The sequence below is a fragment of the Callithrix jacchus genome, chromosome 5, assembly GCF_049354715.1.
Source record: "Callithrix jacchus isolate 240 chromosome 5, calJac240_pri, whole genome shotgun sequence".
Lineage (NCBI taxonomy): Eukaryota > Metazoa > Chordata > Mammalia > Primates > Cebidae > Callithrix > Callithrix jacchus.
This window is the reverse complement of record NC_133506.1, coordinates 55,454,106-55,742,463: the sequence shown is the minus strand read 5'-3', so window position 1 is coordinate 55,742,463 and position 288,358 is coordinate 55,454,106. Positions and strand designations below refer to the sequence as shown.

General features: G+C 41.2%; 4 protein-coding genes, 1 long non-coding RNA gene and 1 other non-coding gene across 16 annotated transcripts; 3 read left to right on the top strand and 3 right to left on the bottom strand.

The window, feature by feature from the left end:
- Positions 1 to 30,402: 30,402 nt before the first annotated feature.
- Positions 30,403 to 96,427, bottom strand: LOC103792977 (uncharacterized). 2 transcript variants are annotated; one of them, XR_004743021.3, is made up of 5 exons: positions 95,999 to 96,427; positions 32,836 to 32,877; positions 32,097 to 32,366; positions 31,549 to 31,597; positions 30,403 to 30,681 (listed from the first exon to the last, which is right to left on the bottom strand). It is a non-coding gene; the product is annotated as an uncharacterized LOC103792977 (long non-coding RNA). The 2 variants fall into 2 exon arrangements; XR_013535266.1 differs by lacking the exon at positions 95,999 to 96,427 and adding an exon at positions 53,166 to 53,306 and having other exon boundaries at positions 32,836 to 32,873.
- A 24,176-nt stretch (positions 96,428 to 120,603) lies between these two features.
- Positions 120,604 to 167,785, bottom strand: CDH26 (cadherin 26). Its single transcript, XM_078375406.1, is given in 16 exon segments — positions 120,604 to 120,867; positions 122,533 to 122,610; positions 125,392 to 125,522; positions 126,097 to 126,318; positions 127,609 to 127,860; positions 129,804 to 129,946; positions 137,771 to 137,967; positions 137,969 to 138,031; positions 139,293 to 139,478; positions 141,039 to 141,191; positions 141,388 to 141,554; positions 143,214 to 143,370; positions 153,880 to 153,973; positions 153,975 to 154,039; positions 155,506 to 155,610; positions 167,723 to 167,785. Coding segments are annotated over 16 exon segments (2,211 nt in total). The 3' UTR covers positions 120,604 to 120,732.
- A 5,919-nt stretch (positions 167,786 to 173,704) lies between these two features.
- On the bottom strand, positions 173,705 to 183,499 carry FAM217B (family with sequence similarity 217 member B). Of its 6 annotated transcripts, XR_013535265.1 has the most exons (5): positions 183,347 to 183,499; positions 181,597 to 181,708; positions 181,406 to 181,491; positions 176,789 to 179,743; positions 173,705 to 174,442 (listed from the first exon to the last, which is right to left on the bottom strand). XR_013535265.1 is itself a non-coding variant. In XM_017972145.4 (4 exons), the coding sequence occupies exons 3-4, from the start codon at positions 181,429 to 181,431 to the stop codon at positions 178,591 to 178,593; spliced, it is 1,194 nt and encodes a 397-aa protein (XP_017827634.1). In that variant the 5' UTR covers positions 181,432 to 181,491; positions 181,597 to 181,708; positions 182,717 to 183,499; the 3' UTR covers positions 175,004 to 178,590. The 6 variants fall into 6 exon arrangements, 5 of the variants coding, with proteins under 5 accessions (XP_017827634.1, XP_035154977.1, XP_035154978.1 ...); XM_017972145.4 differs by lacking the exon at positions 173,705 to 174,442 and having other exon boundaries at positions 175,004 to 179,758; positions 182,717 to 183,499; XM_035299086.3 differs by lacking the exon at positions 173,705 to 174,442 and having other exon boundaries at positions 175,004 to 179,758; positions 182,768 to 183,499.
- Positions 183,500 to 183,582: 83 nt separating this feature from the next.
- Positions 183,583 to 187,409, top strand: PPP1R3D (protein phosphatase 1 regulatory subunit 3D). The gene has a single exon (XM_008996205.5). The coding sequence runs from the start codon at positions 183,975 to 183,977 to the stop codon at positions 184,872 to 184,874; it is 900 nt and encodes a 299-aa protein (XP_008994453.1). The 5' UTR covers positions 183,583 to 183,974; the 3' UTR covers positions 184,875 to 187,409.
- Positions 187,410 to 191,287: 3,878 nt separating this feature from the next.
- Positions 191,288 to 276,077, top strand: SYCP2 (synaptonemal complex protein 2). Of its 5 annotated transcripts, none has more exons than XM_078372036.1 (44): positions 191,288 to 191,392; positions 203,429 to 203,493; positions 204,428 to 204,568; positions 205,391 to 205,521; positions 206,600 to 206,702; positions 206,996 to 207,020; positions 209,487 to 209,572; positions 210,513 to 210,598; positions 210,854 to 210,888; positions 211,705 to 211,847; positions 211,929 to 211,981; positions 213,525 to 213,570; positions 214,086 to 214,181; positions 218,061 to 218,121; positions 223,947 to 224,095; positions 224,976 to 225,050; positions 225,513 to 225,659; positions 229,079 to 229,178; positions 230,825 to 230,985; positions 236,453 to 236,522; positions 237,129 to 237,186; positions 237,612 to 237,745; positions 237,884 to 238,320; positions 253,532 to 253,659; positions 254,414 to 254,450; positions 256,677 to 256,747; positions 256,846 to 256,903; positions 257,361 to 257,416; positions 258,113 to 258,170; positions 258,639 to 258,807; positions 261,288 to 261,325; positions 261,777 to 261,947; positions 264,188 to 264,386; positions 265,812 to 266,014; positions 270,267 to 270,452; positions 271,338 to 271,428; positions 271,692 to 271,847; positions 272,401 to 272,537; positions 273,636 to 273,730; positions 273,846 to 273,945; positions 274,343 to 274,401; positions 274,535 to 274,613; positions 274,739 to 274,795; positions 275,839 to 276,077. In XM_078372036.1, the coding sequence occupies exons 2-44, from the start codon at positions 203,470 to 203,472 to the stop codon at positions 275,914 to 275,916; spliced, it is 4,587 nt and encodes a 1,528-aa protein (XP_078228162.1). In that variant the 5' UTR covers positions 191,288 to 191,392; positions 203,429 to 203,469; the 3' UTR covers positions 275,917 to 276,077. The 5 variants fall into 5 exon arrangements, with proteins under 5 accessions (XP_078228162.1, XP_054111488.2, XP_078228164.1 ...); XM_054255513.2 differs by having other exon boundaries at positions 204,425 to 204,568; XM_078372038.1 differs by having other exon boundaries at positions 191,288 to 191,396; positions 204,425 to 204,568.
- Positions 276,078 to 286,325: 10,248 nt separating this feature from the next.
- LOC118154328 (U7 small nuclear RNA) lies at positions 286,326 to 286,387 on the top strand. The gene has a single exon (XR_004744197.1). It is a non-coding gene; the product is annotated as a U7 small nuclear RNA (small nuclear RNA).
- Positions 286,388 to 288,358: the final 1,971 nt, after the last annotated feature.

The following is a 288,358-nucleotide window of genomic DNA, read 5'->3' as shown; positions in this document are numbered from 1 at the left end:
TCCAAGGAAGAGATGTAAATTAACACATAATACATTAAGGTGGCAGGAGATATGTCACACAGCAATTCATAGCCTTCATATGTACAAATTAATTATTTACCTTTTATTCTTAAAAAATATTTCACTTATTTTGTCAAAGTAATTGAAACTTAACAGCAAATTTAAATCTCAGGGCACTGGGACCCCCGAGGCAGTTAGATCATGAGGTGAGGAGTTCAAGACCAGCCTGGCTAACATGGCAAAACTCCAACTCTACTAAAAATACAAAAATTAGCCAGGCGTAGTGGCAGGCACTTGTAGTCCCAACTATTAGGGAGGCTGAGGCAGGGAATTGCTTGAACCTGGGAGGCGGAGGTTTCAGTGAGCAGAGATGGCGCCACTGAACTCCAGCCAGGACAACAGAGACTCCATCTCAAAAAAAAAAAACAACGTAGCTTAGATCAGAAGCATGGTTCTGGCAGACACTGGGATAGAAGGGTGTGAGCCTACTGTGATCATTCATCCAGTCAGCCAGCCAGCCATCTAACATAAAATATCAGCCAGCTGATATTTTATAGCATAAGTGAGTCATGGGGCCATGTTAGAGGTTTACTGTTCTTAGCACCTATTCCACCATCCTTTTTAAAAAAAATTGATTTTGAGATAATTGTAAATTCATATGCAGTTGTAAATTAGAATGGTGACCATTAAAAAATCAGGAGACAACAGATGCTGGAGAGGATGTAGAGAAATAAGAACACTTTTACACTGTTGGTGGGAGTGTAAATTAGTTCAACCATTGTGGAAGACAGTGTGGCGATTCCTCAAGGACCTAGAAGCAGAGATTCCATTTGGAATCCCAGCAATCCCGTTACTGGGTATATACCCAAAGGACTATGCATGTGTCTGCTATAAAGACACATGCACACGTATGTCCATTGAGGCACCATTCACAATAGCAAATACCTGGAACCAACCCAAATGCCCATCAATGATAGACTGGACAAAGAAAATGTGGCACATATATACCATGGAATACTATGCAGCCATAGTAACCTCCACTCCTAAACCAACTTCTTGTGTCTGCATATTCGATTCCCAGGTGTTTACCCCAGACAATGATGCTGCTTCAATGCTTTGTCATGCTGAATGCTTTGAATTAAATAAAATTGAGAAGCCTCAGAAATAAGCCTCAGAGGCCTGGAGCAGAGGTTCTTGCCTGAAATCCTAACATTTTGGGAGGCCCAGGTGGGTGGATCACCTGAGGTCAGGAGTTGAAGACCAGCCAGAACAACTTGGTGGAAAAAAAAAATGTAGATGAATCTGGAAACCATCAATCTCAGCAAACTGAAGCAAGAACAGAAAACCAAACACCACATGGTCTCACTCATAGGTGGATGTTGAACAATGAGAACATGTGGACACAGCGAGGGGAACATCACACACAGGGGTATGTTGCGGGGTTGGGGGCCAGGGGAGGGACAGCGGGGGGCATGGAGTTTGGGGAGGGATAACACTGGGAGAAATGGCTGATGTAGGTAATGGGGGAGGGAGACAGCGAACCACCATGGCATGTGTGTAGCTATGCAACAGTCCTGCAAGATCAGCACATGTGCCGCAGAACCTAAAGTACAATAAAAAGTAATCATGTGAAAATCCTGTGTGTACTTTATCTATTTCCTCTGGTGGTGAGATCTTGCAAAACTAAAGGGAATATCACAACCAGGAAAGTGACACTGATCTAACCCATCCACTTCACTCATCAGTTTGCTTGTCCTCCTGTGTGGGTGGCATGTGCGTGTGCATGTGTGTGTTTATTTCTGCACAATTGCATCACATGTGCAGGTTCACGTATCCACCATCACAGTCATTACAGAGAGCAGAGCCATCGCAAGCATCCTGGTGCTATTATTTCATAACCAAGTCCATCTCCAGCCCTCACTCCACTCCTTAACATCTGGCAACCACTAATCTGTTCTTCATTTCTATAAATTTGTCATTTCCACAATGTTATAGAAACAGGCTCGTGCATACAAAAATAAGTAACTTCTTGGTATTGGATTTTTTCCACCCATAATTCCCTGAAAAATCATGCACATTTATGCCTATCCACAATTAATACCTTTCAGCTGTCTAGTTGTATTCCATGACATGATATATCACAACTTGCTTAACCATTCACCCACTAAAAGGTAGATGGATTTTTCCCAATTTGGACTTATTCTTGATAAACCTGATGTAAAGATTCACAAACAGGCTCTGTGGGAATGTATGTTTGCATTTCTCTAGGATAAATTTCTAAGAGCACAACTGTTGGGTGTCTGGTGTAGTGATGGCATATTTAGTTTTATGAGAAACTGCCAAGCTGTTTTCCAGAGTAGCGGTACCATTTCCTCCTCCCACGGGCAAGGTGCGTAGTGATCCAGTTTCTCTGCATCCTCACTAGCATTTGGTGTGGTCACTATTTCTTCACTCCAGCCATTCTGACAGGTGCGTAGTGTTATCTTGCTGTGCTTTTCATTATGGTTAATGATGCTAAATATCTTTTCATAGGCTTATTTGCCATCTGTATATCCTCTGCAGCAAAATCTCTTCACATACTTTGCCTATTTTCTTTTCTATCTTTTTCTTTTCTTTTTTTCTTTTTTTGAGACAGTCTCACTCTGCTGCCCAGGCCAAAGTGCAGTGGTGCATGATCTCAGCTTGCTGCAACCTCTGCCTCCTGGGTTCAAGCAATTCTCCTGCCTCAGCCTCCCAAGTAGCTAGGACTACAGGCACTTGCCACCACGCCCAGCTAATGTTTGTACTTTTAGTAGAGACAGGGTTTCACTATATTGGCCAGGCTGTTCTCGAACTCCTGATCTTGTGATCTGCCTGCCTCGGCCTCCAAAAGTGCTGGGATTACAGGCGTGAGCCACCGCACCTGGCCTACTTTGCCTATTTTCTAATTGGATTTTTTCTTTTCTTTTGAGTTTTGAGAAGTTCTTAAACATTCTAAGTATAAATCTTTTATTGGGTATTTAGTTACTAAGTATGTTCTTAGCCTCTAGCTTCTCTTTTCATCGTCTTCACATGGGTTTTCACAGAACAAAAGTTTTGTATTTTGATACGGTTTGGTGCATCCATTCTTTCTTTTACGGGCTGTGCTTTGGGTGTCATGTCTAAAAACGTTCACCTGGCCCTCAGCTTCAAAGACTTGATTTTATGTTTGTTATTAGTAGTTTTATGGCTTTAGTTTTTCATTAGCCCATGATCCATTTTGAGTTAATTTTTACATAAGGTGTAAGATTTAGGTCGAGGTTCTCTTTTTATCTTTCTCTTTCTTTCTTTTCTTCTTGCCTACGGATGTCAGCTGGTCTCACACCTTTTCTTGAAAGGCTGTTCTTCCTCCTATGAGCTGCTTTTGCATCTTTGCCAAAATTCATTTGGGCTTATTTATGTGGACCTAACTATTGTGTTCTCTGTTCTTTTCCATCGATCTGCATGTCTCTCTCTCTCTGTCAATGTCACATTGGCTTGATCACGGCAGCTACACTGTGAGTCTTATTATTAGTTCCAGTGAGCAATGGCCTATGGAAGACTCAGTGATGGGGCCCACAGGAGACAGCACCTTGCCAAGTTGAAGTCTCCGTCTGTAAGATGCAGTGTAAGCTCTGGACCAGTGACCAACGTGTGGTGTTGCTTTTCCCCTCAACAGAATAAGTGGATCTGGGAACTAAGGGGTGAAAATGCAAGTGGCCCCTCTCCCTACAACACTGAACCATCCACTCAACGGATTTTTGCCTGTCATCTCAGCAGCTCTCAACTCTGTAGATTAGTGGTCTTGGTTTCCAAAGAAACAATGCTGGGAGTTAAGACTGTAGCATAAGAATCTGAGACTCCTTGTGCCTCCAAAGGCAAAGAAAGCCTCCCCCCGCCCCCATGCTGGCTGAGCCCACTGAAGGTAGTTCTATAAGAGGAACATGGCTGCCACCCTAGGGGAAGGGAAGAGAATAGCAGATGGCCACAGACTCTGGGGTTCTTCTTAGTACTCGCACATGGAAAACCACAGCAATCTCAAAACAGGCAAGACCACTGAGAGCACAGGCCCTTCAGGAATGAGATGTTGGGTGGAACTGCAATGGCTGAGAGCAGCAAGAGCATGGAATGTGTGGGAAGAGGATTTTTTTTTTTTTTTTTGAGACAGAGTCTCACTCTGTCACCCAGGCTGGAGTGCAGTGACACAGCCTCGGCTCACCGCAATCTCCACCTCCCAGGTTCAAGAGATTCTCCTACTTAACCCTCCTGAGTGGCTGGGACTACAGGCACATGCCACCACACCTGGCTAATTTTTGCATTTTTACTAGAGACAGGATTTCAGCATGTTGGCCAGGCTGGTCTTGAACTCCCGACCTCAGGTGATCCACCTGCCTTGGCCTCCCAAAGTGCTGGGATTATAGCTGTGAGCCACCATGCCTGGCCAGGAATTTATAAATACCATATAGGGCTATGCTAATCAGGTTTTCCAGAGAGACAGGACCAATAGGATATTTGAGAGGGGTTGTGTTACCAGAATTGCCTCACATGATCACAGAGGCAGCGAAGTCCCGCAACAGGCCATCAGCCAACTGGAGAACTGGAGAAGCCAGCAGTGTGGCTCAGTCTAAGTCCAAAGGCCTCAGAACCAGGGAAATAGACCATGTGGCCCCAATCTAAGGCCAAAGGCCCTTTAGTTTCCAGGCATCTGGTGCAAGTCCCAAAGTCTAAAAGCCAGAGGACCTAGAATCAGATGTCCAAAGGTAGGAGGAGAATTACATATTTATTTCTGTAAGAGACTGCCAAACTGCTTTCCACAGTGGCTGTGCCATTTTATATTCACACAGGCAAGGTATGAGTAATCCTGTTTCTCTGTATCCTCACCAGCTCACTGTATCTTCACTGAGTGTCCCACTTAAGAAGTGAGGAACAGAGACTGAGAGAGAGAAAAAGAGAAAGTGAGAATCGTTCCACCCGTTTGTCCCAGATGTGCCCATCCACACTGAGGGGGTCTTCCTCAGTCCACTCATATGCCTATCTTTCCGGGAAACATCCTCACAGACACCTAGAAGCAATTCTAGAGATCCAGGCATTCCTCAGTCCAGTCAAGCGGACACCTAAAATCACATCACAAAGCCTGTTACCACTTGTAGAAATGAGGATTCTAGGACATACACATCACTTCTTGTTTCTTTACTATATATTTTTTTACATATATGACCCAGTGTCTCTTTTGCCTGTTCTCCCCACCCCTCCTATTTTATATAAGGTGTATTGATTGTGCCTAATCTAGGGGTTTAGTCTTTTGGCCACAGTCTATCTGAGGGTGATTTTTACTGAATATGGAGGTGACAGTCACTCAGGGATGGATACGGGACCCTTTCTTTGTGGGTGGAGGTGAGCATTTCTCCTTTGTGAGAAGCACGATGGTGTTTCTATGATCACGTTTTGGAAATTAACATGAGTAGGATGTGGGTATGGATGCTGAGTGGCCGGTGGGGAACTACGCCTGCTATCCTTCTTGGTATTCAGCGACACCCTCCCTTCCAGCAATTGTCCTTGGTTATCTCAGGGGCTGGAAGCACAGAAACTACATTTTCCAGAATCCCTTTCCAGCAGGAATCTGGTTTGGATTCCACCTAGAGGGGGTGTTCCCGTGAGATTTGGAAGGTGGAGGATAAGCATCCCTCATCCTTTCTCCCATAGCAGCAGAGGCTTCCAGCCTCTGGCCCCCACAGTCCATGTCAGTCTCTTGCTGCAGGCTACAGGCAGTGATGGGTTCCTCAGTAGGTTCCAGCAGGTTCCTCCAGTTTCCTGATTTCCAGGCAGCACCCCCATCCCACAGGCTCCCTCTGCTTTCTGCCAGTAATGCTATGAGCACCTGATCCCCTTTCTGCTTGAAACTTCTTGCCTGCACTTGAACCGATACAAGCCTAATGTGCACGATGGAGTTGAAAGAAAGGCACAGTTGAAAGGATTTCCTTCTCTCTTCCCTTAATGCCTCATCCCATGGTTGATCCCTTTTAAGAGGATGCATGCACCTGGCCTGTTTCAGGAGAAGATCTGCAGCTCCTGCTTCATCAGAACAGGTCCAGGCTGCAGATGTTCTAGATGGGTGCAATGCTAGGTGCCAGTCAACTCCATCACCGTGTTCTCACCTCCAACAGCGTAATGAAAGCAAACAGCATCAAACTGCTCTTAGAAGCTGTGACAGATGATTTTCAAAAACAGTCTCACCCTCTCACACCTTTCCTGGCAGCCTTCCACATTGCACAGGAACAGAATCTGCAGATTCTTGAAGCCAACAAGCTTAGCCTCACCTGTGTTGAGAGGTTATTTTTTTTCATCCCATCTTCTTTTTTTTCTTTTTTCTTTTGCTGGAGGTGGCACAACAAGCAGAAAATATTTAGGCTGCTGCTACACCATTTGTGTTTTTAATTTGACAAGAAAACTTGTGCAATTGCATGGAACATATATCTTATTTCTGCAAAATTTTGCTTTCCTCTATGAATAACAAATAGGCTCTGAAGACAGCACCCCTTCCCCCACTCCCAGCACGGAGCCCTGTCTCTGCTCTAGGAGACCCTAACTGCATCTGCAACCACAGCCTGAATTCTCCTTCTCCACTCATGGAAGGTTAACCCCTGCACCTCTGATTGACCCATTCACCAGCATGTGGCAGGCAACCAATATACAGATTTTTTTTTTCTGGAGTAGGTCTCTGTATGCAGAACCCAAATGAATAGAAAGACATGTTCAAAATGCAGGGAGCGTGGGGGCCATGTGACTCAAGAAACAAGATAAACATCCATTTAGACAGATCAGCCATCCTGCACCATAGAATGCAGACAGGAGTGCACAAACCCACTAGCATGGCCCTTGCTCTGCCCCCCACCCACACCGTCTGGAGCTGAGCCCAGTTTAGACCCACTCCCCTGCTTGGCTAAATCCTGCCTATGCCTCCAGTGCTTCCACAAACCCCAGGTTCTCTAAGAAGTAATTTTCCAGACATTCCTGTTCACACTGGCAGGTCCATCTCACACGCAGCATCTTGGAACCACCTCTTCTGTGCTATACGCAAGTCTAGTCTATCCAGCTAACAATCATAACAAGCAGTTTGATTCAGGGCGAGCTTGGGGCTGGCACAATGCAGGTACATCTCGTAAATTATCTCCTCCCATCCTCATAACCCTGTGAATGGGATATGGTTATGGTCTCCATTTGACAGATGGAGAAACTGAGGCACAGATGATGAGGCAGTCCAATATCAGAGGGTTTTTAAGGAACTGACACAGGATTTGAGCCCATTGCTTGAGAGCTCAGACTTTTTGCAGCGAGCTGGAAAAAGCAGCTAAATGACATAATGTGCAACATGAACAAGTGTCAAGGCTATACTTTGGATTCTGGGATATTTAAAGTAAACGAAATGCATTGTTCAAGTCCGCAACTGGTGTAAACCATTCCCATTACTATTCTGGGTTTAACCTGCATCCTGATGAAATTTGCAATTAAAAGAAAAGCATCGACTTCGATTTACATCAGGTTGAACAATGCCCAGAGTCAGCTTCTACATTCCTATGTACTCTGACTTTGGAAATTCCAATTTAGGGCTTTCTACACTATAAATATTAAATGTGAATTTTTAAGTTCCATCTGAAAGACTTCTCAAATTCTCATCATTATTCTTTCAAATAACAACCAATGAGCAGGAACATTAAGTGGAGGAAATTTTACTCAGGCTCATTGAGAATGTGACCCATAGCAGGAACCATGCAGAATCTTAAGAAGAAATGTTCTGTTGCCCATTTTTCCTTACTGATGCTTATCTAGGAAAGAGTAAGAAGATAAAAGCTTTCCAATGGAAAAACAACCGTACTATAAATTACCACTTCAACAAAACCTACCTTACTCATTGTGGTTAAACAATCATAAAAAATAAGAGAGGTTGCTCATAACATCCAAAAACTTGGCATCAGATTAATCTACAGGCAGTGACACAGAGAAGAAAGGTATTGAGTGTATGACACAACAACTTCATTTTTATCTGGTAAAGCTTTGCAATACATTTGCAGCCAGATCTTCTACCAACCCACTCACAGGTTAGAAGTCTAGAAAACAGGCCTCCTGACCTGCAGACAACCACCTGCTACTCACATCATGTAGCAAGGCTCTGCTTTCAAATGAAGCTGGCCTCAGCCCTGGAAGATCTGGCTTAGCGGGAGATGCTGGCATGTCCAGCATGGACAGCACCCAGTGCACAAACACCCACCTGTGAGAGGGTGAAGGTGCTCATACTAAGTTGATCCCATAGTCTCTGAACTTATCACAAAGTATCAGCTCAATAAATATTTGGTTAATAAATGAACATGCCAAGGGGGACCACCAGCGACTAAGTTCTGCTGTTACTAGTGGTGGGACCTGGGCCAGTTTTCCCACTCTGAGCCCCGGCCTCCTCATGTGTCAAATGACGGTAGCAGTATGACCTCATGGGTTAGCTGAGCTGAGGAACATGAACAGCACACCAGTGCCTGGCCCAGACTCAGTGCTTGATGACAGGCAAGTGGTTGCAGCCTCTCAACCCAAAACAAAAAGCAAAGCACGGTGTGTTGGATCCCATGCAGTTTTTACTGGGAAAGCTCTTCATTTCCTAACCCTGTATTTTGTTGTTGTTGAAAAACAAAACTTCCTAGAAGAGATCCCTAGAAAGTTCCTAGTTTAGAAACCCAGTAACTCAGACTTGTTTATACTCAATGGGTATTTGACTGTGTCCTGTGTACCTGGCAGGATGCTGGGCACAGAAAGACAGTGAAGCAGGTGGAAATGCCGTGGGCTTGGAGCTGACTTCCTCGGTTCAAGTTCTCATTGCATTGGTGTTACTTTGAGTGACTTACATCTGCACCATGGCCTCAGTCTCCCAGGTCACTGAGATGGTGATGGGTCTCCTTCAGAGGGAGAGCTGCAGTGAATGACACCACATCTACAAAGTGGCTTAGGAGGACCCAGAAGAGCAGATGCTGGAGGAGTAAGTGACAGGATGATGATGATGGACTATATAGACAGCCACAGGGAAACAGACAGGTACTCAACCAACTGAAATTATGAGGCAGGGAACAGCAAGGGGCCCAGGAGAAGCAAAGTGAAATATTGAATGTCCCAGCAAAGAAGAGATGGGGTCTGCTTGCCTGTACTGATAGCTGAGGAACAGAGTCCCATGTACATCATTCTTTCAGAGATGCTCCTTAAAAACATGTTGGGCGAATGAATAAACCTGAAAAGCTGGGGCTGGGTGCAGTGGCTCATGCCTGTAATCCCAGCACTTTGAGAGGTCAAAGTGGGCAGATCACAAGGTCAGGCGTTTGAGACCAGCCTGGCCAATATGGTGAAACCCCGTCTCTACGAAAAATACAAAAATTAGCTGGGCATGGTGGTGCATACCTGTAGTTCCAGCTACTCGGGAGGCTGAGGCAGGAGAATCGCTTGAACCCAAGAGGCAGTGAGTTGAGATCATGCCACTGCACTCCAGCCTGGGCGACTGGGTGACAGAGCAAGTCTCCATCTCAGTCAATCAATCAATCAATAAAAGAACCTGGAAGCTGCTGCAGAGCATTTCAGGACAAACGGGAGAACCTGCAAACAAATGTAGCCCTTCTTGGGGCTCTGTTTGGGCTGGTTGCTGGGCTCTGTGTGTGTCCCGAAGAGCCCATTCGAGCTGGTCATCAGCCTGTTAGCTCTATGTGCAAAACCCTCTTTCAGAAGGAAACCTGCCTCATCCACTAAGCTGAGCTTTTTCCAATATCAACCAAAGCAGAATCTCTACCTGTATGCAGAATGTAACCATGAATTATCCATGCGCTCCAAAGCCCCATTTGACAGGGAACATGGGAACCGCCACAGACAGGTTGCAGGCAGTGAGACTTGGGGTGCTAATTACCTCTCACTGTCATTTAGCAAGACTGTCACATCCGCCGGGGGAGAACGGGGCCTTTTCCTGTCTTCCTCGTGGAAGAGAAGGATGTAGTCAAACAAACAATCCAGGATTCCGCAAAGCATACAAAGTAGCAAGGTGAGCACGTGAATCCATTTAATCTCAGGGAGGAAATGGTTTTTGCCAAGAGTCTTATAACAAAAGGCCTATAAGGACATTTGGCTGAAGTTGAAAGGCAGGGTCACGGGACCAGAGGCTGGGGCCTTTCCAGTAAGGCCGATGGGACTTCAAAAACTTCGCATGTGATTTCAGCCTTCTAGCTTCAGTCAGCTCATCTGTGGGAGGTGATAGCAAGACCTACCTCACAGTGTCGGGAGGACGGGGGCCAGGGGCAAAGCATCAAGAACAGCAAGTGGCCTGCACACCACAGAAGCTCCGCAGAGGAGGTTCCGGGAGAACGTAAGCTCTTAGGAGGCTGCCCAGCCTCTTACACTTTGCTGTCTCTTTAGGATATGCTGTTTGGTGTAGATGTATCCAGATCTCCTCTGATCTCTGACTGTTTCTGCTCACGGCCCTGCACGCCTCAGTTTCTTCGTGTTGTTGCTCCTAACTGCAGATCCCACACTGACTGGCCTCTCAGCCTCCTCTGTCCTGCTGCCCCAATCCTATACCAGTAGCCCCTGGGAGCTTCCTGATGTCACCTCTGTGCACAGAGCTGGTGCTCAGGGCATTCAGCAGCATTTGTCACATGACTGAAGCAGCCCTCACCACTCCTCCACTTTGAAGGGGTAGCGAGGATCAGCCCTGTGGGATAACCCCAAAGAAACACCTCCAGCTTTGTCTACAGATCTTCCAAAGCACACCCTCAAAATCTAAAACTGCTCCCATTACAAAGCCCGAGATTAGTCTCAAGCCCTCTTTGGAGGATGATTTGACCTTTATTACTATTCTGAATCTCTGCTCACCTTCCTTTCTGCTCTATAAAATGAGGAAAAAGACAGATATGCCAATTCCAGGCTCTTCTTTTAAAAAGGTTAGGTAGAATTTCACTTCTCTCTATGAATTGGGGAGGAAAAGAGAGTTTTGATTTTTTATTTCTTTGACTTTCTTTAAGTGCTGCCCCAAGATTTCAGCAGGTGGGCTTCAAGAGCAGTGTTCTAGAAATGACTTTTGAGTTATAAGAAAAATGTCTTAGGGGTTTCATGAAAGCAAAGAGGTCGGCTTGAATGTTTTACTCTTTTTTTTCTTAAGGGGAATTTATAGAAGGGAACCTGCTTCCATTAGACTTGACATTGACATGCCCCGGAAGGAGATGGTGAAGTGGTATCTACGTGACCTAGATAAGAAGCGCCCTGTGTACAACACAGTCACTATGGTTACACAAATGTATTAGATTTCGAAAACTTGCTCAGAGAGTAGATTTGAAGTGCTTTTGCCACAAAAATTGGTAAGTATGTGAGATAATGCATATGTTAATTAGCTCAATTTAGCCATTCCTCAACATATACATATTTCAAAACATCATGTTGTACATGATAAATATATATAATGTTTGTCAATTTGAAAACACATAAATAGATTTAAAACTTTTAAAAAGGAAATGAATAGCCCTGGGACATCACCTGAAGCCATCAGTCATCTCCAACTGGACTCTGGTTCAGAGCAGGGAAATTAGGTTTTATGGGGTATGAGCCACAGGTGAACTTAGAACACTGGGTTGTTTTATTACAGGGCTCTTTGGTCAATGAGGTTACTTCTTAAGCTTGGAAATGGACCCCAGCCTCCTCCAAGAGGGCCTAAAATCTAAAGCTCTAAGAATCGTGCCCCTGGAATCAATATCCAGGTGAGCTCAGTCCTTAAAAAGGCTTGCATGTATCACACAGAGCAAACCCTCCCTGGAGAATTCATTTACAACTAAAAACAAAACAAAACAAAAACTCCCCTCTCCCTATGACTCTATTCTTCCACACCGGAGTATTGAAGATAAAGCTATTTTCACAGGAGCATTGGAACAAAACGGAAAACAAATGTAACGTAACTACTGACATTTTCCCAGGAGATGCCTAGTTTGAGTGTATTTTCATTTTAATGTCAATTTAAAGATCTACATCAAAATTAGTGGTGCATACTCTTTTAAAATATGTGCACATCATTTAGAGTCTTTTAAAGAAGGATGCAACCCCTCTCACGGTCTTGCTGCCTGTAGCTTTCTTATTTGCCCTCTGATCGTATCTCATCTTCTTCCTGTTTTCATCTCTGCACTGCCAGCAAGGAGCACATCTAGGAAGTTCCACTCAGGAACACTTTCCACAATGCCCTGGACAAGTGGCTTATTCTTGGACACATTCCTTGTTTCATTTAAAAAATATAATGTGCTTTACAACCCACCTTCCGCCCATCAAAAATGATGTTTACCTGAAGGCCTTTGAATGGATTTTGCCGGGATCAAAAGTAATTACTTTGCAAAGTTCATTTCCGACTTTGGTGTCTTCTTTGCCACTGAATAAATATTTCATAAGCGTGAAACTCAGAGGCTGTTTGTTTCTCTTAGTTTTGCAAGCTTTTTTAATTAGCCTATATGCCTGTATTATTCATTTTTTTCTAGATTGCTTCATACTGTCTTACAGAATAAGATAGCATTAAAACAAATCTGAGGCACTTTCCAACAGAATACTAAAGCTGTCATTGCACTGGGTAACGCATAGGGGAGCCAAGCATTTGCATCAGAGAATGCATGCCGATAATTTATTCAGGTTTCATCCCAAATCCTGAATGGAGGATTCATCCACATATGGAGGACCTACTTAGGAAAGATGTTGGGAATGAATGTTTCTTCACATTTCTGGGGACCCTGATTATTAATTAACTTGGAAACTTTTGAAATCTCAGATCACATTTTTGGAGTGCATCATTAGAGAGATTCTCAAACTCCCTGAGACGGTAGTATATGCCACTTGCCTGCCTGGTAATGACAAGAATATTTGCCATGGCAGCCAATGCTTCTGTAAAATCTGGACTTCAGGTAAGCAGAGGAAGCTGACCTGGAATTGACCATACTTTTTATCCAGCTGGTAAGAAAACTTAAGAGCAGAAGATGGCTTTGGGTAGGCAAGGTGTTCTGAAGCTCAGGGCAGATGAAGCCTGCAGCGCCCAGTTAGCATTTTGGCTCCCTGCATCCCTCCCACTTCCTAGCAACATCTGGACCTACTTGGAGAGATCATCTCTGCCTCTGTGCACAGGTTTTGTGCATTTAGGTCTAAGTACTCTGCCCTCTCTTAAGAACCAGGCTTGTGACCCAAACAACGTTAGAAGGAGTCAGGTCAGGAAAGAAAGAAAAGCTAAAGGGTAACACTTTGTTTCCACTGGACATGCCCAACAAACTCTCCCGTCTGTTCTGATCTTTGAGGGGGGCTGCCCTGGTTTCTCTGTGGCTCAACAGCCTGATCCTACAGCATTTCTGTCCATTCCAGCCACCCAGCACACTTTAGGCAAATTCATTTTTGCTTAAAATAGAGTTCATTTCTATTGCTTGTTACCAATGGACTCTAAATGATTCAGGGCTTAGAAAGGTCAGTAGAGACCTGCAGTGGGGGAACCAGGACCTCCATTCACCAAGTGCCATCATCACCCACCTCTTTGTTTAAGCAGACTCCTCTGCCACAGCTGCCATCAAAGGGAGCTGTGGATGTCATTCTCTATGACCTGCCAGTGCCCATCGAAAGTATGAATTACTATCCCCATGTTAAAGACAAGGAAACTAAGAACCAGCAGGATTGACGTCATGGGACTAGTAAGTGGCACACAGATTTTGACTATAGTCTGATCGATAGCAAAGCCCATTTACTTTCCACTCTGCCAAGCCTCTTCAGCACTCAAGAACAAACAAATTAATTTTTCCTTTTAAAACAGTTCACATCAATGTTTCAATTAACCATGCCTCACCCTTTGAATTAAAAAGAGTCCTTTTTTTTTCTGCACAGAAATCATATTTGGAATCTCAAATTATAAAAGAGACAGAAGAGGAAAGGTGAGAAAATGGCATGACCCAGCTGCTCCCCCGACCTCTGCAAAGGGAGTCTCCAAACCCTCACAAAACCCAGTGGTCTGGCACTCAGTACAAAAACCAGCACTCTGAGCAATTTGGCTTTTTCATTAATTCAAATAGGACCACACACCCTGACCTCAATCTATTTCTAATCACGGTGTCTTAGGAGGCTTAGGGATTCAGCTAACTTCATGGGTCCACTCACAGTATTTCTCTCCTATGTCAGCTCAAATACTCAATTTCAAGCTCCTATCTGACCCGTGCTTCTTAACTGAGGGCCATTCATCTTCTTCATGTTTTGGAAACTGCAAACTCAGTATAAATGTGCCATCCTCTGGTGGCTCTTAAATTCTGTCTGGAAGAATGCCACGGGGGAAAGGGTTTAGCATATCTCCTTCGGCATTTGGGAGCTCAGAATTCACAGGGAGATTAACGCATATGCTGTAAGTCACGATGGGGAGAGCTATAAATAGAGGAGCCTCTATCCTTCCACACAGTTGAGGATCTTCTGGTATAACCACGACACTTTATAACCCTGATCCCCACACAAGGGAAAGCATGAAAATGACCGTGCTCTGAGAGGAGATATTTTATGCATGAACCGCTTTCATTTCTGGAATCTGTAAGCTTTTAACAGGCAGGATTCATGTCGCATTCCACACTTCAACTGTGTTACACCTAGAGGTTCACTGAGAGCACCCATGAGCACACTTTGGGGTCATAAATCCCAAGGGTTCCTGGAAGGCTGCCTACAAATACACTGGGCAATTTTTTCTTAAAGGATGTGCTTAAAAAAATAATAAAGCTTCCAAGTTGCATTACTTTCCATAGAAAATTGAAGCAGGTCATTGGGGCTCATTTCTTTCTTTCTCAGATTCGGGCCACATATTCACTTCTTGTGTCTCCTGTCTCCTCAAAACACCAAGTGCTTTTGCTTTTCACTGTGTCCCCCCATCAGGCAGGGGTTGGAGACTGGCTGGCCAGGCCCCCAGCTTTAGCCAGTGATTTTATTAACAGCACGTCTATCACTTCCATGAACTCAACAAAACCCTGACTCAAAAAGGAAAGAGAAGGATCTCAGGAAGTGGCTTCTGAACGCCAAGGCCTTGCTAAGTCAAGCTATCCTTTAGATGAGGGTTTCTCAGTCTCGGTGATGTTGAGATTTGGGGCTGGACGGTTCTCTGTGGTGGGCTGCCCTGTGAATGCTACGTGCCAGCAGTGTGCCACCTGCACCCGCTAGATAAATGTGCACACACTCATCTCAGCACTGCCCCCAGGCATGACCACCAGAAATGTCTCCAGACACGGACCCGTGGTGGCCCCAGTGAAGAACCTCTGAGATGTTTATTTGACACCTATAGGACTGTAATGGAAGTCACCTAAGCTAAGTGCAAAGGCCTAATTTCCTAAGGACACAAAACTATCCCACCAGGAAGCTTGGCTGCCCCTGAGGTTTCTTCAGCTCTCACTTCTGTGGCTTACACCCAGAGCCCACAACAGACACATCTCCAACCATTTCCCGTGTGGCCTTTTCAGAAAGTGCTGGATGCTTTTGAGTACTAGAAAGGGAACCTGACAGTGAAAACAAAACCGGCAGGAGGTGGCTGCAGTCATGACCGCCCCCCCGTTCCCGCACCGGTTCCTCAAGTTCCCTCCTTTCCTGTTGCTAAACGCAGAGTCAGCTGTCCAGCTAGAAATAAAAGGTTTATGTCGAGTTGTCACATGGATTCTTATGGCAATAACATTTGGAGCCTTTTACTGGGACATAAACTGTAAGCTAAAATGTCACCAGATTTTATTAGACAATCTAAACTTAATTGCAAATAAGTTGATGTACTCATAAAAGATGATGTAAGACTGCCATCCCAGCAGCTGCACTGGGGACTGGCTGGAAGCTCAGGGTGACAGCAAAGTGCTGATTTGCCCTCCGCAATCAAAACCATCACTAGATTCCTGAAGTACAAAGAGGGAAGAGTTATGTTGGCAGGAAGCAACATTATTACTTCATAATAATAACACAGGGAACCAGAGGTTAAAAGAGGTCGGTGCAAACCACGTCCCAAGACCATTTTGTCTGGAATAAAATTTTCATAACGAGCTCTAAGTCTTTTTTATGGGCAGGGAGAACGTCATTGGGAAATTAATGATGTATCTGAATGATAAATCTGCTTTCATATAAAAGCGCTGGTTTTTTGAAAATATGCTTTTATGCCTCAAAAATTGTAAATGAGAACAAGACAGGGTTATATCCAGAGGGATAATTTTGGGGATCCAAGCTGGGCCAGCTGTCCCACCACCTGATTTCATCACATTTATTCTAAATAAAAATATAGATCAACAAAAATCTACTTGTTTTGTGCAAGGATGGGTAATTTACTTTTTTTGAGATAAAATATGCTCGATATTGTGAAGACATCATGGTTTACATCAGAATCTTGTGTGTTTAACATACAGCTTCAGAAGATTTGCCCAGAATAACAAACGTGAGAACAAATTTATGTGAATTTCAAAATGCTCATCAGTTTGCCATCTCGGGCCATTTTTCTTAATTATTAATTGGTCAATTTGCAAAAGTCATGATATGACTTTCCTGGGCTGCCCGCAAAGCACTACAAACCAGTGGCTTGAATCAGCAGGAATGTTTTCTTTCTCAGTTCCAGAGGCCAGAAGTCTGAAGTCAAGGCGTCCACAAGGCATCTTGTCTGGACGCTCTAGGGAGGGGCCTTCCTTGCCTCTTCCAGCTCCTGGTGGTTGCTGGAAATCCCCAGTGTTACTTGGCCTTGTAAAATAATAACACAGAGAGAGACTTCCCAAAGGAAGAGTTGATTTGGGAACAGCAGAGGATTGCAATCCGGGACGTGCATTCTGTGGTGAACCATAAGCACATCCAAAGAGGGTGGGACTAGGAGAAGCTTTTTTTTTTTTTGAGATGGAGTTTCACCGTGATCTTGGCTCACTGCAACCTCCGCCTCCTGGGTTCAGGCAATTCTCCTGCCTCATCCTCCTGAGTAGTTGGGATTACAGGCACTTGCCACTGTGCCCAGCTAATTTTTTATATTTTTAGTAGAGACGGGGTTTCACCATGTTGACCAAGATGGTCTCGATCTCTTGACCTCGTGATCCACCTACCTCGGCCTCCCAAAGTGCTGGGATTATAGACTTGAGCCACCGCGCCCAGCCCAGGAGAAGCTTTTAAAGACAAAAGGGAGAAGTCCACATTAAGTTGTTTTGAAATGAAGACCATGATCACAGGGGCCTGTGGCAGGAGTCGGTGTTAGCTCTTTGATGGAAGCAGCCAGTATTGGACAAGTGTGTGTGCATGCGTAAGTGGCTTGTCTGGAATCCCGTGTTTTTGAAGAGTTCTTTTCATAGTTCCTATCACAGGCACACAAGCAGGGATGGCTTGTGATAAGTCAGGCATGTGGGTGGGGAGGGGGTGCTCCATTTTGCTGGAGTTGATGTAGCACCTCCATTTTTACATCAGTGACTTGCAGCTATGCCTCTCCAGTCTCTGCCTGGGTTGTCACACGGCTTCTTCTCAGTCCATCTCTGCGTCCAAATGTTCCTCTTCTTATAAGGACATTGCTCAGTTAAGATCCACGCTAATCTAGTACAACCGCATCTTAACCAATTATATCTGCAAAAACTCTATTTCCAAATAAAGTCACATTCTGAGGTTCTAAGTGGACACGCACTTTGGGTGGGGGGACACTATTCAACCCAGTAGGGTGGCGAGGAGCCTGCCAGTGCACATATGGGCTCAGCTTGCACTCACTTCTCACAGGAGCCTTCCCCGTCTGCCACCGGGTAGGCACACTTCCCCATGCCCCTGTTTCATTGCCAAGCACCGCTCCACCAGAGAATCAACCTGCTTCGTGCAGCTTCTGTTGACTTCATTTCCAGCCCCATTTGTCATGAAACACAGGTTCCAGGAAAGCCCGGCACTGCTATGCACAGAGGCAGATACTGGGCAGGCGGGGCAGAGACATCATTCCCAACCCGGAGGAGGCATGCCCCGCTCTGCATTCAGAACACTCCTTAGGTACACAAGTCAATGTCACTTGGTGTCATGCCCACAGGCTACTGAAAAGCATCCCCCAAATACATCTACACTTTGGGACCCACTATCAGAATGACATAACTCATGCTTCAAAGCCAGGCTGACCTACGTCCAGTTGAGCAGCCTGGGTCTCAACTGGGTCAAGTGGGGATTAGACCATGTGAAAAATTCACCAGTCAGCTCCGGAGAGCACCCACCCTCACTGTGGGTACCTGCTTCTGCCTTTAACGCTTTCTTCTCTGCGCTGCGGTCTGGCCTGGGCCACCTGGCCCCCAGCACAGCCTCCTTGTTCCAGTGAGTAGGCACGGCTTCTCCTGCTCCCTCTTGCCTGCTGAGCCCCAGATCACGTGGTTGGCTATGCCCTTGGCTCACTGTCTCTCCTTGCACTGGGTCTTCCCCTCTCCCAGGGTCCCTCCCTCTCCTGGCGTCCCTCCTGTCTCTCCATATTTCCTCTTGGCTCCTTGAAGGCTTGTCTTTCTCTGCCCTATGCCTGTTCCTGGAGTTCTTTGGTGGCCTGCCCTCACTGCGCGGATGCTCCAGGAAGATCACGCCTCCCCCACAGCTATCGCCCACTACCCACAGGCACAGACTACCAGAGTATGAGCTCAGCTTGCACTCACTTCTCTCAGGAGCCTTCCCCATGTGCCACCCGGTTAGGCGCATTTCCCTGTGCTCTCCACCACCACACACAGTTCCACCAGAGAATCAGCCTGCTCCACACAACTTCCTTTCCAGCCCCAATAGATAGCAACCATTTTAAGGGCAAGTGTGGTTCTTGTCCTAGTACAGTGCCTGGTGCACAGTGGGGGCTCCAAGTGGCAGCTGCATATCATGTACTCATTCAACCACTTCTTTATTCAAAAAATATTTAGAGAGCATCTAGCAGGAGTCAGGCACTGTATGAAGCACTAAGTATTCAAATGAGCAAAACAACTCCCCACTCCATCCCCTGGCTCCACTGGCATTACATTCAAGGAGGGGAGATGGGTAATTAATAAAAAACATACAAATACATCATATGGTGTCAAGAGCTGTGAAGCAAGCACCAGCCAGGGAGGGGAGGTGACAGGAGGAGCAGGGGCCCTACTGGACACCGTGGTAAGAGGAGGTGAGCTGGTGGCACTCAGGTGTCAGTTGGGGAGGGAGCAGCGTGTGGTTATTTGGACACAGGGCACTCCAGGTAGAGGGCAAGGCCACTGTGCTGCTCTTGATGCAGCCAGAGCAGAGAGCAAGGCTGAGATCAAGAGATGAGGTCAACCCAGGTCAGCAAGGGCAAGAAGGGCCCATTCCTGCAATACCCACCTGCAGCCACGATCTGGGGTCTTTGCTTTCCAACCTACTTAGCCTAGCTGCTGAATGAGGAGTCTGAAGCCCATCTTTTAGCAATGAAGCTTTGGCCATTCATATGGGCCAGATTCTAAGGGTAGGAGTGGGTGGGGAAGCTGGGTCCAAGGCCTCACCTGCAGCCCCTCCAAAACCACGGCAATACCAGATTTGAAGTCAGCCAAGAGCTCACCCACATCTGCAAGGAGAGAAGAGTGGACCCTGAGAAGGAACTTCTCCCAAACGCCACACAATAAGCACAGCAGATTAAAGCCAGAGTGGCTCTGTGGCCCAGGGTGCATGTGCTACATTCATAAGAAGGAAAGTTCAGGACATGAAGCAAGAAAAGTACAAAAGCTCCTCTGCCCAGCCTCAAGATGCAATAAACTGCTTATTTAAAATGCCTTTTTTCAGGCAGGTAAATGGTTCTTTTCCTACAATTGTCATCAGTATAAATTAGCGGCTTCTCTCCACAGGGTTTATTTACTTAGGAAATAAATCGGGTTAGATGATTGCTAAGTTTTGCCATTTGGCACATATGATATTTATGCACTTAATAGCTTCATTAAGGAGGTTTCTGGGAGTCTATTACTGAGCAAGCCTATAGATCACTGGGCAATAAATTCAGAGAACGTTCCTTGGCATTCGTCTAATTTGGCCATAGTTTTAATTAAGTGTTTCAGTTAATGATTTCCATTTATGTTTAATAAAATTTATTGAGTAAAAATAAGTTATCAGACCCCAATTTAATTCAAGCTCTTCCAGCTGATGTGGCTGCCCCAGCAGGGTGCAGTGTGTGTTAACGGGTGACCATTTCCATTTGGAGGTTTCCACTGGGCTGAGTCACTAGTCAGGGGCATGCGAAAAGAGTCCAGCTTCCTAGCATTACCTTAAAAATCGTATGCATGGAAAACAAAAATCTCTGTGGCAAAATGGCCCTTGACTAGGTCATACACAGAATGAGATCAACCCTGGGCAGCTACAAATAAAGGTTGCTTTTGGAAATGGTTACAAAATGCACGTATGCATCCCAAAGCCACGGCACTTGCCTCAGATGATCTGGCACTGTCTTCTCACTCTAAAATCAAGCAGTCTGTCTCCTGACAGCGCCCAGTCTTCAAGTGCATGAGCCCATTAAAGGCAATTGTGCATTGCTCACTCCAAGTGCAGACCTCATGGGCCCTGCTCTATGCATACTCCCTCCCTCAGGACCAGACCTCTGGGACCTCGGGCTGCCTGGAGCTCACAGCAGCCATCCCCAGGCCTGCTGAAGACGTTCAAGGTCATGCTCCTTCCCTAAGGCAGCCTGCATCCAGTGACTGACACATGTAGGAGTGCAGGCACCTTACCCCAAGGCTCCAGCTCAGAACAGCTCCAGGGAACTGTCCTTGCTCCAGAGCACAACCCTAACCCTGGGGGCATCCAAGGCGTTCCTTTGCCCAACCTCACTGCCTCTACTTCCCTGGAAGTGTTCTCTGGAACTGAGAATAACCCCATAAACTGTCACAGCCTGCCTCACAGAGCTGCCCCATGGTCTGTACCTCTCCTCAGCACCCTCACTGAGGCAGAGGGTGGTACCTTGCCCCCACAGGCAGGCGCGAGGGTGTTCACCACAGTACTACTTTGTGAAAACCATAAATCAACCTAGAGACCCACCCGGGCCGTATAAAATGGGGATTGTTTCTACAGCACAGACTCTGCAGCAGATGAAACTGACAAGGGAGGTCTGCACAGAATTACAGAAATGATTCACCAAGTTATAACGAGGAGGGGGAGGCCAAAAGAGATGGCCTTGATGAGGTCTTTCAGGTAAAAACAAAACCATTCGACCAATATGCTGTGGGAATCTAGCTGGCTAGCTCTCTCTATAATATCAAGGCATAGAAACATTCTGGAAGGAGACACAGAACTGATGGTGGTTGCCTCAGAAGGGGGGAGGGCTGAGAAGGGGTGACAGGGAACAGGAGGTGGGAGACATTTGATCAAAAGGGACTTTGGCTTCATCTGGAAAGCTTCCATTTCCTTTTTTCTTATTTTTTTTTTTTACAAGAGAATATTCATGTATTGATAAGTAAATTAAATATTAATCACTTATTTTGGAATATGAGCCATATAATATATTTAGGTTGGTGCAAAAGTAATTGTGGTTTTTGCCATTGAAAATAATGGCCAAAACTGTAATTACTTTTGCACTAACCTAACAATTTTCTCTGAAATGTGTGATGGGACCATTCACGAGGATGAAAAGGAAAGAAGCATGTCAGAAATACTTAGATGTCATTAAGTGTCTGCTGTGTTCCTCAATTAGATGAAAATAATTGGGTTACTTGTAAAAAAGAAAGCAAACTATGAAAATATGTCTAATCCATGACACCAAGCTGTTACCAATTTACAAAAATCTTCAAAAAGCATTTCCCAAAACCTTGGGATTTTCTTATTGGAAATTTCCCATAACACTGGTGGTTGTTAAGAGATGAATCAGGCTGAGACCCATCAATGCAGGTTGCTTATTCTTGAAACTGGGTTCTCTTCTTTGACTGTCATATGTCCCTTAACGACTGGGATGCCTTCTGCAAAATGTGTCCTTAGGCGGTTTCCTCCTGTGGGGATCTCACAGAGAGAACTTAATGAGTCTGGAGGGTACAGCCACTACACACATGCAGTATGTGGGGCAGCCCCTTGCTCCTGGGCTGTAAACCCACACAGAGGGTGGCTGGACTGAGTGCTGTAAGCAACTGTAACAGTATTTGTGTTTCCGATCATAGAAAAGGCACAGTAAACATATGGCATAAAACATAGAAAATGAGCCACCTTTTTTTTTTTTAACAAGGGAATGTAAAAAAGAAGAAGAAAAAAAGGAAATGGAAGCTTTCCAGATGAAGGCAAAGTCTGTTTCGATCAAACATCTCCCACCTCCTTTTCCCTGTCACCCCTTCTCAGCCCTCACCCCTTCCGAGGTAACCACCATCGATTCTGTGTCTCCTTTCATATGGTATAAAAGATGGAAACTGTCCACCTGTAAAGGGCACTTACTATGAACAGACTTGCAGAACTGCAAGTCGCTCTGGGTGAGCCACTAAGCGAGTGGTGAGTGTGAAAGCCACGGACATTACCGCTCACTGCTGTATTCTGGATAAACACTGTACGCTTAGGTTACACTGAATCCATTTACATTTGCTTTTATTTTTTCAAGCCAGGCACAGTGGCTCACATCTGTAATTCCAGCACTTTGGGAGGCAGAGGTAGGAGGATCACCTGGGTTCAGGCGTTTGAGACCAGCCCTGCCAACATAGCGAAACCCCATCTGTAATAAAACTACAAAAATTAGCCAGGTGTGGTGACACACTCCTGTAATCCCAGCTACTCAGGAGGCTGAGGCACAAGAATTGGTTGAACCTGGGAGGCGGGGATTGCAGTGAGCTGAGATTGTGCCTCTGCACTCCAGCCTGGGCAACAGAGACTCCCTTTGAAAATAAAAAAGATTCTTTCTTCAATAAAAAATTAACATTAGCTTACTCCAAATTTTTTATGTTATAAACTTTTTATTTTTTAACTTTTTGTAATAACAGCTTAAACACATATAAGCTTTCTTCTGTGAAAGACAAGACTGTTTTCGTTTTTGTTTTATTTTGTTAAAAACTAAGACACAAACACACATATTTACCTAGGCCTGCACAGGGTCGGGATCACCGATATCACTGTCTTCCGCCTCCACATCTTGTCCCACTGGAAGGTCTTCAAAGGAAATAACCGGCTTGGAGCTGTCATCTCCCATGAGAAGAATGCCTTCTTCTAGAAAACCTCCCCAAAATACTTGCCTGAGGTTGCTGAGGTTGTTTTACAGTTAAATTGCTTAGTTTTTAATAAGTAGAAGGAGTCCACTCTAAATTAATGATTAAAAGAATAGTAAGCATATAAACCAGTAACACAATCATTTATTGTCAAGTATTATGTGCTGTACACAACTGTATGTGCTAGACTTTTCTCCGGCTGTCAGTGAAGTGGGTTTAAACCAGATCACCACAAACATGTGATGACTGTGCTGGGCTATGATGTTATGGCAGCTTCCACGTCACTAGGTGAGAGGAATTTTTCAGCTCCATTGTAATCCTATGGGACAAACGGGGTATACAGGGTCTGTCAATGACTCAAACATCACTATGCAGCACTCAACTGTAATTCATGATCACATTTTAATACCAATACAATTGAGGCAACTTATGTTTAAGAATATCACCATGTCCATAAACTTGGTGCAAGGTAAGGATTCCCATAGCATAAGTGAGGCAGACATCATAAACCCAAGAACAGCACAGCCGAAACAACCTTGGAGGCCACCTCACCCACCCCTCCCATTTAATATGGAAGGAAATGGAAGAGGGCAAGTGATGAAATGACTCAAGGAGGAACTCCATCTGATCATGTTAGCACAGACCATTGCAGAGGACGCCGATGTCTGCCCAGCGCAGCTAGCTTTCCCTCTTTCAAGAAATAGCCCAATTTTCATCTAGCAACTGGCTTTATGATTTGTGGGTCCTGGTGCAAAATGAAAATGTGGGGTCCCTTGTTCAATAATTATTAAGAATTTGTAAGATGGTGACAGCAGAAAATTAAACTAAGGGCAGGGCTCGTCTGAGAGCAGGGACTCCATGCAGCCACCCAGGCCACACACTCAGGAAGCCCGGCCAGTCTCCCCATCTCCACCACAAGGTGTGAACAGAGGCGACATCCATCCCTAAGGGCAAGATCATGTGACCCTGAGCTGGCCCAATCCCTACCTTACAATTCTCAGCCATACTGACTGGTTCCGTGGTGAGCATGTGCCTCAAAGATGTCCAATACAGCGACTCCCAGGGCTTGTGCCAGGAGTGCTGGGGACCTGTATTCTCCTCATGTGGACCTCGGAGCCTGTAGCCCAGCTTCTGCTGGCAGCCTTCCTATGACCATGAGGAATGAACATGCCGGGAAGGAAGGCAAACCCAGCAGGCGGAAGAGCTAAGCAGAGAGCCAGCGAGAACCAGGCTCTGATCACATCCTTTATGCCCGTATAACAAACTTCCCCATTATGCAATCCAATACAATTTTGTTTGTTTAAGCTGGTTTGATTTAGATTTTCTGCTGCTTCCACCCAAGCATCCTCCCTGGTAGAAGTTTCCACAGATCATTAAAAGTGTACATTTTGCACAAGTTTGTGTGGATAGCAATTTGGCAATGTCAATTAATATTTAAAATGCTTGTGCCATTTGCCCATGAATTCTATTTCTAGGAAGAAGTTTACGCTACAGAATCCCTCACTCAATTATGTGAAAACTTTGTTAATGGTCTTTCCAACATGGTTTATAATAATGAAAAATTAGAAACGACCGTATCTCCATCAGCAGAGGACTGGCTAAATAAACCATGGTCATTTCGTGTCCTAAATTACAGAGAAACTTAAAAAGAATGGGGTTGGTAGGTGCCCCCATAGGAAGGACTCCATGACCTGTCGATAAGTTTTAAAAGCAAGCTGCACAAGAATGTTATGGTTTGATCTCGTTTTGTGAAATATGTTAACAATCTGAGGCTAGCATCTATCTATGGAGAAAATGTTGCTGGAGGATTTCGGGGCTTATTGGAGGGGCTTTCAGTATCACAGAATACATAAAAATTCAGATGCTGCAGCACTCTAATGAGGATGTATTGGTTTTACACTGGGAAAAAAAAGGCATTTTAAATTCCAAAGTGCATAATGCGTCTTGAGGTATTTGGCCATCAGTAACTCTGTGACACTAGCACTAAATAAAGCACCATGAGACCTGTGCCTGCTGCTACCAGTGGTTCCTGAAGCTTTGAGAATGTGTGTGATGGCCATTTTTGGTTCCCTGTTGCCAAGGATCAATGATGCTAGCAGTTTCAGAGTAGTGGATTTTCTGTCTCGGGGTCCCCTGGTGAGTGGGGGGACACTTTTCTTGTCCATTTTCACATGATCACCATAATGTGTCTTCTTTTTTCTTTTTTCTGAGATGGAGTCTCCCTTTCTTGCTGCAACCTCCACTTCCCAGCTTCAAGAAATTCTCCTGCCTCCGCCTCCTGAGTAGTTGGGATTACAGGCGCACCACTACAGCCAGCTAATTTTTGTATTTTTAGTAGAAACGAGGTTTCACCATGTTGGCCAGGCTGGCCTCAAACTCCTGACCTCAAGTGATCCACCCACCTTGGCCTCCCAAAGTGCTGAGATTACAGGCATGAACCACCATGTCCAGCCTCAGAGCATGTCTTGAATATGGCTTTTAACTGAAAATTTAATGTTTAGAAAATATGGTGCATTAGCTAAGCACGGTGGATCATGCTTATAGTCCCGAAACTGTGGGAAAGCAAGACAGGCAAGATTGCGTGAAGCCAGTTAAACACCACCTTGGGCAACATGCTGAGACACTGTAGACCCAGCTGCCTGGGAGGCTGAGGTGGGATGATCGATTGAGTCCAGGAGGTTGAGGTTGCAGTGAGTTATGATCAGGCCACTGTACTCCAGTCTGGGCAACAGAGCAAGACTCTCTCTTAAAAAAGAAAATGACATAGTGGGTAGCTCCTACACTTATTGAACTCTCAAGCCATCATTTCTCAGTGAGGAAATAAATATTCATTGAGCAGCTATTACGTGCTAAGCACTGAGGAAGCAGCATTTGAGGGTTCAGCCCATGGCTCTGTCTTCCTGGAACCCAGTAAGGAAGACAGATATGAGGGGTGGTGGAGAGAAAGATGCAGAGGGTTGTGGCTGTGTGTCCGAGGCTAAATGCAGCTTCTGAGACAAACATTTCTGAAAAGGGTGCAGTTTCAGAAGAAGCCTTAGATGAAGTATGAGTCATGAGACAGACATGCATGAAGGCCCTGGGCAAGAAAAGTAATGAGACTTAGAGCAACGAAAGGAAACCCAGGTCGTCTGGAACACAGAGTTAGGGAGAGAGAGGCGAGTGTGGAGGAGACACCTCGGGTTGGGCTTCACATATGGTGTTTAAAAGTTGCCATTTCTCTCACTCAGGAGGCCAAGGCGGGGAAATCGCTTGAACCGGAAAGTGAAGGTTGCCGTGAGCAGGGCTCACCCCACTGCACACCAGTCCGGTGACAGAGAGAGGTTTCCCCACAAAAAATAAATAAATAAATAAATAAAAGTTGTCATTTCTCTTGAGGAAAACTTAAATTTCCTGGAAATTTTAAGCCCCAAGGAGTTTGTGATCACATTTGCCCAACAAAGGAGCTCATGTGTTATGCAAATGTTTCCAGTGAGGTAGAGACCCTGAGAAAGCCCCAGGCAGAGGACAGAGGCGGCAGTGGCATTCTGGATGCAGGAGTGGGTAAAGCAGGCAGACTCCTTCAGGGTCAGAGGGAGAGTCAGCCTGGCTGAGCCGGGGCCTGGTTTGGGCTGGTGAGGAGTCTGGTGTGGGGAGCCCGTCTGACATGGTTTGGATGTGCGTCCCCTCCAAATCTCACGTTGAAACGTGATACCAGGGTTGGAGGTGGGGCCTGGTGGGAGGTGCTTGGGTCAGGATGGCAGATCCCTCATGGAATGGTTTGGTGACCTCCTCACGGTAATGAATGAGTTCTCACTCTGTTAGTTCACGTGAGTAAGAGCTGTTTGTTTCAAGGAGCCTGCACCTCCTCCTCTCTCTCCTGCTCCCCTTCTTCTTCCACCGTGATTATTTCCTAAACTGTGAAGCTTCCGAAGGCCTTGCCAGAAGCAAATGCTGGCGCCATGCTTCCCATACAGCCTGTAGAACTATAAGCCAAATAAACCTCTTCTCTTTATAAATGACAATGTCTCAGGTTTGCCTTTATAGCCATGAAAAACAGACTAACACAGCATCTCAGCCCAGCTGCCCCTTCAGTGCCACACTCAAATGGGGACCGTGTGTCCTCATGCCCTCACCACTTCCCCCTACCATTTGCTCCGCACTGAGGACCACACCAAGCCCTTTGTGTCTGTTACACAGGTGCTCACGACACTCAGCACTATGTGGTTCCCATCTGAGCCATGACAAGCTGGACGCAGCGCCCAAAGTGACCCCACCAGTGAGGGGCAGCGGGACAGACTGGAGGCAGGACCTGCTGCAGAATTTGCCATCCCAGAGCAGAATGAAAATGTGGGTCCTTGTTGAAAAGGTGCTGAGCATCTCAGGTCAGGACTGCAGAGCATTCAGTGGAGTGCAGGGCCCTTCTGAGCGCAGGGCTGTGCAGCCCACTCAGACCAGACCGACGCATCCAGCTCCCGGTTCAGGGACAGTGCTGTCCATGGGTGGATCCGGCAACCACATGCATTATTTGATGAGGACTAACTCACGCCGATTGTCAGACAGAGGAATGGTGAAAGTACGACGTGACTGCTACGGTGGTTCACACACGTTTTTTCCCAGCATATTAATGGTTTGAAGCAATTGGGAGTAAGCTTTCTCCCACGTGAAAAGCAAACCTTAGTGATTTAGAAAATGCTTTCAATCCATCGAAATATCTTCCTTTAATGCCAGCAGTGGCTGGTTTAGTGGCTTGAAGAGCCACTCCATTCTGCTGGTTAAGCCACCTGCAGCATCTGTGAGGGGACGTGAAGAGGTCGCAGCCGGTTTCCTCCCTGCCGTAAAACAATGCTGAGTGCATGAAGGCACACCGTGGATGCAATTTGCTTTTTATTTTCATTTTTCAGATGATCTCTATGCACAGTGAAAATGCTTCAGGACCTACAACTTCAAGAAGGAAGCCCAGGCCGGATGTTTTATGGCCAGAAAGAATGATGCCACTTCCCGGAGGCCTCCCCACCTCCTCCAGCTCAGTCCCAGCTCCCTTCCTGTGCCCCCCCAGCTGGTGCCTGCTTCTCTTGGGACAGGCTCTTCAACCTCTTTATGCCTCTGTTTCCTCATGAGAAAATCAAGAGGACACTCATCCTACTCCACGGATTCCAGGGAGATGAGAGCTCAGTGCCTGGAACACGTCAGGCTCTCAGTATGTATCCGGGTTCCTCACTTGGTGTCTCTTGTGTGCAGTGCTTTATATAATGGCCCTCCTGGGAGCTGCCCTGGCAGAAGCCCACCACACGTGCCACTGCATTCTTGAAATGGGACTTATCCCAACTGAAATCGACTTTAAGTGTAAAATGCACATCAGATTTCTAAGACTTTAAAAAAATAGTAAAATAATTCATTTATATTCTTATATTACTGACATGTTGAAATAACAATATTTTGGACATATCGGGTTACATAAATACTAATGATACTAGTATTACTGGTTTCCTTTTACCTCTTTTAATGTGACTACTAGAAAACATTAACTTAAACACATAAGTCACTTTTATTTCTTTTGGATAGGGCAGATTTAGACCAGGGGCCCACGAACCTTTTCTGTAAAGGACTAGAGAGTAATTGTTTCTGGCTTTGTGGGCCGGATGATCAATGTCAGACCTGCCCAACTCAGCCTGAAAGCTGCCACGGAGAAGACATAAGCAAGTGGGTGTGGCCATGTGCCAATAAAACTTTATTTACAGTACGAGGCGGTGGGCCAGATTTGGCCTACAAGCTGGAGTTTGCACTGTGAGCCCCTTGAGGGCAGCAGAGACTCGGCTTCCTCACTACTATCCTCTCTGCACCTCATAGAGGACCCAACACAAAGTAAGTGTTCTGTAAATATCTGATAATCAGCAGATGGAGTTTGTCTACATCTAGTAGAAAGTATTATTGTTTAATTGAGAAAGGGATAGACTCTGTATAAAAAGGATACATCTTGCACCACATGACAGCAAATGTGTGATTTACAGGGTCAGAAATGTTCATCCCTGGCCCCCACTCATTGAGCCATGACTCCAGCAGACAGAGCAGTGCAGTGTGAGGAGAGCAGGCCATTATGTGCAGGAGGCCATGTCCAGGGGCCACCTTTCCCTTCTCAGCAGGGTCCTTGCAACCTGAGAGCTGTGCAGGCTGCTTCCGTCTCCCAGGCACCTCTCTGAGGGCCCCTGCACAGCAGCGCACACAGCCCCACCTGCTCTCCTCTGCATGGCATGTCCTGCAGCCAGGACCTCGGGCCAACTTCAGGCCTGCAGCCTGCTAGCCTGAGGGTCTCCAGGGGAGAACCTGACAGTCGAGCCTCATTCTCTCCTCTCACCCCTGCTTGTCCTCTCTCTCCTCCCTGGAAGGCCAGGACGTGCAGATATACACACAGAGAAAGGGAGAAAACTCCAGCTGTTTAGCACTGTTATGTCTGCTTCCTCTCGACAAGCAGCTCTATATCATCCCACTCCTTCTCCCCTACTGAGCCTTCAAGCAGGGCTCACAGAAGCCCCCCTCAGGCTCCTGAATTCTCACCACCGCCTCTCTCGTGCCCTCCCGCTTACTCACCAGGCCACTGCAAGGCTCAGTTCTAGGGGGACCATGCACGCAGGACCTGGTCACACAGCAGCTGCATTCTGCAGTTATGTTAGGAGCTGGACTCCTATCCAACCTCCCCTGAGGGAGAAGAAGTACACCTCCCTATTCCTCAACGAGGTCCCAGGCCCCCTCTAGCATCTGCCACTGATGAAGCCCGTGGTAATACCTGCTTGTTTCCGTCACTAATAATGAGGAACAGTCGTGTATCAGAGCGGCCATTCCCCAGAGCTTATTCGTGGCCGGGCACTGAACTGAGTCCTCCAAGGCAACACATCACTTACCTCTCACCGAGGAGGGAGGCCTGAGATGCAGAGGGGAAGTGGCTTCCCCAGGGTCTGCCTGTAGGAAGCTGTGCTGGAATGGAAACTCGGTCCGACTGACTCACAAGCCCCAGCTTTTACTTTGTTTATAGAACTGTGAGTGTACCTGCCCACTCTCAGCCTTGCAAGTTCAAATCACCAAAACTAGTGTTTCCTGGAGTGCTTCCTGTTGAAGAAGTCCCAGTCCCGCACCCACTGACGCAGATCGCCATGACTGTTCAGACCCATTCCATTCTCTGTGGACAGAGCTTCACTCCTCCCGGGTCTCCACTGGACTCTGCCATCTGAATCCTTCTGCTCCCCTCCCCCTGCCATAGATGTGCCACAAAAACCACTGCTAATTCCAAGAGTTTACTTTCAAAAGAATTTCATTTGGATTTACAAGAAGGTAACAGAAGCCCTTTGATCTCAACAAGGCACGGACTGTTTCATTCCATGGTTTATGAAACAATTTTAGACTAATTATTTTTGACAACTTGCAAATGTTTGTAAACTTCTTCAAGAAGCAAATGGCACAATTATGTCTTCCTCTGACACAGAAAAGGAAGTTTCCTTTGTGCGGAGTGGCTGACGTCTGTTCCCCCAGGAGAATTTAGAAGCCTTGATCTTCTGAGGTGCCTTGGTTTCTGCTGAGATACAGAATTAATCAAATAGTCCAATGAGTCTGTGAGTTAAATTTAACCAAGAAGGTGAAAAGCCACGGTGGTCAGAACTGTTCACTGTGGTTACATCTTTTGTCACGTGGGGGTGATGGTCACAGTCAGATGCTAGCCTTCTCCTGAGTCTGGATGCCATCCCTCTCCTGGCATCAGTGCTGTTTACCTGTGTCTCTGCCCATAGCTGTACAGCTGCTGAGAAACAAGCCTTGCCACTATAAAGAACCTGGGTTCTTCATCTGCTTCAGCGTTAAGAAAATCATCTCAAATCATGGCCATTTGCAAAGTGTCTGAGCAAGCCTGGGAGCTTGAAGAAACCCCCAGATCCTGGAAATAATGAATTAAAAAACGCAGAATTGCAGTGAGGCGAAGCGAGGCCCCAGGGCTCAATACTGCAGAGAAGTAGACTCGGGGCGGTCCCCGCACAGCCCACCTCACATACTAATGCCCTTTTGATTATTGACCGTTGTTAATTCTAGCATATGCACAGCAAGCAGGTAGAAATATTGCCAAACCAACCGACTCTTAATCCCTAGCTAATTCCTGGTCAACTAACTATATCCTTCCTTTATTAAAAAGAAGAGGAAAGAAAAAGGCATTCCAAATCTTTTGTTGAAAACAAATTGCCAACTGAAGAAAAACCTTTTTCTTCCCTTGAGACCAGTGAGCTAACTTTTACACTCTGGCCCAATAAAAGGAATCGCTCTCCGCTTCTCTCACATACTTTTCCAGGGCACCAACAAAGTTCTCATTATTTTCAACATAAATCTGTGTTGTAATTTTTGAATGAAAAGTTCCTTTTCACCCCTGTGACTATAAGAAGAAGTTTTCAATACTCACCATTAGGAGATAGTCACAAAAGCAGGAACTTTGCCAAGCTGGTTTCTTTCTAGAAAGATAATGAAGACAAACCTCAGACTTTTAATTTTTAAAATGGGACCAGTAGAAGTGGAAGCCATGGGCAGGTATATCTAGCATCACCCACTGAGGGTGCTTCCACCTGGGGAGAAACAATGAGTGTGTCAGGGTGGGCTGATCTTTAGAATGGAGGAAGCCCTCTCACATGGGCTCAAGAAGGAGCTTCATATCAGGAATCCCATGGAATCAAAGCAAACAAAGTGGCCAGCCTCCAACAAGACAAGCAGGAAACAGAAGTCCCCTGGAGACATGACCAGCCCCACCTGAGCACCTAGTATCCACTTACATTTATTAAGCAGTGAAAGATGCCGCACCCAAGGCACTACTGCAGCCCCACCCCCATGCACCAAGCAATTTTGGGGCAAATGAGGGCATCTGTCATCTCTCCTGGAGTCTAGACATAGATACCCTTCCTTTCCACTTCTACCAGTCCATTTAAAGATTAAAAATCTGCAGTTTATCTTTGTTACCTTTCTAGAAAGATATCAGCTTGGCGAGGTTTCTGCTTTTGTGATTGGCCCCTCATGGTGAGCCGGTTGCATGCCATGGTGAGTCGGTTGCATGCCATGGTGAGCCGGTTGCATGCCATGGTGAGCCAATTGCATGCCATGGTGAGCTGGTTGCATGCCATGGTGAGCCAGTTGCATGCCCCCTGCATCACAGCTTTGACCCATCCCCAGCACCGCACCGCACTGCACAGATCACCTGCACCACTGCTGACTCATATCATCTCTGTTGATCTGTAAATAATAAGACCATTTTTAAAAACTATGACTCCCTTAGGGAGAGCAATCTGACAATGTCTGCCAAAATTAGAAGTTAATGTTCTCTTAGCAACGCCACTTCCCAGGTATGCTCCTAAGTGTGTATCAGTACAAGCTATTCCCAGTTGCTCTGTTTATAACATCAAAGACCACAAGCACCTTAAATGTCCATTAGTAGGGAATGGTTGAAGGAACTGCGGTACATCCATAAAATGGAAGTCCGTGCAGCAGAAAAAAGAATGAGGAAATATGCAGTTAGGGAATGATCACCAGAATATATTTTTATGCCAAAAAAGATACAGAACAGTTGAGGGAGAACATATATTTATAGCAGGTTGTGTTTGCATAGACTCTTTGGAAGGATGAACAGAAGTCAGCAGTAACATAGTGTGGGGAGGAGCCGAGTGGCAGGAGACAGGTGGAAGGCAGAGTTTTCAATACAAACCTTTTCATTTGCATTGATTGTTGAGCGGAGTGAGTGTCCTATCTGGCCAAAAATAAACAAAACAATTATAAAAGGAAGTTAATTGTCAAGTCAAAGAACATGAAAACTACATATCACTTCTGTAAATGAAAGACTAATACCACTTCCCTTAACTGGTGCATAACCTTAAAAACAGATGAAACAAAGATTAGCTATCAAATGATGATAAGACAGTGGGGAAGACTGACACTCATATTGCTAGGTGAAAGAAGCCAATATGAAGAGTCTTCGTATTGTGTGATTCCAACTGTATGACATTTTGCAAATAGCAAAATTATGGGGACAGTAAAAAGGCCAGTGGTTGCCAGGGGTTAGAGGGATGGAAGGATGAATGGGCAGAGCCCAGGGGATTTTTAGGTCAGTGAGACTGTGCTGTAGGATCCTGTAATAGGGGATATAGATGATTTTGCATTTGTCCAAACCCATAGAATGTATGACACCAAAAGTGAGCCCTAATGCAAACTAGATGTCATCCCTATGTCAATGTCAGGTCATCAATTACAACAAATGGACCACACTGGGGGGAACTGTGATAATGGTGGAGGTTGTGCGTGAGTGAGGGCAGAAGGTAAATAAGAAATCTCTGCACTTTCCACTCCATTTTACTGTGTACCTAAAACTGCTCTAAAAGTTAAAGTCTATTTTTTAAATGGATGAAACACCTTTAAACAGTGTTAGTAACCTCTTAGCACGGTCACCTGCAGAAGCTGCCATCCTAAGGCCCACTCTGTGTTAGGAAAGGGTGTCAAAGACAATTCTTATTTTATCTTATTTTTTGCAGATGTTAACAGGCCATGTACTCAGATGCATCAATCTGATTTTCATAGACAGCTGCCCCTGAACCTGCTCAAGCCTCAGTCCTGGGGCCGAAGACCAGGAACACGGGCCAAACAGGGGATCAGCACTCCAGAGCTCTTTGGGGCCACAGATTATGTTTTCATTGGAGAGATCACAAAGCACTTCAGAGAGATTCCTGCGTGGGGAGACCCCTCGGACACTGCCAACGGCTTTCTGGCTTTTCTAGGTGTCTCAGTTCACCTAGCACTAGCAGAGACATTCTATGTAGTCTCCAAAGGCCAAACAAGAGCTTGAGACTACAATGTGTGGCTTTCTCTCCCTGTGATTCAATGTCATTTTATGTCATGAGACCACACTTGAGGAAACATAAGCAGTCAACACTGCTAGCTCCTTTTTCTCCTCTCCCCAGAGGTCAAGTTGCCTTAATGAACTGCAGCACTGACTTGCTCCTTGTGGCTTCTTGCCTTTGATGAATGCTGTAGCAGTTGGACACGGCTCTTGAGCTGGGTAACAAGCAGCTCCATAAATGCCCAGCAATCTATTAAGTGTGTCATGCTCTGCTCTTCACTCTGTACCCCTCCAAGGTGAAAAAAGGAGGTGTCAGGACAAGTTTGTGATGGTGTCTCAAAGCTGCGACAGGTAAATAATTCTTTTCTTATTTTTTGCAGATGTTAACAGGCCATGTAATCAGATGCATCAATCTGATTTTCACAGACAGCTGCCCCTGAGCCTGTTCAAGCCTCAGTCCTGGGGCTGACGATGACCAGGAGCATGGGCTGAACAAGGGCCAGAGCCCCAGAGCTCTCTGGAGCCAGAGATTATGTTTTAATTGTGGAGATAGCAGAGCGCTTCAGAGAGATTCCTGCATGGGGAGCCATCTCAGACACTGCTGAGGGCTTTCTGGCAGGTGACAGCATGGGACATTTGACGAGGACATCCTTACCTCCTTTGTCATTCACCTTGTTACTCTTGATGAGCACCTGAGTGAACATAGATTGGTGCTGTCCATCTTACAAATGGAATATTAAACAGAGGCACTATAGCAAGGCTGCCCGGCCAGGGGACACATGAGTGAAACAAGAGTTGAAGGCTGAATTCTTTCTGGAATTTGATCTGCTAATTCACCAGCAGCTTAGGGAAGGAAAGGTGTAGCCAGAGGGCTTTGATTCTCTGTGACTGTTCTGGGCTTGGTCCCTCTCTGCACATCTCTCTAACCCACAGGCTGACCCCTGCATGGAACAGAGTGGTTGCAGGATCTGAAACCACGTGAATACTGCACACCATCTGGACAGAGATAGAGCTTTTCTTTCCCAGCTGCTTACCAAAGCCGTGGTTGTCACTCAGATAGGACCCACTAGAGGCATCCTTCCACCCCTAAACAAGGACTGCAGCCTTAGGCTTATGAAAGCTCCTTCTGGAAATGTGGATGCCACAATTCCAAGACCCCTTCCCTGCAGGCATGCGCGCACGCACACACACACATACACACACACACACACACACACACACACACACACTTTACCATAGGGGAGGGGGCAACAGCATTGCCATGGGAATTACATTTCATTAAAATAGGTCTTATTTTAATCACCATCATTATCAGCAGCTGCCCACATTCACCCAGAGCTGCTATGGCAGCATTTTACTAGGAGCTTAGCATGGATTCTCTCCCTTCACCCTCCCATCAACCAAAGAAATTATTTGCTCAAGGTCCTGCAGCCCACACGTGGCTGAGCTGCAATGTGAGCCCAGGGCCAACTCCAGTGCCTGTTTCTCTGACTGCTGAGCTGTGGCTACAGCCATGCAGAGCACAAGAGAGTCTCCACATAGGTCAATAGGTACATGTGACCCAGAGTGGCTCATAACAAAAATGCAACTCAAATCTGTTTCAGAAAAAAAGATGGGAATGTAAAGCACTCACTGGCTCCCACAAATGAGGGCTCCTGTCCCAGTTGTGCCCAGATGTTCCAAGGAGGTGCCTGGGACATGGCCTTCCTCCTTCTGTCAGTCCCTCCTTCCTCAGTGGTGACTTCAATCTCTGGACCTTCTGTTCACAGAGAGCACCTCACCTGCCCCCACTAGCTTAGCAAGCCTGGCAGGAAGCCAGTTCAGCATTGCTGACTTTATCCTCATGGCACCCTCTTGGGTAAGGAGCCCTACCTTACACCACTCACGAAGACCAAGGGTTTAGAATAAGTGAGCTTGCCTGAGCTGGGCTGTGTGTGCACCACATGAACTAAGAGTGGAGAAGGGATGTTCCCCTGAGATAAAATGGAAGACCACCTTCCAGAAATTGGGGAATGGGTCCCAGACAGAATAGAATTGCAGATGTCTGCTATGAAAGGCTTTGTCTCCCTAGGAAGAATGTGAGCCTCTTCCTATCCAGTCTGTTTCCCACAAGACAGCAAAGCCAGAAGTCTGTCTGCCACTGTCACCTGCCCGGTCCACCCACCTGCCCTGCCATGCATCCTTCCACTTCTCTCGCCTCAACAGATAGTCTGCAGAAAGGGTCAACTACCTGAAAATGCATAAAATTGATGGAGTTTTCCCACCTAACTGTGGACAGCATTCTCACACCCATTTGCCCATAGCTTCCCATCGACCCTCTGAGCCTGTTCTCAGGGAAAGCCTTGCTATTCACATGTTAGTTCAATGTTTGTCAAACTTAAATCATCTGGGAAACCCCTAGGTGAATCACACCCTACCCACATATCACCTGTACCACATTGTTTACTTCATAGTTTTCTTCAAATTATCTCATCTTTCAAATCAAAATAAATACACTTAAAAAATGAAGTTTGCCACAAATAGAAAACAGTAGAAAAAAAAAGGAATACCTTGAAAATCAATGAATACTATTACAGTCTGCCGAGGTACTGCAGCTGTGAAAAACTCCGGGCCTCTGGTCCATTCTCCCCATTAAGAAAGAGAAAATTGCAAGTTAAGAAAGAGAAAATGGCTGCAGAGGTGGGTGAGCCCCAGTCTGAGACACTCTCCGAGGCTCCCAGGACTGAATGGAACTGAAGAGGAAGAACGTTTAATATGTGGATGGTTACTTAACGCCGAGTCTCTTAACACCTCCTAGTGGCAAGTGCCCCTCACTCAGGAAGCCACCACCCCGAAAAAGCCATCAAGGACCTCAACCCTCCTCCTGGAATGAACAAGAACACTCCACAGGGAGCCATTTCTGGTCCAGGAAAAAAGCCGATGCACCACACTCTTGGAAGAAAATCAATCAATACCTGCCCTGTAGTTTATGTGACACACAAATCTTAGAATCCTTAATGTACACTTTCGTGAATCCCTTCCCTCAAATCCAGACAGCGTCAGCCAGGAACCTCAATGAATTAAAACAGACAGTGGCAAGCTCTCTCTCGGGGATTGTTGGTCCCAGCCTCCTGTGGCTCCTTCCCAACCTGACCCCTGCTCACTGAAAAGCACGGGGACACACAGAGGATGAGGGTTGCCCCTCTGTTGTCAGAGGAAGAATGGAGGGCAAGATCCCCAGGAAGTGGGCTTTCCAAGGCAACAGAGAAAATAAATGACTTCATGTCCATGCAACAATGTCACCTGGAGTCATCCTAGAGAGTAAGAGAATCTTAGCTACTAACGTGAAGAGATGGCCAAATCAAAGAAGGGAGAGGGAGGAGCAACTGTCTATGGTTTTACTGCAGCAAGCAATGTCTGTCTCCATACCCAGAAATGAACATATGCTCTGTCTATGTATAGATCAGATGACATAGAGACATTTATTTGGCAGTTACAACATGGCTTTTCTCCTCTCACCCTCAGAACTCCTTGAGTGGTGGGCATTATGATTCCCACTTTATATCAGTGGGAATTTGGACTTGGTGAAGTTGTTTGTCAAAGTTACAGGCGCTGGACCAGGAACCTGCCCTTCGAGTGTTTTCAGCCCTCACCCCTGACCACCAGAGGCCAGACTGCTTCGCACAAGGACACAAGCAGGTGCCGGAGAGAAAAACCTGGAAAATCACACAAAAGCATCGACAGATCCGATCCTTAGCGGGCAAGATGGAAGAAAGGGACCTCGTTTTTTTCTGTCACTCTACACGCTTCTGTGTCATTTGAGCTCAGCTTTACATGGAGCATGGATAGGTTTTGTATTAAAATTGAACCAGGTTCCAGCTCCAGGTAAGAACCCTGGGTAAGACAGGGCTCCACCCTGTCTCTCCCAGTGAATATAACAATAAAATCTGGGCAAAATTGGCAGGGAGCACTATCTGTGAGCTCTGGAGGTATACAGTGGCAGGCAAATCCATAAGAGGACCAGAATGTGAAGTGCCACTGAGTGGGCAGCAGGCTCACCATTCTCCTCCTTCTGGAAGCCCTAGCCTGATACCAGCACAGCCTGAGACCTGGACATGGGCATTAGGACTCAGACAGAGAACTCAGGGAGGAGGCCTTGGGTCTGGCTTGGGGAGTGAGAAAGCAAACTCCTGGAACTCAAATAGTGCAGAAATCCCTTCTTTTTTCCATTCTCTCAGCCCCCAAGTAATAATCAGTGGCAGAAATATGTTCCTACAAAAGCGAAAACTCTGAAGGAGGGAAAGCTTCTCTTTCTAGCCATTGGGGCTTCAGAAATCGAGGAGAAAGAGCGCATAATCCCAAAGCACTGAGATTGTGTAATGAAACGACAGCCAGAAACTTCCCAAATTTCAGAAAGGATAGAGGTCTACAGATTAAGCAGTTCAGAAAATTCCAAGGGGGATAAACTCAAAGAAGTCCATACTCAGACTATTTTGTAATCAAATTGTAACCAAATATTTCACTATTTTGATTACAAATAATCTTATAATCAAAATAGTGAAAATTAAAGTTAAAAAATAATAACTATCTTGAAACTGACAGGGAAATGTAATCCATTTAACCTGTAGGAAAACAGTGATCTGAATGACAACAGAATTTATCCAGAAGAAGCACACTTCAAGAATAAAGGCAAAATGAAGATGTTTTCAGAGGAAGGAAAACTAAGAGAATTTATTGCCATAAACATGTACTTCAAGAAGTATTAAAGGAAGTTCTTCAGAAAGAAGCAAACTTGAACAATCAGGAATGAAGAAGCAGCAGAAATGGTAACAATCTCAGTAAGTATAATAGACCATTCTCCTCCTGAGGTTGCTTTGTTTGTTTGCTTGTTTTGTGACAGGGTCTCACTCTGTCACCCACACTTGAATGCAGTAGCGCCATCATGGCTCACTGCAGCCTCAACTTCCCAGGATCAAATGATCCTTCCATCTCAGCCTCACAAGTAGCTGGGACTAGAGGTGCATGCCAACATGCCTGGCTAATTTTCATATTTTTTGTAGAGATGGGGTTTTCACCATGTTGCCCAGGCTGGTCTTGAACTCAAATGATCCACCAGGTTCAGCCTCCCAAAGTGATTACAGGTATGGGCCATGGTGCCCAGCCCAATTCTCCTCCTGAGTTTTAAAAAAGCTATTGAATATTGGAAAATAACAATTATAACCTCTGATGGGTTTTCACCCTATGTAGATATCATATATGAGACAAGTATAACATACAGGCGTACAGTGAAGGGACTTACAAAATTGTCTGGATTCTGAATACACCACTCATTCAACAATGACTCACAAAAATTACTCAGTAAATACTTTCTACTGGAATTGCACCATGTATTGTCCCAGGCCCCCTGCTGGCCAATAGGAATAGGGAGACCTTGATGAACAGAATGGGCTTTGTCTATGAAGGCTCCAAGGTCTCTCGGTGACTCAGTGGCCAGATCCTACAGGGAAATAAAGCAAGGAACCTCCTGCTTCAGTCCCCTTGGATCTTAGAGGAGAACAGTTTTGCTTCCCCTAATATACCTTCCTCTACAAGCAAACTATGAGAGCCCAGAAGGTCGCAGATACTACAGGAAGCCTGGGGCCTTTTCATACACTTCAATCATATTTGTTTGTTTGGGAAATTACATTTTAGTTTTGAAGACTATTGGCCAGAGGGCCTCCCCATCTCACAAACAGATTGATAGAATATATAGAGACACGGGGGGTTGGGGGAGAGAGAGAGAAAGAGAGAGAGAGGAGAGAGAGTGAGAAAAAGAAGAGAGAGCAAGCTCGTGTGGGTCATCGTTTACTGCTCTCATCAGCCAATATCGCCAGCATGCCCGGTATGAACCTCAGGAACCCTGGGAACAGACAGAGAGGCCTCTGCCTCTCTCCTCTTGGGAATGTTCTCCTCTTGGGAATGTTCTCCTCGCTGAGCTAGCAGCAGCTATAAATGATCTGATATGCTATCTGACCCTTTGCTCTTGGGACTGTAAATGCAGCTACAGTATGTGATGCACAGGGCTGGGCTGTTCCCAGCCTCCCAAGTAAGCAGCTCTACCCAAGGCTGTAATTTTACTTTATCTCTCTCCCATTAAAAGGCAATTGAAATTGAACCGAGGAGAATGAGGGCTGCTTGCAACTCCTGGAACCCTTGAGCAGTGTGGGCTGAAGGGTGGCTGGTGGCCCAAAGGCACCTGGTGCTAAAGGAATGGAAAAAAGGCAACTATTTGCAGAACAGCAAACTCTTAATAATAGTCACAGAAATAATCATCACAATAACCGCTGCTGCTTATGGAACACTTCTGGATGCCAGGCTCTGTGCTAGGGGCACAGGTACATGCTTTTGTTGGTCCCATGAGACGAATTTGCAGTAAAAGAATCTGAGTGAGGTCCATCGAGGTCTCAGCTTAAAAGTCAGCGAGCCAGGAGCTGAACTTGGCTCTGCCAGACTCCAATGTGTCTGCTCAAAACTCCCGTGTCCTCCTCCTCCTAGAACCTGGAGGATTTAGCAGAGTCCCCCCCACCCTTAAATTTCTGTTTTTAAATGGCAGAAGAAGGTTCCTCTGAAGTTACATTTCATCAGGCATTTGGTAGCCAATGAGCAACAGGACTCAAGATTCAGACCCCACCTCCAAATCACGTGTTCTTCCCAGCGCTCCAAGGTTCTCTGCTCAGGTTCTGCTGAAGCAGCTCCTGAGAAGTTTACCACTCAAAGTAACCCCCTCCCCCACCAGGGGATGGGTGGGATTCCAGAGCCCAGGGCATACAGCAGTGGCAAGGGGGCCACATTGGAACTGCAAGATTGACAGACAGTATTGGCACCTTTGATGAAGATTCAGCATATGTTAGGAGAACTGCCAAAATGCACCCATTCAGATAAACCCAGGTTGCCCTCAGGAGCAGAGGAGAATGTTTCCAAGTCTATAAAATCCCCAATAAGAGGAAGAAGATGAAGGACAGTTTCTATGTCCTCAGGGTCGACTTCCTGGGCACCTGGCTTCTCCCTCTGTGACCTTGAGTTATTAATTAATACCTGGCTGGGACTCTGTTTTCTCATCCATGACTGGAGGATAAAGACCATGTCCCCTTTTGGAAGGAGCAAATTTAAAATGCATTTAAGATGCTTCACGCTGTCAATGGAAATTGTTAGTTGCATAGTAAACGTTAGAGATAAATAAGCCCATTCTTACTGATGATAACAGACTTCTATCCGGCAGTGAGCACTTCCTCTTTCTTCGGAATCTAATTTCATGTGAAAATTGTGAGGCTGGTCAAGTCTAGTAGCCCTTTTTGCACCTTTTTTTATACAGCTTTTTTGCGCCTTGTTGCATTTTTCCACCTTTCCTCAGATTCCAGACTCATGATACACACTGCTGTCTGGTTCCTGAGAAAAGCAACCATCAGTGCATTTGTTCATTGTAAGATATATGTGGCTAAATGCAATTGGTGCCTCAGCATTTCATTTTAAAGAGGGAGCCTGAGAAGAGCAGTGTGGTGGACCACGGGGCACCATCGCAGCTGGGCGGGGTGGCAGCAGGAGAACTCGCACATTCCTGCCATTGTAGACGGTAGGGCTGCTGATTGGGGAAGGGAGGAGAGCCCCCACTCTCATTTTACAGGAGACGGTGGGAGCTGAGGTCTGCAGAAGGAAGTGGCTTGCTCAAGGTCAATAATAAATTAATGGGAGATGTGGGCACAGGACCAGTTTCACCTGAGAGCATCACATGCCCTTCCCACCTCATCCCATTGCCTGGGTGACACCTACTGTGAGGAAGTGAATGGTAGCTGTTAAGAATCTTCTGTGCCAGTGATAAAATCCCATGCAAACTGGCTTCTGTTTGAAGGAGGAAGTGATTGGCTTGCATATCACCAAAGTTAGGGAGGGGAGCTCTGTCTTCAGAACCAGTCTCGTTCAGATAGCGTTGCAGGGACGCTGCTCTGCCTCAGCTCTTTGTCCCCATGTCACAACACGGAAGTGGACAGAGAGAGGCAGCCCCCGCTCAATTCAAGCAAAACACCCAGTGCTCAGTCCCAGAGTTTTATTCCTCCCTTAATCCCAGCAGCCAAGAGCAAGGCTGAGTCACCACAGGAAGCTGTCCTGTCTCAGAAGAAGAGACAGACGCAGCCATTCAGAGCTGGGCTCTGCAGACTAACCTGGGTCAGGTTAGTCTGAGTTTTGTCGCTTTCTCATCAAGTGAACATGAGTAAGATATTAAAAGGCCCTGGGCCTCAGCTTCTCCGAGGGTAAAATGGGTAGCACAGTATCTGTGGCACTACTGCAAGGCCTGATGAGATGACCAATATCAGCTCTTACCTGGGTGCCCTGGCAAAGAGGGTGCCCACAGCAAGGAAAATCATTCTCATCTTAACCACTTGGTCTAGGAGGAAGCGTGCAGCCATCCAGGGAAGCCCTAAAAATCAGGGGTGCCCTAATTTATTCAATCTCATCATAAAATGCCATTAAATTGGTCAACAGATGCCAACTGAGGACCCACCTACTAGGTGCCACAGCCTGCCTTCAGGCTACCCACTGGGTCACATAAGTGACCACCAGGACAACAGAAATAACACTCAAGTCACAGTTTTTCATGACAGATCTCTTCTCATGAGTCCAAACGAGCCTGGGGGGATGGTTAAGATACTGTGAAAACGCATTATTACTGCCCCAGGCATCCAATTACATATATAAGTTGCATGTTCTAATCAACTTTTCCTAATGTCATGTTGGCTTTGCCCACTACTATTAATTACCGAAGCCACCTTCGGCTTAGCTGGATCTTTCTCTCCCACCTCACCTCTGGTTCATTCTCTTCAGTCCTGGCTGCCCCTTGGCTGGCTGCAGCCTCCCTGAGGACGGATCCCCTTTGAGCAAAGGCAACCACCGTAAGGCTCCCCTGTTGGACAGGGGAGGGGTCACCCGTAAGAGGAGAAGAAAGCATCACCAGGCTGCTTCTTACCAAAGACGTTAAGCACAATGATGGTAACGGGAATACTCCAAAACATCAGCGTGCTTCCCTGCCCCCTCCCCCAAGGGGCTTATTTGCTCTCTTCTCACCATCACCCACCCCCTGCCCTGAAAAGGCACTGACTATGCCCTCAGAAGGTTAAAGGCTGTGGTCAGAGCCCAAGACGAAAGCATGCAGGTGGATCCGGCAGAGGGCGGTCCCCAAGCCCCTGAAACCAGACTTTAAAGCATGCCATGGATTAAGGAAAGGTACAGAGTTGGAGAAGAACAAGGAGCCAGGCCTGGAGCTTTTTCTGCTCATGGCTATCCTGGGAGCTGCCCCAAAGCAGCAAGCCTAGCCCTTCGCAAAGGCTGATCCTGCAACCACGCACCCGCCGTGACCCAGACTCTGCCCATGGCTCTCGCCCACAACCAGCCCACCTTTCGTAGTAAGCACCCAAGACGTGCATAAGCCCGAGACGTTCCTGAGCCCTGGACCACGCTCGAGGTGTGCCAACAAGCATAGCTGGAATGAATTCACATTCACAACACTAGGAAGAAGGATATGCCACTATCTTTATTTTCTCTGAGCCAAAGTGCATCTGCAAATAATGCCCACTGTGCGAGAGTCAGCAAATTCAACTGCAGCCATTGTTACTCCCCCACCCCACGGTGCCTTCAGGGCCTGGGCTCATGCATAGTGGGCACCCCACAGAGATGGGGCCACGAGGGCAGGACCTCGGCCTGAATCTGCTGCTCCCTGACCCTGAGGTGTCACTCCAATCCAGGGAAAGGCCTCAGGGTGCCCCTGGCTGCTGTCCATTCCAGTACAGAGTGGCCCACAGGACCTCCTCAGCTGCTCTCCAGGCCGTGGGAAATAGGGCGTGCTGCAGCCCAGCCCATTCCTGTCCTCAGCGAGAGACGACGCCCACTGCCATGGTGTCTGGCAATTCTGGCTTTTGCAAAAGGCAAGTCACTAAAACCTCCCTTTTCTAGACACAGAGGCTTAGACCTGCAAAATGAGAGCTTAGCTGCCATCCATACTGGGAGTGGAAGTAGGGAAATATCAGCCAAGAGATAGAGTGTTCAACATAGGACTGCATCCAAACACTTCGTACGGGGGCAGTTCACCTGTCACATGCAGACATTTTTGCTCTCTGCCCCCTAATGAATCTGAAACACACAGAGGAGTAAGAGTGGCTCCAACAGCTGATGTGCTCAGGGAGAATTTTAATCATTCATTCATTCAACCAGAAAACATCTTCATGAGTGCCTGTGATATGCTAGGCATTGTGTAGGCACTGGGACACGCCGCAGACAAGACAGACACAGTTCCTGTCCATGTGATGCTGTAACTATAGAGGGGGGAATATTGCTGCATAAGCATTGGGTGTCGGGGGGAAGTGAACTCCAGGCTACAGCAGGTACGAGTCCAGCATAGTCTGCGGTCAGGCTGCAATGGTTAAACACAGACTGGGAAACCAAGATGCTTGCATTTGAATCCCAACTCTTCTACCTTGGATGCAACCTTCGACAAGTTCTTTTACCTCTTAGTGCCTCAGTTTCTCTATCTGCAACTGGAGACAGTATGTGATCTATGTCATAGGGTTATTGTGAGGATCAAACAGGTTACTCTATGTAAAGGTAAGTACCTGGCACATAGCAAGGGCTTTATTAATGTTTGCTTATGCAGGTATTCAGGGAAGTACCCACTGAAGAACTGAGACTGAGACCTGGAAAATAAGCCAGATTTGGCTAGGCAGGACTGGGGAAGGATGTTCTTGGCAGAGGGAACAGCATGAGTGGAGGCTGGGCATGGGGAGGTGTGGCATTAGAGGAACTGGAAGAAGATAGGGAGGCAGGGAGCAGCATGGGAGATAAATGGAAAAATTGGTTAGGGTCATGCCCCCAAAAACCTCAGGCCATGTAGTGATCTTGAACTTTGACCTCAAGAGCCATGGAGGTTTTAAGTAGAGGTTAACTGTCATTCCAGCTACTACATGGAGAATGAATTCATAAGAGTGATGGCAGGAAGACCAATTAGGAGATGGCTGAAACCACAGATGCAAGAAATGGTGTTGGCATGGCCCGAGGAGGTGTTGGTAGAGATGAAAGGACGTGTACAAATTCAAGAGGTAGTGAGAAAACAGGAGAAGTAATGCTTAGTGAATGACTCAGTGTATGGGGCAAAGGAGAATGGAAATTTTAAAATGATGCCAAGGTGTCATGCTTGCTTGGAAGGCAGGGTAGACAGTAGCACATAAAATTGGGCTTCACATAAAAGAAAAAATTATTGAAGGGGACATTATCTGTCCTGTTCTGGTCATTTGGCATGCAAAGGGACAAACTGATCAGGTAGTTGGACGTGGAGATTTTGAACTTGGAGAAGCGGTCATCACAATACCACGATACCTGGAGAAGGGGTCACCACAATACGGGTCATCACAATGCTACACAGAAAAGGTCCTTTACAGAGTGTGTTTGGGATCAGCTCTTGCTAGACCAGCTCCAGATAAGTGACAAGCCCTGTGAAGGGTACTAGGATTTCAGAGATGAATAAACATTGTCCCTGCCTAGGGGGTGACAATCTCATTGACCCTGCAGGCATTCTCAATCTGCCTTTATGATATGGCATCTCTGTTCACCAAAAATCCTATGGTTGGAACCCATAATTTTGCCTGTGGAATGCCAAAAGACTTTCTCTACTTCCTTATTGTGACAGACAGATTCCATTAAAGTATCCACAACCCTGAAGCTCTGTTCCTCCCCCACTACCGCCCCACAAGATGTAAAGAGGATGATTATTAAAAATTACAAGTGCCACCTTCCACACTCCATCTCCCAAACTTTATTTCACAATGGCTGCTGACATCAATAATGTCAGACAAGATAATCGAGTTTGCATAATGTAACAGTCCTCCAAGGGTCCCTCTGCACAAACACCCCTCCCAGCCTGGGTATAGGGAAACAGACAGACCTTAGATTAGACAGAAAAGGCCCTTAGACTGTAGAATACAGGAGTCCTTACTCCACATGCGATTTTACAGGAGTTAGCCTCCATCAGAAAAGCTGACTTCTGATTCCAGTTTGACCCTTTACTGGCAGGAGGTCAGGGGCAAATCATTGAATCGTTCTGTGCCTCAATTTCCTCTGCTTGAAAGTAGAAATAACTCTGTAGTATTCTAAGGGAATGTCACTGTTGAATGTCATATACATACCATGTAATTGATGAAGTTTATTAAGAATAAAAATATGGTGATAGTTCCATAAATTACTTTGTCAACTTATTAAATATTTGTTAACATGCATTGCCAATAATTTATTTGGAAAATAACTAATATTTAGTAAAATAGAACAACGGAATTGCTGGCTTCTGGTATATCTTAACATGAACTCTAGAGAAAATATTAAAAATTCAAAAATCAATGACACACTTAGGAAAATTGAGTTAAAATGAACAATAAATTAAAACAATTTCTTGTGGCCTCTTGGTAAATTTTACTTATAACATGTAATTATTTGCAATTTATTGCATATAGATAGGGTGGACTCTGTGCCATTTACAGTCAGTTTAAGATATGAAACCCAAAATGAAACTAGATAACAAGACAATACACGTGAGAAGATCTCCACAAACTTGCTGTGTTCTTCTGAGCTACTTCCTGTTCATTCTTCCATAATCTTACATATTACTTCATCTGGAAATTAGGCCTCTCAGTGCATGCTGTACCTCCACTGCCCAACAGAGGGCATGGCACAGAGGGGTGCTTATGTATATTCTCTAAATGAATAAATGACATAATTGAGGCAATCATAAAGCTTAACAGTTAGTGAATGGCTGAAGCTTATCATGCATGACGAAGGACTCAGAATTCTACTTTAAGAGCACACAGGAAAGGTAAACCCTAAGGACCAAGACATTATAAAAATTCCTTTGGGAGGCCAAGGTGGGTGGATTACTTGAGGTCAGGAGTTCAAGACCAGCCTGGCCAACATGGTGAAACCCTATCTCTATTTAAAATATAAAAATTAGCCAGGCATGGTGGTGTGCACCTGTAGTCCCAGCTACTTGGGAGGCTGAGGTGGAGGATCACTTGAACCAGGGAGGTGGAGGTTGTGTGAGCCAAAATAGTGCCACTGCACTCCAGCCTGGGTGACAGAGCGAAGCTAAGAAAGAAAGAAAGAGAGAGAGAGAGAGAGAGAGAGAGAGAGAGAGGAAGGGAGGGAGGGAGGGAGGGAGGGAGGGAGGGAGGGAGGGAGGGAGGGAGGGAAGGAAAGAAAAAGAAAAGAAGAAAAAAAGAAGAGAAAGGAAAAGAAAAGAATCATGCCATGTCTTTTTCAAAGGGCCTGGAAGAGACTCAAAGGAAAAAATTACTTGCAAAAGCACTCTGTGGACTATAAAACACTCTGCCCCGTGAGGAAATATCCCATCTCACAGAGGATGTTCAAAACACCTTTGCAATTTACACAAATGTACACCAGTGCCCCATGTGGCCCAGTCTGTGCATGGAATAACACTCAAAGGCACACATTCCAACAGCTTAAAATGATTAGAAATAAATTACCATATTTTCTTGCTTCTCTCCACAGACATAATGGGAAGCCTATTTCTAAACCAAAGCATCACTTCTCCAAATTTTCTTTCTTCCCCAATTACCTTATATCCTCCAGATGTCCCACCTGCCAAACCCCCAAATCAATCTCCTGATATCCAAAATGGTCCTCTCTTCCCCTCCTCCTCCTCTACCCACCCCTTCCGAATGTCGACTCCCTGGGCACTGCCGCCACTTCGCCCAGCTTCCTCTTCGTGCCACCCACAACCCAGATGTCATACAAGAATGGAGAGCCTGGGTGCTCTTCCAGCCAGCATGAATCCCTCCATCATATTTCTAGTGGACCCTGACTTTCCATCTCTGCATCTCAAGTCTTAGACAGAGAAAGAACTGGGGACAGCAAAGTCAAGGTCTTCCTAAAGGCTGGAGGGTCCTGCGAGGAGGGGCCGGACAATGCCCAGCCATCCGTCAGTCCTATCTCTCTGGAATCTCAGCTTCTATTTCCATAGCATTTTGCAGTTTACAAAAACATTTCCTTTCCATCATCTCTACCTTTCTTTGCCAAACTGGGAAATGATTCTCCCTCTGACCTCACATTTTTTTTTTTTAATTTTTTCCAGATGAGGAAACTGAGACTCAGGTAATCAAAGGGACCAAAGAAAAGTCATACATCAAGTGGGAGACAGAGTAGAGCTGAAACAGCAGACCCGCTGACCCAGAGTGCACGGATGCCAGCTATCCTTAATGCCCTGTGCACTAGCTACCAGGCATCAGACTCTAGTGAGTCGATACAATCACAATCATCCTCACTTTACAGATGGGTAAACGGAGGCTTGGAAAGGTAGAGTAACCTGACCAAAGTCTCACAACCAAAAACTGGCAAATCTGGCACTTGATCTGAATCTGATTAATGGTAAGATCTGTGTTCTTAACCACCATGACATCTGCCCGTTAGATGTTTGTCCCACGAAATAGGATCAAAAATGCTAATAGTTGCTCACTTCTCTGTTCTCTGCTTGGGGCATAGAGCTCACCCTTAAAATACTAATGAAGTCAAATAAGCATTTCTTTTGTGAGCCTTCTCTGCCCCTCCTTCCACCGGTGACCCAGGACAGCGGCCTCTCACCTCCCAGTGCACACCCTGCCCATTCCTGCTCTGGAGGCCGCATCTCCTGGATCCTCTCAGTCAGGGCTCTCTGCAGCATGCTATCAGGGTAGGAGCTGGAGTCCACAAGTGAAAACTGTGGGCACCTCCACCAGCAATAACACCAGCTCAAGTTCTAGACCAGGACTGTTCCTAAAGGGCTTTATTTTACTTTATTTTTATAACCTCAGATGGATTCTCTAGGTCTTTGGGGTCTTTTATTTGGTTAGGGAAGAAAACTAAGCAAGATTGATTTTTCCCTTAACTTCAGTATCAGAAAACTGTCATGAGCTTGGCCCTTGGGTCAGACAGACTTTGGGTTTAAATTCCTGCTCTTTCCCTTGCACTCTGGAGGACCCGGGGCAGCTGCTCAGCCCCTGAGGTTGAGGTTCGGTCCATCTGCAGTGAAATGGAGATGAAGCAGGGAGGGAAGCATATGGAAGACCCAGATGAGCCTCCCTGTGTGCTGTATCCCTATCCACAGAAGCCGGAGCACACAGCACTCACCTGTGTGTGTGACAGGGGAGGGCTGAGTTACATCAAGTCCTTTCTCTGTGCCATGAGCCACGTGCTCTCCCTCTCACTCTCACACCTTAGCTCAAGCCTAGACCCAGGGGCATTGCACATCTCTGCTCTCTGCCCTTCCACCCCTTCCCTCCCTCCAGTTCCCATTGTGCTGTGAGGGCTCTGAAGTGTCCAGAAAGTCTTTCTTTTTTCCAATCAAAAGGGGAGAATTCTTACATCTTAAGTCTGGGTGCTTCCTTGAAAGGTCACCTAGTACACACCCTTGACTTTAGATGGGATCATTTTTAACTGATCCAGACAAAGAGGAGCTTTTTTCCCACATTTGCTAAAAAGAACACTTCTTTCTCTTTTTGTGGTTTGGGAAGAAGCTAATCTTAACACATCAGAAGAGATATTTAAAGGACAAAGCAATACGCAGTCAAATGTGCCAATTATACCTTTGAGCCATTTGGGGCGAGTGCATAATGAGAGGGCCATTTTCATAGGCAGCCGTCTGGGCCAAGTCCTCATAGGGTCTGTAAGGTCAACCCTTCTTGTTCTTGATTTTGTAAATCGAACGGGGATAGCCTAGACATGCAGATAAAGACCTAAAGTCATGATGAGCAAATTGGGACAGATTAGTTCACTTGATCTATAAATGATAATTCTGGAAAAAATCAGAGCATGATAGCTTTCTAATCAAAAGCCCTCACCTGCTCAGCCTCCTGAATAGCACACTGCCAGTTCCTGCAGCTGACAGTGTCGGCGTTGACACATTTTTTATCTTATTATTTAAATACCTCAAGAAAGATAATCCAATAAAAAGAGGAAAATAATATTGGAGCTTCCAGCCAAAAGAGAGATGCATTCACTGAGGCCCACACCAGTTTTAAAGGGAGCCAAGGACCTGGGTGTTCCCAGGGAGCGGTGAGACTTTGAGGGGACAGCACTGAGCATGACAGAGGGGGAGCCTTGTCCCCTAGTCAGGGCCTCCACCTGAGAGCGTTGGTGTGCAGAAAGCCACGCTGCAGAGGAGGAGCCACCTCAGAGGCGCAGGTGGGACAGTTTCTGCATTAGAGCCACCTGAGGCTGAGAGCAAGGCCTGGGCAAAGCTCACCCACAGGGGTTGGGGGTCGGGGCTTCATCACTGCCTCTCTGGGGCTGACCACTGCTCTTCAGTCATGCCCTGGCAGGCTGGGCCTCGCCTATACCTTCCTGGCTCTCAGTTGGTCTCAGCTGGCACCAATTTTGACTTCCCAGGGAACATTAGCCTTGTCAAGAGATGCTTCTGGTTATATCTGCAGAGGGAGTGCTGCTGGCATTGTGTGGGTAGAGGCCAGGGTACCACGCACAGCACAGCCCACAATGCACATCAACAGTGCTGAGGCTGAGAAAGCCTGCCCTAGAGCCTGGGTGGACATCACTGAAACAATCATGTCGGCTCTGCAAACAGCTGAGACATTGCCACTTTGGGACACTGTGCTTGGGAGTGAGAACTTCCCTGGCTCCCTGTCAGGCACCCCTCAAGTCAGAGAGGACGGTGATGGGAAGGGTGGCTGGTAGGCTGCGAGGCTGCTGCCTGCTGTGTGTGGACAGAACAGTGAGACAAGAAAGGGAGGTGGCCAGGCCCTCTTGCTCCCCCCACACAGGACCTGAGACCACACGGGCGGCAGCAAGGACAAGGCCAAGTGGAGGCGAAATTGCTCCCACGATTGGACAAGGTGTTCTCCTAGACATGGGGCCATGGTGATTGCGTTATCTATTTCTGTGTGTTGTTTGTCTGAAATGTAATGAAATTGGATGAATGTGACTTGGGGAGTGTGTGTGAGGTGGGGCAGGGGTGATACATGTATAATCAAGGCAGGCAGGGAACTCTCCCAGACATGCAATTGTTTGATTAAACCAAATCACCACTGGAAGAAGCAGACAGAACAGACTGGCCTTGTTCCAGCACAAAAGGCCATGGAGGTGAAGGTTGGACTGTGCTGCCTGGAACAATCAAAAGTGTTTTCTCCCCACCTTAGCTGCAGGTGTCAGCCCTGCCACCGGGGCCCACGCCAGTTTAAAACAGAGCCTCAGGGCACAGGACTTGCAAAAGCATTTGTGTAAGGAAAAGAGAAGTGTCTGGAGGGGCAGCTTCATCAATCCATTCACTCCTACAAGGCCGGAGCCCCACCTAGCCTGCAGCCTTGTGCAGGGGCCTTGGGAGAGGCAGCAAAGGAGGGAGCACCAGCCCAGGACCTGGCTAAAATCCAGGTACCTTACCTTAAAAATTCACAAGCAGTTTTGTTGCCATCTGTGATGTAAACGCATTTGTCTTAACAGTCTTCAAAGGCTGACATTGCTGACTGTGGAAGAAACTGGTGCTCCAGGGCAATACACCAGCCTTCTCCCTGGGCTTGACTCAGCCTCCGCCTCTCAGCCTTGCAGCCCTGAGGCCCGCTCCCCAAACCAGAGAAGTTCCGCCCTAGGGTTAAACCGAGTCACAGTGGAAAGGGGCACACACAACCATCTGGTCTTGTCCCAACAAGAGAAAACTAAGGTGCAGTCCTTTAGCCTTAAATGATATTAACAGTAATTAACAAAGATGCTGGAGAGGATGTGGAGAAACAGGAAAACTTTCACATTGTTGGTGGGAGTGTAAATTGGTTCAACCATTGTGGAGGACAGTGTGGCAATTTCTCAAGAATCTAGAAATAGAAATTCCATTTGACCCAGCAATCCCACTACTGGGTATATACCCAAAGGATTATAAACCATTCTATTATAAAGACACATGCACATGTATGTTTACTGTGGCACTGTTCACAATAGCAAAGACTTCAAACCAACCCAGATGCCCATCAATGATAGACTGGATAAAGAGAATGTGACACATATACATCATGGAATACTATGCAGCCATAAAAAAGGATGAGTTCATGTCCTTTGCAGGGACATGGATGAAGCTGGAAACCATCATTCTCAGCAAACTAACACAGGAACAGAAAACCAAACACCACATATTCTCACTCATAAGTGGGAGTTAAACAATGAGAACACATGGACACAGGGAGGGGAACATCACACACTGGGGCCTGTTGAGGGACAGGGGGACTACAGGAGGGATAGCAGGGGGTGGGGGGATTGGGGAGGGATGACATTAGGAGAAATACGTAATGTAGGTGATGGGGGGATGGAGGCAGCAACATCATGGCATGTGTGTACCTATGTAACAACCCTGCACAATCCGCACATGTACCCCAGAACCTAAAGTACAATAATTTTTTAAAGGTGGAAAAAAAATAAAAAATAATAAAAGCCATGGGACGCTAAAAAAATAAAAAAATAAATGCAATGAGCATTTTATATGGTTTTATCACATTTGATACTCGAGATTAAGGTAAGTTCTATTATTACGCCCATTTTACAGATGGGGAAACTGAGGCTCAGGAAAGTTAAAGGTTTAACCAGAGTCACATTGCTGAGGCACTAATTGAACCCAGACAGTCTCCAGTCCAGAGTCCACCACAGCATAAGACCTGATAGGCTCAGGAACTCTGCAGAGAAGGAAAAGAATGTGCATGAATCTCACTCACTTGTTCGTCCAGCAGACATTCAGCATTGCCGTCCCTGTGGACACGCAGTGCTAGGTGCTGGGAAAATGGAGACAGAAAGACACCATCTGTGCCTGCAGACATGTGCCCTGTGTGCAGCTGAAGGGAAGATTTCCGTGGCAAATACCACCAAAGAGAAGGGAAGGGCGAAACCCATGGGTTGGAGATACCAGGAAGCTCTGGGCAGAAGTCTCAAGGGGGAAGACAAGAGTGACAAGAGCCAGGAGCAGGAAGAACGTTTCAGAACAGCATTTCTCAGAGTGTGGGCCCCAGACCTGCAGCATTGGCCTCACCTGGGAGCTTGTTAGAAATGCACCTTGTGAGCAAAAACTCCAGGGGAGAAGGTTTTAACAGGTCTCCCGGGTGATGCTGATGCCTTCCTAAGCTTCAGAGCTGCTGCTTTAATCAAAAAGAAAAATTCAGAGAAGATGGAGTCCGACATACCTGAAAATCAGGGAGAGCTTCCATGGCAGACCCTGCTGGCTGCCTTGCCTTCTTCTTCATTCTTAGAAATCTCTGTTAGAGCAACAATGCGCTAAGGAAAGGTGGATGGATCTCTTGGCCTAATCCATGCATCTCCTTTTGATGATTAAAGAGGAAAAAAAAAACAACAGAGAAGAAATCAGCTAGGGGCTTCCAGGGAAAATTTTGCTTATCTGTAGTGGTTTGAAAGGTGTCCCTCTAAAGATAACAGCCACATCCTGATTCCCAGAACCTGCGAATGTAATCTTGGAAAGAAGGGCCTGGTCTTTGCAGCTGTGATTAAGGATCTTGAGATAAGATCATTCTGGAGTAGAGTGGGCCCTAAATCAATGACACGTGCCCTTACAAGAGATAGGAGAGGAGAAGATGGGGATGCAGAGAAGGTCACACGAGGGCAGAGACAGAAACGGGAGTGACCCGGCTACACGGGGAAGAAGGCCAGGAGACGCCACCAAAAACCAGAAGAGGCAAGGAAGGAGCCTCCCCGAAGCCCCCAGAAAAGCACGGCCCTACCAACACCTGGAGAGAACATGATTCTAGTGCTTGAAGCGACCAAATGTGTGGTGCTTGTTACAGCAGCCATGGGAGGCTAAGACACCGCCTGCATAGCTGTATTCCCTGATGCTGTCATTTCCTTTCTGCTACTCACTGCAGTCTCCAAGACATGCGGTTATCTGTTTGGTTGGTTGGTTGGGTTTTTCCCCCATGTTCCCACTGGACTGGGGGCACTAAAAGGGCATCATCTGGCATTATATCCAGCACAAAGCAGGTGCTCCTGAAATCATCCTTAAACGCGTGGAAGACGGTGGCATCACCAAGATCCATCTTCTGACTTCAAGTAAATGTTTCCTTCTCTGTGCGTTAACAAAATGACAAAGCAAATGGCAGTCTAACCAGTCATATTATGACACTGAGTGCCTGGTGCTTGTCACGTCACACCACATCAATGTGAAGGGCATGCTGCGTCTCCGAAGCCCAGCTGCTGACAAAGTGAGGCACATCGCAGTACCGTTGGCTCACTGGGCCTAAGGCAGAGTTTCTCAGCCTGGCACTATTTATACTTCGAGGACAATTCTTTGTTTAAGGGAGGGCGGCCTGTCCTGTGCATCTTAGAACATTCGGCGGCATTCCTGGTCTCCACCACTAGATGCTGTTAGCACACCCTCCCTGTCTCTATGCCCAGTTGTGACTACCAAAATGTCTCTAGACATTGCCGAGTATCCCCATCATGCAAAATCACCCCAAAGTAAGATCCACTGACCCAAGGGATCCACAATAGACTAGTAAAGTCAGCCTCGCCTGAGACTGGGAGAAGCACACCGCCAGTCCACACAGATGGAAATCCACCAGAAGCAACCCGATTAGGTCAGAGTGAAAGGTGCAGAGAAGGTGAGTCACTTTAGCTTGTGGACAAGTAAGAGAAGATGCGAGAGTTGGGGCCTCGGTCACAGGTTACCAGGGAGAAAGAGAAACCGTCTGCTTGGGCTGGTGACCCCCGGCAGGCCAGGTGAGCAGAAGGACCCAGTTGAGAAGGGACAGCCCTGTCATTTTCACTAACTGGCAGGCAGTCCTGAAGAGTGACCTAGGAATCAGCATTGCAAGTCAAAGGAGTCAACAAGGGACACACGTAGTATTCCCACCAAGCACAAGGGCCTACACCACAATTTCTCAGTGGGGTGCCATTCCCACCTCAGCCTGGGAAGAGTGGGGAGCCCAGGGCATTCACCCCAAGCTCAATGGCTTCACACCAAGGCCAGGGAACAGAGGATTTAGAGGGATGCACACAGAGCCAGTGTCGAAGAGGATGATGGGGCCATCTAGCGTTTATTGGACACCTGCCCTGTGCCAAGCACGGTGTTAATCTAACTCAAAGTACCTAAAGAATAACAATTGTCAGTGCCCAGCCTCTATCTCCAATTTTTAAAAGGAAGATGAACAGACAGAACTGGTAGAAACACAATAGGAGCCTTTGAAACACCTCTCTAGTCCTTAATGGAGAAACCAGATAGAAATTCATACAGAAGACATCATGTGTTTCTGTGTTTACAACAGACCTTTTTTGGTTAATGTGTAAAATACTACAAGCCCCTTTGAAGCCCCATTTCTCTGTTACCATTTTTTCTCTACTTCCTCCCTCCACAGGGGAAGCCCTGATTCTTGAGGGTGATGAATACCTCTCTCGTCTGTGCTTTTGATGATACATGTGTATACGTTATCCACACTTAGGCTCACAAAATCATATATAACATTGTTTCCTGTTATTTTTACATAAATTGTATCATGATGAAGATGTTCTTTTTCACTTTCTTCTCACTGTCTCCTCCCCCATATTAAGTTTTCGAAGGTTTTCCAGGTTGATATGGGTAGACCTAATTTAATCATTGTATCTGTGGCAGAGTAATCCATGGCATAAATTACCTAATCCAATCCCCTTCTGAGGAACATTTAAGTCACTTCTGATTTGTTAACCAGTACGAACAACACTCCAATGAAAGTTCGGACACATACCATTCCTTGCGCATGCATAGGAGAAGTTCTCTAGCCAGGGTCCCCAACCCTGTGCCGGGAACCCAGTACTGCCTAGGAACCAGTTAGGACCTGGGCTGTACAGCAGGAGGTGAGCAGCCGACGAGTGAGCAAAGTTTCACGTGTATTTTTACCTGCTCCCTATCACTCGCATGACCTCCTGAGCTCTGCCTTTTGTCAGATCAGCAACAGCATTACATTATCACAGGAGCGCAAACCCTGTTGTGAACTGTACATGTGGGGATCTAGGTTGCATGTTCCTTATGAGAATCTAACGCCTGATGACCTGTCACTCTCTCCTATCACACCCAGAGGGGACCGTCTATTTGCAGGAAACATGCTCAGGGATCCCACTGATTTTACATTATGGTGAGTCATATAATTATCTCGTTATATATTAAAATGTAATAGTAATAGAAATAAAGTGCACAATAAATACAATGTGCTAATAATAACAGAAAGTGTGAAGTAAATGTAAGGCACTTGAATCATCCTGAAACCATCCCCCACCAACCCAGCCCGTGGAAAAATTGGCTTCCACATAACCAGTCCCTGGTGCCAGAAACACTGGGGACTGCTACTCTAGGGCCCAGATATAGGAGTAGAGTTGCAGGAGCACAAGGCATAAATGTTCCGACTCAACTAGATGTTAACAAAAGACTTTCCAAAGTGGCCGAAACCATTTATACTCCCAACAGTGGAATAGAAGTTACTGCCTGCCAGAGTTTTATTTTCTCAAACCTTCAAGGAACTGATTATTTCTGTACTATAGAAATAATTCCAGTGCATTGAGAAAGACAAAATGTCACTGAATGGTTTTTCCACAGTCAGCATAACCTGAATGCCAGGGCCTGACACAGATTCCCCTCAGAAAAAGGTAATTAGAAAAAGTTCATGCAAAAAGCGTGAGAGAAGTGCCAGCAAATAACACACCATGTGATGAGTAACTGATTCACACAATCCAGGAGCTATTCGGTTTAGGAAACTTGTAAAAATCATCTCAAAATGTTAATAGGACAAAGGGAAAGAAGTTTATGATCATTTCTTATAAGTTTATGATCATTTCTTATAAGTCATAAAGACATTTGATGAGATTTAGCATCCATTTCTTACTTGAAATGATCAGTAACACCTTATAAGGTTTTGTTTGTTTGCTTTGGAGTTTTTTTTTGTTTGTTTTAGTTGTTTGTTTGTTTGTTGTTTTTTGGAGACAGGCTCTCATTCAGTTGCCCAGACTTAAGTGCTGTGGTGGCACCATGCCGTCTCAGCTCACTGCAACCTCCACCTCCAGGGCTCAAGTGATCCTCCCATCTCAGCCTCCTGAGTAGTTGGGTGTGTGCCACCATGACTGGTTGATTTTTTTAATTGTTTTTTTGTTTGTTTGTTTTGTAGAGACAGAGTTTTGGCATGTTGCCCAGGCTGATCTCAAACTCCTGGGCTCAAGCAATCCACCAGCCTTGTCTTCTCAAGGTGCTGGGACTGCAGGTGTGTGCACCATAGGGTTTTTTAAAATTCACATTCCAATCCAAAAGTTACCGCCAAATTTACTTGTAAGAGTACTAGCAGCATCCTATGAAATCACAAGGTAAGAGTACCCGTTACAACTACTGTTGTCTGACATTATTTTAGAAGTGCTGAACAAAGCAATCAGAGAAGAAGATAACAGTCATGAACACTGGAAAAGGCAAAACAACCATAATTTGTAGACAATAAGGTTGTATTACAGGAAAACCCAAAATAATAGAAAAACTATTAAAACAATAAAAATACAGTAACATCATCAGTTATAAATAATACACAACAATCAATGACTATCTTACATGTAAATTATAACAAGTTAGAAAATACATACTTTAGAAAATCATTTCCCCTGAAATACCTAAATATAATTTAACAATACATTTGCAGGACATGTGAAAAGTCAAAAATAAGTCTCAGTGAAGATCTTCTTAAGAGATTTCAATACATGGAAATTCATGCCTTCTTTATTGGATAAGAAGACTCGATGCAACAAAGACATATTTTTTGCAGACATTCAGCATAATTGCAACGTGGGATATATTTTACCTTAGACAAACAGAGTGATTCTAACGTTTACCTAGAAGAATAAACATCTTGCAACCACCAAAAAAAAAACTTAAAAAGAGTGGGATTGAAGAACTTGTCTTGCTACGTATTAAAAATGTATAAGATGAAAACAGTTCAGCAAAGCATTGTGGTTTAAAAAGTGAACCAAAAGATAGCTCAATGAAACAAACTGAGATTATAGGAAGAGTCCCAAGTATGTAGATATTTTAGAACATAATACAGTGGTCATTTCTAATAACAGAGACTATGGAAATGGAACAGCTGGATCACCATTTGGGAAATAAAAAACTGGAAGCCAGTCCATTTCTTACTGCAAAGTAAACTCCTGAAAGAGCCAAGGTTTATAGGAAAAGGAAAAAATACTAAAAGCAAATATGGGAGAATATTTTTATCATCACTAAGTTGGGGTTGATTGACCATTCTAAACATATGAGCATCAGAAAACACAAAATAAGACATACATTTAACAACATACATATTTACAACATCTCTGAATGGCTTTAAACTTGATAAGCAAAGCTAAAGACAACAACAATTCCATAATTCTTATCACAAAAGCTAATATTCACAATATAAAAAGAGCTCTAACAAATCAATAAGAAAACAAGTTAGTATATGAAGAGAAACATTGACAAAGGATATGAACAGATATTTCACAAAAGAACGAATGCAAAAGGCTAATGGGCATGTTCAAGCTATCAATCAAATAAAAATTAAATATCATTTTTTACCTAACAGATTGAGCAAGAATTAAAATGTAGTTGGTAGCATTTAGGAAAACGGGCATTTTCATGCAGTCTTGGAGGGAAAGTAAAGTGAACATCATTTCTGGAAGGTAGTTTGACATTCTTCTTTAAAAATGTAAAATGTTCATGCCTTTGAACCCAGCAATCCAACTTGGGGAATTTATTCTAAGGAGATCATTTCAGAAGTGGGAAAATGCATGCATGAAAAAATTTTCTATATCCACCACTGAGTCTTGGTATGTGCCTGAATAAGTGCTCTGCAGCAATTGAACATGATGGGAAATATATTTATTGACTGGCAATGTTACCTTTGACATTTTCATTGAGCAAAAAAGGCAGGTGCCAGCATATAATGTGGTGTCAATTACGTAAAATTACACACATGTAATTTGTATTTATTTGCGTCTATATATGTCAAAGGGTTTTTCACTCTAGCTCTTTCCTGAAACCTTCATAGCCCCCAAAGTTTGCATGGTTCATTCTGTCTCATTGTTGAGAAGATCAGCTCAAAATAGACACCACCTGAAATCTTTAATCTTGTGGTAGTCATGATCAGCACCTGAAAGTACCTGTGTGTTTCTTCATTTTCTCATTGGCTTATGTGCTGCCCCTCCCATGAGAAGTGACACCATGGGGCCAGGGCTGGCTGGTCCACTCAGAGCCTCCAGAGCCTAGCACAGGCCTGGCCCAGAATCCCTGCTTGGTAAATAGTTGCTGGATGAAAGCACGATGTTGAGAGAGCAGTATTTATCAAAGAACACTCTGTAGAAGGAATGCCAACCTGCATTATGGAATAAGGTGTCCCATGGGCAAGTAGGTTTTGGAAATATGGCATTGGATCAAGCCAATCCAAGGGTTTACTTGGTGCAGAACTTTTAAGAGCCTTCAATACACAAATGCGTACTGTGACTGTCCAAGAGTCTCCCGGTTCTCCTGACTGCAGAAATCCCTCTCTCTCAGCACCCTTGGAGTGTCTCATGTCGTGGGACAGTGTGGGATGAACTATCTTCAGAAGAATATTCAGCAAAGTATTAAATTGGGGGCTGAGATTAGAGCTGATCCCCGATTTGTCATCATACTGTCTGTGTCGTTTGAAGTGTTGACACTGAGTGAGCACAGATCATTTCATAAACACATCAGTTTTTCAAGATAAAAGAATAAACATTAAAAATGCACTATTGTCTGAATCTCAAAATCAAGTTTATTTTCTAAAACCGTGAATCCCATTGAAGTGGTTTTGAAAGAAAGGCTGGCTTGAACCAAATAGAAACACAGAAAGTAGCAGAACCAGGTTTTCTGTATTCAAATCCTACGTTCACCATAGACTTATTGAGCATCTTTGGGGAAATCACACTAGATCGCAGTCTGTAGGTGACGGGGTGATGGATACAGCAAACCACCATGGCATATGTAGGCCTATGTAACAAACCTGCATATTCTGCACATGTACCCCAGAACTTAAAATATAATTTTAAAAAAGAAGTGCATATATCAAAGAGAAAAAAAATGAACCCCCTCATAAGTTGCGAGGATTCAGAGTAAAAATCTAATAAGCCCCAATAAACACCAGCTTTTCCTACTATTATCAGCATTGATAAATCTAAATCAAATTGCACCATCTAAATATGTTTGCATTCCACTTATTTCAGTCTGCTCAAATCATGGTCTCCTATATCCAAACTCTCCAGAGCCTAGAGCTGCCCCCATTTGCTAAGAAGTCAACAGACAAAGGTTTCAGGTGGGTCCTGTGTTTACTCCTGTTTACCACCAGGAAGTTCTGTACTGGAGTCACCTTCAGCCTGTGACTGTGCCTGTAGCCCTCTGCCTGCCAATAAGGGCTGTGCTGAAACAGGGCAACCATCAGAACCCAGCCCTGGAAGAGCCTCTGCCGGGATGAATGCTGAGAAGCCAGTTCCCACAGCTGGGTGTTCTGTATGTTTATGGAGTGGTTATTGCAGTAACATCTGGATTCCTTAACCAACACCAGGGAAAGCCAAAGATAATGTTTAGTTGCCTGGTGTATTTCAAGAGATGTAGCTTTTATTCTGCATGATCAGGAAGTAATTAGCAGCTTAAACTTGATGCCTTCACTCAGAGTGGATTCCATGCCTCTCTTTCAGCAAGGAAAGCAGTGGAATTTGTTATTAATAATTTCTAAGGAGGCTGAGGCAGGAGAATTGCCTGAACCCAGGAGGCAGAGGTTGCGGTGAGCCGAGATCCCGCCGTTGCACTCCAGGCTGGGTAACAAGAGCAAAACTCCATCTCAAAAAATAAAATAAAATAAAATAAATTTCTACTGTCTACCCCAAATCCTTAGGTTCGATGCAAACAGAAGACCTTTCTGTCCTTCCTTTGAGTAATTTACAATTTGAGTTGCCTTTTTCATAGGGTCCCATGATGACTAGGAAAGGGGAAATGGAAAAATTACCCAGCAGCCTGATTATTCAACAACCTTTACCAAAACACAGTCACGGCTACTGTCCACCAAGCAGCGATGGGATATACCTGGGGGTGGGAAAGTGGGGAGAATCACCTAAGAAGAAACACTGAGCTTCAAGCGTAGCGTGGAATGGAAGGATTCTGGCTGGAGAGTGGATTCATCTATGCCTGGATCCCATCTCCATTGCATGACCTCCATTTCCATCTAGAATTTGTGCTTTCCTCTTCTTCAAAGTGGGGGAGTGACAGTACTGATGTTGCCATGCTGTTTGGGAAGCCAATAAGACAGCTCACACAAGGGGCTTTGCACCAATTTGGGCACAAAGTGTCGCACTTACCTGGTGGCTTTACTTCTGAGGGCTGCAGCACACAGCATTTCCACAGAACAGATGAGCACGGGCTCAGCAAGTGGGCGGTTGGAGGGTTGTGGGGGAAGCCCTCCAGCCTTCCGGGAAAGGCCCCTGTGCCAGCTCTGGGTCTGAGCGCCTGGCACACCTCCACCTTATGATTATTCACTGAATATTTGCACACACCTTTCTCTTCATATATCATGGTCCATGGTTTTATACATTTAAAAATATTTTAGAAACAAAGCTCAGGAAGCTGAAGTGACTTGCCCAAGGTCACACAGAGAACTGGAAGTACATATGCATTTGGAACCCATTTCTCCAAGTATCACCAACAAGCCATGGCTCCCACTTCTCGTGGCAGTCACAGGCACAGCCTCCTCCTGGGCTGGAATTCTCCATTCCCATACAGGTCACTTTCTTTCCACATGTGCACAGACACAGGCACACAACACATGCACACACAAACACACATGTGTCCACACACACGCACGCATGCATACACAAATGCCCAGCACACAGTAAGGGTTTAATAATGGCAGCACCAATTTCATTGCTGACATAATGACCCAAGGACAGTCTTAACAGAACAATTGCCTCATCTGTGTGATGGAGACAAACCTGGGAAGCCCCTTCAGGACTCCATGGAGATTAAATGGCAGAGGGCACTCACAACACTTAGAATAGGGCCTGGTATCTAACGCAGGCACAATCAATGGTTGTTATTACTGTGGTCCTTGTTATATTAGCCTTCCTTTGACTTATTTCCAAACCAAAACATGTCAAACTCTCCTTATCTCATCCTTTGGAATATGCATGTTGGCTCTGAGCAGTAGAAGAAATCTTGCCAGGAAATGCTTTTGCTCCTGGTCTGTAGAGAACGCAGCCCTAAGCTGGGCTTTGCACCTCTTCAGCAAAGCCTCCTCTGCCTAAGTCAGGACCCCGTGCCCCTCCTCATGCAAAAGCTGCTGACAACCAGCCAGACCACCCCCAGGAACACAGCTCCTGAGAAACTCCAGATCCCCAAAGTGGATTCTTCCAGCTTTCTCCAAATAGAAAGATCTTTAACATTTTTCAAAACTGAAACGCATTAGTTTAAAACCCCAAAATGTGATTGTGCACATTTATCTCCCTACCATTATTTTTGAGATCAGAAAAAAATATAATTTTCCTTCTTGAGGAAACTCAAATTCCATGTGCACTGACTTTCTTCAAGTAACACAACCCCAGCCCTATAATTAATATCATCACTTTCCACAGCCTCATCATTAAACAGGAGATGCACAGGACAGGGAGGAAGTCATGGGAAGGCAGCAGGTAAATCCCTGGGCTGGTCTGTGCCACCGTTTTTTGGGAGCCCATAGGAAGGAGGGAGGTGGCATGGGGAACAAGAGCAGCCCTGAAGCAGGCTGGAGGTCACCTGAGCCCACACAATCATTTATTTCCCTTGGTGACCCATTGTCCCAGGGACGTCTGGAGAATGAGGCCAGCAGTGTCTATAAGTCACTGTGGAGCCTTTGTTCACTGCCTGACATATACACTGCTGGGACGGCCAAGATGCAGACACCCCAGCCTGTGGGCTGGCCTAACGTGAAAAGAGATGGAGGGTTTGTCCTGAGTCTGTCCCTGCTGTTCTCACTGAACCTGAGTTTCCAGAAACCCCTATGCAGGGAAGCTGCAGAATTTATATTCTGTGAGTGTTCTCCCTGCTTCTTGTCTTGTCCTCTTGCCACAGACCTCGGGCTGTGTGGCTCTTCCCCCTCCCCTCTTCTCCCAGCAGTGCCTACCCAGCATCCTGCCTCCCAGAGGTGCTCACCCAGTGTCCCTCCTCTAGGCAATGCCCACCCTCCTCCCAGCAATGCCTTCCCAGTGTCCTCCTCCCAGCAGTTCCACCCTCCTCCCAGAAATGCCCACCCCACATCCCTCCTGACAGCAGTACCCACCCAGCATCCCTCCTTCCGGCAAGGCCCACCCAGCATCCCTCCTCCTGGCAGTGCCCACCCTCCTCCCAGCAGCACCCACCCAGTACCCTTCCTGCCTCCTCCAGCTGTGTGGCTCTCCTCCATCCCCACCCTTTCTAGCATCCCTCCTGCCTCCTCTGTTCCCCAGACTTCCCTGCAGGAGGTGGGAGCCACAGGACAGGTCAGGCGAAGTGACCGAGAATGGAAGGAGGCCTTTGGCTGCCAGCCTGTTGACAACTCGTGTGCCTCCATGTTCTCCTCTTTGGCAAACCTCAGAGGCCACATATTCCAGGTAAGGAGACCAGAAGGTGGAAAAGGTTCTTTAGGTGGAGTGTGGAGAACAGAGGTCCACGCCCGCCTGCCCTGACTGAATCATGTGATCCAGAAATAAACCTTTCTGAGATAAGCCACTGAGGTTCTCTGGGTTATTCACTGCTGCCGCTTGTATTAATTTCTCTACTAAAATCAGCACATTTTCTGTGCCAGGACTGGTCCATGCAACATTCAGTAGCCTCGTGAAAGACACAGCAAAAACAAATATATATTTAAAAGTGTGATCAGTTTTGTGAAAGACATCAACAAGATAATGTCACAGAAAATAATAGGGGCAACCTACCTATGTAGCTTGGCCAAAGAAGGCCTCTCTGAAGAGTGACATTTAAGACAGGATGATGAATGTCTGGGAACAAGCCGTGTCACTCGTGGGAAAAGCTTGTGCAAACACCCTGTGGGAGAAGAGAATCTGAAATTCTTTGAAAAACAGAAAGCAAAAACCATGTGGCTATGATTTGGTGTATGATGGGACCAAGTGAGGGGGAGGAAACAGGCAGGGATGGGTCCCCGGGGCTTTTGCTCTAATTTTCACAGTGCAAGGGAGCCTTGGAGGATTTTAAGCAAGGGAAAGACATGGCTGGTTGGCTTGTAAAGGATCATGCTGTGTGGAGAACAGGCTGCATAGGGGCAAGATGAGAAACAGAAAGATCAGAGAGGAGACGTGGCTGCCACCCCATGGGGGACAGAGGCAGCTCAGTGAAGTGTTAGGAGAGAGGAAGAAGGCCACGCGCTTGAGAAGCTGTCACGGTGACAGCTCTCGGCCATCTTCCTCCCTCCTCGTGTGACACTCGGTTCTCAGGACGTTCTTCCTCACCCCAGGTGCAAGGTGTGCAGTTCCATCCACTCAAATCCTCAATGCTGAGGTGCTCACCCAGTGTCCCTCCTCTAGGCAATGCCCACCCTCCTCCCAGCAATGCTGTCCCCTCAATCCTGTTCCCCGCCAGCAGCCCCTAGGGCTTCTAACTGGTCCCTGAGGTCTAGTTTGTGCATCCCCTCAGAGGATACTGATGTCAGGACCCTAAGGAAACCTGAAAGATCCAAGTGGGGACATATGGAGAGGCAAGAGGGCCTCAAAAGTGCCTCCAAGAGCTCAGCACCCAGAAAGGGATGCAGGGTCACCAAACAGGCCTCTTCACAGATGGACCTCGGCATGAGGACACAGGCTGTAGCACTGACCTCTGTCTGCCATCCCTGTGTTCCCTGTGTGGTTGGAATACTGGGGAATGGCCTCCCCTTTTTCTGCATTTCCTCTTCTTTCAAACACATTTTCTCTGTTTGGAAGGTATGTGTGGCTGCATGAGAAAGTTAGTCTGAAATATGATTCTGCCTCAGTACTACTTAGGAAAGCTTTCCAAAAATACAGACTCCAGGACCCGTGGCGGGTCTATGGAATCAGAATTGTTCAGGAAGAGTTCCAGGAGGCTTTTTTATCTAAAAGTCCCCTAGAAAATTCAGAGGACCAGCCGCTTTAGCCCGGGACCAAATGGAAGTAAAAATGCAGAGATGCATTGCTACCTTTCCCCAGAACTTGCTTTGAGGATCTGCCATGCAATCCCAACGCACAACACCGAGAACTGGCTCAGACATTAGAGGCTGGGCAGAGCACCCACAAGAAATTCCAGCTAGGAGCTCCAGCATCCCCAGGACACCTGCACTTCTGGCCACTGGCCAAAAATTTGGCATTTCCCACAACCCCCTTAGGTTTCAAAATTTGCCAGAAAAACTGGCAGAACTCAGGAAACTGCTGCCGTTACAAAATTACAGTGTTGTTATCTGAGGGTGGAAATGCAGCCACCCAGCCCAGTGAAGAGATGCATAGGGCCAGGCCTGGAAGGCTCCATGGCACCTCCCTGTGGATCAGGACAAGTCACCTCCAGGTACCTTGATGTGTTCACCAATGAGGACCTCACCTGAGCCCAAGTCTAGAATTTTGATTGGAGTTTCATTACACAGACATGATTGATTACCTCACTGGCCATGCAATTAAACTCAGTCTCCAGCCCTCCTACCTCTGCTGGAAGACCGACGTCACGTGGGTCAAAGCCCCAAGCCTTCAGTCACCTGGTCAGCCTTTCCGGTGTGGTCAGCTTACATCCTGGTAATTTCTTGAGCATGAACTCCGGCATGGTTGGAAAGGCCCGCCGTGAACAACGCAGATTCCCCCTATCACTCAGGAAACTCCAAGGACTTAGAGATGTCCTCCCAGAAACCGGGGCCATAGCCCAACCAAATCCTTTATCATAGCACAGGGAGATTTGTAATTGAACTGACGCTGTCACAGAAGAAAGCCATTTACAGTCTTGCCTCCAGCAGAATCAGTTGACAATAGCCTTGAGACCTCCACCTCCTTGTTAGTGGCCTGAGATGCCTAGAGTGAAACAAAGACAGTAAGGGTCTGGACATTTAACATGGGTTCTGTGGTGATGACAGTCAGATTGGAGGAGAATTTAGAAAACATTCTGGAAAGAGGTCTGTGTGCATTTCAGGGAAATTTCCTCTTTAAATTGTGTTTCCTTCCAGAACATTCTGGAAGGAAGTCTGCGTGCATATCAGGGAAATTTCCTCTTTAAGTTGTGCTTCCTTGGCACCAGAGTGCCCGAGAAGTTCCTCAACTTCCTGCAGGGTGGGCTGGGTTCTGTGGGTCCGTGCCGCTCCGGGATCACAGGCAGGCACAGCTTCAAAGGCAGAGGGGTGGAGGACCAGGCCATATCCTGGCACAGGAAACAATGTCTACACCACAGTCCGGGACACCAGTGGCCATCCATGCCATAGTGGGTTCTGGGTGTCATGCTTCCATAGTAACTCCAGGCCCTCCTCCCCAGCCTCATTTCTTGTGACTCAGTGGGAAACTAGAAGGAGAGAGAATCCATTTTGGTTTTTCACTAAAGAAGACCACAGTGGAGGGAATTCAATTGCTCCTAGTCAAGGCTGTTCTCTCCCAGTCCTGAGGGAAGACATAATTTCACAAATGAGCCCAGAGCCCTGAGGCTGAGTGAGATCCATGGAAGTCCTATTCCCATCGCTGCAGAAGGCTTGGGCCTGCAAGTTTAAGACGTTTCTGCCATTGCCAACTCAGAGCACACTCTCCCTCGGGCCTTTTCAAATCCTCCCAACTTTTCTGCAAGCAGCCAGCTCAGTCTTGGATTCCAAGACCCATCCATGTTCAAAGCAGTGACTTTGGCCAGAAAACGCAAGAAGAGAATTCTCTGTGTGAAATAACGGATTACAGATACAGCCACTCCCCTGTCACTGCCACCACTTTAAAATGAATTTCCATTGAAAATAGCCATCTGACTATAGATAGCTCAGTGCAGAGATGGCCGGTCAGGCTGCACTTTTAGATGCCTGGGTCAGCAAATTCCAAAGCATCTACTCAGCAGTTCCACACTCTTCCAAGAAAGTTCACCTCTCTCTCCTCTCAGCCGTGGGGCACAGGCTGAGAGGCCACCCCCACCCTGTGCTGATGCCAGGCACCTCTCCCATGAGGACTTCAGGCACCAAGTTAAGTAAATTAAATAAAACTATTGGAGCTTATTTATGGCTTGTGGGTTTTTCTGGTCAGCCTGACCTCCCTGAGCACCTCCAAAATAAGATTTCTATTAGGGAAGATGACTTCAGAGTTTTTAACTTTTTTCTTGCCCCGAACGTCATGTTTTAATTAACAGTATCACAGAGTGGCTCTCCCTGGCAGATAGCGGCGATGCAGGCCTGTGAGGCCCGGCCAGGAATGAGCCAGGCAGATTCTGTTTGCATTAATCCTGCCAGTGCAGAAGGTGCATCTCAGCACAGAGCGACTACAAAATGAGCTTTCCGGCCATGAGCATCTTCCAGCAGAATCCGGGGGTGTCAAGGCTGCCAGACACAGCAGGCATTCCCACCCAATGCCACGCTGGACAGGTAGGGCTCGTGGCAACCCCGGCTTGCTGCAGGGATGGCTGCAGAGAATCCCAGCTGCAGCTGGTTCCTGACAGGCCAGACAGTACTTTGGCACTGCAGATTCATTGTCTTCTCAGGCACCCAGATTCAGTGCCAGCTTTGAAAAAAATCAATCAGCTGTGGCTCTAATTAATTACAAGCTCTGTGCACCCGAGCCTGTGCCATGAGACAGGCCGAGCTCCACATCCTGGCTTGGTGGAGCCCATGGGTTTAACCAGTCACCACAGCAGCATGGCTGCAAAATGCCTTTCCCACTGTCCTGGGTGGCGTGGCTGCTGCCTGACAGCGAGCAGTGAAGCCCTAAGAGAGGATTTCCAGCAACCATTCATGATGCAGGGTTCTTTGGGGGCGTTTATTCTGCCTCTTGTCAATGGCAAGGCGAGGCAGGGATTCATCACGTCAGGCCCTGTTCTTCCTGATTCGATCCTGTGTTTGACCTCGCTCAATCATACAAAAATATCCCCTTCTACCAGCAATTTAGGTCAAGTAAAGTACAGACACCTCTCATTATCCAAATATTGGCAATTCCCGGGAACACTATAGAGAGCAAATTTTCAGACATCAGGGCTTCATCCCTTTATGTGAACCCGGGAAAAATAATAACACATCCCAGGCCAACAAAACAAATCCCCAACCAATTTCCCAAATCTCTCTTAAAACGCTCTTAAACACCTACAGAGCAATATGCTAAGGATGCTTGCATAATGCAAACATTTAGAAGCCCTGCTTTTAACTAGTCTACACTGGATGAACTCCTCGATGGGGGTGCTCTCGTGCAGTATTTAACTGCACTGAATGGAGTCAGATGGGACAATGCTTTCCTTCTACACTGTAAGGGACATGCATAAAATGTTAACTGCACAAATGAGGTAACAGGTGAAAGACAAAAGCTAGGTGTGATCCAGCGTGGGAGGAGCAGCCACAGGAGCCTAGAAAGGACTAGACCCCAAGGAAAGGGAGGGAGCAGGGAGAGTGACACTGCCACGCTGCTCTGAATGACCTGGCAGGATCCCAAAGGGCGGAGAGCCCAGATGCTGACTGCCATGCCCCCACCCTCTCGTGGGCACCTCTAGGCACTTTCTTATTCTGAACAAACGGGTATAATGTTAACACATTGCTAAGGTAGATAATTCAGATCAGGAAAACCTGGGGTGGGTGGAGTTATCAGTACTGGGTCTTCCCTCCCAAAAGGTAATTGAGCAATGACTGTGTATGACAGAGACAAATGTGTTCAGGCGCTAAGGGTTCAGCCCTCCTCTTCCCCCTGCCCACTAAAGAAAGTGTCATGTTTGCCATGTAGTGTGTCTGCCTCATGCTACAAAGTGGAGCAGCAAACAAGGCCAGAGCCATGAGGGCTGGCTCCGCGGAACCTCTGGGAAAGAAAAGGGCCCTGGAAAAGCTCTGAAGTGAGACCACGGGAGGGGAGAAGCCTGGGGTGAGAGAATCAGAGGGGAAAAATCAGAGAGGGCTTCAGAGGATTAGAAACAACTGGATCTCCTGCAAGTGTCTGGACGAATTCAAGTCATTTGTCCAACTCTCTGAGTGTCTGTTGCTTCTCTTAGTTGGATGCTGGCTTAAGAGCAGGGCAGAGGGGGCCACAGAGACATTCAGGTTATGCTGGGAAGTTCAGTTTGGTTTGCCCAGATTTACTTTTAGGCAGCAGCATTGACTTTTTAAGGATGCTACAGGTGCCACTGAAAAGTCTCGTGTTCAAAAGTGTGCTACAAACACAAGGAGACTAAGTGCCACCTTGTGCCCTGTCACAATATCGGGTTACCCGTTCACCCTGACACTAGGCTGAGTGCTACCTTGTGCCCGGTCACAATAACGGGTTACCCATCCACCCCGACACTAGGCTGAGTGCCACCTTGTGCCCTGTCACAATAACAGGTTACCCATCCACCCCAACACTAGGCTAAGTGCCACCTTGTGCCCTGTCACAATATCGGGTTACCCGTCCACATTCAGGTTACGCTGGGAAGTTCAGTTCAGTTTTCCCAGATTTACTTTTGGGCAGCAGCATTCACTTTTTAAGGATGCTACAGGTGCCACCAGAAAGTCTAGTGTTCAAAAGTGTGCTACAAACACAAGGAGGCTGAGTGCCACCTTGTGCCCTGTCACAATATCGGGTTACCCATCCACCCTGACACTAGGCTGAGTGCCACCTTGTGCCCTGTCACAATAACGGGTTACCCGTCCACCCCGACACTCCTGAGCCTCCCCAAGGTGACCCTCATTCACAGTCCCTTGCTGCCTGGTGGTGCTGCAAGCACTCCGCCATGAACATGTTTCACCCGAGTCTTGTTCGTGTCGATGGGAAGCTAAGCCCAGGTTAGCAGGCAGTTTCCCCACCTCCCTCAGGACATGGTGAGTCTGGGATCTGGACCCAGGCGGGGTGGCTCTGCAGCCAGACCCTTTATGCAGCTGCCCTTCCAGGAATGCCTGGCTGTGCAAAACTGCACCCTGAGCCACCTCCTGTCGCCACTGATGAGGCCTGACTTGCCCCTGCAAGGCTAATACCTGCAAGTCATTGTCAGGACTCACCTGTCAGAATCACTCAACCTTGATTCTTGACCTGGGTCTGCTAGGAGCCTCAGCCATGACACCCCTCAAGTCTATGAACCTCCCCAAACCACAGATTCTTCCTTGTCAAAGGGGTATTATTGTGAGGGACCCATGAGGCAGCACCTGTGTGGAAGGTGTAGGGGCCCAGGGCCCACCTGCCATCACCTGCAGCACAGATCCCCAGCCCCTGCCTATGGACCCTCGCTGGCCCCAGGGGCACAGGACCTGTGCTGGGCAAACTAGAAGTACCAGGAGTTCATGCCCAAGAGCAGGAGATGGTGGTCAACACCCAGTTTTCTGGCCCTCCAGAGAGCAAGTCTGACACAGGAGAGAACACAGTCTCTTAAACATCCTCACCGGGAAATGGAACCCCAAGGTCCTCAGTGATGACTGTTCACAGTCACTCTCATCCCCAGCCTTGCTCCCTTCCGGTTTTCAGCCCGCTTCCTCACAGTGCTGCTGGACCACTGTCCATGTTAGCTGCTTACACCCAAATCCTCAGCTCAGGGTCTGCTTTGGGGCAACCTCAGATTAAGAGAGGAGGGCCTGGCACCTAGTAAATACTAAGCCCTCAGCAAAAAGTATGTGTGTGATATAGCGGGAGAAAAGATTAATGCATGTGTGTGTGTATATATGCATACAGGTACCAATGTGCAAGTCTATATGAATGCACGTGTGTTTCTCTGTATGTCTATATGCATGCATACAGATGTGTGCATGTATGTATATGTCTATTTGATGTTTGTCTATATTCACACACATATATATGCATGTATATAGATGTGTGCATGTATGTATGTATGTATGTATGTATATCTATAGTATGTGTATGCGTGTCTAGGAGTGTATGTGTAATGTTTGTATGTGTGTAGCTGTCAGTGCATGTGTGTATATGTACATGAATGCACATGCATGTATAAATGTGTATATGTGTGTATATATATGCATGCATGTGCATATTTAGATACAACTGTGTGTATATGTTTGTGAAGGTGTATGTGATATATATGTGCATGTATGTATAGGTATGTGTATATAAATATGTGTGTGTTTATACATAGACATGTGAGTATGTATCTGCATATATCTATATGTGTATAACATATTAGACATATATATTCGGCAATCTATATATTGGGCATAAGTATTTGTGGGTACATGCATGCCTATTGTATATGTGCACATCTATAAGGATGCACATTTATATGTGTATCTGTAGGTCTATGTGTACATATGCATGTGTGAGTGTACATGTGTGTACAAGTGTATACATAGATATATGTGTGTATGTATATATGAATGTGTATTCATCATGTGTATTCATGTGTATATGTGTGTGCCCAGATGTGCACATGTGTTCCTGTGCATGTGTTTCTCTGTGTGCATACGTATTTCTGTGTGCACATGTGATCTGGTATGTATGTGTTCCTGTGTGTTCATATGTGTTTCTGTGTGTGCATGTATTCCTGTGTGTGCATATGTGATCCAGTATGTGTATGTGTGTTCCTGTGTGTGCATATGTGATCCTTTGTGTGCATGTGATCCTGTGTGTGCATGTGTTCCTGGGTGTGCATACGTGTGTCTGTGTGCACATATGTGATCCTCTGTGTGCATGTGTTCCTGTGTGAGCATGTTTCTGTGTGTGCATGTGTTTCTGTGTACATGTGTTCCTATGTGTGCACGTGTTTCTGTGTGCACATATGTGATCCTATGTGTGCATGTGTGTATGTGTGTGTGTGTGCACAGCTGGGTTGTGAGAGTCACACAGCAGGAACCAGGTGTTCCCTAACTGCACCCTAGAACCCATTCTGGGGCCTCTCAGTGACTATGTGCTGGCCTCACTTCCAGGCCCCCCTCGCTGGGCCTTATCATGCCTCTCCCTGCCCTCAGTTCCTTCTTTGCACAGGTTCCCATTCACCAGAGGTCCCCGCCTTCTTCTCCGAGGTTGTTGCCTCGGGAGGTGGAAAAGCTGGAAAGGGAGACCTCGCAGCAGAGCCCGCCGACAGCTGCTCAGTGGCAGGACCCAGGGCTGCTGGAAGGAAATGAAATCCCCTCTCATTTAACAGCCTAATAAGTATTTGAACCTGAGTCTGCCAGGAATTGTCAGTTTAACTGCTTTCTCAGATGTGAAGAACATGTCTGGGCTTTCAAGCATGCCCCAGGGAGGAGCTGCGACAGGCTGGAGGGGAGGAGGTGCCTGGTGCTTAGGCTCCACCTGCCCAAGCGAGCTTCTCTGTGAGGCCCCAGAAAACAGCGCAGGCCTGGCAGGGAGCTAGATGTGCAGATGAGAGGGGGCAGCCACCCCAGGAGACCAGCACTTGCAGGGGAAATGATGTCAGCAAGACATGGCTGGAGCGCAGCAAGGAGTCTCTTAAAGACATTTCCAGCTGCCCTGAGCAACCCGATCTTCCTGGGAGAGGGGCCCATGGACTCAGAGGGAATGTAGAGCTCAGAGCCCAATCCTCAGGGCTGTGCACTTAGCCAGACAGGCTGAGCTGCATGGAACTGCTTTGTCATTCACACTGAGCCATTTATACTCTCCCAAGTGGAATCCCCAACCCAACCCTGACAGCAGGTGGCTGGGCCACAGGCCCCTCACTTCCTCCTTCTGCCTCATATGTTCTGCTCAGCCACCTTGGCCTCCTTCTAGCTCTTCAACAAGAGAGGCTCATCCCCTCCCAGCGTTTGCTCCAGCTGCTCCCCCTGCCTGGAGTACCCGTCCAAGCTCTGCACAGGGGTGGCTTGTTCTAGGCAGCCAGGTGCCTCAGGCTTCCCTGACCCCTGCCACCAGCCTCCTATTTGATTTCATTCTTGCAGCTGACCCTTTCCCACTCTGTCTTGTTTAACTAACTCCCTACCAGTTTTCTTCCTCTCTCCCTGGAAGCTGTGCTCTCTGGTCATCATGGGCCTTGCCTGTCTTTCTCATGCTGAATCCTTAGAGCCTAGAGGCATGAAGTAGCTGCTCACTAAATCCTCATGGAAAGAATGAATGACTGACCACACCCATCACATTAAGTCTTATGGGATTATTATCAAGAACACCCTGTTTAATGATGGGGACACGCTGCCCCACTTCCATCCCTGGGCCTTGGTGCACAGAACAGAAAGCCTGGGACAGACCACCTATTCTCCCTACAGGGGACCAACCTGCACAAACAAATGGTCACAACACCCACTGGGAGCAGTCGTGACCCCTGGGTCCTCAGTGCCAGCCAAAAGGCCAGTTCTGAGTTTGTTCAGAATCCTGCCTAGAATGAAGGATGCTCCTACACTGGAGATCTCTTAATACGACCACCATACACCACCGGATTTTCAAAGGCAGCTGCCACAGCCGCAGAGCACAAGCTCTGTTCCTGGCTTGCTTCTGCCATCTACTGGCCACTTAATAAAAGGCACCGGGGGTTTATTTTCCAGTCTCTGATGCTCTTGTTTCCTTGTGAGAGGAACTCACCATCACCTTTATTTATCTTGACAAGGGCTGCTTGGCAGACCTGTCCCATAAGTAGTGCAACTCGAGAAGATCCTAGACCCCGTGTGGGAGGGGGACAGTCATCGGTCCTGCATCTTATGACTTCACACGTTACAAATGTTAACTTGCTAAACATTCAATATGAAGCCCATGAGTAAGGGACAATTATCAGTAGTATCTACGACAAGCATATTCAGGTACAGAGAGTTTAAGTTGTACAAAGTCACACAGCTACAGAGTCGTGGAGCTGAGATTGCAACTAAAGGATGGCAGGCACCTGATGGCACACCCTTTACCAACAACCCTGCAAATGGCCCAGGTGCCCCTGTGACCCCTGACCCAAGGGGAGCCACCAGAGCACCAGGGAGACAGAAATGTGGGAAAAGCAGAGGACAGCAAAGGACACATGCAGCTCTGTCATTCCACAGAGCCCCTGTGCCTCATCCATTCAAACTTTCCCTCAGATGGGAGCCTCCTGTTGGAGGACAGGAAAAGGCACTCTAGCCTTCTGAGCCTCCATCTTCCAATCAGGAGAATGGGGGCACTGGATGTTCAATCTCAAGGCTTCATCTACAGTTCTCTGAACAGGACAGAGAGGCAGGGAAGTGTAGTGGTTAGAGCACAGGCTTTTTGGTCAGACAGATGTGGGTTAAAGATCAGACACCTCCACTCACCATCAGTGTGTCCATATTTGTAAGCCTAAGCTTCCTTCCTCATACATGTTGATTTAAAAAAAAAAAAAAAAAGGAGGCCAAGTACAAAGCTTTTAGCATTGTTTCTGTACAGGGTATGGACTTAATAAATGTTTTCTATCATTATGACCACATTAAAGGCTCTGAGAAGTCCTGCAGGAAGGAAAACTACTTGTCTTGATCTCAGCCATCTCCAACCTAGCTGCCTACAGAGCCACCATGGCACCTGCAGCTGTCATCCCACAGAGCCCATGTACCTCATCCATTCAAACTTCCCCTCAGATAGGAGCCTCAAGCCCCACTGGAAGCAGACTCAGGAAACAAACCCGGATGCCCTGCTCCCAGCCCTGCCCTCTGTCCTGTTTCCACGTCCATCTACCCCAAAAGCAGTTTTTACAATCCATAAACAAAAGAATTCAGAGACAATTCTCCAAGGCTGCCAAGACTAAATATTTCATCTTTGGCTTCTACAGTGCTTATTTGTCAGTTTTACAGACCTGAGGCAATTAAGAGTCTAAAGCCGAGAAGGCTGTTTTTAATAATTCTGTCATTATTCTCAATTTTCAGCACCACCACACATGAAAAACCCATTTCCAATTTCCTTAAAGGTGTTAAATGGTTTTTACACTGTGTTGCAAAAGTTTGCCGTCAGCCAGACTGCTGCGAAGCCGGCTTGCAGCGTCCAGCCCTGAGCTGTGGGAATGACTTGGTGGGGCCTGATCTGCTGGGGCCCAGCTCTTTCCCCGAGTGTTCAATTCCCAGCGCAGGCCACGCGGGTCACTGCGGATTTCAGGGTGGACTCACAGCGCTGCAGGGTGTCGCAATCCACGCGATTTCCCAAGACTCAGCACAGGGTACCTCTGCCCAGCACACGCTCAGGTGGGATGTAAACAGGAAACCACTCTTTCCTGCTGGTGGACGCCCAGGAACTGATGGAGTAACCCGGTGCCCAGCCCCTCTGACAGCCACAGAGCCACGAAGAGGGAAGGGGGGTAGCATCCGAGGCAGCCCCTGCAAAGCATGGAGCAAGGCAAGTTCAAGGGGTCTAGCACTCCGCAGCAGCTGGTGGGGGGCAGGGAGGAGCAATCCATTTTCAGGGCAAAAACTTTTATGAGGAGCAACAAGGCCTGGATGCAGAAGGTGGGAGACCCCTGCCCTTAATAACAGTCATAGTTAACAATGACAACTATGATAAAAAGATGACTTTCCATGGCATGCACTCGCTGCCCTCCATGGTTCTAAGCACATCACAGAGAACTCTTAATTCTCATGAGCCCCCTTAAGGATATCTTATAACTGTGATCCTTATCAACATCCTGATGTTACAAATGAGGGAACCGGGACACAGAGATGCTGAGGGACTTGTCCAAAGTTACAGAGTACGGACACAGCCTGGGACATAGCAGCGAGCAGGACAGACAGGCCCTGCCCCTGTGCACCGAGCCATCTGCTGGGGATGCAGAAATCAAACAGCTCATGGCTGCCCTTGTGCCCAGCGCTGTGAGCAGGAGCGAGCTGCTTTGAAGAGACAGCGAGGTGACCTGCCCTGATGGCCCAGGCAGCGTTACACAGCAAGAAGGCAGGCTTTGAAGGGTTTTAAACAGACTTGTTCCCATGTCCACAATGAGAGGGCTGCAAGCCTTTGTGTCTTCACACAGTGTTACCCACAGTGTTGAGGTCCACAAACCCACCTTGGAAGCTGCTCATGGGCAAATGGAGGAGGAAATTTCCCCCAAACACACACACACGCTCCACTTACAGCAGCCCAGCTGTAATGTGTATGTGTGTGCATCTTATGCCTAATGGTTCATTTAGTTAAAGGATCTCTCAGCTCCCTTTCAGCACAAATGTTTCATAATTTGGTGATTAGCACACAGTGACCAGGCAATACACGTTCATCAAAACATACCGATGAGATGGAAACAGGAGAGGGTGTTTTGGCAGGAAACGAAACATCCAGGAGGCATGGTACACCCCACCCCCAGCCCCAACCTGGGAGATCATCGGGGGAACAAAGGGCATTAGTAAGCAATGACCAAAGAGACTTCCAGACGTCTTCAGGCTCCCTGCAACACATGTCCGATGAGACAGAGGGAGTTATTCTTACACTTAAGAAACAACCAAGCATTCTGCATGCTCAAAGCCAATTCGGATTTTAAATACCTTTTATAATTGTTCTGACTATGGAGATAATATATCCTAAGTACATAAAATTTAGAAATTATAGAAGAGCATAAAAAACATCCAGCCATTGGGCAATAACCACTATAAAGGTTTTACTGTCTTCCCTTCTTGTCATTTATCCAGGATCATACAGATATCAGGGCTTTTTCTCACAAAACTAGGAAAATGTTAAAAATATATTCTAATATTCCCTCAAGATCTTATTATTAGATTTATCATAAGAATAAAAGATTTTAACACTTTTAACGACAGTATATTATTCCATTTACACGGAATTACTATAATGAATCCCCTACTGTCGGGGTTCAGTTGCTTCCAAATTCAAGTGTAAATAATTTGGGGGTAGTTGTCATTCCAGCAGACTAGGTCGAATACAGCCGAGGTTTTGCAGGCACAGGCTATGCCCAGATTGAAACCACAGCCCAGGATGCCGGCCGTGGACAGATGATGCTTTCAACTGTATCAACCGTTGACGCTGGAGAACCATCTCTTCTCCCCTCCAGGCACCGGCAGACCCTCTCCTCTCACTCTGGGCTCTTTGCTGTGCTGACAACTCCCTCCTTGCCCTGCAGGCCTTCCCTGAGCTGCAGGGTCTTCTCTCTGCTCTCATCCATAGTTTCCTATGGCCACTCCATCTCGGCCCTGACACCCTCCATGGCTCTTTGTCTACACCTGCCTCCCTGGACCATGCACGCCTTGTGAGCTAGGTCTTTGTCTCCCACATGGAAGTTCTCACTAAACGCTTGGGTAAAGGAAAGAGTACATGAATGAAGGAACAAGCAACTAGCAAAGACAGAGCACATAGGCTGGCCTTGCAGGGCTCTCAGGACAAATCCTGGCAGCACCTTCTGCAGCTGCTTACATCTCCCCGCCAGTTCACCGGCTGCTCAGGCCGCTTCCTCAGCAGGGGCGTGTGCAGGAAGCGCATGCTTGTTTGTGCTGGCTCCATGTTTGTTTGCGTTGAGGATCACGGAGTTTACTCAATTAAGAAATAGAGTGGAGAGGAGGTACTGCCTCTATTTGGCAGACAAAACAAAGAGAGGGGAGGGGAAGATGTCTAGGGCAGCTTTCTCCTGCTTTCAATCCTAAATCGACCAGTTTCCCGATGCCAATTTTTCCTCTTTATGATCTTGTCCATCTGTACACAGACGATGAGGTCTGATCCCTGTGGTCCTGAACGCAAAGTGGCAATGCGTTTCCAGGCCTTGTCCACATTGCACCAAAACAGCCCAAGTGTGTCATTGTGAGCATGTTCACGGTTAACCTTGCTGATCATTACATGAATGTATTTCATCCTTACAGCAAGCCGAAGAGATAGGAACTGTTATTGTCCAAATTGCACAGATGGGAAAGCTGAGACACAGAAAGGTAATGTAACTTGCTCAAGCCCACACAGCCAGCAATGACAGGGCCTGGATTTTAATCCTGGCAGTCTAATTTCAAAGCCTATACCTGCAATCACCAGCTAGTCCTCAATAGCCAGTGTGCTGATTTCTAAAGAAATTCTAGTACATTCCTGCCATATATAATCAGCCTGTTATTTCCAGGGAATATAAATGCCTTGGGTTTAATTTAATGAAAGCTGTTATTGGAAAAGATACACCAAGATAATTAATTGCCTAAACAATGGAAATGAGGCTGCAATTGTGTACAATTTTGTTTTTAATTGAGGTCCCCCACCTCTAGGAGAGGTGCACTAGAAAGCTGAGAATCCAGGAAGAGAATGGTTGGGTGAGTCTGGAGGCTGCACAGGCCTCAGGGTCATGGAAGGGGCACAGGTGTGTGGGTACCAGACCTGAAAGGGGGTGCCAAGATCACCTGGAACAGAGCATCCAGGGAGCTGGACGAAGCTCTCAGAGCTCCCTTCCTGCTCTGAAATGAGATAACCAATCCAGGGTATAAGTCCATCCTGGAGCCCTGGCAGAGACAGGACTAGGACCCAGCCCACCAGCTTCTTTTTGAGGCTGGGACATCTTGTTACCTTTACAGGATAGTACAATAAAAGTCCCACCTGGCATAGGTCCAGCTGGCATATAGTAGGAAAATGTTAAAAAATATGTTCTAATATTTTTTAGAATAGGGCCTGGCATAAGGCCAGCTGGCACATAGTAGGTAACTTCTGCAGGTTCAGAGGTTAGTTTTAGCCTTCTTTCCTTTGATGATAGCACCCTGATCCCCCACCCCGACTTCCCATTGTGTGAGTCCTGCTGGGACCCTCCAAACCAGGATCCCACCCTGCCCAGAAGGGAGGCACATGATCTGAGCAGATCCACTGGACACTCTTGCTCAAGGTCCCCCCTTCTTTGAGGAGAAGACCTTCAAAAGAGTAGAAAAAGGGCCTATTTCTTCTGGCCACAGTGCTGAGGTCCCAGACACCCAGGTGCTTGGGCTCTGGTTCCTTCTAGCTCCATTTCTCCAGCTTCTGCCCTAACTTTGTGCACTCCTCCAAGCCCTTCCAGCAAACTCCCTCTCAGCTTCCCTGTTATGCAGTGTCCGGCTGTTGCTGACACTTGGGGCCCCTGCTGACACTCAGATGCCCCACAGCTGGTTGTTGAGAGAATGAACAGCATCTGAGTGGGAGTGTGCGTCCTCTGCAGCACTCCAGGCCCCATTTAAGGGCACTGCCAGGAGAGCTTGGGAGCATCTCTGCACCCCACTGAGCCTCTGTGTCCCCAGTAAGATGAAAACCATGACAGTTCCACAGGGCAGGAATGTGGATAGAACAAAGTCATGAACGTGAAGTGCCAAGCTCAGAACTTGGCACCTGGCAGCTGGCACGGAATAATGACGCTCTGTCTCCGGAGCCCTGGGCTGGAATCCCCATTCTCAAACGTCCTTTCTCTGCAACCTCTTTGAGGTTCTGTTTCTTCAGCTCTGAAATAGACACAACAGGGCCCAACTTGAGGAATGAGAAGCATGGGAAGTGAAATACATTAACACCCCTGAGCAGGAGACACAGACCTCAGTGATTTTTGAGGTACACCAACAGAGAGGTACACCGACTGCCCTTCTATTCCCCTGCTCCTTACTGCATACAAAGTTTCCTGTCAGCAGTCATCTCCAGCAAAGACCCCATTATAATACAGAGAGTGCAGGGCTCAGCCAGGTCCTCACAGGAAATACTATCAACCAGCATTTAATTGCATGTTTTATGTCACATTTTTTATGATTTCTTTCCATTCCTAGGAAGTGTTACTAGTTTTCCACTTAGAAGAGAGTTGGAACTCTTACTTTTTAATGTTTTAATTTTTGTGGGTACATAGTTGGTATATGTATTTATAGGATACATGAAATATTTTGATCTAGGTGTACAATGCATAATAATCAAATCATGGAGAATGGGACATTCATTGCCTTGAGCATTTCTCCTTTGTGTTGCAAATAATCCAATTATACTTGATTAGTTATTTTTAAATGGACAATTAAGTTATTATTGACTATAGTCACCCTATTGTGCTATCAAATAGTAAGCCTTATTCATTCTTTCTAATTTTTTGTACTCTACTTTTAAAAATACATTTATTTTAAATTAAAAATCAAGTTGATTTAAAGAAAAATGTGAAGTAAATAACAGTACCAGCATTACAGGAACGTGGTCAGGACCTTGAAGGTGGCACATGCTAGAAGGTGGGGAGGCTGGAGATAGCGGAGGTAATGTAACAGGAACATGCAGGTGTGCTGTCAATCCAAGCTTCGAGCATCATCATCATTAGCCCCAGTTAGCAGGCCTGTGTGAGCAAAGGGGCTGGCCTGCACTAACCCCCTTCTGAAAGCTGCTACCTTTCGGAAGAATAATCAGCTCTTAGAGCACTAGGGATAATTACACAGGGGATCCATGCCACTGTGCCTGGTAATCCCTGGTGATTAATCACCAGCTCTCCCGGACGCTTCCAAACAACCCCTGCTGATGGGCGTAATCAAACTCTGCAACTTGGGTCCTCCCTTCAGCCACAGAAAGTGTTCCTTGTGGCTCAGACAGATGTTCCTTGGATTTCAGACCATGGGGAAATAAATGGGCTAATTCATCGCTGCTCCTCTAAAAAACATAGCCAATCCTGCAATATTCACCAACTCCCTGCTGGCAGAAGTCATCCCCTGCACTAGAGACCCCAAGAGACAAATGGCATCCTTTGCCTGTGATTGCCTGTGACTCCTGGTTGCCAGACCCAGACACAGCCATCAGGCAGAGTTCATTCTCAACCCCACCTCCAGATGGCACTTTTCACCTGAGAGGCTCAGCCCCAGCCAGGTAAGCCCAGCTGTGCTTAGCTATGTGCCCCACAGGTAAGAACGAGAGACAATGCTCATAATGCACCTGGGCAGGCGATTGGCACAGGTGAGTTCTTGTGATGGTCTGCTTGCATAAAAATGAAAATGAGCCAGGCAGAAGCCTGCAATATGAAGTGTGGTTCTGACTGGAGCTGGACAATATTTGACCCCCTCATCCAAAATGTCAACATCACCACATCTTTCTCCTAATAGGGTTGTGTGCCTATCAGCCTTGAAAAAAATATCTACATTATAATTTGTAAATGGCCAGGAGTCAGTGTCAATTATCTGAGGACTCCATGGATATGATGAATGGACAGAAATATCAGGACAAAATTGCGATCCAGAGTAGGAACTAGCAGAGATGGGGACTCTAGGGGAGAAGGGAGGAAGAGGGGGAAGGAAGGGAGTGGGAGGGTGGAGAAACGAAGGAAGGAAACAAGAAAGAAGGAAAAGAGACGAATCATATGTTAGTCAGGACCTCTTGAATAGAAGTCACAACAATCTAAAATAAACTGGATTAAAAAGAAGTAGAAGAATATTGACTCATGGAAATGAGATATCCAGCAAATGAATAGATTTCAGGCAAAACTGGTTGCAAGTTTCTAAATAAGAGTATTGGCACCCATTGTCCCTTCATCTCTTCATGCTGCTGTCCTCTGCACCTCAGGAAGGCAGGCAGGGAGCAAGGCTAGTCTCCAGCAATTTCGGATTTTCACCACCTTAAAGCCCAGTAACTGGGAGGCAGGAGAGAAACCCTGCATTTATATCATTTCCACACACCCCCCCCACCGCCCCCACCCCCCCCACCGCCCCCACCCCACCCCCACCACCACACAAAGACTCTCATTGGCTTTCCCAGGTCATGTGCTCATTGCTGGACCAATCACTGAATCCAGGAACAATGAACCATTCTAATTGGTCAGCTTGGGACATGTGATTAACAGTAGCAACAGCAACGTGGACAGAAGAGGAGCGAAGTTCCCAGCATGAGGGGAATTCGGCAGATAGAAAAGGCAGAAAGGGAAGAGAAGGAAAATGAAAGTTCCTGGACACCTGCTGTCTGTCAAGAACAATTGAAATAGTTGGGGTTTTTTTCCAATTTAATCTTCATAATAACCCTGCAGATTTGCATTTGTATCCGCATTTTACTAATGAGAAAATTGAAGCAGTGTCAAACTTGACAGCTTCCAGCTTTGCAGACATATCAGACACTGGAATTCGCGCTGCCCCGCCTCCACCACAATACCCAGGACTGATGTGTTCATGAGCCCACCTGGGCTGCTGACCCATGAGACTTCAGCTCCAGCCTTGACTGGTCAATCAGGCAGCAGCCCTGCCTCCAATGCAGCTCATGGAATCTTCAAAGACCTTTGTTACTCTATTACTAAGTAATCATTGGTGCATTTATTTATCGTGTCAAAATACTTTCCGGGTCCCTACCATATACCAGGTACTGTAATAGGGACCAGGGACACACAAATTAATAAGATACAACCTCAGCCCTCAAGGAAAGACAGGGGCAGACAATCAGGAAAATCAAACAAATATTTGTAAAATATTCTCAAGAGGCAAATGTAGGAAGATCTTGATTGTGAGGAACACACCAAAAATTTAGCTAATTCAGGGCCTCAAACTTTCTAGATAACTAAGGCCTTGGGTGTTTGTTGTTTGTTTGTGTGTGTGTGTGTGTGTGTGTGTGTGTTTGTTTGTTTGTTTGTTTGTTTTTGAGATGGAGTCTTACTCTGTCACCCAATCTAGAGTTCAGTGGCACGATCTTGGCTCACTGCAACTTCCACCTCCCAGGTTCAAGCAATTCTCCCATCTCAGCTTCAGAGTAGCTGGGACTACAGGCACACATCACCATGCCCAGCTAATTTTTGTATTTTTAGTAGAAATGAGGTCTCACCATATTGGTCAGGCTGGTCTCGAACTTCTGACCTCAGGTGATCCACCTGCCATGGCCTCGCAAAGTGCTGGGATTATGGGCATGAGCCACTGCACCTGACCAGCCTTGGGTCTTTAAGAATAAAACTGGCTACAGTGAGCTATAATTGCATCACTTAATTCCAGCTTGGATGACAGAGCAAGACCTTGTATCTAAAATAAAAATAAACATAAAATAACAGGGGTCCTTCTAGGATAGAAATATTTCTTTTTTTCTTTTTCTTTTTTTTTTTTTTTTGAGACGGAGTTTCGCTCTTGTTACCCAGGCTGGAGTGCAATGGCACGGTCTCCGCTCACCGCAACCTCCACCTCCTGGGTTCAGGCAATTGTTCTGCCTCAGCCTCCTGAGTAGCTGGGATTACAGGCATGTGCCACCATGCCCAGCTAATTTTTTGTATTTTTAGTAGAGATGGGGTTTCACCATGTTGACTAGGATGGTCTCGATCTCTTGACCTCATGATCCACCTGCCTCGGCCTCCCAAAGTGCTGGGATTACAGGCTTGAGCCACTGTGCCCGGCCAGAAATATTTCTTAACTGTAGCACACACTTTTCCTGACAAACTGAGTGGTATCTGCTGCACCCAGTAGAACCTTCCTTGATGACTTGGGCTCTTCATGATCAACATGAGTGAAGTAATGAATTGAGCGGCTTCACAGTGGACCTGGCTGCCCAGGGGAAAGTACTGGAAGCACTGGAGGAGAGGCTACATCCCCATCTGGGTGAGATCTTGTAGGTAGATTGAAAAGAATGAGGGATTCTGCAGAGATTCTCAACAGTGGTTAATTGTGTCCCCCAATGGATATTTGGCAATGTCTAGAGATATTTGTGGTTATCGAAACTAGGAATGGAGAGGTTGCTGCTGGACTCCAGTGGGTAGAGGCCAGGGATACTTCTAAACATCCTACAATTATATGATGGCCCCCTACAACAATGAATTATCCAGCCACAAATGTCAATGGTACTGAGCATGAGAAATCTCAGACTAGAAGGAAATTGGTTTGTTGAGAGTTTGAAGAAGTAATCCAAGTAGATGATTTAGCTTAGTGTGTGGCACATAAGGAGCTGTTAAAATGTATTGAAATACTTGCTGCTATTATCTTCATCACCACCATCATCACCATTACAATCATCATTATTATTATCATAATATTTTTTTTCTTGTGAAGATACTTCCAACCTCCTCTATTCCAGCTCTGTGCCATCTCAGCCATTCTTGCCCACTGGCTGAGGACTACTCAGGCAATGGTAACAAGGATTTCTGGGTTAGACCTCCATCATCAGAGCACACACATTGTTGTTCCGTCACTGACTCCTAAGTTGACTTTCAGTACATTACCCTGACCCTCCTAAGGAGCTCAAGATCCTCACCTATAAAATGGGCAAACTACCGTCCCCTTCATGTGATGAAGACAGAGCCCAGGCACATTAAGTTTCCTGCTGTGAATTACTTTGAACGTCATGATGAAAAACAAGGCTATACATCCAAGGAAGTGAATTTCCATATTCCTCCATAGTTGTCAGTGTCACTGCTGGAAACACCACAGCTATGACCTGACTAGCCTTCAGCCGTATTCCTCTCTTGCAATCCTCCAGCCCTTCAACATTCAGGCAAAGTAACTGCCCCCCGCCTGCCCCCTGCCTGCCCCCCCCAGCACACATATCTCCCTGGAGTGTCTGCCCACTCCAGAATATTTCCAAAGATTCTAAGAAATGGGAGAAGGAGGCTCTGGGCTTTCCAGTGGTTGCCCTGCCTGTCTTCTTGCTTTTCTCAATGCCACTAATGTCTTGTTTCTCTTGTGGCTGATCCATTCTGTCCCAGATGTGAACACGGCTTCTCTGTTTCTTTTCCCAACATACCACCTCTATGGTTTACACCAGGTAAACCTTACCTACCGAGTTAGTGCATATAGAATCTATGACAAATTGGAGTAGAACTGTGGAGAGCATGATGAAGGCAGATCAGAGCAGAGAGCAGAAAGCAGCTTCACACCAGATACTAGATGATGCCCGCTCAGCCCCTCAGCCACAGCCCACTGTGGGAGCTCCGATCTGCCCTCCCCTGCAGTGCCAGCCTGCCCTGCCACCCACACCCACCCAGGGCCCATTCTTCCTTGGGGCCACATTCCCTGCCTCAAATCTGTCTTCAGGGTCTACTCCAAAGAATTGTGTTTAGAAGTTACTTCTCAGGAGACTGACAAGTGTAAACTACAATTGAGGAATATTTTGTCTGAAAGAGTGAAAAACATTTCACACAGGAACACGGAGGACTCACATTTACATTATTGTGTAGAACAATGTGGCTTTCTCTGCCAGGATTTCCCCATTCCAGGCGACACTGTGTACTTTGCCTCCCATGACAAATAGGCCCAACAAACGTTTTCTTAGGCAGAATGGCTATTTTGTTAGGCAATAAATTTTCCTTCCACTTCCTCATGCAACCAGAATGTGTTGGGTCTGGTTTTTAAAACAGGAACTTCTTGTCCTGGTGCACTGTCTTTCAGAGCCACATCACTGTAGCGTCCTCTTTCTGCTGGGAGTGGTTCCGATGACCCAGGACCAGCCTTCCTCCTGGGAGATTGCCCAAGGAGCTGCTAAGCCCCTTGATCTTAGCCACAAATCCATCATCCACTGGATTGTTCTTCTTGGAAGGTATTCAAAATGTGATACATTTTAAAACCACTTTTCCTTTGGTGTCCAGTGACTTATGGATCTCATAGAGCTTATTCAAAAGCCCTATGAGAGGCTGTTTGTTTTCCTTCTCTTTTGCTATTCAATATGGCTTTGAAGCCTTTCCCCAAAGTAGAGATAAAACTCATATGTGTATTATGCTTTTGACTCAAACTCCATTCTGCCGTAAAACACCAGAATTTATCCATCCTATGTAACTGTAACTTTGTACCCATAACCACCCTCTCTGCGTTGTCCTCTTCCTTCTCCCCTCCCCAGCCTCTGGTAAACATTATTCTGTTCTCTACTTCTATGAAAGCAGCTTTTTTAGAATCCACAAATGAGTGAGATTATGCATTGTCTTTTTGTGCCTGGCTTATTTCACTTAAGAAATGTCCTTTAGGTTCATCCACATTGCCACAAATACATGATTTTATTCTTTTTTGGCTGAATAGTATTCCATTGTGTGTGTGTGTGTGTGTGTGTGTGTGTGTATTTCTTTGTCCATTTATCCATTGTCAGACACTAAGGTTGACCGTATCTTGGCTATTGTGGATAGTGCTGCAGTAGACAGGGGAGCTTGGATCTCTCTTAGATATACAGATTTCATTTATTTTAAATAAATACTCAGTAGTGGAATTTCTGAATCATATGATAGTTCTGTTGAAACCTCTATACTCTTTCCCATAGGGTGTGGTAATTTACATTCTCACCAACAGTGTTCCCTTTCTCCACATCCACCCCAGCATTTATAACTTTTTGTCTTTTTAATAATAGTCATTCTAATTTGGGTGAGGTGATATCTCATTGTGGTTTTATTTGCATTTCTCTTATGATTAATGAAACTGAATATTTCTTCATGTACCTCTGGGCCATTTGTATGTCTTTTTTTTGGAAATGTCTATTCGGATCTTTTGCCCATTTATTAATTTATTACAGTCGTCCCTCAGGGTTTCAGGACCCCCCTCAGATGCCAAAATCCTCCGATGTTCAAGTCCCACAAATACTACATTTTCAATCTATGTTTGGTTGAATCTACGAATGCAGAATCCACAGATATGAGACCCTCAGAAAGGGACAGCTGGCTGTATTTGCTTTTTGCTGTTAAGTTGTTTGAATTCCTTATGTATTCTAGATATTAACTCCTTGTCAGACTCATAGTTTGCAAATATTTTTCTCCCACTCTGTACATTGTCTCTTTACTCTTTTGACTATTTCCTTATCCTCTAAGAGCTAGAACAAGACAAAGATGCCTATTTTCACCACTTTTACTTAACATAGTACTGGAAGTTCTAGCCAGAGCAGTTAGGCCACAGGAAAAAAGGAGGGGGGGCTTCAATTGGAAATGAACAAGTCAAATGGTCCCTATTTGCAGAGGACATAATTGTGTGTATAGAAAGCCCTGATGACTCCATCAAAAAAAGAAAAAAAAAACTGTTAAAACTAACGAATTCAGTAAATTTGCAGGATACAAAATCAACATTTAAAAATTAGTAGTGCTTCTACACACAATAGTGACCTATATGAAAAAGAAATCAAGAAAGCAATTCCACTTATAATGGCTACAAAAATAAAATAATCTACTCAGGAATACATTTAACCAAGAAGGTGGAAGACTTCTACAATGAAAACTATAAAACATCAATGAAAGTAATTAAAGAAGACAAATATAAATGGAAACATATCCCATGTTCATGGTTTGAAATAAATAATATTGTTAAAATGTTTGTACTATCCAAAGTGAGCTACAGATTCAGTGCAATTCCTATCAAATGTCAATAACGGTCTTCACAGAATTTTTTTAAAATCCTAAAATTCTCATGGAACAACAAAAGACATTAAATAGCCAAAGCAACCTTTACAAAAAGAACAAAACTGGAGGCATCAAACTACCTGACTTTAAAATATAATGTAAAGCTATAGTAAGCAAAATAGCACGGTATTGGCATAAAAATAGATCAACAGAACAGGATAGAAAACATGCAAATAAATTCACACACTTAAAACAGACTGATTTTCCACAAAGGCATCAAAAATACACATTGGGGAGAGGACAGTTTCTTCAATAAATGGTGCTGGGGAAACTGGATATCCACATGCAGAAAAATTAAACTAGACCCCTGTCTCTCACCATACACAAAAATCAAGTCAAAATGTATTAAAGACTTAAATGACTTACATGTAAGACCTGAAACTATAAAACTACTAGAAGAGCTATTCTAGTAGTTTTTACTATCCAAAGTGAGCTACAGATTCAGTATTAGAAGAGCTATTCTAGTAGTTTTTACTATCCAAAGTGAGCTACAGATTCAGTATTAGAAGAGCTATTCTAGTAGTTTTTACTATCCAAAGTGAGCTACAGATTCAGTATTAGAAGAGCTATTCTTCTAATACTGGGAGGAATAGGGGAGGGACAGTGGTGCGGGGGGAGCTGGGGAGGGATAGCATAGGGAGAAATGCCAGATTTGGGTGAAGGGGAGGAAGACAGCAAATCACACTGCCACATGTGTACCTATGCAACTATCTTGCATGTTCTGCACATGTACCTCAAAACCTAAAATGCAATTAAAAAAAAACTACTAGAAGAAAACAAAGGCATAGGGGAAATGTTCCATGGCATTGTTCTGGGCAAAGAATTTTGGATAAGAACTTAAAGGGATAAGAAACAAAAGTGAACATAGACAAATTGGATTACATCAAACTAAAAGATTTCTACACAACAAAGGAAATCAATTTTCATTTTCTTACATCAATCAAAGTCTGCACCATTCCAGCCATGGGGTTAGTGGAAGGTGCCAAGCCCTCGGCTCTCTAATTCTCACCTACCTGGGAAAAGACTTCCCCTCTGGGAAAAGACTCAGGGGAGGTGGAAATCTTGTCTGTGGCATGGTCATAGCTCTCCCTTGGCAAATGTAAACCAGAGTTCCTCGTCTTTACGTGCATCAGAAATTACTAGTAGGGCTCATTAAAATACTGATGCTGGACCACACTCCCAGGATTTCTGATACAATGGGGCTAAGAAACTTTTATTTCTAACAATTTCCAGGTGGTGCTGATGCTGCTGTTCCAGGGACCACAGACAATAAGTTATGTCAATAGTTACAAACTAGTTCAGTGGTAGCTTAGACTGTTGACTATATCAAGGAGTTATTAGTGACGAAGATTTTAGATCATAGCCCTCAAGAGAAATAAAATGCAAGCCACGTATGTAATTGTAAGGTTTCTAAACGTTTTTGAAAAAAAAATTAAAAGGAACATTTTTAAAAATCAAAAGGAAACCATGAAACTAATTTTTAAGATATACTTTGACTCAATATATTCAAACTTTTATCATTTCAACATATAGTCAATATCAAAGTAATTAATAAAATATTTTTCTTATTTTATTTATACCAAGTTTTCAGAATCAAGTGTGTATTTTGCGCAATGCAGTTTTCGATGCTCAATAATCACTGAGGGCTAATGGCTCCCATGGCAGGCAGTGCCATTCTAGGGCCTTACCTTGGGAAACTCTAGAAGCTCCTCTTCTGGAAAGTCCTGCCTGCCTCCCTCCTGCCCCTGAACTTCCCTCCAGCACCACAAAATTCATACCAACTTTCTCTAATTCAGTGCTTCTCAATGCTGGCTGTGCACTGGAATCACTCAAGGGGCTTTAGAACATCCCGAGGCTTGAGTTTCACCCATCTGTGTTCTGATTTCAGTGATGTCTGGTGCAGCCCAGGCAATGGATAGTTTTAAATCTCTCCAGGTTATCCTAATATCCAGCTCTAATCGTCTCATGGAAGCTCCCTGACCCAGCGTGGCTGTCAGCTCCTGAAGACAGTGCTCCTCACCTCCCGGAACCATGCAGTATGTTCTCAGTCCCAGGCCTCATCCAGAATGGCTGGGTTAGGTCTGGTGTTTTTGTAAGATTGCCAAGCGATTTCTCTGCATATTGAAGTTTAAGAAGCACTGCCTTAACAGGAGCATTTAAGAAATTAACTGGGCAAATGTTTCGCATTGTCTGTGAGGGAGCCAAATACACCTTCTCTGCCCTCTATGCTGGGGGTCAGGCCTAGCGTAACTTCTCAGTAGGAAGATAGAGGTTGTGCAAAGGCTTCTTGGAGGGGTTCTGGCTCCAACTCCAGCCCAGTGGTTACACTTGCTGCTCTATGTTTTGGAAACCCACTTGCCCTCTCTCAAGCTCAATTTTTGTAGCCAAAAAATAAGGGCAATGGGCATAATCAAAATGGCACAAGTCTAGTTTCCAGAAGCATTTTTCTAGGTTAATAACTTTCAAAAATCAAATTGGTTTTCTACTATTTAAAAAAGGGAATTTGACACAAAATCCCAAATTCTAGTTTATCCTTAAAAATTCAGAGATCTGGCATCCCCAGGTACATATTTCTTCTGGCCAACGGTTGGGTCAAGCAATTAACTCTCCTTACAACCTTACCCAGCCCCTCCGCTCAGTACACCACTCACGTGGACCAGGAGAAGGTTGTTTTGAGAACTTGTAGTGCAGCAACAATATCAAGCTGAAACTGTATTTTCCAGAATTCTTTCTGCTGTGTTTCCAGGCCAAGGTTGGCCACAAAAGGAAACTGTAGTGCGCTGGAAGGCAGAAGTGAAGGCACATCCAACAGGCTCAGAAGGGCTGGGCAATGCCAAAGCACCTGCTCGTTGTTGCTGACTGGGGGCCAGGCCTGCAGCTCTTCCAGCTCCAGTGAGTCCTGGGTCAGGTGCAGGTCAGGTGTGTGAGCAGCTTCCTGGCTTCTGCAGGTCACTTGTGGCTGTCACATTTGGAAGGGTATGAGACAGATATGGGTTCTCCTTGGCCTCTGTGCATTCCAGGTTTCTGTTACTCTCCCCCACTTCCTATCTCTGGGACTCTCAGCCCTGCTTATCTATGGGCAATTCAGGCCAACCACTAGGTGTGGAAGCAACAGCCATACACTTCTTCACCATCTTCCTGCTTGCATAAGGCATAACCCTATAAATCTCTAACTCCAAATCACTCACAGGGATTGATCAGGGAAGCAAACCCTTTCTCAACAAGGCCCTGGATTTCACAAGTCTTCAAAGCAGTGATTACATTTTGTAGTCAGGTCAATGTGAAAATCATGTGAGAACTCTGGGATCCCTCACAGGCAGTGCAAAATATTTTGCTCAGTGGATTCAATAAACCAGTGGGTCTCAAACTCTAATGTACACACATATGACCTGGGGATTGTGGTCTCTTTTGAAATACAGATTCTGGTGCAGCAGGCCTGGGGTGGTAGCTGAGGTTTCTGCATTTCTAACAAGTTCCCAGGGGATGCTGGTGCTGCTGGTCCAGTGACCACACGTTGAATAGCAAGGTGTTCAAAGGTTCATAAGCATCTCATAGAAGACCTCCCCTAAGGTCACTCCTAATTATAATGTGCAATTGTTCGCCCAGTAGTTTGGTTGAATAGATTCCCCAAACTGAGCGGCAAGTCTGAGTTTGCCTGAGCAACGTCTGCTAAACCTCGTCATAAGTGTCCCCATGAATCCCCACAATGGAGCTGCAATGAGGCAGAAAGCAGCTCACGCCACGGGCTCTGCAGTGGTTACCAGACAGCTCAGCCAACTTGGATCAGCACAGCCTTGCTTCTGGGAAGGAGATGCTTGCCTGCCCTGGGCAGGGAGTGAGTTCAGATCAAGACCTTGGCGATAGGGTACTCTCTCCCCAGCCCCTGCCTGCCACCTGTGGTGAAGTAAGGACTTCACCTTCTTCACTTTCCCATTGAGTTATACAACCCAGAGCCTACGAGACTGTGGGTTTCTGTGGACTGTGTCATCCCTATTTACCTTTTTCTCTAGCACCCTGTGCTTCCTGATACACATAGTAGATGCTCAATAAATGTATGTGAAATGAATGAGTGAATGAATGAATATGAAATTTTCACAATAGTTTATCTGAAATTAGGCTCCCTTGGCCATCCAGACCTTCCAGGTCTCCCCACCTGCCTCCCACTGTTTATTTGTGAGCACTCAAAGACCAGGGGCTCTTGTCACCATTGTCCTCGAAACAATACAGTTAGAAAGGTAAGTCCATGGTTCAATGTCACAGGCATGGTTTTTAGAGGCAAAGAAAGGTTAAGAGCAGAGGTTCTCAGATTTCAGCAGGCACTCCAGTCACCTGTGAAGAGTGTTAAAAATGCAGATTCCAGCCAGGAAGGGTGGCTCAAGCCTGTAACCCCAGCACTTTGGGAGGCCTAGGTGGGCAGATCACTTGAGGTCCAGAGTTCAAGACCAGCCTGGCCAACATAGTAAAACCCCATCTCTACTTAAAAAGTACAAAAATTAGCTGGGTGTGGTGGCAGGTGCCTGTAATTCCAGATAACAGGAGGCTGAGGCAGGAAAATCACTTGAACCCAGACGGTAGAGGTAGCAGTGAGCCCTGATTGCACCACTGCTCTCCAGCCTGGGCAACAGAGCAAGACTCCATCTCAAAATTAAAAAAGCAGATTCCCAGGGCCTCAGCCCAGACCTGCCGATGAGCCTCTGGAGGTAGGACCCCAGCATCTGCATTTTAACACACTCCCCAGAGACTTTGGTGCCTGGTAGCTTAGGTTCCACCCCTCATGACCTACTTCTGTCCTACACCCACCCTTTGTTAGCATAAAATAGCAAGGGGGTGTGTTCTTTCATCCTTTAGTGCAACGTACATTGACGAACCGTTCACTTCTCATCATCAGTGCTGTGTTGAGTGTGGAGGCTACAGAAGAAGACGAGACACATCACTGACCCCCAGTGAGCTCCCCTACAGCCTAGAGGAGGGGCAGGCAAGCTAGGAGGCAGTGTATATCCCAGTGGTTCTGTGAGGAGCTGCGGGGATCAGAGGAGAAATCTGGCTGCGTGGCCATCCTTGCTGGCACCTGAAGGCTGAGAAGGAAAGAGCCAGGAAAATCTCAGTGTGATTGGGACACAAAATTCCAGGCAGAGTGTGGAAGAGACACACTTAAGGGTGTCAAGTGCAGAATCTGCCTTTCATCCTGGGGGCCGACAGGAATGCAACACGTAAAATCCATACTTCACAGTTAAACTCGCATGAGATGGGCGTGGAGGCCCAGAGTGTGAATGAGGTGCCCTGGAAACATCATCTACTTTTTTTTTTTTTTGAGACAGAGTCTCATTCTGTCACCCAGGCTGGAGTACAGTGGTACAATCTCAGCTCACTGCAACCTTCGCTTCCCAGGTTCAAGTGATTCTCCTGCCTCAGCCTCCCAAGTAGCTGGGATTACAGGTACCCACTACCATGCCAAGCTAATTTTTTTGTACTTTTAGTAGAGATGGGTTTTCACCATTTTGGCAAGGCTAGTCTTGAACTCCTGACCTCAGGTGATCCACCCACCTCGGCCTCCCAAAATGCTGGGAGTGCAGGCATGAGCCACTGCACCCGGCCAACACCTGAGAACTTAGGTGACTGTCTCCCTTCTGAAAAGAGTCTGCAATATAATAGTCTTTACATTTATTCAGTTTGCCCTGATCCTGCCAACCTCCATGCTTGATTTAAAATCTTTCCATCTGGAATTATTAGTCCAGGGCCGTTTGTCAAAGAAAAGATGGATAGTGCAAGCCGACTGCTGCTAGCATTCAGAAAAACATGTTCTCTCTCTACCATTCAGTGAAAGTTCTTTAATCACGGTTGATTGGAGGTTATCAACCTTGAATTATTCGCTAATGGCATCTCTGCAAAGGAATGATTTATTCGGTGAGTAAGTTTTGCAAACAAACACAGATCCTCAATTGCTGGCTATTTCATCAGAAGCTGAAATATGCATTATTTCAACTATCTGTCTTTCCAGTGGAATCAAACTCCCAAGCAGAGGCTAATATTTAGCCTTGATCTCAGATTTCTCTGCCATTGAGATGTTAAGAATACAGAAAGCCAAGGCACAAAAGAATCCCCAGATGTTCTGTTACCAGGGATCCCCTGTGCTCACAGGCTCCCTTGCAGCTGGCACCCCACCTGGGGGCAGCCTCCCTGTAGAGGATCACCATCAGTAGAGGAGCCTGCAGTTCAGTAGCTGTACCTCCGTCACCTTTCACCAGAACCGTATCCTGAAACACCAGCCAGGGCCAGCACCACTCACTGCTGGAGGATCCCTGCTCTTCACCTCCCCTTGGTTCATTTGCTTTCAAGCACATGACATTAACACCCAGGGAAAGGAATGTGATCTATTTGTCAATTGTCAGACAGGGGACACATCTTCCCTTTCTTCCCTCAAAGGGGGACTGGTTCAGCCTCAAACCCTCTGAAGGGCAAGATTGATTGTGGGAAGCAGGAATTCTGGGGCTTCCTCAGCCCTCTCCCCAGCCTTGTAAGTCAGGGTGTACCAGGCTTCCTTCTGCTATCCCTCCGCTGGAACACTGCCCCCTCCAGTTCATGGTTCAAACTCACAGGCAGCTTGGGCATTTGTGGGGCTTCCCTGACCCCCAGACTATGTCAGACCCCTGAGGATACACTCTCCTGACTCCAAACCTTTTGTGTAGCACTGAATATAGTTGTGGTTGCATTTGTGTGTATGTAATTATTATATCAAATTCCATCTTGCCTCTTGGAAGGCTGATTGCTTTTGCTCCCTTCAGCATCCCTGGGGCCCAGGGATGGAGCTGTGGTTGGTTACTAAGAATGACCAGTGAGAGCAAGAAAGCCCAGGGAGGTGGCAGGTGGAGAGCACCTTTCCACTTTGTTACCCAGAGGAGGGGGCTGACTCAGGCATGCAGCTCATGGACTGGCCAGTTCTTGCTGCTCCCTTTGCCACCTGCAGCCAAGTCCCTGGGCAGCTCAGCATCCTCAGCTCTTTGTTAACAGCACCAGAGGAGGTAAGCAGAGCCCCAGCAGCTGTGGGGAAAACAGCGAAGCATCTGCCATGAGGGCAAGAGGACCAGAGCCCACATGTGATCTGGGGAGGTAAACAAGACTTCCTGGGCAAGTACCATCTGAGCTGCCAGGAAGGCTGGTGGAGTTTCTGTAGGTAGGGGTTGTGACAGAACTCTAGGACAAGGGAATAGCATAAGCAAATGCCTGGAGGGATTTGTCTGGGTAAGATGGTGTCTGGGGTAAGGACCTGTAGCTGGAGTTTCTGACTTCAGGAAGAAACGGCAGGCTCATGGTTCAGAGGCCATTGAATGGAAATTCGGAGGCACTGAAGAGCCATTCATGGGTTTTGACCCAGGAAATGTGTAGCGAGGGATCTTCTGGGGTTCTTTGTACTCAACAGATCAGAGCACTGAAGCAGGGAGATTTGTCCAGAGGCCAGGGGAAAGGTGGCAGTGGGGACAAGAAGGAGCTTGGGGAGGTGCTGCATATCCAGCATGACTTCGCAGCTTAAAGGCTGAGCTTGGAGGAAACAGAAGTGACAGTGACCAGGATGAGAGACGGGCCATCAACACACCGCCCAGGAAACACACAGCCTGGTCAGCTTGCTGTGTTCCAGGGTCGTCTGGTTTGGTGCGGGAAGGTGTAGAAGTTTCTCGTCTCCTCCTTTTCTCACCAATCAGAAAGCGGTGACCTCTTAAAGCCATAAAGAAGGGTGAAATATTTGACTACATATTTTTTTTTAGTTTTTGCATGGAAAAAGATATCAAAAAACAAAGGACAAACTGAAGAACAAATGTAACATATATAACAAACAGAGCTAATATCCTCACAGACTGTATTAGTCTGTTTTCACACTGCCATAAAGAACATTTCTGAGACTATAGATGAAAGAGGTTTAATTGATTCACAGTGTGCATTGCTGGGGAGGCCTCAGGAAACTTACAATCATGGTAAAAGAGAAAGAAAACATGTCCTTCTTCACAAGGCAGCAGGAGAGAGAAAAGAGAAAGTAAAGCCCCAAATATAAGCCCCAAATCTCATGAGAACTCACTCACTATCACAAGAACAGCATGGGGGAACCCCTCCCCATGATCCAATCACCTCCCTCCCTCAGCACATGGGATTACAATTCGAGATGAGATTGGGGTGAGGACACAGAGCCAAACATACCACATACAAAGCATTCTTACAAATAATCCATCAGAAAAAAATGGATGAGTGACAAAAGCAGGCAGTTCACAGGAAAATAAGTGGCTCATAAACATAATTTCATATGTCCCAGTTTCATTTATAATAAAAGATATGGAAGCTAAGTCTAAAATTACAAACCCTTTCTAAGTTATTTTACTTAGGCTGGTAAAGATGTAAAAACTGCTAATACACACAGTTGGTGGATATGTTGGAAAATAATTTGTCAATAGGTATTAACATTTTAAATGTAGGTTCCCATTCCTCTAGGAATTTCACTGCTAGGACTGTATCCTAACAATATGCTCATGCATGCATAGAAAAAGTGTAAATTAGAATATTCTTAGCAGGATTGTTTGTTGTAGCAAAAAGCCAGAAATTGCCTGAATATTCTCAGCAGAGAACTGCTTAAGTTATAACACAATCATACAAACAATGACATAAAATCTCTAAAAAGTGTGCTAACTATACATCTGTTGATAGGGCAGGATCACTTAGGTGGATTGTTAGGTGAATAAATTAAGGTGTGGTACAGTTTACACATTGGTATTAAAATTTCTAAATGATATGCATTCCTATTTAGAAGATACTATGAACCATAATCACCTCTTTGAAGGAGGACCAAAGATCTTGGATCTGGGATAGGAAGGAGTCCAACTTCGAGCTGTCCAAGCTTTGATCCTGTCCTTATTAGGCCTTCTGAGCTACTGGCCTTCTCTCCTGTGCTGGAGTCTCCACCATCAGGTTAAAGCCCGCTGCTGTGGGTGGTGGTGTTCAGTCACTGCCCATCCACCTCTCAGACTGGCTGTCCAGAGAGTAAAACAGACAGGGTCTTGGCTCCAGTCTCTGACAGTATCAGGGAAACTTACTGAAAGTGGCCTTTCATCTGAGCCTGAACACTAAAGAAGAACTGGCAGAAACACCCATCTGCAGGCAGCTGGGGGCTGGCTGGCCTTTGCAGCTGGTGGGGGCCCTGGCACCCACACTGCTGTCAGCTCTCCCCAGGCTGCCTCTGGACAGCAGCCTCCCAAATGCAATCTCTAGGCCCCTGACCAAGGTATTTTTAGCCACCCTTCATGATAGTCACAGCTCTGAGGCTGTGAGCCAGGGAACATTCCTGAACTCTGGGTGTCTGCTCTGGGCCTGGCTTGTTCCCATGGCCAATGTAGAACTTTCCTTCCTACCCTTGTGACCTTTTGCTTCGTGACCCTTCCCCCAGTGCACAAAGCTCTGGCCCTGCAGTTCCTGACACGGCACACTGTCTTTTCATGGTGAGCAGCGGCAGAGGGACATTGCCTTCCGTTGGAAGAATGTGGCTTTCTGGAAAAATGGAGCTGCTGACACTCAGACTTGAAGAGCAGCCCTTCTAAGCTGGAATGCAGGAGACACTCCCTGCCCTAGGGTTCCTGAAGCTTTAGCTCCTTGAGCTTCCCACATTTACTATATCGACAACTCCTGCTGTTCCCTCGCTGCCTTCTGCACTGAGTCACCCTCTTCACCTACATATTCACTTTAGTTGCACCCTAAAAGATAGGAGATGTGATATCATGGGTTTAACATGCTAGTTGTTTTTATAGTGCATTATAGGACATCCTATTAGAATTTGTAGAAAGGAAAAAAGAGAAAAAGTAATTCTTTCATGCATACTAGACAAGCAGTGACCAGGCCAGTGATGAGAAACACAGTGAACTGGCATCCACAGTTTGCAGAGGAAAACTTGTTTATGACCAGGCCTTTGCACATTATTTATTCTTCATGATCTCACACACACACACACACACACACACACACACACACACACATCTTTTCTACCTGGATAATTGCCACCTCCTCCAGGAAGCCATTTCCAAGGCCCTCACCACCAACAGCAGGCCCATGCCCCTCCACTGTACTCCCTGCTCAGCCTGAGCTAGCCCTGCCCATTCTCTGCAGACTCTGGGAAAACATGCCTTTTTGTTAAGGGGTGATGGGGAATGTGCACTCTGGACTCGAACTCCACCTCGTTTATTTCCCGGCTGCATAACCTTAAACAAGTGGCTCATTTGCTTTCCCCAAGCCTTACTTTCCTCATCTGCAAAATGGGGATGACAACAGAAAGTGAGAATGAAATAATGTAGGCAAAATGGTAACACAGGCTTAGCATTCACTAAGCATTTGCTAAATATTTGCCAAATGTGTGTATGCGTGAAGGAGGGCACACAAAGGAGGTTAGACAATGACCCACAGCTTAAGATCCACCAAAAATCTTGTTACTAAGACAGGTTCCTGGGGTCCAGCCAGCCATCCCGAGTCAAGTCTGGAATCTGTATTTCGAACAAGCCCTGGATGACTGCTTGGGAGCTACTCAGCCAAAGCCCCGTTTCTGCCATAGAGGCAGCGCCCAGCCGCGGAATGACCACTGACAGCTTCTGGGAGCCTCCCCAGACACAAAGTCCCCAGGTCTGGTCACATTGCCCCACTGCACTCACGCCTTCTGCACCACTGCTTATAGTTATAGTGGGGCTCCCTCTGAAACTAGGAATTGGAAGATAGCACGTGGAGGACAGTCCACAGGAACGTGATATCTAAATGATGATTTACCTGTTCAGGATCCAAAAGTGCTGTTTGTTGATAGTATTGTTGATGATGATGATGGTGGTGGTGATGATGGTGATGGTGGTGCTGGTGATAGTAACAGCAATGATTTCTTAGAAAACGTATAAGATGGGGCTTACTATTTTCCCCATTATACAGACAAAGCAATAAGGACTCAAAGTGTTGAATACACTTAATCAAGCTCACACAAGGTGAAGAATGGAGCCAGTGTCAAGCCCTTGCTTCCTCCCATGCCAAAGCCAATGCTCTCAATGCCTTTATCAAGCATCTTTCATGCACCGTAGTTTGACCCTCTATGAGACACCAGAATTGGAAATATGATTCTTATGTTAGGGGCCACATTCAAATTCTTCATAATTTCCTCATGTAAATCAGTCTTGAGTTTTATTTCTGACTAACAACAGTGGAAATCCAGCTTACACTGGTGGAGAGGCCACGTGCATTCAGTATCTACGCGTTCCTTCTCAGCTCCTCGTCTCCCTCACAAATAGGTCATGGCCACAGGACTAGCTCTGGCCAGTGGAGTTTCGTAGTCACTGTGCTTTCTTCATCTTTCCTGCCACAGCCAACCTACAGGCCCAAACTGTGCACCTGCTGGATTTTGCCTGAATGAAAAGTAAACCTTTAATTGGGTTAAAAGTCTTGGTGGATTTACCTGTTTCAGCTGCCAGCATTAATTTCTCTGACTAACATACAGATTAATTTCAGGGTGAATTTCTCATGTAACTTTTCCCACACATTGCAAAGCTCATGCTTTATGCTACCATGTTAATAATGATAGTTATTGAATTATAATACTGTTACATCATGATTTTTCTTTACTATTCTTAGCCTGTTTGGCTTTTGAGAAACAACTTGGTATCATTTCATATTAAAAACTGACTTAAAGAAAGAAGCAGTCCTTCCACACAGTGTCACCCGTGTCGTGAAAGCTAATAGAAGCAGACAGCTGCCTGTTGGGGTCTCGATTTACAAAACACCTGACAGATGAAGTCTGTAGGCTTCCAAAGTGGGAGGATGAAAGCTTTAAAAAACAAAACCAGAAAGTGGGAAAGCAAAGACACTGGCCACCACCCAGCTCTATGATAAACTCCCGAGAGGCTGTGAGCCAGTGTGGGAAGGACGCTGCCCTCGTGCCTTTGGTCCTCCCACTCTCTCCCAGCCTCTCTATGAAGGACAATGCCAATCAGCTAAATACAACAAAATGACTTCAACTGTTGTGGAAATTATAAGCAGAATGCTGTGAAGATCATACTCCTTTCATCTAAAGAACCTGAGGACATTTTTACAAATAATTAATTCAATGTATTTAATTCTGAAAGATTAACTTGAGAGCCCTGAATTTGTAACTGAATCTTTTTTAAAAGGAGAAATCCAATACATGCAAAAATTTAGAGACTCAGACCTTCCTTGTGGTCATAAAGACCATTGTTGAAAGGGGGTGTTTCTGTTTCACAGTCTGAGTTGGACCTGGTGGCATCATCTCCTTGTAAATACCTTGCGGCAGTCCTCTCCCAGCCATGGCTCTTCCCTGGGGGCTGATGCAGCCCCTGCTGAGGCTGAAGCGGTTTCTCATTTTAGACCACACAAAGCAGGTGAGAGGCGCTCATGAGAAGGTTCTCTGGGGAAGCGGGACTTGCAGTTCTTCTTCACTGCTGCATTCCCACCAGCGCCATGACAGTTTACAAATGCCAGGGCAACATCAGAAAGTCACTCTATATGGTCTAAAAGGGGGAGGTATGAATAATCCACCCCTTGTTTAGCATATTATCAAGAAATAACCATAAAAATGGACAACCAGCTGCCCTCAGGGCTGCTCCGTCTACAAAATAGCTATTCTTTTTATTCCTTTACTTTCTTAATAAACTAGCCTTCAGTTGGAAAAAAAAAAAACTTTTGAAGGAAATGTTTTCACTCTGGGCTGGTTTCTAAAAACTTGAATCAGGCACGAAAGTGAATTCATTGGTGCAGGTAATTGTCCAAGGGCTGTCATGGTTTCTTAACTAGCTGCAGGACTTCAGCCATGTCATTAGAACCCACTTCCCCTCTCTCTCAGCTCACATCCCTGCTGCCGACATCTGGTGGCCCCCAACCACTCTGCATCTTCGCCTCATGCTCTCAAGGTGGCTGCAACTGCCCCTGCACTTACAGTCTCTCAGCTTCCAAGTCCATCCAAACAGTTGGAAAGACCCTGGACCTGACTCTCACTGGCTCAATTTGGGTAACATTCACATCTCTGAACTAATCATGGTGGCCAAGGGGATGGGCTACATCAACTAGCTAAAATCTTTCAGGATCTGACTCTGGAACTCACAGGAACAGAGGATGAAGAGATGGGGAACTGCCCAAAGGAAGCCCAGGCGTTCTCCTAGAAGAAGGTGAAGAGATGTTGGTAAAAACCCAGATACTTAAAATACCAACAGACCAAAGTTTATCTGTGGTGATTGACTTCAAATGGCCCTGGTGTCCCTGGAATGCTGGGGCTCTGGAGAGCTCAGGTGGAAAACCCCACAGTCAAAATGAATCCTCAATTTTACAAATAGACATTGAGGCCCAGACTGGGGAAGTCACCCAGCAAAAAGTTAGCAGAGCTCCACAAAACTTGGTTCTGGTGATTGTATACTGGGTGTATACATATGTCCAGACTCATCAGACTGTATATATTCTATATGTGTCATTTTTATATTAACATATCAGTTATACTGCAATAAAACCAGGCAGTTCTGGGGGGAAGGTGGCAGAAAGGATTCCCAGTTCAGTTTCTCTTCCCCTTCCTTGTTTTTCTACCTCAGTGAGGACTGAATCTCTTGCCTTTCAGCGACCATGTATTCCTTTACTTTTATGTACTATTTGTTTATTTATTTGTGGTGGTAAGGACACTTAACGTGAGACCTACCCTCTTAACAAATGTTTAAGTGCACACACATACACCACGGAATACCATGCAGCCATGAAAAAGAATGAGTTCATGTCCTTTGCAGGGATATGGATGAAGCTGGAAACCATCATCCTCAGCAAACTAACACAGAAACAGAAAATCAAACACCACATGTTCTCACCCATAAGTGGGAGATGAACAATGAGAACACATGGACACAGGGAGGGGAACATCACACACCAGGGCCTGTCATGGGGTGGGGGGCAAGGGGAAGGAGGGCATTAGGACAAATACTTAATGCACACAGGGCTTAAAACCTAGATGACAGGTTGGCAGGTGCAGCAAACTACCATGGCATACGTATTCCTATGTAACAGACCTGCATATTCTGCACATGCCCCAGGACTTATGTAAAGTTAAAAAAAAAAGTTTAAGTGCACATTACCGCACTTGACTACAAGTGCTACATTGTACAGCAGACCTCTAGGACTGATTCCCCTCATGTAACTGTAACTTTATACCCGCTGACCAGCAGGTCCCCATCTGCCCCTCCCCCATCTCCTGGAAAGCTCCATTCTAGGTCCTGCATCTTTGTCTGACTCTTTTTGATCCCTCACATCGATGAGCCCTTCCAGCGCTCATCCTTCTGTGTCCCACTTATTTCCCCTAACAGAATGTCTTCCAGGCCTACCCTTGTTGTTGCAAATAGCAGGATTTCCTCCTTTTGGATGGCTGAATAGCATCCCCTTGTGTGTCTACACCACGTCTCTTTACCTGTTCATTTGTCTGTGGACATTGAGGTTATCTCCATAGCGTGGCGACTGTGAATAATGCTGCAGTGAACTTGACAGTGCAGATACCTGCTTGAGATCTGGATTTCCGTTCTTTGGATATGTCCTCAGAAATGGGATTGCTGAATCCTATGGTAATTCCATTTTTAATTCTTTAAGGAACATCCGTATTATTTGTCATAGCAGTGGTACCATTTTACATTCCCGCCAGTAGTGTACAAGGGTTCAAATGTCTTCACAATCTCACTTGCCATGTCAGCCTAAGACACACTACCCACACAGGTATGACTGCAGCCCCCCAATTGGCCCTGCCTCCCAGCTGTTGCCCACTCTGTGCCCCTCTGAATGTCTCCTGCCTGTGACCTCCCTACTCAGTGCTTAGAATCATCTCCTTCTGCCAGCTTTTCTCTCCCTGCATTGCACCCTGTGCATCATAGGGACTGACATGTAAATGCTTTTTTATTTGGATTGCCTCTTGCTAAATCAATAAACATAGAGTACCTACTAAATGTCAGGCCCTGGGGATTCAGCCATAAACAGTTCCTTCCCTCAAGGAGCCTGCAGTCTCACTGGGAAGATAGACATGTTTAAAATGTGGCAGATCAAAAGAAGCCAATCTCAAAAGACTGCAAACTGTATAGTCCCATTTATATCACATTATGTAAAAAAAAAAAAACATTTTAGAAACGCAGGAGAGGCTGATGGTCACCAGGGGTTGGGAGAGCAAGTAGGGAGAGGAGAGAAGGTGTGGTTACACTGAAGCAACCTGGGGTCCTTTGGGGGTCCTACCCGGCTCAGCACCTTGTTCAGCATCAGCCAGTGGTGGTGACCACACAGACCTACCCAGGTGAAGAAATAGTGCAGAACTTAGTATGCACACAGAAGAGGACAAGTGAAACCCAGAAGCATGAGTGAGGTAAGTGGAGTGTGACTATGTCAGTCTCCTGGTTGTGACAACTGTCCAGGTTTCTGGTCAGATTAGTTAACCTGGAGGGAAAACTGAGTGAAGGGTATAAGAGACCTCGTTGTATTATCTGTTACAAATGCATGTGAATCTATCATGATTCCAATTCCAATTTCAATTTAAGAATATGTCAGGTCACCCACATAGAATATAAACTTAAATTATTTAAAACTGAATAAAATTAAAATTTCAGCTCTTCCGTCTCGGTAGACACATTTCCAGTGCTCAAGAGCACACGTAGTGGCCCCTGTGCTGGGCAGCACCAATCATTTTCATCATTGCACACCCTGCTGTTGGCCGGGAAAAGTCCACTGCACACCCTGCTGTTGGCCGGCAAAAGTCTGGACTTCTCTGGGATGTGGGTTACACATTTGAATGCATTTTTCAAAACTCAGGGAATGGTGAAGTTAACATCTATAAATTCCCTTTGTAAATTTTACCTTTAAAAGTATTGAACTCAACTAACACTATCTAGGCAAAAGTCTTTAGGAGTAACGTGCACTGATGTCTGCAACTTACTTCGAAATGCATCAAAGAATAGGATGAAGAAAGAAGGAGGAGGCAGAGGAAGAAAAAAGAGGGGTGGAAAGATGCATTAATGTGTCTTAAATATAGCAAAACATTAATATAGAATCTAGGTGATAGGTATACGTGACCTCATTGTACAGTTCTTTCAACTTTTCTATATGGAGAGAAAAAAACAGCAGTAGATTAAAATGTGACCCTATGGCCCCCACCCTCCCACCACTATATCCTTCTTTTTCACCTGAGCCATATACAAGCAGTGGCCTTGAGGCCTCTACTGGCCAAGGGAACAGAATCAGAGTCTTGTGATCACATCAGCACGACTTTGCCTCTGCCCAAGACCATACCCCTGTTTCCAGAGAGCTAAGTGACCACCCACTGCCCCTACCCCCCACATTCCCCCCAACATACACACAGAAACACACTGTCCTGGCTTCACTTGCTGCTGAGGTCCCTCATCTCCTCCAGCCTCCTTGCAGGAGCCACATACCAACAGGCACCACATCATTCATTCACTCAGTGAGCGCTTAATGAGCACCTATGCTGCTCCAGACACTGTTCCAGGCACTTGAGGTGCCTCGACTAAGCTTCCCTATGGAAGCTTACATTCACGCTAAGGTGGATTGTATTAGTTTTCTATTGCTATCATACAGATTACCAGGAAATTCCCTGCTTAAAAGCAGCATAAATTTATCCAAGAGTGTGTGTAAGTCAGGAGTGTGGGCACAGCATGGCTCAGCTGGTGCTCTGCTCTGAGTCTCACAAAGCCAAAGTCAAGGTGTCGTCCAGGCTGCATTCCTTCCTACAGGCTCTGGGGAGACTCCACACCCAAGCTCTTTCAGGCTGTTGACCGAATGCAGGTCCTTGTTTGTGGGACTGAGGTTCTTGTGTCCTTGCTGGCAATCACCAGTGGGCTGAGGGGACACTCAGATCTTGGAGGCCATCCACATTCCTTGGCTTGTGGCTCCCTTCAAAGCCACTAATGGCAGGGTGAGTTCATCTGCCAATCCCTGTAAAGTCCCTTCTGCCTCACCTCCCTCTGCCTCTTCTTCTCCCACTCTCTCTAACTCCAGCCAGAGAGCTGTCTCCACTCTTATGGGCTCACGGGATTGCACCACCCACAAGATGCAGGATCAACGCCCCATTTTACAATCAGCTGGTTCTTCACCTTAATCCCCTCTGTAATGTCCTTCACAACAATGCCAGATTCGAGTGTGCACTGAAAGGCCTCAGGAGTCTTGGGGAGATGTCTTTACCGTTCTGCCCCACACAGGGAAACAAACAATAAACCCAGAGCAACCGCAGACTCCCCAGAGGGGTTTAAGGCAGCAGGCACTTTGTGAGACTTTACCTCCTACTAGATTCTAAGTCTAAATGAAGCCTTTTTTTGGGCTGTGTGTCCCAGTGAGGGCCTGGGCTCTGGGCTCTGAGCTCTGAGAAAGTGAAAACCACAGATTCCACATAAATGAAATAGTGTCCAGCACACAAGGTTCATTTTGGTAGATTGAAAGCATTCGACACTCTCATTCTGTCTATGCCGGGTTCCTTTCGATCAGGGGCAAGCAGCTCCTAATCACCTTTATTCTATTTTCAGACTCTTGGTTTTACAGTGTTTTGATAAAGGACAGTGTCAGCTGGAGTCAACACTTGGCAGTCTGGGTGCTGGGGAACCTGGAAGTCCCAGCCCAGAGTTGGCAACCTAGGAACGTATTTACTCCACCGCTTAATACTCCTCTCAGTTGGGCTGAGAGAGGAAGTTTCTACAAACAGAGTCATTTAAAACAGGTATGCCCAAGGGCTCAAACCCTCTACAGGCCCAGGTGGGAATGGCCTTGTGACTCGGGTAATGAGCCCGTCTGCCCTTCATTACACCTGCTCCCAGCGCAGAAGGATATCGCTGAGGCTGATCACTCACCTGCTTACCCTGCAAGGCCCTAGAGGGCTTCCGGCAGTTTCCAAAAATCAGATCCAAGTTCAAAAGGACACTGTGACATTGTGCAGTCAGTGGAAAGGGATAATTAAAAGGATATGCCATGGGGCAGTGACAGCCATTTTGGAAGAGAATTTTAGAAATCTGTTAAGCAATAGTATAGCACAGCATAAGGAGGAAACTCACTCATTGTACAAATACTTGGTTGAACATAATGGGAAAAATCGGTTCACTGAATACATTTAACTCTAAAGCATGACACCCATTTATGCATCAATGATTTCTATTTATTGGTTTGTTTTTTAGGTCACATCACTTGGGCTAATTAATATTAAGTTTGACTATAAATGACAGAACACAGTGCCCCAACAAATACTGACTTACATTTATTTTTCTTTTGTAAAAGTTTGGGGATCCGGGCCTTTTTGGCCTACCAGTGTGAGGGACTCAGGCTCCTTCCAACACAGGATTCCGCTGCGGACAGCTCCCTTCCCAAGCTCTGCAGATAGTCCCCCTTCATGTCACAGCCAGCCTGCAGGAAGAGGGAGGAGGGCACACCTGCTCTCTGCAAGACTCTCCAGAACTTACACAACCACCTCTGCTGCCACTACATGAATCCCATTGGCCAGAACTTAGTCATCTGGTCACAGCTAGTTCAAGGAAGTCAGAAATGCAGTGTACATTTGGGAAGCCCCTAGTCCTGGCTAAATTCAGGGTTTTGTTTCTTATGACTAAGGACAGAAGAGGTCATGGGAGGGGTGGGAAGATAGGAGTCTCTGCTACAGTCTGCTCCTTCGGCCACGCACAGGCCTGCGTGAGCCTTTCTTCCCATACACAGAACATGCTCATCTCTTGTCCCCAAGAGATACATCTGCAAAATTCCATCCAATCCCTGCATCTGGCTCTAGAGGTGGAAACCCAGGGTAAAGCACAGTCCTTTCTATGAGACATGGATGAGGATTTTTATGGCTTAACAAACTAGAAACTAAATAAGAAGTGACCTGTTCTCAATACATCCAACATAAGGGAGATGAGTGAGAACAGGAGAGCTGTGATGAAAACTCCCACTTGGCAGTTGGAGGCTGACACACAGCCGTCATCATCCAAACACCTGAGCACATCCCAGTGGGTGGGAAGAGCAAAGTCTCCTGCAGCATCACTCGCCACAGTCATGGCCTTGTGTTCTTGGAGGCTCTTCCCTACTTTCGTCTCCACTGCTGTGCTCAATGTGAGGGGCAGAGGGTAAGCCCTTCCTGAGGCTGCACAGCACTCACAGTTGGCTTCTTGTTCTGAAGGTTGGTGGTTCCAGAGATCACTTTGGGGTTAAACAATCACAAGCATTCACAGACCAGGCTGCTGGTTTCTTTGGCAAAACTGTTTTTTAAAAACATAAAGACTTCAGATCTGCTTGTTTTCAGTGAGCTCTGCTGTGAAGACACGTTTTTAATGCTGAAGCTTCTGGTTTTTTCCTAATGGGCCTCCATGCTCTGCTGATATTTTCTTTCTCTCTCTCTCAGCATAATGGTACCCACCTGGAGCCACGGGAAGCAAGGGCTTGGCTGGAAAGAAAAAACCCTTAAAATGACTTTTGACACAGGTTCCAAATTGGTGGGATGGGGCACTGGTTTTATTTTCTGCTAAGCAGGCTGCTTTGCAGAAACAATTTCTACGACTGATGTAGTTTGTGAAACACAGCAGTTGCTTTTTCAAGCCTTCAAGGCTCTAAATCACCAAGCTCTCAGTCAACTTAAATCGCAGTCCACAGGCAGAGCGTCTCCATCAGCACACTGTGCTTCCTTTCATTCTTGCTCAGGTACCGGCCAGCAGGAGCCAAAGTCCAGCTCTCTCTCGTAGAATGTTGCTAAAAGCAGTGAGAAGCAGCTAATGCTTTTTTTTACATTATAAATTTATCCTGCCATTTCCTGCATCAGTCCTTGTCAGGACATGGGCTGGTTTTCAAAAATTAACAGGCAGTGGATTTTATCAAATGCTTTGTTTCTGTGTAACCAGGGTCACGGGCTCTCTAGCTCACGATGTTTAGTGCCTGCCACCTGAACACATCTGTTAAGCCACCGCCACGTGCTTAAGTTCTGCTACTTGCAGCTCCTGTCTCTGGTTCTCTGTTTTGTATCAGTTAACATTAGATCTGGCCGTGACTGACAGAAAATCCAAAAGAGCAATGGCTTAAACAACACACATTTAGTTCTTCCTCATGTGGAGTGGGGCTTCCTGGTGCCCAGGCACCTCCACCTCTCTCTTCTGCACCACACTATGTATCAGCTCTGATGGCTGCCCAACCTCCAGCCATCACATTCTAAGCCAAGCCAGTAGAAGAAGAGGGAGAGGAGACAGACACATCACTCTCTTCAAGGATACTTCCTGGAAATTGCCTCCCATTGGCCAGAATGCAGTCACACAGCCATGCCCCGCTGAAACGCAGGATGGGAAATGTTGCTGCCATTCTTCCTGGCAGGTACACAGAAAAAACTCAGGATTCTTCTACTGGAGAAGAAGAGGGAACACATTTTAGGGCAACCAGTAATCTCTGCAGCCTCATACTTGCATAAAATATCAGTAGTAAAAGGCTTGTATTGGGAAAAGTTAAAAGTCTGTTTTCATGGCTCCAGAATTATTTATACTCTCCTTCTTCATAGCAGATTTGTTTGGCCTTTGACACACACGTTTCAGAGAAGACAATGGCTAGACAAAGGTTGCAGGCTCTGCCACACAGAGAAACATCCTGATGAGAGAAAGCCATCTCAGAAACACCCTCTACCTGGTACTGTCTTCATATCCTTGACGGCTGCCACAGGTCATCTTTGAGGGGACGGTGGCTGTGTCTACTTCACAGAAACATAAAATGAGGTCTCCTTAGTCAGTGTTTCACTTGGGAAAAGGAAAGTTTTAACCACTGAGATATCCGCTGTGTTTAGTAAATCATAAAAGTAAGCAAAACGAGCAACTCAGATTAAAAGCTCCACAAAACCAATCAGATTGTTATTGCACATAAAAACCAAAATTGATGAAATGCAAAATAAATATTTAACGTCTCAGGCTGCAGCTATCTTTGGACTGCTAAGTAATTTGGAGGCTAATGTTCATAATAAAATCACATTTTCTCTGAAAATATTTACTATTTCAGTTTATTGCCTTATTCATTGACATTAGCAAGAATTGGTTTAATTCATAAGAATATGTGAATTCCATTATAGGCTAAGAATTTTCACCAAAACCTCCTGGTGCTGATGTTCCTAATGGATACTTTCTTTAAGCATGTAGGTAGACTTGAGAATGAACTTGTGAGGAGAACCAGCAGACATCCAGAAATGTTTCCTGCAGACATCAGTCGGGGAAAGTGATAATATATAATGTAGACTTGTATGTAAAGGGAAAGACTGAAGTATCCTCTGCAAAGGGTGCTTCATAAAGACACCAACATGGCCATTTTCTTCACTAAACACTAATTCCAAGACCGAAGGCCTATGAAAGCAGTCAGAATCCGAATCTACCTGTGTGTGTGTGTGTGTGTGTGTGTGTGTGTGTGTGTACAGATATGGGTATCAGCTTCAAAATACAGAAAGAGGAAAGTAAACTCAAAATTTATAAATGTCTAACTAAATATCTACAAAATATGACATTTGGTTACCCTCATTAATTGTTAAATGTGCTGTTCATGAGTATTTCATGAATATTTTACTACTATTAGAAACAACGTGTTGGAGAGCTGCTCATAATGCGGGAATTCACAAATCAGCACAGCTGCTGACATTCTGCAGCCGGTAGCAAGTTAAACAAGTTACCTATAGTTAAAAGCAAATGTATTTAAAAGCTTTCAAAATTCATATGGCATGTGTTTGTTTTCAATGCAAAATATGAATACATCCTAAAATGTTTGATGTGATGTAGAGTTTCCATATAGAATGCCCCAGAGAAGGAGTCAAGCACACTTTTTCTATGAAGAGTCAAAAAGCAAAGATGTAGGCCTTGTGGGGTCTCTGTTGCAACTACTTGGCTCTGCTGCAGAACACAAAAGGATCCATGGGTAATACCTGAACAAATGATCATGGTTGTGTGTCAATAAAACTTTATTTACAAGAACAGACAGTGTGCTTTACCTTGTTAGTAAGGCAAATCTGGAAGGGCCAATAACCACCCATTGCCGCTGCCAACAATTCAGACTCAAAAGTATATGTTTCTTGGAGTGACATCAGCAAGATGGCCAGCTAGAGATGCCTGGTGCTCCCCCAGACCCCCACCAAGAAATAATCATGGCAATAAATAAACAACTAAGCTTTAACTGGAGTGTTGAAAGAAAATGTTGTCATGCAGCAGGGGAGTAGGAAAGGACCTGTGACTGACTGCAAGCCCAGGAAGGCAACACAGAGGCCCCCTGCATCTGTACCCCATCTCCTCCACTGGAATCAGATCAGCCCAGAGGCAGGAGGGACTTTCCACTGCAGGAAAAGGGTAAGCAGAAGATCTCTAGCAGTCCCATTGCCACTGCAAACACCTACAGTCCTCACAAAGCAATCTACAGATGCAATGCAAACATCAGTTTCAGATAGCTAGAAGGGGGATATTGAATGCTCCCTCCCATTACAAAGAAATGAAAAAATGTTTGAGCCAATGATTATGCTAATTACACTGATCTGATCACTGTAAATGTATTGAAACATGAATAATGTATTGAAACATCCTTATGTATCCCATAAATACGTACAATTAGTATATGTCAATTATTTAAAATAATAAAATTTAAAAACTTGAATTTTTTAAAAATCCGCAGGGAACAGAATGGAAGAGGCAGTATAAGGAGGGAATTAAATGAACTAATGTGTTTATTTTGTTTGTTTTCTTTTCCAAAAACACATATTTTTCTAAAAATGACTTTTATCCTGATTTACTCAGAAAATGTCCTAGACTGTCCTCTGAGTCATGCTAGGATCAATACAGCTATTCTACACATTCAAGCATCCTATTCAGACATGCCAGTGCTTTAAATAAGATTTTTCTTCTTTTTTCAGCTTCCCAAAGCAGAGAAAAAGCGAGGTAACCAGGTAGAAAATGTCCAGATCTCTTTAAAAGAAGTATTTGCACAGCTTCTTCAAAAAGAAGGAGAAAGTTTTAACTCTGAGGTGTAACTCACTGTTTAACATAATACTTCACTGATTTAACAGCAAACATGTTTCTACTGATTTATTTTAGGGCATGAGAGAGGGTATTCACAAATGATTATGCTCATTAATCATATAAAAATCTTTATAGGGCTGTAAACTTTTAGATATCCGATACATGCACTGAAGTGTCCTAACAGCATTTTAAACTTTGCTTAGACAGTGTCTTATCTATACTTAGACTAGAAAACTGACTACTCACAGGGCATACGTCCCCCTATTAAGATTTCTAAAAGAAACTATTTACTCCCCTGAAACATACACTAGCAGTAAGTGGACAAGTAAAAACCAATTAAATTTTGTGGTTTTGTTTAAAGATAAAATCTAACCAGAACTTATTCATTCAAAGGCTCCTTAACTCTTTTACTTACATAATACATACAAGTTAAATTATACCAGCTCTTCATTTTTTAAACAGTGTACTGTTTATAAAACTGTCAGCATAATTATTTCTCTCAAAATAACACATTTTATCTATTTATCTAATCAAAAAGTGAATAGGGACGAATATTTATTTTTTTAAATCTCTTAAAATACTGATTACAAATGTTCCAGAAAACATTTCTCTATTTACCTAAGTTTTCCCTTAAATGGAAGGAGTATCATAATCATAGAAATGTAAATAATATTTTCAAAATCTATTTTTATTTTTCTTCAGTATTACCTGCTATTCCCAAGTGACTGGGTAATCTATGGGTTATATTTTCAACTACCCTCAAAGCTAGGCTGCCAGTGGAAGCCAAGAATAACACAATTAAATTTAAGTTTCTCTAGAAAATATGACGGATCAAATTTTAAGAAAGCATAACTTGTGGTTTTGCTTTGGTTCAAGGTGGCTGGTCTGAGAATATCCAAGCATTTAATTCAAACTAATAGTGTGTCCTCATCCTAAGACTGGAAGGTAATTTTTTCTAAGGACGGAAAAGAAGAACAAAGGTGAAAAATCCTGGAATAGTGATTCCCCTCCATGAACTATTTCAATTTTCCAAAATATGCACTATTTTAGAAAGAAACGCCTGACTCTGGATATATTTCCTCGAATTAGTCGCTTTTGAACCCAAAGAGTCCAGCAAATCAGGCTGCAGCTCCTGTTCCGAGCTGGCCAGAGAGCTGAGGGACGGGGCCTCTCCACACTCCCCTTCCTCACTGTAGACATGAGGTAGGTAGCTTCCAGCACATCCACAACGTGGAGCTTCTGGGGCAAAGCCGGGGAAAGAGAGGGTAAATGCCACATGCTTCCATAACTGGCTCATCTCTGTAGGTATGCTTCAAGGAACACCTCAATGCAGTAGTAACAGCACTCAGGCCCTGCATCCTCGACTGATGCAGGGAGTTCCTACTGTCCCAGAGGTGGCAGCCACACTGAGGGGAGAGATCCCACCTTCTAGTCTGACAGGGAACTGTGACACAGTGGTGGCCGCCCCAGGCAGTATGACAGGAGCCCTCAGGAAGACCCACCACCTGCTCCCACCCTCTTGAAGATTCATTCCTCGGGGCTCACCCTTCCCTGTCCTGTGCCCTGGACACCTCCCCTTCCATTAACCCCCAGACCCTCGTTTGGACAACCGTCCCCTCTCTCTTCATCTTTACCTGGCCTCTTGCTGTGGGCTCCTTTCTCCTGACCCACAGATGTGCTCAGGAGAAAGGAGCACATCTGTGGGTCAGGAGAATCCTTCAATCCACTCCTACCTCACAGCCTCCTCCCAAGAAAACGTGGCCACCCCTTCCTGCAAAGCCACAGGTGGGAAGACCCTAGACAGGCTCCAGCTTAACACCCACCCTGATCTGTGACATGAGCCAGAGGCGCCTGCTCTGCACATTGAGCCACCCTGCCATGGGGTTGCCATAACCTACCTCCTCCTTCCCGACAACCTTCTTCTCACCATCTCCTCCTCTCCCCAGCCTCTCCCGCCTCAGGTCCACCCTGTGCACAAACCCCAGAAACATTTTTTAAGCTTCTTATCTGCTTTTGTCTCTGCCTAGGACCCTACACAGTCCTTCTCTGCCTAATCTTCACCCAGAAAACTCCAGCTCCGCATCCAGGGCCCGGGTTATCCTCTGTGGAGACGTTTCCTGAGTGATGAGGGAGGGGAGGGGGGAGCGGGGGAGGAGAGGGAAAGGGAGGGGAGAGGAGGGGAGGGAGCTTTAGCTTATTTACCTTTTAATACCTCTAGAGGGTGCTATCTGAACCAGGAGCCAGTTCCACAGACCTTGGCAGTAATGGGTTTAGTGGGAGCCTGTCTGATTCGTCACTGCTGATAGTGATTCTGAAAGGGTGAGCTCATGTAGAGAATGAAAACAGTCAGAATCCTGGGGCTCAAGCCCAGGGTGGAAGATGGGGAGGGCCTGGAAAGGGCAGCTTTGTGCGTCCCCATTCTGATCAGACCACTGGGCTTCCAAGCTTTTAGCTATGCCCCTTCCCACCGCCCCCCCCGACACACCCCCCGCCCCAGTGACTGCAGCAAGCTTTCTCCAACTTCCTCTGGTTCACAGGAGCCCTGCCTGGGCCCTTGTTTAGTGGCAAACGCTGTCTCCCGGCCCCCGTCCACTACTATGTCAGCCTGGTGCTGCCCACTGGAAGCGTGGGAACGCTCACCTGTACATCCGACCCAGGGTCTGCTTATTCAGGGACTGTGGGCCATATGGCATGGGGGTGCTGGGGGCAGAGGGAGGAAAGAACGTTCTTGCCGCAAAACCAGCAGATTCACAAGTTTGGCCTAGGTGTTAGTAGTCTTTTCACGTCCTTGCAGTGAAGCTGAATAGATAATGAACGACGGACCTGATGTGCGCAGAGCAAAACAGAATCTGCGGCAGGGGCTGCGCTGGGTGGATTCGACTTCAAACGCCCCAGGCCGGCGGCAGAGCAGCGGGTGTCTACGCCCTGATTCAGCAGTTTTGGAAGCCTCATCAGATCAATAATTCATCATACACCACCATCCAAGTTAGAGGCTCACAAGGAAAGAACTGGGCCCTTTAATCTGGCGTTTCCTCCTTTCTCATACCACCAAGCAGAGCTGTGAGCTTCCCTTCAATCAAGCTGCCTGCCGACCCCGCAGAGGGAAGAGGGGCCCACAGCTGGAACACATCCCTCTCCTGCTCAGCTGAACAGGACCTGCAATCCTGTCCACGTGGTCCATTTGGCCCGAGTGGTATACGTGCATATATGTGTGTGCACATATTTGAAAATGGGTAACCAGATGCTATGTCATGATCATCAAATGCTACATTTACGTAGTGACATGATCTCGTCTGCACAGAGTATCACCCCTGAGAGTGTAGCAGAACTGCCCCAACCCTCTTTTGTAGATGGGAAATTAAGGCTCAGAGAGAAGGGTCTTCCTGGACCCTGATCAGGGCTGAGGTGGGCCCGTGTGTAGTCAGCCAGCCTGTGCCCCATTTCTGGCTGTGTCCCTCATGCCTTCACATTGGAGCTACTTGTCTGAGCCTCCATCTTTTGATTCATCTAGCACATTAGGTTACAGTGAAAATGGTTCTTTTACTGGTTCTTCAGTGACCTTATGTCATGTACCAGTAATGACACAGCCTGGCCCTCAGGGAAGTTGCAATCGGCTCAGGAGACACACACGGAAATTTCCCTGCAGCTCATTCTGCATCTTCCTCACCGGCAGTCAGGGCCTGGGGAAGTGCTCTGCAGCGCTGATTCTGTGGACCCACAGCCCGCTTCTGCAGGAGGCTGGCTTGCCTGGTTTTAGGGAAGCTTCTAGGCTCGGAGAAGTCTGTGTTCTCTCAAAGTAGCTGCCAGGCAGCACCCATTCTGCAGGGCTAAGGAGCAGGAGCGAGGAGGGGCCACGCCTGCAGTGCCTTTGGGGCTGTCACTGGGGCACCGAGGTGGAGCTCCCATCTGCCAACTGCCACAGCAACCAGAGGAAGCTGACACTGGGGAGCCCCCCCAGGCAGTGACTCTGTGTCCTGACACAGTCTGGGTTCACTTCCTCAGGCCACAGTGTTCACAGCCCTGTCTGTCATCCACTCTGACACTCACAGCACTACATCCAGGCTCACCACCAGGTTTCACAAAACAGGGTCCCAGGACCTCAACTCAGAGGCACAGCTATGCACCCCAGATCCATGACAGCAGCACCCACAGAGTTGGTGCTGAGGATTGCTGCTTTTTAATGTGTCCCCTGCAAGTGCCCAGACCCTGGAGCCCAGTTGCCTGTATTTGAGTCCCACATCTACTGCTTTCTATGGCTATGACCTTGAACACATTACCCAACTTCTCTGTTCCTGGGTTTCCTCGTGTTATAAAAAGGTGTATGGCAGCACCTGCCCCAATAGGCAGATGTGCAGACTGAGAGTTAACATCTCTCAAGTGCTCAGAACAGAGTCTAGAACAAAGAGTATTACACACGTGTTTGTCGTAAAAGCAAATCTAGCCTGACAGAGCCTGTCTACGTTTGTGTCTTCCTTTGTGCTTATTATTCCTCCGGCAACAGGAGGAGCCACTGAGAGTCAGAACAGCCCCGGCAGCTTCCTGGTGCATCCGTCCCCAAGCAGGGGGCATACAGAGCCTCCAAGACATGAGCATGTGGACTGGCTGTGCCATATCCAGGTAAACATGCCCATGGGTTTGCCCAGCTCCCAAGCTGCTTTCTAATCCTGCCAGGAGTTCACAGTGGCTGTGCTGAGGGACCTTTCCGGATATACCTAAAATCAGTCACCCAATAGACCCCTCCAGGCCAGTCAAACTGTATCTTTCACAATTTGTAGAAAAAGACCCTTCATTCTGAGGTAGGAGACCCAGAGGTCTTGTTTTCTGCTCACAGCCCTGCTGACCAAAACAGGATCTGGTCCAGATGGGATGAAGTGAAAGAACAAAAAAATGGCAGAAACCAGCAGATGAGATGAAAGAAAGTGATCCCTGGTTGCCCTCACTGCTCGTTGGTTCAAGACACTCACAGCAGCACCAAGACAGCTTACAAATGCCATGGCAAGGACCCAGAAATTACCACGCCTTTCCTAGAAGGTTCTAAATATGCAGCCCCTCAGTTTGCATCAACCTGCCCCTTAATTTGCATGTGATTGAAAGTGGATTTTCATGGGTATAAATACAGTTGCCAACAGCCCATACATTTCTGAGTCTGAGTACACTGCCCAGCCCTGCCCTGCCAGGAGCGTACCATTCAATACGACTTCTGTCTAACACACCACCTCACCTTTCTTTGTTTCCAAGAAGCCTCCGGGGCTTGCCTGTCCTGTGCCAATTCTGTCTTAGGTTGGACTCTACAATGCATCCCTGGAGGGAGGATCCCCACGAACGTGATTGCTATGGACTTAATTGTATTCCCTCCCCAGATTCCTGTTGAGTCTCTAAGCCCAATGTGATGGCATTTAAGACGGAGCCTCTGGGAGACAATTAGGTTTAGGTGAGCTCCTGAGGGTGGAGTCCTCACGGTGGGATTAGTGCCCTAATAAGAAGAGACACCATGGAGCTTGGTCTCTCTCTCCATCCCGTGTGAGGACACGGCAGAAAGGTGGCCTTCTGCAAGCTAGCGAGAGAGCCGTCACCAGAACCCAACCATGCTGGAAGCCTGACCTCGGACTTCCAGCCTGCAGAAACATGACGAGATGTCTGTTATTTAAGCCACGAGGCAGGGTATGGTACTTTATTATGGCAGCCTTAGCTGACTAACACAGTGATTTAGGAGGAAGTGTTCCCAAATCAAGCCTGGAGCACAGTAGGGATGCAGGACTAACAGCCAGTGCACAGGACAAGGGGAGCCCTCTATATCTGACTCAGTGTCTCAGCCATCCTTCTTCCACAGGTGCCAGGAGCTGTCTGTGCACTGTGGAATCTGGGTAAGCCTGCAAACAAACGAGTAGAGGTTAATACAGGGAGCCCTTGTCCCGACCCCTGTGTGTCACTGACCCCAGCACAGAGGGGCACACTCAGTGCAGTTCTCTTGCAGGTAAAGAGCCAGGCTCAGGCCAGTTTGCTCAGATTTCCTCTCTCTGTGTTGGGGTGAGAGGGAGACCCCGCAAGCTCTTGTGGCTAGACCTTCCATGCCTGGGCTGAAACACACCTTTAGTGAGGAAGGAACCCACCAGCAAGGTTGTCCTGTTGACAGCCTCAGTCATGCCTTGCACCCACTCACTGCCCCTCCTTGCTCATTTTGGCTTCTCTCCCTCTGAGCCTTGCCCACTGTTCTCCATGCTGGGCTGGCAGTCATCTGCTCATCTACCCATGTCTGTGGCTCTGGGTCTCTGTGCTATGTAGGGCAGTGGCAGGAAACAGGCTTGGTGCCTACAGGGAGGAGTGGCTACCTGGGGGCCCACCAATCCCACAACTAAATCACGTAAGTCAGGCTGGCCTGGAAGCAAGGACAGCGCCTGAGGCCACACTGTCAGGGCCACGCTGGGGCAAGGCCAACACCCAACAGAGAGTGGCAATAAATGTGAGCCTGATCACCAAGGGAAGATTTCAGAAGGGATCCTACGCAGTTGAGACCAGGGAGTTCTCAGGAGGAGGAGGGTGTAGGGCCATGGAACAGAAGGGAATTCCAATCAGAAGAAACAGCACAGGCCCTGAGCAGGGAGGGAACTTGGAGTGTACTGTGGCTGGACCCCAAAGAGGTGGGGCAGTGGGAGGGCTGGGGAGGCGGGGGAGGCTCACAGCAAGTTGAGGCTATAGGTAAGCAAAGGCCACATGGGCTGCACAGGACCTTAAGGTCATAAGGTTGAAGACTTTATCCCAGGTGCAATGACAAGCCATCAGAAAGTTTTAAATTAGAGGGTGACATGATACGATTTGTCATGTCATGACAATTTTGTACATCCATGAGGCTATATATACAGACATGCATATATACAATACTCATGCCTATGTACATGCTTATATACACAGAAATATACACTTACATGTATGTGTGCATAATATATGTATATATGACTTACATGTATATGTGTATAGACATATAGTCATATACATATACAGTTGACCCTTGAACAATGTGGGGGTTAGGGATGCTGACCCTGGCAGTTGGAAACATGCCTATAACTTTTGATTCTCCCAAAACTCAACTAACAGTGTAGCATTGACTGGAAGCTTTTCCAATAACATAAACAGTCAATTCATGCATATTTTGTATGTCATATGTATTATATACTATATTAAAATAAAGTAAGCTAGAAGAAAGAAAATGTCATTAAGGAAAATATATTCACTCTTCATTAAGTAGAAGTGGATTATCATAAAGGCCTTCATCCTCGTTGTCTTCTCTCGGAGTAGAATGAAGAGGAGGAGAGAGAAGAGGGGTGGCCTTGCTGTCTCAGGGGTGGCAGAGGCAGAAGAAAACCCTCATATAAGTGCACCCACACAGCCCAAACTCCTGTTGTTCAAGGGTCACCTTATATACAAACTACCTATATACACATACGTACATATGGTCGGTCATGCACTGCATAACATTTCCACGAGAGCCCACATATATAAGGCTTGCCCAGAAGATTGTAAAGCTGTATTTTTACTGTACCTTTTCTGTTTAGGTGTTTAGATACACGGATAGCACCGTGTTGCAACTGCCTACACTATTTAGTACAGTCACATTCTGTACAGGTTTGTAGCCCGGGACCAATAGGCTATACGATGAAGTCTAGGTGTGCAGTAGGCTACACCATCTTGGTTTGTGTGAAACACTTTATGAGGTTCACACAATGATTAAATCACCTAATAACACACTTCTCAGAATGTATCCCCATCATTAAGCAATACATGACTGTACATACACACACGTGTACATACATAATGAAGCCATATCATACCAAGGTAAACTGAACTTAGCCAAAGAGGCAAGGTGTGGACCACTGCAAACGGCCCTAGGGACCCTGCCTGCCTGGCTCCCAGTGCTGGAAGCACTTGACTGGAGGTGCTGTCCCTCAGTCTGTTTAGCTCCAGGGACCTCTCAGAGGAGGACCCTTCAAATGTAGGCTCTGTACAAAGTACCCTCATACCAGATGCTCACTGACCAAGCACCAGGCTCATCCAGGGCTGGAGGAAGACGCCATGTCTGTCTCCAGCCTGGCTCCCTCCCGAGGTAGACTCAGGGGTGATTTCGCCTCAAGCCAACTTCAGGTCCTAATCCCACACCACGCATGGCCGCACTGTGGCCGGGAGAGCACCATCTCTCCTCTCCAGGCTTCTGTGGACTTAGCCACTGATTTCACTCTGTCCCCAGGGCCTATGACTCCTCAAAGATACCTCAGCCAGAGTATTTGAATTGTATTTTCATTATGTACAAATTATTCAATAATAATATTGAATATTATTTGTATAATATAGGAGAAAGTGGATTACATCTTTTTTAGTCTCCCACACTAACATGTTAATTTGGGATGCCATGTTAGTTTGCTTTTATGAAACTCGAATGAAGCTTTTTGTCCCACCTTTCTTTAATCAAAGAGAATCCTAATATTGTAAACTGAGCTATTTAAAAACCATTAATATTTGAAACTGCTTGTTTGTGTATATCAAAATTTTCTTGATACTTTAAAAACCAGCTTATAATAATATAATGCAAGGAATTAGGTGCTAAGTTAACATAAATTTGCAGACTATATCCACAATATTCAATTTCCTTTTGTTGACATCAGAATCATTATTTTTATTGGCTATTTTGGTAATAGGTGTGTGCTACAAATATCAATGCATACAAAATTAGTACTTAGATGTTTTATATATAATGAAGTTATTTGTACGATCTCATTTGAAAAGAAGAATTCTGCTGCAAAATGTATTTAGAAAAATAATGCCTAGATGATCTCTAAGACCCCCTTAGCTCAAAATGTCTATAGGTCTGCGACAAAGCACAGCAGAAAACTCAGCCTATGATTGAGGTCTTAGCAACTCAACAGTAAAAGAAATTTGCCAGGGACCGAAAAGCTCTTATGCCCTCAAGTCACAGGCTAAATGTGCCTTAACTACTTCCAAGCCCTCTTCCGCATCCACTTCTCCTTCAGTTTGTTTGGATGTTGGGCACATGTTTTTATCACCTTTTCCCTTCCACATTTCCAATTTTCAGGGCTCTCTACAGCTTTTAGACAGAACAATAAGGTAATTTTTTCCTCAATAACACCTTCATCTGTACTTACGGGAGTAGAATATGTGTTTTTCACACCTCTTGGCTCAAAGAGCTCTCCATAACCCTTAAATTAAAGAAAGATGAAATATTTACTGATTTGAAATAAATTACCAAAGGATGCAAATACATAACTAGAAATTCTTGCAGTCATATTGCTTTTCATTTTTGTACTAAGGGTATAGTAATTCTAATGAATGTAGGTATTCACAGTAGAAATCCATGAACAAGTTTTACAGTTGTTTTGTGAAGAAGGAACATGAGGATATTAGATTTGCAAGCTCTATCTTGAGTCCACGAACACCCAAGGTTTCCATTGTGCTATGGCCATGCCCTGAATACAAACAAATGACACACATCCACTCCTAGGACCCAGGCTCAGCTACACAGCTCTCAGGGCTCAGTGCAAGATGAAAGCATGAGGCCCTTTTAAGAATTTCAAGATGGTGACAGTAGAACATTCAACCAAGCAGGGGTCCTTTAGAGCAGGAGACCTGTGCTATGGGTCCTTTAGAGCAGGAGACCCTGAGACCAGGATAAGAGGGGCCAGCTGCATGGACATGGAACCCAAAGTTCATCAACGCAGGAGCCCTTCCGTGATGGATTTGTGGCATCATCTTTGTGTAAAGAAGAACAGCATGTTTTCATCTTTGCTCAGATGCTGTCTGTGCACAAGTATGAAATTGTAGAGATCTTGAATTTATTTTAGAAGCTTTCCCTCATAAAAACTGGGTGTGATTCCATAGCTCTTTAGACCTTGAATATCTCTTTTTAATTCTATTTTGGAAAAGTAAATTTTTGTTAAATAATGGCTGCTTAGACTGGTGAGATCCAAATAAGGTTTGCAATTGACATCTGTACTCACAGTGTTGTGCCAAAGTCCATTTTCTGGTTTGATCATGGAGTAGGGTTATATAAGATGATATCCTCTGGGGACCCCCAAGAACTCTCCATACTATTTTTGCAACTTCTACTTAGTCTAAAATTATTGCGGAAAAAAATCATTTCACAAAGCAAAGCAATATGTATGTAGAGTATATGAAGACACCACACAGAGAGGAAGTCAGGCCTCCCTTTGGCTGGAAACATGTAGTCGCTGGGCTGGAATTTGGTCATGGTCAAAGTCCTGTGCTCTTAACTTTATAGATGATCTCTGGTGCCCTTAGAAGGACACGAGAAAATGTGTCTATTTGTGGATGTTCCAAAAAGTGTTGTCTTTGATCAGGACCATCCAACAACCATAAAAACAACAGCCACCACCAATAATATTAATACTTACTTCTACAGATGGAAATAAAATTGCGTGGGAAAAGCCCAACTCCTCAGATTTCCATTGACTATGTGCCTTTTTCTGAAAGTATCACAGAATCTTCTAGAAGGTCCCTCTCTCAAGGGAACCAACTGTCAGTCACTAGTGAGATGGCCGCCACAAGGAGCAACCTTCTGGAACTCACCCAACTTCCCAGAGCAGAGCATGGTTGGGCTGGCCTACTCGGTGCAGACAGAGGCACTTCCTGGAGATCCTAGGGAAAAAAATGCTTATTTACTCAAAACAGAATGCATTTCTCTCCAGCTGGAAACAAGGTGGGCATGTGTGAGCTTCCACCCCTTCCCCTTGCTCATATACTCATAGGCAAACACAGATTAACACGATGAGAGGAAGGACAAGTGGGAGTGGAAAAGGAAAATGAAGAGAGGCAGGGAATTAAAGGGAAGTGCAATGGAACCGCCTGGCCACAGGAGGCTGGAGTGTGAAGACGCTAATGTTCTTTCCACGACACAGACACCTGAAAACTGCACAGACATGAGGACGAGGTCTAGAAGGTGACACTCACAGATGAAACTGTTTAGATGTGGGATGGGACCGTGGGTATTTTCTGCTTTGGGTTTCTATTATTTTAATGATGTCCCTTCAATAATGAAGTTAAATTTCAAAGAAAATAAAGCAGTCAATGGACGTTGACAGTGGTCTCATTGAAGATATTTCATGCTATGCAGCAGATTTTAAAATATCGGGTTACCCCATAAATCATAAGTGATGGCTTAACTTAGAGAAAGTGTGTGAATGGAGGTTTGCTTAAGCAGTCACCACAGATGCACTTACTGGAACATTCAGAAGACATTGATGGGAACCCAGAGATACACCAAAACCTAGAAGGCGGAGGCCTTGGTTTCCTCCCCTGTAAAACAGGGAAGCAAGATTGCCCCACCACACACACACCCCTGTGGGTTCTGGTGAAAATTCAATGAGATGATGCAGGCAAAGTGCATAGTGTGTCCCTCAGGGCAATGCCTAGGCCTCTAGAAGACGACTGGCTCAGAGGAAGGAGAGAGAAGGCTCTCACCAGCACAGGAGGCAAGTTTGTAAAAACTAGAAAAGGTAACCCTTCCCCCAGAAGCACCGATTAGTGGTCAGAACGCACAGCAAACCCAGCCCTGCTCACTGCCCTGGCCAGGCACATGCTCATTTATGGCAGCCCTGGGTCAACCTTCTGTTTTCAAAGTAGCAGACACTTATGACTTATAGAAGGGAAGATTTAGCTACTTGGGAAACAATTTTAAATAACACTGATTTGCATGGTGAGAAAATTATTCCCTTTCTAATTCTGTTTCCACATCCCAATCACATCCAGGAGGAAGTGTCACTCTGGTGCTGGCCTGGCTTCCATGCTCTGCCTTCCTTTAAAGGGGCCCTGGGCCTTCGGCAGTGACATCATCCACCCAGTCATTGTGCCCTAATTCTTTTGTGTCTATTTTCACACTTGCCTGCTCTTTATATAAGTAAAACTGTGTTTTTATTTATGGCTGAAATATAAAACTTCCTACTTAAAAAATGTACTTAATGTGGACACAAGCCCATTTTAAGAAAAAAGTGTTTTAAGAAATATGCTAGTCCAAGTGGCAGGTGGGTATGGCAAAAATGATCATATGGCACCGGACACAGTGATATTTGGAAGCACTGGGTCATCTGATGCCGTAGCAAAGATGAAGGAACTTGGCCACCGAAAGGCAAGGGTGTGTTACGCTAAGGGAACCATGGGGCTTTGCAAGTGGGGGCCGGGTCGCTGACTTGCAGAAGGACCTCCATGGATGTGGCAGTGAGGGGAGCATCCCAGATGTTCTTTGTCAGGGAAACAGGAAAGTCACTTCTCTGTTTGAAATACAGAAGCAAGTAAGGGGCATGTTACCTTAGCTCCCTGCGTGGCTCCCGCTGCAGCCATGCAGATCAGCAGAGCCGGCCTCTGGCCTTCAACATCTGACCATGTCTATAGAACACAGAGAAAGAAATACGACAGGGGCTGAGACCACAGACTGCAGAAATAAAAACAGAAGGTATGGCCTTTTCTCCAAAACACATTGTATCTATGCCGACACAGAAGTCCAGACTGTAAAATATACACCTATCCTATAAATCTGGACGACTTATGTGGGTAAAAATGTTATTTTTGTTTGGCTTCTGTAATTGCTCGCTGGAAGGTTGAGCTTCTCATGGTTCAGTGTTCCATGTAAACTGATGGTAAAAGACTTGTTTCAGGAGCCCTCAGAATCTCAAAGCTCATATTTTTCTAGGGCTCGCGGTGGCAGCTCTTGGGGTCACCACTGTTGCATGGTATTCTGTACATTGTCCCATTTGTTTATCATCCAACATATATGTTCACTGAGGGACTCATGTTGATGGCTGCTGGATTTCTGTTGGCCAAGGGCTCATTAGCTTCCTGGTATGCGGGGAAGGCATCTATGCAGTTCAATAGGTCATCAGATGGCATCCCTACAGTTTAGCAGCAGAATGTGACAATGTGTGTGCAGCTAGTGGTGATGTCTTAGATGGAGTCTTCCCAAGAGCACAGAATGTCCCTGGTGAGTGGATGTGCAGTGTAGGCTTGTATATTTGTGTAAGATGGATAGAGGGTAAGTTACCTACAGATGGTTTTATTTACCAAGGTTACAAAGACATAATCAGTAATTACTGCTAATAATGCTAATATTGGCAGCCACCCTTTATTGCATGCCTGTGAGTGCCAACATTTTTACATGTATTATTTGATTAAAGTGTCCTATAAACCCAAGAGAGAGGACTATCAAGCTCACTTTATATATGAAAGCCAGAATCCGTTAGATTATATAACTGATCAATCACAGATTTGGAATCTGTGGATCCCAGGTCTGTTGGATCCTACTTCTCAGAGCCCTAAGAAACTGAAGCAGGAATGGAGATGTGCCTTTGGCTGTGAGTGGGAAACAAGAGGAAGATTTGTTGGAAAGAGAAGAGAACAGAGCCCCTTGCCCTGGATGAGGCTCTCTTGTCTCTCTGGCATAGCTGGTCTTTGACCAGTGTCACCATGCCGTTAAATCCCCTCCAACCCTCCTGGTCTTAGCATCGCATGAGCCAAGTTTCCTTTCCACGCACACTGCTTCCATAGCAGCTTTCTCTTTTCCAAGAGCCAGTCACAAAGCTGCTGGGCAAGAGGGGTACCCAGGGCATCCCCTCTGTCCCTTTCATCTCAGCTACAACCTGAACCAGTGCTCAGCGAATGCGACATTCCTGCCAGTCTCCCCCAAGCTCAGCAGCCCTCACTCCCTCCCGCCTAGAAGGAGGTTGAGGCACAGCCCCAGGGCCTGGGAACCATTTCTGTTTTCCTTCACAGTTGAGCCTCTGAGCCAGTGGAACTGTCCAAGGTAAGAAATTCTACTGTTACACAAACACTGCCATTTGTCCAGATGGTTTTCTTCTTAAAATTACAAAACAAATCAAGTTGGCTGCTGCTCTCACATTTGGGATGGGGGATTCCTTCCAGGGGACTTCACAACCTGGAGAGTTTGGGCCTTGCTCCTGCTTCCTCACCCACACCCAGGAAGTGCTCACAGGAGGGTGTGCAGGCACATACCTATCAGAGGGGCTTAAGCGTTGCTGCAGGTAAGACAAAATGCAAAGAACCCTGGAAGGCTTGGGTGAGCACCAGTTTCTTCAATCTAATATTTTTGAGAAAATCTCTCTAATTACATGAGCATCATATCAAAGTTAATTGGAGTATCTTTTTCCCTCAAGTGTCTCATTTCATTCAATAAACCTCTCTCTTCCAGGACAAAAACCATTGGTGGAGATGTAAGATGGGGTGACTGAATACTCTGTGTGTGTGCTTCTTTTTGACATTTCTTTTGTGTTCATTTCCTAAGTCAACCGCTTAATTCTAGATAAAGACAAACAAGAGAGCTCACAGTGCTTTCATCTCTTTGTCTGTCTAACCCCAGCCCAGGGTTGCTGCAAGGATGACTAAAATAAGGTAGGGCTCATTTCAGAAGCAGCAGATTTGAAAAACCAGTGGCTATTGGCCAATTAGTGGATATGGGTCGATCTTGTGTTAGGGGCCTTCATAGGCATCCTCTTTGATCCACAACCTATCTGTGAATTTGACTTTATCATCTCAGTTCACAGAGGAGGATGTAGGATTAAACAATGAAGCGAATGAGATGCAAAGGCAGAAACAGAGCCCAGACTTTCCTGGTTGGCCTCTGCCAGGCAAGGAGAGAAGAGTGGGTTCTGCCACGCCCTACCAAAGGCCATGGCCAAGAAACCAGCTCAGACTCATTCAACTAGTGAGCCTAACACCATCTCATTTAGGGAATGTCTACCTAATAAAAATCACTTTTCTCCTAAGCACAATTTTCTCAAACTCAGCACTTTGGAGACTGGGCCAGAGAATTCTCTGTGGTAGAGGCTGTCTCGTGTGCTGCAGGATGTCTAGCAGCATCTCTGCCCTCAATCCATATAGATGCCAATAGCAACCCGAACTGTGACAATCAAAACCATCTCCAGGCATTGGCAAATATCCCTATTGGGCAAAATTACTCACGGTTGAGAACCACTAATCTAAAACTATAAATTCATTTACCTGAGTTAGATAGCTTTTGCAGGCATTTTTTCCCACTTGCTACTCAAACATGGATAAGAGTGAAGAATTAAGAGGTGGTACAATGGGTGAAAAACATGTGCTATATGTCTGTGTATTACTGAATTCCTTGCCATAAGACACAAAGCATGCTACTACCTGGGCTGAAGTGGCTTTGCTCTCCTCGTTATACACAACCAGTGTTTGGTGGCCTCCACCACTGGAGATTGAGCATCCACGCCTCTTGGATTCAAGCACAAAACAGTCTCACAACAGGAAAAGCAGAGCCACTGTGATAAGATAAAGGGGGAAAACAGATTAGACAAGCTCACTCATATCAGAGGTTTCATGAGGGTCCTGTTCTGTTTATTGGTGACTCAGCCATGAACTGGCAAGGCCAAACTGCATCTTAGTCACCTGTGTAGCCACAAAGTTTAGCACAGTTTGGGGATGCAAGTAGATGCTACAGAACTGTTTGTTGAATTAATCAGTAATACTATCTGGCCTAGTAATATTGTATTGTTTCTTGGAAAAACTGCCTTCTTAGCTTTGCCAAGTCCAGGAGCCTGGATATCTGGACATCACCGTCCCCATGGTTATCACAAACAAAGGGCCACTCTTTGACCATGTTTACTGATGGATTCCATTGCGAGTAGAAGCTGCTTTTGCTGACCAGGGGTCTCGTCCGGCCAGCATGGCAACCTCTGATCTGCATCTAGGAGGCGAGTAAACCCAGAAGTCATCCTTAGCGCCATTCCAGCAATCCTGCCACCAGCTGTCTCCTACCCCAGCAAACTCCATACCCCTGGCATATTGTCTGGGGAAAGGAGCCACGGTCCCAGGACACCCCTACAGACCACTGACCTGCCAGAGCCACAAATGCTGTACAGGCAGGGGACAGAACCCCCACAAGAAGCCCTGCTCCTGCAGCCGCATGCTCCACACACCTGAGTCCACTGGCACAGGGGCAGATCCTCACATGGACAGTTTGCTTCTGGGAAAGTCCCTGTTTGTCGCCAATGAAGAGTGGCACCAAGTAATTACCACGTGGCAGGTTTCTCAAGATTAAAAGTTCAACTGACTGATCTGCAAAGGAAAAAAGAAGGCGGCATGCATTGACTTACTCATCTGTTCACCTGCTTAATGCATGTGTACTAAGGACCCTGTACAGGCCAAGCTCTGTACGGAAGTAAGCCAACTGCAGAATTGGAGGGAGGGGTCCCCAATAGCACCCTTATTTCTGACACCAACTGCAAGCTCAGTGATTCCCAAGACCACCCTCAGGTTCAACAATTCTCTAGAAAGACTCACAGAACACGCTGGAAGTCGTTACCGTGATGGCACCATTTTCTACAGGGAAAAGATCTAGATGAAAATCAGAAAAGGAAAGGGGCACCTAGGGCAGAGTCCAGAAAAGCACCAACTGCAGAGCTTCTCAACATCCTCTCCATGAGAAGCCAGGTCAGCATGGATGAGGGACACACACATGGGATGCTGGCAGCAACCTGGTGGGCCTCCCAAGTGAGCGGCCTCAGTCTCCAGCCTCTCTGGTAGTCGACTGATACCATGTGACCAGAAGTCCCCAATCTAAATCCCATTGACCCTATCGGGCTCAGCCCAAGATGCCCCAGGTAAAGAGACGCTTGTATTAGACGTGATATCCCAAGGGCTTAGAGATCACACAGACCTCATGGACAAAGATCACACCTCTCTTTGGGCAAGTGCTTTACTACATACTTCAGATCTGGGAGCTATAAACATGAGCACGTAGTGTCAGCTAAAACCATGCCACAGTCTACAGACCCCACGGATAGAGGCACAGAGGAGAGTGTTCACAGTGGATGCCAGTTGCTTTTCACCTGCTCAGCATGTTCATCTTCTGGTAACAGCGCCCCAGTGTTTCTCTGGGGAAGCCCACACTTCCTGAATTCTCAGTATGAAGCAGGAAAGGCTGAGCCCAGATCCCTACAAGGTCCGGGTGTGGGCTGGGAGCCAGCCAATCAGCATATCTGCCCTCTCAAGTCCCACCCACAGTGATTGACAGGGCAGCTGACCCAGGCCAAACAGTGACATCAATCCTGGAGCTTCCCTGGAAACACCCTTCTTGCCAGGTGCAAGGATGTGTCTCAGGGACTCCCAGCAGCCTCCTACCCCTCGATGAAGTGAGCTTCCTAGACCTGAAGGAACCCAGAGAAAGGTAGACCGCGTGTGGGAAGGCAGCTTCCAGGGATGTCCTTTGAGCACCTAGAGTCAGCTCTGCTAGAACACAGACTTACCTGGCTTTTTAAGCTAATAAAGTCTTTTTTTGCCTAAATCTCTTTGAAATAGATGTCTTTCATTTTCTACTCTTTGCCCCTGACCAACACAAATACTCACCCCAATTTTTCCCCAACTTCCACGTGTCGTCTGCATTTCCCCAGGTGTTGTCCAGTTCAAATGTAAATGGGTCCGACAAGGGCTCCAGATCCAGATCCTCTGCCTCAATGTGGAGGGGCTCATGCACGGCAGACTCACAGACCTCCACGTAGCGGGAGTGGGGCTGGAGAGTCGGGACATTGTCATTGATGTCAGACAGGAAGAGCATTAGGGTCCCCGAATATGAATATGTAGCAGTCTGCGGTGGGAGGCCTTGTAAGGGGAGGAAGTTCCAGGAGGAGTTGTTTATTTCATGCACACAGAGCCCTGGAGAATGAGCACTTTCTATCTCTCAGAGAAAAAAAAAAAATATTCCTGAGCTACTGGAAGTGTTTCCCTTTCAAAGTCATAAGCTCCTCTGGCATGCACATGATCTGTTTTCCTGCCTTTATGAGCATTCAGAATATCTGGATAAGGTAAGCTAATAAAACACTGACCACCTGAAATCATTTGTAGAACAAGGTAGAATGTGACATCACTAAACAAACAAACAAAAGGTCAATCAATGGTTCCAGGCATCAAGGATGGGTGGGGTGGGGGAAAATGGCTATGACTAAAGAGGGGCACCATGGGGGTCCCCGTGGGGAGGGAAATGTGCTGCGTCTCTGCGATGATGTCCTGGTTACGAGGTTAACCTGTAGTCCTGCAAGGTGTTGCCCCATGGTAAACTGGCAAAGGATGCTCAGGACCCACTAGATTATTTCTTAAAACTGCAAGGGAATCTACAATTATCTAAAAGTACTTTTCCTAATGAAAAAAGTGGCAATCATCAATTCACAACTGTAAATATGGCGTACGTACACTATGGAATACTACTCAGCCGTAGGAAAGAACGAAATAACATTTCTTGCAGCAATGTGGAGGCCATTCCTCTAAGTGAATATGTATCACAGCTTCCCGGTGCTGGGGATGGCACACGAGCTCAGGTAAACGGGACTGTAAGGGACACATTCGTCATGAACCAGGATGGGCGGTTTGACGAGCATGTTCAGCACTTTTCTCTACACTCTCCTAAGGCTGAATCTTTAAACACACCAGTGCAAAGCTGAAGAAATAAAAATGTTCACATAACTTTAGAATTGTACTCAAGAAAGTCTGTGAACTAAAACCCAAGCTCTGAGTGATACTTAAGTATACGTTCCACTCTGCAATTAACTACTGGAACCAAATACTCTATGTTCTTACTTGTACATGAGAGCTAAGCTATAGATATACAAAGGCATACGTGATATAAGGAACTCTGGAGCCTCAGAAGCAAAGGAGAAGGGACACAAGGGATAAGAAACCTCACATTGGATCCAACATACACTACTCAGGTGGCCAGTGCAGCAAAATCCTAGAACTCACCACTGCACAGTTCATCCACATAACCAAAAACCACTTGTACCCCAAAGGCTTTTGAAATACAAAAAGAAAAAAAAAAATAGAAAGAAAAGTGCCAATCATAAAATCATCCATCGCAGAATCACGGAGCCAGGAAACATTGATCCCACTTTTTCTCCTTCCTTCATACAGATTAGGAACACATTTTATATCTCCAGTGCCCCTACCTCCAACATTCTGCTACTTAATTACAGAGTGGAACGGATAGTTACGTATCACTTGGAGCTTGGGTTTTAGTTCACAGTCTTGCTTAAATGCAGTTTTAAAGTTATGTGAACATTTTTATTTCTTCAGCTTTGTTTTGGTGTGCTGAAAGATTCAGCCTTAGGAGAGAGTAAAGTGCTGAAACATACTCATAAAACCACCATCCTGGTTCATGACAAACGTGTCCCTTACAGTCCCATTTACCTGAGCTCGTGTGCCATCCCCAGCACCGTGAAGCTGTGCTACATATTTATCACACATCATTGGCTTTGACAAAGAACTAAAGAGTCAGCTCATGAACAGATGAAAAAGATGTCAGGTTTGATTGCAGCTTCCTTGCTGGTTTAATTGTCTCTTCTGAATGAATGCTGCCCTCTTTCGATAGCATTGCTCCCTCGTTTACCATTTAAAGAATTATTATCAAAAATAATCACCAGCATGGATGCAGAGTGATAACAAGGTTTATTTTATCTTTTTCTCAGCTGTGCTGAAAGACTCTCATGAGGGTTATCTTCCTGCAGGAAGCAAAAATGAGCATTTTATTTTTCCAATTTTGGGTAAACACTCACCATTATCAACAGCGTGAACAATGATCGTATAAAAACTGTCATTTACAGGAGGGGCTTCTCAGTCAATTGGCTCCACAGTGATGACCACTCCAGAGTTTTTATCTACACTGACCCAGTTTGCTGGGTCATGAACCAGTTTATATCTTGCAGAAGGAAAACAGACAGCAACTTTTAAAATTAAAAAGGTACATCAAAAGATGTAAAAAATTACTTCAAAACACCAAAATATGTCATAGAAACATTGTTTCTATCACAAGTAATTTGAGAAATTCTAAGAGCAATTAAACTATGAGAATGTTTAATTCATGAATGGAATGGGGGCACAGGGAGGACAGCCTAAAGACGCTCCTAAGTCTGTGGAATTGATAGTCACCAGGAGACCAAGCATCCCCGCTCCTCGTTGGACTGAACAGTTTTGTCTGCCCTGGAGAAATGTTTCACCCTGGAAAAGAACCATCTTCAGTTGCCTGTAGGTGATGTTAGCTTAGTGTGAAAAACCAAGCTGCTCTTGCAACAGAAGCCCAGGACTTTATCCCTGTTGTGTCAGCTTTGCCACAGAGCCCCCACAGTTCACAGGTGGGTAACCCTATTCCTCAAAGTGGTCTTCTATATCTCCCCTCACCTATGTGAGCCTGACACCACTTTAAGGGGTGGGCATGCCAAACCCTCCAGGATTCCTGAGAGCTGTCAGCCACCGGATGGCATCCTTTGCAACCTCACCATGTTGCCAATCACAGCTACTTGTTGAGGGCCCCACAGCAGGAACCTCCTGGACTCAGGCACACAATAACAACAATGAAAACTGCAGGTCCCAGAAAGGTGTGGAGAGGGGCAGTTTCTCCTTACTTTTTTCGTTCGTCATCTGGGCAAATGCTTTTCAAAGGATCAACAACAGTCCCTCTCTCATGTTGGGTGGGTCACAGTTTTTAAAGGGATTGAAGCTTTATGTGCACTGCTTCATCTCTTAGGGAAAGTTCCACAAGTTCCTTAGAAGCACTGTGATTTTGCAATGTTTACAAATGAGAGAAAGAAACTCAGAGTTCATCTGTGGATTATCGCCGATCAAAAGGTAACTCCCTCAGCTAATGCAGATGAAGCAGAACCAGAGGAAACCAAAGTTGCCCCCACACCCAGATCATGCCTCCGCCCTATTACAAAAGACTCACCCTTACTCCTGGACAACACCATATTGAGGCTAAAACGATGGACTCTTTAAGTTCTTGATTTCAGCACAGTCTAAACATTTACTGAGACCTACATATGAGCCAACCACCCTCAAGAGACAGGAAGACAGCAACGAATTAGAAAAGGCTCTCTAATTTTCTCTAATAAAAAAGAGTGAAAAAAAGTGAGCAAAGCCTCCAAGAAATATAGTATTATGTGAAAAGACCTAATCTACACTTGATCAGTGTACCTGAATGTGACAGGGAAAATGAATCCAAGCTGGAAAACACTCTTCAGGATATTAGCCAACAGAACTTCCCCAGTCTAGCAAGGCAGGCCAACACTCAAATCCAGGAAATACAAAGAACACCACAAAGATACTCCTCAAGAAGAGCAATGCCAAGGCACATAATCATCAGATTCACCAGGGTCAAAATGAAGGAAAAAATGTTAAGGGTAGCCAGAGAGAAAGATCAGGTCACCCACAAAGGGAAGCCCATCAGACTCATAGCGGATCTCTCAGCAGAAACCCTACAGGCCAGAAGAACGTGGGGCCAATATTCAACATCCTTAATAAAAAAACTTTCAACCCTGAATCTCATATCCAACCAAATTAACCTTCATAAGTGAAGGAGAAATAAAATCCTTTATGGACAAACAATTGCTGAGAGATTTCATCACTACCAGACCTGCCTTACAAGAGCTCCTGAAAGAAGCACTAAACATGGAAAGTAACAACCAGTACTAGCCACTGCAAAAACATACCAAATGGTAAAGATGCAATGAAGAAACTGCATCAACTAACAGGCAAAACAACCAGCCAGTAACAAAATGGCAGAATCAAATGCATGCATAACAATATTAACATTAAATATAAATGGCCTAAAAGCAGAAGTTGCAATCCTAGCCTCTGATAAAACAGTCTTTAGACCAACAAAGATCAAAAGAGACAAAGAAGGGCATTACATAATGGTAAAAGGATCAATGTAACGAGAAGAGCTAACTATTCTAAATATATATGTGCCCAACACAGGAGCACCCAGATACATAAAGCAAGTTCTTAACAACCTATTATGTGGACTCCACATAATAATAGTTGGAGACTTTAACACTCCACTGTCAATATTAGATCAATAAGACAGAAAATCAACAAGGATATCCAGGACTTGAACTCAGATCTGGACCAAGTGGATCTAATAGACATGAACAGACACCTCCACCCTAAATCCACAGAATATACATTCTTCTCAGCACCACATTGCAATTACTCTAAAATTGACCACATAATTGGAAGTAAATCACTTATCAGCAAATGCAAAAATACAGAAATCATAACAGACAGTCTCTCAGACAACAGTGCAATCAAATTAGAGCTCAGGATTAAGAAAATCCCTCAAAACCACACAACTACATAGAAACTGAACAGCTTGCTCCTGAATGATGACTGGATAAATAATGAAATGACAAAAATAAACATACTTGAAACCAATGAGAACAAAGACACAGTGTGCCGGAATCTCTGGGACACATTTAACACAGTGTGTAGGGGGAAATTTATACCAATAAATGCCCAAATGAGAAGTGAGAAAAGATTTAAAATCAACACCCTATCATCCAAATTGAAAGAGATAGAGGAGCAAGATCAAAAAATTTCAAAAGCTAGCAGAAGACAAGAAATAACTAAGATCAGAGCAGAACTGAAGGAGATAGAGACACAAAAAACTCTTCAAAAAAATCAATAAATCCAGGAGCTGGTTTTTTGAAAAGATCAACAAACTAGGCAGACTGCTAGCCAGACTAATAAAAAAGAAAAGAGAGAAGAACCAAATAGATGCAATAAAAAATGATAAAGGAGATATCACCACAGATTCCACAGAAATACAAACTACCATCAGAGATTACTACAAACAACTCTATGCACATAAACCAGTAAATCTGGAAGAAATGGATAAACTCCTGGACACTTACACTCTCCCAAGACTAAACCAGGAAGAAGCTGAATCCCTGAATAGACCAATAACAAGGTCTGAAGTTGAGGTAGCAATTAATAGCCAACCAACAAAAAAAGTCCAGACCCAGACAGTTCACAGCTGAATTCTAGCAGATGTACAAAGAGGAACTGATACCATTCCTTCTGCCGCTATTCCAAACAAAACAAAAAGGGAATCCTCCCTAACTCATTTTATGAGACCAATATCATCCTGATACCAAAACCTGGCAGAGACACAACTACAAAAGAAAACTTCAGGCCAATATCCATGATGAACATAGATGCAAAAATCTTCAATAAAATACTGGCAAACTGAATGCAACAGCACATCAAAAAGCTTACCCATCACGATCAAGTAGGCTTAGTTTTTGCATATCCCAAGGGATGCAAGGCTGGTTCAACATATGCAAATCTATAAATGTAATCCATCACATAAACAGAACCAAAGACAAAAGCCACACAATCATCTCAATAGATGCAGACAAGGCCTTTGACAAAATTCAACAGCATTTTATGCTAAAAACTCTCAATAAACTAGGTATCAATGGAATATATCTCAAAATAATAAAAGCTATTTATGACAAACCCACAGCCAACATTGGAAGCATTCCCTTTGAAAACTGGCACTAGACAAGGATGCCCTCACTCACCATTCCTATTCAATATAGTAGAGGAAGTTCTAGTCAGAGCAATCAAGCAAGAAAAAGAAATAAAAGTATTCAGTTAGGAAAAAAGGAAGTCAAATTGTCTTTATTTGCAGACTACATAATTGTATGCTTAGAAGACCCCATCATCTCAGCCCAAAATCTCCTTAAGATGATAAGCAACATCAGCAAAGTCTCAGGATAAAAAACGTACAAAAATCACAAGCATTCCTATACACCAGTAACAGAGAGAGAGCTAAATCAAGAGCAAACTCCCATTCACAATTGCTACAAAGAAAATAAAATACCTAGGAATACAACTAACAAGGGATGTGAAGGACCTCTTCAAGGAGAACTGAAAACCACTGCTCAAGGAAATAAGAGAGGACACAAGCAGATAGAAAAACATTCCATGCTCATGGTTAGGAAAAATCAATATCATGAAAATGGCCACACTGCCCAAACTAATTTATAGATTCAATGCTATTCCCATCAAGCTATCATTGACCTTCTTCACAGAACTGGAAAAAAACCACTTTAAACTTCATACCTAACCAAAAGAGAGCCCACATAGCCAAGACAATCCTAAGCAAAAGGAACAAAGCTGGAAGCATCACACTGTCTGACTTCAAACTATACTACAAGCCTGCTGTAATCAAAACAGCATCATACTGGTACCAAAACAGAGATACAGACCAATGGAACAGAACAGAGGCCTCGGAAGTAACACCATACATCTTCAGCCATCTGATCTTTGACAAACCTGACAAAAACAAGCAATGGGGAAAAGGTTCCCTCTTTAATAAATGGTGTTGGGAAAACTGGCTAGCCATGTGCAGAAAGCAGAAACTCGACCCCTTCCTTATACCTTACACTAAAATTACTCCAGATGGATTAAAGATTTAAACATAAGAACTAACACCATAAACACCCCAGAATAAAACCTGGGCAATACCATTCAGGACATATGCATAGGCAAGAACTCCATGACTAAAACACCAAAAGCAACAGCAACAAACACCAAAAGAGACAAATGGGATCTAATTAAATTTAAGAGTTTCTGCACAGCAAAAGAAACAATCACTACAGTGAAGCAGCAACCAACAGAATGGGAAAAAAATTTTGCAATCTACCAATCTGACAAAGGGCTAATATCCAGAATCTACAAAGAACTAAAGCAGATTTGCAAGAAAAAAACAAGCCCATTCAAAAGTGGGCAAAGGATATGAACAGGCACTTTTCAGAAGAACACATTTATGAGGCCAACAAACATATGATAAAATGCCCAACACCACTGGTTATTAGAGAAATGCAAATCAAAACCACATTGAGATACCATCTCACACCAGTTAGAATGGTGATCATTAAAAAATATGGAGACAATAGATGCTGGAGAGGATGTGGAAAAATAGAAACACTTCTACACTGTTGGTGGGAGTGTAAATTAGTTCGACCATTGTGGAAGACAGTGTGGCAATTCCTCAAGGATCTAGAAATAGAAATACCATTTGACCCAGCAATCTCATTACTGGGTATATGGCCAAAGATTATAAATCATTCTATTATAAAGACACATGCATACATATGTCCACTGCAGCACTGTTTACAATAGCAAAGACCTGGAACCAACCCAGATACCCATCAGTGATAGACTGGATAAAGAAAATGTGGCACATATACACCATGGAATACTATGCAGCCTTAAAAAAGGATGAGTTCATGTCCTTTGTAGGAATATAGATGAATCTGGAAACCATCATTTTCAGCAAACTGACACAAGAACAGGAAACCAAACACCACATGTTCTCACTCATAGGTGGGTGTTGAACAATGAGAACACATGACTCAGGGAGGAGAACATCACACACTAGGGTCTGTTGGGGGATGGAGGGCTAGGGGAGGGACAGCAGGGTGGGTGGGGAGGTTGGGGAGGGATAACACTGGGAGAAATGCCGGATGTAGATGACGGGGGGATGGAGGCAGCAAACCACCATGGCATGTGTGTACCTATGAAACAATCCTGCAAGATCTGCACATGTACCCCAGAACTTAAACTATAATTTGAAAAAATAAAATAAAATAAGAAAAGGCTATATCAGTGGTGTTGAAATATACAGGTGATGGGGAGGAAGGCAGCAAATCACACTGCCATGTGGGTACCTATGCAACAATCTTGCATGTTCTTCACATGTACCCCAAAACCTAAAATGCAATAAAAAAATTAATTAATTAAATAAAAAAAAAAAAAGAAAGGGAGCCCAGCCAGCATCACTGGCTTCCTTGGGAGCTTCTTTTTTTTTTTTTTTTTTTTTCTTGAGACGGAGTTCTGTGCCCAGCTAATTTTTTGTATTTTTAGTAGAGACGGGGGTTTCACCATGTTGACCAGGATGGTCTCAGTCTCTTCACCTCGTGATCCACCCGCCTCGGCCTCCCAGAGTGCTGGGATTACAGGTGTGAGCCACCCCGCCTGGCCCGGGAGCTTCTTAGAAATGCAAATCTCAGTTCTGGCCCCAGACCTCTTCAATCAAATTCTAGGGGTGGGTTAGAAACCAGTCTGGCCAACATGGCGAAACCCTGTCTGTACTAAAAATACAAAAATTAGCCAGATGTGATAGCATGTGCCTGTAGTCCCAGCTACTCAGGAGGCTGAGGCAGGAGAATCTGGGAGGTGAAGGTTGCAGTGAACGTGAACCTGGGAGGTAGAGGTTGCAGTGAGTGAGTTGAGACTTTGACACTGCACTCCAGCCTGGGTGACAGAGAGAGACACCGCCTCAAACAAACAAATAAATAAATAAATAAAATTCTAGTGGTGGGGCCCAGCAATCTGCATTTTAACAAGTTCCCCCAGAGACTGATACATACTATAGTTTGACAGCCACCTCTTAAGAGCCACGCTAACTCAAGACGCACCACTGTGCACCAGAAGGGGTCTGCGAACTCTTGGTTAGCTGCTTACAACGAGATAACTGCAATAATGAAGAGCAAGTGTTGAGAAGCTCTTAGAATTGTCAGCACTGCTGTGTCCCCCTAGCATATGACAATTTTTCTATTAATTCAATTTCATTAGATTTTGCAAACTTACCACACCATCATTAATTGTAAAAAATTTTAAAAACCTAGCCTTTCCCAACAGAGAAACTGAGAAGTATTGCTTGCTGCAAGGGGAGGAATCGCACACCAGAGTGTGGACAGGGGCAAGCAAGCACCAGAAATGAGTGGAGCCAGCAGAATGGGGCCTGGGGCTGACTGCTGAGCTCAGCCCAGAGAGGGAGGGGGCATCATGATGCGTGACCCCACTCTGTCCCCATGATTATGGTCTCATGGAACACAGACCCAAAAATGCCAAGTCCTTTCATTTCTTCAAGAACATCAGGAGATTCAGGCCATATGCAACACAAGTGCCCATCAATGGATAAGTGGATAAACAAAACTGTGTCAATACCACATATGCATATTCAGCATCAAAAAAGAAGGAAGGAAATTCTGATATACACTAAACGTGCATGGACGTTGAGGACATTATACATAGTGAAATAAGCCAGTTACATAAAGACAAATGTTGTATGAATCTACTTCGTGAATTATCTGGAGTCGTCGAATTCAGAGAGACAAAAAGTCAAATGGTGGGGGCCAGGGGCTGGAGAAGGGGGAATAAGGAATGAGTGGTGAATGGGGACAGAGCTCCTATTTTGCCAGATAAAAAGAGTTCTGGCGATGGATGGGAAAGATGGCTGCACAACACTATTAATATACTTAATGCCTCTGACCTGTATCCTTCAAAATGGATAAAATGGTAAATTTTCCATAACTTCCTAAAAAAAAAACCAACTCACTTTTCTTGCCCAGAAGCAAGAGAGGTACTGGTTTATAACTTCTAGTACAGAGAGGGGAGATAGAAAAATATAATAAATTATTCTAACACAAAGGAAAGAACACAAAAAGAAACTTGGAAAATGCAAAGGAAAACCAACAAGTGAGTTCTCCTGGTGGGGTCAGAAAAAGCTGTGAATGGAAGATGACATTTAACCCAGGCCAGTGGTCATGTGCTGTGGCTTCTTGTATTTTCATCATGGAGACTGAGGCAGCCTTGTGAACACGCCCAAGGAGCTCTCTCGGTTATGTGGCTATTTCCACCCAAACAACCGCCCTTCCTGGCCCTCTCTTCTCACCTTATCTGGCTGTCTGGATCCATAGCATTAGAAGTTCCCAACAGGGTCCCAGGCCCAGCGCCCTCCTCTTTACTGACAATGAAGCTCTGGGGGTGAAAGGCTGGTGGGTCGTTGGCATCTGTCATCTGCACACCCACAGTGGCACTTGCTGTGGACTTCTTTGGCAGCTGAAGCTTTCCCCTCTTGCAGAAAAAAATGCTGCTCCTCATTCTCCACAGCAATGATGAGGCTTTGCACTGGGCGAGTCTCATAATCCAAAGGCTGGAACCCCAGAGAAAAAATTTGATTAGCACCTGCTGCCCCTCTAGCCAGAGGAAGCCCAGCACCCAGTCATCATGGAGAACTCAGAGCCTGTGGCTTTTGCACTTCATTTATTATTTACATTGTCTTTGATAATGATCAAAAAGACAGTCTTCAGCTCATTTTCAAATCATTTACAGAGTTCTTTTCTCTTTTATTTTTCCCTCCTCCTCTTCTGGTTGAAAAGAGCCACCATCCTTCAGAGAGTAATGAAAAATGCAACAAAAACTATCGCCTAATGAAACATTAATGAGACAATCATGCTGCAAAAAAAAAAATCAGGGAGCTTAGGGAAATATGGATATTAATGATCACAGTCATTCGGGTACAAAGTGGCCAGTTGACTTAAAAGGACTGAAAGGCTGGGAGTATTTTGAAATTCAACCCCAGCATCTGGTGAAACATCTGTCAAGTCTCGTTATTCACAGCACGGTCTGTAGGCCATTGGCATCCCCTGGTTAAGTGAGTAGCAGAATCTCGGGCCCTGCCCCAGACCCACTGGCTCAGGTCTGCCTTGTCCCCAGGTGACTCACCTGCACTGCACTGCACTAGAAGCCCTGGTCACTCTAGGTCTGGCTGTGAGCAACGAAGACTAGAGGTACTGGGGTCAGACTGCCCCAGGGGGATCCTCCACTCCACCACTCTGGAGCTGTGTGGCTTTGTGTGAAAGACCTAACCCCTCTGGGCTTTGGTTTCCTAATCAGTAGAGTGAGATGGTAACATTAATACTTTCTTCCAGGCCAGCTTCTCCACTAGGCCCAGTACCAGAGGCTCTCCATACTCTTAGGGGCCACACAAAAGCACCCCCATTTCTTTTAAACTTTAAAAGTCTTAAACTTTGACAACTCAGACAAAAAGAAAGAATGTTTGAGGTTGAATAAAATGTTTTCATTTTTTAAATCACATCTGAAAAGGAATAGTCATTCTAAGGCCAATGTAAATCTATTATATTTTGCCTAAAACAACAAAAAATTAAATGGTGAAGTATTCAGTCATATCAAAAAAGTTTTATTATTGATATTCTTTTGGGAGGAGGAGTGCTCAGCCTACACACAGTAGTGGCACTGAGACCCTGCCTTCCTTGCCAGGTGATACATGGTACGTAATGGGCTCAGCACACAGCATCCATGGGTGTTAGCTCCTAGTTCATTATGAGCGATCCTACAGAAGAGGCCTCAGTGTCTGCCACCACCTGGTTCATATGTCACTGGCATGGTGTTACCTTGATAACATTTAATATCCCTTCGTTGGTCTCAGGGTCAGTCGAAATGTCAAAATGTCCCTTTTCGTTGCCATGCAAGATGTTGAACTTTACCCTCCAAGCTGATGTAAATGGAAAATCTCGATCTTGAACCAGGAGACGCAGCACGCCCTGGCTGAATCGGCCTTCAGGAATCTGAATCTCATACTGAAAGAGGCAATCATCATGTCCATATCATGGAGAGAAACACAATTGAAAAGGAAAGCAGAGAGGAAGGGGAGAGAGATGCGGAGAGAGCCAGAGAGACAAGGAGAAAGAAAACGTAGCTCCTCAGCACAGCACCTTGGATATTCCTCATGTGGCTGAACTTGACCTAAAGGATCTGAAACTCTACCTGTTACAGCAGAAGGTGCATCCTTAGAATATCTGCCCCCTCCTACCTGTGACTTGCTGAATAATTTTAAAGTACTCTTAAACCTAACTCAATGCACTATTTTTTTCTAAGAATTTTGCAAATGATAATATGCAATCCCAGTTTATGCTCTCCAAAAGCCCTAGCTCTTCCCCTGAAATAGGACACTGTGGTTTATTTGGATTAAGGGGATCATTTTTCTAACACACATAGATCTTCAAAATAACTTGTCATTCAATATTTTTGGAGACAATGTTTCTAGACGAGCTCTTCAAAGCAACAGGCTGTATTTTTTTCTAGCTGTATTTGTGAGAGCATGGCTTTTTACCAAGCCAGGAAAAGATTTTGAAAAGAGGTTCAAACATAATATTATTTTGTAGTTATTATATACTTCTGGCACTTTGGTTTGCAAACATTTCACTTTGGTTTATAGGGTTTGCTTTTTATATTAAACAACACCTTTTAAAAATCATTGTTCGCATCATTTATTCAACAACATCTACTGTGTGGAACATTCCACTTCAGATGCCATGAGCGAGACGGCAACAATTCCATCTTTGGGGAGCTGAGAGCTGAGTGTGTATGTGTGTGTGTGTGCACGCGTGCGTGCTTGTGTATACAGGGATTCATACAATAAGTGAAACTAAGTGATTAAGTAGCACGCTACTAAGAAGAAAAAAGCACAAAAGAGCTCGAGTGTGTCCCAGAAAAGAAATGGGAACCGTCAAACATGTCAGCTCATGTGACCACTATGAAGTGCTTGTATGTCACTATGATTTGGCTTCTTGATTCTAGCGTAAGTCACTTTTGAGAACTGCACATATCTTGGGTGACCACCTGATATAGTTTGAATATTTGTCCCTGCCCAAATCTCATGTTGAAATGTGATCCCCAATGTTGGAGGTGGGTCCTGGTGGGAAGTGTCTGGATCATGGGGGCAGATCCCTCATGAATAGCTCCAGCCATCCCCTTGGTGATAAGGGAGCTCTTGTCCTGAGTTCATATGAGATCTGGCCATTTAAAAGTGTGCGGCACCTCTTATCTCTCTTGTTCCTCATTCTCCCACCCACCATGTGTTACTTGCTCCTGCTGTCACCAAGTGATATGCCTGCTCCCCCTTCTTCTTCCGCCATGATCACAGACTTCCTGAGGCCTCCCTAGAAGCTGAGCCCTTGCCAGCACCATGCTTCCTGTATAGCCTGCAGAACCATGAGCCAATTAAACTTCTTTTCTTTATAAATTACTCAGTCTCAGGTATTTCTTTATAGCAATACGATAACAGTCTAACAGCCTCCCCGCTACCCTGAGGAAAACTGAGCCTAGGACCCAAGGGCTACGTGTGTTGGGGCTTAGACATCGGGGCAGCCCAGGTGGCTCATGTTCTCTGGGGTAAATGCGGGCCTGTGGTTGTTGACTTCCTGCACGCCCACATGAACGGTGGCCATGGATGACAGTGACGGTTCTCCACAGTCCCTGGCTCTGATTAGCGGTGTAAACTGAGGAGCAGTCTATATGGGAAGGAAAAGGAAAGTTAAGCCCCTCGAATATAGGAAAGGAAAATATTAATAAAGAAATATTCTGTTTTACCAATTTCAATAGCAAATCTAGTCACAGAGGGTTCCCCACTACAAATGTAGAATCTAAGCCTGGGGCTCGAGGATGGGCCACACATTTCATTTTAAAAAATAGTAAAATCCACATAACCTCATAATCTAAGCATCCAGAGAGTTGTATTTCTCTGCTAACATGATCAACCCAGAAACCACTTTCTTTTAGTAATGGTGTTTGAGAAACAAGGAAGTAAAGGACTTGAGAATTTGGAGTGTTTTCTTCATCCAAATCAACTGCTAACATCTGAAAAATAGGTTGACCTAGAAAGAATTTTTTAAAATTGTTACAGAGAAAGTAGCCCATCAAACCAGTAAGAGGATGAATTATTTGCTAAATGGCATTGGGGCATATACGAAGATGAATGAAATGTTTAAGTATAAAATAAACTATGAACATACTAGAAAAGATAAGGATGAATTTTAATTAGCTATAAGATCATGACTGCCAACACAGAAGACTTACAGGACAAAATTGGTAGATCAGATTACATTTTTTAATGTCTGGCAAAAAACTATAAACAAAATATAAAAGAAAACGATGAAGCAGGAAAATATATTTGAAACACACATGGCAGGCAGATATTCTTAATATAGACTGCTGAGGTTAAAATAAGAAAAATGACAAACGCACCAACAGAAAAATAAAGAAAAGAAAGGAAAAAGCCACTGATAGAACATGGAAGTGGCCAAGAAACATATCAAAATGTTCAAGCACATGTTATCCGAGACCAGAAACACACCAAGTACCTTCATGGATTGCAGGCAGGTGAGCAAATGAAGACCCTTACATTGTATGTGCAGTACGTAGACACAGAGACATAGAACCAGCAAGTCTATGTCTCTGAATTCATGCTAAGTAAATAATGCTTCATTGGGAAATAGATATAGCTTAAATTTTGTCACGGAAATATATTTTATAAAAATAACAGAAAGTGGCAAAAACACATAAATTTTCAACAATAAGAGATTGGTCAAATACTTTAAAGCACATCCATAAAATATTACACAAAGGGTATTTTAGAAAAATATCAAATTACAAGCACTAAAATTGCATCTTTAGAGAGGAAATTTATAAATATGTGCATGTTAAAAAGCACACAGAATAAGTGTACATATATAAATATTTACTATATACACATATACAATGTATACTATGATAAAGATGAAAAATGCATGTATATACAAATATTAAAAATATATGCACATCAAAAATGTATGTATATACAAATACAAATACAAAAATATGCATTTTTAATTATAAAATTTTTTCATATAATTTACAAATACAAAAAATATTCATTTGTAATTATATTATACATATATGTAAGTTTAACATACAGTGTGTGTATATACACACAGAAAATGCAAAGAAAATGCTGAAAGAATACAAACTAAAACATTAATGGTACTTATCTCTCATGGGTAGTATTAAAGATGCTTTCTTTTTCAGTCTTTTCATTTCTTGGAATTTTTTGGAGAGATGATTATACCAAAAAATGGTTTTTGTTATTAAAAATAGATCCACATTCTAGTAAGAGTAGGTTGGGTTTAAAAATGCACAGTATCTGTATGTAACTCAGAGACTTTAGATGTGATCGTGTTGCCATTTTTCAGACAAAAAATTTGCAGAGCTATGCATAAGCTCATGACCCAGCTCTTTTTCCCTCACTGCATATGGCTTTATTTTTAGAATGCCATTTACATATCAGCTCTTCCCACTGATGCAATTTAACATCATTTTATTACCAATACAAAATGAGGCTTACAGACCTCAAAACATTTCGCTCAGATCCGGGGCCTGTGAACTTTGAGATGTGAATGGTAAAAACTCTCCCTGAAGACAACTAGGATCAAGCTCCTCATCAATATTAAGGAAAGGAAACAGAGCAGAGACAGAAGGAAGCCCGGCAGCCTCCCAACCGCACACAACTGCAGATTGGTTTTCTTGCACAGTGATGTTAAATTCCTTCTCTGGAAACTGGGGTGCATGATCATTCACATCACTGATCCTAATGTTGAAAATTAAGGATTTATCCACAATTTTTCCTGTTGAGCGATCCACAACATCAAAATAAACCTAGGAAGCAGAGAGTTGTGAAAATGCTGCTGAACCATTTACTTGATGATGCCCTAATCAAATAACTGTTATCCTAACTATGTGTTTACATCTGTCTCCTTCTGTAGACTGAGCTCCAGAGGGCAGGAATCAGGCTGCCCTCATTCACCACGTACCGCAGAGACCAAGCACAGCACTGGCACAGACTAGGTGTTCAGCAAATGTGTAGAACAAGCCAATGCTCTGGCAAGGAAAAAAATTATCAGTTGTTATTAGGTTCAAATCTCAGTCTCTCCACTGGGTAAACACATGCAGGTTGCTAGTGAGCCTCTGTTTCTACAACCTATCAGTATTGTCATGGGAAATAAATACATTAATTGAATATTACTGAAATATCACAGAGAGCAAACACTTAAAGGTTTTTGGGAAAATGAACATTTACAGTAACTAGCACAGCTATTGACATGCTAGGTTGTTAAATGGTCACTGCAGTTACTTCTGTACTTAGAGAGAAAAGTCAGAAAATATGCATGTGTGAAGTCTTTCACTTCAAAAGGTCTCAAATCAATAGTGTAAGCTTCTGCCTTAAGACAGTTTCAAAAGAGATCATAATAAACCCAAACAAACTAAAAGTGATAATAAAGTAAAAAGCATCTATCAATGAAATGGAAAACAACCAAACAATAGAGAAAGTCATGGAACCAAAAGAGATTCTTTGAAATGATCAATAAAATGAATAAAACTCAAGAAGGACTGATAAGGGAAAAGAAGGAAGAGGGGAGAATTATCAATAACAGGAATGAAAGAAAGGCTATCACTAGAGATTCTACAGATATTAGAAGTATAAGGACTAATATGACCAAGTTTATGCCAATGAATTCAGCAACTTAAATAAAATGGACAAAATTCTTGATAAGAAAAACCATCAAAATTTTCTCGAGAAGAAACAGAAAATCTGGATAGTCCTATATATATATATATATATTTTTTTTTAAGTGGAATTTGTATTTTAAAACTTTTTGAGAAATAAAAACAAAAAACTCCAGGCCCAGATGACTTCAATGTTAAATTCTAGCAAAATGTGAAAGAAGAAGAACGAATTCAATAGTCTCTTCCAAAAAATATAAAAGGTAAAAAGACTTCTCAACAGATTATATGAGACTAACAGTACCATAATACCAAGTCAAATTTCTATGAATTACAAGGAAAACTACAGAACAATATCTCACATAAATCTACAGTTAAAAATTCTCAAGAAAATACTAACAAATAGTATTCAGAAACGTATTAAAAGGATAGTACAGCATGACCAGATGAGGTTTATACTGAGAATTTTAGACTGATTCAACTTTTGAAAATCAATTTCAGCAATGTCACAAGGTATAAAGGTAATCTATAAAAATCAACTACATTTCTATAAACCAGCAATGAAAAATTAGAAAAAATTTAAAAGCAGCCCCATTTACAAATCTAAAATATGTACAGGATCTGTTTACTGAAAACTTTAAAACACTGATGAAAGAAATCAAAGAAGACCTAATTGAATGAAAAGATATACTGTGTTTATAGACTGAAAGATTCAGTATTGCCAAGATGACAGTTCTTTCCAAATTGGTCTATAAAGTCAGCACAATCCCAGTCAAAAAACTAGTGGAATATTTTAAAGATATCAACAAGCTGATCTGAAAATTATATGGAAAGGCAAAGAAATTTGAATACCCAAAGTCATTTTGAAAAGAAAAACAAAGTTAGAGGACTCACACTATGTCATTTCAAGATTTATTATAAAAAATACAGTAATCCAGAGAGTATAGTATTGATGAAAAGATAAATATATACATCACTGAAACAGAATAGAAAGTGCAGAAAATGGCCCACACAGTATGGTTGATTGATTTTTGAGAATGTACAAAGGCTAGCCTTTTCAACACACGATACTGAAACAATTAGATGTCCATATGCTTAAAAAGAAAAAAAAAAAAGAAAAATTAACCTGGGTCTTCATCTCATACTTTAAACAAAAGTCAACTCAAAATGGATCACAGACCTACATGTAAAACAGAAAACTATAAAACTTTTAGTAAAAACAAAGAAGAAAATCTTGATGACAATGTGTTAGACACAATACCAAAAACATGATCCGGAAGGGAAAATATTAATGAATTGGATTTTATCAAAATGTAATAACTCTTGCTCTGTAAGAAATGCTGTTAAAAGAATAAAAAGACAAAGAGAAAGAATGAAAAGACAATTGCCGGAGAGAAAATATTTGCATATCATATGCTGACAAAGTATTTGTATTCAAAACTCAGTAAGAAAACAAACAATACGTGGCTGGGCATGGTGGCTCACGCCTGTAATCCCAGCATTTTGGGAGCCAAAGCAGGTGGATCACCTGAGATCGGGAGTTCAAGACCAGCCTGATCAACATGGTGAAACCCGGTCTCTACTAAAAAAATTACAAAAATTAGCCAAGCATGGTGGCAGGCACCTGTAATCCCAGCTACTCGGTAGGCTGAGGCAGGAGAATTGCTTGAACTTGGGAGGTGGAGGTTGCAGTGAGCCGAGATTGCACCACTGCACTCCAGCCTAGGAGAGAAGACAGAATCTCCATCTAAGAAAGAGAGGGGAGGGGAGGGGAGGGGAGGGAAGGGGAGGGGAGGGGAGGGGAGGGAGAAAGGAAGGAAGAAAGAAGAGAGAGAGGGAGAAAAGTTGAGTTATTCTGAAAAGTGGTTTGGGAATTGCTTATCAAGTTAAACATACACTTACGTGATCCAACTAAGCCACTCCTAGGTATCTACCTAAAATAAATGAAAACTGATGTTCACATAAAAACCATATATTGGCCGGGTGTGGTGGCTCACACGTGTAATCCCAGCAATTTGGGAGGCTGAGGCGGGTGGATCACCTGAGGTCAGGAGTTTGACACCATCCTGGTCAACATGGTGAAACCCTGTCTCTAATAAAATACAAAAATTAGCCAGGTGTGGTGGTGGGCTCCTGTAGTCCCAGCTACTTGGGAGACTGAGGCAGGAGAATTGCTTGATCCTGGTAGGTGGAAATTGCAGCGAGCTGAGATTGCACTATTGTACTCCAGCCTGGGGGACAAGAGCAAAACTCCATCTCAAAAAAATATGTGTGTGTGTGTGTGTGTGTGTGTGTTGTGTGTCAGCAGCTTTATCATCACCAAAAATGAAAAGAATCCAAGCCTCTTTTAGTTTTCTAAAGTGAGAAGAAACTACTCAGCAATAAAGCAGAACAAACTCTTGATGCGCATAACAGCATGGATGAATATCAGAGGCCTTATGCTGGGTGAAAAAAACCTAGACTTAAAAAGCCATGTATTGTGTGATTCCATCTCTATGGTGTTCTAAACAAGGTAAATATATTGAGATGGAAAAGAAATGAGTGGTTTCCAGGGGTTAAGGGTTGAAGGAGGGTTTGTCAAAACTCTTAGAACTATACATTAAGAGGTATAAATTTTACTGTGCGTGAATTTTTAAAATAAATTTTTAAAAGTAAAATACACACAAATTTGGAAGGAATAAAGACAGTTAAAGGTTCCCAGGTCAATGTATTGTAAAAGAAGTTATTAAAAATTTGATATCAAATCTAATAAGTAAAGAATGAATGTCATAATTTCTCTGTAATTTTTTTCTCTGTCTGTGGAATTAGATCAGAGGGAAAAGTTGTGGGTGGGATGGGATTCTTCATATATAGCTTGAATTTTTATAAGAAGCCCTTATTAATTTTACAAGAAAAAAGTAAATATAGCGCTGGGTGTAGTGGCTCACGCCTCTAATCCCAGCACTTTGGGAGGCCAAGGTGGGTGGATCACCTGAGGTCAGGAGTTCAAGATCAGCCTGGCCAACATGGTGAAACCCCTTCTCTACAAAAATTAGCCATGCATGATGGCGGGTGCCTGTAATCCCAGCTACTCTGGAGACTTGCTTGAACCCGGGAAAGGGGAATTGCAGTGAGCGGAGATCATGCCATTGCACTCTAGCCTGAGCGACAGGGCAAGACTCCTTCTCAAAAAAAAAAAATTAAGCATAAATAATAGAAACTCTCATTTATTGCTGGTGGGAATGCAAAATGGTGCAGCCACTTTGGGAGACAGTGTGGCAGTTTCTTTTTTCTTTTTTTTTTTTTTTTTTGAGACGGAGTTTCGCGCTTGTTACCCAGGCTGGAGTGCAACGGCGCTATCTCAGCTCACGGCAACCTCCGCCTCCTGGGTTCAGGCAATTCTCCTGCCTCAGCCTCCTGAGTAGCTGGGATTACAGGCACACGCCACCATGCCCAGCTAATTTTTTGTATTTTTAGTAGAGACGGGTTTTCACCATGTTGACCAGAATGGTCTCGTTCTCTTGACCTGGTGATCCACCCACCTTGGCCTCCCAAAGTGCTGGGATTACAGGCTTGAGCCCCCGCGCCCGGCCGTCAGTTTCTTACAAAACTAAACATACTTTTACTACACGACCCAGCAATCACCCTCCCAAATGTGTTGAATATGTATGTGCACCCGACAACCTGCACACACGTTTACAGCAGATTTATTCATGATTGTCAAAATGTGGAAGCTACGAAAATGTTTCTCAGTAGGCGAATGGGTAAATAAGCTGCGTCCATCAATACAATGGAATATTATACAATGAAAAAAGGCATGGGGGAACTTTAAATGGATATTGCCAAGTGAACAAAGCCAGTCTGAATAGGCTACATAGTGTATGATTCCAACTATGTAACCTTCTGGAAAAGGCAAAAGCTGGGAGACAGTAAAAAGACCAGTGGTTGCCAGGGATGCTGAGGGTGGAGAAGGGTGAATGGGCAGAGCCTAGAGAATTTTTAGAGCAGTGGAAGTGTCCCTTATGACACTGCAATGGAGGACACATGGCGTCACCCATTTGTTGAAACCCATAAAAGATAAGATGCTAAGAATGAACCCTAACGTAAACTGTGGGATTTGGTTAATAGTAATGTAAAATACTGGCTCAACAATCATAGCAAATTTGGCACACTTCTGCAAAATGCTCATAACAGAGGAATCTGAAGGGAGGGGGTGGGGTAGAGGGGAGGGTGGGAACTCTACGCTTTCTGCTCTGCGCTTCTGTCAGTCTAAAACTGCTCTAAAAATTAAAGCCCATTAATTTGAAAACTATGCCCCTACTTACAAATTATATATATATATATATATGAATAAAAATATATAAACTATAATAAAATACATGCATGTGTATTTTAAATAAATAGACATATTTTTAAAAGCAAGTCTAATCTGCCTTGCTCCTGAATCTCTTGTTGCTCTAGCGTAAGTGCTGCTTTTGTTTGTTGAAGGCTGAAAAGGCTGTAGGCAAAGGCAGGAGTTCAGAGTTGCAGCAAAGAGAGTGGGAATAAGCGTGAAACCTGGCACGAGGGTGGTCCAGGCAGGTGCCTGCTCTGCAGTGAGACCACTGAATTCTCAAGGACCATCTGGTTGCCAGGTACAGTAAGTATCCTGCTTGGGATAAAAAGGTTTATTTCAGAAGCATGGCTGCGGGCTTCAGCCAGGCCCAGGGGGACTCCCCAGCACTAGCCCTACACATAGATGGCCTCCCTAATCCTCACAGAAGCCCTGGAGAAAGGCACCCTTGTTGTCTAGCTCTGGACCGTGGGAGGCTAAGTGACTACTTCACCTTCAGCTTGGACTGATTAGATAGAGTAGCCCAGATTCAAGTCCAGTCAGGGGTCAAGACTGCACCTTCCGCCAATTCCTCCCCACTTCTCTTTGTGGCTACTCAGTGGCCAGGGTTGCTGGCCCTTCTGGGTGGGGGGGTGTGGGGCGGAGGGGGCTCTAAGGGCCTTGAAAGCTTTAGGCAACACTCTCTCCATCCCCTTCCTTGGGGGTCTAAAGGTCTTTCCTCTGTTTCACTTTGCATGGCTCACTCCTCAGCTTCCATCACCATGGTCCCACCAGGTATCCTGAAGCAGCAGCTGAGACCCCACATCTAGCGCAGGTCAGCGCTCCTCCTCCCCCGCACCCTGCACAGCAGGATTGAAGGAGGCTTCAGGGCTTCTATGACCCAACTAGTCTGCTTCAGGGACTCTAGCATACATTTTATATTTTTGTGCAAGTAAATTGGCTTTCTCTCACACCATCTCTACATTCTCCTCCATAATTTATGACTGCGCTGGCAACTCTTTGCTCCTTAATCACCCTGACTTCTGGCTCTAAAACTGTGCCAACTGTACTCTTTCCATTTTAAAAAGGAACCACTTGTTTGTTTTATATTTATTACTTTATATTTCATTTATTATCCTAAAGCTACATATGAGACCTTTAGTTCCATAAGATGCCTGAGAAACATGAGTGCTGTTTATTCTTTGGCAAGATGCTAAAAATTTCTAGGGACTCAGAATTACAATGGAGAAAAGAAATGTCATGGACATTTTTTGCACTTGGAAAGTGTTTTCAGCTTTTGTTATAGCCTCAAGATTTATACCTTTGGATAAACAAACCATGGTACATTAACATGACGCATCACCATATGGCTATTTGAAATTACAGGCACAAGATCCATGGTCTTACACACAAATGAGCACATGGAAACACCTTTGGTATCAAATGCACAGTAAGAAATCACTGAGGCATAGGTTAGACTGTGGTGATAAAAATTAACAAATAATTATTTTGAGAAATATAAAAGGATGGATTTTTGGATAGCTTTGTATTCTATAAAAAAGCATATTTGGATATAAATAGATAAGGTCCATACACAGAAAAAATTCAACTTTTGCTGTCTCTGTCTTAAATCAGACAGTAATTCTCAACTAGTGTTACTGCTTTCTTGTAGATGCATGAAGTTAATAAAAAGGTAGCCTCCCCCAACCATGCCCTAAACACAGTTTTGCTCTGGTGGGTTTTAGAGACCCCATCAGGATGCTCAAGAGTGAAGAAGTGCTACTAGAATGTCTTTTCTCCACTACATTAGGCTTACTTGCTTTTTCATAATGGACTATCTTGATGGACTTCCAAAGCCAATAATAAACTCTCTTACAGGAGTAGATGGTTAAGCTAGGATGCTCAATTTGTGTCATGTTTAGGACATGTCCTAATTTATAGGATGTGGCTTATGCCACCCTTCCTGGTCGGTGATCCTTCTTATTGGACCATTTCCTATGCTCCTAACTAGTGTGTAAACCCCTGGCTGTCAGTTTCCTGTGGCTGCTGTAACAAAATACCACAGACCCTGTGGCTTATGCCAGAAATGTATTATCTCACAGTTCTTGAGGCTAGAGCAGAAATGGAGGAGTCAGCAGAGCTGGTTCCACTGGAGGCTCTGAGGGAGGGACTATTCCCAGCCTTTCCTGGCTTCTGGTGGTTGCTAGCAAGCCTCGATGTTCCTCGGCATCACTCTAATCTCTGCCTCCATCTTCACCTGGCATTCTCCTCTATGTCTGTCTCTATGTCAAAGATTCCCTCTTCTGGTCACAGGGTTATGGCCCATTCTTATCCAGTATGACTTCATTTTAACTTGATTACACCTCCAAAGGCCCTACATCCAAATAAGGCACAGGCATAGGTACCATGAGTTAGGACTTGAACATGTCTTTTTGGGGACTCAGTTCAACTCACAACATCCAGCAAGGCCAAGGCTACATTTCACTGTGCTCGTTTGTTCATTTACTCATTCATCCAACATGATTAAGGGAGAACCTCTTATGTGAAGAGCCCTGATCGTGACCCTGGGGCAATGGCAGACTTTCCCCAGAATCAGGAATAGGGCAGAGTCTCTCCCCTCTTAGAACTTACATTCTAATGGAGGAGATCAACTATCAACAGAGAATTAAACACAAAGTCCACATTTCAGGTGATGAGTGGTGTTGAGGAGAAAATAAAACAGGGAAATGGGGCGGAGAGTGACGGGCAAGGTTGGGGCATACCTCAGAATCACCACCCTGTGTCTTTCTTTGTAGAAGTTTGTAGTTAAATGAGAGGGCCAAGGATCAAATAAGTAGATAAATCAATATTGCAGGACAACTATGGTCAATGTTTGGAGGACTAGAACATGGACTTGGCCAAGCCAGGGAGGTCCAAGCATAGGGCCCTGAAACCTGACATAACAGAACTAATAGGGATGCCATGTGTTTCCCCCGCAACCCCATGCTGTCACTCTTTGCTCTAAATGGTGCCCAGGATTTCTCTGTGATGTGCCAAGCATTTCCAACTCAACTTTGAGTTTCAGGAAATGCTCTTAGATACTTGGCTTTAGCATTAACAGTTTCTAGACACAAAGTCCCATATTAAACATTATGAATGCCAACCCTTAATACATCATTTAAAATGTTAAAAGCATCGTTTGCAAAACTGTTCTCCCATTCTGAAGGTTGTCTGTTTACTCTGTTGATAGTTTCTTTTGCATCTGACAAAAATCTAATATCTAGTATCTATAAGGAACTTAAATTTACAAAAAAAAACATTAAAAAGTGCACAAAGAACATGAACAGACACCTTTCTAAAGCAGATATACTTATGGCCAACAAGCATATGAATAAAACATCACTGATTATTAGAGAAATGAAAATCAAATCCACAATGGGATACCATTTCACACCAGTCAGAATGGCTATTATCAAAAAGTCAAAAAACAGCAGATGCTGATGAGGTTGCAGAAAAAAAAAGGAGCATGCATACACTGTTGGTGGGAGTATAAATTACTTCAACCATTGTGGAAGACAGTGTGGTGATTCCTCAAAGAGCTAAAAACAGAAATATCATTCAAACCCAGCAATTCCATTACTGGGTATATACCCAAAGGAAAAGAAATCATTCTACCATAAAGACATATGCATATGTATGTTCACTGCAGCAGGATTCACAGTAGCAAAGATGGAATTAACCTAAATTCCTATCAGTGGCAGACTGGATAAAGAAAACATGGTATGTATACATCATGGAATACTATGCAGCCACAAAAAAGAATAAGATAATGTCCTTTGCAGAAACATGAATGGAGCTGGAGGCCATTATCCTTAGCAAACTAACACAGAAACAGAAAACCAATACTGCATGTTCTCACTTATAAATAGGAGCTAAGTGATGAGAACACATGGACACACAGAAGGGAACAATAGACACTGAAATCGTCAGAGGGTGAAGAGTGGGAAGAGGGAGAGGATCCGGAAAACTGAGGATCAGGAAAACCCAATAGGGGGTATTAGGCTTAATAACTGGGTGATGAAATAATCTGTACAACGAACAGCCATTACACAATTTACCTATATAACAAACCTGTAGGTGAACTTAAAATGAAAGTTAAATAATAATAATAATAGTAATAAAAGGAAAGGAAAAAATATTAAAATCAAACAAGCAACAAGTGAGCCCTGAATATTTGTTTTCATCCTTGCACAGATCATGCCATGATCATCACTAGACCCTCCCTTCTCAAAGTGTGGAAGCCCAAGGGACAGCCGCATGGGCCTCACCTGGAGCTTGCTAGACATGCAGGCTCTCAGGCCCTGCCCTGACCTACTAAAACAGAATCTGCATTTTTACCAAGATCCCTACTGTTGTGCTTGCTCATTACAGATTGAGAAGGGCTATCTCAGGGTCACCTTATGACTACTCTAAATTCCTCTTTGTAACAGACACAGCAAATTCTGCACAGAAACGGGGCATGCATTTACATAGATAAGGAGACCTAGAGAGTCATCTTCGCATGCTCACTGGAGTTTTAGAACAATTTTCACCTCTTTAAAAATTAGAGACTCGGAGCCTATTGATGAGTTAAGGGTATATGTTTTATTGCATATATAAGTACTTTGAGGTCAGTAGAGAAAAGTTCATATAGTACTTTTTTTGAATGTCAATCAACATCTTTCCACCCTGAAAGAGTTAATGAACAAATGTACAGCCAAGCAGGCCTGAGAACCAAGCCCAGTTCCCAGCAGCTCCATTCCACTGAAGTCAAAATAAGACAAATTTTGACTACCTAAAGACTCCCTATTATTTTAGATGGGTAACGTGATACATGGATTTGGGCTTTTTTCTTTGTAATTTCCTTTTCTAGTTTAGAACCTGCATTTCAGTTTTATAGCAAACCACACTATTGGAGTGATGAAATCATAAAGAACACCTGCACTCACAATAAGACATTGTCAACAGGTATGCATTTGGTCATTCATCAGTTATTGGGCAACCCATTGGGTCTGTCATGGCTTGTCTCCATATTTCAGATGTCACTCATAACAAAATAAATTAGCCCATTTTATAAACATTTTGTGACCCTATCCCCAAATGCTTTCAGATATCCCCATCGTGCTAGAACACTAGTCATTACAATCGATTGCAGAAATCATTACCAAGCCAAAGTCCACCACTCTAAAAGAAGATTACAAAAGTCTCATGCCTCCTTGTAAAGCTCATCACAATGTATAATTTCTCAATCTCCCAGAACCTGGCACACAGTCAGCTTAAATAATGCTCACCAAATACAACAGTCTCGCAAGAGCTCTTAAATCCAAGCTTAGAATATACCAGATTTTAGATACCATGAAAGATGGTGTTGTTTCTCGATCCACAGGACGGTGAACATATATCCTTCCATTCTCATGATCTTCTAGAGAAAACAAACCAATCTCTGGATTCATCCACACCAGGTCCACTGATTAGATACATTAGTGACATATTATCAGACATATTATTGAACAGCTGGAAGAAGGAAAATGGAAAGAAGAGAAAAGGAGGATGAGAATAAGCCACTATGATAATGAAATATCAAGGCTAAGAATCAATGGCATCTTTAAGAAATTATACCCAGCAATGGCACATCTGAGAATTTATGCCAAAGAAATAAACAGATAGGCAGAGATGGAGGAATGATGGTGTGGGCTGCAGTTTGGTCTGTAATAGTGAAAATTTGGAAATAGCATAAATGTTCATTGACATGAAAAACATAATCGAATGATACTCCCTACATATAGCATGGGATACTCTGTAGCCTTTAAAGATGTATCTACACTGCCACGGAAAGACAGGTAGGACACATCATTAAGCAAGAAAGGCAAGCAGAACAACACAGCAAGTGTAATTCATTTCTCTGATGCAGATTCACATCAGAGAATCTACAGAGAAATATCCGGAACTGCACATACCAATTTGTTAATATCGATTATCCCTTGAAGAAAAGAGAAGTAGTGATCACACAGCTAACATTTAGAAAGAGCTTAGAATGAGCAGGCCAACAATATGCCTTGCTTGCCTTAACCTATTTAATCTTTAAAACATCTCTCTGAAATGTAGGCAATATCATTGACCCCATTGTGCAGATGAGGACACATTAAGAATCTCTAACCCAGCAAGGATGTTGTGCAGTAGGTATATGAACCCACTCACTCACCCTGACTCTTAGGAGTATATACTTTTAACCACTGAGACTTGAAAACTTTCTGTATTCTTTATGTTTTTTTTTACAGTAGGCATCCACCATTTCCATAAATATTGCAAAAATACAAGATATTTTTAATTTTTTCTAAGAATCATAGAATGTCACAACTATAGCAGAGCTTAATCAGTACATAATTCAAAGGCCCATTGGTACCAGGAAGGTAGTGGAAATAAACAACCTGGGCCTGGGGTAAAGATTCTGCCATTCCAATATCATGTGACTTCTTCAAGGGGCTGCTTGCCCTCAGCATGAGGGAGGCAATGTGGAGTGGTGACGACTGTAGTATTCTGAGTAACTGAAGCCCCACCTAATTGTTGTCATGTGGAAATGTGGGTTTTAAGTGGCCAGAACTTCCAATTTAAAAAAAATCTCAAGGAGGGTAAAATTTTTAATACAATCTCCCTATTTTTAAATAATATATATTTTTTAAAAGCCTCTGCATGGGCCAAATAAAGCAGACCTGTCAGTTGGAGTTAACCACCCTGTTGCTGTATGTGATTCTCATCAGACACTCACATGGAGAAGTGACTTACTCGAAGTCACATACCTAGGCAGAGGTAGAATAAGTTCTAGAACCCAGGCAACCTGAACCCCAGGCCAGTGCTCCTTTTGCTCTGCTTCACTTCCTGGCCTCACTAGCACACAGGTTTTCAAGACAGTCTTCCTGGCCAAAGGGGTGTGCTTACTCAGAGGGCATGATGGGGTCATTCCTTACGAGTAGGCACCTTACCTCACCAATTAGTTTGGGAAAGGGTCCTGGGTCTTCTTCCTCCAGCTCCAAGGTGGTGATGACCCATCTTCTCTTGGATCACCATAGAGTCTGGTAGCTCTTTCCCTGGAAATGATAGTGACAATGATGACAAAAAGGATGGCAGTGATGCTCACAGCCAGGACTGATCACACCCTTACTTCATATACAGGCCCTGGGCTGACACTTGGCCTGCATTCTCTCCTCATCCCCACAACAGTCACCTAAGTTTGGAAAATGCAAGTGCCTGTCCTCTCAATAGCTCTAGAGTCATCTCTAACCATGGGGGTAGATGTCACCCAATGATTTTACGTGGTTCTTGGGATAATTTTAGGAGCTCTCTAGACATAGTGTTAAAGATCACTGCTATGTGCCAATGCTTGTCCTATAGTAGACATGCAAATCGTTGTTGAGAAAGTTTTCCCATTTCCATTTATCTCCCAATCTTTCTGATTAGGTGCTAATAGACCTTTAATGCATCTCTGTCCATGAATATTCCTTTTAACAAATGTGCAGACATGTACACAAAGAGAAAGAGAGTGACTTAGACTCAGATCTTGAGCTCAGATATTTTTCAGGTAAGAGAATATATGAAATTTAAAGCACTGTTTTATTTGCATTATATATTTATACAGTTGCCATCCATTACAAGTGAAACTGGTTTTAGCCACATTAACTTTATTAACAAAAATGCAAGTTCTTTTTTTAAAAAATTACTTTATGATAAAATAAATTGATCAAGAGAACAATACCAAGTAAATAATCCCAAAGTGGCATGAGGATATGGCATAACCCCACAATGGATGCATGACTGCTGCAACGCAAAATATTAAGTCCAATATATTTTCATTCCATTAAGAAGAAAATGATGTGGACAAACCGCCAAGCTGGTGCCGTACAGTTGAATTTTGATGTTCGCAGGCTGCCCATATTCTAATTAGACATAAAAGCATCATCTGCAACTCTCTGGCAGTCCCTCAAGATTCTAAAAGGCCACATGTTGTTACTATTTTCTTTTCTGCAAACCAAACATTGGCAGGGCACTGAAGAACTCCAAACTGCAATTCTGTCTCTAAGTCAAGTGTAGAGACTGATTTTATATATTAAGAAACTGACTTCCAAACCTCACTTTTGTTTGCTTAGTAAGATCATCTTCCCCTTGTTGGACGCTGTTAACAATACTAACCTTAAAATGATAACTACTAGAGAATATACTTATCAGAATCACATAGACACTGCCTGGAGTTGCACAAATAGAGAATCACAAATGATAAAAAAGAACTTTTGCATTTAGTTTTGGTAAATGTAATTTCTTATCCTCTACATCTTAATTCATGATTGCCACTTATCTTCTCTAACTCTAGGAGAAATAACCAAAAGAATTCTGATTTATTATTCGAAATGGCGGGGAGACATTTAAAACCATAAAACACTACTGTGAATTAACAAAAGTAAGAAGTAGAACTGTATTCAGGATGAGCACAGATGAATTTAGTACACATGTAAATAACACCAAACGTTAGTTGGCAATGGGGTTTAAGTGAGTTTTTCTTTTGTCTTTGCCCCTTATTTCTAAGACATTATTTACCTTAATTAATAAAACAATAAACATACACTTTATATTTACATAATAGATTACAGCTGTAATTACTGATTTATAATTTATATCTCAACAATCCTTTCCCTTCCTCCAAAAAATACATGTACAAGACTGTTGAAATAGAAAGACATAAATCGGCCAGAGATAGTAGCTCACACCTGTAATCCCAGCACTTTGGCAGGCCAAGGCGGGTGAATCACCTGAGGTCAGGAGTTTGAGACCAGCCTGGCCAACATGGTAAAACCTCATCTCTATTAAAAATACAAAAATTAGCCAGGCATGGTGGCACACACTTATAATCCCAGCTACTCAGGAGGCTGAGACAGGAGAATTGCTTGAACCCGGGAAGTGGAGGTTACAGTGAGCCCAGATTGCACCAGTGTACTCCAGCCTGGGCAACACAGTGAGACTCTGTCTGAAAAAAAAAAAAAGAAAGAAAAGAAAAGAAAGAGATAAGTCCTCAATGTATGGTTAGAACCAGCAGCAAACAAAAGTGTGGGAGTGCGGAGTGAGAGAGAAAGTGTGCACACAGGGTGACTTGGATAAAGCAGATGGAGCACAAAGTATAAATAATTGGTGAATTTTCATACAGGGTATTTTGGAATTCTTTGTATTTTCCTTAAATCTTATAAGTTTTATATTAAAACAAAAGGTTATCAAAAAAGACAATTTCAGGAACTAACATTGGGTATTTAACTTAGCACTAAGATCCCTGCCAATTACAATAAAAAGGGAAAGTCTATCTTTAAAAATTGAACATATTTAATAAAACCTTTTCTTGTTATATAGTCTTCCTATTTAAAAGAAAATTTGCTAGCAAAACGCTTTAAGCATACAGAATGACATGATGCCCATCACCAAGTTCTATCAAACCTTAATACTTTTACCCTATTTGCTTCAAAGTGTTGAGATGTAAATAGTTACAGATAAAACTGAAATTTCCTATGTAGCTCTCTCTCATCTCACTTTTCCCTCAGAACTAACTTTTACCCTAAATTATATGTAGCATCCCAGTGCATGTTTTTAAACCTTCACAATAGGGATCTGTGTATAGAGATATGGCTTTATATTCATAACAATGTGTCATTGTTATGGTTTTAGATTGGACTTTTAAATAATGGTTCACAGTAAGCACCATCCCATAACTTATTTTTGTTACTTATCTTTCTTTTCATTTTGAGGGAGGACACCTCAGTTCTAGTTCATTCATTTTCATTGCTATAGAGCATTTAACTATATGAATTGGCAAAACTCTATTTATCTATTCTTCTAGTGATGATCTTCTAGGTTGGTTCCAGTTTTCCATTACCAAAAATGCTTTGGTAATAAAAATCCATGTATATATGGAAAGTCTCACCGCCTTTTATGCTAAAAACCCTCAAGAAACTCGGTATTGATGGAACGTATCTCAAAATAATAAAAGCTATTTACGACAAACCAACAGCCAATATCATACTGAATGGGTAAAAACTGGAAGCATTCCCTTTGAAATCTGGCACTAGACAAGGATGCCCCCTCTCACCACTCCTATTCAATATAGTACTGGAAGTTCTAGCCAGAGTAATCAGGCAAGAAAAAGAAATAAAGCGTATTCAAATAGGAAAGGAGGAAGCCAAATTGTCTCTATTTGCAGACGACATGATAGTATATCTAGAAGACCCCATCGTCTCAGCCCAAAAACTCCTGAAACTGATAAGCAACTTCAGCAAAGTCTCAGGATATAAAATCAATGTGCAAAAATCACAAACATTCCTATACACCAATAACAGACTTAAAGAGAGCCAAATCAAGAACGAACTGCCATTCACAATTGCTACAAAGAGAATAAAATACCTAGGAATACAACTAACAAGGAATGTAAAGGACCTCTTCAAGAACTACAAACCACTGCTCAACGAAATAAGAGAGGACACAAACAGATGGAGAAACATTCCATGTTCATGGTTAGGAAGAATCAATATTGTGAAAATGGCCATACTGCCCAAAGTAATTTACAGATTCAACGCTATCCCCATCAAGCTACCAATGACCTTCTTCACAGAACTGGAAAAAACCACCTTAAACTTCATATGGAACCAAAAGAGAGCCCGCATAACCAAGTCAATCCTAAATAAAACGAACACAGCAGGAGGCATCACACTACCAGACTTCAAACTGTACTACAAGGCTACAGTAATCAAAACAGCATGGTACTGGTACCAAAACAGAGATATAGACCAATGGAACAGAACAGAGGCATCAGAGGCAACACAACATATCTACAACCATACAATCTTTGATAAACCTGACAAAAACAAGCAATAGGGAAAGGATTCCCTGTTTAATAAATGGTATTGGGAAAACTGGCTAGCCATGTGCAGAAAGCAGAAACTGGACCTCTTCCTGACACCTTATCCTAAAATTAACTCCAGATGGATTAAAGACTTAAACACAAGACCTGGCACCATAAAAACCCTAGAAGAAAATCTAGGCAAACTATCCAGGACATAGGAGTAGGCAAGGACTTCATGAACAAAACACCAAAAGCATTGGCAACAAAAGTCAAAATAGACAAATGGGACCTAATGATACTCCACAGCTTCTGCACGGCAAAAGAAACAGTCACTAGAGTGAATCGGCAACCAACAGAATGGGAAAAAAATTTTTGCAGTTTACCCATCTGACAAAGGGCTGATATCCAGAATTTACAAAGAACTCAAACAGATTTACAAGAAAAAACAAACAAGCCCATTCAAAAATGGGCAAAGGATATATACAGAAAACTTTACAAAAGAAGACATACATGAGGCCAACAAACATATGAAAAAATGCTCATCATCACTGGCCATTAGAGAAATGCAAATCAAAACTACATTGAGATACCACCTTGTCCTCCCAAAGTGCTGGGATTACAGGCGTGAGCCACTGCGCCCTGCCTCTTTTTTTTTTTTAACAGACCCCACTTTTACTTGAAAGCACAACCAACAAATAGTGATGATTCACATCAGGTTATCTGATACATGATTCTTTGATGATGAACAAAGTGAATCTTTCACTTCAAGAAAATCAGTCAATGCTCAGTATCTGTTCCCAATGATAAATGTAAGCGTTCAAGCAAAAATCCGAATTTTAGAAAACTTGCGTCTGCCAATAGGAGCGTGAAAGCTTCATAATAAGTGAAGATTTTTATGATAATAGCAATAGTGTTTTTTTTAATTTTATAGGCTCAAATATGTCCGCATTGGAAATGCCTGCATAACTCAATGAGCCAATGCCTTCCTAATGATCAACATACCATGTTCTAAAATCAAGTGCAGGTGAAAGAGTCATCTAGAGTGCAAGAGAGATGGTGGATTTTAATGGAATGGTGTAGGTAAAGTTCATTGACATAGTATCAGATTCCACATTGCAAATAACTGTTAAGACATTACAATGTGTCGAATTTTGGTATAATATCAAAGAAAAATATCCACAGTTATCTATTCCAGGTTATTAAAATATTCCTCCCTTTTCAAATATCTGTGTGAGGCCTGAATTTCTTCATAGACTTCAACCAAACAAATTCACAACTGACTGAAGGCAGAAGCAGAGAGGAGAATCCTGCTGTCTTCTTTGAAGCTGGACATTAAAAGTATTTGCAAAAATATATAGATAGTGCCACTTTTTCCACTAAATGAAATATTAAAAAATATGGAAGGTTTTCAAAATATGTTATTTTTATTATTTCCACTAAATGGAATATTGAAAAATATGGAAGATTTTCAAAATATGTTATTTTTATTAACATAGAATGTGTTTATTTTAGTTATGTCCAATGAATTGAGAAATATGTTTAACATTTTGCTGTTTTAATATATACCATGGTATCAGCAAATATAACCCACATAAGCTAAATCTCTAAGACTGACACCTAAATCATCAGGGACAGAATCTCCACCCTGGTTGCCCCGTCTTGGTCAGAATATCTCCTTATTTAAGATCCATCACAATACAAGAGATCATGCATCTGAAAGTGGTTTCACGCAAATGAAGAACATTCTTCATATGTTCATTTCTTGTGGTCAGCCACTCTCATGGTGGGTGGGTGATATTATTGGGTTATATTGTTAGCATCAGGGCTAATTATAATATTTGCATCCTGGCCAGATTATATTTCTATCTATTTACCTGAAGGAGAAGAATGTTCAAACTCTTTGAATTCTGAAATCTCTAACTGACTTTTTTAGACAATGAATGCTTTTTGATTAATGTTGGTAGTTTTATATTAAAGGCCTACCCAGTGCATAATTTTTAAATGGAGAAAACTGTAGCTCTTGCAAAAGATAAAGAAATTAATTCTGTTTCTAAAACAGGTGTATTTCCAGGTGGCCAAGGTTATTAACAAGGACTATATTGAGGTTTCCTCTTCTCTCTGGGCCTCAGTTTCTCCTTCTATAAATTGAGGGTATGAGACAAGGTGTCTTTAAGGGCTCTTTCAACAGTAAAGCTCTGTAAATTCATTTGAATAAGATAACACATAAATGGCACAGTGATCGTCATGTAAGAGTTGGTTGAAGTGTTCAGAAAGAGGCTACAAATGGTGAATGTTTATACTTTGCCAAAATGCCTTAAATCTCACATCATTGTGTGTGTTTCATTTCTCCTCTCTTTATGCATGCCTTAGAAATTAACTTGAGATCTCTCATATGAGTGATGCAGGAAGACTAGAAATGGTTACATTTTCTGTAATGATTTTGTAAGTGCTCTTATTATATTTCTCATCTGTGCCAATTTTAGGCAGTCTGTCCAAAGAGGAAATCATTCAAAACATTTGCATGATGCTTTCTATAACATGGTGGGGAAGGGCGGGGGCAGGGTTCTTTCTAGATGCTTCCCTCAGCTGCCATGTCCACAAAACCACTTTATCAGAGAGGGCCAGGCAGACATATGATTGCATGGTCCACCCTGCACATCATTTGACAGATGGCTCTGGGTCTGGGGCTTGTAGCCAATATCATTCAGGCTGGCCTGGCTGGGCAGCCACGGCACCTTTTGGGACAAATTTTTCTGAGTGAATGAAGATGTAGTCTACGACTATACAGGATACTAAAGAGCTAAGAGGTCTATATAGAAATCAGTCCTTCCCAAAATGCTTGATATTTCATTTTTGAATGCAAGCTTTTATTCAAGCAGAATTCAGGTCCTAAAAATAAGCAGAATTTGGATCCAGGACTCTGTTCTGCAGGTTTATGTCTTTGATCCAGATTCAGTGACAAGTAATGACAAGCCATAGGAAAGAAGTTATTCTCCTCTCTTCGGTCATTTCCAGTCCTGAGAGCCGATGAGTCCTCAGCCTGGGCTGTGGCAGGCTTGAGACACCAGAGAGGAGAGAGGGTTTAAGACAATGAAAACGGACAGTGAGGAAAGCCTCTTAAGCTTTCGTTCAGGGAAAATTTGGATTCTAGAAATCACAGAATTTCCTATGAGAGATTCCTGTAGAGATTCTTTTAATCTGTATCCAGTATCTCTCTTCTGGGTTTTAGACCAGGGAAGTCCCAGGAAGTCTCTGTGAAGATGAAAATATCCCTGCTATGCTGGCCAGTGTGATAGCCCCTAGCCACACGTGGCTAATTGGGACCCTGAAATGTGGCTGGTGCTAGTGTAGAACTGAATTTTAAATTTTGCTTAATTTTAATTAATTTAAATTGTCACATGTGACTAGAGGTCAATGCAGACAGTATAAACTAGTGGTTAAACATGTGGATTTGTAAATTTAGAAGACCTGAGTTTAAATCCTGTTCTATGGGCAACATGGCAAAACCCTGTGTCTACAAAATATATAAATATTAGCCAGCCATAGTGGCCCATGCTTGTAATTCCAGCTGCTTGAGAGGCTGAGGTGGAAGGAGAACATGAGTCTGGGAGGTGTAGGCTGCAGTGAGTCAAGATCATGTCACTGCACTCCAGCCTGGGTGGCAGGGTGAGACCCTGCAAAAAAAAAAAATCTTGTTCTGCCTCTCACCAGCTGTGCGCTATGTGATGTGGAACAGGCAATTTACCCTCTGGAGTCTGCATTTCTTCATCGGTGCACACACATGCACACCCCCCACATTCGTAAATGTAGAAGTGTGTGTATATATTGGATCCTCACAACAGCCCAATCACGAAGGTACTATTATTATTCCTTTGTAACATATGACACTCGCACACAAAGTGCGTAGGATGGCAAGGGCTACGTGAGTATTTCCTCTTTTTCCAAGTCTCTGGGCAACATTTCCACTTGCATCTCCCACAGGCAACTCAAATCCTACATGTCCAAGGCTGATGACATAGCTTGTATCCTCACAAACCTGCCCATCTTCAGGGCTCCCTAACCACAAAAGACACTTACCGGCTCATTCCAAAGGTCATCCTTGATGCCTCTGCTTCCCTCATCCCCATGTCCAAGTTCTGTCAAGTTGACTTCCTAAGGCCAGCTCATCTCTGTCTCCACCCCAAACAGCTAAAGGTTCCACCACCTTGAGCACCCACAGGATTGGTCTCTCCCATTCATTCCATCCTTCTGTGGTGGGTTAAATTGTGTCCCTAAAAGCATATATTGAAGACCTAATCCCCAGTCCCTGTGAATGTGACCTTATTTGGAAATAGGCCCTTTGCAGATGTAACTCTTAACTGAATTACAGTTAAGATGTCATCACATTTGATTAGAGCATGCCCTAATCTAGTGAGCAGTGTCTCGATTGGAAAACACACACACAGACTGAAAGGGAGGATGCCATGTCCTGACAGGGGCAGAGACATGACGTAGCTGCAGGCCAAGAAACAGCTGGGATTGCCAGCAACCCAACAGAAGCTGGGGAGAGGCAGGGAGGGTCCTCCCAGTCTCAGATGGAATTTGGCCCTGCTGACACCTTGATTTCAAACTTCTGGCCTGTAAAACTGCAAGAGTACATTTCTCCTATTGTAAGCCAACATACCAGCTTATGGTTCGTTGTTTCAGCAGTCTGAGGACACTAATATATGTTCCTAACACATTCTCTGCACGGAAGCTTGGGTGACCTTTAAAAGCACAGATCTCATGCCCCTTTTCCCCCAGAGTTTTCACTTCTCTTAGGACAGAATCCAACCTGCTCTGTCCCCTGCTGACCCTTTCAGCTTCACCTCTGACTACACTATCTCCACCTTCTGCAACCCAGCAATTCTGTGGGTCTTGAGTGAAGGGCTGAAAGAATAATTCAGTCCGAGCATAAATGCTAACAATTTATCAAAAGATAACTCAATTCAGAAGTTTCCAGACTGGTAACAATGCCACCACCATCAACAACAAGAAAATTGTAAGAGGCTTTTCTCATTGTACAGTTTCATTCTCTTAAAACTTTCCTCTTTGCCAGGCATGGTGGCTCATGCCTGTAATCGCAGCATTTTGGGAGGCTGAGGCAGGTGGATCACAAGGTCAGGTGTTCGATACCAGCCTGGACAACATGGTAAAACCCCATCTCTGCTAAAAATAAAAAATTGGCCAGGCGTAGTGGCAGGATCCTGTAATCCCAACTACTTGGGAGGCTGAGGCAGGAGAATTGCTTGAACCTGGGAGGTAGAAGTTGCAGTGAGCTGAGATCATAGCACTGTACTCCAGCCTGGGTGACAGAGCCAGACTCCATCTCAGGGAAAAAAAACAAAAAACAAAAAAAGTCCCTCCTCTCTGGTCTTTGAAGCCTGCCACAGCCCAAAGCTAAGGACATATGAGCTCTCAGGCCTGGAAATGATGAAAGGGGAGAAAAGTCCTCTTCGTTGGCTTGTCATGACTTGTCACTGAATTTGAAACAAAGACATAAACCTGAAGAACAGAATCCTGACTGGCTTCATGTCCAAATGACAAAGAAAGGGTGTGGGGATTTCAGAAGAAAACTGCTGTGGACACAACAGCAGAAATGGTATCAGCTTTTAAATATGGAGATCTGAACAGCGGGGAGGTGGGTATCTGTTATAGATGTCAGAGATGGCACTAAGCCAATTTGGTGGGTGGAGAATGGAAGGCAATGGAAAGGAATGTGTTACTTTTAGCTGATCTGAAAATTATTGAGCACCTCCTGGCTGTAAAGCTTTTTGTGAGTTAAATGTCCAGCATTCTGATTGCTGTAAACTTCTTATATCTATTAAATCATGTTATCTTCATCCGTCTTGATTCTCTGGAATACATAAAGCCACTGTCATCAATCACTGAGGTACAATCCACAGTGCCATCTCCACTGCCCACCCCCACTCAACACACCCTCAGAAGTCAATTTGCTTTGGAACTGCACTAATACAGCAGAGGGAAGAGAATTCAGGTCTATTTCCTGATGAGACTCATTGTGGGTAGGAGCAGGAGCGAGGGAAGGTTGGGGACAGGATTTGATTTAAACTATATTCAAATCCATGCAAACGTGGGCTATTAAAAAGGGCTTCTACAAAGTATTGGAGATCAAACTAATGTGTTGTCTGATTAAGGACACTCATAGCTCTTGACACAGCAAAATGTGACCAAGAAAATTCTCCAAACCCCAAGCAACTGGTACCCAACAATGTATATTCACTTTCAGACAGGGATTTCCCCCTATTTTATTTATTCCCAGTGCCTGGCTCAAAGCAGGTGTCCAGTAAATAGTTTTAGCATTAGCTCTGAGTATAGCCAACCATTTTCACTGTGATTAGAAAAACAGACACAGACATAAGAGCACATTGACTGGGCCATTACTGTACTGTGAATCTAATAGCAGACAGCGGCTCTCTAAGAGAAGATGATGTTTATTTGGGAAAGGACATTGCAGTGGGAATATGTGTGCCATGGTAAACGATGTGCACAGTCAAGGCAGTAAAGGAGGATAAAGGTTTTTAAAGGGAAAAATGAGGAGGATTATATCACTGTTTTGAAATAATTATCTTTGGCTACAAAGATTAATAACAAGGATGACACCGATCTGAGTTTGCACAACATTTGCTGAGAAGATTTCTTTGAAAAAGTATTTTTTGTGTAAGGTTTCAATGGCCTTTGTGCAGTTTTGTTATTTTTGCAGAACTTTGTGATTTTTAGTTATCAAGCACACAAATGTGAGAATCCCCTTTTCTTAGCCTTGTGTCTATATATCGGGGTTTGTGCGCATATGTGTGTGTGTTTCAACATAAGGAACTCCATTTTGATTCTGACAACTTATGCAGTACCAAGGGCTTTTACGCATTTTCTCATTTATACTCACAACCACTGGGTCAGGGAAAGTCCATTATTAGCTCCACTTTCAGGTGAAGAAAAATAGGCTTAACAAGGTTATGTTAAAACTCCTAACACCCAGGTACACTTCCAGATCAGCTCAACCTGAACCTTTGGGAGCAAACCCAGGCACTGAGATCCCTTGATGCTCCCCGGGTGAGCTCAGCTTGAGCCAACGTGAGGACCGAGGTTAAGCTGGCCTAGGTCCCCAGCTGACTGTGAAGGAGCCTGGGTCAGGACGCCAAGCAGCCCAGTCCAGAGGTCACAGTCACTGACCGCTGTGCTGCTTCCTGTCCTCAGCTGATACTGAAAGAAAGAAATGGTTCCCTCTTCCTACCTACAGAAAGCCAGTGAAGCAGATCATGACCAACAAACACATGCAACGTTACCTCTATCCACTGTAGGTACAAACAGAGCAAGGACCGTGTTTCAAATGCTGTCTCCACTAGTTTGTATTCCCATATAAACAGTGGCAGTTGGGGGCAGTGGATTTAATCCTTCCATCCCAAAGCGTTTGCTCAAATTGCCTTTGATGCAGACAACTGAGATTTCCTCAATCTTATGTGAAGTTTGAATAGAAGTATCAGAGACCAGCCTGGCTAACATGGTGAAACCCTGTCTCTAATAAAAATACAAAAACTAGCCTGGTACGGTGGCATGTACCTGTAGTCCCAGCTACTCAGGAAGCTGAGGCAAGAGGATTGATTGAACCCAGAAGGAAGAGGTTGCAATGCTCTGAGATGTCGCCACTGCACTCTAGCCCGGACGACAATGAGACCCTCTCTCAAAAAAAAAAAAAAAAATTATGTGTGTTGTCTAGGTGAGGTGACTCAGGCCCATAATCCCAGCACTTTGGAAGACTGAGGTGGATGAATCACTTGAGCTTAGAAGTTTGAGACCAGCCTAGGCAACATGGTGAGAATCCATCTTTACAAAAACTACAAAAATTAGCCAGGTGTGGTGATGAGTGAATGTAGTCCCAGCTACTTTGAGGCTGAAGTGGGAGGATCACTTGAGCCTGGGAAGTTGAGGCTGCAGTGAGCCTTGATCATGCCACTGCACTCCAGCCTGGGTAATGAAGCCAGACACTGTCTCCAAAAAAGGGGAAACAACAAAAATGTGTGTGTTCATGTAATCTAAATAAAAATAGTGTGAGCTATATAAATTGGTTTTAAGCAAGTCCTTTAGTCTGCTCCCACTGTTGCCCCAAACAGTCTGGGACCTTTAACCTTTCTTTATATAAATCCGGAGCCCCCACTGCCTAAGCCGTTCTAAAGAGAGCCAGCCCCTGTCACAGAGTCACTCTCCCGCCCCTTAGCCTGGAAGAAGCAGGGCCAGCTTGCCCTTCACTTTCAGTTTCTGCACCTGAGCTCTAGGCTCCAGGCTTAGCTTACCTGCAGCAGCCACAGCAGCAGCACTAGAAGCAGCAGCAGCGACGGGTGCCTCCTGGCTCTCATGGCCACAAGAGAACACCCAAAACAGACTCAGAACGTGCAGCTGCTAGCCAGTCCTCCAAGCTGGTGGTCTCCCCGGAGCCACACACCCTCCTTCCCAGCCAGCGGCTTCTTCTCCGATGGTTTTCAGGTCACTTTGGCCCAGATAGTTTCATCCCAACTTGCTTCTTCCTTCTTCACTTTTCTTGCATTTATCAGAGTGGGGCGGGCTGCTTTGTAAGTCTCAACATCCGTTTGCCACAGGTAGAGTTCCTAGGAAGGGTGGGGTGGGAACTAAAGCCCGTATGCAAAAGACTGGCTGGGGGCTGACCTCAAGAACAACAGTTCAGCCAGAGGAAGTAAACAAGCCCCTGTCAGAAAGTAGAACTATTTGTTTCCTTGTTCATTCTACTTTCCAAATAGTTAATGACTATTTTCTATAACACTTATGCTCTTGAAACAAACAAACAAAAAAAAGAGAAAATGACAGCAAGAAATGATAATTTAAAGGGGGAAGGGATTTGGAAGAATAAAAGAAAAGAAAAAACAACTTGTACTGTCCAAAACACTAAAAATCTTTATTCCAACAAGGTCCCAGGGCTCTGGGGTTTGCAGATTATTTCTCCCAAAACTTCTTTTAAGCTCAGATTAATCTGCCTTTTAGAGTTTGGAAATAAAGTGGGAGGGGGACGAAATGGGAAAGAGCCTCCTTGTGGACAGAGATCTCTGTGGCGACTTGGGAGTCTTTGCATTAGAATTCTGAAAAAGGACAATTTGAGATTCTGTTATACCAATACTTAAGTTGGCAATAAGCAAGTTTTAAACCACAATCAGTAATACGTTAACCCCAATTAACTTAACATGACCTTGTTATCACATTACCTTGTTTAAAGTAGCAAACAGATAAAATAAAGGTAAGCTTTCTTTGCTTATTCTAGGCATTGGCTTAGGCAAGGATTTCATGACCCAGAATCCAAAAGCAAATGCAATATAAATGAAGATAAATAGCTGAGACCTAATTAAACTAAAGAGCTTTTGCCTGGCAAAAGGAACAGCCAGCAAAGTAAACAGACAATCCACAAAGTGGGAGAAAATCTTCACAATCTATACATCTGACAAAGGACTAATATCCAGAATCTACAAGAACTCAAACAGATTAGTAAGAAAAAAACAAAAAAATCCCATCAAAAAGTGGGCTAAGGACATAAATAGACAGTTCTCAAAAGAAGATATACAAATGGCCAAGAAATATGAAAAAATGCTCAGCATCAGGCCAGGCGCGGTGGCTCAAGCCTGTAATCCCACTGCTTTGGGAGGCTGAGGCGGGTGGATCACGAGGTCAGGATATCGAGACCATCCTGGTCAACATGGTGAAAACCCGTCTCTACTAAAAATACAAAAAATTAGCTGGGCACGGTGGCCTGTAATCCCAGCTACTCAGGAGGCTGAGGCAGGAGAATTGCCTGAACCCAGGAGGTGGAGGTTGCGGTGAGCTGAAATCGTGCCATTGCACTCCACCCTGGGTAACGAGCGAAACTCTGTCTCAAAAAAAGAAAAAAAGAAAAAGATACTTGCACCGGAATTTTTATAGCAGTATAACTCACAATTGCAAAATCATGGAACCAACCGAAATGCCCGTCAATCAACAAGTGGATAAAGAAACTGGGAGATATACATATATGTGATGGAATACTACTCAGCCATAAAAAGGAAAAAATTAACAGCATCGCAGTGACCTGGATGAGATTGGAGACTATTATTCCAAGTGAAGTAACTCAGGAATGGAACACCAAACATCGTATGTTCTCACTGATATGTGGGAGTTGAACTATGAGGACACAAAGGCATAAGAATGATACAATTGACTGTGGGGACTTGGGGGGAAGAGTGGGAGGAGGCAAGGGATAAAAGACTACAAATAGGGTGCATTGTATACTGCTCGGGTGACAGGTGCACCAAAACCTCACAAATCACCGCTAAAGAACTTATGTAACCAAATACCACCTGTACCCCAATAACTTATGGAAAAATAAAATTAAAAAATAAATTTAAAAGAGCATATCAAAAATAAAATATAAAATAAAAAATCTCCCAATAAAAAACTTTCTTTGTTTAACTGAACATTCATAGCTCTGAGATGCTGCTGAATATTTAAATTTGAATACTTTATTATTTTCATTGAAATTAATAGCATATTATTGAAAACAGGAAAAAATACAACTTTAAAGTCTATAGATATTTCCTGTGCATAAAGAGAAACTGAATACCTTGTGCTTACTTTCAAAGTGGATATTTCAATAATGATAGCCTATTGAAAAAAACCTAAGTTAGAATTACTAATTTAGAATATATAAGTCAGGTGATCTAACCCATGTTAAATATTTGTGGAAAAAACACACAGGTTGAGCACCCCCTGCTGCTAGAATAGTGCTGGGGACTAAAATACTCTTGTTAGAAAGGAGCCTCGCAAAGGTCTGTCTGGGAGGGGCTGGGGGCTGACAGTGAAGGATTCCATTTTCACATTCGTTTTAAGTTTAAAGAAATTGTTACTTTAAAATTAGCCAAGCCGAGCATGGTGGCGCACACCTGTAATCCCAGCTACTCAGGACGCTGAGGCAGGGGAATCACTTGAACCCAGGAGGCAGAGGTTGCAATGAGCTGAGATCGCACCATTGCACTCCAGCCTGGGCAACAAGAGTGAAACTCCACCTCAAAAATAAAAATGAATTGGTATTTTAATATATTAGAAACAACCAAGTTTTCAATGTTCTCAAGCATTTAAAATAACTGAGCAAAATACCAGATCCCCACACAGCAACCCTTCTTGCGTAGGCCATGGGGCCTTGAACTCAGCTAGTGATTCTGGGCATTGCCTGCTGCTCATCTTGGGTGACTCTGAGCTAGAAGATGTCCCACTCCCTTTCTATTCTGAGCATGTGATAACAGTGACAATAATCTGGTGCTCCTTTCTGTGTCCTTGGGAGTACAGTAATACTTTATAGCGACATGGTGGCAGCTCCCAGCTCCCCGTAAGCTGACAAGTGAAGAAATGAGATTGCTCTTGAGATAAAAATCACTGGATGATTGCAAGGGAGGTATGAGCTACAATTACTTACCCAGAATCAACCTTCTCATCTTTTGGAGGGCTGCCCCCACCCACCTCCAGTTCTCACTGTTCTTTTTTTAATAATGATGTATGCATCATGAGGCCATCCCCACCCGGCCTGGACTTCTGCTTGGACTGTGGTCTGGCTGGCCAGGCCCAATACCCAGCTGAAAGGAAGGAAACTGAGGTGGACAGCGGGCCTGAAGGAAGATAAACGCACTGGACTCTGCCTCCATTTGGCATTTTCCACATGGATCAAGTAAACAGCAGAGAAGTAAAGTGCTGGGCTTGAGCCTTCTTTCCTGTCTGGGGAGGTGAGAAGGCTGGTGTTCGATGCAATTCCCCTCCGAAGAGGTGAGCAAGCCGCAGTGAAAGGCTGAGAGGGTGGAGGGCAGCCTGTTACAGAGGATAGGCCTTAGACTCTCTCCGTGGTCTCTCTTTCTGTCACCAACACTGAGGGAGACAAAGCCTGGAAGAGGGAGGAAGCAGAGGTGTCTGATGGCAAAACACCACCATGCCCTAGGATCTCAGTGCTGGGTTGGAAGGTGAGGGGCTGCCCAAGCCTCCCCTGCCCACATACCCACCCGGGAGTCTAGCCCACCCAGGGCAGATGGAAGAGATTAGATTTCCATCAAGGTGGACATTGAAGTTTTGAGCTGCGCTGGTTTTACTAACTGACACAACTGGGTAATGAACTTCAGTTGTAACTGAGAGATTGAAATGGTTTGGGTAAAGACTCAGGTTAGGGAAGAATAACATGGCTCATGCTTATGAGTCAAGACCTTGCTATGTTCACTAACACAGAAATCATTCTGCAGCCAAACACTTCTGAATTCAAGGTCCCGTTTCTTCATTGTCACAAGAAAAGTTTAAGTTCTCAGAACATCCTTGAGAAGAGTTTTTTAAAATAATCAAGGAGAGTTCTGCTAGCAGTAGTGGTGAAGTAGCTCTAGCTCTGCTGTAGACATAACAGCTATTAACAAAATATAAAGCAGGGCTGGGCATGGTGGCTCACGCCTGTAATCCTAGTGAGGGGGGGGATCACCTGAGGTCAAGAGTTCAAGACCAGCCTGGCCAACATGGTGAAACCCCGTCTCTACTAAAAATACACACACACACACACACACGCACACACAAATTAGCAGGGGGTGGTGGCAGGTGCCTGTAATCCCAGCTATTCCAGAGGCTAAGGCAGGAGAATCACTTGAATGCAGGAGGCAGAGGTTGCAGTGAGCTAAGGCACACCATTGCACTCCAGCCTGGGCAATAAGAGCAAAATGCTATCTCCAAAAAATATATAATAAAATATATAAAACAGCTACCCAGAGTGGAGGCCCTGGAGGGTGAGCACAGCAGGCAGAAGCTGAAGGGAGTCGAATGCCTGGAAGAGGCCATAGCTGGGACTGCTAGACGACTGGAGGGTTGGATGGAGCAGATGGAGCCAAGTGGCAACTGTCCAGTTGTGAAAGCAGGCATGCACGTATTCACTGTGAAGCTCTTTCCACTGTCCTGAAGTTTGAATTGTTTTGTTTTGTTTTGATACAGAGTCTCACGCTGTCACCCAGGCTGGAGTGCAGTGGTGCAATCTCAGCTCACTGCAACCTCCGCCTCCCGGGTTCAAGTGATTCTCCTGCCTCAGCGTCCCAAGTAGCTGGGACTATAGGTATGTGCCACCACACCTGGCTAATTTCTGTATTTTTAGTAAAGACGGAGTTTCACCGTGCTGGCTTGGCTGGTGTCGAACTCCTGACCTCAGGCGATCCACCTGCCTTGACCTCCCAAAGTGCTGGGATTCAGGCATGAGCCACCATGCCCAGTCTGAAAATTTTTATAATGCAACATTGGGAAAAAAACAAATGGTGAATTTGGCTCCATCAAGGAAAACTCCACCAGCGCTTCACTTCTCTGGTGTTTACTTGATCCATATGGGAAATGCCAAATGCAGGTAGAGTTGGATGTGTTTGTCACCCACCCTCAGTCCTGCTGTCCTCCTCGGCTCCCTTCCTTTCAGCTGGGCATGGGGCATGACCGGCCAGACCACCATCCAAGCAGAAGTCCAAGCTGGGCGGGCATACCGTCCTGACGCATTCATCACTATCAGGTGCAGAAAACTATTCTTATTTTTAAGTGTAGTTTTACCCAATACTTGATATTGTATCTCTAGTTCTACCCCAATATCTTTTCACACATATTAAGAACTGAAGTTCATTAGATTTCATATTATAATAAAATAATCCATCATTTGTATTTCTGGATTTCTTTTTCAAGGATTAAGAATTTTGTTTTACAATTTTGATTGCTTTACTAATCACATGGGTTGATCTGAGTGTGCAGTTTCTTAGGTTTTAGTATGTTGTCAGCCACCAAGAGCTGGCCAGAAAATTACCTTGGAGAGCTTTTACTCTCTTGCTCCAATTGTTTCAGTTAATTCGTAGTTGCAGATACAAACAATTAGAAAAACAAACAAAAACTCTGCCAGATGTAACATATTGAAGGCTTCACTTTTCATAAGTATATTCCAATGCTATTCGTACTAATGGTATGAATCACCATTCTCTTTCTTCCATCATTTTTGTTTGTAAATCAAGATGGTTTAACCTGTGACCCAGGACAACTTTGAATGTGGCCCAACACAAATTCATAAACTTTCTTAAAACATTATAATTTTTTGTGATTTTTTTTTTTAGCTCATCAGCTATTGTTAGTGTTAGTATACTTTATGTGTCGCCCAAGACAATTCTTCCATTATGGCCCAGGGAAGCCAAAAGAACAGACACCTCTGACATAAACTGTTTATCTTTGTTTAGGAAAGGAGAAAAAGAAGGAAAGAGAAGGGGAAGATTTAAACAGCTGTTTTTATCTTTCTGCATCAAAATCTGTTCTGTTAAGGTGAAAATATATCCTTTAAAAAAAATCAGAGCATCTTAAATCCCAAAATACTTTAATGAGCCAAGTATTTTGTTAAAATGCAGACTTTGACTCAGTAGCTCCTGGGAGAAGCTCGCTATTTGAGTAGCAAGCCAGGAAATTGTCCTCGCTTAATGTAATATAAAGTTAAATATGTGCTATTTGTTTGCTTTAAAATCTCATTTAAGCTATGACAATTATATTTATGACTATCCCATTTTTCAATTCAATATATATTTTCCAGTATTATTACAGTAATTTCTTATATATTAAATTGCTGAAGACAAAAATAGTCAAACTGTATTTTATGAAACAGGGATCTCTGTGCAGATTTCTATAAACTGATGATTTATGTTACTTCGTTGAGCTTCTATGCTGGATACAGTGTTTTATGATGTGGGAATGTTCAATGAATCAGAGAATCCTCCACAGCACCTAACTGCATATAATAAACCATTTCATTTTCTGATGGCAGAGTGAAGTTAAATTAAGAACATGCTTTGGGCCTGAAGTCGAAAAGTCTTTTTCTCTCCATTTCTTTTTGATTCCAGTAAAAACCTTTTTATTCAACTAGAAGGCACCCACAGGCCAAATTCACCGCTATCTGAAAAGGTTTAGTCGCCACCTTGTGGATAATAAAACAGCAACATCCCAAAATAATACATTTCCTGTACAAAAAAAAAAAAAAAAATGAATTTAAACCTCTGACATGGTTTTCAAAACATACCCAAATAATTATTTTTAAGCTACCAAACATTACTGCCACAATTTGGTTGACTCAAAAGAATGCACCCTATTGTCAGAAGTGAAGTTAAAAGAGCAAAGGGCCTTTCAGAATGCTTGCAGCCAGAGCTGCTCAAAACCAGGCCACTTCCTTCAAAGAGACCTACTCACTTCTGGATATGTACATAAAGGTACAACGTCATTACATCACATGGTATCTTAATTTATGCTTACTGAATTTGCATCCTCCTCCCCTAATTAATCCTCAACATCTTCTGAGGGGCAAATAAGGGGAAGAGAGACTCAAGGAATTTACTGCAATACTTCTCAAATATATCTGGTAATGTTAACTTTGGATACCTATGTCACGTAGTGTTAAGACAGGAGTTGAAACAGCATTTCAACCTGGGCAATTCTTTTAAATAACCAGGGAGAAAATAAAAGCAAGCTTCAGAAGAGAACTGCATGAAGAGCAAAGCAAAACAATACCAGAAAAATCCAGACAATATTTTTCTGCTGTTTAATTGATCTCAAGGAAGGAGAAATTCAAGTCCACAAAAACTTACATGAATTCTGTTTATTACATACAAAACTAAACATACAATATAACAGCAAATAACAAACGTGCTGAATATTTTGAGGCCATTTTGAATGATGTCCTTCTGTACATGTACATAAATAATAAATACTGCTTCTGAATTTCCTTAAAATACAGTACCACCAAGAGTGTTATATTTTTATGTAACCACTCAATAAATGAGCATACAGGAATGAGGAAGTAGACAATACCCATATCATATGAAGCAGAAAGTCTTATGTCCTTCTGAAAAGCAACATTATAGGCCCAAGAACAACTACAAACCATTTTCCTTTTAGCTATTAGGTATGTGGCAAGACCAGTGATATTCTGTTCCCCATCCTTGTTGTCATAGGGCACAAAGTTAGTTACAAGTCCTCAGCCCATTTAGTTACCTATTCAAGTTAGTTAGAAGTCTACCCTATTCAAGTTAGTTACAAGTCTTCACCCATTTAGTCATTTAAGAAGTTGAGAAAGAGTCTAAACTTAATAATCATATAGAATACTGCAAATACTGATATATTTTATTTTTGTACTTTTTTACAATTTTTCCATTAGATAATTCTAAGCCTGCAATATTTTTCTTTTCTATGTTTTTTTAAAAATTTGGATTGTTTTAATTGGTTTAAATGCAGGGTATATGTAAACAACTCCCCCAAAATGAGAGGCACTTCTTGGAAAAACAATGACCCACGTCACTAGACTAGCAAGACACTCAGTGTTTTTGACTTGATGAACTGAATGAATTCATGATTTAACTTTCCAATGTTGTCTACTTGAAAAATAGCAAGATTCTTATCTGCAGCATTTAGTGCATTAAGATGTATTAGATATGTGTATCACATATCATAAAATTAAAATTGTGCTTATGTTAATTCATAATAGACCTAACTTTAAAACACTTCATGTTATTCACTAGGAGCTATGATCCAGTCACAATAATATTGGTTAAAATAGCCAATTTGAGGCAGAAAGTAAACAAGCAAAGTCACTTTTTCAGGCTTTTAAAACTGTTTAACACATGAAATTATGACTATTTCCCAGATTATGGAATCAGCTTCAGTTGAAAAATCTGGGAACAAATGTATGAGGCATTACCTCTAAGTTTCTTTTTTCTTTTTTTTTAAGACAGAGTTTCACTCTTGTTGCCCAGGCTGGAGTACAATGGTGTAATCTCAGCTCACCGCAACCTCTGCCTACCGGGTTCAAGCAATTCTCTTGCCTCGACCTCCCGAGTAGCTGGGATTACAGGCATGCGCCATCATGCCCAGCTAATTTTGTATTTTTAGTAGAGACCGGGTTTCTCCATGTTGGTCAGACTGGTCTCAAATTCCCAAACTCAGGTGATCCACCTGCCTCAGCGTCCCAGAGTGCTGGGATTACAGGCATGAGCCATCATGCCCGGCCACCTCTAAATTTCTTAATCATGATTGTCTTCAGCTCAGACATATACAAGGCAAGTAGAAATATTAATAAATCACTTTACACTCAACTATTCAAGGTCTCTAAGAGTACGCGCATGGATACATTACAGGGAAAGGCAGCAACTCAGCATAAACCCTTTAGTTTAAACATAATGAGTATATCTATATACACGTGGATAGAATATCATGCTTTTGGATGTCTGTCGGCCATGAAACTTCATAGAGAGCTGCAAAAAATCTAGCAGAGAAAGGAGCATAGGCGAAGTGCCAGCCATGGATAACAGACTCACCTGTGCTCACAAAATAGGGCAGGCAAGGAACACCAGACATCACTCAGGAATCACATGAAAGCTAAGAATAGTGCTGTTTTCCAAATAGAAAACATATAGTAAGTACAAAAATTATAGTATATTTGAGGACTATGGAAGTAATGCTTACTCTATGTACATCTTTCATTCACATAAAAAGCTTAAAGACTATAGTGTAAAAGCATGCTTTCTCCAATAGGATGGTGTGAGAAAGAATGTAAGAAAGAACTTGTACAAGTCTGAAAATTAAGTCTTAAAGAAAAAGCCTACCATAAAAAATGTTATGTCGTTTGGTATGATTAAAATCAGATTTTTAAAAGATCTTAAAACTTAACCTTTGCACATTGCTTTTTATAATTATATACATATAATTATAGCTACCTAATCTTGTCCTTATGCTGTTTGTGATATTTTTTCAGACATTTATTGCTGTCTGGAAAGTTTACAAGCTATTATATATTCCCAAATGAAAAACGCTAAGTTTTTCATTTGCCCCAAAGGTGAAAAAACTGAAACCTCTATGTGAAAAACAAATACAATAATTGTTTAAAGGGATAAAATCAACTATAATTACATGGGCAGTATTAAAACACACTGCACAAATATAAACAGAAAGCTCACAGCACACCTAAAAAAACAAGAAACCCTGGAGAGAGTCAGGAAGCATTAAGACCAGATAAGGGGGTTTAAATACATTCAGCAACTTTATTCATATTCTACTCCCCCCCGCCACTCCCAAGCAAGATAATAAAATCCTGCTCTTGAAAACTAAAACAGATCATTATTTTTGACTAAGGACAACAGGGTGTGGATCTCAAATCAGTAACTCTGTAACTATTATGTTCAATGTGTTTTGATCCTTTTACAGGCCCTTCATCATTTACAAATTGTAAAGAGTGATTTCCCTGTGGCACCTCTCTGGAGAAGCCTTACATGCCAGCAATTCCAGAGTGTCAACTATTTCATTCTTAGCCCCACCAAACAGCAATAATCACGCTAAGCCCATTGACTTTGGAAAATTCTGCAAATTATTTTAACCTCAGTTTGGAGAACTAAAAATTGGATTTTACCACCGCCTCTGAGTTTAAAATGCCCTTTAAAAAAAAGAAAGAAAGAAAAAAAACATGTCAAAGAAAATGTATTAAAGTACTAGATTCCACTGTCTCTAAAGAGCCAGCAGCTTAGTGATAAATGACTACTCAAAACACAAACTCACTACTCCCTGACTTGAGGAAGAACTAAAGCTTCTCCTAAGGGTAAAATAAACAGAAATTTTGCTTGAAGAGCTTATAAAAAAGTAAGAGAGCCACTGGGAGAAGTAAGCTAATTGCCAGTGCTCTGTCAGCAAGGGCAAGAAGGGCCTTATTTTAAATATTTAGGATTCCACACCATTTGAAACAGTCTGCACTATTTATATACTTAAGTGCATGTGAAAATGGTAAGATAACAGCACTATCTGCTCTACACAGGCTACTATTGCCGAGGTTTCACTGGCTCTTCCCCTGGAGAGGAGCCATTTTATTCCTTTATATGGCACATATTTTAGGTAATTTTTATCTAAAGTGCTCTCATTTGCCTAAGACTGACAAGAAGAAAGGCTTATTGAAAGACACTTCCTCTTTGGAAAATAACCCACTGGGAGTAGAAATAAGGTGGAAAAAATGCCAATCAACTACTTAAATGTCAGTACTGTAAAATTCCTTAAAATTCACAGTATTTTGACTTTTGGAAGAGCTCTAATACTGAGGTACCTGCAGGTCTTGGCAGCTCCTCATTTCAGATGTTTAGTGGAGTTTATACGTATTTTGCTTTACTCCATTTGTTTTCAGTTTTTTCTCACTCGATACAGTGGCATGACCACCGCTCTCTGCCTTTCCCTTTTTCCTAGGATGTGCATGTGCTGGTGTTTTGGAGGCCTTGCAGGAATCTGCTGAGTCCAGAACCACAGCTGCCTGTTTGGGAATTCGAATGTTACCATTGGTTTCCACCTTAGAGCTGCTGTCACCGCAGGACAGATCCCAACGCAGCCTCACACTCTTACAGGGTTTCTTTTTCTTTTCTTCTGTCCTCATTTCAAGGGTTTGTTTCTGAGAACAAAACCTGGTACCACCCAGCACATCAGCGGGCCTGGGGGAAGTCTCAAATGCATAATGTGATGGATGGACTTCTTCACTGCGACAAGCTTTCTTTAGGCAAGGGCCTGACTTTGAAACCCCTTCCTGGTGAGGTAGCGGCCTGGACAGAGCACTAGCAATTAGCTTAGTTCTCCCAGGGCTTTTCAGTGCCCCTGGAGTCCCAGGGAGAGTGGGAGGCCTTGCTTTGGGCCCCTTTGCTTTTTCATACTGTACAGTCTGGATCTGCAGCCACTCAAGCTGAATCAGTCTATCGATATACTTCCCAAGAAGTCCTCCCACCCGTGGCCCAGCTTCAGTTTTGTACTCTGCATTCAGAAGCAGGGCCATATCCCGCAAGTCCCAGGAGCTGAAAGGGGGTGGAAGGAAATCAGGGTAATAGTATTCAGACTTTGCATGGTCCTGACCAGGGTGAAGATCAAAGTAAACTGGATCAATTTCTTCAGCTCGAAGATTGAGATCTGGAGGTGTGAGGGGAGAAGGAGGAACGGGAATTCTTTCTGAATCAGACAGATCACTTGCACTGTCCTCATCAGCATCTTCTTTAATAATTCTCATTGACTGAAAATCAAGAAACAATTTATTCCCTGAGGTCCCCTGACATCTGGAACTGAGTGGATTCCTTTTGGGTCTTGTTTCTGGGGAAATGCTTTCTTTAAGTTTTTCTTCAGTTGGCTGGGTGACAGCTGAGAGGCTGCTTCTCATCTGGGAAGAAGCATGGGGTACTTGGGATTTACTCTGCCTTTTTCCTGAAGAATCCTTTGAATGCTGCACTTTATTCCAAGATGGGCCAGCATTCATATTGCTGTTAAAAATAAAACTGCAATTCTTACTACATAAGACAAAAAATGGTCTGACTAAAATTAAAGGAACAAAAAGAATCTTCTAGTTGTACTTTTTTGTCCCAGCTATTACTAGGCATTACAAAATGTCAGCTTCCAAACTCCTGACCGCAGAAGTAATTTTACAGAATATTTTCCCATATAATACTCTATTTGAGGTACATGATATAATGCATGTGACAAAAGAGAATGAACAGTTTCCATTTTATTTCAAATATTAGCATTTAGGAAAAACTAGTAATTTCTCAAAGTGCTTGTTTTATACTTTTAGAGCAATTATGTATAAAAAACATAAGTTTGGAAAAAATCAGTTGTAGAACTCTGGAATTGTTATGGTCAAAAGCATTTAATAATATTCAGAAGTAAAAATCACTTTTATACACCTCTTTTAAATTTTTTTTTTTTTTTTTTTTTGAGACAGAGTTTCGCTCTTGTGACCCAGGCTGGAGTGCAATGGCGCGATCTCGGCTCACCGCAACCTCCGCCTCCTGGGTTCAGGCAATTCTCCTGCCTCAGCCTCCTGAGTAGCTGGGATTACAGGCACACGCCACCGTGCTCAGCTAATTTTTTGTAGTTTTAGTAGAGATGGGGTTTCACCAGGTTGACCAGGATGGTCTCAATCTCTTGACCTCGTGATCCACCCGCCTCGGCCTCCCAAAGTGCTGGGATTACAGGCTTGAGCCACCACGCCTGGTCACACCTCTTTTAAATTAAGCATAATTATAACATGCAAGTTTTGCAATTTAATAACTGATTAGTGGTCATTCTGAGCTGAGTGAAAATTTGCATTTGGGAAAATTGTGTTTAAAGAACAGAAATAAAATCATATGGTGCCCTGTAACACATATGAATGAAAACACAGGGTCTTAGAGCTATCTTGCGAAATAGCAGGCAAAGGAAATAATGAATACTGTGTGCCTTACAAGTATAGCAACTAATTCTTTCAGGCATAACTTATTCTGAGGCCAAATCTCACATTAGAGTTGAAAATATCCTCTTTTCAATTTATTTACCAAGAACTTAGCATTTAAGATTAATAATAATTCCCTGCAATATAAGTCAGATGGAATGAATAGAAATGGGTGATAAACATGCTTTCTGGAAACCTCAGAGGTTCATTTGGCCAGTGGTTTCAAACAAACCAAGCAACTATTTGAATATGTGCTACATTTTAATTGATAATATGGAGGATATTAAATCATTGCCAATAGTACAACATGTGCTCAATAAATGTTGAATAAGTGAATGAAAAAATGAAAGAATGTCCATTATTCAGAATTCGTAACCTGTTAAGACATTTTGTTTCTGCCTGGCTGTCAGTGTGCATCCATAAAAGTTAATTATTATTAGTAACCTTTTATATAAAGGGAAACTAACATAGAAAAGTGAGTAAGGGACTTACTAAAAATTATAATTCTGCTAACAACTGACAGAATTATGACCACTGGAATCCTTATCCACTAATAATTATGCTTAAACTACTTTTCTACTCATTTCTGCTAGATTAAAAATTATAAATGTATATTTCTTATCCATAGACATACTTTTTTCCCCCAAATCTATTCAATCTAGACAACAGAGATAATGAGTCTTTTGCAAGATACAATTATACTAAAACTATTTACCTGCTTTTCTGATGCGATTCATTCATCCTATTCCTCTTCTTGAAAAAATCGCATGGCTGATCATCATCTAGGGTTTGATGGACTGTCTAAAAACCAAGGATGCAGTAATAAGTACTGTGAACACATACATGAGAAACAAACAAACAAAAAACCCAGAATAAATCGAAGTAAGAGTTTTCTTCTAAGTTTACCTTTTCTGTAGTGCTCAAAATATTCTTGCTCAATCTGCTGGAAGATGATGACAGCTGGGGAGGTGACTTCTTTATTCCTCTTATATTTGGAAAGGTCTCCTCACCACCGGAACTAGAAACCACAGAATACTGTCAGTAACTATTGATTGCAAACGGTCCTACCACCGGTATTGGGTTGGTTTTTCACTTGTTTTTTAATACTTGTATAGTATTAAAATATTAGGGCTGTGATCATATAGCACTTTGTACTCTGAGTTGTGAAATCCCGGGGAAGGGAGACATTGTCTTATGCTTACAGTTTTGTCTTTTCTCCTTATTACAGTAGACATTAGAGACAGGATCACACTGCTATAAATACTGTGAACAGATTCCATCTCTCTCTCTCTCTCTCCCACTATTCACACACAAGTATATCTTCCTTGGAAATAACATGTTGAAGAAATTTGGAAGGCTAAAGTCAGGTCTTATTACAGCATTCAATCATTGCGTTGCCCAATCATTCATTCATTCAACAAATGTTTATAGGAGTGTCCATAATGGCAGCGATGATGCACGTCCCTGCTCTGAAGGAGCTTAAACTCTAAGAGAGACCTTCCCACTCAATTTTTCTGCCTTCTCTATCGCATCAATCCATTACAAGATTTTCCATATATTCATACATATTACTTATTCTCTCTTTGTGAAATACTGTTGACCCATACCACAGATATCTGTTATTCCCCTCCCATTTTGAGCGGCCTGTTAAAAGTGCGCTGAATGGAAATTGGATATTTCTCTTTCCCATATCACCTGTCTCTGTAACATAAAAGAGATGTGACTATAGATATTTTCTTCCTGAAACTTTCCTGTATTTTTTCCACAATAACCATGTAAGCCTTTTTAGTTAGCTCACATCCGATGATAAATAAAATCACTCTCTCACATTTAATGAATTATACCACAATCAACAAGCTTGACTCATTTTAGATGTAGAAAATGTTCTTTAATATAACCCCCTTCCTTAGTCCTTTTTTCTTTCTGCTTTGTCCCTCTGGACAGGAAAAAGGAACCTTCTCAGTGGAATGCTTGGCCCCAAACTGCTCTCTGGAAAGTGGACCTGGATCTTTCTCACTCATTTCACCTGGTTAAGATTTACACCAAAGTCTGTGTGGGGTTTTGTGCTCAGAGCTACCCGGTGAGAGACACGAAGGCTTGCAGGGTTCTAAGGATGCAGAAAACGAGCTCCAGGCCTCGCTGGTGTTTCCGGCTTGCTTGGAAACAAAGCTGAAAGTCGGAGACTCTGTCTACAAATCTGTTCCCCAAGCGCCAGAGGCTGATTAAGGGCAGCTGCGGAAGTCATCACCGGGTATTAACTCTGGTTGCCCGTCTTCCTCTCCGGCGTTGGGTCCAGGAAGACAACAGCAGCGCCTCAAGTCCCCACCCTGCGGGGAATCTGTGGGCCTTTCGGGGCGGCAAAGCATTGTGGGTGATGCGGACAGGAGGCTGCTCCTCCACGCAGCGACGCTCCCGCGGTCTGGCCAAGGGTCTAGGTTGCAGTGAACCCGTCCAAAGTGTGGGCTAGCCGCGACGTTTACAATTAGCCCGGGGCCAGCTGCTGGCAATGCCGGTGTTTGCACCCCCGCTCCCCACGCCACAACCCAGAAATCTAAGGACACGCAGCATGCATTTTCCTTGTCCTCCGTTTGTGCAGACAGGGTCTGGGATCGATAGGCGCGCGGTCCAGGCAGACGTAAACAGACATTGATCAGACCTGTTTCGCGACTGCAGCGCACACGTGACGAGGCTCCCAGCCTTCCTTCGTCTCCGGCACCCGCGCGGCGAGGCCTGGCTGCGGCGCGCTGCGGCAGTGGAGCTGGAGGCGGCGGCGCGCAGCTCCACGGAGCTCTCAGGCCCGGCCCGGGCTGGCGGGGGCCCGCCTGCAGGTGGCGTCACGAGGGGCGGGGCGGAGGCTCTCTGGGAAGTTGCACCCGGTCGAGTTGCAGCCTCGTAAGTAACGCCACCGACCGGGAAAGTGGGAGGGGCCGCTCCCAGAACGCAGCCTTCTCGTAAGAACCTCCAAGGAAGCAAGAAAAAAAAAAAAAAAAAGAAAGAAAGAAAAAAAGAGGCGCTACCCTGAGTTCCCGGGAGGCTTCTGAAAGCTTCCACTAGAGAAGAGCTCGTCTCTTAAAATTTCTTAAACTGCAAGAAGCGGAGGACCCGGGCGAGGACTCCAGGGGCAAGGTGGCGAACAAGAGTAGGGCGCGCCGGGCCCCAGCGGTCCCCCGTAGGTTGCAGACACGGCGGACTCTCGGCGGCTTCTGAGCACGGAGGGAGCTGTCGCGGGGTCGGGAGGCATCCCCTCATCCCTGTCTCCCCATCTTCCGACGGCCGGCGGGGCCATGTCCAGAGGCCCGAGCTCCGCAGTTCTGCCGAGCGCCCTGGGATCCCGGAAGCTCGCCCCCCGGAGCCTCAGCTGCCTGTCGGACCTGGACAGCAACGTGGCTCTGGAGCCGCCGCACTGTAGGCCCCCGGGGAGCCCGGGCCGCGCGCCGCCACCCACGCCGGCGCCGTCGGGCTGCGACCCCCGCCTGCGGCCCATCATCCTGCGGCGAGCGCGCTCGCTGCCCAGCTCCCCCGAGCGCCGACAGAAGGCCGCGGGCGCGCCGGGCGCTGGGTGTCGGCCGGGCTGCAGCCGGCAGCTCCGCGTGCGCTTCGCTGACGCCCTGGGCTTGGAGCTGGCGCAGGTGAAGGTGTTCAACGCGGGAGACGACCCGTCGGTGCCGCTGCACGTGCTGTCGCGGCTTGCCATCAACTCGGACCTGTGCTGCAGCAGCCAAGACCTGGAGTTCACCCTGCAGTGTCTGGTGCCCGATTTCCCGCCGCCCGTCGAGGCCGCCGACTTTGGCGAGCGCCTGCGGCGGCAGCTGGTGTGCCTGGAGCGTGTCACTTGCTCGGACCTTGGCATCAGCGGTACGGTGCGCGTGTGCAACGTGGCCTTCGAGAAGCAGGTGGCGGTGCGCTACACTTTCTCGGGCTGGCGCAGCACCCACGAGGCGGTGGCGAGGTGGCGCGGGCCCGCGGGGACTGAGGGCGCAGAGGACGTCTTCACCTTCGGCTTCCCGGTGCCTCCCTTCCTGCTGGAGCTCGGCTCCCTCGTGCACTTCGCTGTGCGCTACCAAGTGGCTGGTGCCGAGTACTGGGACAACAACGGTGGCCAAGACTACAGCCTCACGTGTCGCAACCACGCGCTGCACATGCCTCGCGGGGAGTGTGAAGGGAGCTGGATCCACTTCATCTGAGCCGCGCGGGGCCACAGCCTGGAGCCTCCACACTTAAGCAACGCCTGCTGTCATTCATTTCCCTGCTGGGCCCTCACATCTATCTGGTTGTTCTTCGCCACCCTGCAAGTTCTCTGACCTCATTTTCTGCTGCGAGGTCCCCCGGCAGAGGCCCATCCTGTCTTCTGCTTGAAATGTCTGAGTCACTTGGTCTAAAAAGCAGCCTCAGGTGGCCGGAAGGCCGAGTTGACTTGTGTAATGAGTTGGGGCACGGTGGTGGGGTAGGTGCATGGGAGGGTGGGCCCTCTGGGGAGGCCCAAGCAGCTTGTTTTGGAAAGGCCCCCTCCTGCTAGGAAGAGCTTTTGCATGTGTCCTGAATGTGTCTCTGTAAACATAGCTGTTATTTATTATTGTGATGTTGGGACCTTTAGCTCATAGCGAATGCCTCCTCAGGAATATTCTCGATTTAATAAGCTAAAAAAAAGGTCTGTTGTGTGTTTGTGCCCACAGTAAACAATGTACAGTGTGACCCACATCATGGTCCCTCCAGGCATTCCTGCCCCACGACAAGGAAAACCTGAGACCACATCTGCTTGCCAATGGGCTGTAGCCTTCTAACAGTGGGAAACTATTAATAGGCAAGAAATTATCAGTCATCACACAACCATTCCTGGGCACTGAGACAGCCCTGGTGGGGCTGTGTGTCTCTTAGGTTAACAGCTGGGGAGGAGGGGAAAAGCTTCAAACTTAAACTAGCAAAACAGTTCTTTCTCTGCAGTCACAATTCTGATTTCATGTATTTCTCTGTTCAGGCCATTCTGTTTAAGTCTGAAACTTCCTAAACGTTTTAAGAAGTCTTGCCTTCGTTTTTTCAATTTTCAGGTGACTAGAGAATTTTAGGCAACAGTGCCCTTTTTGACCATTAAGGTGATTACCTTTTTGACCATTAAGGTGACTCTTTTTATTTCTTGTTAAGCATCAGAGGATGTCAGTATTTATCTTTTGGGAATCCAGTTAGAAGGTGGAACTAGAAGGTGTTTTCAGCAATAGCCAGAGCACTAGAGAAAAATAATTGATAAATATTTATACTTGTAAATTGTTTGGAGCTGTATTTACATATGTCATGTTTTATCAGGTACCCACAAACTTTATACTTTGTGCCTTCAAATAGGGTTTCTAACATGTTCTAGATTTGTCAGTTTTAAAATATTAAATTCTTTTTTGTTTTAAACCTTCAGCCAAGAAGTCAAGACCACTGTGCCCTCCTGGGTTAGGCAATCGCTTAAAACTCCAAAGAACTCCAGGCTGATGGTTCTTTTGGTGCTGAACAGTGGTCTCTCTGATTACAGGTGCTAGAACTAAGGTGTGAAAAAAAAAAAAGCCAAGAAGGATCAGATCTCCAGTTTGTGAAGTGTGTTTGTGATACAGTTGAAACCAGTGTGATCAATTTTATGATACTGTCACCAGGGAATTAATTCTAAACTTTTGAATGCTTGTTGGCATCTGTCAAATCAATACCGAAAGGACACATTTTGCCCTTTACCAATTTGGTTTTGATAATTGCAACCTTTGTGCTTGTCTAGTTCAAAGAACTGGGATCGCTTTCTTTGTTATCTTTTGATCTAAGAACACTGAATTTTGACTTCTCTACTAAAAATACAAAAAATTAGCTGGGCACAGTGGCGTGTGCCTGTAATCCCAGCTACTCGGGAGGCTGAGGCAGGAGAATTGCCTGAACCCAGGAGGCGGAGGTTGCGGTGAGCCGAGATTGCGCCATTGCACTCCAGCCTGGGTTACAAGAGCAAAACTCCGTCTCAAAAAAAAAAAAAAAAAAAAAAAAAATACTGTGACTAAATTGCAGTCTCTGGCCATTAGCACTGTTCACTACATTGGCATGCAAGAGAGAGAAAATCCTGGTTACATTTCCTGCTATTTAACCAACTGTCCAATTAGGTCAGCAAGCCTGTTCAGGGCCTTGGCTGTTAAGCCCCTGGCCCTGCAAAAGAGAGCAATACAATTGTCCAGAGAATTTAGGTATGAGAGCTGCCAGATTTATTTTACTTAAAGACATGTAGAGAATCTCATAATCTATGTGTTCAGGTCATGAAATATAAAGTAAATGTTATATCTTTGGTATTAAGTTAACCTCAATGTGCCTTTTAAAAGATATCAACATTAGGAAATTTAAAAGCTTAAATGTACTTGCCTAGTTAATAAAGATGCTGTGGAACAACTGAAGGAGAACTTTCAGACCCTAAAACATTTATATTGCTTAGATATTAACATTTTCTGGTGGACTGTGCAATTGCTGGATTGTCTCCCCACATATATTTTATTATTTAAAATGATTTTACCCATGCGTAAGTATTAAAGTATATGTGTGAAAACAGCTGTGGGCCATTCTATTATGCTAGAGTATGTTTTTCTTGTGGCCTAATGACAGAAGACCAAGCTTTAGAAACTTCTTGTTTAAATAATTTCACGTCTTATCCTTTCTACAACACTTATAAATGTAGAGCATTGGCAAAAATAAATAAATTTTGTCATTGTGCTGCAGCTTCAGTAGCAGAGTTGTTGTGTATGTCTTTGAGAAAAGGAATTAAAATTTTATATGCCAGGTCAGCATGACATATGACGAATATCTAGGGGAATACAGGGAATTGATCTTTAATGTACTTCTCTTACAACACTTAATGACACTGTGCAGGCAGTAATGAGTGTGTATCTGCCTTCCTCCCAGATCATGATCCTCACCTAAGTACAAAGTCTTGCACACGGGGGAAGAAAACTTACATTTATTATGTCTTCCCTTATTTGCTTGCTTTAAATATGTGATTTCATTTACTTCTGAATGTTATGCTACCTGGTAGACAACATCCGATTTTTCTTAGCTGAAAAGAATAAGGCTCAGAGAGGTTTAAGTACAGCAATAGACCACATAACATTTCACTATATGTAGTGACTGTATGTATGACAGTGGGTCCATGGAATTATGCCCCCCCTTTTTTTTTCTTTTTGAGATGGAGTCTTGCTCTGTCACCAGGCTGAAGTACAAAGGCAGGATCTCAGCTCACTGCAGTCTCTGCCTCCCAGGTTCAAGCAGTTCTCCCATCTTAGCCTTCTGAGTAGCTGGGAGTACAGGTGCATGCCACCATGCCCAAATCTTTTTTGTATTTTTATGGGTTTCACCATGTTGGCCAGGATGGTTTTGATCTCCTGACCTCATGATCCGCCTGCCTCAGTCTCCTAAAGTGCTGGGATTACAGGCGTGAGCCACCATGCCTGGCCTATACCATATTTTTACTTACCTTTTCTGTGTTTAGATATGTAAATACTCACCATTGTGTTACAGTTGTCTGCAGTATTCAGTGCAGTAACATGCTGTATGAGTTTGCAGCCTTGAAGCAATAAATGGCACTATATGTAGCTGAGGTGTGTAGTAGGCTATATCATCTAGGTTTTTGTAAGTCAACTCTAAGATATTCACAAAACGATGAAATTGCCTAAGGACACCTTTCCCAGAACTTACCACTATCATTAAGCAATGCATAACTGTAATTCACCTGAAGTCCCTTAGCTGCTAAGTAACAAATTGAGCATTCAACCCTATTTCAAAGTCAATGCTCTCTCTACCTGTGATATGACATATAGAATATTCCAAATAAATGTTGATTCAGAAAGCTAAATTAATTGAAAACCAAATTTTGATTTTTTTTTTTTTTTGAGACAGGGTCTTGCCCTGTCACCAATGTTGGAGTGCAGTGGTACAATCATAGTTCACTGCAGTCTCCTGCTTCTGGGCTCAAGCAAAATTCTCCCACCTCAGCCTCCAGTGTAGAGTAGCTAGGTCCACAGGTGCATGCCACCACACCTAGCTAATTTTGTTTTTTATAGAGTCTAGCTATGTTGCGCAGGCTAGTCTCAAATTCCTGGCCTCAAGCAATTCCATCAACTCAGCCTCCCAAAGTGCTGAGATGATAGGTGTGAACCATGGCATGTAGTTTCCAAATATTGATTATAATAAGTTTCTTCATGAAATGCCACAGTCTAAAACCTTTAAAAAGAATTCAATTAGTATTAAAATTAGCGATACCCTTTTTTCTTCCATATTGTCATTTACTGATGTTTACTAAATAATCCGCAGGCTTTTTGAACACATGAAGCAACATAAAGGGCTCTAACAGGTTCTTCTACTAAAAAATGGCAAGGTAAAAAATTATCACTATTTTTGAAGTGTATTAGGAAAATTGCCGTGCATTCGCAACTCCATCATGAAGGATCCTAAATCTATTGGCAAAAAATTAAGTGTGAAAATAATTATGCAAAATTGTCAGGTCACAATTTTGAAGCACTCTACAATCTTCTTACATTTTGTGTTATACATTAAGACTTAAACATATGAAGAATTCAAAAGCATTGAAAGCTTTGAACATATAAAATCCCCTCAAATCCCTGCATACTCCTGGTGTACCTTAGATCGCATATGTAATGTGCCAACTCTGAATTAAAAAACTAATATATCAAAATTAAGTTAAATCGGGGTAGTTAAAAAGTTGTCAAGAAATGGCCAGGCGAGGTGGCTCACGCCTATAATCCCAGCACTTTGGGAGGCCGAGGCGGGTGGATCACCAGGTCAAGAGATTGAGACCATCCTGGTCAACATGGTGAAACCCCGTCTCTACTAAAAATACAAAAATTAGCTAGGCATGGTGGTGTGCGCCTGTAGTCCCAGCTACTCGGGAGGCTGAGGCAGGAGAATTGCTTGAACCCAGAAGGTGGACGTTGCGGTGAGCCGATCGTGCCATTGCACTCCAGTCTGGGTAACAACAGCGAAACTCCATCTCAAAAAAAAAAAAAAAAAAGAAGTTGGTAATTTTAGCTAAGCAGAATATTTAAAACACTTTTGAGAGCTTATTTAATGTGATTTGATTGGCTCTGGTCCTCAACTGAGCTTTGATTCTATTTCTTGTATTTATTTTTTTTTTAAGTGCTTTCCACCACACGTCTAAATCCTAGTCCCGTATTTTTAAACAATTGGTACCTTTTGGATAGAAAATTTAAATGTTATTAAAATATAATTTTAAATTTTGATTTGCAATATCTATAAAAAGTTTACACATACAATTCCAATTTTAAAAATTTATCCGACACAAATGTTGGATAATCCAAAGGTGGTTTGCTGCAATATTATTTGTAATGGAAGTGCAGGCTAATCAGTAGAGGGTGGAATTCTTCGGATGAAGTTAATCCACGTAATTCAATCATTATTCAGCTGTTAGAAAGAGCAATCTGCATCTCAGTGCACATGGAACGCCTTCTATTCCAGAATGGGAACACGTGGAAAACACCCAGAAGGCTGAGCGCCGAACACCGACGCCCTCTGCAAGCCAAGAAGCAAGGGGACGTTTCCCTGCTATGCCTGTCTCCAAAGGACTTGCGTTTTTTTGTTTTTATTGTTGTTTTGGGAAGGAGTCTTGCCGTGTCACCCAGGCTGGAGTGCAATGGCGTGATTCTGGCTCACTGCAACCTCTGCCTCCCAGGTTCAAGCGATTCTCCTGCCTCGGCCTCCCGAGTAGCTGAGATTACAGGCGCCTGCCACTGCGCCCAGCTAATTTTTGTATTTTTAGTAGAGATGGTGTTTCACCATGTTGTCCAAGCTGGTCTCGAACTCCTGACCTCGGCCCCTCAAAGTGCTGGGATTACAGGCGTGAGCCACCACGCTTGACCCAGAGCTTGCATTTTGTACACAAGCACCCGCTGGCTGCATAAGTTAAACGGTTATTTTAAATGGAAACCCGAAAAAGCCTAGGAATACGCGGTAGGGGACCCAGCTCAGCACCGCGTCCAGGCGCCTACGGTCCCTCCTGACCTCCGGCACCCGCACCCAGGAGCCCGGGCGGCCCTGCGCCCCCTGCTGGCCGGAGCCAGGCTTCGCCCACGAGCAATCAGCGCCGCACCCTGGCCCCCGCCAAGTCCGGCTCGCCTCCGCCTCCTCAGCACTGGCTGGAGCCCCGGGACCCCGGGCTCCAGGGACGCGCTCCTCCTGGTTCCGCTCGAGCTTCCATCCCTCCCTGCTCGCCTGTCCCGGGGCTAGGGCCCGAGGCTAGGCAGTACATCTCCTCTGGGGCAGGAGCGACTCCGTTCTCGGGGCGTTCTCGGGGCGTTCACCAGGAGAGCGCAGTGCGGGAGGACAGGGAACTGAAAGGCCGCCCCCAAGGCCGGAGTTCCAGGACAGCTGGGACCCAGCGACCGGAAGGTCCGGCCTGAGCCACGCCCCCTGCGTCCACCCCACCGCCCAATGCGACGACCCCTCAGGTCACCAACCCTACAGGCCTCCTGTGCGTTCAAGAGGCGGGGCCTGGCCGGCAGCGACGCCGATTGGACGCACTACCGACCGCGCCTGGCGCGGATTGGACGGGCGCTTCCCGCCGTCCACCGGCTTCCTGAGGCGCTGCGGCGGTGCCGGAGGCGCGGAGTTGCGACGCTCGGAGGCAGTGGGGACTGCTCCACCGACTCCACGCAGAGGCCTCCTCCTGCTGGCAAGTTGAGCAGGGAGCCTGGTGGGCTTCCCCGATGGCGGGAGCGGAGTGTGGGTGCGGGTTTGGCTTGGTCTTCTAGGCCAGGTGGGCGGGAAGCTACCGACGGTTGAGGCGGAGCCATTGTGGAAGCCACCAAGGGGGAGGGGGCGCGGTTCTGTAGCCACGGGGCGGAGGGGAGACTCTGAGGGTGGGCCGGGGCACGGGCTATGCAGATTTGGTAACGAAGGTGGTGCGCGTGGGCGCTGGTCCAGGACAGGATCTGGTTGGTGAAGGCGCGGGCCTCGGCCTCGAGGATAGGAAGTGGGCTCTCCGAGCCGCCGCCACGCGTTCGCCGCTCTGTCAAGGTGGCTGAGGCGCGGGGCGGTGCCGTTGGCAAGCCGGGAGCTGGCCTGGGACTAAGGGGCACGGGAGGGGAAGCCGAGCCGCCCTGCCTGCTGCTGTGGTGCGGGCCAGTCCGGGGTGGCGTCGGGAACCCCTGGGGGCCTCTGCTCGCCAGCCTCCGGGGCACCTGGGTGAGGGGTTGGCGCTGCGGCCTGGGGCGTGCCTCAGGGGTGTGTGTGCTTTTTTGGTTCCGGGGTGACCCTTGGAAAAAGCGGTCACCGTGCTGGCGTTGGGAGCAGGGACTTCCCCTTTGGCCTTATTGTTGCCACTGTGGGTTCCACTTAGGGAAAAACGGAGTGTGCTCAAAATGGCCCTCCTCCTCCAACGCCCCGCCCCCGGCCGGCCGTTCTGGCTTTCCCTCCCACCGCCTGCACCTGCGGCCCCCGAGCGGCTCAATGGGTGGCACTTGGCTCCACTTGCGGCCCCTCCTTGGTGAGGCCCGAGGCCCAGCCGAGGATTTGCGAAATCAGCAACGTCTATATCTTTATTTTTATTTATTTATTTTTTGAGACAGAGTCTCACTTTGTCACCCAGGCTGGAGTGCAGTGGTGCGATCTCGGTTCGCTGCAACCTCAGCCTCCCGGGTTCAGGCGATTCTCCTGCCCCGGCATCTGGAGTAGCTGGGATCGCAGGTTCACGCCACTACGCCTGGCTAGTTTTGTGTTTTTAGTAGAGACGAGGTCTCACCATGTTGGCCCGACTGGTCTCGAACTTTTGACCTCAGGTGATCCACCTGCTTCGACCTCACAAAATGCTGGGATTACAGGTGTGAGCCACCGATCCCGGTCTACATTGTTACTTTAGTAATGATGCTAGGAGGAGGACATCTTCCCTCCCCTTCATTTGCCTTTAATGTCTTTTTGGACATCTTATCTATGTTGTTACCATGGCAGAGGGGACTTTGATTATCCACTGCTGCTTGCGTTCATTCAGCGATTTTTCCTTTGTGGGGGGAAAATCTGTGCCTCTTCCATCTGCCGGGTTGTTTTGTGTGTGGTTGTTTTTGACTGTAACCCCTTCTGCTGCCTGAAGATACACAGTCATCTTCTCACTAGTTCTCTGTTGGCCGCTAACCAATCCCCGAGTTCAGTAGACTGGGGCACAAAGCCTGCTTACTTGACACCGAAGTCCACACTTCTCTTGAAACATTTTTATTCTGTTCTCGGTTTCCGAAGTCGTTTTGTTACATGGCAGTAGTTCCTAAACATCTTTTAAATTGTTTCCTCAAGGGGATGGGAAAAAAAGTGTATAACTTTTTTTGTTTCTTTTTAGAGTTAGCTTTCTCTTTAATTTGCAAATGTTGACTTGTTTGATACTGTGGATAGTGCTATACTTTTGACTCTATTGCAGCCTGTATACATTTAGCTTTGAGGCGTGTGTGTGTAACTGGATTACTCAGTTTGCTTTCCTTGGTTTGTTTTTCCCCGACTGACTTTGTGCAAAAGTAGATTCGAAAGTAAAACCATCTTGTTAGCTTTATGTGCCTCTTTGGGTGTACTTTTTTCTGTGCTGTAATTCATGTCTCAGGGCACTTTGTAAAATACACTGTTGCAAATGGCTTTAGTTATGAAAACAGCAAAAGCATATGCTAATAGGCAAGACTGCCCCAACAGTTGTTGGTCCTAGAGAAAGGGTGTAAATGGAGCCCCCACGACATACTTTGTTTTTTAAGTTTTCAAATTGTGAAATAAAATAGTCTCAAATTTCACAAACACACTTTCACTGCATCGAAATAGAAAAATGCATGTATGGCTATTATTATTAGTGAGGCAGGGTCTTGCTCTGTCCCACAGGTGGGAGTATAGTGGCGTGAACATGACTCATTGAAACCTGTACCTCCAACTTCAGCTTCCTGAATAGCTAGACCACAGCTGCAAGCCACCAGGCCAGGCTAACTTTCATTTTTGTAGAAATAGGATCTAACTATGCCCATGCTGGTCTGGAGCTCCTGGGCTCAAGCAGTCCTCTTGCCTGGGTCTCCCACAGTGCTAGCCACCAGAATTATAGGCATAGGCCACTAGCCATGGCTATTATTTTTATGACTGAATCCTGAAAAGTATACAAGATAACTGAATGCATTTATTTGGATATCTGATGATGGGCTGGTAATCTTTGAATAAGTGATAAAATACATAATTAATTATATAGTCATTTTTAAACAAATGGTGTTATAATGAAGACTTTACTATTGACAGCAATGATCTAAGGATTAAAACTAATTACTTAAAGTGTGTTATACTCAAAATGTATCAAATTTGGGATTATATCACAAACATAAAATACATATAAAAAGTATTTTTAAAAAAAAATTTTTGAAGTATTAACATTCTCATAGAATTGTAATTAATGAATAGTTTCCTTAAAATATTTTGTCAACACTGGAATTGCTTATTTTTGAATAACATATTCAATATTTTATAACAATCTATTCACTATTTTAGTATTTGCTTGCTAATGTAAAAAGTCTGTATCATGTTTATGTCTTGATCTACATATATATTAATATGGATTGCTTACTACTACAAAATGTTCCTCAGCCACCATGTGCAACTGTTGTAGATACTGTGCACTAATTTGCTAGTATTTCTAGAGTTGCAAATTGGAATAAAAAGAGAAAGAAGATGGGCATTTGGCACTGTTAAGAAGTAACACTGTTAAGAATCAACTGTATTCTTGCTCTGCCAGTGGAAGGATTTGACAATATCTCTTTTCTCTTACCTAATAAGCACTTGCTCATATGCTACCTTAATTCTAAAGCAGAGACTAAAATACCAGCATTAACACAATTGAATGAGACCTTCTCTGCATTCAATTGTGGCTTCACACTTGCCGACTTCTTTAAACATTTTTTTAAATTATTATGGAAAATTCTGACACATGTAAAGTAAGCAGAATGGTGTAATTAATTGCAGTCCCTTTCTTTCATAGGCATAGGCCAATGAAGTGTTTCTCAGGGGCCGGAAGGATAGAGTTAGGAGAATGAATAATGTGTTCATGGTTATAGACTTTCTGGGGGTAGTGCCGAGTTCTGAATTTTGAGCTCATAGAGATGCCTGTGTGCTCCATAATAGGAGAGTAAGAAAGAGATTGCACTATATAGAGCGTATAGCAGGGGCCCCTTTAGCTCTGTCCTAAGGGTATGGTGATTAACAGGGTATATATAAATGTATGTTGAACCTAGGAAACAGAATTGGGTTATAATTTAATCCATTTGTATTCTCAGTCCAGACACCATGCTTTACTACACTCCTCTAAATAAGGAATTAAAATTTTAAAATTCACTCTCTTTTTTTTTTTGTCATTTGGTCCATTTTATTCCCTATCCCTAGGGTTATTTTTCTTACCCATGCAAATCTGCCATTGTTCACATATCCAGTATTTATATCCTTCTATAATTAAGTACCCTCTAATTATTATACACACATATCAATACCAGTGCACATAAGCCGTTATTAAGTATATTTTAAATTTTACATAAAGAATTTCTGTATCTTATTCTGCATTTCTTTTGCTTTATATTGTGTTTGAGATGCACAGTATTCTGAGATACAGATATTGTTCATTCTATTCAGTTGCTGTTTTCAGTTGCATTACTCGACATTTCATGTTCATTTACTTCCTCCTCCACCACACTGACATAAAGGCAGTTTCAATTTCTTGCTATAAGAAGAAATAAATCAGAAAATGTTTTTATACTCCCTTTGGGCTTTTGAGTTTCTCTAGGGTGTAAAAATTAGAAGTAGAACTACTGCGTCATATGGTATTCAAGTTTACATTTTTACCCAATGCTATCAAACCCTTTTTCAAAGTACAGTCATTTACTTCCCACCAGGGGTACATACATGATTCCAGTTTCCTTTATTTCCACCGTGACTTAGTAGTATCAGTGTCTTTAGACTTTGCCAATTTGGTGGATGGTGGAGAGGGGACTGGTTATTGTTTTACTAGCATTCTGATTACCATGGAGGTAACAGTTTCTTTTCTTTATTAGCCAGTTGAGTTTTCTTTTCTGAATGACTTTCTATTCCATTTTTGCTGTTGGGTTATTGCTTTTTCTCCTTGATTTGTAAGTTCTTCATAATAATTCTTTTTATGTTAATCCTTAGTCTCTTATTCCATTGCAAATGTCTTCCTAATATGTTGCCTCTTTTACAAACAGTGATGCACAAAAATTTCAAATCTATTAAATTTTATGTTTTGTGCCTTTTGTTTTAAATTCTTTCCTGTTGGAACATCTTAGTGATCGCCTCCTGTACATTTGCTTTTTACATGTAGGTAGTTAATGTATCTAGACCTTATTTTTTAAATGGCAAAATAGATGTCTAATGTTATTTTTCCACATGCCAAGTCACTTTTCCCAGACCATTTATTGACCAGTTTACCTTTCCCCGATTTGCAAAACCATCTTACTCAAATATGAACTTCTAATATATGTTTGAGTATGCATTTGAATTATCTTCTGTTTTATTGATTCATTTGTCTGTTTTCCATTCTTAATACTTCACTGTTTATAGTTATTTCTTATGACTTTGTAATATGTTTTAATATCAAATAAGGTGATTGTTCTTCTCTGATATTTTAAAAGTTATTTTAGTATTAGAGCAGAATTATTCCTTCATACACATTTTAAAAGAGCCAAATGTCTCAAATTATTATTTTGTTGTTTTTACTGGAATTTCTTTGATATTTAGAATTTCAGATACTTATTTTTAGTGAAGCATTGATGGTTTTATAATGTTAAGTCCTTCCATTAATGAATAGGAATAGCTTCATGTATTCATATCTCTTGTTAAGGTCTTTAGTATATTATCTTCATAAAGATTATGTTTCCTTTTGTTACACTCATTTTAGTTTTCTATATTAACAATTGTCTGATTATTGCTAATATAAAAAGAAACACTATAGATGTTTATGCTGAGCCTTGCAGGAATCTCTCAAAGGACCTCTAAAAACAGCATTCCTCTTTATTCCTGGGTTCTAATCAAGTAGGAAAAAGAGTGCCAGAAATATAACTTTCATTAGTCCTATATTGGCTAGGTTCATGGGTCTGAGTTTAGATGGTTGGCCTAGTGAATTTGCTAACACTGAACTTCAGAATTAAGCAAACTTACTGCCTGAGGCACTCCAAGGTAAATGAGTTAGATCTTTCCAGCCCTGCATTTTTTACCTTCCACCCTGGAGGAGAAAGCTTACTATATTGACTTCAGAGGAAAAGGACAGAGCAAAATACTGACTTTCTCACAAAGACAGAACCTCCAGAAAACAACATAAAACTCCTCTTTCAGTTTTCATGTAACAAAAAAGAGCTGAGCTGAGCCTGACTCATTTTCCTTCCCAAATTTACTAATCAAATAATTTCAGCTCCTCATTGGTGATGTAAGTTAAAGCAATAGAGCAAAACCAATAGTATACTCAGCCTTTCTCACAGAAGCTAGGAGTAGGGAGAAGGTATTTCTCTCGAACATTTCCTAGGTTTGTGTTCACTTAACAACCTGTTTTTTGGAGGAGATTTATCTGAATGGTTCTTTTCCTTTCTTCATGAGGTCATTATCTTCTTTTGGGTATTTGGACTGTGGAAGAACTTTAGATGTTGACCCTGGAAATTCTACTTTGGATTAGAACAGAAAATTAATTAAAATCTAATGCCACTTTCTATCTAAAGCAGAAATTTTATTTATTATACTTCCCATTCCAAATTATGTCTAGATATATGGTAGAGCCTTTGATATACTATATTGTACAAAGGCATTTGGCAATACGTAATGATATTTCAGCAGTAAAATGCCAACAAATTTGAATATAAAGCCATTCTGTTTTGAACATCTCAGAGAACATTATATTTGAAAGATTAAAACCCTTTATAAGTTAAAGACCAAGGGCTGAAAGATTTAAATGTCTGGAATAATTATTTTGTGCTTCTGAATTTAAAAATCTAAAGGCGAGGCCATGCGCAGTGGCTCACTCCTATAATCCCAGCACTTTGGGAGGCCTAGGCAGGCGGATCATCTGAGGTCGGGAGTTTGAGACCAGCCTGACCAATATGAAGAAACACCATCTCTACTAAAAATACAACATTAGTCGGACGTGATGGTGCATGCCTATAATCCCAGCTACTCGGGAGGCTGAGGCAGGAGAACCACTTGAACCAGAAGGTTGAGGTCGCCGTGAGTCAAGATCATGCCATTGCACTCCAGCCTGGGCAACACGAGTGAAACTCTGTCTCAAAAAAAAAAAAAAAAAAAAAAAATCTAAAGGCCAAAATTCTTAAGTACCAAATACACATTCTCCATTCTCAACATCTTATTATGTTCAGGTGCAGTCAGATTCTTTGATAGAGTTAGAGTTCCTTCATCAGCTGTAGCTTGAGCTGTCTTCCATGGAAAGAAAGTACCAGTTACACATTCTCAGAAACTATATTAGTTCAGTGCCAAAGTTCTGGTGTACATTATCTTTTAAAGCATTCAAAAATTAGTAGGACATTATGCCTAGCATAATACTGGACCTGTTTAAACATAGAAAAAGTGCCAATTTGGTCCCTGGTACAGTAATTTCAGGAAAAAAAGTTTTTATTACGTAGTACTTATCGTTGCCAAAGATTGATTCAGCAGGCTCAGTGGTATGGGGGCAGGGGAAGAGAGCAGCCTGAGATGATGGCCTTCTTAACACTTTGCAGTAGACCAGTCTCTGTCAATTATCCAGAATCTGACTTGCTTTACTTTAATTGAAATGGAGAAAATATTTCAGCAAGAGGCTAATTTTGGTACTACATTTGGGGAAAATTTCTGTGATTATGTCACTCTGTAATGGCATTGCTGCCTTATGTGTAGTGGTAACTGGGACTGTCCTTGTTACTAGCTCTTATTTGACATTTTCCTTCCCCACCCAGTACATTCAAAACTTCAACCTCCCACATGTTTGGCATTCCGATATTGAGTTAAGTTTGGTATGCAGTGACTGTTATGGGTTGAATTTTGTTCCCCCAAAAAAGATATGTTGAGATTCTAATCTCTGATATCTCAGAATGTGACCTTTTCTGGAAATGGGGTCTTTTGCATTTAACCAAATTATTAACTTACTAAGTTATTAAGGTGGGCCCTAATCCAATGTATCCTTATAAAAAGGGGAAATTTGGCTGGGCGCGGTGGCTCCCGCCTGTAATCCCAGCACTTTGGGAGGCCAAGGCGGGTGGATCATGAGGTCAAGAGATCAAGACCATTCTGGCCAACATGGTGAAACCCTGTCTCTAAAAAATTTAAAAAAAAAAGAGGGGGGGAAATTTGGATACAGACATGCATAGAGAGAAGACAATGTGAAGAGTAAAAGGAAGAATATCATATGAAGAAGGAGGCAGAGACTGGATTTATGCTGCTACAAGCCAGGGAATGCTGGCAGCTACCAGAAGCTGAGAGAGACAGGAAAGATCCTTTCTCTAGCAGTTTCAGAGGGAGTATGGTCCTACTGACCCCTTTATTTCAGACGCTTTGCCTCCACAATGAGATAATAAATTTCTGTTTTTCTGAGCCATCCAGTGTGTGGTACTTTGTTAAGGCAGCCTTAGGAAATTAATACAGTGACACAGAGTCCACACATAGCTGTGAGCAAACAATTTTTTTGTGTGTGTTACAGAGGCAGTTGGCAGAATACTACCTTTTATGGAATTTCTCAGATTTACAAAACATGTTTTACAGAAGGGTCCTCCTTCAATCCATATTTGTTTTGGCTGAAGACTCTCTCCCAGCAGATTCCTCTCAGGAATCTGCTTTTGTTGCTTGTGAAGTTTGTTTACTTAATACTAGGAGGTGGGGCCGGACGCTGTGGCTCACACCTGTAGTCCCAGCACTTTGGGAGGCTGAGGCTGGTGGATCACCTGAGGTCAGGAGTTCAAGAACAGCCTGACCAACATGGAGAAACCCCATCTCTACTAAAAATAAAAAAAAAAAAAAATGAGCCAGTCATGGTGGTGCAAGCCTGTAATCCTAGCTACTTGGGAGGCTGAGGCAGGAGAATCGCTTGAACCTGGGGGGCGGAGGTTGCCGTGAGCCGAGATCACACCATTGCACTCCAGCTTGGGCAACAAGAGCAAAACTCCTTCTCAAAAAAAAAAAAAAAAAAAAAAAGGAATAAAGAAACTAGGAGGTTGGGTGAGGAAGAATTTCGAGCCTATAGACAAATAAACGTAAATTCAGAGCTATTATTTCCACAGTTCTCTGAGAGGTTTTGACAAGCTAGTGAGGTTTTAAAGCAGGCAGTGTTGATGTGCCTCACTTAATCTAAATGAACACTCATGAATTTCTGGTTTTCTTAAAAAAATCTAGCAGATTGAAAAATTATGGTACCTACATGCATTTGGGAGAAGACGTAGTCCTAGTAATCCTCTATTTGATGAAGAAATCTTGTATTCAAAACATTTAGGAATCAAAGATGTCAATTATAACCTTATTGCCAGGGCAATACATTAACAAGTGAGGCAACTACTCAGAATTATAGATTCTTTTGAAGGTGAAAGGTCAGAGGCTATAACATTAAATAGGCTGTGGTGCCAAAATAGGACCTTTTTGTTCAGTTCATATTTCAAAGAGTATGTTTACATTAATTGATAACTGAATAACTTAGTAACAGTTGTGAATATTCACAGAAGTGAATAATGTATGAGAAAAAAATATCTTCATATGTGTGGCCTGCCTTGTTATTCTCTTTAATGATGTTTTTCCAACAGAATTCTTTCTTTTTTTAAAAGAATTCCCAGACAGGCATGGTGACTCACACCTATAATCCCAGCACTTCGGAAAGCCAGGCAGGCAGATCACCTGAGGTTGGGAGTTTGAGACCAGCCTGACCAATATGGAGAAACCCTGTCTCTACTAAAAATACAGAATTACCTGGGCATGGTGGTGCATGCCTGTAATCCCAGCTACTCAGGAGGCTGAGGCAGGAGAGTTGCGTGAACCCAGGAGACTGAGGTTGCATTGAGGCGAGATCACACCATTGCACTCCAGCCTGGGCAACAGGAGCAAAACTGTCTTAAAAAGAAATTCCATGCTCGTGGATTTAGAAAATCAATAACTTATTTTATTTTATTTTAAGTTCTGGGGTACATGTGCAGGATGCGTAGGTTTGTTACATAGGAGAATGTGTGTGTGCCATGGTAGTTTGCTGCATCTATCAACTTGTAAATATTAAACTCAACATGCATTAGCTGTTTTTCCTGATACACTGTCCCCTGCTATCCCACCAGGCTCCAGTGTGTGCTGTTCCCCTCCCTGTATGCATGTGTTCTCATTGAATTAGAGTTTAAAAATTTAAGGTTCTCCAACTTACCAGTCTTCTTTTATGGATCTGTTTAATGGATCCTTGCTTATTGCATGGTCATGATGTTCTAATATATTATTTCTAAAAACTTAATTATTTTACTTTGACATGTCAATTTTCATTCTACCTGGATATGGTGTTTGCATATAGTATGAGATAGTTGGTATGAAGTAGTAAAATTTTGTCGTATTTTTTATGAACATCCAGTTGAACAGTATAAATTAATTGAAAAGATTATCTTAATCCTTTCTTACTGCTTTGTGTTCTATCTTTATCATAAATCAAGTCATATGTATAGTCAGTTTCTGGATTCTCTTTTGTTCCATCTGTGTTGAACTTTTATGGTAAATCCAACAATAATATAGTTTTATTAGCTTTCTTTTGGTTAATGTTTGTGTGATATATATCTTCTCTATCTTTTTATTTCCAACTTTGGATAGCCCTTTATTTAAGGTGTATCTCTTAAAAGTCTGTTTTGGGACAGCATGTGGTTTTTAAAATGATTAATCTGATAATCTAACTTTTTTCCTTTTTAATTTTTGTGGGTACAGGGTAGGTGTCTATAGAGTACATGAGATGTTTTGAGACAGGCATGCAATGTGAAATGAGCACATCATGGAGAATGGGGGTATACATCCCTTCAAACATTGATCATTTGAGGACAATCTGACTTTTAATTGGAGTTGTAGGGGAGGCAGAACTTTGCCTCTTCCCTTTTAGGATTAAATTGACATAGATCAACTGGAGAAAACCTACACATTTCTTTAATGCAAGTTTTACATGACACAGGAGACCTCATAAGAAAATGAATACCCCAAGAAGTAGTTAGGGTCAATCAGTTATATACTGAATTGGACAAAGAATAGTAAGTTGTGAAATAAGATAAGGGGTTTCGGGCTACGGAAGTTAATTAGGTAGAGAAATGACTAGGAAGATAAGGTTGATTTGACAGTTTGGTTGTACAGATTTTCGTGATTTTAATTCCCATCTTTTGAAAAAAAATACATATATATGGAGGACCTCTTTCACATGGGAATTTGATTTCCTGCTTTTAGGAAACAGAATAAAGATCAGAGTGGTCTTGTACCTGCTGTTTTTTGTTAAGTGCCCTTAATTTAAAATATTCAATATGCTTGAGCAGCATATTGAGAGGGTGACATATTCTTACTTCTTCAGAGTATTTCATATACTTTACTTTCAATGTGTAACTACTGATATGTAACTTTTAATCTACCACCTTACTTTGTGTTTTCTGTTTTTTCGACTGGTTCTGTCTCTCTCTGTCTGTCTGTCTCTCTCTCTCTGACTGATTAAAATGAAAACATGACAACCTCCCTTACCCACTTAGCTTAGTAGTTATGTATTCATTCACTACTTATTTAGTATTGCTTTGAGAATGACCTTTGGTACTTTGTTCCAAAGAAGACAGGGAACTAATTACACATATTCTACAAAATAGGGGTACAGAGTTTTGAGGATGACTACAGTAATGATTTGCATTTTCTTGACCAAAATAATGTTAATTCCTTAGGTGTTCATGGTAGGGAGAATAAATGACCTTTATCTTCCCACTTGTCTGAAACACACTAGATAGGATTGTTCGAAGTGATTTAATCTGCTTTTGGTCATGTTTTCATAAGCATGAAATCTCTCTTTAGAACCTGGGGGATACTTTCTGTTAGCTATATTGTAATATATTAATTTGTGGCAGTCATTTGTATTTGAACCCCATGGTCTTTAAGGACCCACATAACTTTGGGAAAGTGACATCCTCACCTTAATTTCAGCATTCAACCAGAAACTCGGGGTTGGTTCTTTCCTGAACACTCTCCTGGGCATATGAAATGTGTTTGGGTTATCTTTTCCTCCTTTCCTTGCATATTTGATCCTGTTGAATATTAGTATATCTGCATATTCCTCCTTTCTTGAATATTAATAGCCCAAATTTCATTTAGACATTAATTCAAGAGTTATTTATGTATTTATTTATTATTGTTCTCAAAGGTGGAACAAGTATAGCAGGGAATCATTGGAAAGGGAGATCTAGGTTTCACTTGCTTTTACTAACTGGCTTTGTGACCTTTTGGTAGGATATTTTACATTTATTTAAGTAATCTATAAAAAGGAAGAACTTGAATAGATGATCTTCAAGCTTTTCTGTAGAAACTTTTTTGATCCTATTCAAATATATTTTAATAAACATGTAAAAAATATTTAGCGAGGAAGTTAAACAATATTTATTGCCTTTGGTATAAATAACAATGCGTATTTATGTGTGTAAGATTTGTAAACTGCTAAACACATGAAGCAGATTGTGAGATACAGAAAATATCTTTTCTTTTATAGTGTTCATTTTGTCCTGCCTTTTTTTTTTAAATGAAGTCAAAATGCCAGTAAGATCAGATCTCCAGGTATGTAGCCCTAGACCAAAAGTAACTCTTTTAATTCTGAAAATCTCGTTTTGTTTACTTAGAAGTATTCACTGCTATGATTTTAGCAATGACAAAACTTACAGTTTTTATAAAATGGTCAAGAATAGTTGAAATAAAGTATTCTTTCACTTATTCAATAAATTTTTGCAAAAGCTATATTAAGAATATAAAGTATTAAAAGATGTCTATTCTTTATACCTACCTTTTACATTGAAAAGAATTGTGCACTGATTCATGCATAATTTATGCTTGGATATTTTCATGTTACATTTTAGAGATTAAGATATTGTATATTTAGGTAAAGTGTAAGTGTTAATAATCTATTCATATATGCAGTTCACAGACAAATCTGTTTGGTGATCAGGTTGTAGTACAAAAATTTGTTATTTGTGAAGTTGTATTTTAATAGCAATTATGGCATATTTTATTAAGGTTATAAATATTATATAAGGGTAATGCTTAAGTTATGTTGGCATAATTTCTAAAAGGTGCTTTTGCCTGTCTTTATGCATTTTTCTTTACTATTGAAACACTGTTAAGAGATCAGTAGTCAGATATGCTAGGCTGTTATTCATGGTATTAAGTATTGGTTACTCTAAAATTTATTGTGCTTTTTTCATTGGTTTTTTTTGAGTTTGACATAAAGATGACTTTGGTAATAAAATATATGAATTGGGAAATATTAGTAAAAATTTTTTTTCTGTTAAGAGTCTTGTTGTCAAAGAAATGTAATTTCTAACTCAATTGTTCCAAATTTAATAGTGGCCACATTTTTAAAAATTAAGCCAGTTAATATTTTGTGAGCTCATTTGAGAGTTTTCATGTGAAAACAGTTCTCAAATTACTAGATTGCATAAGGTAATTTATTTTGGTTTTGATTCAGTATGTGCCAATTAATGTATTTCTCTAGCAGTTGGAAAAATGCATTGATGATGCTCTCAGAAAAAATGATTTCAAACCTTTGAGAACACTTTTACAAATTGATATTTGTGAAGACGTGAAGATTAAATGCAGCAAACAGTTTTTCCACAAAGTGGACAACCTTATTTGCAGGGTAAATATTTATTTTTGCTGAATGATTGTTACAATTATTAGATAGAACTCTAGTTTTAGGAAGAAGTACTCCATCAGAAAAAAAAGATAGAAAGGCTTGGGAAAGCTCAGTTATAATTATATATATAAATGCTTATTTAACCATTTGCTTATTTTTGTTTGAGGAATCTCAGCACATTGGAATGTCATTTTCCAAATAAAAAATACAAAAATATGTGTTCACATAGGCTTTACTATTATTAACTGTTACTGAAATTAGGGGGAAAAAAACTTCAGCTGTTTGAAGTTTAGACAAGTTGATAGATTTTCTTTCAAACACCTATCAGTGTATACTTGATGTTATGTGGACAATGCCTACTTCTGTCAAAACTAGTATGGAAAATAGAAAAATCACCCCAAACTTTGAATTTAATTGATCATATTTAAGGCATTTTCATACACGAGCAAGGGTGGTTATTGATAATCCCCCCAGTATCTGAGATTCATTATGAATCCAAGAAATTGAATAAGAATTCTTGTGTCTGTAAATACATGGAGCTTTTTACAATGGAAAGTAGCTGATTCATTGTATTATAGTATAAAGTTTCTTGGATTTATACAGATTTCCATTTTTGTCCTGAGTTTTGTCATTCCCTGACTGTGTGGCTTTGGACAGGTTGTGTTCTTGAACCACATTTTTATCTATTGCAATATAGAGATGATTGAAATGAACATCATTCAGGATTTGTGAGAATTATCAATATGTGTTTAAAGCTCCTTTTAAAATGTCTATTTCATACTTTTTTGTATTTACAGAAATGTTAATGTATACCGTTTATTTCAGGAACTTAATAAAGAAGATATGCACAATGTTTCAACCATTTTGGTTTCTGTTGCAAGATGTGGCAAAAATATCAGTGTATTGGGGCAAGCTGGACTTCTAACTATGATAAAACAAGGACTAATACAAAAGATAAGTATAGAATATGTAACATATTCATGTGAATGAAATATGGTAAAAGGTGTGTTTTCTAATAAAATAAGAAATTGTCCAAATTGTTGAAAATAAATTTAGCAACGTCATATACAATTTTGAGAATAAAATATTTCTGTAAGTCGTTACAAATATAAAGATCACAAGAAAACTGTGCAAAGACAGACTCCGTGATAATCATGTGAGTTTAAGCTCCCTAAGTCCTTTATTTGCTTTATTATCTCTTTAACTCTTATTATCTAACTTCATTTTTGTTTTTTTATTGTTTGTCTCCCATGCTAGAATGTAGGATATTGATTTTTGTCTGTTTCATTCATTGCTACATTATTAGCACCTAGAATGTTATCTGAGATGTATGTACTCAAATACCTGAATTAAGGTAAAATAATATGAAAACTTCTCATACAGTAACAATAGCAAAATGGTCTAAATTGTGATGATGATTTACTTCCATGTATTATAAATAATGTACCCTAACTAGGAATTTGAAGGACGAAATGAGAATCTTCTGCACGGAATCTAGATTAACTTAATCTCTTCCCATTTTAAACAATGGGAAAATATGGTGAGTTAAAAAAGGAAGATATTTTAAAAGCATAAATTTATTTTGATACAATATTAAAATTTTGATTTTGAGTGTCTTTGTTCCTAGGTTTACTGTTTATACAAAGACAGATAAGTATAGTCTTTTTTTTTTTTTTTTTTTTTTTGAGAGGGAGTTTCGTTCTTGTTACCCAGGCAGGAGTGCAATGGCACAATCTCGGCTCACCACAACCTCCGCCTCCTGGGTTCAGGTAATTCTCCTGCCTCAGCCTCCTGAGTAGCTGGGATTACAGGCACGCGCCACCATGCTTAGCTAATTTTTTGTATTTTTAGTAGAGATGGGGTTTCACCATGTTGACCAGGATGGTCTGGATCTCTTGACCTCATGATCCACCCGCCTCGGCCTCCCAAAGTGCTGGGATTACAGGCTTGAGCCACTGCGCCTGGCCGTATATTCTTAAAATTATTAAAATGGAACTCAAAGTAACTAATAAGTTCATTCCTTTTTTTTTACATGGTTGCCTGGTTTGAAAAATCCAAGGAGATTATTCAGAGTCAAGAAAATTCAAAAGATGAAGCTGCTCTTAATATGATAGAAGACTTAGTTGATCTTCTGCTGGTAAAAATCACATTGATTACCCTGATGTTTATAAAGCATGTGTTTATTTAAAAAACAATTTATGTTCTCTGTGCCCTGAGCCTAAAAGTCACTAACAGATTGGTTGGTGACTCGACGAGATTGGTCGTTCAGATTATGTAAAGCATTTATTCTGGTAAATATAACTAAATGACTAGTTAATAAAAAGTAATTTTGCTATGAGTTAAAATGCAATCTGTCATTTCAGTACCATTTGTAATGGTTTATAATATAGACAGTAACTTGTAAATTAAATATTATTCACTTTTTTTCAGGTCATACATGACGTCAGTGATGAAGGTATAATAAATACTATTTTCTATTGGAACAATAAATTACTATTAGAGTTTTAGTATAATTTTACAATTCCCATAGTATTGTCTTAGTATTAGAAATTCATTGTCTGATTCAAGGATCAACACACTTTTTCTGTAAAGGGCCAGATAGTAAATATTTTAGACATTGTAGTCCAAGAGAAAAACAATTAAGAATATTATGTAGGTACTTGTATACCAAGAAAAACAAATTTTTATAAATAGTTTATTGATGCCATTTAATAATATAATATTAAAAGTAGTTGTACGTTTTTTTGTAATACGGGTCTCCTAATGAAACTTGCATTCTTTTTGTGAGAGAATAACATTACACTTAATCAGGGTTCAGAGTTAGTGTTCTGTTTTCCAAATTGATTGTAAACATTCATTTGTTAATGCCTATCTATAATGAGGTTTTATGTATGGCACATTAGAAAATGACTTTTCATGCAGACAGTGCCAAATACATAAGCATGCTTTTAATTGAGCGTGTTCATCACTTGAAAGGCATTAATAGAATTGTTAGGTTCTTAACATTTGCATTTCAGAATGTCATTACATTGCATATTAATCACTTCCTATTGAAGGTTATGTGGAAGCTTTCCAACTGCACAATAAAATGGATTTTGACATGTGGAAATTTCCTTTGTACTTACAACAAAGTTTAAAAACACTGCTAGACCTGTAGTTGGAGTTTGGAAAAAATATATTCCCGGAAAATTTGTGTGGAAGTGGAGATATTGCTTCCTCTTTTAACTTTTGATAGTCTGAGAAGTTATAAAGCAGCATAGCATTACTTGCCATTCAAATCACCGTAGTTATCAGAATGACTTCACTAGAGTTTAAGTTCATGATCTAAGCATTATTTTATAATTTTGGGCCCAGTTCATTTAGAAACATTGTCAATTCTGCAACCAGTGCTAATTACCAAAGCCATTGAGTATTCAACAATTAGGGTTGATAACGATTCTTGTTCAGAAAAATTCCAGTCTTGGTACTGGATATCAAAAAGTCACAATAAAACCCCACTGCCATTGGACTGTTGTGTGTTAGGGAAAGTCAGAATACTCAGCTTCTGCTTCTGACAAAATTTCAAATGACTAACCATAGCTAAATCGACAAGAGTGAGTGATGTTCACCTTTGACACTACTGGTTTAATAAAACACAATAGATTCAAATAATTTCACAAAGCACTTGCTGTTGAGTAATACAGTCATGCAAAAACAGGACGTGTGAGTTGCATTTAGTTTGTGGGCCATAATTTGTCAACACTTGATCTAGTGGAACAAATTTTTCATAGTAAGCTATCGAAAATACAGAATATGTTACTACTACAGATCCAAGTTATTTTAGCTCTGTGTTGATTGAAAAAGTCTTACCTAGGACCGGCCACTGAGGCTGGTGAATTATTTATAAATAAAGGTACTTGCTTCCTTTAAGAGTTTTAAACAGATTGCCATTGATTTAAACAATAATTAATTCCACTTTTTCATTGACTGTTTTTGCTACGTAACAATGTAGTCTAAATTTTTACATTTTTAGGGAGAAAGCAATCTAAAGCACCAGCAATTGTAAAGTAAACCACCTGATTTTTAAAGTAAATAAATAATTGTATCTTTTCATCTGAGTGCTTTTGTTCTATCTGTAGTCACTTTGGAAAATTGTACATTAATCTAAAAAATTGTATGTTACCCTTAAAGTGGCTCATATCATTTAGAATTTCATTAAGGCTAAGATATGTTGGTCTTTATGGGTATAAAAATTTTGATGTATAACTAAAATTTTTTGATGTATAACTAAAACTGAAGTCAGTTTTAGAAAAAGCCTCAATATTGAAGTTTCCACTTTTGAAGTATATTTACTTAATCTAAAAAAAAAAAAACTTCCTTATGTGTCTGCAGTTAGAAGCTAGATCTAGACTTACTTCCTTGACAGTATTAAAATCAATCCTATCTGGTGAGTGGAAGTTTTTGCAAGGCCACATAACTAGTGTAGTGATAGAATTAGGGACTTAGTTTCATTCTTTCTCATCCCCAAGCCCTAGTGAACCGCCTTCTGAACTAAAGTAGTATATCCTTGGTACTACTTTTATTTTTTGATAGAGTCTCCTGTCACCCAGGCTGGAGTACAGTGGTACAATCATGGCTCATAGAAGGCTTGACGTCCTGGGCTCAGGTGATTCTCCCACCTTAACCTCCCAAGTAGCTGGGACTACAGGTGCCCGCCACCAGGCCTGGCTAATTTTTGTAGAGACAGGATTTTGCCATGTTGCCCAGGCTGGTCTCAAACTCCTAGGCTCAAGCACTCTGCCGACCTGGGCCTTGCAAAGTGCTAGGATTATAGGCCTGAGTTACCATGCCTGGCTCCTTTCCGCTAACTCCTATTAGAAAAGACTAACAGTTAAGAGAATTTGAAATGAACATTTATCAATAATTTAACACTTTTATTCAGGTAAAAAACAAGTAGTGGAAAGTTTCGTACCTCGCATTTGTTCCCTGGTTATTGACTCAAGAGTGAATATTTGTATTCAGCAAGAGGTAAAGTCATTTGTTTGATTCTGTTTTAAAAACTAAAAATGAGAAAGTGAAGAAAATCAATAACAATTAAATGGAAAAATTATTTTATCTAGGACTAAATTACTTACCTTCAAGTTTATTTCTATCATCTTAATGATCTATTATTGCCTGATATATTTCTTAAATAGTTATGGAAAATTTATAACCATACTGGTTTATGTATACATACAGCTCAAATGGAAATTATACCATCCAGATTTTCGGGGTCCTTAAGTATTTAAATGCTGAAAATAATCTGTGTTAGTACATGTATGTGTGTACATGTACTATAATCATAAGAACAAAATAAGGTACTACTTTTTGGCTTTCTTAGATCTTATAATGGAGTTATAATAAATATAAGTTGTATTGTAAAAGTATAAATGCTTTAAGTACAGGAGTTGTTATATCCTATTTTTGATATTCCATAGTTTATGTTTTTATATTCATTACTTTATACTTTATTTTTGTATTTTTTGAGACAGAGTCTTGCTCTCTGCCCAGGTGGGAGTGCAGGGCCACGATCTCAGCTTACCACAACTTCTGCCTTGCGGGTTTAAGTGATTCTCCTGCCTCAGCCTCCCAAGTAGCTGGGATTACAGGTGCACCCCACCATGACCGGCTAAGTTTTGTATTTTTAGTAGAGATGGGGTTTCACTATGTTGGCCAGGCTGGTCTTGAACTCCTGACCTCAAGTGATCTGCCGCCTCGGCCTCCCAAAGTGTTGGGATTACAGGTGTGAGTCACCATGCCCAGCCTATTTTATACTTTACATATTCTTTCCTCCATCCTACTCCATTCCCATAATAAAACTTAGTGATTAAGCAAAAATTAGGCTTCTAAGTTTATGTGCCTAGAATATTTTTCTAAATAGTATTTCACTGAATATAAAGTTAATGCATTATCTTTTTTTCTTTTCTAGATAATAAAAAAAATGAATGCTATGCTTGACAAAATGCATCAAGATGCCCGGAAAATACTTTCTAACCAAGAAATGTTAATTCTCATGTAATAATTTGTACTATATTGTTTTTATTCTTAAAAACAAGAATTTAAGAATGTTTTATAAGACAATCATGAGTTTGCATTAATATTGAAACTGATAAACTTGTAGCTTTTTAATATATTTTAGTATATGTATATAATTTCTGCAACAGTTGGTGATATTAGCCACTTACAAATTTTAGTGAAGTTTCTTTTTCTCATGCACTTCCTATTTAATTGATTCTGGTCCAGTTTATAATTTGTTGTTTTAATTCACAGGGTTAGTATGGGAGAGAGGATTTTAGATGCTGGAGGTAAGTAAGTCTTTTCAAATCTAAAATTATTCCATATTTATGAAGAGTAAATAGTATCTTTTTAATTAAAATATTAGCATAGTAATGTGAGACTGAGGGAATTATAAACTTTAGGTACAATCAAGCAATTTTTAATAAGTAAAAATGAAAATTATCTTTGGGACAAAAAATAATTTATGACAGTAGTTGTCAGATACATAGAATTTGTGCCTAATGGTAGACTTATGAATAATATAATAGCTTAATTTTTCAATAGATCTGAACTACTTGTGCTAAAGAATTTCTCAGATAGTATTTTATGAAATTAGGGTGTCTGATGTACTTGGTATTGATGAATTTGTTTTTAAACAATTTGTTTATTAAAATAACTTAAAATTTATTTTCTAAGCTTTTTGTGAATGCATTTTATTATGATGATTTACATGTAGAATAAATCATGGTTTAAAGTACTCTGGGATAACTATAATCATGGTTGCACAAAAGGAAAATAGATTTTATGACTTATAGATAACTGTATGGGGTTACTTTGCATTTTCTGTCTCTAATAATGAAATGGCAGTGTCTTTGAATATTTAGAAGTCTCAAAATTTTAAAAAATTTTGCTTATTTCTTCTGTTAACACACTTGTTATTTGAGCTGTGTTAATTGCTCAAATGATGAGATATTTCTAATCCTTAAGAAAATATTAATAGATTAATAAATTACACTAATATATTCTTATTTCTCTTGCTTATTCTAATACCTTGTAAAATATGTGGTCTTTTATAAACTTAATTTTCATAATTGTAAATCAAACATTAACTTTTTTTTAAATAGATTATGACTTACAGGTAGGCATTGTAGAAGCTTTATGTAGAATGACCACAGAAAAACAACGACAAGAACTGGCACATCATTGGTTTTCAATGGATTTTATTGCTAATGCATTTAAAAGAATTAAGGACTCTGAATTTGAAACAGTAAGTTGTATAAAAATAACAGAAATTTGTGAATTTTTAAAAATTACTACGATTTTTAAAAGTCTTTCTTTTTAAAATTAGGATTGCAGGATATTTCTCAACCTTGTAAATGGCATACTTGGAGACAAAAGAAGGTAAACTTAATGGAAGATACAATCATTTACTGATAAAGAAATAGAGCTCAAGAGTGAGCACCCAGTGTTGAATCTTTATAAATTTAACTGTATTTGTTCTGTTATGTTGGAGTGTAAAATGTGCATAGATATTTAATTTAGAATAATAACATGATTTTAGCAAATTACTACACTAGTAATCTGAAATAATTCTGCACTGGCCTTGTTTTATTTTGTACTTTTCAGAGGAAAAAGTTCATTTCTGTTTAATTCATCTTAAGTAATAACTTTGGATGTTCAAAATTGGCTTACTATATTTCTGAGTTGCATATCCATTATTAATGTTTAAGGGATAATGTAAATCTAGATATATTCATTACTTGAATTGTCTCCTTCATCCACATACTGGAATGTAAATACATAGCAAACTAATCATTTTCATTTATAATTAACATACTTTAAGTAATGTCTTTCTGAGGGGCATGAAAGGATATGTAATGTAAATTTTAAATATTTTTTTTTTAATGACAGAAAAAGAGAGTATTTGCAATGCCTGGCACCTTACAGATGTTCAACACACATTTATTGGATAAATGAGTTCACATTTACTTTACTTAGTAAAGAAATTAAAGCTATTGTAAGGGTGGTGAAAGGAGTCATATTACCTGAATTTGAATCATAAGTTTCTCTCTTGCTCTTCTAATACTGGGCAAACTATTTAATCTTACAGGCCTCAGTTTCCTTAGCTGTTATACAGTACTAAAAACTACCTCATGTGTTTGTTGTATAGATTAAATGAGGTAATATGCTAAATATTTAAAACAGTACTTAAGAAAGCATTCTGTGAATTTTACCATTTTTAACAGAATTATTCATTTATATTCTTATCTCATTTAAGTTCTATGGAAACATCTGTTATACTAATATAAGCTAAATTAGGAAACTCTGGTCATATTTGGTAGCACACTGTATTAATCCATTTTCATGCTGCTGATAAAGACATACAGAGACTGGGCAATTTACAAAAGAAAGAGATTTAATCGGGTTTACAGTTCCACGTGGCTGGGGAAGCCTCACAATCTTGGCGGAAGGCAAGGAGGAGCAAATCCCATCTTACATGGATAGCAGCAGTAGCAGCAGGCAAAGAGACAATGAGGAAGATGCTAAAGTGGAAACCCCTGATAAAACCATCAGATCTCATGAGGCTTATTCACTACCACAAGAACAGTATGGGATAAACTGCCATCATGATTCAATTATCTCCCACCAAGTCCCTCCCACGACATAGGGGAATTACGACAGTACTATTCAATATGAGATTTGGGTGGGGACACAGAGCCAAACCACATCACATACAAAAACATTTGGTGCAATCATTTTAATCAAAATGGTAGATTGAGTAGCATCCTCAAAGTAATATGATTTTTTCTGCGTAAATGTCCATTAAACATGTATTTTGAAAAGTATGAAAGAGGGAAATAAGATTTGGCATGATTTCTATTGATGGACAAGATTATGCTGTGAAAGCTTATTTATTTTTTTCTTAAACTACTTTTTATTTCAGGGTTTTTACATTTCCTTGTCTGTCAGCATTTCTTGATAAGTATGAGGTAAATTTTTAATTTAACATGTTATTTTAGCTAGTGCATGAATTTTGATAGTCAAGTGAATTGTCAGTTAAAAATGAGTAAGAAAATTAAAAATAGTTGTAATTAGATCATGAATATAGCTGGTCTAGTATTCTGTATCTGGCAGTGACACCAGGAGAAATTTTATGGAGCAGCATGTTCATTGACAAGAATAACTGAAAAATAAAGGCTATAGTCCAAATTTTCTCCTGTTTCCTTAAGACCATTATTGATTTATCACGTATGAATCTATTCAGACTAGTACTTTTAACTTTTATTAGCATTTGGAATAGTCGTGATTTCTTGGAACTAATAGATTTTTTTGTAAAATATTAAAGTAGCATTTCATTTGATTGTTTTAAAATTTATCTAAATATTACACTTGTTTGTTCTTTCTCCTACTTTGTTTTCTTGATGTAGCCATTAATATAACCTCATCATTTTCTGTTATTTCTAAAATCATTGTATATGCCAGTTTTATATGTTTATTTTATTAGCTGCAAATACCATCAGATGAAAAACTTGAGGAATTTTGGATTGATTTTAATCTTGGGAGTCAGACTATTTCATTCTACATTGCTGGAGATAATGATGTAAGTTTTATTCCCTTGGTATTATTCTATATGTATATATAATATTTTTACCCACTGTAAGAATGTGGATTTCTTTATATATTTATTTTTCTAGCCAGCCTTTACATAGATTTTAACATTAGTTCTAGTAGTTTGATTAGCATAGCAGCCTACTATGCTAATTGTAAATGAAAATGGTTTCTGATGTTTTATTGTACCAGAAAAAAATGCTAAATTTCAATACTAATTTTTTAACATAAGCTTTTAAAAAATAAATTACATGTTAATTTATGACAGATATAGTTTTATATTCATATAAACAAAGTGAATTGACTTTTAAAAAGAGAACAGTTACTCAAATACAGAGGCATTCTATTACAAATTTTGTTAAGACAGTGGTCTTAATCATTCATAAAATCCTCTCTTTGGAAATAGGACTTGATTGGAAGTTAATTTTAGTTCTTTTCTTCCTATGCTTTATCATAGCTGTGTTTAAGTCTTCCAAATAGGCGGCATATTTTCTGCTGACCTGCGTATTTTTTACCTGAGGAAAATTCTTGAGCCATTATTTCATAATAGATACCACCTCATATTTGATACATTTGCATACATTTAGCTCAAATTGTGTAGTCCATTTGTCAAAATCTGAATAAGAGTTGATCAGCATTTACTAATCTGGTTGCAGCTGGTGATATTATAATAAGGCTTTAGTCTTTTTAGTCTGTTTCTTCTAGATTCCTGCTATTTGTCCCAGGTAAACTTTATAGGTGAACATTAACCAAATGCCTTGTAAGACTTCCACGTCTTTATTGCTTTTTGTTTTAGAGTACCTTCTTTGAATCCTTAAAATTGAGTTCCAGATACTAGCACTGCTTCTCAGGGGCACCGACAGTTTCCATTAGTGTATTTCTCCTGCAGAATTTGTAGGAATACTTGAAACATTTTTTTTTTTTTGAGGAGCTACTTAGGCAGGTGCAAAAGTAATTGTGGTTTCCCCCATTGCAAGTAATGGCAAGAACCGCAATTACTTTTGCACCACCCTAATAGAATTTTAGGAGAAGAAAAAGTATTTATATTCAATGGCAGTAAGTACTATAAAGGAAATAAACAGGGCAGTGTTCTTCATTCAGCTTGGTCTAACGGATTATTGAGATAAGAAAAGCAATTACACTATAACAGTAAAAATGATAGGGAAAGTGGAAAATGCATTTAAAAGTGTTAAATGCCTACTGTGTTCCAGACACTGATCAAGATACTGGGGGATTCTTGTTTCCAAAACTCTGTTTAGAATCTGCTCTTTTCTGAATTCTGTAGCTTTTCTGAAATTCTGTAGAATACAGGAATGTTGTCCCTGTATTCTCTTGCTGTCCATAAAAGCCATTCTCCAAAATGGCTCCTTAAATCCTTCTGTCTCTCTGACGTGGCATACAAGGCTTTTTTGTGGCCTGGTCTCTGGCTGTTTCTCTGATATTTTATATATTTTCTATGATGACTATGTTCCAATCACATTTATTTTTTTATTTCTCTAACACAGATCATGCCCATCTTAGGTCTTTCTACTTAGTTCTTCCGCCTAGACCACTTCTTCCAGGTCATTGTATCTCAGTCCTTCCCAACTAGATTTAAGCACAAATGTTGCCTTCATATAGAGTATTCTCTGGTTACTCAATACAGAGTATTCTCACAGCTGTATTATTCCACATTGTGTTATTTCCTTTACGTGATTACTATTTAAAATCATTTCGTTTATTTGTTTTTTGTTGTCTGCTTTCCTGCATAGAGTAGAAGATTAATAAGATCAGGAACCTGCCTATTTTTTTGTTTATAGCTGTTCAGTGGCTCATGTTTGTTGCAAGAATGAGTACATGGAACATTGAAAGAATTAAAAGATATACAGAGGGCATAGGGGATTGGAAAAATATAGGAAGTGTGGGGCCAAAGGAGGATTATAAGTAAGAGGTAACGTCAGTTCAATGATATTTGAGAACTATGTGTCACAAATGTACTAGGCACTAGAGAACGCATTTGTGTAAAAGATCCCCCCAGTAGGAGAAATCGATACAAACAGACTGGGGAGAATGAATTAAAAAGGAACAAGATCAGAGGCAGTTTGGAGGCTTTCACAATAATCCAGGTGAGAAATAATTATGGCATGGTTTTGAGATGTGACAATGGGCATGGATGGAAATTGATGGAATTCAGAAGGACTTGAGAGGAGACCGGACTGAGCAAACTTGGTGATTTCTTTGTAATTTTTCTGAAAAGAGGAAAGATTACTAAGATTTGGGTAGCTAGATGGAAAATTTGGGTAGCCATAAGTAGAGATATGGAAGCTGCCTTTATATAAATGACAGAACCATGGGATTTAATGAGTGCCTACATGAAAGAACTTTGAAAAACACAAATTTCTACAGGATAGGTAAATGAGATTTTAGCCAGAGGTATACTTGAAGAATCGTCCAAAAGGGAACAAATTAAAAGGGTGTAGTGTTATGGATGACAAAGGAAAGGAATTTTTTATGGGAGAAAATGATCAACACAGTGAAATACCCCTGAGAGGTGGGATTAAATAAAAACTGGTAACCCATGAAAGAGCAGTTTCACTTATGGGATAAAGAGTTTAGGCATTCCTAGACAATTAAAATATTTGTTGAAGTAAAGACATTAAGGAAAGAACTAGCATGAGATATGGATTCAAAGTAGGGTTTTTTGTTGGGTATTTTAAGGATAAAAGCTTTCAAAAATTGATGGTGAAGGGCAGATAGGGAGAAATCGAAGGGAAAAAATGAAGTCAAAAGCAGGAGGAATAAAATGGAGGGAGAGTGGAAGTAAAAATGGAACAAAATTGCTACATATTGATAACTGTTGGAGCTAGTTAAGGGTCTGTTTTGGGTTTATAATAAATACTGTGATTTTGATTTAAATTAATCTGTTTAAAAAACTACATAATGAAAATTTTCAAAGTGAACTAAGTGCCTTGATATATAAGGAAGAATCACTTTTAAGTTGGTAGATGATGACAGTTATTGAGAATAGAGTATGCCAGCTGAGATATTCCTCAAAGGAGTTTTTTACACACAGAAATATGAGACTGCTCAAAGCTTTGGGGAAAAATTGGAATACCGTCCCTTTCCTCCTGATCCTGAGGTTTTGAGGTAAGGGATAAAGGTCGTGACATCATTAGGGTATGACTGGTTTCAATTAAGGTATGGAAGAGAAGAGAATTAGTGAAAAGAATGAGGATTTAGAGGAATTGCTCTGGAATGAGTCCTTAAATAACAAAAGTTGGGATTTATTTTTCTTACAAGATTACTGGAATGTTTTAGGGTCCCATTTTTTTTTAGGAATGGTATTTAATTTTTACTACAACTTTGTGAATTCAGTATCATTTTATTCACTTATACAAATTTTCAATGAAAATACTTGGGGCAAACATTTTAGGCTATCATTCATATATATTCATATTTAAATCAAAGGACAAACAGTTAATGAGTATTTTGATTACAGGGCCTGGAATATGTAGTAGAAGTGGGAATTGAGGAATGAGTATGACTTCACAAAATATTTCAGAGACAACATAAAAAGACTTGGTAACATTTTAAAAAAGGGTATCCTCTAATAAATACTGACAGTCATTCTGTTTTGGCTAAGGATAGGAAATTGTCAATACCATCATCTTTTTAAAAATGAACAAATACGTTAAATGTAACATGTATATTATGTAGTTAATTGATGGAGTGAGAAAAGTGTTATATAAACTAGTTACTTAGAGATTATTTATAAATGGCATACTTAGTGATTATTTAGTAAAAAAAAATGATGGTTTATGTAACCTAAAATATGATGTTTAAAAGAAACTTTAAATTCGAAATAAATTATTTACCTGTTTTTAAATTTAAGGATCATCAGTGGGAAGCTGTTACTGTGCCAGAGGAAAAAGTACAAATATACAGCGTTGAAGGTATTAAACTTGTTTTTTAAATTTTCTTCTCAGTTCTTACCATATGGAACAAGTGTGACATCCTTTCTGCGTTAACAAAATAGACTAATGAAAGCAAAATCAGTATTTCCAGATGTTCACATTCAGAAATGCATAAAATTCCTTGATCCCAGTTTCCCTACTAATCTCCCATCCCTACCCAGGTACTTACTTCCTTCTATTTTGTCTAGAACCAGTGATCACATTTGTCATTCTTGTCTCTATGTTCAAGGCTCCTCACCTTCCATCTCATTTGCTTGATTAAAAATGAATATCTGGTTTCTCCAATTCTATAATGGGAACTGCATAACACCATGGACAAAATCAGACTTAACACTATTACAAATTCAGATATTAAGACATATTTTAGTCATTTCAGTAGACACGTAGTAATTTCTTATTATGCTTTTTATTAGCATTTTTGTAATGATCAGTGTTACTGAACACCTTTTCATGTGCTTTCTGGCCATTCATATATCTTCCTTTGTGAAGTACATATTTAAATAGTTTGTTCATATATATATATTTTTTCAATTTCTTTTTTTTTTTTTAATTTTTTATTGGATTTTAGGTTTTGGGGTACATGAGCAGAGCATGCAAGACAGTTGCGTAGGAACACACATGGCAGTGTGCTTTTCTTTCCTTCTCCCCTTCACCCACATTTGGCATTTCTCCCCAGGCTATCCCTCCCCACCTCCTCCTCCCACTGGCCCTCCCCTTTTACCCCCAATAAACCCCAGTGTTTAGTACTCCCCTTTCTGTGTCCATGTGTTCTCATTTTTCATCACCCACCTATGAATGAGAATATGTGGTGTTTCTTTATTGGACTCTTTAGTTCTTAGGTATCCTAGATTCCAATCCTTTGACAGATAAATACTCTAGTTTTCTCCCAAACTGTATCTTACTTACTCATTTTCTTAATGATGTCTGGTGAGCAGAAGCTTTACATTTTGAGACCTACTTGATCTGTTTTTATGGTTATTGCTTTCTGTGACCCAAGAAATTTTCGTCTGCTCTTAAGTTACTAAGATGTCCTATTATTTTTCCACAAAATTTTATGGTTTTAGCTTTTATGTTTACAAGTATTGTAATATCAGATTAATATTTGATTGAGGTGTGACATACAGATTGGAGATTCATTTTTTCTTATGGGTATGCAGTTATTACAGGATTATTGATGTAATGACTTTTCTACTGGATTTCTTTTTGTTGTTGTTGAAAATCATGACTCTGTAAAAGTGGGTCTATTTCTTGGTGCTCTAATCTGTTCTATTTATCATAGATCTACTTGCTATTCTTTATGTCAATATCATACTGTTTTGATTATGGTAGATTTGTGGTTAGTCTTGAAGTCAGTTAGTATGTCTTCCAACATGGTGGTTTTTAAAAGTATTGTTTTAGAAATTATAGGCCTTTTGAGCTTCTATATAAATTTTAGAGTTAGTTTGTCAATTGCTTCCTGGAATAATTACTTAGATTTTAGATTAATATTGGGAGAAATAACATGTTAACAGTAGTAACTATTTTCATTTATAAACATGGTGTGTCTCCCCATTTGTTTAGGTCTTTGATTTCTCTCAATAGTGTTTCTTAGTTTTCATTATGTAAGTCTTTTGGTGAATTTATTCCCAAGAATTCAGTCTATATGATGATAAATAGAATTGATCTTTAATTTTACCAGTAGTGGGATCTGCAAATAGAGATAGTTTTACCATTTTCTTTCTGATCCTTATGCACTTCCTCCCTCCCTTCTTTCCTTTCATTTCTTTATTGCAATGGATAGAACCTCTAGTGCAATATTGAATAGAAGGGATAAAAGTGAATATCTTTGCTTACTTCCCAACCTTGGCTTAGGGAAGAGCATTCAGTATTTTACCACCAAGCATGATGTTAGCTGAAAGTCCTTTGTATATAACCTTCATCAGGTTAAGGACGTTGATAACTCTTCATGTTTGTACATGCATGTGAAACCATCATGGCAATCAAGTTAATAAACATACCAAAATTTCTTTGTACTTCTTTTAATGTATCCATCCTTTTCCTACTGTACCCCCAGGCAGTTACTAATATTTTCTTTATCTTGGATGCATTTACATTTTCTAGAGTTTATATAAATGGAATTATACAGTATGTAGCAATTTTTGTTTAGCTTCTTTCTTTTACAATACTTTTTTTTTAAAAAAAGATTCAAGCCTGTTGCATGTATCAGTTTGTTCTTTTTATTGCTGGGTGTTATTCTATTGTATAGATATTCTTCAATTGGCTTCTATATTCAGCTGTTAATGAGCATTTGTAATGTTCCCAGTTTTTAGCTATTATGAAATGCTGCTGTAAATATTTATGTATAATTTCTTGTGAGAATATATGCTTTTATTTCTCTTAAGTAAATACTAAGGAGTTCAGTGGTTAGTTCAGACCCATAAGCATATGATTAGCTTTTGAAGGAACTTTTAAAATGTTGTCCAAAGTGATTTTGCCGTATTACATTATCACTATCATTGTATAAGAGTTGCATTTGTTCTACGTCATTTGTAATACTTCTTATGGTCAGTCCATCTACCATGTTGCCTTATTGCACTGGGTATATAATCTTCTGTACAATGTTAGTAGAAATTATGAGAGCAGACATATTTGCCTAGTTTATGAGGTTGGTGTTTGAGGATGGAGGGGATATTTTTTTCTTCAATAGTTATTTCATGGTGATGATTTCTCTAATCAGGTAAGAGTGGGTTGAATATGGCACTTCCTCATCTCTCTCTTGCTGCCTCTCTTGACATGTGACACACCTACTCCCCTTTTGCCTTCTGCAATGATTAAAAGCTTCCTGAGTTCCTGGTCAGAGACAAATGCTGGCAGCATGCTTCCTGTATACTCTGCAGAACTATGAGCCAAATAAACCTTTTTTAAATAAGTGGCCCACTCTCAGGTATTCCATTATAGCAGACTAATGCAGACTAATATAGTCTTCTAAAAAGATCTGTTGTTTTCTCTCTTGATGAGTCATATGTTGTTGTCTCTATGCATGTCAAATAATTTTATGATAGATAATGCATATAGAGGAACTATAGATGCTCCAGATGGTTCTTCTACCAGAGGGGTTTCTTTTTTCTTCTTAGGCAGAGGGGCTTAAGGACTGATCCAATCATGGATGTTGGTCTGTGTTCTAGTTTTAAGTTTACTCTTTGTCTTATTTGCCTCTATTACTAAGGTGTGGCCATCCCAGTCTGTTGATCATGAGCCTATTAGATTTGTGTCTTCTGAACCTGAGAGACTGTGGGAGATACAGTTCTGCCTTTTAGAGGATTCCAGCCCAGCTCTCCAGCCTTTACTCTACTCAATCCAAAATCCAGCAAATATTTTGAGCAGGACACTTAGCATATGCCTGAGGATGATACCTGTATCAGGCAGTACATTGATTTTAAACCTGTGAGACTATTAGAGAGTTAACTCTGCCTTTTCACAGGTTTTGTCCAGCTCCTTGTGCTGCCCCACAATGAAGAGAAAATTAATTATGCCTTTAAGCCTCTAAGTGTCCTATTTGTTACTCCAGGGACTACTGCTCATTAAATACTTGCTTGTCTTTCTTATCTCCAGCAGAGATTCTCTTCTTAATCCTACAAACAGAATTAGCAAATTTCCTTCGAGAAAAAAAGGCCAGAGATCTTGTTACATGTCCAGCTCTCTGACATCTTTAAACATATGATATTTTAATCCTACTGATTTTTCAAAAGTGGATATTAGCCTGCCACAATATGCTACATTTTTCCCAGAAGTGGAAGTCTCCAGCTTCCAACTTTAAATCTCTCTCACTGCTACTTGGTGGTCTTCCATGTTCACAGTTGCCATCCCTCTCCAGTTCTCTAACAGCCGCTATTTAAATTTTTAAATCATCCTTAAGAACCTTGCCTTTTTGCTTTCACTATGATGTGTTAATTCAGATCATGAATTTTTCAGGTAAGAATGCCTATACATTTTGACCCTTCAGACCCTCCATCTCCAAACATCTGTGTGTCTGTGTATCCTCCTTTGTCTCTCCTGTAAACAGAAGATACGTATCTGCTCTTGTTGAAGGGTAATTTATCTGAGTTCTTCATACACGTTATCCTATTCTTTGCTCCATCAATTCATATTTCTTCTTCTTTCTCTCACTCTCAATACCTCTTTTCTCTCAGTATAGTATATCAGTGGGCTCAAATGTCTACATTATAAAACAAAAAGTCTACTTTTATTCTGTGTCTTCCTTAAGCTATCTTTTTCCCCATTCGTAACCAATTTTGAGAGAATAGTTTTTACTCTTTCCTTTTCTTTTTAGTCATTCTTATGTTATAAAATATTGATATATTGATATTCATAAATACTCGAATTTTATAGCAAGCAACAAAACAAAGTTTTCTTGTATCTCAGTAATACTGCTAACTAATTAAAAAGAAAACCAGGCCATGATTTAGTCCAGACAGAGCAAATATCAGGAATTTCAACAAAGTAATTATTAAAATATAACAAATATTGATAAATTCCATGTATGTAGCCACAATATAGGTAGACAAATTTTTGTACAAATTGGTACAAAGCATTCAGCAAAATACATTTGAAGTAATTCTAATATCATGTGCTTGCAAGGAGTGAAAACAAATAATTACATTTAATATAATTTACAGCAAGCTACAGCAAAAAAGTCAAATGCAAATAAACTTAAGAATTATGAATGTTTTAATTTTCATCAAAACATGAAACATCATCTTTAAAGACCACTAAATTTTCATCTCTGAAACCTGAAAACTTGTCACTGTTGAACTTTTAAAAACTACTGGCACTCTTTGAGTTTGAAACTATGGTTGCCACTACTTTAAAGCAATTGATAATTCTTAGTACCTTCCAAAGGCATTACTGTGAAAGTTTCATGACCATATACTTGCAAAAGTAAATAAAACATTTTCTGCTTGGGCAGGCCTCATAAGAATCGGGACATTTTATAGCCTGTAAGGTCATTTGTTCCTTAGGTCACATCAATGGCATGGCCTGCAGAAATTTTTCAGAAGTAGAAATTTTTCTACTTTTTGTGATTCTACTCCTTCATGGTGTTTTTCTCCTGCCCAAAAGTACATTTTTGGCATGGGTGGAGACACTTCATTCAGCAATAGAATCCCTGCAAGAAGTAGGACAGGAGCTTGGTGGCCTCTGGTCTATAATACAGGTGCATTAATTAGGTGCCAGGTAATTTTTTGGTAACTTTTGTAGGGCGGGAGAGTGTGAATATTTCTTATAAACTGGTACTTGCTGTATTCTCTGTTTACTGGACTGGTAAGTTCATTGAGGCCAAGTACTAGATCCTTCACACCTCACAATTTCCTGACACTTAATTTTTGACAAATGTTGTTTATTGTATTTATAACAACTGTGGATTTAATAGAAATTGTTACATGCTTATGCCAAGAAATATGGTAATTACGAAAGTTATTTTTGTTTGACTATTTTAAATTAAGAAAATAATATTCTCAGATGTTTTCAAGGAATATTTTATTAAGAATCTGTTAGGATCCAGAATGTATTTGGGATTCAGGCTTATTAGTCATGGCAGTATCCTGTAATTTATAGAACAGAACACTGAGACTAGCAAAGTTAAATTGACTTATTTGTTTACATAGGTAGGTAGTGCCAGAATTGATTACTTTAAACACTGTTCAATATTGAGAGTTTGAATTTTGATTCCATTAATATGCTGTATCCATGTCGTATTTATAGTATACTTGCACAGTAGTAGCATAGAAATTCATATAAACTAATCAGCGTTGTTTGTTTGTATACAGTGAGAGAATCAAAGAAGCTACTGACCATAATTCTAAAAAATACAGTAAAAATTAGTAAAAGAGAAGGAAAAGAATTGCTTTTGTATTTTGATGCATCACTAGAAATCACCAATGTGACTCAAAAAATTTTTGGTACAAATAAACTTAGGGTAAGTTTTTAAACTTCCTACTAAATATTTACTATTTTCATAATTCTGGAAACACTTAGTTTGGTGCTATAAGTTTTACTGCATTTTTTCCTTTCTAGAATTCTTAAAATGACATGTACATTTTAGTTCTTTAAATCTGTACTGTTGAATAGCCATCAGCTTGTTAGTTATATCCATTAGAAAGTATCTCAGATGACAAAATTAGCAGCAGCTGTTCAAAACATTTAATGAATTTCTGCCAGGTGTTTAAAAAGTAAAATGAGAGAAAGCAGTGTTTTCAAGATTTTAAACATCATGAGAATTACATGATACATCAGAAGTAAATAATCGCATAGGGAACATGAGTTGTAGTCATTGAAGAAAGAAAATACTCATAAAGAGTCAGGTTTGGAGATAGGCATTATTATTAATAGCCTTGAAATGGCCTTTGAAGTTAAAGGAAAGGATTTAGATTAAATACTTTCCAGGAATGTGAAAGACATTATGAGCCAAATATTGTTTAACTAAATTATGTTTGAGCCAACATATATGGTAAAATATGTTTAACTGAGAATTCTAAAGTGATGCATTCATGTGATGTTTTAGGGAGATACTTAATTGACAAATTTGGATAGTAAAAAACATTTATTTTATAGAATATTAGATGTATTTGTGAGGAACACTTGTAGAGGGACCAAAGTGACAGACTAAGGAGACTGGTTAATGGGGAGTAATTGAAGTACTCTGAGAAGGTATTCATATATGCAAAGTAATGCTTTGGAATATTTGGCAATTTTGGAGAAAAACAGGAAATAATTTCATTAAATCGAAATAAAATGACACATGAAAAATTGAAAGAAAATGAAGAAAATAGCATCACTGTGAATTGATTTAATTTTAGGAATCTATCAGAAAACAAGGTATTTCAGTTGCCAAAACATCAGTGCATATACTTTTTGATGCAAGTGGATCACAGGTATGTCTCAGACTTACTTGATTTTTATCACTGGGCTAAGTTTAACTATAACTAATAGAACAGTAATAAAGTTGTGTTGGAGGGTGACTGTATAGAAAACAAACGGTCTCAATATAGACAGTATCCCAATGTATGATTTTTAAACGTGTTATTAATGATAATTTTAGTGTAAATAATAGAGTTAATAAATAGCAGTTTGGTAACTTAAAAAATTTTTAAAAGCAGTAAATGTCCTTCCATTAATGCCAAGCTTGTTTTATGGTTATTTTATAGAGTTTGAAAATATGGATACTTTTTGTTGGGTCACTTTGCAAAAGTTATAATAGCACATGGATAGAAAAGGGAAATAATTGATAGTTGAATATGTGAGATGAGTAGGAGCTTTATTAAGACATCCAGTGATTTTTGAATACTTTCGTGGTTTGCAGTTTTAAATACTTTTTTTATCTTATTCTCCAACAGATTCTAGTGCCAGAAAGTCAGATCTCACCAGTCGGAGAAGAACTTGTTAGTTTAGAAGAAAAATCTAAGTCCCCAAAGGAATTTGCTAAATCTTCAAAATATATCAAAAACAGTAACCAAGAGAATAGAAACAATAGTCAGATTGAGGTAAAGATGGTGTCAAAATACTGGTTTATAAAACTACCACTGATCAAATCATTACTACGTTTGAGTACAGAAACTAGCATCTAGAATTTATATATTAATGGCCTTGATCGGTCACATTTGAGAGTTTTACTCCTACCTTTGACAAATGCAAACAAAAGACAGTGTCTTAGCAAATTGTGTACACGTATAGGGGTTGAAACAAGATACACTTTACACCCGTAAATTACAAATTAAAGATAGATAAGAGAACATTCATCTTGCATTTATCCTTTTTGTTCTATCGTTACATTTGGATGTAATATAGAAAAGTATAATCTGTTTATTTGCATGAGGGTAAAAAAAGAGTATGAGGTTCTTTTTCTAATTTTCTTCCTCTTCCATTGAAGGACCTCCTCTAGGTCACACCCAAGAGAACCATTTCTCATACTCCACCCCCCTACCACCATACCTTTTTGTGACACTTGACGTTGTTGACAGCCTCTGTTTCTTAAGGTCTTCTCCTTCAGCTTCTATTATATATCACAGTTCTCTTTCTGCTTGTGTTACTACATCAGAAATACATTCTCTTTATACCTCCTTGTAGGTTTGCTCTAAACCCAAAACCTTGATATCCAGCTTTTGGAACATCTTGTTGCCTTCTTTATTAGAGAGCTTCTTTGATGTTCATAATATGAGCTCTTAAATTGTAGTGGACTTTTCTTCAAAGTTCTATAGCTGCATCTCTGCTTGTTTTTCTGGGTTTCTTTTTGTGTATGTCCTCAAGCCCTTTTCTGAAGTCTGAGCTCAAATATTTTATCTTTTGCCTAAAATCTGCATCTACATGTATTTCAGTAATACTGTTATTTATTTATTGGGCAGTATGCTTGATTCCAGCATCTTCTCCCCTTACATCTGGAATCAAGGTGCTTGTGATTATTCTTTCATAGTATCTCTCACATTCATTCTTTCTTATTTCTTCTACCATTGCTCATTGCAGCACACTTGGGTTAATACAGTAGCCTCCTGATAGGACTCTGTTACCACTGTTTTATCCTGTGAGCTACCCCATATAATAAATCAACAATTTTTCTTAAATATCAGTACCATGGTAACATTCTTCTGTTCCAAAAGCTTTGTGATTTCTGTATTCATCCCACTGACTCAATAAATTTTGGCTCAGTTCTGAGACTTCCTATAATTTAATTTTTCTCTTTCTATTAAAATTCTAGTATGTGTTCTCCCCTTTTGTAAGGTAGTTTGCTTTACTGTTTGTTTGCATGCCACGCTCATTCATGCCTCAAGATCTTCATTGACATTTTTTCTTTTTTTTTGCCTTTACTCATCTAACGCATACTTATATTTGCTAGTCTTGTTCATTTTCATTCTTTATTTTTGTTTTCCTTTTAAAACATTTTACATATTCTTTCTCTGTTGTAGGAGAAGTCCTTTTTTATTGTACTTTAAGTTCTGGGATACATGTGCAGAAAATGCAGGGTTGTTACATGGGTATACACATGCCATGGTGGTTTGCTGCATTCATCAACCTGTCATCTTCATTAGGTATTTCTCCTAATGATATCCCTCCCCTAGCCCACCACCCCACGACAGTCCCTGGTGTGTGATGTTCCCCTCCCTGTGTCCATGTGTTCTTATTGCTCAACTCCCACTTATGGGTGAGAACATGTAGTGTTTGGTTTTCTGTTTCTGTGTTAGCTTGCTAAGAATTAAGGTTTCCAGCTTCATCCATGTCTCTGCAAAGGACATGAATTCTTCCTTTATTATGGCTGCATAGAATTCCATAGTGTATATGTGCCACATTTTCTTTATCCAGTCTATTAATGATGGGCATTTGGGTTGGTTCGAAGTCTTTGCTATTGTAAATAGTGCTGCAATAAACATACATGCATGTGTCTATAGTAGAATGATTTATAATCCTTTGGATATCTATCCAGTAATGGGATTGCTGGGTCAAATAGTATTTCTAGTTCTAGATCCTTGAGGAATGGCCACACTGTCTTCAACTTTCTTTTTATTTATTTTTTGAGATGGAGACTCGCTCTGTTGCCCAGGCTGGAGTGCACTGGTGCTATCTCCGCTCACTGCAACCTCCGCCTCTGAGAACCTCTGCTTCCCAGGTTCAGGCAATTCTTCTTTGTCAGATTCACAACAAGTTGGGATTATAGGCACCCCCACCACACATGACTGATTTTTGTTTTTTTTTTTTTGTTTTAGTAGGGACAGGGTTTCTCGTGTTGGCCAGGCTGGGCTCAAACTCCTGACCTCAGGTGATCCGCCTGCCTCAGCCTCCCAAAGTGCTGAGATTACAGGCATGAGCCACTGCATCCAGCCCATTTTTGCTTTCTTCATGAAGTTTTGCCTGATTATTTCAGTTTTTACTAATCTCTCATCTTTAGGTAACTATAACTTTCACAGGCACTTCCATATATTTTGGCATATTTATGTTATTCACTGTTTTCTTTTTTAGTCTTTTGTTAAATATCTGCTCTGTTTTCAATACGGATGAACTGTTTGAGACATTTATTTGAATAAGTAACTTTTCAGGTCTCACTATATCACTAAAAACTGTTAATTTCTCTACGAAGAATCTATTGGCTCAGAAGCTTATTTTCTAGTTAATCTTAGAATTTTCTTTTCTCTTATCCTTTCTATCCTTCCCTCACATCCCATATACATACCCATTCACAGCTCCATCAGTTTTTTTCCCCCCATTCTAGGGACAGGAGCCTCAGAGCAAAATAGAACAGCTCTTCTATGCCTCTATGCAGTATGTCACCATCTCCTTCTTTATATGGCATCCTCTGAAACTCCTATATCCTGTAGTCCCTGCCTCTGCCTGTCTATTTCTGTCCCTCTTATAAATAAGTGTGAGGTGATATGGGAAACATAGATCTTTACTGGAACTAATAGGTTATGTGCCACTGAATCTGTGAATTCCTGCAGCTCCTTCACTCCAGTTTGGTCTTCACAGATTATTAGTACAATTTTCAAAAATAGGTGAATGTTTTGAAGAAAGCTTGACATGAAAGCACTCACAATAATTTTATATAAATATGTAATACAAAGATTATCCTCATCAAATAGAATAGGAAATTGAAAGCTGTGGATAACTAGAAAAACTCAATATTGATAAAATATTTTCAGCTAGCATATAAAGGTACTGTACTTAATAGGTATGGATATTTTATAAATATTCTTTAAAGTAATATTCCTTACTTGTTTTAGCTACTTATTTAATTCCAAACATGATGATTAACCTTTCATATCAGCCTTAAACATGGAAATGTATGGATATTGTGGTGTTTATTTAAAAACCATGTATCTTTGGCATGTATCAAGTCAAAATGTTATAAGTAAAATTGTAGGATATTTAATTTCAACAAGATTGTGTTTACAGTGGTTGTTTTTTATTATGGTTTTAGATAATTACTCCTAGTAAAAGAAAAATGTCTGAAGCATCAATGATTGTTTCTGGTGCAGATAGATACACTATGAGAAGTCCAGTACTTTTCATCAACACATGTAAGTTTTATAGTTTTAAAAGATTTCTAACAATTATTTTAAATGAGATATTTTTTAATTTAAGGAAATTCTGAACATAATTTACCTAAAGGATGAGTTTGGTATATAAAAATTTATAAAATATGAACCACAAATGTCTTCTAATGGCAAGAAAAGTAATCCTAATATATGAACAGAACAATGTTCAAAATACTAATATTCAACATTAGTAACTTATTGTAATTTAAGCAGGACACAGCATATCTTACTGGTTAAAATATTGAATTAACCAGTCCAGGTGGGCTTAGTTCCCCACTTCCAGCTGTGTACTTTGTACAGATGATCCTCTAGCTAAATTTAGAACCAGTTTGTTTTCTATAAGTGGCACTAAAGTATCTTATCAAGTTGTTTAGAGGATTAAACAAAAATCATTCATTCAATAAGGAATCTAGTGAAACTTTAAACAGTGCCTGATGCATACTAAGAGCTCAATAAAAGGTTTAAAACTTTTATTACAAGTATTAATACTTCATTACTGCATTAATACTCCAGTATTGCAAGTATTAATGCTCTGTTATTACAAGTTATTGATACTGTGTTCTAGTTTCTTTAAATAAAGTCTTAGTCTATATGACAATTTAATATTGGCCTTCTGTTCTAAAAATCTAGTTGCCTACTGGCCAGTTGCCTAGTATGTAACAGGTTCCTCTGTGGTGTTGATCACATTGGTTTGCCCCACTTTTGGGTGCCAGCTGTGACAATGATCATTTCGGGTCTCCTCACATGGGGCATCAGCTGTGGTGTTGATCACATTGGTTCAGGCTCCTGCTGTGATGATGATCATGTCGGGATCACCACCTGAGACCTTTATCACCACCTGGGGTGGGGGGGTCAGTCTTGCAAACTCTTAACTCTACAACAGATGAATAAATACACTCAAACATACAAAGTACAGTGGGCTAGGGAGGTCATCAGCTGCTCTCAGAGGGCAATTGCAGCTACCCGACCTCTATTAGCTGTTCTTCCTTGCATTTATTCAGTATGGATTTAATGACAGGTTCTGAGTTCACACACTTGTAGATAATTAACATGATTAAAAGAGTGGTTTTATGAGTGATAAAAGCTTTGGTTCCAGGGCTGAGAACAAACACCATTAATTGGTAATCCCCCTTCAGCCTCCCTGAGAGGACCATCTGGCACAAAGTTTACATAAGTACAAAGGAATGTGGGGTAAACAGACTTAACTCGGGAAGCTTCTATTATCCCTAACCTTCACCCTATGACCTAATACTCTAAGGTGAGAACTGGCAGCCTTTAGTCTGATCCATTATTACAAGGTAATGAAAAACCTTTTGGCCTTGCAAAAGATTTGAGACTGTATCTTAAAGCTTTCCCTAATGTTTCTCTTAATATTTTGCCAACCACCCTGAGTGAATCCCAATACTCCTCAGACTTAATAGTCCAAAATTAATCTTTCCACCCTCCCTGCACATTTATCCTTCACTTCTTTTCTTGGTAAATGGCATCAATATTTACTTACTTATGTAAGCCAGAAACCTGAGAACCATCTAAGAATCTTCATTTCTAAACTTTCTCATCTGAAAAGTACCTCAATAATAGCAATAGGTATAAAAAGAAAAATCTATAATCTTTGTCCTTCTTTTTAGCAATACCAACACAAAGAAGAAAAATTAAACCACCACTGCAAATGACGAATTCTGCAGAGAAATCTAGTGTTTCTCAAATATCAGAAACTAGAGTGGATAGTGCTGCATCACTGAAATCTAGACCATCAGAAGGAAGACGTAGAAGAGATAATATAGATAAAGTAACTTTACTTGAAAGTATTTAAAAATTTTTTTTTCAAGTGATTGTGGAAATATATATTGAACTAACTTCTTTTGCAAACAGCAAGGGTCTCATTTTGTTTAAATAATTAACTTTTTTCCCCTAAATATTATTTATTGCCCTTGAAAGTAGGGTCCTTCTGGCATATGACTCATTTTCCATGCTTATAGTAAAACTAATGAATATTCATTCACTATAACTTGATTTACACATTTGGGAGCATAAATGAACTTGCCATAATTATTTAGTTTATTATACAAATTAGTAACTGCTACGGGGAAGGTTCTGGTATAGAAATGTGAGATACACGTGGACTGATGTCCTTAAGTTTTTCAAAATCTGGCATGAAAATTAGAAAAATTAATAAGTTAAAATATATTATAAGCATTCTCAGATGTACAAATACAGGATGCAGTAGGAACCAAGTAGAGGGGCAAGTACCTAACTTCATAGCTAGAGGTAAGGGTGAAGATCAGGAGATGCTTTTTAAGAAAATATGGAGAGTGAATTGACTTTTCAAAGGTTAATAAAGAGTCAAATGAATAGTGAGGAGAAAGGCATTTATTCTAGGTAGTTGAAAAGACGGTGGGAATGGATAAGAGAATAGTTTCTTGGAGAAACAGGAGGTGATCAGATGCAGAAAAGTTTGTAAATGAGGAATACCTAATAGCTTTTGTTTTCTCTGAAGTGTGAAGATGGTGATTTTCTCCTGGAGATCTGTTGAAGTAGAGGGTTCAGGGACATGTAAAGCTATTTGCAGGGTAATGGAGAGGCCTAAGAATAAGTGCTAGAAAATGTTGAGGGCCAGTTTAAATATGAATATGAATTTTATTATAGCATAAACATCTTCATAAATATGTACAATTTTCTCAAAACTCAGTAGCCTTGGTGTTAATAGTAAGATGAGATCAGATGGTAGACTTTTTTTTTGAAAATGTAAATGGGTATATGGCAGAAAGATAAAGGGTATGAGAGTTGATGATATTAAAAGAAAATAGTCAAAGTAATGATTTAAGTTGTTCAAGTGTTTAATAAGAGGACACAATAATAGGGGGAGGCTTTAACACCGCTTTGTCAATATTAGATCAACGAGATAGAAAATTAACAAGGATATCCAGGAATTGAACTCAGATCTGAACCAAGCAGACCTAATAGACATCAACAGAACACTCTATTCCAAATCCACAGAATATACATTCTTCTCAGCACCACATCACACTTATTCTAAAGTTGACCACATAATTGGAAGTGAAACACTCCTTAACAAATGAAAAAGAACAGAAATCATAACAGTCTCTCAGACCACAGTGCAATCAAATTAGAACTCAGGATTAAGAAACTCACTCAAAAATTGTGCAACTACGTGGAAACTGAACAACCTGCTCCTGAATGAGTAATGGATAAATAATGAAATAAAGGCAGAAATAAAGATGTTCTTTGACACCAATGAGAATGAAGACACAACATACTAGAATCTCTGTGACACATTTAAAGCAGCTGCTAGAGGGAAATTGATAGCACTAAATGCCCACAAAAGAAACAAGGAAAGATTTAAAATTGACACCCTACCATTATGATTAAAAGAACTAGAGGAGCAAGATCAAAGAAATTCAAAAGGTAGTAGAAGAAGAAATAACTAAGATCAGAGCAGAACTGAAGGAGAGAGACACAAAAAACCCTTCAAAAAATCAATGAATCCAGGAGCTGGTTTTTTGAAAAAAGTAACAAAATAGATAGATGGATAGCCAGACTAATAAAGAAGAAAAGAGAAGACTCAGATGCAATTAAAAATGATAAAGGGGATATCACCACCAATCCGACAGGAATACAAACTACCATAAGAGAATACTACAAACACTGCTATGCAAATAAACCGGTTAATCTTGAAGAAATTGATAAATTCCTGGGCACTTATACCTTCCCAAGACTAAACCAGGAAGAAGTTGAATCCCTGAATAGATCAGTAACAAGGTCTGAAACTGAGGCAACAATTAATAGCCTACCAACCAAAAAAAGGCCAGGACCAGACAGGTTCACAGCCTAATTCTACCATAGATAGAAAGAGAAGCTGGTAACATTTCTTCTGAAACTATTCCAAACAATACAAAAAAAGGGAATCCTCCCTAACTCTTTTTATAAGACCAACATCATCCTGATACCCAAACCTGGCAGAGACACAACTAAAAAAGAAAATTTCAGGACAAGATTCATGATGAACACTGATGAAAAAATCCTCAATCAAATACTGGCAAATTGAATCCAACAGCACATCAGAAAGCTTATCCGTCATGATCAAGTCAGATTCATTCCTGGGATACATGGCTGGGTCAATATATGCAAATCTATAAATGTAATTAATTACATAAACAGAACCAAAGACAAAAATTACATGATTATCTAAAGAGATACAGAGGTCTTTGACAAAATTAAACAGCCCTTTATGCTAAAAATTCTCAAACTAGGTATTGATGGAGCATATCTCAAAATAATAAGAGCAATTTATGACAAACCCACAGCCAATATCATACGGAATGGAATTTATGACAAACCCACAGCCAGTATCATACTGAATGGGGAAAAAATGGGAAGCATTCCCTTTGAAAACTGGCACAAGATAAGGATGCCTTCTCTGACCACTTCTATTCAACATAGTATTGGACATTCTGGCCAGGGCAATAAGGCAAGAAAAAGAAATAAAGGGTATTAGGAAAAGGGGAAGTCAAATTGTCTCTATTTGCAGATGACATGATTGTATGCTTGGAAGACCGTCGTCTTAGCCCAAAATCTTCTTAACGTGATAAGCAACTTCAGCAAAGTCTCAGGATACAAAATCAGTGTGCAAAAATCACAAGCATTTCTATACACCAGTAATAGAGTCAAATCACCAGTGAACTCCCATTCACAATGGCCACAAAGACAATAAAATACCTAGGAATACAACTAACAAGGGATGTGAAAAACCTCTTCAAGGAGAACTACAAAAGACTGTTTGGGAAAATAAGAGAGGACACAAACAGATGGAAAATCATTTCATGCTCATGGTTAGGAAGAATATCGTGAAAATGGCCATACTACCCAAAGTAATTTATAGATTCAGTGCTATCGCCATCAAGCTACGATTTAATTTCTTCACAGAATTGGGAAAAAAATTACCTTAATATGGAACCAAAAGAGAGTTCGCATAGCCAAGACAATCATAAGCAAAAAAAAAAAATGGAGGCATCACACTACCTGACTTCAAACTACACTACAAGGCTATGGTAATCAAAACAGCAATACTGGTACCAAAATGGAACAGATTAGAGGCCTTGGAGGCAACGCCACACATCTACAACCATCTGATCTTTGACAAACCTGACAAAAGCCATGGGGAAAGGATTTCCTATTTAATAAATGGTGTTGGAAAAACTGGCTAGCCATGAGCAGAAAGCTGAAACTGGATACCTCCTTTACACCTTATACAAAAATAAACTCCAGATGGATTAAAGATTTAAATATAAGACCTGACACCATAAAAACCCTAGAAGAAAACCTAGGCAAAACCATTCAGGTCATAGACATGGGCAAGGTCTTCATGAATAAAACCCCAAAAGCAAAGGCAACAAAATACAAAACAGACAAATGGGATCTAAATAAACTAAAGAGCTTCTTCACAGCAAAAGAAACTATCATTAGAGTGAACCAGCAACAGAATGGAAAAAAAAATTTTTGCAATCTACCCATCTGACAAAGGGCTAATATCCAGAATCTACAAAGAACTTAAACAAATTTACAAGAAAAAAACAACCCCATCAAAAAGAGAGCAAAGGATGTGAGCAGACACTTCTGAAAAGAAGACATTTATGCAGCCAACAAACAACAAAAAGCTCATCATCACTGGTCATTAGAGAAATGCAAGTCAGAACCACATTGAGGTAACATCTCACGCCAATTAGAATGGTGATCATTAAAAAATCTGGAGACAACAGATGCTGGAAAGGATGTGGAGAAATAGAAATGCTTTTACACGGTTGGTGGGAGTATAAATTAGTGCAACCATTGTGGAAGACAGTATGGCGATTCCTCCAGGATCTAGAAACAGAAATACCATTTAACCCAGCAATCCCATTACTGGGTATATACCCCATTCCTGGGTATATATCCAAAGGATTATAAATCATTCTATTTTAAAGATACATGCACACATTTTTATTGCAGCATTGTTCACAATAGCAAAGAGTTGGAACCAACCCAAATACCCATCAATGATAGACTGGATAAAGAAAATGTGGCACATATACACTATGGAATACTATGCAGCCATAAAATAGGATTAGTTCATATCTTTTGCAGGGACATGGATAAAGCTGGAAACCATCATTCTCAGCAAACTGACACAAGGACAGAAAACCAAACACTGCATGTTCTCATAAGCGGGTGTTGAACAATGAGAACACATGGACACAGGGAGGGGAACATCACACACCGGGGCCTGTTGGGTTGGCTGGCTGGGGAGGGATAGCAGGGGCTGGGGTTTAGGGGAGGGATAGCATTAGGGTGAAATACCTAATGTAGATGATGGGGTGATGGATGCAGCAAACCACCATGGCACATGTATACCTATGTAACCTACATATTCTGCACATGTACCCCACAACCTAAAAGTATAATAAAAAATTATTTTTTAGTTTTATGACATGGTCCTAAATGTTGTTAGATGATAAGCATCTTAGCTCGGATTGTGCTTGCCTATTATCAGGAGAATCCCTCTGTCGTTGTGACAACCCAGACAACACCTGTGTATTTCCATATTGTTCCCCTCCCAGTGTGAAGAATCATTGGCTAGAGTAAGAAGGAAAAGCAGCCAGGATGAGGCAAAATATCTTAGACTAAAGGGTTTATTTTCTGATAATAGTGGCAGATTTGTATTTGATTTGGATTAAGTGTGTATTTCTGGCTATGGAAATAGGGAAGCTTGCTGTAGGAAAGAAGTTACCTGGGCAATGCAATAGATATTGTTGTAAATAAAATTACTAAACAAAAATCATCCTCTTCAACGTCTGATAATTCTGAAGAAACAGAAAAGTGAAATATAAGAAAGAACAGACCATATTAAAATCGATAAAGCAGGCTGTGTAATCAATAGCAACAGGAAAGATTTTTCATGGAGAATCTAGAACTTGTCAGTTACAGAGGAAAATTGAATTATTATGCTAGCTGTCGATGTGATCAGAAAATGTATGTGATCATCTGCCTCCTTGTCTGTAGTGACAGTTTTATTGTGTTTTAGGATGGAGAATTTTCAAAAATGGACATAACATTTATGAAATACATGAAAATAATATCCAACTTTTCATAGCAAGGCAGATTTATTTTAAAAGACTCAAACCTTAATGCTTTGATGTTTAAGTTGTTTTCATGTAACATCTTAATTCAAGTTCACATTAACACATTTCCTGTGTTTATAGCATGTTAAAACCACGAAATGTGTAGAAAACACAGAAAATAAGAACATTGCATTCCCGAAGCAAAATTTTAGTAAGTAACTTGTGGTTTGATTTTAGTCCTTTTTTAAAAATTAAATATATATACTTCTGTATTTTCTTTTAACTACACTGGCTTTCATTGATTTGTCTGAGTGCAATGGCTCATGACTGTAATCTCGGCAATTGGGAGGCAGAGTTGGGTGGATCATGAGGTCAGGAGGTTGAGACCATCTGGGCCAACATGCTGAAACACCGTCTCTACTAAAAATACAAAAAATTAGCTGGGCGTGGTGGCACACATCTGTAGTGCCAGCTTCTCAGCAGGCTGAGGCAGAATTGTTTGAACACAGTAGGCAGAGATTTTAGAGAGCTGAGATCGAGTCACTGCACTCCAGCCTGGGCAACAGAGCAAGATTCTGTCTTGAAAAAAAGAAAAGAAAAGAAAAAGATGTACAAAGAATTTGTTTGGCTTTGTGCAAGGAACTTTTGAGGCTGCAAGGAAGTACACAACCCCTGTTCCCCAGAAGTTTGGGTCTGAGAGAGAGGAAGCAAAATCAATCCATTCTTCCCAATATGTGAACTTTTCGAGACTTACATACTAATCCTTCTGCCAACTGCATGAAAAAAATGAAAATATTATTGTATTTGTTTTACTTAGATGAACTCCAGGATGTTATACCTGATTCACAGGTAGTGGAAAAAAGAGATCATTCTACGTAAGTATGAGAAAACCATCAAATCATTTAGTATCTGTCAGTGCTCTTTTTAGTTCCTATAACAGATTTGAAGGAATAGGACTTTCAATTTAGAATATAGCATTAATCATCTCCCAGGTGTTATTATGACAGCACAATGGAAATGATGTATGTGGTTTTTTTCCTCCTTATAGACCTATATAACTCTTTTCAAGTTGAGAGACTTAAAGTAAATGAAATTTTTAAAATGTATTAATAATAAATGTGTAGAAATTTAACTTGGTTTAAATATACAGTAGAACATGTAAGATAAGATGTATTTATGCATTATTTACACATACATAATATATTTCCTTCCGTAAACATTGACTACATTAAAAATCAAGGTCTGAAAGTCATAGGCTAATGTTTTGTTAACATGTTAAGAAAATTAATTCATTTTCTAGATTACCTGGTGTTTTAGACAACAACTGTGGAAATAAAATGCACAGCAAATGGGCATATTGGACACCTGTAACAAACATTAAACTGTGTAGTAACCAAAGAGCAAGTATTTCATCAGGAGACACCTTTAATCAAGGTAAAACTTAGTTTTATATGTATATAATAGTTCAGTGTTAATTTTATCAAATGTCTAATGATCATTAAAATACATTTAACAAATTTTACATATTGTCAACTTATTTTTTTAATAAGAATTTCTCATTTTTCCTATTAGATGTTCTTATAAATAAAAAACTTACTAAACAGAAATCATCCTCTTCAATATCTGATAATAATTCTGAAGAAACAGCAAAAGTGAAATACAAGAAAGAAAGAACCGACCATATCAAAATAGATAAAGCAGAAGTCGAAGATTGCAAAAAACACGGTCAACAACAAAATCATCCTAAATATTCAGAGCAGAAAAATACTGAAAATACCAAGCAGAGTGATTGGCCTGTTGAATCTGAAACTACTTTTAAATCAGTTCTCTTAAATAAGACAATTGAAGAATCGCTGATTTATAGGAAGAAATACATATTGTCAAAAGATGTGAATACTGCTACTGGTGATAAAAATCCTTCCACTAGCAAAAATGTGAAAAGTCATAGAAAAGCAGGGAAAGAATTGACTTCTGAACTTAATTCCTGGGATTTGAAACGAAAAAAAATGGTGAGCTTTCAATGTGTTTTGCTTTCTGCATATCCATAAGATGCCTACTTGAAAACATAAGGAAGAAAGCAAGCTTGATTAATTTCTACATATTTAACACGTGTAATACCTTGTTTTTTTAATTCAGAGCCCAGACTTAGAGAATTCCTCCTTAAACTTCTCCCTCACCTCTCCCTAGTCCTAGCTCGGATAGAACAGTACAAAGCACTTATCAGGCATGTACATATGTATAGAATTAATGAACTATGCAGTTCCTATCTCTTTTTGGGTTTCTCCCACTCTTTCCTTTCAAATATGCATATAGAAATGTTTGTACATCTCATAATTCTTAATTTTTGTTGTAATAAATGGTTATAAGCCTGTAATCTCAGCACTTTGGGAGGCCGAGACGGGTGGATCATGAGGTCGCGAGATTGAGACCATCCTGGTCAACATGGTGAAACCTTGTCTCTACTAAAAATACAAAAAATTAGCTGGGCACGGTGCTGCGTGCCTATAATCTCAGCTTCTTGGGAGGCTGAAGCAGGAGAATTGCCTGAACCCAGGAGGTGGAGGTTGTGGTGAGCCGAGATTGCGCCATTGCACTCCAGCCTGGGTAACAAGAGCGAAACTCCGTCTATAAATAAATAAATAAATAAATAAATAAATAAATAAATAAATGGTTATTTTGCTTTTTTTTCTCTTGGACTGTAACCATAGACTTTTATTCAACATTTGTTTTCCTGCACATCCTACCACAGCCTTATAACACAGTAGTGTTTCAAGTATTTTTGGATGAATGCATTTAACCTTGACAAGGTTTTGCAAGAAAGTGTGTAAATGATTTCAGTGCTAGGAATCAATAAACTGGGTGTCCACTTAGAAATCCAACTAGAAAGGTGGTAATCGTAAAGACAACAGATGGATAAATTTATAACAAAGGGAAGAAACCAGCCTAAAAAGGCTGAGAATACCCAAAATCAGAACCCCTTTTCCTCTACAAGGGATTACAGTTCCTCATCAGAAACGGAACAAGCCCTGATGGAAAAGGACTGTGTGCCATTAACAGAAGTAGGCTTCAGAAGGTGGATGATAAGAAACTTCTGGGAGTTACAAGAACTTGTTCTAACCCCACGTAAAGAAACTAAGAACTTTGAAAAAAGGTTTCATGAAATGCTAACAAGAATAGACAATATGAAGAAGAATATAAATGAACTAACAGAGTTGAAAAACACAACACAAAAACTTAGCGAAATATGCACAAGTTTGAATAGCCGAATTCATCAAGCAGAAGAAAGGACATCAGAGGTTGAAGAAGTACTTAATGAAATAAAATGAGAAGAAAAGAATAGAGAAAAAAGGATAAAAATGAATGAGCAAAGTCTCCAAGAAATATGGGACTATGTGAAAAGACCTAATTTATGTTTGATAGGTGTACCTGAATACAATGAAGAGAATGAATCCAAGCTGGAAACCACTCTTCAGGATATTATTTAGGAAAATTTTTCAAATCTAGCAAAGCAGGACAATATTCAATTCCAGGTAATACAGAGAACACCACAAAGATATTCCTAAAGAACAGCAACCCCAAGGCACATAATCGTTAGATTCACCAGGGTTGAAACAAAGGAGAAAATACTAAGGGCAGCCAGTGAGAAAGGTCAGGTTACCCACAAAGGGAAGCCTATTAGACTTACAGCAGATCTCTCAGCAGAAACCCTACAAGCCAGAAGAGAGTGGGGGCCGATATTCAACATCCTCAAAGAACAGAACCTTCAGCCCAGAATTTCATATCCTGTCAAACTAAGCTTCACAATTGAAGGAAAAATAAAATCTTTTATGAACAAGCAAGTACTCAGAGATTGTATTACCACCAGGCCGGCTTTATAAGAGCTTCTGAAAGAAGCATTATACATAGAAAGGAACAAACAATATGAGCCTTTCTAAAAATATACCAAAAAGTAAAGAGCACCAACATAAAGAAGAATTTACATCAACAAATGGATAAAATAGCCAGTTAACATTAAATGGCAGTAACCCTAAATTTAGGTAGACTAAATCTCCCAATCAAAAGATACCGCCAAAACCTAACAGTATGCTACATCCAGACCCATTTTACATCCAAAGATACACAAAGACTTAAAGGGATGAAGAAAGATTTACCAACCAAATGAAGAGTAAAAATAAATAAAAAGCAGGAGTTGCAATTCTCACATCTGATAAAATAGATTTCAAAGCAACAAAGATATAGTGGTAAAAGGATCAATGCAACAATAAGAGCTAATGATCCTAACACCCAGATGCATAAGACTCATAAAGAGATTTAGACTCAACGAGACAGAAAATTAATAAGGATATCCAGGACTTGAACTCAGATCTGGAACAAGTAAACTCAATAAATATTTATAGAGCTCTCCACTTTAAATACACAAAATATACATTCTCCACCTTAAATACACAAAACATTGATCGGCCATTATTAATACCCATTTTTACAATAAAGCTACATTTCCGTTTTTTCTCACTCTTTTTGTTCCTCTTTCTTCCTCTCCACTTTCTTTTTTCTTTCAAAAAAAGGAGGGTGCTTGCTGAGGAGGAATCCATGCTGCCCTTTGTCTCCCTCCCCCCCCAAAAAAGATAGTATTTATTTTTTAATGGTCAGTAGTATTAAAAAAAAAGTGTGTAAATTGGTTGGAAGAGACTGTCTTCTGTTGTAACTGTTACTCATTATTAGAGCTCCCACTTTCATTTTCAGATTAATTGTCTCTGGAGAACATCTCTAAGACATTTTAAGCTGCTTTGCCACCAGACATCTGGGGAGAAAATTTTACTTTTTGTAACAGTTATGGGTAAATCATTTTTTCATAACTATCAAAATGCAGATTAAGAAAAATTGTTAAATTAGAATGCATTTTCAATGCAAGTAATGCAATCTGCTTTTTGATATTTCTAAAATCCATGTTTTGTAGGCTTTTATTTCCATTTATTTTTTGTAGTAATGCTGATACCTGGGTACCGAAATTTCTAGAGTTAGTGTAAAATGTTCACACGATGGAGCGTCTGAATATGCAAATGATATTTAAGAGATAATTTTTAATTGTGTATAATTAGACATTAATTTGTGAGCCTCCTTTGAAAAACTTTTTTAAACATGAAACTCTGTTTCTGTTTCTAATTTGGCTTTCTTCTTTAATCATATACTTTGAGTTTCTTTTTGTTTAGTTCCTAATATGCTATTTTCTCTTTCTCATCTTAGCTACTATTTACTTTTTCAGTCCCAGGGGAAATAAGGTTCTTTATTTTGAAACACAGATTTGTCTTTAAATTTTTTTTTTTTTTTTTTTTGCATTTTAGGTTTTGGGGTACATGTGCAGAGCATGCAATACATTTGCATAGGTACACACATGGCAGTGTGTTTTATTTGCTTTCTCCCCTTCACCCACATTTGGCATTTCTCCCCAGACTATCCCTCCCCACCTCCCCCTCCCACTGGCCCTCCCCTTTTCCCCCCAATAGACCCCTGTGTTTAGTACTCCCCTCTCTGTGTCCATGTGTTCTCATTTTTCATCACCCGCCTATGAGTGAGAATATGCGGTGTTTCATTTTCTGTTCTTGTGTCAGTTTGCTGAGGATGATGTTCTCCAGATTCATCCATGTCCCTACAAACGACACGAACTCATCATTTCTGATTGCTGCATAATATTCCATGGTGTATATGTGCCACATTTTTCCAATCCAGTCTATCATCAATGGGCATTTGGGTTGATTCCAGGTCTTTGCTATTGTAAACAGTGCTGCAATGAACATTCGTGTGCATGTGTCCTCATAGTAGAACGATTTATAGTCTTTTGGATATATACCCAGTAATGGGATTGCTGGGTCAAATGGAATTTCTATTTCTAAGGCCTTGAGGAATCGCCACACTGTCTTCCACAATGGTTGGACTAATTTACACTCCCACCAACAGTGTAAAAGTGTTCCTTTTTCTCCACATCCTCTCAAGCATCTGTTGTCTCCAGATTTTTTAATGATCGCCATTCTAACTGGTGTGAGATGGTATCTCAATGTGGTTTTGCTTTACATCTCTCTGATGACCAGTGACGATGAGCATTTTTTCATATGATTGTTGGCCTCATATATGTCTTTTTTCGTAAAGTGTCAGTTCATATCCTTTGTCCAGTTTTGAATGGGCTTGTTTGTTTTTTTCCTGTAAATCTGTTTGAGTTCTTTGTAAATTCTAGATATCAGCCCTTTGTCAGATGGGTAAACTGCAAAAAATTTTTTCCCATTCTGTTGGTTGCCGATTCACACTAGAGACTGTTTCTTTTGCTGTGCAGAAGCTGTGGAGTTTGATTAGGTCCCATTTGTCTATTTTGGCTTTTGATGCCAATGCTTTTAGTGTTCTGTTCATGAAGTTTTTGCCTACTCCTATGTCCTGCATGGTTTTGCCTAGATTTCCTTCTAGGGTTTTTATGGTGCCAGGTCTTATGTTTAAGTCTTTAATCCATCTGGAGTTAATTTTGGTGTAAAGTGTCAGGAAGGGGTCCAGTTTCTGCTTTCTGCACATGGCTAGCCAGTTTTCCCAGCACCATTTTTTGAAAAGGGAATCCTTTCCCCATTGATTGTTTTTGTCGGGTTTATCAAAGATTGTGTGGTTGTAGATACGTTGTGTTGCCTATGATGCCTCTGTTCTGTTCCATTGGTCTGTATCTCTGTTTTGGTACCAGTACCATGCTGTTTTGATTACTGTAGCCTTGTAGTATAGTTTGAAGTCTGGTAGTGTGATGCCCCCCTGCTGTGTTCTTTTTGCTTAGAATTGACTTGGCTATGCGGGCTCTCTTTTGGTTCCATATGAAGTTCATGGTGGTTTTTTCCAATTCTGTGAAGAAAGTCAATGGTAGCTTGATGGGTATAGCATTGATTCTGTAAATTACTTTGGGCAGTATAGCCATTTTCACGACATTAATTCTTCCTAACCATGAACATGGAATGTTTCTCCATCTGTTTGTGTCCTCTTTGATTTCATTGAGCAGTGGTTTGTAGTTCTCTTTGAAGAGGTCCCTTACTTTCCTTGTGAGTTGTATTCCAAGGTATTTTATTTTTTTTGTAGCAATTGTGAATGGCAGTTTGTTCTTGATTTGGCTTTCTTTAAGTCTGTTATTGGTGTATAGGAAGGCTTGTGATTTTTGCACATTGATTTTATATCCTGAGACTTTGCTGAAGTTGCTTATCAGTTTCAGGAGTTTTTGTGCTGAGGCGATGGGGTGTTCTAGGTATACTATTATGCTAGACTGGTAGAAGGAAAACCAAGTAACAGAAATACTTCATCATCAACAATCTGGGTGTCCACTCAGAGACCCAATCAAAAAGTCAGCAACTACACAGACGACAGGTGGATAAATCCACAAAGATGGGAAGAAACCAGCGCAAAAAGGAGGAAAACACCCGAAACCAGAACACCTCACCGCCTAGAAAGGACCAAAACTCCTCACCAGCAAGGGAACAAAGCTGGATGGAGAATGACTGTGACGAAATGACGGAATTAGACTTCAGAAGGTGGATAATGAGAAACTTTTGTGAGCTAAAAGAACATGTTTTAAATCAATGCAAAGAAACTAAGAACCTTTGAAAAAGATTTGAGGAAATGATAAGAATGGACACCTTAGGAATATGAATGAATTAAAGGAGCTGAAAAACACAATACGAGAACTTTGCGAAGCATGCACAAGTTTTAATAGCCGAATTGACCAAGCAGAAGAAAGAATATCAGAAGTCGAAGATCAACTCAATGAAATAAAACGAGAAACCAAGATCAGAGAAAAAAGCGCAAAAAGGAATGAACAAAGTCTCCCAAGAAATGTGGGACTATGTGAAGAGACCTAACCTACATTTGATAGGCGCACCAGAATGTGACCAAGAGAATGAATCCCAGCTGGAAAATACTCTTCAGGACATTATCTAGGAAAATTTCCCCCACCTAGCAAGACAGGCCAACACTCAATTGCAGGAAATACAGAGAACACCACAAAGAGATTCTGCAAGAAGAGCAACCCCAAGACACATAATCGTCAGATTCAACAAGGTTGAAATAAAGGAGAAAATACTAAGGGCAGCCAGGGAGAAAGGTCGGGTCACCCATCAGACTCACAACAGATCTCTCGGCAGAAACTCTACAAGCCAGAAGATAGTGGGGGCCAATATTCAACATCCTTAAAGAAAAGAACTTTCAACCCAGAATTTCATATCAAGCCAAACTGAGCTTCATAAGTGAAGGAAAAATTAAATCCTTTGCGAACAAGCAAGTACTCAGAGATTTTGTCACCACCAGGCCTGCTTTACAAGAACTCCTGAAAGAGGACTACACATAGAAAGGAACAACCAGTACCAGCCATTCCAAAATCACACTAAATGCTAAAGAGCATCAACATAATGAAGAATCTACAACAACTAACGGGTAAAACAGCTAGCTAGCATCAAAATGTCTTTAAATTTAAATTTTAAATTGCTTTCTTTGGTATTTAAAATAATTTCACATAATTTCTCTGAGCTAGTCATTTACTTTCTGGGAGCACAAAACCTAATAATCTTTTAGGCTGTGCTTTGATTTTTAAAAAAATCAACTTTCTGTTTTCAGAAATTATCTTCCGTTCTTTACAGAGTCACTACCTGTGTCCCTCTGTAGAATTTCTCCCAACTTCCATGGATCACTGTCTTCTAAGGTAGTCATCTATCTAATACTGTCTTCTACTTACTGGGTCACCCCAGAGCAACCTTTGTTGTTTAATGGCACTGATTTCCCAGGTTGGCTCCAGTTATACTGGAATTTCTAAAATCATACAGTATTTTAGAGAAGGTTCATTTTTGCTACATTTTTATCAAGCCAAGTAAACCGTGTCTGCACCCTCATCTTAAAGGTACATTAAGTAACAACTTACTATGTTATGTATAAGAACATATGGGAAGATGGCTGAATAGGAACCACTCTGGAGTGCAGTTTTCAGTGAGAACACAGGGTGAGTGATCACTGCATTTCCAAATGAATTTTTACTGCCCAAAGTCCTGGGTGGAAAAGCACCATGAGTCTTCAGCATGGCCGTTTCATCCAGTGCAGTGGGTCTGCACACAAAAACTGACACAAATCTGGGTGCCGTTTCAACTGGCACCTGGAACGCCTGGGAGACAGAGTCATCCATTCAACTGAAAAGAAAAGTGGGAGCTGAAATGGAGCCAGGTGATCTGGCTTGGCGGGTCCCATCCTCACAAAGACCAGCAATGTGAAACGCTCTGGATTCAGAGTTTCACAGCAAGCACAGCTGGACCTGAGATGGTCCAGCTCTGTGGGGGGAAGGGTATCCACTATTGTTGAGGCAGTTCACCATTACTGAGGCAGACCGCTTTTACCGAGGCAGTTCTAACTATACCTCTATAAACAAAAAACGCAAGGAAATTCACACACCAGCTGGGCAGAGCCCACGGCAGCTCAGCAATGTTTTTGCTGGCAGACTGACTAGGCTACCTCCTCGCTGGGTAGAGCATTTATGAAAAAAGGCAGCGGCATGTCAAGAACTTATAAATAAAACCCTATTTTCTCAGGACAGAACACCCGGGGAAAAAAGGCAGTTATGAGTTCCTCTGCAGCAGACTTAAATGTACCTTCCCAGCAGCTCTGAATGGAACAACAGAGCTCACGGCTCAGTACTTGAGCTCCTATGAGGAACAAACTGTCTCCTCAAGCAGCTCTTCAACCCCTGTATATCCAAAGAGACCTCATAAAGGAGAGCTCAGGCTGACATCTGGTGGGTATTTTTCTGGGACAAAGATTACAGAAGAAACTGGCAGCAACCATTAGTGTTCTGCAGTCATTGCAGGTGATCCCCAGGCAAGCAGGGTCTGGAGTAGACCTACAGCAGAGGGTCCCGACTGTTAGAAGGAAAACTAAAAAACAAATAACTTCATCAACAAAAGGACGTCCACTCAGAGAGCCCATCGGAAAGTTACCAGCTACAAAGACCACAGGTAGATAAATCCACAAACATGGGAAGAAACCAGCACAAAAAGGATGAAAACACCAAAACTGAGAATGCCTCTCCTTCTCCAAGGGATCATAACTCCTCACCAGCAAGGGAACAAAGCTAGATGGAGAATGAGTCTGATGAATTGACAGAAACAGACTTCAGAAAGTTTGTAATAACAAACTACTCTGAGCTAAAAGAACATGTTCTAACCCAGTGCAAAGAAACTGAGAACCTTGAAAAATGGTTTGACAAAATGCTAACGAGAATAAACAGCTTTGAGAATAATATAAATGAGTTGATGGAGCGGAACAACACAACACAAGAACTTTGTGAAGCATACACAAGTTTCAATAGCCGAATTGACCAAGCAGAAGAAAGGATATCAGAGATTGAAGATCAACTCAGTTAAATAAAACGAGGAGACAAGATTTGAGAAGAAAGAGTAAAAAATGAACAAAGCCTTCAAGAAATATGGGATTACGTGAAAAAAACCTAATTTATGTTTGATGAGTGTATCTGAATGTGACAGAGAGAATGAATCCAACCTTGAAAACACTCTTCAGGATATTATCCAGGAGAACTTCCCCAACCTAGCAAGGCAGGTCAATATTCAATTCCAGGAAATACAGAGAACACCACAAAGCTATTCCTCAAGAAGAGCAACCTAAGGCACATAATAGATTCACCAGGGTTGAAATGAAGGGAAAAATGCTGAGGGCAGCCAGAGAGAAAGGTCAGGTTACCCACACAGGGAAGCCCATCAGACTCACAGTGGATCTCTCAATAGAAATCCTACAAGCCAGAAGAGAGTAGGGGCCAATATTCAACATCCTTAAAGAACTTTTAACCTAGAATTTCATATACGGCTAAGCTTTACCAGTGAAGGAAAAATAAAATTTTTTACAAACGAGCAATTGCTCAGAGATTTCATTACAAAAATGAAATGGCCTTCCTTACAAGAACTCCTGAAAGAAGCACTAAATGTAGAAAGGAACAACCAGTAACAGCCAGTCCAAAAATGTATCAAAGGGTAAAGAGCATTGACACAATGAAGAAACTGCATCAACTAATGGGCAAAACAACCAGCTACCATCAAAATGGCAGTATCAAATTTATACATAACAATATTAATCTTAAATGTAAATGGGCTAAATGCCCCAATCAAAAGATACAGACTGGCAAATTGGATAAAAAGTCAAAACCCATCAGTGTGCTGTATCCAGGAAACCCATCTCACATGCAAGGATACACATAGGCTCAAAATAAAGGGATCGAGGATTATTTACCAAGCAAATGAAGACCAAAAAAAAAAAAAAAAAGAAAGAAAAAAAAACCAGGAGTTGCAATCCTAGTCTGATAAAATAGACTTTAAACCAACAAAGATCAAAAGAGAGAAAGAAGGGCATTACATAATGGTAAAAAGATCTATGCAACAAGAAGAGCTAAGGATCCTAAATATATATATGCACCCAGTACAGGAGCACCCAGATACATAAAGCAAGTTCTTAATGACCTACAAAGACATTTAGACTCCCATATAATAATAGTGGGAAACTTTAACACTCCACTCAACATTAGAAAGATCAATGAGACAGAAAATTCACAAGGATATCCAGGACTTGAACTCATATCTGGATCAAGCAAACCTAATAGACATTTACAGAACTCTCCATTCCAAATCTACAGAATATACATTCTTCTCAGCACCACATCACACCTACTCTAAAATTGACCACATACTTGGAAGTAAGTCACTCCTCAGCAAATGCAAAAGAATGGAAATTATAAGTCTCTCAGACCACTGTGCAACCAAATTAGAACTCAGTACTCAGAAACTCAGAACTGCACAACTTCATGGAAACTGAACAACTGGCTCTTGAATGTTGACTGGATAAACAATGAAATGAAGGCAGAAATAAAGATGTTTTTTGAAACCAATGAGAGTGAAGACACAGTGTACCAGAATCTCTGGGACACACTTAAAGCAGTGTCTAGAGGAAAATTTATAGCAATAAATGCCCACATGGGAAGCAAGGAAAGATTTAAAATTGACACCCTATCATCAAAATTGAAAGAGCTAGGGGAGTAAGGTCAAAAAAACTCAAAAGCTATCAGAAGACAAGAAATAACTAAGAGCAGAGCAGAACTGAAGGAGATGGAGACACAAAAACCCTTCAAAAAATTGATAAATTCAGGAGCTGGTTTTTTGAAAAGATCAATGAAATAGACCACTAGCCAGATCAATAAAAAAGAAGAGAGGAGAATCAAATAGATGCAATAAAACAAATGATAAAGGGGATATCACCACAGATTCCACAGAAATACAAACTGCCATCAGCGAATACTACAAGCAACTCTATGCACATACACCAGTAAACCTGGAAGAAATGGATAAATTACTGGACACTCGCACCCTCCCAAGCCTAAACCAGGAAAAAGTCAAGGCAGCAATTAATAGTCTACCAACCAAAAAAAGCCCAGGTCCAGATAACAGCCGAATTCTACCAGACATAAAAAGAGGAGCTGGTACTTCTTCTGAAACTATTCCAAACAATCCAAAAAGAGGGAATGCTTCCCAAATCATTTTTTGAGACCAGCATCATTCTGATACCAAAACCTGTTAGAGACTCGTCAAGAAAACTTCAGGCCAATTGATCCATTATGAAAACGAATGCAAAAATTTTTAATAAAATACTGGCAAACCAATTGCATCAGCACATTAAAAAGCTTGTCCATCACGGTCTAGTAGGCTTCATCCTGGGGATGCAAGCGTGGTTTAACAGACACAAATCTATAAACGTACTTCACCACATAAACTGAGCCAAAGACAAAAATTACATGATTATCTCAATAGATAGAGAGAAGGTCTTTGACAAAATTCAACAGCTCTTTATGATAAAAACTCAAGACACTAGTTGTCAATGGAATGTATTTCAAAATACATTTTTTGTTTATGACAAACTCATTGCCAGTATCATACTGAATGGGCAAAAACTAGAAGCATTCCCCTTGAAATGTGGCACTAGACAAGGATGCTCTCTCACCACTCCTTTTCAATGTAGTATTGGATGTTCCAGCCAGAGCAATCAGGCAAAAAAAAGAAATAAAGAGTATTCAGTTAGGAAAGGAGGAAGTCAAATTGTCTCTATTTGCAGATGACATGATTGTATATTTAGAAGACTGCATCATCTTGGCCCCAAATCTCCTTAAACTGATGAGCAACTTCAGCAAAGTCTCAGGATACAAAATCAATGTGCAGAAATCACAGACATTCCTATACATCAATAACAGACTTAAAGAGAGCCAAATCAAGAATGAACTGCCATTCACATTTGCCAGTAAGAGACTAAAATACTTAGGAATGCGTCTAACAAGGGATGTGAAGGACCTCTTCAAGGAGAACTAGAAAACACTATTCAAGGAAATAAGAGAGGACACAAACATATGGGAAAACATTCCATGCTCGTGGTTAAGAAGAATATCACGAAAGTGGCCATACTGCCTCAAGTAATTTATAGATTCAGTGCTATCCCTATCGAGCTACCATTGACTTTCTTCACAGAATTGGGAAAAAAACACCTTAAACTTCATATGGAATTAAAAAAGAGTCCACATAGCCAAGTCAATTCTAAGCAAAAAATGAAAACAAAGCTGGAGGCATCATGCTACCTGACTTCAAACTATACTACAAGGCTACAGTAATCAAAACAGCATGGTACTAGTACCAAAACAGAGGCCTCAGAGGCAATGCCACACATCTATAACCATCTGATCTTTGACACACCTGACAAAAACAAGCAATGGGGAAAGGATTCCCTGTTTAAGAAATGGTGTTGGGAAAACTGGCTAGCCATGTGCAGAAAGCAGAAACCGGACCCCTTCCTGACACCTTATACTAAAATTAACTCCAGATGGATTAAAGACTTAAGCATAAGACCTAACACCATAAAAACTCTAAAAGAAAACCTAGGCAAAACCATTCAGGTCATAGGCATAGGCAAGGACCTCATGACTAAAACACCAAAAGCATTGACAGCAAAAGACAAAGTAGACAAATGGGATCTAATTAAACTCCAGAGATTCTGCACAGCGAAAGAAACAATCATTAGAGTGAACCGACAACCCCCAGAATGGGAAAAAAATTTTGCAGTTTACCCATCTGACAAAGGGCTAATATCCAGAATCTACAAAGAGGAACTTATTTACAAGAAAAACACAAACCCATTCAAAAGTGGGTGAAGGATATGAACACACACTTTTTAAAAGAAGACATATGAGCCCAACAAACATGAAAAAAGTGCTCATCATCACTGGTCATTAGAGAAATGCAAATCAAAACCACATTGAGATACCATCTCATTCCAGTTAGAATGGCAATCATTAAAAAATCTGGAGACAACAGATGCTGGAAAGGATGTGGAGAAATAGAACACTTTTACACTGTTGGTGGGAGTGTGAATTAGTTCACTGTGGAGGACAGTGTGGCGATTCCTCAAGGACCTAGAAATAGGAATTCCAATTTACCCAGCAATCTCATTACTGGGTATATATTCCAATGGATTATAAATAATTCTGTTATAAAGACACATGCACACAAGTATGTTCATTGTGGCACTGTTTACAATAGCAAAGACCTGGAACCAACCCAGATGTCCATCAGTCATAGACTGGACAGCGAAAGTGTGGCACATATACATCATGGAATACTATACAGCCATATAAAATGATGAGTTCATGTTTTTTGTAGGGACATGGATGAACCTGGAAACCATCATTCTCAGCAAACGGACACAAGAACAGAATATCAAACACCACATGTTCTCACTCATAGGCTGGTGTTTACCAATGAGAACACATGAACATTACACACTGGGGAGCATCACACACTGGGGTCTGTTGGGGGGGACTAGGGGAGGGACAGCAGTGGGTAGGGAGTTGAGGAGGGATAACATGGGGAGAAATTTCAGATATAGGTGATGGAGATGGAAGCAGCAAACCACATTGCCATGTATGTACCTATGCAACAATCCTGCATGTTCTTCACATGTACCCCAGAACCTAAAGCGCAATAAAACATATATGTATATATAAAGAAACAGACTTAAAAATTGTTAAAATTCTAAATTTTGTGTTTATTAGAGTTTTGCGTATTTTCTTTAGTTGAAAAACGTATATACCTGATAACTAGAGAAAAGTAAATGTAAAATCAGTAGACCTCATTATCTTTAAGAATACTATTAGAGTTTATTAAAACTAAGTTATCTAAAATTATGCTGAGAACAATTCTTATTTTGTAGTCCTCCTACTTTTAAAAAGCTTATTTATTTTTGGAGCAATTTTGTTACCAAAAATGAGTAGAAAGTACAGATATTCCTCATATACTTATTTATCCATTTTCCTGTTACTAACATCTTGCATCAGTGTGGTACATTTGGTAGAACTGATGAATCATTATTGATACATGATGTTTATTAAGTCAAGTGCTTAGTTTACATTAGGCTTCACACTTTGTTGTACATTCTGTGTGTTTTGACAAATGTAGTGAAATGACATATCTACCATTACAGTATTACACAAAATAGCTTCAGTGCCCTACATACAGTTCCCCTGGGCTCTACCTGTTTGTTCTTTCAACTAGGAATGTGTTAAATCTATAGATTAAGTTGGGAAGAACTAACATCTTGACAGTATTGAGCTTTCTATTCATATACGTGGAATATCTCTTCATTTATTTAGATCTCCTTGATTTCTTTCATCAGAGTTTTGTAGTTTTTTTCTTGTACATGTTTTGTTATATATAAGTATTTCTTTTGGCCATGCTAATGTAAATTATATTGTGTTTTAAATTTCAAACTCCACTTGTTCATTGCTAGTTTAAAAGAAAGTGGTTGACTTTTGTATATTAACCTTGTATTTTGCAATATTGCTATAATTGCTTATTACTTTCAGTCGTTTTGTTGCTAGTTCTTTGGGATTATCTACATAGACAATGAGGTCATTTGTGAACAAAGACAGTTTTATTTTTTCCTTCCCAATCAGTATACCTGTTATTTCCTTTTTCTGTCTTATTGTACTAGCTAAGACTTCTAGAACAATGTTAAAAATAAGCAATGAGAGGAGACATTTTTACTATGTTTCCAATTTTAGCAGGGAAAGCATCTCGTTTCTCACCATTAAGTGTGATGTTACCTGTAACTGTTTTTGTAGATGTTCTTTATCAAGCTGAGAATGTTTCTCTTTATTCCTAGTTTGCTAAGGGTTTTTATCATGAATCTGTGTTGGATTTTCTCAAATGCTTTTCGTTTATCAATTGATACAATTTTAAATTATCCTGTTGATATGATCGAGTATATTAATTTTCAAATGTTGAATCAGTTTTGCATACCTAGAATAGATTCCATTTGATCATAGGTTTATAATTCTTTTAATACATTATAGGATTTGATGCTGATATTGCTGACATTGAGGAATTTTGTGTATGTGTTTATGGGAGATACTGGTTTGTAGTTTTATTTTTCATGTCTTTGGTTTTGGTATTAAGGAGATACTGGCCTCATAGACTAAGTTAGGAAGTAGTTCCCACTCTTCTATCTTCTAGAAGATTGTTGAGAGTTGGCATAATTTCTTTCTTAAATGTTTGATAGAATTCACCAGTGAACTCTTATCTGGTGTTTTGTTTGGTAGCATATCAAATATTGCTTCCATTTCTTTAATAGATAAAGGCCTAATGAGATGATCTGTTTCTGTTTGCGTAAGTTTTGGTAGATTGTGTCTTTTGAGGAATTGGTCCATTTCATATAGCCTATCAACTTTCTGGGCATAGAGTTCATAATACTGACTTATTATCATTTTAATGTCTGTGTGATCAGCAGTGATGGCCCTTCTTTCATATCTGATAGTAATTTCTGTTTTTTTCTTCTTAACTGGATTAAAGTTTTATCATGGCTTCTCTTTTTTTAGTCTTTTACTCTCATGCGTAGAAATGTAGACATTTAAAAAAAGTCTACAAAGCAGTATGTACAGTTCTGTTAAAATATTTATTTTGGGTTATTTTAATGCCTAACAAAGCTCAAACTTACTAAATAAATAATTGACCCTTTGTTTCTCTTTGTAGGTATAAATAGAACCAGATTTATCTTAAAAGTTTTTTCAGCCTTTATTTTTCCTTTGAAGGTTAACTGGTAACGTTTAAAAGTAACATAATTTTTTTTTTTCAGAGAGAAAAGTCAAAAGGGAAAGAATCTAGTGATTCAGCAGAATCCTTGATAAGCCAAATCAATAAAAAATACAAAACAAAACATGACATAAAGTCTGCAGGAAAATTAAAGGAGTCTTTGACTAACAGGTTTGTTCTTAAATTTCAGAGATGAGTATTTTTCTAACATACAACTGTGTTGTTTTACACAACTTAAAAGTTAATTTTAAACATAGGTTCAAATAATGTAACTTTTCAGTAGAAAACATGTGGTTACTTAATACTTTTATAAATAGTAGGTGCTTAAATTACACAGGAAGGGAACTAACTTTGAAATTTGTCATTCTATTGTCCAGTTACTTTTTATATAGGATCAAAAAACATGTATCAACACAACACAATATTTTAGAAATCTTTAGGATACAGACATTTTAGAATTATACTTACTGAATCTAGTAATGAATAAACTAAATATATTTAAATACATTGCTTAATAAAATACAAAAATTAACCAGATGTGAGTTTTTTGTAGTAAATAGTACATTCTTTGAAGTATTTCTAAAGATTAATTCTGTTTTTATTACAAAATGTCCATTTATAGACTGTCAGGTTGTTAATTAAAATTTAAGTTAATTTTAGCCTTACTATATAGGTTACGAATAAATGACTCTAAGGACAGAATCGTTCATTTTAAATTCACACTTTCTGCTGCATTAATGATTCAGCTTTGAATAATCTATTACAGTGCTATTTACTGTGAATGAAATTACAAAAATATCAGACTATTACTGTTACATTGAATATAGATTTAGTGACATAAATATGGTTTATATAAAATGACTTCTGAAAAAACTCTATTGATACTTAATTGCATTTTCAATTTTGACAAAATCTTTCTTTACAGTGGTTTTTCAAACAAACCTGTTGTACAACTCAGTAAGGTAGGTGTTCTTTACTTAACTGCACCAAATCTATAGTCAAACTCAGTATTTGACCATAAACACTAAAACAGCATAGTGGTAAAATGGAATTTGATATGACGTTTTCAGAATATTGCTAAATGAATGATAACCACTGACAGGTTTAGTAGCAAGTACTCAAAATCACTCTCTAACCTGTTTTTCAAAGAAAATGCTTCTTTTACTTGGCACCATCAAAATTTAGCTTGCAGAATTCCAATAAGGAGGTTATTTATCTACATAAAACAATGTCAGTAAGTATTAAGGTTAAAGGATTTTATTAGATTTACAATATTTTCCATTATGTTTTTCGTATTTGTCTTCAATATTTTAGAAAAAGCGAATGTTTATTTTTTATTATATATATTTAAGGTGGATAACATGTTATGGTGAAATGGTTACTATAATCAAGCAAATTAATGTATTCATTCATTTTTGTGTGTATGTGGCAAGAACACACAAAATCTCTTAGCAGATATCCCAAATATAATAGGTTGGTGCAACAACCAATTAACACAATGCTGTATTGTATACAGTTTGTGTATTATACAGTACCATACTATTAATAGTCCTCATGTTCTGCATTCCATATCTAGACTTACTCATCCTACATATCTGCAACTTTGTATCCTTTGATCTCCCTATTTCCACATCCCAACCCCACCTCCATGCTCTGGTGACCACTGTTCTGTTTTATTCTCTTATTTCTGTGGATTTGATTTTTAAGACTCCACATATAAGTGAGATCATGCAGTATTTTTCTTTCTGTCTGACTTATTTCACTTAGCATAATGTCCTCTTGGTTCATCCATGTTATAACAAATTTTAAGATATCCTGTTTTTAAGGCTGAAAATATTTCTTTGGATATATACATGCACCACAATTTCTTTATCTGTTCATCTGTCAGTGAATACTTAGCTTGTTTCCATGTTTTGATTATTATAAATAGTACTACAATGAACAGAGAATGCAGATATCTTTTTTATTTTTATTTTAGACAGAGTCTCACTCTGTCCCCTAGACTGGAGGGCAGTGGCTTGATCTCAGCTCACTGCCACCTCCGCCTCCCAGGTTCAACCAATTCTCCTGTCTCAGCCTCCTGATTAGCTGGGACTACAGGTGCATGCCACCACACCCAGCTAATTTCTGTTTTTAGTAGAGATGGGGTTTCACTATATTGGTCAGGCTGGTCTCAAACTCCTAACTTCAGGTGACCCATCTGCCTTGGCCTCCCAAAGTGCTGGGATTACAGATATGAGCCACTACTTCTGGCCCTAGGAGTGCAATTATCTTTATGGGTGGTAATTTAATTTCTTTTACATATATTTTTATTCAGTTTACATTAAGGAGAATGTTACAAATGTCAGATTTATATTAGTGGAAGCACAACCAGAAAAATATATAAAAATTAATTTAATTGCACATTATTTGTTTGCCACATAGGGCAGTGTATGAGTTCTTTTGTTGAGGTAAAATATACACATAAAAGTTATGATCTTTATCATTTTTAAGTGTACATTTCACTGGTAATATATTTATATTCTTTCTTTTTAATCGCATAATTTCCCCCTACTCCTTCCTACTCTTCCTGGCCTCTGGTAATCACTGTTCTACTCTCTGTCTCCATGTGATCCACTTTTTTAGTTCCCACTTATGAGTGAGAACATATGATATTTGTCTTTCTGTATTTGGCTTATTTCACTTTACTTTAGTCTCCAGTTACATCCATGTAGCAACAAGTGACAGGATTTCATTCTTTTTTATTGCTGAATAATATTCCATTATATATACACATATACCACATTTTATGCATTTATCTATTGAGGAACAATTAGGTTTCAGTAATGCTACAGTAAGCATGGTGTGCAGATAACCTCTTTGGTATGTTGATTTCCTTTCTTTGGGATATAAGGCCAGTAACTTGCTGGATCATATTGTAGTTCTATTTTTAGTTTTTTTTTGAGGAAACTTCACATTGTTATGCACAGTGGTTGTACCACCATTTGCATTCCCAACAACAGTGTATGAGACCCACATCCTCAGTAGCATCTGTTATTGTCTGTCTTTTTGGTACAAGCCATTTTAACTCAGGCCAACATCTCATTGTAGTTTTGATTTGCATTTATCTGATGATTAATGCTGTTGAGCATTTTTTCATACACCTGTTAGCCATTTAATGATTTCTTATAACCCTCTTTTGTATTAAGGAAAAAGTTCAGAAAAAAAGCTACAGAAAACTGAAGACTACTTTTGTTAATGTTACTTCTGAATGCCCATTGTAAGTATTTTTTGTAAATAGTTTTCATTTTCTTCATATTTGAGGAGACCACATGCATTTATTTTAAATGGAGCTAATATTTCTTTTCATTTTCACAGGAATGATGTTTACAATTTTAATTTGAATGGAGCTGATGACCCTGTCATAAAACTTGGAGTAAGCTAAAAATCAATAGATGTTCTGTATTTACTCAGAAGTTACATTTTATTTACCATGCAGCTATTAGATAGTATGTTTTTAATGTGTGTCTCCTTATATACTTTAACATTTTTAAGAAATATGTGATAACATTTTGGATAACCAACCTAGGTATATTTAGGTGGCTTTTTTTTTCAATTTTTTTTTTTTGAATAAGGTAGAGAAAAACAAGCAATTGTGGTATAGAAAGGTTTCACTACCAAGAAAGTCACCTTTCTTATTGATGGAAAAATACTGTTATTAATTTTTTTGTACTCTATTGTATTAGTTTTCTTTTTAAATACAAATGTTATAGTAAAGTTAATTTTATGTCAAATCTTATGATTTTGTGAAGTGAAACTAGATTTTGTTTATTTTAATTTTTATCTTATTTTGACACTGACAACTCTTTTTTTAATGTTTATTTACAATATAGATCCAAGAATTTCAAGCTACAGCTAAAGAAGCCTGTGCGGATAAGTCAATACGATTGTAGGTGTTTTTATTAGGTTAAAATATTCCGATCTCCCTTTTTTTTTTTTAATACCTCCTTCCAGTCTTAGAGGTTTTTTTTAAATAAATTAGAAGAGTGAATAAAAATGCTCGTCATGATTACTCCCGTTATGATTCTGTTACTTCAGCATTTATTCTTTAAATTAATATGCAGATTATCTTCACTTTGAATATTAGTTGTATATCCTAGATCATAAACCTGAAAAGACTTAGTAGTTCTTTGATTCAACATAGTTATTTTATAACTGAGGTCAGAGAGGATAAGTGGCTTGGACAGAGTAATACAGCTAATTAGTGAAAGAGTTAAGACTGAAAACTCAGGTCTAATTGTCCATTGTGTAGTACCTTAAGAAAACAAGTATGGAGGGTTTTTTGTTTCTTTTTTTTTTTTTTTGGGGAGGAGTCTTTCGCTCTGTCACCCAGGCTGGAGTGCAGTGGTGCTATCTCGGCTCACTGCAACCTCTGCCTCCCAGGTTCAAGCGATTTTCCTGTCTCAGCCTCCAAAGTAGCTGGGACTACAGGCATGTACCATCACACCCAGCTAATTTTTTGTATTTTTAGTAGCGATGGGGTTTCACCTTATTAGCCAGGATGGTCTTGATCTCCTGACCTCATGATCCGCCTGCCTTGGCCTCCCAAAGTGTATTTTTAAATTAATACTTATTTTTGTTTAAGGGTAGGTCTAAGGAATCATGATGAACTTGAATCTTCTGTCAAAACAAAGGATAGAAAAGTAAGTTATAATACCTCAGTGTGTCTATTAGAAATAGTATTTCTCTTAATTTTTAATGTTAAAGATTATCAAAAACAAAAAAATTTTGATTCTGTTATTTATGCAATTATCCACATTCCTATTAAGAATTATCTTATGGTCTTTCAGCTATTTGTAATTATCTAATAAATGACAACTTTAGTTATTTTTTTTGATATATTAGGTTATATCTCTCTGGAAGTAAGTTGTTCATTTAACTTTGAATTAACAACATCAACACCAAAATACAAATATCAGTATCTGATCTGGATTTCCAAGTGACTTTCTTGGATAGGTTATTAATGCCATCTTAGAATGTCAAAAAATGACAAGTTTTCCTGTTTTGGGATTTTTTTTTTTTTTAATTTTAATTTTTTGGTTTAACTTACCTTGCATGACATATAATGACACAGTATTATTTCTTCATGTATTTTAAACTTTTTTTAATAGATTATAACAAATCATAAAAAGAAAAATCTGTTTAGTGATACTGAAACAGAGTTCAGATGTGATGACAGCAAGACTGACATTAGCTGGCTAAGAGAACCGAAATCAAAACCACAGCTAATAGACTATAGCAGAAATAAAAATGTGAAGAATCATAAAAGTGGAAAATCAAGTAAGAAATTATCTTTTAGAGAAATGTTACAAATGATTTTACCATTTATTTCAATTATATAAATGCTCTATTGGTTATAAGCTTATTTTTATATTTAGCCTATTTATTACTATATACTTTTATGGATAGGACAAAACACTACAGTTTTTATGTTTTTGTTTTATTATTTTGGCAATATGGTTATATTTAAATTTTATTTTTAATAAGACCTTAGGGACACAAATTATGATTTATCATAATCCTTGGCTCATGAATCTTATCACTTGTCTACTCATGGCCCAGCATTAGCCAGTTATTTAACTAATTATTGTGAATAATGTACTAAGAACTCACGAACCCAACACCTTTAAGACCAACACTTGGACTTTGACACTAAGCTATATATACATTTATTTACATTTGTGTGTATAAAAATAAATATAGCTTGTGTGTGTGTGTGTGTGTGTGTGTGTGTATTTTACTACTCAATATCCCATCTTCTTGCTGCACCCAACACATATACTTCCTTAGGAATTTATATAGATTCACAAAAATGTATCAAAAGGAAACAATTTTCTTGCAGATATTTTTTTGCCTAAGTTTTCCACAAAGTATTTTCCTTTGCTTTCTCTTTGTGATAGTGAATCTCTTGAAGTAGTTGGTAAAGTTTGAGGTATAAGTTTTGGCTAGAGAGAATTACCATTTTCATAGCTGAACATCAGTTTCCATGTTTGCTAAAACACAAAAATTTTATATCTTGCATTTTTAAAAGAAGACTTAACTCTGTACTTGTGAATTAGATGTATAGTAAGGAAATCAGCTTTTATTTTTTTTTCAAGATAAAAAATAACCAGTAGTGACCTAAAAATAGAAGTGAATTTTGGCATGCGTTTAGAAATGAAGTTGAGTTTTGAAATTTAGGTGAGAGGTCAACCAGAAACATCAGGAAGTAAAGCAGCAGGATTATCATATAAAAGGGAGAGGAGTATAGAATAGCATAGTATATTCAGGTAATGCAGTATAGAGGTAGTTGGTACATAGATCATATCTGTAGAGAAATGGCAAAAGGTGAGGCTAGATTGCTAGGTCTGAACCTTGAAGCAGTGTGTTATAAACCAAAGATTAATAAGATTTACATGCCCTCAGGGAGCTTACAGTCTAGTGGTAAGATGTACAAATAAAAACATTTATAACATTAAGCAGAAGATTAGAGATCTCAGGAATACATTTTAGGCTAGAATATGGTCATCACTAAATATATATAAAATTGAACTTCTGAAATTGAAATTTTGCATGAATTCTTTTGTTTAAATTATTGAGTAACTACAAGTTAATGTATATGAGTTGATTTATTGTCAAGATTAGAGGATCTTGCTTCCAAAACAGCTTTGCTTCCTTGACATGGATAATCTCATTTCTTAGGTTTCAGAAAACCAAAGACTATTTGGAAAGATGACATGATGCTTGAAAGGCAAAAAAGGGAAGTGTGGGACTAAAGCTGCTATCAATAATATGGATAAATCTTATTAACATAGTGATGTATGGAAAACAAATTATAGGATATTATACAGGACATGATATTATTTTATAAACTCATTGTATTGTTTAAAGATACATGTCTGTATAATAAAACTTGTTTTTAAAACAAATGACCCACAGATTTCAGGACAGTAATTACCTTTTAGCAGAAGAGACACAGAGGATGGCATAAGAGAGCATATATAAGTAGATTCAGCATTATCCACAATGTGGTTCTTAAATTGAGTGGTAGATTTATAGGTGTTTAACTTTATAACTTATGTTGACATATTCTCTTACATGTTTAAAAAGTTGTATAAAATAAAGAAGGGGAAGGAAAGCTGGCAATTCATATCATACCAAACACTGTACAGTAAAAGTTATCACTTCTTGCAAATTACATTTTTGATTGAGTTTAAAGATGGTTTCAATCAGAGATGTGGTTCATTTCGGCTACTAAAAAGTTCTGGGAAAAGAAAAGCTTCCAAAGTAGTGTGTCATTGTGAGTCAGAAGAGGTGAGGAGAAGATTAGGTATCAGGAGGGCTGGTATCCAGGTGGCCTGAAGCCACATGGAAGTTTAGCTTATTAAATGCTAACAAATGCTTTAAAAACTTATTGTTTTTATTATTTTAATTTAGGCTGGGCACAGTGGTTCATGCTGTAATCCCAGCATGAGACCATTCTGGCCAACATGGTGAAACCCCATCTCTACTAAAAATACAAAATTAGCTGGGCATGGTGGCATGTTCCTGTAGTCCCAGCTGCTTAGGAGGCTGAGGGAGGAGAATTGCTTGAACCCAGGAGATGGAGGTTGCAGTGAGCCGAGATCGTGCCACTGCACTTCAGCCTGGAGACAGAGCGAGACTCCATCTCAAAAAAAAAAAAAAAAAAAAAAATTAAATATGCAGAAATCATGTTCTGATACATTAAATGCCCATTCTTATTTATTGTGAAAATGTGACCTTATTTTCCTGAATTGCAGGATCATCCTTGGAAAAGGGACAACCAAGATCTAAAATGGTAAGCCAAGAAGTTTATGCTCAAGCAACCCTTTAAAATTATTTTTCCATGTCATATAAAAATAATTCATCATCTTATAATTTTATCCTTGTTAACAGTTACATATTTTATGTACTTGTTCCTGCTTTTGCACACTTTCTCCTAATTTGTTTCTTTTTAAATTACATTGGCTTTTATTTGAATTCATTTTATTCTGTGCTTTTAGGTATATTTTAAATCTCTTTTACTTCAGTTAGATAATATACATCAGGCTTCCCAGGGATTTAAAGAGGTAGTAAAGAAGATACCTAGAATGGGAAAATAAAATCCATTAATTGAAAGTATGTTAGTCAAGAATCATTTCTACAAATATTTTATGTAGAGCTTGTCACAGTGCCAGTTTTATGGCAAATTGCTTGTATTTCTTGTACTTCAAATATTGCTCTAATATTCAGGAATTTTTCTCTTAAAGACACCCAGTAAAAGTATCACCAAAAAAATGGACAAGACAGTTCCAGATAGAAGAATCAGACTTCCACGAAGAGCAACAAAAACAAAAAAAAATTATAAAGATCTCTCAAATTCAGAATCAGAGTGTGAAGAAGAATTGTCACATTCATTTAAAGAGAACTTACTAGCAAAGGTAAATAGATTCAGTTCTGATTAATAATTTCTAAAAGCCTCTTCAAATACTAAATACATATTTTTGTAAAAAATGTCAGATTTATACTTAAGAGTGAACTTTCTATACAACAAAATTTAATAATTCTAGAAATTTGTGCTTAGTCAATATAATGCTAAATTTTATAAGTTGGCATGTGTGTTATAAAACAGATGTCTGAATCTAGTGAAATTATAACTTTATGATAGTATCTTTGAAATGATGAAGTACTTAATCTTCTAAAATTAGGCTTTAATAAAGTATAGCATGGAGAAGCTGCCAGCTGTTGAATGAAAGCAAAATATTGGTGTGTGAGGTCTTTCCCACATGCTGGCCCACCTGTACCTATCCCCTGACTTCTTCCTTATGTCTCACAATGTCCAGACACATTCCCAGTCACCTGTTCTTGAAGGCAAAGTTAAGTACGTATTTATTTGTCTGGCAGTTCATCATCTGTAGAAGTAATGAGATGTCAATATATAATTATTTTTTCTTTACTTGAATATTCAATAGTTTTATACTATAAATATGGAAAAAATATATATATACTTAATACATATATTACTATATATAGTAATCACTGTAAATATACACATACAGTATATGTGTAATATATATACATATATTTATATATATGTAGTGCTTACAATGTGCCAACTCCTGTATTAAGCACTTTACAGCTTTAACAATATCATAAGTACTATAGGTAATTAGTACTATTATTGTCATTCCATTTTACAACTGAGGAAATTGAGGCTCAAAGAGAAGGAATTTGCCCAAGGTCACACAACTAGAAAGTGGTAGAGCTAGGATTTGAAACCAGAGAGTCTGGCACTGAAAATAGGTTTCTGACCATTACAGGGTGCTGATTTGAAGTCATAAACTATCATCTCTTCTTGTTTGCGTCTTACCTCTTACCTAGAAGACTTTAGAGACTTCATAACTTAATGTCTACATTTTCTACCTTTTTGTTTTTTTGAGGTGAGGGAGAGAAGAAGTCTCGCTCTGTTGCCAGGCTGGAGTGCAGTGGTGCAATCTTGGCTCACTGCAACTTCTACCTCCCAGGTTCAGGCAATTCTTCTGCCTCCGCCTCCCAAGTAGCTGGGACTACAGGTGTATGCCACCACCCAGCTAATTTTTGTATTTTTAGTTAAGACAGGGTTTCATCATGTTGGATAGGATGATCTCGTGGTCTCGATCTCTTGGCCTCATTCATGATCTGCCCACCTCGGCCTCCTAATGTGCTAAAATTACAGGCATGAGCCACTACCCCCTGCTTTCTATCACTTCTTCACCCCATCCTTTCTTCTTTTTTTTTTTTTTTTTTGAGTTGGAGTTTTGCTCTTGTTGTCCAGGCTGGAGTGCAATGGTGCAATCTCAGCTCACAGCAACCTGTGGCTCCCAGGTTCCTACTGCCTCAGCCTCCCAAGTATCTGGGATTATAGGCATCTGCCACCATGCCTGCCTAATTTTGTATTTTTAGTAGAGATGGGGTTTCTTTATGTTGGTCAGGCTGATCTCAAACTTAGGACATCGGGTGATCTGCCCACCTCAGCCTCGCAAAGTACTAACATTACAGGCATGAGCCACCACACCTGGCCTTCTATCACTTCTTAAAGGAAGTTTACCATACCTTACTCATATGCCTTCCCAGGCCATCTCTCATCTTATTCCTCTTCAAGGGAAAACCCTGAAAATATCTCTGTTGTCAGACATTCAGAGCATCAGAATGCCTTTCCAAGTTTTTTTCTACCCTTCTCCAGTGTATGCCCAGAACTATGTTAACGGTTAAATAGTATAACCCATGACTCAAATAAGACCTGTGCTTCTCAACTCCCTTTGTTCTTGCGAAGTCTTCTCTGTTCCCAATATGTCTTCCCCTTTCCACCTCCTTTCACAAACTCCTTAGTATCTCAAATACTATGAAATTTAGGAATTCTTTCTAATTTCCCTAAGATGGAGATATAATCTTCTTTGAACCCTCAAAGGTTATTTGTTTCTCCTGAGATGTTTATTATAGTAAATGTATTATATTTTCCTGTGAATTTGTCTTATGTCTTCTAGTATATTAGAAAGTCTTTCACTACTCTTGTCTAAGGCCTTGTTGGGCTTGTATGTGGTAATATAAAACATTTAATAAATATTTTAATATAATTTGTTTTATGTGTCCAAGTGTAAATATTTGTACTTGAGTATAATTTGAAAGTTATTGATACATTTAGGAGGAGAATATCCATTCCAGAATCAAAACTGTAAAGCTACCAAAGAAACAACAGAAAGTCTTCTGTGCTGCAACAGAAAAGGAACTATCAAAACAATGGAAAAACTCAAGTCTACTAAAGGATACTATACAAGATAATTGCCTTGACTTATCTCCTGTATCTTTATCTGGCAGTCCATCATCTATAGAAGTAATGAGATGTCAGTATAACTTCATTTTTTCTTTACTTGAATACTTAATAGTTCTCTACTATAACTCTAATTATGGGAAAATACACTTTTAAGACTGATCTTGAGGGGGTATATTCATGACTATAGTAGTTAAAACTTAATTGTTAAACCAGTTAATGCTAGTAACTTGACTTTTGCTAACACGGGAACAATGTTACTAGGATAGTGAAGTTTTTCGTGTTAGAAAGTTAAAGATCAAATGCTTTAATATGGAAAATATTTAATATATATTCACAAATTATAATGTGAAAGCTTAAATAAGTAATTTTTAAGGTGCTTTTTTTTAGCTCAATATATATTTAATAAGAATTACTGAGAATTCTGTTTTTTTCTGTTTACATTTCATTGACAAAAGTCGAAGGAATATCTTGCTCATTCTGTGGACCCACATTAATTCTGTTGATTAATACCATATACAATTGAGGTTTTGCTTTTATTTTTAAATAATTGGTAAAGAAAAATTCATATTTTTTGGAGTTCTGGTATATGTGTATGCCTTTCTAGTATAGAAAGTATAAGTATGCCCTTTTTATATGATTTTCATTTCCTCGTAAGGATACTCTAAAGCATTGCTAAGGTCTAAGCACATACTCAGATCAGCCTGACCAACATGGAGAAACCCCATCTCGACTAAAAATAGAAAATTAGCTGGGCATGGTGGCGGATACCTGTAATCCCAGCTACTTGGGAGACTGAGACAGGAAAATCGCTTGAACCCAGGAGCCAGATTAGCTTAGATTGCACCATTGCACTCCAGCCTGGGCAACAAGAGTGAAACTCCATGTCAAAAAGCATTTCAGTTAGCGTGCAAGACTTAGTATACTTCTACTTCCTCTAAAGTAGGTAGCTATTGTCTTCTCAGTACTTAGGACCACTATGAAATTTCAGATAAGCACATACTCAGAAGACAGATGTACATGCCCTGATTTGATCTAAAAATTGTCTGAGGATTTATTCAGATTTATTCCAGTAATAAATTTTCTAATTTTTATATGAAAAATTTAGAGCATATGATTTCTCAAGTCTTTTTCAATCATAAAATTTTGTGAAGTTAATATGTAACACAACTAGATATGATATCAGAATACTCAAGATAATCCTTAGGTTGATCCTTACATTTCAGGTCATAATGTAGATATTTTTGTTTGAGAATGTTTTGAAAGCTCTTATGGTTACAAGTACATTTTCAATTCAGCCATTATTGTTTTTCAGTCTTATAAATATTTTAAATATAACTTGCTCTTAATTTTTGAAAGGTATCCTTTTTGCAATTAAAATTTGAAGATGTGACAAATTTTTATATTCTTAGAATCTAAGTTAATTATGCTATTTCTAATGCAGACATCAATGATAACGTCTGCCATCTGTTTCTTTGTGTTTTTTGATGGAATATAGGTATAGAGAAAATAAGAGAAAAGGATTTTATTCAGGAAGAGTGCATAACAAAATCGGTATCACCTTATCCAAAAACTTCATCACTTGAATTCTTAAGTAATAACAGTGGAGTTGGAGGTACAATAAAGTCACCCAAAAACAATGAGAAAAACTTCCTGTGTGCAAGTGAAAGTTCTTCACCAATTCCAAGACCACTGCTTTTGGTGAGAATGTATATATTTTTTTCTTTATCAGGTATATCTAAAGGTAGTAAGTCATTTCCCTGTCATCTTAATCAGATATGTATAGCTTGTCTATTTACGGTTTTGGGTTTGGTCTAGGGTCTTAGGGGAGAGGGACATAATGACAAGAGAGAGATACTTCCTATTCTCAATGAACCTAACAGACAAATGTATAGCTATACAGGAGGAAGACTGTGGTGGCAGGAGAGTACAGTAGTTTCCCATTATATGTGGTTTCACTTTTTGAGGTTTCAGTTACCTATAGTTAACTGTGGTCTAATAATATTAAATAAGAAAATTATTAATATTAAATTGCAGAAATAAACAATTCATATGTTCTAAATTGTGTGCTTCTGAGTAGGGTGATGAAACTTTGAGCCCTCCACTCCGTCCCTCCTTGGACATGAATCAACCCTTTGTCCAGTGTATCCATGCTGTATACCCTACCTGCCTGTTAGTCACATAGTAGCCATCTTGGTTATCAGATCAACTGTAGAGATATTGCATTGCTTATGTTCAAGTAACCCTTATTATACTTAACAATACCCCTAAAGGGCAAGAGTATTGATTCTAACAATTCAGATAGGCCAAAGAGAAGCCATAAAGTCTTCCTTTAAGTGAAATGGTGAATATTCTGTGCTTAACAAGGAACCAAATAAAAGGTATGTTGAAGTTGCTAAGATCTATGGTAAGAATGAATCATCTTTCCGTGAAATTAGGAAAAAGAAATTTGTGCGTAGTATAATAAGGCTTGGTACTATCCATGGTTTCAAGAGGGTCTACTATATTTTAAGAAGTGTAACATATAATGTGATACATAAATGAGGAAGAATAAAGAACTTTTCAATACATATTTACTTTTTTACCATACCATTTACCTGTTAAACTTCCTTATAAACACCTAAACCAAATACTATAATTACACTGTTTTCAACTAAATTGCCAGTTTATTTTGTCAACTTGTAATTTTTGTAACTAAAGATTATTAAAGGCCATAGAATTTGAATTATGGTGAAATCTGAAAGAAGTATCTGCATTGCAGGAATAAGCATATTCAGATTTAGAAAATGCGTGTAGTTCTGATGTGTAGAAAAGTTAATAGAATCTCTTAGGAAGTGATCATTCCTATTACAAAACTCTTATCTGTACTCTGTACAGTAGTCACCCCTTTTTCTCAGGGAATACTTTCCAAGGCCCACCAATGCTGAAGTGGAGAATAGTACTGAACCCTATATATGCTATTTTTTTCCTATACATACATACCTATGATTAATTTATAAATTTATAAACATGTAATGTATAAATTATTATAATGACAGAACAGCTATAACAATATACCACAGCATCACTACTCTTGTTTCGGGGGACCGTTATTTAGTAAAATAAGGGTTACTTGAGTACTGCAGCATCTCCACAGTCAATCTGATAACTGAGGTGGCTATTACTTGAACAACAGGCGGGTAGCACATACAGCATGGATATTCTGGACAAAGTGATGATTCATATCCCAGGCAGGACAGCAGGATGGCCAGAGATTTCATGGCACCACACAGAATGGTGCACAATTTGAAACTTATAAATTATTTATGGAATTTTTCATGTAATATTTTTGGGCCTTGGCTGAACATAATTCATTGAAACCCTGGAAAGCAAAACTCGAGATAAAGGGGGACCATTGTATGTCAAACAGATAAAAGTGGAACTATGCTGTTTAAAGTAGAAGTAGGAGATCTCAACCCTAGATCTACCTAGCCTCCCTCACTTTCCTCCCTCAAATAATCCCCAAGGCATATTTCCAAAACTCTGAGTTTCTACAGACCACAATTTGAAACCCAGTTTCACACTAGACTATTATCCTGTGTTCCTTTATCAATATAGTTGGTCCTCCATATCTGTGGGTTCCACATCTGTGGATTCAACCACAGACAACAATATATATTTTTAATTGTGTCTGTATTGAGCATGTACAGACTTTTTTGTCACCATTTCCTAAACAATACATATAACAACTAAGACTATTTACATTGTATTCGGTATCACAAGCAATCTCTTATTTTCCTTTTTTTTTTTTTTCTGAGTCAGAGTTTCACTCTTGTTACCCAGGCTGGAATGAAATGGCGCAATCTCGGCTCACCACAACCTCCACCTCCCGGGTTCAGGCAGTTCTCCTGCCTCAGCCTCCTGAGTAGCTGGGATTACAGGCACGCGCCACCATGCCCAGCTAATTTTTTGTATTTCTAGTAGAGACGGGGTTTCACCATGTTGACCAGGATGGCCTCGATCTCTTGACCTCATGATCCACCCACCTCGGCCTCCCAATTATTTTCCTAGTATGTATATTTTCACTTAAATTACACAACTTCCCTATGACAAAAGAGGACATAATCTCTTATATTACTTGTGATACCTAATACTCTGTCATAAGTAATTCCCTTAAGTAATCTAGAGATCTCTTATGTATATGGGAGGATGTGTGTAGGTTATATGCAAATACTGAACCATTACATATCACAGATTTGAGCATCTTCTGATTTTGATATCTACAGGAGGTCCCAGAACCAATCCCTGTGTTACTGTCATTCTTATTTTCCCTGCATCCTTTAATCTTTTCAATATCCCACTTTGCAAAATCTCCAAACCTAGGTAATCCCCACCCACCTTCTTTGATGCTACTCTGCGTTAGATGGAATTTTAGTAGTTACATATTCATTGGCTGGATACTCATGAGACATTCCCCCCTACTGCCCCTTTACTGTTGACTCTTAATAAGTTGTTGGAAATTCACTTTATACAGTAGTTGAACCTGCTTACACTCTCAACATTGCTATTAGATAGTGCTCATTTCTCTACAGTTTTAACTAACTAGGTGTTATCAGATGTTTCTGTTTTTGCCTGTCTGGTAAGCATGAAGTTGTGTCTTTAATTTGCATTTTCCAGAGTAACTACATCAGTGAGTACTTTTCACATGTTTTTTGCTATTTTGTGAATTCTGTTTTTATGTTTTCTTATTTTAAATTGCGTTGTTTGATTTTTCTTACAAATTTGTATGAGTTCCTACTATATTCTGGGCATTCTTTATTCATTATATACAATGCAAACATTATTTTCCTAGTATGTATATTTTCACTTAATTACACAATTTCCCTATGACAAAAGATAGGACATAATCAAATTTACCAATCTTTTGGGTTGTTCAAGAAATCTTTCCCTAAGCTATTGTCATAAAAATTATTTTCTTATAAAAATGTTAGTTTTGATTTTAACTTTTAGGTTTGAGTCTCTCCAGGCTTTCTTTTTTTGTATGGATATCAAATTAGTGCAACATCAGGAGTGGAATCATCTTAATTTAGTCATAGGCTGGGTGACCACATGGGCCTGGATTAGGCACTATTACATTTTGTTATTTACTGGCCTATTGATCTGTCTCTGTGCTAATACCACCATCACTTTAATTAGGGTAATTTTACATTTATAAGGTGTTTCATACCCCTTTCCCCACCATTCTTCAGAATTCTTTTGGCCCTTTACTGATTCGTATATATTTTATAATTAGTTTGTCCAAGAGAAGAATTGCCATTCTTCTATATTGAAACTGATCTTTCTTAACTACACATCATTCCTCTCTCCACTTTTTCATCTTATTTCCTACAGAGTGTGCCAAGTCTTCTACAAAGGAAACTATGTACTTTGTTAGATTAATTCCTAAGTATCATATGGGTTATCTTTTTGCTATATTAAAAAAATACCAAAAACTTTTTTTTTTACAAATTACATTTTCTGAGTTTTAAGTTTTTATATTGAAAAACTATTGATTGTTTTTATCTCCAACAACCTTGCTGAATTCTATCATTCAACAGTTTATATGGCTAGCTGTACAGATTCTCTTGGGTTTTCTGTATAGACAGCCATATAAACTGTTACTTATGATGATTGGAACAGAAAATGCAAAAAAAAAAATCTTACTCATTTTCTTTTTCTTGTTAAGGTGAGTTTGACCTCTGGAGCATAGAAAGTATACTGATGGGGATCTTTATCTCTAGGTTTTGGTCATCAAAGTAATAATCTACTTGCCTAAGGATTTTTTATTTTTAGTTATGAATGGGAATTGAATTTTTGCAGTGAATTAAGTAATTTTTCTTTAATGTTTCTTATGTTTATGTTCAACTGTTTTTTGGGGGGGGTTGAATAATTTTATGACTTCTTTTGGGCTTTTGTGTGTCTTATTCATTCATAGCCCAGACATACTCCAACTAAGAATACTACTACTATAAACAGGAAAAATATAAGTTCTCTAGTACTTACACAAGAAACAGAAAATCATAACAGCTATACAGATGCAAGCAGTAACAGTTCAGAAAAACGGTTTGTGGAAATTGAATCTCTAAATATCAGAGAAAATCATATACAAAGCAAAAGAGAGGTAAATATGCTACTCTAACTTATACATTTTCCTTAAACTAAGATGGTTCTTGTAAGATTCAGAGTACTGACCTTTAATGGTAATTATACTATTTTATTGCTTTCAATTTGTTATTATGTGAAAAATCTGATGTTTAAATTATATAGATTGCCTTGATTATAGAAAAATGTTTTTTGATAGAAGAATTGAAACTTTTAAAATGAGAGTAGTAAGGTCTTAAATAGGATATCACTGCTGAACCCCTGATTGCATCTTCTGTATCTTTGGCACCTTCTGGTTTCATGAATATATAGGTATTTGGTTGAACTTCTTCCCACTGTAAAAGCCCATCAGTCCATTAATAAAAATATTTTTAATAACCTGCAAAATACAGAAAATCAAGACAGAATTTTACAACTTGGAGAGGGCTGTGATTTGAGCTAGACCTAAATGGGTAGGTATATACAGATTAAGTGGAGAAAAATCAGTAAGCTGTGTAAAAGTTGCTAAGTTAAAAAAAAAAAAACCTGTATATTCAAGTAGTATAACGTAAGGTTAGATGTAAAGGATGTTTTTTTGAAAGAAGAAGAGTTTAAACTTGTTTTCTGTGGCTCGCCATTTCCTGACTCAGAAACGGAAATCCTAATAAGAAAGAATTGAAAAGGAGGAATAGTTAAGAAAAAAAAAAAAAAGATAGCTCACAGCTATTACAAGAAGATTGAGGTCAACATAGAATCAAGGTTACCACATGGTAAATATTAGAGATGAAAAGGAAGGGATAGAAGCAAAATCTGAAAAAGAATTGACAGCATTTAAAATTACAGGCTTTTGGGTTTGAAAAAGATGATAAAATGTGAATCAAAACATATTTACAGAATTTTTTCTAATTTCTAATATGTATTTTAGGAAAGCCATTCAGCATCTTCATTATCCAAGTCTAGTGAAGGAAGAGAGAAAATGTGGTTGGACATACCCTGTAATGCTACTCATGTATCAGGTTCGTAGTCATAGTCTTGCTTAAAAAAAATTGCTGAAATAATGCTATGACATTTCATCAAAAGGAATTATGTATTTTAAGTCGAACCATCATTACTTAACTTAATGTAAAAAAAATAGTAAACTGGGTAGAATTTAATGCACAGTAACCAAAAACATTATAAAAATACTTAGTGGCAACGAAGACTTTTTTAAATGAAAGCAAGAAAATATTAGGTATTTTTAATGAAAATTGTAGCACTTTTAACTTTGATTGTTCCTAAGGCTCCACTCAACATCTTAGTCGCAAACGAATGTGCATAGAAGATAATCTCAGTAATTCTAATGAAGTAGAAATGGAAGAGAAAGGAGAAAGGAGAGCAAACTTGCTTCCCAAAAAACTGTTTAAAACAGAAGATAGAGATCATCATATCCACAAAAGTAAGTAGATCATTAGCCTGTGTTAAAATGTAGTTATTTGGAAGGTGGTTCTTATATTTTGAATGATTCCATCCGCAAAACAATTTTGTAAAGACAACTTTGGATGTGCCCAAGATATCCAAAGTTTATTGAGAAGTTCACATATGAATAATGTTGTAGTAAGGGTCTTACTTACCCAAAGATCTCCCTCAACATTCCATCACTTATGACATTTAGGTTTTACTGGAGTATGAATTTACTGATGTGCTAGTACCTTACTAAAGATTTACAGTAATAATAATGCAGAAGTAGTTTTTAAAAAGTTTAGAAATCCAGAAATATTCTAGTTTAAAGTAGTCATTTCTGCCTTAATAGCCATGCCAAAAAGCTTTTTATAAATCAGAATTATCTCATTTTAAAATTTAAAAATCATAAGGAACTTTGCCTTTGATTTCATAATCCTTAGGTTAGCATAGATTCAGAAAATAAGACAGATTTTGTTCTTAGCCTAATGACAAGGCTAAATTTACAGTAATGCTTATTTTAACTTCAGCAGATTGTTTTCATTTTTTAGTGCCTGAAAGTATAACTTCATTATCAACAAACGACTTTTCTATTCCTTGGGAGACCTGGCAAAATGAATTTGCAGGTATAGAGATGACTAATGAGACTTATGAGAGGCTCAATTCAGAATTTAAGAGAAGGAATAATGTGAGTTATCATTCTTTAAATTATTATTTATACCTAGTCATATGCCATACTTTCTACTAGACCACTGGCTTGTTTGATCCTTTGGCAACAAAATTTACATTCATGAAACTAACTTTCCTTATATGTGAATAATTGGAATAAAATATGTATGTTATCCATATTCTTTCTTTTCCTACTACTTCTCTTTTGTTCTATTTTCCTTTTCAATTTAATGTTTTGGCTCTTCTATCATTTTTCTTTTTTTACTGAACAGTTTTCATGCTGCTTTTCAAGACATTTTTTATCTTATGGAGGTGATCATTAATGAGGGTAGTATAGTGTACGGATAAGCAGCGTACACTATACTACTGGTTATTTGTACTGGTTCTGAAATATCTGAAAAGATATTTCAGAGAAATACCATTTCATTTTGTTCTACTAGCTCTTTATTATACTTATGTAATCTTAGCTTGTGAGATTCCCGTGAGATATGGAATGCAAACATCCTTTTTAAAACAATTCTTATTAGTAATATTTTTCCACCTATCTCTTTCACATGCCTCTAGGGAATAGTTTTTTTATGCCCTTGTTTGAATGCAAGATTTTTTTGGTGCAGGTTATCAATCCCTCCCCCATCTTGCTTTCCTTTCTCCTATATTCAGGGTTAAAATTAGAAATTATTTGGATATTTTTTCCCAAGGCCAACCTAATCTGAATAGCGATACTTTGACTCATGTTCTAGTGCATGTCTGTAGCTAGACTTGAACATATGTTTTTGTGAAAAATGGTTTTAAAAAATTCTGAGCGTGACTTTTAGGCTGTGTCTTTGGAGAATTATAACCATCAGCACTTTTGTAAATACTGTAGAGTGGTGTTCTTATGAAAACAATTGAGTAGTAATTCAAGCCTTAGTCAAAGACTTACTAATGGAGTTAGACACTGCTCTGAGTGAGCTTATTTATTAACACTTCAGTTTAAATGACTGAATTTTTAATTTTTCAGTTTTCCATGTTCTTCTTAGTAATTTACATTTCATGGAAAATGATTTGCTCTTACTGTAGTCTTGGTGAGATTGTTATTTTGTAAATATATTTTAAGTTTAAAATGAGTATTTTTCAGATTCGACATAAAATGTTGAGTTATTTTACTACGCAGTCTTGGAAAACAGCTCAACAACATCTGAGAACAATGAATCATCAAAGTCAGGAGTCTAGGTCTGTAATAAAAATCTGTTCTGGAAACTTCTGAATGCTATATATTCATGTATTATGAATACATGTTCTGAATGCTATAGTTTTAAAAATTAATCTCATTTTGTTTCTGTAATAGGATTAAAAAACTTGATAAATTCCAATTCATTATCATAGAAGAGCTGGAGAATTTTGAAAAAGATTCACATTCTTTAAAAGATTTGGAAAAGGAATTTGTGGTTTGTTACTTTTAAAATTTTTTAAATAAGTTTAAAACCTTGTTTTTAAAGAGCTATACTTGGAAAAACTTCACTTTTTTGAGAGCACATCCTGAAGCTTTTTGTTATTTAGAACATAATTTAGTTTTATCTTAGATTTCTAGTCAGCTTCATATAAAACTTTTGAATTATAAACTTAAGTTTATGATGAAATCTTTGATAATAAATATGAAGTCCTGAGAGATTTTATTTTCAATTTTATTTTAATCTGAAAGAGCATGTGACATCTGGAATATTCTTAACATATAGCCACATTGTTTATTTACATTTGTAATAATAGAAATAGAGTAATTCTACTGTTGGATTTTGATTTTTAATCATATTAAAGTTTAACTGGAGTTTGTACCTTACAATTTAGGACTTTTGGGAAAAGATATTTCAGAAGTTCAGTGCATATCAAAAAAGTGAACAACAGAGGTTAGTGTGACAGTCTTAATGACTATAATCTATAAAATTATATTTATAAATTAATTTCTATTTGAAAAATTATAGCAATTTAATTTTAATTATTGATAAATACAAAGTTAACTCTCATTATTTTACTTGTTAGGCTTCATCTTTTGAAAACTTCATTGGTTAAAAGTGTCTTCTGTAATACTGATAATGAAGAAACCATTTTTACATCTGAGGTATAAATTTTATGATTTTTATAGGTAACCTTTCTTGACTACAAAAAAGATTGGTTAATCTAACTTTCTTTGCCATGAAAACTTTGTGATAAATTTCATGGGGAAATGTATTTACTTTTTTACAGATGTGTTTGATGAAAGAAGACATGAAAGTGCTACAAGACAGGCTTCTTAGGGACATGGTAAGCCAACTAAGTTTGAAAATGGAATAAACATACTTTAAAGTCTTTTGTTTTTGATTCATGTGTGTGTGTGTGTGTGTGTGTGCGCGCGCACATGTGCGTGTACTTTTACGTCTTGTAATAAGCTATTCTTGCACAGGGCTTCTTTTTCTTTTTTGGTTGAAAGAAGATAGTTTTAACCCAATTACTTTTAGTTCTTTAAATAATGGGAGCATATTTATATTGAAAGGATAGGAGTAATTTAAATAGTAAGGTCCTTCTACAGAGTAAAAGAGAATATCAATTTACAAATTGAAAAAATAGCTGAAAGAATGATTTGCTTGCAGTGTTTCTAAACACTATGTACCGCAGCAGACTTCTGTCCTGCTCTGCCTTCTGGAGGAGAAGATATGGCAGAACAAAACTCCCAGAAAGTCTGTAGTTTAGTGGAAGAATTACTGTCTGTTTGGACAAGATGTCATGTACTTAGATTTGAGGATAAAATTAGTTTACTTTCCAATGGCCTAGCAGACCAGCAGCTGCATTCTGGGGGAAAATGCAGACCTGGAAAGGAACTAAAGGTACTGTTTTAAGTGATAATGTCTTTGAAGTTTTCTCAAAGATGAAAGGCATTTTTAAGTATACCAATCTTTGTATACATAGTACATTAATGTACTTCTTTAATAGAACTTCAGTATGCTGACATAGTACAGGATTAAGATGTGGCTAAGGTAGTTTAGTTTCAAGCAAACAAGAAGCTACTTAACTAGGTTGATCCTTGTTGAAATTGTTTTCTAGACTTTTCATTTTGCTCTCTTCCTTTAAAAATTGAATCTGAATTTCATTGATTTGGGGATTTAAAATATTAGAGCCTTCTCTAATCTTTTTAGATCACAGAATTCTGTAGATACGTAGATCTAGACCTGGTAGAATGCAGTATCTTCATGAAAGAGTTGTTTTAAAATGAATCACTAATAACAACTTGATTTTTTTTCCTATTTTATTTGATGGTTTTCCAGCAATAATGTGAAATCTAAGTGTGATTTTTGTTTTCTTGGCCATAGCTAGAAGAGGAGCTTCTTAATGTACGCAGAGAACTGATGTCAGTATTCACAGCTCATGAAAGAAATCTTAATGTGTGAAATCTAGTTTTTATCAACATACTTTAATTATTGTTTGTGTATAACTGAGGAAATAACAGAGTAGTCCTACAATGATAAAAATGTACATGTTACCCAGGCAAGTATACCCTTTGTAGGAACCCTCAAATAAAAAAAAAAGTCTTTTAATGAATAAGAAAGAACTACTATAACATGACTCCAAGCCCAAACTTTTGTCTACAGAGTATTATTTTTTCGTTTTGGAGATAAAAGCTTTAAGAAACTTTTTGAGTTAATTATATTTGTAAAATGAGTTTCTTTACTAAATTTAATTGTGTAAAATGTATTATTTTATTACATAAAATGTGTTTTTGAATCAGTGCAGTTTTGGGATGAATATATGTTATTAAAATATGTTTAATAGCTTAGAATTCAAGTAATAAAAATTTAGCCACACTTACAAAAAGGAGGAAGTCCCTACTTTAAAATGTTTAACTGAGTGGTAGATCAGTACTTTCAGCACACTGTTGGAAACATTTATTCAATTATGGCTCTAATGTAATAGGAGACACTAAATGGCCTAAAATAGCTACTACATTGCCTAAATATGTTAATTCAATATAAAAGTCTTATAAGCAGGCTGTTTGACAAATACTTTTAATCTACTAGTAGTCATTGTAATATCTTACTAGATTAATTTATAAAAATGAGTATACATTTGATTTGCTTTTAATGAAGTTGAAATAAATGCTTATGTTACTTGAATAAGTATAAACATTATATTCTTATTTTGTGAATGATGGATATCTGAAGAAGGGTATTTTCTTGATCCAAAGTGTAATACTAAGTAGCCTTACTATTTCTTGTCTATTAATGGTAGCAGAGTATTATTCAAAAATAATACCAGTAATTAAATACAGCGGGAAAAATAGCTTCTTAGTCAAGATAAGCAAAAGAAAACCCCTCTCAACTGCAATTATTAGCACCAGCTAATATTTATTGATAGGGCAGTGGGGTTGCTATTTTGAGAGAGAGTGACAGCTGTTGTAATATTAAATATCATTCAGGACTTGCAAATCCATGTTGCCCTGTGAGACTAATTCCATCAGGTCTTACCACCCTGTTTACCTCATTGTCAGCCAAATTTACAAGACTAAATTATACATACTTATTTTAATACTATACTGTATGTGTAATCCATCCCGGGTTCTTTATTCTTTGCAGCTCTTCTAAAGTCTTGTCATTACAAGTAGTTGTGTCCCTCTAAATCTCAATTTCTAACATTCTTATCACCCTAGCCTGTCTTGCCAGTTTGCTTTGTATAGTAGTCTCAGGCCATTTATGCTTTTTCTCTATGCCTGTTACCTTCTTGTCTGTCCTTCCTTCCTTACCCATTCTAGTTGTGATAGTTAAAAATAATACTCTCTTGCCCGTTCTCCTCCTGTCAACTTTATCCACTAATTCTTAGCTCTCACCCTACCAACTGAACAGTACAGGAGAAAATAATACAATCAGGCTTTAAATTTATGGCCATGTACTTCAAATGAGAACTCAACATTGCTCAACAATCCTTACCCTGCTCTCTTTAATTGGCTTTACCACATTTACAGAATATTATTACATATAAATACCTCTTTCCTTAATTCTTTATCTTTGAGCTGATTAGCTGAGCTCATAATTTTCTCATCTTCACCCTAATATCTAACACGTTTCCTGCATCAATACCAGCATTTTCTGGTATCTCTTTCAGTCCAATAGCAGATTTGTTTATTTAAGAACAATCACCTTATTAGTGCTTTATACCTCATTATCTTTGATTTTCCTCTCCTGATTTTTATAGTCCATTTTAATTAAATAACTAAATAAGAACCTCCATTGACATCAAGTTCTCCTGAAACCACTGCTGTATCCATGTAATTCTCTATTCACTTTTATAGTGAACATAGCAGAATACTCTTCTCAGGTTACTATCTCAACCTTTTTGCTTCCTTTCCTCAATGTAGCTCTGCCCCTACTATTTTATCAAAACTACTTTTATCAAAATCAACAGTCATTTATGTTGCCAAATCTAATCTCTTTTTACTTAGCCTCTCAGTGGCATTTAGCATTTAAAACCCTCAGCTGGCATGTTTACCTCATTGTCTACTCTTCTGTGTATTTGCTACTCTTCTATGTCTTTTTCCCTTGCTTCCTTCTTACTATTTAATGTGGGGTTCATTCCTAGTCTCTTTCTTTTCCTTAGTCAGCACTTAAGTAATTTCATCTAGTCCCTTATAATAACTGTGTTGATGACCTCAAATTTATAAAAGTTCTGACCTTTACTTTGGACATCAGAACATTATAAATACTGCTTTATTGAGACTTCTAATAAGAAGCTACTCCAAACGCTGTGTCCCTGGAATCTTTTGGGCTGGCTCACTGTCCAAGTCCCGTTCAGTCTCAAGTTCAGCCCTCTCAAGTCTCAGGTGCCGGTTCAACAAGGCACCCGGACCAGTGTGCTTTGTGCGGAGCTGTAGCGCCACTACAGTGCGGGCCGCCACAGCACCGGCTGCCGGCTGCCGGCTGCAGCAGCCAAAACCTCTGCCTGGCGTCCCACGTCTCTTTTATACCTAGAATTTCCCCGTTCTGTGGGCAACAAAGATCCATCTGGAAATGCAGCCCTGACTCACCCTCTCCGCGCATTGACCATGAGCTTCAATCCTGGGTTGTTCTCACAGCGCCATCTTGAGTCCTCGCCCAAGAATCTCAACTCTCAAAACAACTTGATTTGTCTCCCTTGCAATTTTTTCTCTTCATCAAAGAAAAAATAAACTTTGTTTTTCTGTCTCAATAAAGTTATTTTTTAATTTTAATTTTTTTATACTTTTAAGTTCTGGGATACATGTGCAGAACGTGCAGGTTTGTTACATAGATATACGTGTGCCATGGTAGTTTGCTGTACCCATCAACCAATCATTGACATTAGGTATTTCTCCTAATGTTATCCCTCCCCTACCCCACCCACAGACAGGCCCTGGTTTGTGATGTTCCCCTCCCTTTGTCCATGTGTTCTCAATGTTCAGTTCTCACTTAAGAGTGAGAACATGTGGTGTTTGGTTTTCTGTTCCTGTATCAGTTTGCTGAGAATGATGGTTTCCAGCTTCATCCATGTCCCTGCAAAAGAAATTAACTCATCCTTTTTTATGGCTGCATAGTATTCCATGGTGTATATGTGCCACATTTTCTTTATCCAGTCTATCACTGATGGGCATTTGGGTTGGTTCCAATTCTTTGCTATTGTGAACAGTGCTGCAATAAACATACGTGTGCATGTGTTTTTATAGGAGAATGATTTATAATCCTTTGGATATATACCCAGTAATGGTATTGCTGGGTCAAATGGTATTTCTATTTCTAGATCCTTGCAGTGTCACCACACTGTCTCCCACAATGGTTGAACTAATTTACATTCCCACCAACAGTGTGAAAGTGTTCCTATTTCTCCACATCCTCTCTAGCATCTCTTGTTTCCTGACTTTTTAATCATGGCCATTCTAACTGGTGTGAGATGGTATCTCATTGTGGTTTTGATTTGCATTTCTCTAATGACTAGTGATGATGATCTTCTTTTCATATTTGTTGGCTGCATAAATGTCTTCTTTTGAGAAGTGTCTGTTCATGTCCTTTGCCCGCTTTTTGATGAGGTTTTTTTCTTGTAAATTTAAGTTATTTGTAGATTCTGGATATTAGCCCTTTGTCAGATGGATAGATTGCAAAAATTTTCTCCCATTCTGTAGGTTGCCTGTTCACTCTGATGATAGTTTCTTTTGCTGTGCAGAAACTCTTTAGTGTAATTAGGTTCCATTTGTATATTTTGCCTTCTTTTGCCATTGCTTTTGGTGTTTAAGTCATGAAGTCTTTGCCCATGCCTATGTCCTGTATGGCATTGCCTAGGTTTTCTCCTAGGGTTTTTATGGTTTTAGGTCTTATGTTTAAGTCTTTAATCCATTTGAGTTAATTTTTTTGTAAGGATAAAATTACTTTTATCTACTCAACTATTTAAGCCAAAACCTAATGGTAATTTCTAATTTCTTTTTCTTTTAGCCAAACAGTAAATTGATCAACAATTCCTTCATTTCTCACATAGACATTTCCAACAGTCTCTTAAATGGCTTTTCAGCATTTATACTTTCCTTTCCACACTTTTTTCACTTAGCAGCCAACATTGTCTTGCTAAAGCATAAATCATACCATGTCACTCCCTTACCTAAAACTCTCCAGTGACACACACTCTTAACCAGTGGGTCAAGGGAGAATTCATAAAAGAAGTTGGAAAATACTTTGACAAATGAAAATTCAACATACTTAAACATGTGATCTGTTGAAAGCAGTGCTTGGAGGGATCTTTATAGCTGTAAGCACCTACATTAAACAGGAAGAAAAGTATCAAATCAATAACCTTACCTTATACCTTAAATAACTAGAAAAGTGAATTTAAAGCTGTCAGAATCGAAATAATGAAGAATAGATCAGCGATAAACAGAATAGAAAAGCACAGAAAACCAATAAAAATCAATAAAAACAAAATTTGGTCCTCTGAAAAGATCAAGAAAACAAACCATTAGCAGACTGACTAAGATAAACAGAAGACTCAAATTAATATGAGAAATGAAAGTTGGGGACATGACTACTAAACTTGCAGAAATAGGATTCTAGGAAAATACTATGAATAATTATATGCCAACAAATTAGTTAACCTAGATGACATTGATAAATTCCTAAAGCACAGGCTACCAACAATGACTCAAGAAGAAGCAAAAAATATAAAACAGACTTATAACATGTAAAGAGGTTGAATTTTGTAATTGAAAACCTTCCAACATAGAATTCTATCATTTAAAGAATAACAGTTCTTTTTTAATGTAATTTTTCAAATTAGTTTTTTTTTTTTTAAGAGACAGGGTCTCACTCTGTCACCCAAGCTGTATGATCTTAGCTCACTGTAAACTCAAACTCCTGGGCTCAAGTGATCTTCCTGCCTCAGCCTCCTGATTAAGCTAGGACTCTAGGCATGTGCCAGTGTGCTCAGTGACTTAATATTTTGTAGAGAATGAGGTTCTTCTGTGTATTCCATGCTGGTCTTGAACTCCTGGCCTCAAGCAGTCCTCTTGACTTGGCTTCCCAAAGCACTGGAATTATAGCCATGAGTCACCATGCCAGCCCAATCTTTCTTAAACTCTTCCAGAAAATAGAAGAGGAGAGAACATTCCATACTCATTTATGAGGTCAGTATCACCTTAATACCAAATCAGATAATGGCATCATTATAGACTAATATCTTTTATGAATATAGATGTACAAACCCTGAACAAAAGAGCAAACCAAATCCAGCTGCACATTAAAAGCATTCCATACCATGACCAAATGGATTTAGCCCAGCCAAGAACGGGCGGCTCAATATATGAAAATGAATGTAATATACCTTATCAATAGAATGAGAGAAGAAAAAGAAACATTTGAATTGATGCACAGGAAGCATTTGACAAAATCCAATACTCTTTTATGATAAGACTCAAAAAACTGGAAATAGAAGGGAAGTTCCAAAACATGATAAAGAGTATTTATGAAAACCCTATAGCTTACATAATACTCAATGGGGAAAGACTAAAAGCTCCCCTCTCCTGCCAAGACCAGGAACAAGACAAGGATGCCTGCTTTCACCACTCATATTCAATATTGTACTAGAAGTTCTAGCTAGATCTAGAAACTATGCAAGAAAAAGAAAAGATATCTAAGTAGGAATGGGAGAAATGAAATGAAACTATTTCTCCTCACAGATGATTTGATCTTATGTATAAGAAATTGTACAGAATCAAGAAAATCATTGGAAGCTAATACAAATTCAGCAAAGTTGCAAGATGCAAGATCAACAGAAAAATCAGTTGTATTTCCAACAGAAATTAACAATACCAAAATGAAATTAAGAAAATAATTTCCTTTACAGTAGCATCAAAAAGATTAAAATTCTTAGGAATAAATTTAACCAAGGACGTGTAAGACTAAAAATTACAAACATTCTTGCAGTAAATTAAACATGGCTTAAATAAATGGAAACGTCCATGGTCATGGATTGGAAGATTTGATGTGTTAAAATGGTGATACTCCCTGAAGTAGACTACAGATTTAATGCAATCCATATCAAAATCCTAATGGCCTTTTTACAGAAACGGAAAAGCTAACCCTAAAAATCATATGAAAATGGAAGAGACCCGCCATAACAACGACAAAAATGTTTAATGAATAAAGTTGGAGAACTCATACTTCCCAAATTCAAAATTTATGACAAACCTACATTATCAAAATCGTGGTACTAGCATAATAATAGACATATAGACCAATAGAATGGAATTGTGTCTAGAAATAAATCCACTCATCTATGCTCAACTGAGTTTCATCCAGGGTGTAAGACCATTCCATGGGGGAAAGAATCTTTTCTTAAACACATTGTTTTGGGACAATTGGATAAACACATGCAATATGAGCATGGAAACTTACTTCACATCATATACAAAAATTAATGGATTAGAGACCTAAATGTAAGAGATAAAACTATGAAACTCAGAAAAAAATGCAGGCATTAATCTTTATGACATTGGATCTGGTAGTGGATTTTTTAGATATGATACAGATACAAGCAATGGAAGAAACATTAGATAAATTGGACTGCAACACAATTCATAACATTTGTGCATCAAAGCACACCCCCAAAAAGTGAAAAGACACCCTACAGAATGGGAGAAAATACTTGCCAATTATATCTTTGAGAGTCTAGTATCCAGAATATATAAAGAAGTGTTACAACCAAACAACAAAAGAAAGTGCAAATAAAAATGGCCAAAGGACTTGAATAAGCATGTCTCCAGAGAAGACATACAAATGGCCAGTAAGCACATAGAAGGATATTCAGCATGATTAGTCATTAGAGAAATGTAAATTAATACCATAATGAAATGCCACTTTATACCCACTTGGATACTTAGAAAACAATAAATATTGGTGAGGATATGGAGAAACTGGAACTCTTGGACATTTCTGGGGTGATGTGAAAGAATGCAGCCACAGTGGAAAATAGTTTGGTGGTTCCTCAAAAAGGTAAACATAGAGTTAACCATATGACCCAGCAAGTCTATAGGTATATGCCAAAAAGAATTTGTATTAGTCTGCTTTTGTATTGCTATAAAGAAATACCTGATACTACATAATTTATACATAAAAGACATGGCACTGATATTTGCTTACCTTCAAGGGAGGTCTCACAAAGCTTATAATCATGGGGGAAGATGAAGAGAAAGCAGACATGTCATATGGTGAAAGTAGGAAAAGAGAGAGGGTAGGAGAGAAAAAGAGGAGGTGCTGCCGCCACACAGTTTTAAATGACCAGATCTCATGAGAACTCAACTATTTTGAAGACAGCATCAAACCATGAGGGATCAGCCCCTAGGACCCAAACACCTCCCACCAGGCCCTACCACCCACATTGGAGATGATAATTCAACATGATTTGGTGGAAGCAAATACTCAAACTACATCATTCTACCCCTGGTTCCTCCTAAATCTTACATCCTTCTCACATTGCAATATACAACCATGCCTTCCCAACAGTTCCCCAAAGTCTTAACTCATTCCAGCATTAACTCAAAAGTCCCAAGTCCAAAGTCTCATCTGAGACAAGGCAAATAAATCCTTCCAGCCATGAGCCTGTAATATCAAAGGCAAGTTATTTACTTCCAAGATAGAATAAGCGTATAGGCATTGGGTAAATATTCCCATTCCAAAAGGGAGAAGTAAGCCAAAAGAAAGAGCAACAGGCCCCATGCAAGTATAAAACACAGCAAGGCAGTCATTAAATCTTAAAGCTCTAAAATAATTCTTAACTCCATGTCCCAGTTATCATACATCTTCTGAAATCTAAGTGGAGAGTGCCAAGCCTCATTCCCTCTTGCACTTTGTGCACTTATAGGCTTAGCACCACATGGAAACCACCAAGGCTTATGGTGGCTTGTGCTTTCCAGAGTGGTGGCATAAGCAGTATTTAGGGCCCTTTGAGCTGAGGCTGGAGCTGGAGGCAGGGATATACGGAGCAGTGTCTTGAGGCTGCACAGGATAGTGGGCCCTGGGCCTGGCCCATAAATTAGTCTTCCCTCTGAGGCCTCTGGGCCCATGGTGGTAGGGGCTGCAATGAAAGTTCTCTGAAATGCTTTCAAGGCCTTTTCCCTATTGTCTTGATAATAGCACTTGGCTCTCTTTAAGTTATGCCAGTTTCTCTAGTAGGTGGTCGCTCCACAGCCTGCTTGAATTCCTCTCCCAAAATAGCTTTTTCTTTCTTTACCACACAGCCAGGCTGCAAATTTTCAAAACTTCTACTCTCCGTTTCCTGTTTAAATATAATTTCCAACTTTGAGTCATTTCTTTATTCCCACATGGGAGAATAGGCTGTTAGAAGCCGCCACGCCACTTCTTAAACACTTTGCTGTTTAGAAATTTCTTCTACCAGATACCTTAGGTCATCATTCTCAAGCTCAAACTTCCACAGATCCCTAGGGCATGAACAGAATGCATCCAAGTTCTTTACTCTGGCATAAAATGTGTGGCCTTTGCTCAAGATCCTTGTAAGTTCTTTATTTCCATCTGAGACCTCTTCAACCTAGACTTCATTGTCCATATCACTATCAGTGTTGTGGTCACAACCACTTAACCAATCTCTGAGAAGTTGCAAGCTTTCCCTTACCTTTTTTTCTTTTTCTGAGCCCTCCTCATTATTCTCATTTCTGTCTGTTAACCAGTTCCAAACCTGCTTCCACATTTTCAAGTACCTTTATAGCAATGCCCCACTCCTCAGTACCAACTTTCTGTATTAGTCCATACTTACATTGATATAAAGAAATATCTGAGACTAGGTAATTTATAAATAAAAGAGATTTAATTGGCTCACAGTTCTGCAGACTTTACGGGAAGCATGGTGCTGGCATCTGCTTGGTTTCCAGGGAGGCCTCAGGAACTTTACAATCATGGCAGAAGGTAAAGAGGAAGCAGGCAAGTCACATGGCAGAAACAGGAGCAAGCAAGAGAGTGAATTGTGGGGGCAGGTGTCACCGAGTTTTAAATGACCAGATCATCTGAGAACTCACTATTGTGAAGATAGCACCAAGCCATGAGGGATCCACTCCTATGACTCAGACAATTCCCACCAGCTCCCACTTCCAGGATCTGGTATTACAATTCAGTGTGAGATTTGGGCAGGGTCAAATATCCAAACGATATCAGAATTGAAAACAGATTGAACAAACAAACACTTGGATGAGAATGTTCACAGCAATACCATTCACAATAGTCAAAAGGTGGAAACAACCCAAATGGCTGTCAACTGATGATGAGTAAACAAAATGTGGCATATATCCATATAGTGGAGTATAAGTCAGCTATAAAAGGAAAGGAGTATTCAGGCGACAGTGTGGGTGAGCCTCAACAACATTCTACGTGAAAGAACGAGACACAAAAGGTCCTATACTTTAGAATTTCATTTATACAAAATGACCAGAATAGGTAAATCCACAGGGACAGAAAGCAGAAAGATTAGTGGTTGCCAGGGGATGGGAGAAAGGAAGAATGGGGAGTGACTGATTAAAAGTTATATTGTGATGAACTTTTTTGGAACTAGATAGAGGTGAGGTGGTAGTTACATAACATTGTGAATGTACTAAATGCCACAGAATTATACTACTTTAAATGCCTTATTAATCTGTATTTCATCTGAATTACTAAAAATTACTAAAACCTAGCCTTTATATGATGGCCTGGAAGGCCCCACATGAGCCAACCTCTGCCTCTCTTTATCTTATTTTGTACTCCTTTCCCCCTTGTTGCGTATGTCTCAAGCATTACTTGAGCCATCTTTTTGTTTTTTTTTTTTTTTTTGAATCTTTGGTTTTGAGATTTCATTTTCCTGGGAACTCTAGCTGTTCTTCAGGTCTCCATTTAAGAGTTAATTCTTTAGAGAGCACTTCCCTCACTATCCAATTAATGTTACTGTTTCTGTCTACCCTATAGCAGTTTTTATTATCTGAAATTTCTTTATTTCTGCCTCCCCTCCACAAACTCCAGTCCTGTAAATTCTGTGGGGATAGGAATTTTGTATGTCTTATTCATCACAATTTACAAAACCTAAAAGAGTGTCTGAAAAAGTAGACTTACAACAATGTAATGAACAAACTAATGAATATGGCAGTTTTAGGTAGGAATTTACTAAGTTCAAAGAGAACTAATGTGTCTCCTAAAATTTTCAAGTCCTATATGGTGTCAGCACTTTCATTGTAATTGATAAGGAAGTATTAATCAGCCATTTGAATATCTGTTATATGATATGCACTGAGCTCAGGTCTAGATACAGAAATGTGTATAAATGAACCCTTCCGTGGTATTACAGCTCTTTTAGAATATGTCTAGCATGTTTTTCAGTTTTCACCAGAACACCCATCTCAAAACAGAGATGAACTCCCTGCTTATGTGCTTTAAAAATGAGGATATATGTGCTTTTAAAGCCATGCAGAATCATATGGATTTCCATTTCATTGAAACCTTGGAGTAATTGTATAGGCAAATCAAATGTACATATACTTCTTTGTTAAGACAATGCATTTGTAATGGTTAGCTTTTGTTTTTCTATTTGAAATAAATGGCCATGAAAATATTCTGAATTAAATCTACAGGAGAACAACATTTTATTTAGGGATACAGATGTGTTGAGTGAGATCAATATGTTGTACCATCTTGAACTTTAGATAATATACTTTTAGCTTATGCTGTGATAGCTACAAGTTTAAAAGGAACTTGGAAGAATAGAAGTCACACTAATGAAACACTTGCCTTTAATAATACTGATGAAGTTTGATTGTTTACCTAGTTTGATGTACATTTTGTACAAGTCAGATGCAAAGACAATTGGGTTTATAATGAGTGTTGAAATTTGGAATAGATTTGAAGTTAAAAGATTTTAATCTTGTTTAAAAACATAATTTAGAAGTTTGACTTCTATGTAACTCATTTCTAAGATGTTCTAGTATATGTTTAAATTTTTTAAGTTCAGAGCAGGATCCAGCAAAGTTTGTTCTGAAAGGCTATACAGTAAATGTTTTAGGCTTTGTGGGCCAGAAGGGAAATTTCAGAATATCATGTCAGTCCATATTATAATCATTTTTAGTTGTAACTATTTAAATATATAAAAATCATTCTTAGCTTACTGGCCACTAAAGAAAGGGGGCTGGGGACTGGCTAGATTTGGTCTGTGGGCAGTAGTTTACAGACTTCAAATTCAGAAAGGAAATCTTATAGATCAGAACTCTGTTCCTTATAATAACATTTTTCCTTAGTTTATCTTACTATTTCACAGAAATATTTAAATCAATTTTGCATAGCAGAGGCTGAGCATATTAATTAATATAACTAAAATTCTTGATCTATTTTAAACATATTAAAAGTAAATGATCATTGTAGCTAATGACTTAAATTTCTTACCTGGATTGTAATCTAACACCCTGGTGTAGGTTTACCATGTGTCCTCAACCAAATAGAGCTTGTAAGGTGGTAACTGTCCAGAAGTACACATGGAAAAGGACATGGAAGAGAAGAAATTTTACATTAGTATGGCTAGGCAGAAACCTGAATACTAAATTCTACAGCCATTACTATAGTGATCTTATTGCCACCAAATCATATTATTATGGATAGCCAACACAAACTTTAAAGGCCAGCTTATCTTTTAAATGAATAATGGATTGAGTAGTCTTCATGTAGCATTTAATTTCACCTGAAATTTATATTTTACAATGACAAATTCTACCAACTCTGAGCTCAGTGCCTAGTGTGGAGCTTCACAGTTGCTGGAGTTAGTTCTTTAGCCATTCTGTCATCATCACCTATTAACAGTTAAACTAGATACAGTTAGTGTATAAGTTTCTTATCTACTTAAAACTTACAGTAAGTATGGAAGGAATCATATATGCTATGCATAAATAAGTTGAATTTTGAGCAAAGTAACATACCAGCAAATAATATCAACAAACAAATCTAACTTGGAGTGTAAAAACTGAAGCAAAATGAAAGGTGGTTCCGGAGATTGTATTTTCTGCCACATCAGGTGTCACCATTATAATTATTAAGAAGCAGGCTAGCTGGAAAGCAGGGAATGGACTAGTGGTGTAGACCAGTCTTTTAAGGAACACACCTGAATTTTAATATATTCAGTGTATGTATTTTTGAGAAGGGATAATAAACTGCATTTAGAAGGGAATACCCATAAATAACATGTTTGCAACTTGAAACATTAAATTGTTGCCATATATACCATATATCCAGATTTCTTCCTTCCCATTGTTTATTATCAAGAAAATTTAATTTTTAGAATTTCCCCATTTACAGTTGAGATTAGAAACTTTGAAAAGGATTTTTA

Bases quoted from the DNA above. Each gene is read 5' to 3' on its own strand.
- FAM217B (XM_017972145.4), bottom strand. From the start codon at position 181,431: ATGAATGAATCGCATCAGAAAAGCAG. The intron at 179,759-181,405 runs GTAAATAGTTTT...TAAGAATTGCAG, and splicing joins GAATCGCATCAGAAAAGCAG to TTTTATTTTTAACAGCAATA.
- SYCP2 (XM_078372038.1), top strand. The intron at 256,904-257,360 runs GTAAGCTAAAAA...TTTACAATATAG, and splicing joins ACCCTGTCATAAAACTTGGA to ATCCAAGAATTTCAAGCTAC. The intron at 271,848-272,400 runs GTAAGTAGATCA...TTCATTTTTTAG, and splicing joins AGATCATCATATCCACAAAA to TGCCTGAAAGTATAACTTCA.
- PPP1R3D (XM_008996205.5), top strand. From the start codon at position 183,975: ATGTCCAGAGGCCCGAGCTCCGCAGTTCTGCCGAGCGCCCTGGGATCC.